Below are 288,358 nucleotides of genomic sequence, written 5' to 3'. Positions count from 1 at the left end.
TAATTGTGGTAAAACTTGATAGTATTTTGTTGATTTCATAATTACTAGAAAAACTGCAAAATAAAATACATGTTTGGGGGACTGGGAATTTGATGTGGTTTATAATCAACAACATTGTTCACGATGATGGATCTGAGTATACAGAAATTATTTCACGTCGCAACACTGGTGCTAACACTTGCTTTTCCACTCTCTTTTCATTACCATTGCAAAGTAGTTTTCATAGACAGTGCTTATTTTAGTCATGGCAGAAACTAATGAATTTTTCAGACTTGTGTCTGGGTTTTATTATACTCCTATACAATCTTTTATTATACTCCTACAAAATCTGTTTTTATGTATTGTACTTTCAAAGAGTGGGCTGAGGATGCCCTTACTTCCCTTTGAATCTTTTTTACAACTTCATAATTCAGAAATTTAAACTTCTCTTTACCCATTATGAACTTCTAACCTCTGAGTCTGGCCTTGCTTCTTCCTCTGGGTCACTGTGAAAATTATCTGCACTATGGTGGCATCCAGAGACTCTCTGCTTTGGCCCTGTTGTACTAAACAATGTAAAAACAAGGCTGTAAATAGTCCCACTCTCAAGAGCCTGCAGTCTGCTATGTTTACAGGACAGATTTTAGTAAAGAGACGGTTGAGCTAATTCATTTCAAGAAACATTCATATCTATTCTGTAATGGAGCATAAGCACGATCTAAGTCAGGAAGACAAGAGAGATGGGAGCAGGTGCTAAATAAGTGATAGGAAAAGGGAAACTTGTAATTCCTCCCTCCACATCGCTGACATGAACGTGGTATTCACAGCAAGAGATCCAGCAGAGAAGACAAGACATTTTGTGTGAGCAACTGTCAGTCTGAACATCATTTTGCCCTTTCTGAAAAATCGTCCTTTGAGGAGACATGAACGCCACTAGCGTGATTCACAGCCCTGTTAGATGTCGAAGCTGCTGGAGAACCTCGCCATAAGGCGAAACATGTGGCTGTCCTGGTGCCCAGGGAAGACAGCAGCACTGAATGTATTGATTAACTTTGTGCTGCTTTCTAGAGAACTGTAAAGGGGTAAAAAAATGTGAAAGCAAAAGAGAAAGTTTGTTTGGCCAACAGACTCTAAACCTTACTCCCTATTTCTTCTGCTGCTTTCACTCGGTCAGTTCATTTTGCCCCATGGATCGATTTCCTCGTTGGAAAAAAAGACTGACAAAGGTCTTTTACCTCTGTCTTTCCATTGCACCCTTTGGGATCTGTGAGTGGAAAGATCTGCAGATGTGTAATATGTTATTCCTGTTGTGTCCGTAGGCATCTCCTGGTACTGATTAGGTGGAGCCAGCTGTTCCCCTGGGAAGTATATCATGAGTGCTGAGCAGGCAGACCCCAACACAGACGTCCTCTGATATAAAGGTGTAGAGAGAGTAGCATTTAGGTAAATACTGTGTGTATTCTTTAAATTTGCTTTTTCTTCCTTATACAGGCGGGGTTTGATTGAGTACCACTTAATGCAGAACAGAGGAAGGAAAATAAAGATATTGTAGTGGTAGAAATGTAGACACTGCAGTGAAGAAGGGCTTTAGAAAACTAAATGCAATTGAAACAGTAGAAAATTGAGACCTTCACATGAGTAAAACAATGGTTTCTTCCCTCCTATCATCTGTTGTTACAGATAAATGCTCCTTACCTATTCCATGCTCCTCTCACAGCCTCACATTTCTTTCCTGGCTGGTTTTTTTTTGGGGGGGGACACACTAAAATAATGACAGTGGAAAGGCAATAATGCTGGCATTTAATGTTGTAAAGAGAAGATCCAGTTAAAGCATTTATTTAACTTGAGAGTAGATAACCCTCCCAACTGAGAGCCACATACTGACAGTTGTAAGACACAGACTGTGTATCTCAGAATACCAAAGGAAAAGCCAACCGGGAAGTAGTTCACTGGTAAAAGATGGTAACTGCTCTACATAGACCCAGATCTCCCTCAGAGCCAGTTTAGCTAGCCAGCAGTGCCCCTGGCTCAGTCCTTACAGACAGGGGTATAGCTGAGGAGAGGAGAGCAACATTGTCCTACTAGTGAAATGCAAGTAAGACTCACCAGCTATTCTGTTTGAAAACTGCCCAATGTCCAGTAAAAATGCATGAACCAACCTGTCAGCTTGTACAAGCTTTCTGGGGAGAAAAGTAACAAACAGGCAGTTGGGTGAAGAAGACCATAAAGGAACATAAAACAAGCCCGTAAGAAGCCAGAATTTTGCTTTCAGTGTTTATGGCAGTGATCTACATGTGAACAACACCACACTAATTCATGTAAGAATGATGTGTGCCTTATTATAGGTTAAGGTAACTTTTCAACTCAGCAACACTGCAGACCACAGCTAATTTCAGGTTCTGTAAACCAGTTGGCATCTGTGTACTCTTAAGACCATACTTCAAGCAGTTTAATAGAAAATTATAACATGATTTTTAATAGCATAACCCATAATTTATTTTTCATTAACTACTCAAGTTCAATTTTGATATGGTGAAACTAAATGCATTTTTTAAGCTTTTACTTCCATCAATTATTTGATTTTTCTGACATGTGGCATATCTTATTCAATGGTATTGGCTGCTCTGTTTTTTAAATAATATTCTGTTTTCCAGAATACCAGTATGATTGTATTTAGACATCTTTAGAAAATATAGTGACAGCAATTTCAATCAAAAATGAGAGAAAAAAAAATACTTACTTTACAATGAATAGCAGCAACTGAAACAAGTTAGAAATGGGGAAGGCAAAGCCAGTATTGGAATACTTTGGTTTCATTCATACTGAAGTTTGTGGTGTTGCGGAAGAATATTATGGTCCTTGTATATAAGTTAATATTGCAGTAGATCACCATTGCCATCTCCTGGTAAATAAACCATATAACTGTATTCTGGAGCTTTTTCTAAACAGTCATATATTGTAGAACTGTAGAGAGATTACACCATAAATAGGCAATAAAGGATTTAGGGTATTTATTGTGAGACTATCATTGCATTTTTATTCTTTGTTCACATAAGACCTTTATAAAGAACTGTATTACAGTTGATAAATAGTGGCATTTGTTCCAATGCACTCTTTATGCTGAAAAGAAATACTGCTAGTTATGACTCCGTAAATTAAGGTAAGACGATGGGTATTGTTGTGATTGAAACAAATACCAGGGCTGCTTAAGAAAAACTCACCATAACCAAAACAAATACACACTCAGAGAGAAGGCATTAGTTTCCATTGTATTGTGATGGTATTGTGCTACCGCAGTAAGCCAAGACAATGTCAAACAGCGTTAAGGCACACTACGAAGTGACAGTAGGGATAACAGTAACGACAACAATAAGCTGTCATTTCACTTTCTGGTATTTTTAATCTTTTATTTTCTTGCCATTGTCATTGTCCTTCCCACTGTCTTTTCCCATTCCACTCCCACTCTCTGATCCATGCTCCCTTTTTTGTCTTCGTGCATCTACCTGAAGCATCCTGATAAACAATCTACGTCCTCTCCTGCTCGGGAGGGGGAGAGGAGTGAGCTGATTCTGAAGCCAGCATGAACAACCCCCTCCCCAGCAGAACTGCCCGTGTGTCACGCTGAAGCCTGCAAATACTCACCTTGCCCTGCAATCTCACAGTCACGTGAGGAAGAAGAATGAGATGTGTCTACAACTCATTACCCTTTGGTCCAGAGTGCAGCGTTCAATGTGATGTTGAGCCTTGATAAATCATCCTTTCAATCAAATCAGTAAACAGAGAGAAATGCTGTCTAACTGGCAATAAATTTCAGACAAGTTCAGCAAGGAGTGACAGATTAGTCGAAAGCTTGTGCCTTGCTTTGTCCGTGTGTTGTTTTTGCAATGCTCTCTGCAACAGAGAAAGTGAGTTCCTTTACCTGCAGCTGCATATCTACTGTCAGCATTGCCAATTAATATGACAGGGAACAACCCCTTTAATAAACAACCCCTTTAAAAAGTTTTCATTTTTTCCCATGAAAGCAGAAGAAATGTTTGTGATATTCTGGGATAAACTAAGGTTGAAGGTTTTCTGATAACACTGAACTTTCTGAAGCCGGAGCTGCATCATGAAGAGCATCTACTTAAGAGCAGCCTTTGCAGTGGTGACAATTCAGTTTGTTTCTTTCATCTCAGCAGCCACATAGCCAAAACTGCAGTGGATGGGGTCAATCACAAACACTGGAAAACTGGAAAGAATGAAGATTAACTGAAGCTCAGAAAGAGCTGCAGAGAGTTGCTAGCTGTAGATACCTGGCAGGAAAGGAGAGCTTTGGAACAAACGTAAGAACAGCATCTTGAGGGACTAACAAGAATACTTTTTTTTCCTCATGAACCTAGCCCCCTCACAAGGGGACACAGACTTGGTCTTGGACTCACAAAGGCATTTAGAAACCAGAGTCTGTGACAGGTTAGACTTAATGATCATAATAGCTATTAAGGCCAAAAGGGACTGGAAACAACACAAGCTTAATTATTAGACAATCCCAGGGGATCTGGAATCAACACACAATGCTAATGGTATCTCCAGTCATTGTTATTAGATTATGCCTAGAATCTTTTCCCTGAAGCAACACTGTAATTATGTATTAATTTATTTTTATTTGCTTTAGCTGTTCTCCACTCTTTAAGAATATGCATACTTCCTATTGCAACAAAATTCAAAACAAAGTCATCTCGTTGAGGAAATGGGTAAAAACATCTGAGCTTTAACAACAGAAGGGTAGAACTAGTAACTTCCTTTGGAAATTACAGGGAAAAATATAAATGTTTGCATTAGGAAAAAGGAGAAGACAGATGAAAAGTAAAAGCTGAGACACATTACCCTTTCTACAGAAAGTGGCAGTCAGGTCTGCAGCTGAAATGAAATCAAGGACCTAAGGGGCTGAGAAGAGTATGTGCCTCTCAAGGAAACCTGGTTTTAAAACAAGCTAGAAAAAAAATGGGGGGGAAAGAATGCAATTCCCATTGCCCTGTCCATGATAAGCTACCAGGTTTCCATGAGATACGTGACAAAATGTGCTTCTATTGCCTCCCACACCCTTGCAGAACCAAAAGATGAAAGTTGGAGTACAGTGTAAGTCTGATCCTACATGAGTGCTCTGGCAGCCAAGGTTGCTCTGACATATGACAGACCTGGAACATCCCTCTGGAAGGAGTTACTAAACCATTTCAGGCACGGACATGTAAGATCAATTAAAGAAACCATAGTCACAAGCACTGTTTGTGTAGGTACAGTGCAACAGACGTGGTCTTCCAAGGCACAGAGCCAGATGCCGCTCTTTGCAATGTGCACAGACCCATTCACCCCTCAATCAGCTCCTTTCTAAGAAAAATTGCTTTACACTATCAAACCAGCCAGCAACATACATTCTGGCAGTGCTATCATGGGCTGGCAAACTTGAGACACAAAGAATGAAGGTTCAATGCCACTGAGCGTCAAAGGCATGCAGGACAACAGGAACAAATGTTGCAGTTAATTGCTGCTGGTGCAGGTTCATGCACTCACTGTTCCCTGCCTAGCTGACAGCTCCTGCATTGACGGGTAATGCTTGTCTATTATTTGCACATGTTGGAACTAGTACAAGGGGACCAACTTAAGGCAGATTCAAGTTGCTATCATTTTCACTTCTCCCAGTGCTAAATTTCCTGTCAAGGAAGAAATAAACTTTGACTATTCTCCTACATTTATGTTGGCTGTTTCCCGATGGGAAATAGTTTGGCTTGGCATGCTGGAGTCATTAACCACAGATTGGCTGTCCTAAGTTCCTACGAATCATCTAACTATAAAACTGAAAACAAGGGGATTCTCAGAGGCATTACATTTGCAGTGCATGAGAAGAAATGTGGATAGCCTGAAACCGTTAGGGAATATACATATACACTCACATATATGAGAGAGAGAGCATCTCAGTCTACACTAGTAACCATGTTCTGTTTCCAAGACTATCCATGCATCAAGAAAGGAGAGAAACTCTCTGATCTTTTTTTAATGGTTTTAAGCTCTGAAAATCAGAGGTGGAAAATAACCGTAAGCAAGTTCTTTGCACAATATAAGTGAGGGCTGCAAGACTGACCTCTCCCTTTCCCTTGAGACTGCATTTTCAGTAATTGTGCTTAAAATATATTCCTTAAAGAAAAGGAGGAGGCAGTAAGGGGGCACAGGGATGAAAAAATATTTCAAAGACTTAATGAAACACAGATCATTGCTGACTGTCCATCTTATCTTCCTATGCCACATTTTTGAGGATTGGGAGTTTACTAGTAAACACTGCGTATTTTCCTTAGCATACATGGGCAGGAAGACAAAGTTTCAAGGCTTTACATTCCAAAAGAAGGACATTTTAATACAGTCTTTAGGACAGATAAGTCAGAGGTACATTCGAGAAATGCAGAAAAATGTGTCTTCATAGAATCAACTGTACTATCTAACAAGACCTATATAGCAGGATTATACACTATGGCTTACAAGAGTATTGATCTGTGTGTACTCCTCAGTGGTGTTACATTCATTTTAACATTGATCTCTGTTTCATTACGCCACTGCATCATGCACTCTCAGTGTCATCTCGGTGCCCCTCTAAAATCTGAGTGTCTTCTGTTGCTGTCAAGATGTACAGACGCATTGTGCAGCTTCCAATTCAAAATATCAGTTTCAAAGCCTACTTATCACACAAACACCCCCCTTTTAAAATAATATTAAGGACCTACTATGCCTTAACCCTCCAAAGCAAGGTAAATATAGAGTGAAGAAGACATTGGCAAGTGCTTTTTCTTCAAAGATTTCTTTTATGCTGTGCGTTGTTTGTGTTACCTTTCAAAGACGCTTGAAAATACCATTTCTTTTCCTCTCGGCTTCTTTCTATTCCATTTGGAAAACATTGATTTTGCTTCCCCCTGTGATTCTTATGCAGCACAAGTAAACAGGGCTCTGTTTAATATATGTCCAAGTCTGTGCAATGCCATCAAATTCACTAGAGCTCTGGGAGAGAAACCAGTCCCTTTGTTGGCTTCCTGCATTGCTACAACACAGTGCAAAATATCACAGTTCTTGCATGTCCAGAGAGGTTACTGGTTTGGTTAATTTGCTTATGCATGCTTTATTCTTCAAAGCACATGACTGGGCACCGTGGCCTCAAAAATTCTGCTGTCATCTTTAATAACATGCGTCTGTTCAGTTGCAATACAGTTACAGAGATACAAGGATACATGGATCAGAAGCTAGTTGCACAAAACACTGGGCAAATACACAAGCAAAAAGCCTTTTTACCTAATGGGTTAACAAAACAGTACATATGGTCTTGGGCTTATTACCTCTGCTCCAAGTTTTGTTTACTGTTCTACTTGTGTAAGTTAGAAATGAGTCTGTTTTCTTCAGGCTGATAAATATGAGGACAAAAACCTTAGAAAACTTACTACAGCTCCCTGCAGGGACCGTCTCCTTCCCTGCTGAGTGTGTGTCCAAGATCAAGTGTTGTCTTGCTAGTTCCCACCATATTCTGTAATTCTGGGCAAAAGATATCTGATCTTGCAGCTGTCTAATTATGCCAGCCTGGGGAGCTAGTGCAGGCCATCTCAACATTTGCACCTTGGTTATTCCACAATAATCGCCCTCAACTTCACTGCATGATGTACTTCTGTGTCCCATCCTTCACATCTTTGAAATACGTATAATATTTATCTATCTGAGTGGAGAAAAATGTTTTGTTTTTCCCTTGTATGTATGTTATAACAGATGTGAACAAACTGGAAAAAACACCTATTATTTTAATTCCCCAGTTTTTCTCTATAAAATCCCTTTTTCTGCCTACACACAGCTCTTGCTTTTTCTTGTCAGTATTTCACTGTCAACCTATGTTCTTATAGAATTTTTCCCACTTTAAAACAGTAATGCCATATTTTATTGCTGCCATTCCAAAGCTCAGCACTTTAGCTACTTCACCACGGACCCTGATCCAGTGTTTAAAGATGGGAATCTTTCCAAGGACATCCTTAGGCACTGGCACTGGATCAGACACTATATGCAAGGACGGATTTCTCATATCCGTAGGTTAACTTCTGAAAGAAAAAGGCTCTATCCAGCAGGAGTTACTTACCAAGCTAATATTTTATGCATTGAGCTCCAGAGTGTCGCAAGATGATTTTAAGTATCACAGCAGACAGAGTCATTCCATATAATGAGTTAGTTCTTTAAACTGTTACCTCACTTACCACTGAAGCAACTAATCAGGACAAGAACAAAAAAAAAAAAAAACAACCTACTTATGAACTGATGTACCACAAAGCATTACAGCTCACATTTTCACATCTCAAATTTCTTTTCTTACAAAGATTAGATCTCAAAAAGCCAGAGTGCTTGCGCTGCCCTTTTTTAATTGTATACTATAGGAGCTGACAGGCTACCAGTCAGGGAGACATAATTTTCACAGAAATTGCATATAAAGGATAAGTATCTATGTAAACATAAACATGTAATTTATAGAAAAGGATCCATCTTTTGAAAGTATGGACATGTAACACTGTTCTTAGGTTACAATATCAAGCACAAAAAAATCATTTCAGCTTCACCAGTTACTACTGTGGGCATGGGCTGACCAGAGGAAACATGGTCCTGAGCAAAAGAAAACATGCTGGTTGGTTCTAAAACCACTGCTTGATAATGCATGTTCAAATGATACATTCAATATTTTCTGATTGATTTTGAAAATACTTGCAAGACCATCCCACATAGGGATTGAGGCTTCCTCTAGCTAGTGTGCTCAGCATTCAGATACCGAAGCTGTGAACGTCAGCCTTATGTCAACCAACTTGCTTGTCTCTCCTGGATAGGAGAGCATCTTTTTCTCTATGTTGTGTCATAAAGATGGTGTAATTGAGGAGGAGGAGGAGAAAGGGGATGTCATTTCACAAATGATTCAGTTACAGTCATTCTTCTCTTCCCATTTATTTCAGTGTCTGACAATCAAGAAAGGTGCAATTATCTAAAGTGAAGAAACTGTAATATTAACAGAAATGGTATTTTACCACAGAGATTAAACATGGAATTTCAAGGGCTCATTCATCAATGTGTTGTTTACATGTTACAGGTAATATCTGAAAATCAGTAGAGTTATACTACTGGGAAAGACAGTGATTAATGAGATCCTGCCTCTGAAGGACATATTTCAGGTGAAAAGAAACAAAAGTAAAATAGACAAGTGGCAAGGGTCAATGAGACAAACTCTTAATTGTCACCATCATGAACTACTTCAAAGATGAGTTACAGGGCTAGGCGAGATGCAGAAAAATGTTCTGGGATTTTATGCTCTTTTATTTTATGAATACAGCAAAGAAATGGCCAGACTACACGGTTGCCATAGTAATGTAAACTGTTATTTAAAATATGTTTCTAATGCTGGGAGAAATTGCATACCCAAGGCTCCAAGCAGCAGCACATTGTGCAACCAGGTCCATCCATTCCCACCGCAATTCAAAAGTTTTAGGAAGTTTTGCTTAAGAAATGTAACTACCTCTCTTTCCTCAGCCTACAGTTTGTTTATGTTTCAACTTCTCAACACCCCTTTGAATTTTTAGCCTTCCTTCATTTTACTTTTACTACCACTTGTCCATCTTAACCCATGGGTATTTTATTTCCCATCTCCACTATTCTCTTCCAGTTTCATTACGGTAAACTTTTCCTTTATTTTTGCAGCCCCCAGCCCTGTGACATGAGAATGACTTTCAAAAAGTAATTCATTAGCAGCTACCATAATAATAACTTTCAGTCAAGAATGACTAATTGTAGAGGATTGCCTTGATGGACACAGTGATCCGCTGCACATGCAGAATCAATGGTTAGTGTGATGAAATCTCAACTGTGTTTGGATATGTGCCACTCTATTATAACAGATATTCAAATAACATTAATTTACTAATTTCCTAATCTTACACTCTAGCATTCAGTCAGATAAGCTCCTGCAGAAGCAAGACACATGCAGATGAAAGGAGGAGAGAAATGAGAAGTATAAAGGGAGAGGCAGAATAAACTGTGAAGTTGTCAGCGTTTCCAAAGTGCCCTCCCTCCAAGGTACCATTGCTAGTGGCTTCTCTGCCTTCCAACCCATCCCAGGCTGTTAAGCTTTAACCAGATACCACTATTGTAAAAATTTTAGTTAGGTGGAAGTATTTCAAGTTGCAGGAGATTATACTGTTTCCAATAGGTCAAAAATTGTTCTTCAATACTCAGACATACTCAGATGACTCCAACAGGCAAACAGCACTGCAGAGTAATATAAAATAATCTCAGGGCTGCTGGCACCAGGAGCAAAGAGAAAGCTCTTTCCCTTTCCCAGGAAGAGAGAAGTATGGTCTTCCCTTACTTGATCAGGTATATAGGTGTAAAGAAGAGGTCAAGACAAATTATTGGAAAAAATAATACGTATAAAATCAATTACAGAAAGCAAGCCTTTAATCCCACGATAACTGTATCCCATCCCTTTGTTTAATGCCTCTCCTCTCCCCCTTGGAATGGTGTAACAGAGCTCAAAATTCAGCTGTGTGCTGAGGCAGCCCATCTGGGAGTCCGCATGCCACGCACCCACGCATGGTGTGCTCAGTGTCAGGTGCTGAGAACATCTCTTACTTCCAGTTCTGTAGAAAGCAGAGCTGGTTTGGAGAATGGATTAAAACCAAAGCAAGAACATCATTACAGCAGTGCCCACTACTCCTGCTATTTTTAATGTGGTGCTGGCATTTTCATTATAAACTCATATTTCCAGGTTTTATAACTCAGCCATAAAAAATTGCTGAGGGCTAAATATTGGCAAGCAGCTCTGCTTGCCAAAAAATGAAAGATTTCCAGCATGCAGAGAGAGAGTCTCAGACTCTGCTTATTCCAGTGGGAAAGTGATTCCAACATGAATGGGGCTATACCAACAATCAGCTTCTGCCAGAAACTTTGCATAGTATGCCAGAAGGCCCGTAGCCACACACTGAAGCCACAAGCACAGTACATAGCTCCTCAGTCCAGAGGCACTTCACTGGAATCCATGAGATAAAATAAAAATGCCAGACTTCACACCAGATTTCAGATAAAATACTTGCTTTTTGCCTTAGATCTATTTTGAACCACAAAAATAATTTAATAACCCACTGATGCTACCCAGCATAGACCTCCAGTCATGAATATTCATCTCTGACATTCTGGTGCTGTTTAACAGCCCTGGTAGGAATTGGAGCCCAAAGCAACAACCAGACAAACCAACAAGAGCTGTGCCTCCAAGCTCTCCTATGTCAGCTCTCTGCAACGCAGCCTGTGTGGGGTCACAGTGCAGGTCTGGGATCTGGGATGCTGCACGTGAACTGAAAGATGAAAAGTGAGAAGCACTGTTAAAGGGCGATATGTTCTCACATGAAGGTCCATTAAGAAGTTAGAGACAAATGGAATGTCCTCCACTTTTTTTCATGGGATATTACCTGTAAAAATCAGTTTAAAAATATAACCATATATACATGGTAACCATATATATCTATATGTGTGACCACTGTGACCTTACTGTGATTTTATCATTGTACTGCAATAAAGATTGAAAAACAGAAAAATAATGTCTGGGAGAAATAACAGAAAGACAGAACTAAAGAATACCGCTATCCCACAACCATACCCTCTCTTCTCTTACAGCCCAGTGATCTCATCTGCATGAATGGCTCTCATACAGTTAACAGTTTTATGACAGGACTATGCTATTTTAGATGTACTATTTGTGCTAATTTAGATGCACTATTTTATATGGTGCTTTTAAATGTAAAATTAGAATTTATTGGGAAAAAAAAAAAAACAACAAAAAAAGCATTTACTAATAATATTATTTTGTAAAAAAATACAGCCTATAATTCCATTCCAGACTCTGCCTCTTTAAAGATCTAAGTGGAGTATACATGTCTTTGTTGTGTGATACAGTGGTTACCATGGAAATTTTTTTTTTTTTTTTAAGTTTAGTGAAGACGATGCAGTCAAAAACATAAATAGCCTGAGCCCCTGGCAGGGTAAATTGTACAATGGCATCCTAGAATAAATTTACATGGCTTTTTTTTTTTTTTTATGTAAGCAGATATTAGACACTAATAATTCTTTGTGAACAAATACTTCACTTTGCTTAAGGTGGCAATTATAATTTTTAACTGCACTTGCTTCTGGATGATATTAAATTATATATCCTTTCATGTGCCCATAATCTATGGTTCCTCAAAGACAGTGATCCAAGCTGGTGAGTATGGGAGAGTTTCCTGCAGTACTGTCTGGTTAAAAGGGCTTTTTAAGTTTTGCAGGAACACCACCAGAAGGATTTATACCATGAGGTTTCTTAACAGCTTAGCTAATAAAATGAGAAATGTATCCTAGAATAACTAACTGCATTGTGGACCCGTAGAAAACTCATACGTATGTGTTTGCCTGGAAGCCAGGAAATTGATTTGTATCTTGATTAGAAAAAGACATGCAATATTTTTAAAGCTGAAATTTTTGTTTGCCAGAATTCTTTGGTAACATAAGAGTGTTGTACGGGACCTGAACAAAGCTCCAGGTAACGTAATAATCTCTCTCCAGCAACAGGCAAAACAAGATATCAGGAAAGAGTCTAAGAATGGGGCAGGTTTTGATGAAGTAGCTCACCTATGTGCTTCCCCATCCTCCAGTCATTTGCAGTTCACAGTTATTTTGGGCCAGACACAGTTTCAGAAACCTCAGTAAGCTTCCTTCCATGAGCTTGCCCTTGAAGTGCAGTAACCTTTCTGTTTCCACAGCACACAGGGAGAAGAAGTCATGCTTAAACTACCAGTTTGAGTTGTATCAACAGTAGTCATCACAATATTGTAATAAACGTGATGTTGCTTTGATGAAGGCTAAATAATATTATTAATAATTCTGTGCACTGATGTAATGTGTGATATATGGTTAAAGACAGTTTTAAAATGCTTGAGCAAAATGAACAGAGGAAGTTAGTAAAAGGACATTTTTGTTCCAGTGGCCTTTAGATTTATTTCTCCAGAGTAATAGCTATTAAATCTTGCCAGCTAAATCCTTGAAGAAACCAGAACGACTGCTATCAACAAAGCTAACATGACGCTACTCTTTCCTTAGCACTCTTGCTTTGTCATGGACAGAGATTACTACTGATTTTTGCAGTGGAAGAATACTGTCTCATGGCTTGGTTTGCCTTCTACTGGGCTAACATATGGTTTCTACACAATGATTTTAAACTCACTAGGATGAGTCTGGCAAAGAAACAAATGTTTAACTAGCCAACAAAAGTGATAAAAGTCTCATTCCTGGAGGAATTATTAATAATTATATCACACTGAGTCCTCCACGTATCTTTTCACCCAGTACAAATTTGTGTAGTTCTGTTGATGTAAAGGAAATTATGCTCGTTAGTACCACCTGGAAATCTGATCCCTTCCAAATTCACAATAGGGTATGTTTATTAATTAATTTGAAAGTAAGAGAACTTTTAATATTAAATAGCTGAATTTCTATGCAAGCCATGTGAAATACTGGAATATAGTAATTTTTTTTGTCGTCTTAAAGTCTCTCCCTGATAGGTATACAAGAGAATTTTTTGAGGAAATAGCCCAGCAAAGAAAATCTTGCTATCCTATATTTTATGAGCAGAATAACACATTCCTTCCAACTGTCCTTATTAATTTATAAACATCTATGATCCCAGGTTGTTCTGGTCATTCAAATTTATGATCCGAATAAAATTACTCTCAATTGAGAGAAAAAAATACCTCTTCTCCAAAGCTTCATAACAAGTGATAAGTATTCACTGTACCGTAATTATGTCTTTCTATTTTTCCTATGCTTTGGCAGGTTTTAAATTTTTTTTAATATCAGCATTTTAATTAAGCTTTAATCTTCACAGCACTAAACTAAATTAAAAAGGTCTTTATAGTGTTGTTCTGGTAACTAGCAGAAAGGGTAAAATTACCTTATCTGTTTGTTCACCATGTTGCAACTGTAAACATCTTGGTTAATTTGCTCTTTTTCAGTGGAAAAAAAAAAAAAAAAAGACATGTGACACCAAAACCAGTTATCATTATTGGAACAGTTCTCTAGCAGGATCTCACTGTGCTTGTCATGGACAAACATGTAGAGGGGTACACTTTGTTCCAAGAGATTAAATACAAGATAATTAGGCAAGACACAAAGCAGGCAGAGACAGGTGAAGCAGCAGTATCCATCAGAAAAATTCCCACCTTCTTACCCTCAGTCTAGTCCCTTCTATTTCCTTCAGCAATCTGCAACACAGTAAATGTTAAACATAAGCTTCATATGAGGTTCCCAAAGCTTCTTGTAGATAATTAGCAACAAATCTTCAAAATGTACTTGCCATGTTATTGTCCCATTTTATATCTACGTAAAATACTAAGCAACAAATTTAGTTGTCCAAGATTATCAGCTAAACACAATCCTACGCTATATCATTTTAACAGAAACATGCTGAAGACTTGAAAGCACCCTTGATAGTGAAAACAACTTGAACTACAAGTTGTGGAATAAGTAAGAGAAAGAGGAAGAAAACTGTTAAATCTTTCTTTTAACACTGAGATATCACCAATCAAAACAACAGTAAATTCTCATAACCTTCAAACAGGGAAAAAAAAAAAATAATCATAAGATCACTTTAAAAATTGTTTAATTTTATATGATTTCAGAGATCTACATGTCTGTTTCTCTCCTTGAACCTTTCTCTGCTTGATTGAATTCACCCTCATTAAGTGACTGACACTTTCATTAAAAAGCTAGCCCACAGATACTGGCTATAGCAGCCTGAAAATGCAGTTTAATCTACACTCCTACTAGCTCTTTGGGAACGGCCCTCTATACTGAGACTAAGCGAAGAGCCATGCCATCCCATTGAAAGGCAGAAGCGATGTGTATACCAGCATCATCCAAAGGCACAGCAGGAATGTTCACATCTGTGCAGATAAGCTTTTCCAGCCACAGGACGTAAACCAGCACACATCCCTTCTCCCTCACCCTGCTGATGATGCAAAGCCTTTCTAGGTAAAATCCTTTCCTCCAGCACTCTTTTGCTATGAATCGTACCCCTCGAATCTGACTGTTTTTTAGAGGGAATGGATTATATACAAGCAATATGGAAAATCCTTGCACTTCCAGATAGATTCTGCTGCCAGCCTCTGGCTCTGAGGCACAGCTTGCTCCATTGCCTAACTTGTTGGAGAGGCAACCTGTTTGCAAAGAACACGATTGTGAAGGTATCTTTGAGCACAGTCAGAGATTCATATTTCACAAGAGATTCCACAAAATCCCATAGACAGAATGGCTTCAGACTCATTTTGCCATTCAGTTTGACTCTCTATGGGCATTTTTCCCATGCTCTCAGTGAAGCAGTAACGGCCTCATGTCCATCACCATAATTATCAGCTACGTCAAAGTTCTTACCAAAAAAAGGTTCATTTAGCAAAAAGGGTTTAAAATGTGCAGCAGTCCTCAACAAAGCTGTCCTACAGCTCTGATTGCAACTTGTTTTGAATTTTCAACTTATTTTCAATTTTCAGCTAAATAAAAATGAAACATCAAAGCCTATAAAACTAAGACATATAATAAAGTGCTGTCAAGCTGTGACAAAGTCACTCTTCACCAGAGATCCATCTTCTCCCACTGAGACATCCTAAATTTGAGGCTGAACTAAGAATGACAGAACAGGCAGCACTGAAAATCAAAAGTTTTCAATTGGTGAAATTTCTCTGTTTTCGGATTTTGATGGACAACAAAATGGTTGAAAGCTACAACTCATTTAGAGACATGAGAAAAATGACAGAAAATAGAAGATACAGAATAAAAACCCTAAGAACTGTCAATTACTGCATTTAAAAGGGAAAAAAAAAAAAAAAAGTTTTATTTTGCAGGACCTTATGTTTTATCTACCGGAAAAATCTTTTTGCTTAAGTCACATGCATTAAACACTTTTTGTCTTTCGTCAATAAACCATAGAAAAACAAATTCTTAAAGTAAGGTTAAATGTAGGTCTCATGACATAATAATTAAATACAAACTAATTATGAAAAAGAAGTCCTATCATTCAATATCCACTAAGACAACTTTTCCCTGAAGTATTTTACCCAACATACCCACTTAGAATCATATGAACAGATGAGCTGTATTGATCTAAGAACAGCCTGAACCTTTTCCTTATATAATGGCTTTTTTTTCCCCCCTAGGAATGTTTGAATGTAAAGAATATTTAAGTAGCACTTAAGCAAAATAAAATTACTCTGTTCAACACACAAAATATTTCAAACAACTACCTGTGTCTGTAATCACGCCATAGGCTGTTTGCTGATTGCTAATTGCTACCATTGTTTTTATCACACAGAAAAAGAAATACCCCTGTAAATATCCTGTAAGCACTCTAATAATGATTGCAGTGCATCATGGTAAAGCAGCTGCCAGAAATCAGTCAGATCAATGGTGAGAGTGCAGTCAAGCTCTTTGTGTATACTTAGCAAATATAATTACTTAGAACCTAAGGATGCTTCCATGTTTCCTTATTATTACTTCTATTGCGTAAACAGAAAATTAAAACCTCAGCAAGCAGGGACCCAGGCTACAGACTGAGGGAAATACGTTAACCTACAAGTGTTTTTCATAGGGAAGCTAAGGAGCATCTTGTAGGATTTAGTATAATCCATGAATTGTAAGAGCAACTGTGGCCACAGCTGGACTCCACCTGTTCACCCTCTCTGACAGATGTTGAGGGCCCTTGAACCCCTCAGCTAAATACCAGCTGTACCTTACTGAGGGAACAGACCACATTACCACAGAAGTACTTTCCTGAGAATATTGCCAGGCTGCAGGAATTGCCTGACCTGTCAACCTGCTTGTAGGAATAATCTACCTGAGAGAACCACCTCAACCTCAGACCACTTCCCCCAGAGGTCTCACGTCAATGCAAATGCATGTCTACTGGTCTCAAGCAGAGATTTTCTTCGTGGAGTCTGGCTCTCGCGGACTCAAGAGCAAAGAAACACATTTGTTCATGCCAGACATAGCTTGATGTGCATTTACTCAGCAGCAGCTCTAGATTACAGAGTCTGTGCTCATTAGGATTTGTTCCTACCCCCATGAAGCAATCTCATCATCAGATCCATAAAATGAATTAGATCAGGAAGAAAATCTAGCTGAAAAATGACCAGAAAAGTGGTCAGTGAGCAGTGTAGTGATTTTAAGCAGGATCTTCTCCCCACCCTATTCACCAGCTGAACAGAAGGGACAGCATAGGCTGAGAACAGCTGAAAAGCCAAAAGCACAGCAATGAAATGGTTAAGCACTGCCTCAGCTAATGTAGCTCCCCAAATATTTCTTCTTGTAGCACACTCCCAATAATTAGAATTGCCTATAAAAGACAGAAAACTGACACTGGATAGTTCTCATATGCAGGAGAGTATGTCTTCTGTAGTACACCCTAGTATCCTGGAGAATTTACCTGAAACCTAAAAATAGACATTTAAAAAAAAAAAAAAAAAACAGATTTCATATTAATATTTGACAGCTAGTCTGTACAGGGAAAGGTTTTCTTTTTAATGAATGTCACTTTTTTATATTACCCTTAAAACTTTTAAGACAGTATGTATTTCATACAATGAGCACTATTTATTGCTTTGTCCCTAATGTTGTATATCTGATTACTCCTTCTGCAATAATTGAAGAAAATTACCTTGTCAATTATATTGGTTTTCCTATGCTGAAATATTAGAAACTAAAAGGCAAATTCAGGAGAATCCCAAAGATACACTGAATACATGTTTATAACAAGCTCTCTGGACCATGACCACAGAAAAACATTTTTTAAAAGAAACTGGGTAGTAATCTCGTCAATTTTTGGTTATTTGAAATTTGAAATCTCTCATGCTGTTGCTGCATATTCCTAATTACATCACTTGGGCCTCTCTGAGCTTAGTTCCTATTTTGTTCTTCTATTATATTTTTTGTAACATATATTAGTTTATTTTTAGCTTCAATAAAGTCTCTCAATATCATATTTTCATAATTTCTCTCTTTCCAGCTGCTGTATTGCTGAGGAGGTCCTGTTAGAAACTCATGCATAGCAGTTTAGTCTCCCTGCAACCTCAGACAACTGCTCCATCGATGCGATACTTTGCTTAGTAAATTATGATGTGGTTTTCTTGAGAAATGTATTTCTTCCTTAAGGTAATTGTCAGGAACATAAGATGGTCATTGAGCTCTCCCTTATATTCAAAGAGTTTCCAGGCAGAACCACAGATTATTTTGTTGTTGCTGCGGTTATTGTTTTTGCAGTAAAGATGGAACCATCTGTTCCTTTGAAGATGTGCCAAATCAGTTGAAAATAATTTGTTCAGGTAGTCAGTGAACCACAAAAGCTGACGGTTTAAGGATTCTGGAAGGTTTCAACAGGGAACACCAAGCATATTTTGCCCAGTTTGGATTAAATTTTATTTAGACTGTGGAATCTGAGAAGTTCAGGAAAGTACTAGCTGGACAAGAGAGAGATCCTCTCTTTATCTACCTCTTTCCCATATAAACCTACCATAATAAGACTCTACAGTTACACATCATGTAAACATAACTAGCTCACACTAGGATAATTATAAATTATGACAATGACTTTCCTGTAGTCCTGCATGTCAGGAATATACTGAATGGCCAAGTCATGACTGTTTCATACTTGTTTTATGTCCCAAATTTGTGCTATTTTTGCAAATATCTGCCTTGATACTGTGAGTATCAATAGAAAAGACCTCACCGATGGGGATATTTGGGCAGAGCAAGTGTAGGGCACCACACACAGAGTGAGCAAAAAAGGGTAAAGAAGGACTTGTAATACAGATGTGACTTGAGCACTAATGTCTATCTAGAACTAATCTGTGAGTTTGGACAAGATGACTTGCTTGTCCTGATAATACAGACCAGCTGCAAGCGAACATAAAAAAATTCCAAGAGCCACCTGAGCCCTTAACCATCTCTATTTGCAATGGTTTTCTGATTAAACAATTAGTCAGTTAATATTAGCTCATGTCTGAGAGAGGATAATTTTTGAGGCATTTTCTACTATGGGTTTTATTCCAATGAAGAAAAGTCTGCATGAATTTATAACTGAGTGGGTTAATTAAATATTACCCCGGGCATCTGAATGTTGAAGAATGTGTCTCTATTCTGAAAGGAATACACAATCTTCCTCAGCCTGATGCATTTACTTTATTATTTACTAATAAAGTTTAGTTTATTTATTGCGAGAATTATTTATTATAAGCTTTGTGAAAAAAAACCAGTGGCTTAATAAGGTTTATTTTGCTCACTTTTTAAACTGATCGGGATGGTAAATTTTAAATGAAAACCTATATTGTAGCATTTTTTTCTGTAAAAGATTGGAAACAATTGAACAAAAACATGACTGATAGTAAGCAGTGTTTAAAAGCAGCGATGAGAAAAGAAATAACATTATTAAACCACTGCATAACACCTTCTAAAGCTGTGACAATTGAACATTCATTACAATGTTGTTAAATAGCTATTCTGTCAATAGTGCTAACAATACGATGCAGTAGCTTAATTAGATGAAGTTTCTTTCATCCTTTATTTATTAGGTTTTTGAGCCACATTTAAAAAAAAAAAAAAAAGAATTGCGACTCCAATAAAGTAGCACAATTGCCATATTTCTTTCATACATTAGTAATCTCTTAGTTAATATGCATTTACATTTTCTATTTTTTGGTCATGATAGATCGGTATGTCATTGCCAAACACAAAAATGGTTTTAATGGTTGGACTAGATGATCTTCAAAGTCATTTCCAACCTAGATAATTCTGTGATTCTGTGAAACACAAGAGCAAATCACACTACAATTTCCTCTGCAACTTAATGTCATAATTAAGTAACACCTAAACTTATAAATAAATTGTGCATGTTTGCAGGTCATGTGGATGTGTGGTTACATAAACTACAATCTTCGTAAGAGCTATTATAAGTCACAATGTTAAAATACTATAACCCTAAAAAGATTTCAAATAATTTTGCTATATAACAAAGTGAATTTGAAGGTCCCTTTGTCTGATGACTTAGAAACAAATGTTTTTTTGTCCCGGATAGAGAACAGCTTTAGATCTACACCGAAACACCAAATTCTCACTTCAGACACTGTGATTCATCAGATATTGAAGCTAAAGCCCGTCACTGGTCAAGAACACACTGTTATCCTCTCTGCATTATCCTCTCTGCACTTTAAACTATTCTTTTCTAATTTAAAAAAATATCTAGAGCTCTCTCTATATATATTCTTACTTCAGCTGGTTATCTTTAAATAGACACATTTGGTTTTGTATTGTGTGAAATAATCCTGTCAGATATAGATTAGCAGGAAGAAGGCATCAGAAAGGCAAGATGAATTCAACTGATCTCAGAGTGCCGTGGGAGGGACTGTCACGTGCCACATGCTCTCCACGGAGAGCTGCTTTAGCAATACTTTCCCGGGGCTTTTCTTTTTCAGGTATGGTCTTGCACTCTCCCCCATTCAGCTGGCCTGTGCTGTATACCCACTCTTTTCATTACACTGCTGTTCTGGCTACACCAGGAGACCTCCTGTTCATCCAAGATACCCATCACCCAATGTGGGATGCAAAAGGAAAAAAGCTACATGTTGCTTCTCATGCTAAACTTGAAACAAGTTAAGATGCCCAGCTGCTAATAGCAAGGATACTGTACACACAGTGGTAAGCATCCTGCAGTTTTAAAATAAAGCAAGCTATTTAAAGGTGGCTAGCAAAAAAGCTTCTGCTCATGCTGAACAGGGGCCTGTACCAATGTACAATTTGGTACTATTTTAGGACTGGTGGCTTTAGAAAATACTGGTTGGTTGGCAGAAGATTTCTGAAACTTTTCAAGGTACTTGTGACAGGAAACTCTCTACAAATATACAATTTCCTGCCTGATATCAAAAGAATAAAAAATAGATGAGCAATGTATATTCTACCGTATAAAGAGAGCCTGCACACAAATAACAGAGTTTTCTCTGGCCTAAAGTGAGGGAAGAAGAATGAGTGAGCGCCACCATCACTGAGATAATCATCTCTGGATTACCCTACAGAAAAGACATACTTGAAGGTGTTTAGATATCCAACCCTTATTGAACTTTATTCAAATAACTCTTTCGATGGCACAGGGCTCATTTGTGAACAGTCCAAGCCTTCTGCAATGTGAATACGAGTGAGGGGTAAGATTTTTTAACTTAAACTTCTTAAAGTCATTATGAGCCTCTTAATCGATGGATTCTGACACACAGCACATTCCAGTTAACTAAGATTGCCTGTATAATTTTCTGGCTGGATGTAGCATACAATTGGCTAGCATCAGAAGGTTAACGGGCATTTAATTTCAGTTCAAATACCTAGTATGGTAAATGCTTTAATCTGGTGACTCTCATTAATAAAAATCAACAGCCATCCCTTCTAAGCTACACTATTTACCCTACATTTCAGAGCTCTGGAAGTGAGCACTGAATGTCTGCATCTGTATGTATATGAATTGGACGTCTCTGTTCATACTGATTCGATAAAAATACATGCATACACAGATCATGGGAGCTTTATAACTGAATGGATAATTGTGCCACAGAGATAAAATTAAGTTCATCTTGGAATTTGTGACAGTTACACTTACACAAAACCCAGGCAGCTCTGGAGTAGCAATGAGATCAATCATCATTGATAAAATAATTAAGGTTTTAGAATGCAAGCAAATACTTAAAGTAGAAATCTAATCAACCTTTCTTACAGATAGATTCCCTTCATATGCCTTGGGAGGTCTTAAAAAAGGGCACTGCAAGTCCATGCCCTTGGAGAAGAGGTGCACAGGAAAAGCTTCAGCAAATGAGAACGTCTACTGAAAAAGGTGCAGCCAGTCTCAGCAAAATATTCTGCAGCAATACACAAGGCAGAACCGTGGTACAGACCCCACATGGATTTAAGAGGATGTTGCACAGCCATATGCTAAGCAAATGTTCAAAAAAGACATTCATCCACCCCCAGCACAGAAGGGAGCGAGTTAGAGAAGCAGCTTCTCCGCATATGCAAGCAGGCAAAGGCATGGACAGCAGGAGCAGCGTGGTACTTTCCGAAGAACACTGGGGTTGATTAAGCCTTGTTGGAAACGCAGAGATAAAACAGAAGGAGAAAATAATCTTATGTGCTTTACTTTCTTACTGTTTTTTCTTTTTGCCAGAAGCTGAGTCAGTGTAAATAGCAAGCTTTGTTTTTCTACTTCTAGAACAAAACACTGACTGCCAAAATATACAGTTTTTTAACCTTTACAGTGTTGCTGCCCTGCATTCTAAAACCTTTCTTTTGCTACCGGTTACCTGTTTTGAAACAATATCTACATATCATAACCGCAATTTAAAAAATATTATTTAATTAACGTCGTTCATTTGTATGCGCAGTAACTTCCATTTGTATGCACACAATTCACTCGGTCTGTGGTCTATAGCTGGCAAATAACACCACTTAACAGCTGTTAAATAGGGTAATCACCTGTTGTTATCCACAGGTAGCTTTAATTCAAATGCTAATTGCTCTCACTGCTCTACTTATAAACCTGCCCCAGTGTCAGATACTGTGTGTGCCACACCAGATGGATGTGAGCCTCAGATGGATTGTACTGTCCCTCTGCAGGAAAAAAATCTGAATTCTAAAAAACCTTACTACCCTACAGTGCCATGAAAAAAAAGATGGTACAAGAATTAAACAATGATGGTCTTTCAGAGAGCAAGAATTGCAAGAAAAAAAGCAATGAATGGGAAAGATGAAGAAAAGGACTGCAGACAGGACATTAAATATTGTATGAGCTGGTGCCTTAGCCTATTTACAACTGAAATGAATTAACATTCACCATTAGTAAACTCAGTTTGAGAAAATTCAGAAACAGCTGTTGCAGATGTATGCCAGGGTCAACCTAAAGTGATAGGAAATGAGAGCTAAACTGCTTGAACAGGTCAGGCATTTGTAAAAATCAGACTAGAAAAGTGAGTTTTAGCCTAATACAGGTAAATTCTTATTTTTTCCGGGACTTAATTCTTCACAAAAACGTGATAAAACATTTCGCTCCTTGGTAGAAATACCCTCAAATGACACTGTACTACTCAGCCCTCACAGCAAGAGGCTTCAAATTATTTTCTAAAATATCTCCAATTCACCCAAGCTCTCTGGAGGCACAGTTTCATGTTGTGCTTAATTTCATCAAACTGTGTGTCGCTGCCAAAAGTGATGGTTTAATTCTGTCTCCTTTCGCCTCTTAACTCCATTGACGTGTTCCTCACCCTTTCCTCATATTAGATTAGTCATTCACTGTGTTACTGGAAGATGACTCACTGATCCGATGGGAAAGTAATTTATTTGGAGGAGAGATATACGGGTGAGAGTCCGCAGTTAGACTGGATTAAGCCTGGTGTGGAACGGTGCCCTGAATTGTCCTGTGTTTCTTGCTGTTATACAGTGAAGTTCCTGGCTGCACAGCTGTAGGTTTTATTTTAGATCCTAGGACTGTAAAGGGCCATTCATTCCGTAATGCTGTCGGATTTTCACACTGTACTGGAATGACTTCCCTGCCGTGCTCTCTGAAGGGCTGCTTTTTTGTAGGTGAACGAAGCCATCCATCAGTTGCTCAACAGCAGAATCTCTTTGCTCAGTTTCTACCCTTTGATCTGTTCAGTTTAAATAATTCTGCTGGGCGCCAACCCAAACAACCCTCATCTCTGGACGATGCATGCGTTTCCATTGGGACAAAGTGTTGACCTCTGGAAATGACTGTTAAGACAAGGCTACATTTTCCTGTTGACTATATATTTTTCAGTTAAATAGGATATAAACATCATCACTGGCCCTGAGAAAGGAATCAAAGTGTATAAAAATCACAGATAGATCTGCAACAGGTGTAGGCACAGTTTCAGTTTTGTTCTGAACTCATTATAAAGTGTAGAGCCTTGGAGAAAAGAGCTGCTCAAAATTTCCAAACACAAACCTTAAATTAAAAGAAATTTATTAGTGCCCCAGCTCTCTGATATATTGTGCTCATGATGAGGTGTGGGAGGGATGAAAACAATGACCTATTAAACCCAGTTCACTTTATCTCTTGGTGTCCTGCATTAGGGCCATAATTGAACTGAACATCCAGTAGCAACCACCACTTACCTGTGAATATTCATTTTAACAAAGTCAATTATTTCAATCATCAAGAGAAAAAAAAAATGCTTGTTTGTTTGACAGTTATGACTCAAATTAACATGCATTTCATTTTGATGACTGTTTTCTGTTTTGCATATTTTGCTTACAGAAAGGGGAAAAAAGACAGTTTCTTCCTCACAACCATTGTGAATGAACAGAGTATTCACCCTCCCAGATTTTTTCCTGAAGTGAGATGTGACAATGCACCTCTTCAGAAATGAAAAAAATTAAAAGGAAGGAAGGAAGGAAGGAAGGAAGGAAGGAAGGAAGGAAGGAAGGAAGGAAGGAAGGAAGGAAGGAAGGAAGGAAGGAAGGAAGGAAGGAAGGAAGGAAGGAAGGAAGGAAGGAAGGAAGGAAGGAAGGAAGGAAGGAAGGAAGGAAGGAAGGAAGGAAGGAAGGAAGGAAGGAAGGAAATAATTAATTTTAAATACAGTGCGCTTGGATGAGATCCTCACCCACATCTTACTGGTCAAGGAATCTGAAGTTGTCAAAGGTAGAACACAAGACACATTGAATATTCCTCATTACTCATGGCTGGAAGAAAAAGGTACACATGGCATGAACAGAAGACAGGAATTATAAAATTCCTGTCCAAATCAGAGCTTATGAGATGTGTTGCACAACCAGGCCACAATTGCTAGTGGCTTTGTGTGTTAAATGACATATACAGCAACTTCTAAAAGGAGATTTTCATTTATTAAGTACATAAAGCACTGGCTATGTTGTTGGCCAGTGCACTGGCTCTTCTGACATGTTCTTGTGTAGGTTATGTCTGAGATTCACAAGATGCTTCTTATGGTCATAAAAGTGTAACCCTGATGTCTTCACCAAAACACACCAGAAATAAGAGGTTTATTGTCAGAAAGTTGGAGAGGACCTGGAGAATCAGAAGCTGAATAACAATATTTCTGCAATGAGCTGAGGAGAAAGGCAGTGAGCTTCTCAGGGGAAGGGAAGTAGAGGGTTGTACTCCATGTTCCTTCATGACTATGCTGTGCCATGCATAATTTTATCGACCATAAAGGTTGTTTCTTTTCATTACAGAAATGACATTACAAAAATTCTTTGCAAAAAGGTGAGATGTGCTTTGATTAGATATCCATAAGCACACCTTGTGACAGTAAGACTGATCTGGAACTCCTTGGAGAAGGTGTCACTAGTACAAAATTGTCTGGTTAAATGATGTTGGCTATTGCCTTCCTAACACTGTAAATGTGTTAAACAGTCAACACTAGGAAGCAGAAGATTAGGGAAATAAGTCGAAAGAAGAATATTGACTTTTTCAAAAGGGGAAAAAAAAAAATTAACCCACTATCTAGGTAGTTTCCTCATTCTGTTATTTCACGTTCGAACTGTCTGTGGTTACCAGGTAGTCCCAATCTGCTCAGTACAGACTGGCTAGCTGAGAGGTCCATTAAATCATATAAGCACACTTCCCTCCTAAAATAAAGTTAATATTGTGGAGTGTGTTGTAATCTCTTGCTGCCAATCAAGGATATTGTCAGAAAATATATTAAGCAACAAAACCCGCCCCCCCCCCCCCCCCCCCAAACAGTGTGTCACGATGCTCCTACACTCTCTTGTTCATCTGTGATCATCCTAGAAAAGGCTATTCTGAAAATAGTTCATCAAATAATAACGTAATTCATTGTCAGAATTAAAAGTTATGACACACTACCTTAACAATCTCGTTCAATACCTCTATTTTTTTTTCTAGTTTTAGCCTCTGTGGGTGTTCTTGAGTATTCCTTGTATTTTACTGAGTAAAATGAAATATTTGTGAAAGGATGCAGAGTTTGTGTTTTGATAGACTTTTAGAATCTCTTAATAAAAAGCTGTAAGTAGGCTTGCTTTGCTTGTGTAAAAATTATGTCTGATTCTCTTTCAGTCTGTGAATAGAAAAATAAAGCTGCAAAATATAGTTGTAAAGTTGAAAATAAGAGAATAGTTGTATGCAAAATTGTATTTTAAATATAAAAATAAACTAATGTTTACACAATCTTGCATGACAAAACAAATCAAAAAGCTGAGGAGACATTTGAATGCTGAACTTTCCTTATATAAGTCAAAATGAATTCACATTAACATTTACTTTTGATCAGAAATTGAAAACCAATTGGTCACATTATTTCTTTCATTTAACACTGGCTGTATTATCAAAAGGAAATAATTCAAATGACAAGGGTTTTTTTGGTCACTTTTCAAGGAAAAAACACATTAATTAATTATTAACCTAATTTTTTCTTCTATCCCAGAGATCACAGGTCAAGTTATCATTAAGTACGTTCCATTCTGAAACAACGTAATTGTGCAATTTACTCTTCAATCACTTATACTAAAAGATTAAAGATGGCTTGACGTGAGGATATGCAGAGATGGGAAAACTTAAACCTCTGGGATTGAGCCACAGCTTTTAGCCAATTCCTGAAGTCATAACTCATTTTGTTATGAGTCACAAAAAATGATAGCTACTGCTATCATTTGTACTGCTGTACAAATTAGAAGCCTTACTCATATCCTTCCTTTTCTTCCAGAGATTAAGTTCAGTGACTACTTTTGCTTACTATAACTATATACATCCAATATAGTCCATTCAGGACATAAGCTCATCTGGAGAACCTAATCTCTTTGAAATTCTACTGATGGGAACTTTAATTCCAGAAAGCAGTAAACTGTGTTATGCACAGTGTAACATAACAATTAAGCAACTGAGATAATTTTGGACACTGCCAGACCCATATTTTGTTTCCCTGGAGTCATATAAGGAAGAATGCATCAATTTTAAAAGAAGCTAAGAGAGGGGAAAGACCAGAAAGTTGCAGTTTCAAAGCAGGCTTCTCAGACCCTAATTTTTTTTATGCTACCAGTGTTGGAATGACAAGTTTGCACCCACCAGGTTCAGGTGGAAAGGCCTGTGAAATGTAGAGCATGAAGCTACCTTTAAACAGGGAACAGGACCTCCACTTCAGCTCAAACCACCCTGATACTCTGTGTGGAAAGCAGGTTATGGGCACAGGGGTTGGGTGAAGCAGTTATTTCTTTCCTATTTATCTATGCATAAGCAGGGTGCCTATGTGAAGTTGGAAGATGAATCAAGTACATGAATAGGCAGGTACAACTTTTGAAATCTGTGTACTGCTATTCTCTGACATAAGCATATTGAGGGTGATGGAAGCCATTTTAGGGGAGAAAAACAATTTTGCTAGCTATTCAACATCTACAGCATAGTGTTAAATACGTTCATTGTAGGGAGCTGCCTACGTTCTGAGATCCTCACCTACAAGAATACCTCTCCTACAAGCTCAAGATGAGCAGTGCAAGCCCACCCAATCACTTCTAATTTCAAACTTCAAAACTACATTGCAAAATTAACTGGGGATTCCTCTTTCTGTGTCACTTAGTTTGGGAGAAATGGGATGAAAAGTAGTAAGATCCTAACACAGAATTTCACCATTTTCTGTAGATGTTACCGACCTCAAAAACTCTTCTGAAGAAAATGGCAAAGCTGAGAACAAAAGAAAATTTCCTGATTACCATCAAACATAGCAGAGGCAGTACAGTATAAACAATGCAAGTCTCAAACACAGATAATCGTGATGTACCCGTGCAATGGGATTACCAAGCAACAGGCAATGTTACAACACTCGTGGCTGGTTTTAAGTACAGTAGCTTTCTGATATGAGGAATCCTAGGTAAATGGAGAGATGAGAACGAAATGAGTGGCTTACAACCTGAAGAAAGAAAAACTGATTTGGGGATGACCAATATAATTAAATACACAAGTGTATCATTAAATGTCAGAAGATTTCCAATTTCTGAATAAAGTCATGTCTCCCGGATTGTAAATCTATATAATTATGTTTAAAAATCTCCCCCTGTCAATGAATATGGACTAAACTCAGTTTTAGAGCCAATTTCCGTTAATAGACAGAGATGAGTTAAGCTTTTTCCACTGGTTTTGTTCAAGAAATCTGACAGACGATGGGAACAGTGGTTGATAAGAGAGACATGACAGCAGTTTTGAAGTCTAAGACAGCAGCAAGAGATGAAAAGAGCCAGAGCAGAGATGAAACAAGAAGAAGAACAGGACATAAAGGGTAGGAATCAGGAGATGGACATTTAGAAAGGATGTGAATCTGTTGAGACATCTCATCATACAGCAGAGTGGGTGAGGAGGCAGATGACATTAAAAATTAAGTGACAGGGTTTTGAAGAGGATTAGATGTCTGGCTGAAATAATCTAGCTACTTTTCATTCATATCAAACATGTGACTAAATTTACTGATCCTCCATCTGAGTACAGACCACATACAGAGAGCAGAAAGCTTTCACCTCATTTCCAGAGCTACTCCATCTCATCTGCTCAGAAATATCCCAAGGGGGGACTGCTACAGCCCCCACTTCTGGAGGTACATGGAGCTGCTTTTAAGTCATGATTTACAAGGTGTTCACAGAGATCAATTCGCCCAATGTGAAGCTCTGTGCTACTTTCTGGGGGCATATACAGGTACATCACATCTCCAAATGTACTGCAGAAGGGTGTGCAGCTATTATCTGAATCAGAATGAATTATTAAATTTAGGTTAAATTGAGTCAGTTATTAAACCTTTGCAGCAATTTCCAAAATCTGGAGTTGCTAGTCTAAACACTCTTTAAAATCATAATTTAAAGTAAAACTTTAAAACTATCATACACCAAGGTGTGAATTATGTTTGGAGGTTGGAATAAACTGGGGAGAGGAGGATTCCTTTTTCTTTTAAATGACAAACTTAACCTATTATTAATCTTCAAAGATGAACAAATACTTCCAGTTCCTGAACCAACTGAGAACTTATTAAATGTCAGAGTATTAACAGGCATACCTAATACATTTTACAGACAGCAATTGCTGATAAGTGCTCATGGAATAAGGCATTCAGGGAGACATGATGTGAATCTGGGCATGTCTGTCAAACATCCTAGCAAATGAAATATTAAGAAATCAATCACATTTTAATCTACAGGCACAGAATCTTTGGAGCATAAGAGCAAAAACTGGTTCCCTTCCCTCATTTTTATGGAAAGCCAGTTATTTTTCCAGAATACAAGACCAGAGATTTTGTACCATTTTTACAAGACAAGAGGGTTTTTTCCTTCTTTCAAGATTACATAACTTTTCAAAATCAGATTTCTCCTGAGCTCCAGCTCTTTCAGGATTGTGCAGCTCCACAGACTGAGATGGCATGATGATTCACCTGGCAGCATGATGCCAGTTTTGTTTAGCATTGTTTACAATTTTCTACTCAGATTAGGTGTCTCTCATCAAAACCAGATACAAATTCCAACCTGGTTGAATTAAATTTAGTGAGACTTTGATCAGTAGGGGATATTATTTCCAGGATAAAACCTCTGGGTTAGAAGGAATCTTTTTTGTGCTAAAAAAGGGAAGAAAAAACTATATGGTAAAGAATTTCATGAATGTAGCAAATCTATGTGAAGTTCACCTGTAAAAATTACTTACTTAGAAAGAATTATAATTAAGAGAGAATCTTTTTCAGAGCTGTGTTCCAGCAATGCAAGTCACTCACACCATGTGCCTCCTCTTCTATGGAGGGGAACTCTATTTCTAACACCCCCAGATCGTCAAAATTTATTAGGCTGCATTGACCATCATGCAATATCTCATGTGAGAGAGAAACACAGCTTGCTAAGGCTGCATCATCAAGGCAAACATTTAACACTCAATTATCCTGCCTGTGTTATGCACATCTATCCTTGTAACATCCTGTTAATTAAGTACCTACAAGAATCCTTGCAAAACTCATTTTCTGAAAGAAATAATTACTGCTGAAGGTTTCATTAGCATATGCTTAAGAAATTAAACCATTTGAATTTCTTTACAGCAAAAAGTAACTGAAGAGCTTACACATTTTTTACAACCTGTACACTGTCTTATATTTTAAGATTAGATGAAGCATTACTCTACTCATCTACAAAAAATACGTTTAAAGCACATGTAATTGTAATACATTAATTACCATATTTTCTTATAAATTCTGGCATGAATTTAAAGTCTGATCCATAGTAATTGTGATACTCCAGTTAACTCTGCTATGAAAGTGAAATGCATAGTACTTCCTGATTCATCAATAACAAAACTTAATTTCCTTTAACTAGTATTTCTTCCTATTCCTCATGAAAAATTCTGAATCTGTTGAAGTTAAAATACTGATGGAAATTAAATTATCCTGTGCATATTTAGCATTAATCACCTAATAAAGACATAAGAGATAAATAAAGTGCAAGTCCAAAATGAGATCTTTTCCTTAATGGCAGGGACTTGATTAAATAGGTCAAGAAGGCCTGAAAAATAATTATTACTTCTCTATTTGCGATAATAACTACTTTTAAATGGGACTTTGTTGTCAGGATTCTTTTCAGTTACAAAAAATTAATCACAAATAATCATATAATTCTTAATTTTTTGCATTTTCCAGAAGAAAAGCACACAAGAAGAATGCTGTACATAATTTTGAAATATTCTGTTACAAAATATAATTTCTTAAACTTTCATTGGAATCAAACTGGGTTAGATATCAAAGAAAAATATAACCCCAATATAAACGCTGTCATAAGAATATGGTCATTGCTTTATTAAACTCTTTGCCACAGATATAAGTTGTCAGAGAATTATAAAATTTCATATTCTTCCCTTCACAAAACTTATTAATTCATCAAGAGATTAACTTACTATAATGATCTATTTCAATTATTCTCTCTTTTTCCTAGGTACGGTCTGGCTTGTGTGCGAAAGACAAATTGCACATGCCTCAGTCTTGTTCGTTAGAGTTTACTCTAAAGGAAAGGGCTAAAATGAGTTTCTCTGAAGTGAATGCATATTTGTGGAATAAAGTTCCCAAACTGTATGTCCTTCACACTAAGAGATGAAGGAAAGTTCTGTCTCAGTGTCTACTTGCACATATCCATTTATATGTCTAAAATTATACACAGACACTCTAGGCTCTGTGCTTAAATGGAACCAGGGCTGATAATCTGTTGCTTTTCAGTCTCCAGTAAATCATCCTGAAATGCTTTGTCTGAAAATCTTCCACACAAAAAAAATCTGTAAGCCACAATGTTAATGATGTTAAAATTTTTTCAATAAGAAGGTTTGAAATGAAATCCATTGTTTCAAAATATTAATTCAAAGTGGATACATTAGATTTAAATAACATGTTCATTTCCATTGAAATTTTGTTCTGATACTCCCCAAAATTTTTTTCTATGTCTTTTTAATATTTAAAAACTTTACACTTGCTGTCAAAGAAAACTCATTTCAAGATATCAGCAATTCCTACAGAGAAAGCATTTCTCCTTCCAAAGAAAGCCAGAGTCTGTCAATGTTTTCTGCACCAAAACCAGCAGAACTCTGCCTTATGTTTTATAGATACCTGAAAAGCCCAGTCACTATAAGAACAACAGAACAAAACTCACAATGTGATGCACATGTGTTCAAAGGGAACAGGATAGCATGAAACTGAATACATTTCCATGTAATTCCTCTCAAAACCTTACAGAGCAGGATTTGACTCTCATCTGAAGAAATGTGGCTTTTTTTTTTTTTTTTTTTTTTTTTAAATCAGCAGTGGTCCTTATATTTAGGTCTGAATATCCATATTCTAATTTAATCAAATGCTACTTTTTTATCTATGTGTAGTCTTCCACAACACTGACTGCTAACTGCTCCCACCCTCCAAGAATCCAAATAGCTTGATTTTACCCTTCTCTAGGGAAAACTCAAGGACAGGCATTAGTGCAAAGAACAGGTAATTACTGAACCTGATTGTGCTTTGAGTTTATTCCTCTTTAAATAGTATGAGTTCCACACTTGGCTGAAAAATGGTTCTCTGAAATGGTCTTGCTGAGCTAAAAATTACTAGATGGATATTTAGCTGGTACAATTTCAGAAGAATTATGTCAGCTCCCCACTGTAAAGTCCCATCACCATCATGCAACTCCTTGATGGATTGCTCTCAGCAGTGCTTAATAAGGAAGTAGTCAGAAATCAATGATAGCACAAAAAATGTTCAGACAGTTTATATAATGATAGTGAGAAATGCCATATAATATATGTAAGGGTTATCAGTCATAATTTACTAAATGCAATGAGAGAGATATGAGTGTAGTTATTTGCATATACAGAAGTCGTACAGAAGTAGAGGTAGCAAGTTATATATGCTTAGAGTATAAAACTTTAAGGTCACTAACTTTTCCTTTGTAGCAATCTTCTCTTAAGTCTAAATGAGGATTTGTAATTGTAAGCTTGGATAAAGTCAACATTTACCATTAGATTACAGAGAAATGCTGCTGTATTTTGGATAAGGCTGTCATGCAAGTCATGACAAAGCAGCTTTTTTAAAACTATGATTATCACCTAGATTTATCTAGACTTATCACCTCTGCACCATTAAGATTTAAAAGTCCAATCACAAAAGCCAGGTCAAACGAGTCAAAAACAGCCCCAAAGGTTTCTGATAGCTAATCCTTTGTATTAGTCCCGTTCAAATGCCTGGTATCTCTTTATGCCTTTCCACATCTGAATGCAGTGAGGAAATTTAAGTCAATGACATACACAGTGAGGATCTGCACTACACAGAGTACAGCCTGCCTGAATACCATTCCCTTTGTCCCATCCCTTTATCTGAAGAGTCAGCTCCCTCAGTTGGCACGAAGAGCTCTAGAGAGCACATCAGATTTCACGCAACTCCACGGTGGAGAGAGGCCAGGAGGTCAGGGGGTTAACATCTGCTATAAATACCCACAGGACTTCTTGGCCTGAACTGCAGAATGTGATTGCTTTATGTCTCCACAGTGCACTGGGCTGTTTCACACCATGCCTTACCGCATGACATAATGCAGAGCGGAGAGTCAAATATATAAAAGGAATAATGCACGTGGATTTTCTCACTACAGAAACATGCTGTGGAAGCCTGCACATATGAGAAATGAGTATTTCAAACCACCAGAATCTTAAAGCAAACTGAGTTTCAGTTCTTATTCAGGTCTTCAGTCAGGTCTGGATTATACACTAGGATAGTGAATTTATTAAGGCATATATAGAGATACAATCTAAAGCAACAGACTGCAAAAAAATGCACTGAAAGATCAATTTTTGATTTGGGCATTGAGGTCATAGCCTGCTCCTATTCCATTAAAGAATGTTTTTTTACTGAGTTCAGTGGAGCAAGAGTAAGACTAACATTTACTTCTAAATGGACGCTCAAGTGGCAGCCTTTGCAGCACTTTGAACAGTTATTGGAGAGTGGCAGATCACTGAAAGGCTCTGACCTCCACTGCAAGCAACTGTCAGCACAGCAGAAGTTGAAAGCTTTTTCACGTCTTTCTCTCATATTTGGTAAATGCTACCTAGGAAACCAACTTTAATATTTCCCATACATGGATTTTTATTTGGGGATTTCATCTAAACAAAATACGGGATGCTTACAAAAATAGTTGAAAGCTAGTTTAAACTATTTCCACTGATCTCTAATTCTCTATCCATCAACTATGAAAAACCGTGAGGAAGTTGCAACAATTATGTTGGAAGGACAAGGAATAGTAGATAGGATAGAGAATCCTGAAGAGAAGATCAGAACAGGATGAGACCATCTCGAACAGTGTGAAGACAGAGTATATAATATCAGATAACTCAAGGTCAGACTTTGGTCTCACACTGATATATCATTATAATAAACTCAGTTGCACGTATTATAGCCTCAGAATTTACAACTAAAAGAAATTGTTGAAAAACACGAGGTGGTGGTTTTTAAAGATCACAGACAGTCCACATCATTCTAAATATGTGTTAGTTTTTAAATCCTGTTTTGTTCTGACTTATAATCTATAGTACATTGGCAAAATCCGTGGTAGGCATTAACAATTATTTTACCCATAGCTCTAAACTAGATTGGAGCTTTCCCATTCCAGCATGTCTTGCCACTGTTATCCAGGAAAGGGAGAGGAACGAAGAGTCTGGTATTCACATAATGTGAGAATGGGATTCAGAAAGACACTATAAAAAGCTAACATCTTCCGAGATGGAAAAAAACAATGTCTTTTGCTGCCTGTAGAGAGGTAAGTCAAAATTCTTCATACAACAAATTCTTCATGCTTTAATGAAAAGGGGTGTATTGTATGTCTGAGGGGAAATCACTTATAAAAATACTTCAAGTCCGTGTATTTCAGTAACTAACTGGTTACTACCTACTGCGAGGTAGCAAGCTTGTTTATTGCAGCAGCCTCTGAGCCTTGCTATCTGATGTATTACAACCAAACCATATTGTTTAAGATACTTGATTAAAGATTCAGTCCTTTTACAGTGCATTTCGAGTAAAGGCAATATTCAGTGGCATCATTTCCAGACAATATAGTTCTTCCAGTATGACTTACATCTCATTAGCCACAGAAGTTCAACAATAATAATCAAAGACAACCTTTGTAGTTCCAACAGTGAGATGTTCTCATTCGTTTCTTCAACTCATGTAATTGCATGGGTTATAGAGGCATTAACGGTCTCTGCTTTAAGAGGATAGAGATAAAAAGCTTACATATCCTTTATATAGTTCGAGTTTGGCAATAATTCCACTGTCTTCAGGAAAAGTGTAACTGTCAGGAGAATCAGGCCTAATATATGTACGAGATAATGTAAATAATGCTGGACTAATAACGGTGTCTACAAATTTACTATAGTTATACAGAACTAGTGAAAAAATGAAGAAATTGTCATTGCTAAAGGAGAAGTTAAATTGTACCTGACTATTAATAACATATCACATGTGCAGTGTCTACATTATTTTAGTTATATAAGCATCCTCCTCCACCTAAGGCATTTGCTTTTTGTGATATAGTGCTAATTCTTTCCTGTCGGCATGGTGAGTTTTTAAAAAGAGTACATCTAATGGGTGGAACAGAGTAATGTATATCAAGAGTGTGACATACAGCGACTGTGCCATCCACCCACTTTGTGATCTCTCACCACCCCTTTACAGTGCCTTAGCTTCACTGTCCAGAAAATAATAGAAATATAGAGTGGTTTGGGTTGGAAGGGACCTTAAAGATCATCTAGACCCAACCCCCCTGCCATGGGCAGGGATACCTGCTACTAGATCAGGTTGCTCAAAGCCTCATCCAACCTGGCCTTGAACCCTTCCAGGGAATACTTCATTTGCAAATCAGTTGTAGAGGCTCGGCTGTAAAGAGAGACAACATAGTGAGCAAATGCTCTTGCTATGTAGAGTTAAATTCAGGGACCATTTTGAGAGTCTTATCAGTTTCACAGAATGTCCCCGTAAGACAGTGAGTGGATAAATCATAAAATGCAACAGCCTTTCAAAATGCAAGTCATCCATATATATAAACACATGTTAATATATAAACATATATACATGTTGATGTATAAACCTATATAAACACATGTTAATTTATACACCATAAGAGCTTTCCAACATAAGTCCAAGAGATGTAAATTCTATGTGAATGTACCAATTAGAAGTGGGTAGCCAGTTTTATGACATTCTAATCCACCAAATCATTTTATATATGGCATAAAAACTATTTCACAAATATTCTAGACAGCTTTTTAACTGTGTGAGGTTCAAATGAATTTTAAATACAGCCTAAGTTCTCTCTTTGGAGCCAATGACATTAGCTACTATTAAAATGTTTCGTTCCACATGCTGAAGGAGCAGAAAGGAAGGGTTGTAGAAAGATAAGTATCTATCAATCTGATCTTTTAATTGTACTTAGAATTCATTGCTATTGTTATGATAAGAAATCAAGAGCATTAGATGAACTTCTTAAAAATTATGCAAAGAGAAATAAATTATGTACAATCGTGTTAGAACCAGCAACAGAAAAATTTGGTTGAATATCTAAGAAGAGGTTTTCCAAGCCAGTTTTTCCCTTTTTAATAGTGTCATCCAGCTTATTTTCATCAGATCCCTATTTTCATCTACTTTTACAGAAACAGGCATTATTGTTCCACAGACAAAATGGGCCACTTTCTGTAATTCATCAAATAGAGGGAAACTCTACTTTTACTTTTAAGACCCTTGGGAAGTTGCACTGTAAAGCATTTCATCATAATTTCTAACAAAAAGCTTCTCTGAAGTACAGTAAGTAAATATTTAGACAGCTCTTCAGTTCAAACTTGACTTTCAGAATCTGTAAATGCTTTATGTCAGTTTGTTTCTAAAGATGCATTGTTTTTCCCATATGAGCAAATCATATTTGTTCTTGTATTAGAGCAATATCATACACTTCCTTCATATTTTCAGAGGGAAGATAGACAACTTGTTAAGGATCTCAGAAAAATTAAGATTCTTCTTTAATAAAGGTCTCTTGAGTTTGATGTGGTATTTTAAGAAAGCCTAACGTAACAACTAAGGGAGAAAATCACTAAGCCCTGACTGTCTATATGCAGAATTCCTTTTGGGTAAGAGTAAAAAACCCCAAAAATAACAACCAAAAAAACCCAGCAAATGCTTCACTCTGATTCTATTACACTGTTCTAACAGTGCCGAGGCTTAAGTTTGAAATGAAAAACTTGTAAGTCTGACTCTACACTTGATTCTCATGCATTTTCCAACGATGTTCACTGCAAGTACTCAACACTGCTGTGACTATCTTAGGATCTCACCTGCAAAATTTGTTCTGACAAAGAGCATCTATCTAATGTGTTGCTGTGTAACCAAGAGAAATATGAAGTTAAGACTGCTACAGAACACCAGCATGAGGATACTATAATTTAATCTAATTTTTCTTTCAACATTTTAACCTGTTGCAGAATTTAAATACAGGAACGAGAAAGAATAAAGATAAATATTGATCAAAAAAATAATAGGAGAACATTTTCCTTTAGGAAAGATCAAAGAAAATGTAACAGTATTTGAAGATAATCAAAAAGTGGCAGACAGAAATTAGGAAAAAATACTGACTTCTTTTTTCAGAGCTGCATCTGAACAAAACCAAAAAAGCCCAGAAAATTTATTTGAATGACAGTTCAACTGCTATGAGATGCAACCCCGCAGCTGAAAACAAGGTTTGAATTTTTTATGATTTTTACTTTTTAGTCACAATGAATTAATGAAACAAGTAATGATCTTAAGCTACACAGGAAACTGAATATACTCAGTTAAATTATAAGCAAGCTTGTAGCATCCTCTTTGCCTGAGGCAACAGAAATGATGGATGATAGTCTGAGGAATACTCTTTGTGTTCTGGACTACTAAATAAGTAATCTCATTAATCTTCTTGCAGCTTTTACCTTTACTTCTGCTTTAGCTACATAAAACCTGAGAATTTTGGATGTTTTTTACTTGAATCTTTGATATTGCGTAACACCACTTGGATGCAATGGGAGTTAAGGCAATTACAAAGGGACTGTGCAATGTTAAGTCTACTATTTCAACAAGCAGTTTTAGTGCAGAGTAAAAGGATAAAAATACAGTATTTAATCAAACAAACCCTAAACAATAGAAAATACCCTTGAGATGAACCATTTCAAGTTCTGTGTTGTGCTTTATAATAAAATTCTGAAAACAGAGAACCAAGAGAAAACATCTGGTATGACAAAACAAAACAGGAAGCAAGACAGAGCAAGTGATGGAGTTCAGCTCTTTACCACATTCAGTGGAACCAACACTGGGCAGGCTAAGGTAGCTAATACTTCTATTAAGCACTTTCATTCTGAAATTCAATAGTTCTAGAAATTAAGAAAGCTCAATCTTGAAGACCACCAACAGGAAAAGACTTGGCTGAACTAGCAGCCACAATGGTAATCAGCTAAAATCCACTCCTAATCCTGAAAGCCAGTTAGTTTTCCTGCATAAATGATCTCACAAGCTACAGATCTTCATGATAATTTATATTTCAAAGCACACAGCAAATTTGATAGACACAAGAGATTTTACCAAACAGGTTCAGGCTAAGATGTCAAATGGTTCGTTTTAATTAGGAATGAGGGAAAAGCCAATGACACCTTGAAGTACAGTAGAAGCCTCACTGTGAAGATATATTATTGAGAGTTTTTGGAGGCAGCAGTGATGAGCTACACAGAAGCCCATAGATTTTTACATTCAGAGTCCCAACTGCCTACCTATACAGTAATCACAGCAGATGGATAATGTGCTGTGTTCAGTTTTTTTAATAAACATGTCAAACATTAAACATCCTGTTCACAGATGTACTATAATAAAATGTCTTTGCTGTGATTTGAAGTTATGCTGCCTCAAAAAACCCCACAGTTTTTACTTCAGAGAAAGAATCCAACTGGTGCACACACCTTAGCCATGACTCATTTCTCACCTTACCTTCATAACTCTAGAGGAACAATTTCAACCTCAACCATGTTGGCCAAGACTTTAGCTGTCAAATATAAGCCAGAATATGATGATAAGAGCTATGAGATGCTGTGTGATTGGAAGTACTTTGCCTTAGAACAGCCATTTTGCATATCTTCTATTTGTGGTCTTTGGAGACCTTACAGAACTTTTTGTTGATTCTTTACATTTCTAATCTACACATGGAAAATTGTGTTGGAATTCATTGAGCTTCAATGTCATTCTTAACATTTATGCACTCACACATTGCAAGCAGCACTCTCAACATGAAAAAAAAAGAGCTGAGGGAAAAATTCTCAACAAATTAAGACTGAGGCAAATGCTTAATCTTGAATTAAGCAGAAGGTCAGTTTAAATCCTACAAGCATTTTTATCTCAAAATTCAACATTTCTTTTTATTCTTTATTAACTCAGAACAGATTTTGCCCAGATGGCAGCAAGGATATGAACTATGGGCTTGGCCACCAAAAGAGTGCAAGTCCCCCAAAAGTGCATGTCCTTCAGGAACCAGGGTTCCCTGACACACACATAGCCCTCTCAAAACTGAATTACTTCCCCTCATTCTCCTTTCTGTTCCTCTAAAAGAAGCTTTCCATATTCTTCCTTTGTTTACATTAGAAAGAAATATGTGCTTATGTAAAAATTTTTAAAAAGCTACTTAAGGTTTCTGCTCCCCTATTGGCAGTGCTGGCAGTGAAGATACAAACTCTCCAAAGCCAACCATTCCCAGCATTTCATCAAAAGCACAGTTTTCCTTAGCAACACGCCCCAAAATATCCCATAGTCCTTCACTCTGCATGTCCTTGGTAGAGCATCTTGCTAATGTGAAAGTGCACAGGCCATCAGACACCCATAGCCTTTTTACTTAACAATGCCTTATGGGTTGGATTTTTGGGGGCTGTATTCTAAATGCAAAATAATTGGTTTATTGGCTGAATGTGCAATATCTGGTCAATAGAAATTTGGCACAATATTTCAGTTTTCTGATGTCTTTCTGGTGAAAAGGTGATTGCAGCACGCAGGTTATGGTCACAGGTCCCAGATATCTCTCTGCATTAAGCAGTGCTCAGACAGCAAAAGTAGTTGAGACCACCTGTGTAACGAGGAAATACAACCACAATAAAAAATAAAATAAAAAAACCACCCAAGTTCAAAGAAAGGCAGGGCCACAGCAGACTCTTTAAAATCAGTAGGAAGGGACTAATTGAATTTAACAGGCACTTTTGCCTCAATGCTGCCTGTGATAAACGGATCTTTTCTGATGGCTGATACATGCCCAGATTTGCGTTGAAATGTGCAATATATATGTATGCCCATAATTAAATAGAATTTAGTATCTTCTGCTGCTCATGCTCCCAGGGCAAGGCAACAATAGTATATAATTTCAAAACTAAGTATGACAGGTAGAGGAATAGATACTTTTTTGCCCAAAAGGTAGAAATACCTGTTAAGAAAATTATTTGAGTCATGACTGAATGTCAGAACACAACAAAGAAAACATGGATACCAATCCATTTACAAACTTCCTTTTTTTCTTCAGAGTTGTTGGGGCCAGGTGGTGATCAGTCTTGCTTACTCTAATGACTTACAGCTTCTCTTCAAATACAGAACACTTGCCTGCACTTACACACAAGATTGCTCCATCAAACCAGCTACAGTGTCTTGTTTTAAAATACTACAGCATTTGGGAGGACAGCAGAACATGTGTCAGACATGAAAAAATATGGAATGGTTCAGAAAAGAGAGGGATTTTCCTGTTCCCTTCTATTCTGCAAATCCTTTGGGTCCTGACACATTACATTTCAAGGGAAGCTGTTGGTGGTTTCCTACAGCAGATGAGCATCTGTGGGTAGCCCGACATCCACCAGACCTGAAAACACAGACAGTTGGAGATCCATAGCATGTGTATTACTCACCCAAGATCACAAGTAAGAACAGAAGGAGGGCCAACCACAAATCTCCCCTTTGGTCTGCACTTCAGTCCTGATGTGACTGATAATTGATCATGGCAGTATTTGGTGACAGAAGAAAGGAGGACAGGAAAGAAATCTTTCTAGAAAACTTTTTTTTTCTTTTTGTCTCACAAGGACTTTCATTCCTCCACAGTATATGTGATGAAAAAAACAAAGTTACCTTGCACATTCACATGTAAATTGATCCTCATCTGAATCTAAAACAGGGGTTGATTTTGTGGGGGTAAGAAGTGCTGTAAAGAGCTGAAATATTCATCATCAGCCCACTAATTTCTTCTATTTCTTTTAAGGGTTCATCTGTCAAGTAGATTCACAGTAAAGAATCTCAAAGTTCATTAGAAAAAAATAGTATTTGTATACTCTGCAAAGAAGAAAAGTTTGAAAATAACCTCACCGTAACTGAAAGATTCAGAACTCAGAAGATAAAATAACACACAATTAGGCATGCACATATTGATTTTGAAAGCCAGCTGCACAATTTTATCATATGGAGAGCAGATAACAGAGAGGAAGAAGGCCTTGTACCATTTGAGGGAAGTGAGGTTTGGCTGTGCAAGTTCTGCAGATATAAATATCTTATCTCTTCCCATTCTGATAGGAATATCTCCTTGTGGTTAGGCAACCAAGCCAGCATCAGCAGCTCTTTTCCAGAGCTTCTGTAACACTGTATTTATATATAGGTTAATTTACACACTGGTAAAGACTTCTGCAAACATTTTTCCTCTATTTGACATCATTTATTCCTGAATTAAGAAAATCTGGTACAAAGACAATATGTTGTTTGTTCTTAGCATGATCTTTCCACTGCAGCAGGTTATAGATATAGAAAAACGTAATATTTTAGGAAAAAATTGAGTGGAAACTTCCTTCTCAGTATAGCTTAATCTCTTTATAAAGGTAGAGAATCTTTGCAATCTGTTTTTTTGCTTGTTTCAGGTGAGTTCAATCTCACCCTTATTCACTTTCTATGTGAATTAAGTAGTCAGTGTACAACTACTGAAATTATTTTATCTAATTCCACATAGAGCATGGATGTATTTAAACTCAAAAGTGAAAGGGAATATGCTGGAAAGTATGAAATAGCTAAAGCTTCACTCTATTAAAGGTAAGAGCACAAGTAAAATGTCTGGAAATTACAATGAAAAGTCTCTATCCATCTTCAGTCTTCTAATCACTATCAACACCACATTATAACTAATCAACGGTTTAGTTTCAAGCCAAGGACCAATACATGTGGTACTTTAGTTGCTATTGTCATGTACTGGGCATTTTTCAAATAGAAATCAAGTTTATTTGTTTCAAGAAACCACCTATTGTCCATTTTTATCTTCATAGTCCCTCTCAACTAGATCTTTTTCTTATGCTCTCTAGAAAATGCAATAATGTTACACCAAATGAGCTAATTTCACACCCACTAGGTAGAATGGGCTTAATTCTACTCTCATTACCAGTAAGTCAAAGCTATTCTATTGCACAGTGGGAGTTCAGGCTTCATCCTGTAATACTGTCTGTCCCTGAAGAAAGAATGATGAAATATTCCAGAGATCACTGCATGTACCTCATTTTAGATTAAGAAATATGTGCAAAAATCAGAAACTTTATCTCTTCTTTTGCCACTGGAGGACAGCCACTGGTGCTGTACTGTCATTGCAAGATGGTCCCATTTAACTCAAATTTTCAGCTGAATGCAGGACAAGAAAAAGTCCTTTAAAAAGTTGCTCGTTTCTTGATTTCTAAACCATTCTGCTGGATCTCAGGCAGCTCCTCTTGTTTGTCTGATGCTTTTTTTTTTCCTATGTATCTTTATCATAGATGGCACCTGACAGCTAGAATTTGAATAAATTTCAAGTAAATCTAGAATGTCTAGTAGTAGAAAAGGCTGCTTCTCAGACCACAGTTTTTCAGATTTGTACACAGCTGGTAATTCAGTAAATTCTTTATCTAGGCCTTCATCACCAAGGTATGAAGAGGAGCTGGGTGACAAGCTTCCACCTCATTCAGTAACCTTTAGTGCAAACCTCAGCTTTAACAGGCAAGACCAGAAGCATGGCTGAGGAGATGGATCAAAGAGGAAAAGTTCTGGGGGTAACCACAGCAGTTACTGCTTCTGTAACAAATTAGAACCAATGCATTGTCAAATGAGATTTAACAGGCTTGATTCTTCTTTATCAAACATGAAGTGGACTAAGTGTGGAATTATGGCAAGGCAAGAGTAAAGTTTTTAAAATGAACAGGATGAAAAGCAAAACATGAATGACCAAAGCACAGAATGGGAAATAATGAGAGCAAGGAAAAAGCTGTGAAGAATTTGGATGAAAAGCAAAACATGAATGACCAAAGCAAAGAACGGGAAATAATGAGAACAAGGAAAAAGCTGTGAAGAATGAGGTACAGAAAGCAGACAAGAAGGGATAATATGTCAGGCACAGTGTGGGAAGGACAAGATGGGAGAAATGATGGAAGAGAGGAGAGGAAGTCTAGCCACTGACCCAAAGCCAATTTCTTCAAAGCTGAAAAAGAACATTTCATATATATATATATATATATATATATATATATATTCGTCCTTCAGAAAACAAAACAAGTGGGCTATCAAGCAAAGGACAGAGATGCTGGGGAAGGAAAGCAATGTAACTTGAGGCCTGAAATTAAAAAAGGAAGAGAAAATGGGAATAACTTTTAAATTTTAAAGTGCAAAGAATTTACCTATGATTAGAAAGTGAAAATCATGAAATGAACAAAAAAGAATGTATGCAAATTAACAGAGGACAGACACAGTCATCATCAAGTTGCTGTTGCTGCAGTTAGCTCAGGTAATCCCTGAAACAGAATGGTCAGAAGTCAGAAGGCTATAATTTGGAAAAAGATTGCTCTGTGTTTACCTTAATGTTATATCTCCAAACATTATATAATGCTCAGTAAAACATACATCATTTTATTCTCTATAATGCTCTGTATCAGCAACAAACTTGAAGTCCACTGATAGCTTGTGCTTTCCTAGTAATTAGAAGCTCTCTACTAAAACCACCTATCAGATATAAGAATCTAGATTTTACTACTTCAGAGGCAGATTTGCTTCCAATAATGTTTTCAGAACCCGAGTTGCTTTTTTGTGTATGCTACATATTTCCTCTCTGGAACTTATAGGTTTAAAAATCTCCAAGATACATAAAACTATTATAATAATTTTTACTTATACATTCCCATTGTAATCTCAGTTATATCTATTCCAAATGTTAACAAAATGGCATAGCAACATATTAAAATTTTGTAGTGGCTAAAGTTTGGAATCCAATCATAATTCATACATAAAACACATAGGCTAATTAGTGTCCTCTGTAAAGTCAGCTTTCTCATTAGTTCCTAAAGCTTCCCATTATTGATCTCAAATTTTTTCAAATTTTTTGTCTTTACAATAAAGCAAGACACATATTCCTTCCCCTAATGTTCCCCCATACTAAAGGTCAGCATTAACATTATGGAATTTCAACTACTGTGGAAATAAGCTTGAAATATGTAGGTGGAAGTTCAGTTACTTGCGCTGCGTTGTGGATCTGTATTACAAATTCTGCTCTATCTCCTCATTTGTAATTCCCATTGAAATTTCATCTGCTACTATCAAAGCTGCTGGCTGCCTGAGGTTTTCACTGCTGTTCTTTATCCTTTCCTTCCTTCTCCATGCTTATTAAGTTATCAGCACTCAGTTGGGCAAAACACAGAGAGGTCAGCACAGTGTACACCTCTTTGGTCATCAAAATGGGGCCAGAAGTCGACTAAAATAACGAATAACACTTATGAGGGCAACACTTATTGCGCTGGCTTAAATATCTCTGTGCATTTTACAGAAGTAAAAAAACCTATGGACTAGTAACCATAAATTTTGAAAGATACTGAATTTGAAATAAAATTCATTTCAGGCAGGAACAATGTATACCCATTAGACAGATCATCCAGTTTGCACCAAAAGCCTTACATTCAGAAGAGCTCTGGGGAACTCTGGGTGACTTTCATCTTGTGAAAAATATTTGCATTTCCAACATTTTTCTTTTTGAGCCAGAATGGGTAATTTCTGTAGCAAAGATATGCTTTCTCAATCCCGGGACAAGAAACAATCATAAGTCACTGTAAAATATACAGACACAGACAACAATTGTAATCAGCAAATGGTGATCCAGAGAAACCTATTTTTACTCATTTACACAATTATGGTGCAGCGCAAATTGTTATTGAAGCACTAAGTTTTGTCAACCAACACCAGGCTGCCTCTTTGCAAATTAGTTTGTGTGAGAGTTCTAGATGTGGCAGGCACAAATTATGCAAAAGAGTTTGCAAAGATGAGAAAAGGATTTGATTACTAATGTTTAAATTAGGATCCCCTGAGCTGTCTCTTTTCTGTAGGAATGGTGTTAAATATTTGGCAACAGGATGACATGTCCTGCATAATTTAAACCATTCCATTTTATGGGCACACAACATACATATGCCTGAAATTCATTAGTTCCCGTGCACACTTTCAACCAGCATTAAATATACATGTAAGATGAGCTACTGCTGTGTCCATCAATCTCTCCTCTCCTTATTACTTACTTTATCCTTTTGCTGTTGACTTGGCTTTTACTCCAGGTAACATATCAGCACTTTTGTTTTCTGTATTTGTGAAGGAAGAGGCCTCAAAAGCTCAGTATTTGATCTCTTCTTATGTCTGACTTCAGTGCTGTCACATCAGTGGAAAGCCCAGTTCATGACTCCAAAGACAGCTTCCATCCCTCCCTGCCTGGCTGCAACTTATCAGCTTTGTCTGGTCTGAGCTTATTTTATTTATTGAGAGTCATGAGGGAGCAAGAAGATGACAGGATGTAAAAGGAGATGCAATGAACAGGAAAGTTCAGTATCTATTTAACAAAGACATACAATGACACTGTGCAGCAACAGACAGCCTCTCCTTGCCTCAAATACGAGCAAGCAGTTAAAACAGAGAGAAACTTCAGCTGATTGAGTCATTTTAGGCCTTTTATGAAAGAGTGATGAATATTACTTTTGATGCTTGCTGGAGGGGGTTAGATATAACTAAATGTGTGGAATGCCTGCTTCCAAAATGTAAACAAGTGTTGCTGCTATCTGCTTTCCACAGCTATGATAATTTGCTCCTACTCCAACACCACTCAAGAAAATGGTAGCCACTACTTAATGTTTTCAAATTATCATCAAGAAATTTTATAATCCTTTTTTGTCATGTCAAGCTTCCCAAGTTTTTACATAAAGTTTTACAGCAGATATGTCTCGTCTGATCATCCTAGTAATCTATTTTTTATTTCAAAACTGAAAAGTTCAGTAATCAAGTTTTCCCCAGAACAGAGAACAAAAGCTTCAGTGAAAGATGAGTATAAATGAGGAATTAATGTACAGTTAACATAAATTGCTGTCAAGCATAAAAGACAAGACAGGTAAAAGAACAAGGTATGGAAGAGCAAACAATAAGGTCTAGCATCACTGGAGAGATGTGGGAAAGGACAGAGACAGTACAACAGAGTCCTTTCCCACTGCAGACTGGCGTTACCACATTTGTCTATAGGGATGCCTTACACATTATATATCTGCTATATATCTGTATAAATACACATTAATATCTGCTTTAAGATTAAATAACCAATTTGCAAAGACTGTTGTCCGAAACACGTTACACTAACAGAGCACAAATGGCAGCAAATGTCAGAGTACCTTCTCACACAGTTCATAACCCACCTCTGCACTCCTCAGTAGAGAAGAAAGCCAGAAAATATAAAATATATTGCAAGAATTAGAAACAAGAAGGCAATGATAAATAGGTCTATTATTTAAAAAATCATCATTATTCGGAATATTGCCACTACTGGAGTAACAAATCCAGTGAGAAAATGAGTGAAAAATGTCACAGGAGGATGTGAAAACTGAAGACTGATCACTACTGTTAAGATGCAAAGTAGTATTTGGGCCACCATGCTCAGGTGCTGGAAAACCTTTTAGTTCAAGGCACCTATTAAAATAGCAATGGTCTAACGGGACAGGACCCAAAGACTCCTACAGAATTATAGCAGTGTCACAGAAACAAAACATAAAAGATAGCTCATCTCCTAACTGCCAGCTTGAAGGTATCCCTTCTCTATATTTTATCATCATCTTCAAAAAAATTTTGCTTAAGGTAGCTGAACTGGAAAATTAGGTTCACATGTCAGACAAGATGCTGAAAAAAATACCTAAAAGGTGTCAGGAAATGTACAAGTAGATTTTATTGTGCCAAGAGTTTCTGACAAACTTGTTAAGGTAACAGCAGAGGTTTCTTTTATCTTCCCCAAGAGCTACTGCCGTGGAAGGGGAAGAAAGACTCTCAAGTCCACCATCACGTTAACAAGCAAAACAACTGGCTTCCCAAATGTGTCCTTTGCAGGAGGACTGGAAAAACTCATGCACAAGGGCAGCATGCTGGTGTTAAGAACTAGAAACCACTGCTAAACCTTGTATGCAATAAACTTCTAATAACAGTTCAGGCATTAATGAGTAAAACATAATAAAATATTTGGATCTGCACTGTTCAAAACGAACTGTATGGTCTCACCCTCCAGGGTGTGAGAACGAGTGCCTATGTGCATGCATGTGCATGTGTGTGCGTGCTTGTAGGATAGGATTCAAATTGTCTGAAGATAGGGATCCAGTGTGATTTTATGGAGTATCTGAGACATCTGCACATAGCCAACAGTTCAGATGCAAGCAGACCTCTGCCCTCCTGGGACATCAGCAGAACCTATGAGATACAGTGCAGAACAAAAAAAAGGCACTAGATGCCTATCTTTGAATGACTAAATCACATGCGTATCACTATATTTAGTACTGAGAAAAGTACTAGGGCAATAAAAGTTCAAAGGATTATCACAGACAAAATTCTAATCCCACACCTACTCAACACAAACATGTTGTCCTGCTTTAACTGAAGCATGCCTATGCAGCACTGAAGTGATGTGCAAATGAAACACTATGTTCCAGATAAGTGAACCTGCGTTTATGGTGAACACATAGTACACAGCAGTCTGCATTAACTGAGACATAACCGTATGGGTTTTCTTAGGATACGCCTATATTGATTCAATTTGTAAACCAAAAGTCAGAAACACATTCACTATTCGAAATTCATGAGATGGACACACTGATGACTGCTTTTGATGAATTTAATTAACACAATGAAAGAAGGAATAATATATCGCTACCACCATACTTCTATGGTGTATTGTTACTTCTCACCGAGCAACTGAAAAAATAACATATTGTAGTCCTGGGTTATTGCACAGAGCATTAAAAAATAAGACTTCACTCCACATAAGCACTTAATAACATGCTGTATCTTGATTCTAAAGATTTAGCCTAACTTAAAGTACTTATTATTTTTATTTTCTTACATTTTTTCCATTTATTTGTAGGTACTGAATGTGTCTGGATGTTTTGTGGGGCTACAAACATTTAGCAATAGCTTTATGCAGCACATACCTTACACTACCAAAGACTACAGAGCAATTCTTTGAAATAAATGTCCAATTCCTGCTTTGGATCAGAGTGTCAAGGCTCAGCCAAAAGCAGAACACAGACTCCTCAGAGAAACCCAAGTTAATATTCTTTGGAAAGAGGCCTTTTTAAGCATCATGCACCATTCAGAAAACTGAGTCAGAGCCTCAGCAAATGCAGATCAATTTTGCAACAGTCAGTACTATGGCATCTGTAGGTCTGGCATAATATGTCCAAACCAGCCTATATTTGATATTAAGATGAAAATTTCCCTCGAGGCTTTCTCAGGAATTCCTTGCTTTTCAAATTATGCTCGCTACTAAAAGTTGCAAATAGATGTATGAGAAATAGTCCTCACGTTTGTGGCAGAAAAATTCCTCATGCTGTAACACTTTCACCTTTTCTTTTCTTTTGAAATTATTTAGCCACAATTTACCTAACTTCAGTATTTTGTAAAAAATTATTTACGGTTTAGGAAAATAACACAATTATGACTGAATACCTAGAAAAACAAGGTTGAAATCACAAAATCAGGAAGGTAAAACTTCTTGTATAGATTATTCTCTATGTATCATTCTGTAAAGGATTCCATTCCCATCAGATCAAAGGTATTTGATTCCCAAATGTGTTTGAAGGTAGTGGTTAGATAGTTGCCTAGAAAGGCATCTGTATGGTTGGAGGATTTTGAACAGCGAATCCACAGTGAGGAGAGGTGGGTGATGAATACTTGCTTCTTGCCTGAGACTTGGTCTTCTGCTCTTGATTTTCTACTACCCTTTCTGCTTCTGCTCAGACGTTTGTTCTGTGCTATACCTCAGATAAAGAGGAGTCTGTCTCCAGTACTTCCAGGATGCTGCAATATGCATGTCATGAGCCTTCCAAAAGTCCCCATGTCATGGGAAACATGATATTTTGAAGAGGTGAGAAAGTAGTTGAAAGAGGGATGGAGCGTGCAGATGGAGACCTCTTAGCTTTGTTGCAGGGCAGCTGCATTATGTGGCCCTGGAAAGTAGAAGTACTGGACAGGTCTGAGACACTGTATTTTTTTTTACCTCAGGAAAAATATCAGATACTGAAACATACTGAAAAGGAGAAAAATCGCCATTATTTCTCTAGAGAGAGCACTACTAAACCCTTACATGAGGCTATTGTCTAACTAAAGAGAAAAAATCCCACTGGTATTTCCCATATGGAAAGCCGAACACTCCTCTGCAGAGCTAAACTGTCAAATTTGAAAATTAAATTCTAACATTACCTGTGCTTCAAGTGTGGACTTCCCCTCATTACCAATTTTTATTTAACCTGAAAAATGTCCATCATTCTTTTTGGTAATATGATAATTGCTGGAGATGGGTGAAAAATGTAAGATTGTTTTCTGAACAATCAGATATGATATAACCTGAATTCTGCATCCTGTGCTTACAGTCCTAAAATCTGGCCTCTCTACAGTTACAGAGAGGATGCTGATTAATAATAAGTTTTCAGGAGCTACACCGAGTTAAGTTGTTTTGTCCAGACTTGTCTATTGCCTGTAATAAGCTCAGTTCTACCAAAATCAAGTCATTACTGGAACTCCAGGAGTCAGGAGTACTGTGGCAGACTGCTAATTAATTTTGCCTCTGAAACTGTCAGTAATAATTGGATCAGGGAGTGACACATGCATTGAAAAGCAAATGTATCCCTGTGAAGCTGTTTGGCCTAAGAAATTTCTTAATATATTAATAGGAATCGTTTTTATTTTGGGAAAGCAGGATAACTCATATGTTCATGTCCTTTTTTAGACAAAATAGAGGCTCTTTCTAACAGCTTGGTTTTTCCACCACCCCCCAAGAAAAGGTTTTTACATTTGATGGCCCATCTGAACCATATCAAAAAGTGATATTCATGATTATAAAAGCCATTCCTTTTGGAAAAACACACTACCACTCCAAGCATCAAAATGAAGGTAACAGAAGGGAAAGAAAATAAGAAAGCTGTGGAGAGAAAAAGATGGGAAATGAAAAAGAAATCGATCAAACAAGGTATCGGTAGTTACTTTCTATATGAAAAAGCCTATATAATTATTGGTACTTCAGAAGCAAACTGAAAAACTTAGAGTACCATCTATTTATTGGCTATTATGAATGAGACTATATGTTCTATTTTCATCATGATAGCACCTACAAGTTTTAGCAAATACAAGGTCTCATTATTTAGATGTAATACATATAATAAAAAGCATCCTCAGGTCTCCTTTCCCTTCCTCTACCCTAGTCAAAAAGGAAAAAAGTTATGGAAGAACACTGGCTCAGGGAAACAGAAAAAATCCCATAGTGCAAGTTTTCAGCTGAAAGCAAAGCCCTGCCTTTCCAAACACAACCTTATTCACCCAAATTCACAAGAGGCCTTCAACATAAAAAAATTAGTAGATCTTCGGGTCACTTTGCAGTAGAACAAACCCTATCTTGTTCAGGACCACACATAGATGATGTCCACCCCTGGCTGCCCTCCCACACACCCCTCCTATTTCTGTATTTCGCTCAGCACCATCCTGCTGGGCTCATCCACAATTGCACAGCTCTCAAAGAGGGTTAACACACCTTGCAGAAAAGACAATAAATTTAGCAGCTCCAAGAAACCTAGTGTATGGTAGTTTCAGTAAGCTAACTGTACTGCAGAAGAGCCCTAATTTCATCTTATCTCTAATGCACATAGCTCAGCACTGCTTTTTTGTACGGTTGACCCAGCAGAGCCTTTGCTTTAGGGAGACTCTGTAACTGTAAACAGGGATCCTCAATGTGCGCTCTTAGCTATTAACCTCCTCTGACTTACAGGACTGGCTTCTCTAATAGAAATCTATTTGAAATCTATGCCTATTATACCCTTAATTCCCTAGCAGACATCATGACCAGTTATCAAGAAAGCACAGCTTTCAAAAGTTACTGGGGACTCCCATATTAGCCACCAGTTCATGTGTGGGTAATGGACATAATAAAAGGGAGAAAAAATTAGCTGTCTCATATGACACAACAGCACATTTGACCTCGAGGCCATCTGACCCTTCATCCCATGCCAGATTCATAGCCTTCAGGTCAGGACATAAAGCCACATCCACTACAAGCCCCAAACAGCCTGCATGATACTTTTTAATGTTTCAATAATGCAGAACACAGACCTTTTAGGGAACTTCTCTCTGATCAGCACAGCAGTTCTGAGCCCCACAACTCTTGTTCATTTGCCATATGCCGAAATACCTTTGGTCTCCAAGGGCAAGAGAAAAGGAAGATGAAAGTCAAGCCCCACTACATAGATCCCAGAAGAGAAATTGTCATAATCCCGTGTTCTGTCTTTTACCTTGAAGCACAGAGCAAATGAGAAAGGAAAGAAAATTATGGCTTAATAGTGTATGCAATTAGCAATCAGAAGGAGCTCATCCAATAAATTTTTTCAGATGTTGTATAACTTTTTGGAAGACACAGTTAACCCTCCTTGATGCATTCTGCTCATTTGAGACATAATATTTAATTACTTCTTGAAGCCTTGACGGCAATCCATTCTGACAGCTTTGTACCCAGAAGGAGAGTTTCCCTCATGCTCATCCATAAAGTCACCACACAGTTCTGAAACCTCTTGATGGCATACACAAGAGCAGAAGAAATATTTGGGGAGTAATGGGATCAGCATGCCTGACACTCTCCATTCTTTCTCAGATCTGTACACTATGTTTTGTTGAGTAAACAAACATAGTATTTACTCTTTGTGTATCTGAACTCCAGCTCAAGAAGAAAGTTTGCTGCAACACATGATCAATCACAATTATGATGCCCAAACAGTCCAAGTTATGGTGTAAGCTTCAATGTCAGTGAAGTATTGCTGACTTGCATTGTATTTTAGGAGAAGAAAGAAAGAAAATTTTAAAAGAATGGGAGTACAATACCTGAATTTGAAGAGCCTAGATATTTTTGTGCATGCTTTATACCTCTTAAACACCTCCGTCAATACTGGAAATCTTTGAAGAGCTGTATTTTCCGTCATAAATCCTTTTAAATGTAAAGAATACAGCACAAAGTACAGAACTGCCATTTATGGAAGCAAAGAGAAAACTAGTCTGGAACTGTCAAATCATTGCCTCAGAAAAGCTGTTGAGTAAGGTAGCAAAGCATTCTTTTTTCCTGTTTTCCATTGTTTAAGCTTCTACTAGGTTTGTACTTAGAAGTATGCTGAAAAGAGATGTGAGAATTGCATTCTGCATTTTAACTATGACTGTCTTTCCACCCAAGCAAAAAAATATTAGATTAAATTTGATTAAAAAGGTAGGCAAAAAGTACAGCATTCTTTCTGCAATAGGTCAGCCACAAGAGTGAAAACATTTTAAAGCAAGTTGTTATAATGACTAGTATAGTGTTATCTGAGTGAGTTAATATGACAAAAATTATGAAATCAAGTTATTAATTTAAAAGATTAAAAGGTTACAAGTATGACACCAAATATGCCTGTAATGATGATCTGGGGTTAATTAGACTGAAGGAAACATCTTGGGCTCTCCATTGTGCTTGAGCTGACCAAGACCACAGGTAGCAAAGAGCCCCGTTAAAGGAGATGGGCATGCCAGCTGGACAAATGGGGTTTGTATAGTGTTTAGGCTGATGGCAATTTTAAAACAGAAGAGTTTAGAGAAGAAAGAATTTGCTCTAGAAATTTTGAGGCCAGAAGATACTTGCCATTTTAAGACATGGCACTTTATTCCTTCAAAGGTAAGTTGATTTTTGTCTGTGTGTATCAAACATTTGTGTTCTCCAATACTAATAATAAAAAACTCCAAATTGATACCTTATAAACAAACTATAATAATTTCAGTTTAATATGATTTAATGATAAAAGTGAGAATAATAGATAAATGTGTATTTACCAACCACATTTACATATTTAAACCAAAGTACTGTTTCTAATACTACCATTTCACATCGCATTTCCATGCATCAAGCTCCAGTCAGAAAAATGAGTAATCTTTCCGTTATAACAAAACTGGCTGAAAGGTCACCCTTTCCCCAAACTATGGCTAAATAGATTTAATCTCCTCAGTCTAGTATTACAGCCAGAACAAAGTGTTTATGATCAGTCCAATTAAAATGGTAATTTCAGGGGGACTGGCAGCTCTCCTAAACTGTAAAGAGTTCTAGTTTACTTGAAATCCCATGGCACAAGGTAATAATACGGGATGTTTGCTGTTTTGTCACCATGGTAATTTTCCATTATGTTACATTGGAACACTTGCACAAATATAACTGCAGGTAGCACGCAAAAGAGTTAAAATATTTAATTTTAATGTAATTATCAAATCCCACTGAAAATAGATGACTAAGATAAAAAGATCATTGCAGTATAGACCAATGAGAGCACTGTATTAATCGCAAGGAGCTCTGATTCAAAGCTATTCTGCTTGCCAAAGCGAGTGTCGTCTTGGGTCAAACAAGATCACCCAGCCCCTTAGAACAAGACATTTGAATTACATCATTATTTTTTGTTCTTGCAGAGTTTGATAGTGTAGCAGACCCTGAAGCAAAGCTTTGCCTCTAGCTGCAATTATAAAAAATTCACAGTTTTTACCACAAGTCCTCCTGAATGGTTTTGCGATAAGCCATAAGCATAAACCGGTAAGCAATTGTTGTTACAGAGATCTATTAATAGATATTTCTCTTTTTTTTTTTTTTAAAAAAAAAAAAAAAAAGAAAGAAAGAAAGAAAATGCATTCACATTCAGCACTGGTGCACGGAGCATTTTAAGGGATATTAAAACGAAAATGTCAACTTGAAATTTTTTTTCATTCCGATTACTTCAGACATATCCAGAAGCTAACCAAATGGATGAAGATCTCGGGTTTATTACCATTGCTTCCTCTCCTCAAACCCTCTCTATACGGCTGGTGAATCTACTTTGCAAATTTGACTGTCTCTGCTCGGTTTTGTTGATGGCAAACACCTTGTCATTGAGTGCTCTGAGGCTGAACACTTACACAGACACATTCCCTGTCTATGCAGAAAGTAGCAGAGCAATGTAGGAGTTGCATAGAGATTGCAGTCAAGAAACAAACAGGCATGTACTCAAGAAAAAGTTAAGATAGTAAATGTCATCTTGCTTGCCATTATTATTCAAGGTCTACCAGAACGACCTTTCAAAAGAACTGTTACTAAATGAGTGGAAAAGCCTCCAAAATGACACTAAGGATTTTTCAACAGTATCTTCTAAGTAATACATGGTGTTTAGAGGTTACTGCATTTGGACGTCAGTGAACTAAAGAAGTAACTGATTTTGCACTTTATCCTGAAGCTAGTCAAATGACACAACTGCAAATTCATGAACATCATTTTAAAAGTCAAATCTCTGTCTTGCTTACACTGCACTCTCTGCTGAGACTGAAGGCTGACTAGATGTACCTGTCTCAGCCTTCACCTAAGTAGCTGAGAGCAGTACAGCTGCAGGAAAACAAAAAAACAAAAAAACAAAAAACAAACCTCAGTCTGGACTGCAAAACCCTTCTGAAAATCAGAGCAAATATTTAGATTGCTGGCTTGCACTGAAATCAGCACTGCTGTGGCTAAGAGTGCCCAAGCCAACGTAATGTGATTACACACTAAAAGCTCTCAGCAGTATAGTGTTCACATACCATTGGTCCTGATATATCTAGAAGCACAGTGACTGCAGCGCTCACTCAATCAGGGGGAAAAAAAATTAAGAAAATGTAAAGAAATCTGTGCCAATTTACCGACTGAAGATATAAGCAGCCAGCATAGCAAGAAAATCACAGAACCTTACCTTTCTAATGGCACCAAAATATAGAGGTAGTAAAAAAAAAGGCTTTTATTTGCTGTTAAAGCTCTTAGAAATCTAACCAAGCAGTTAGTGATGTAAAAGTGGAAGGCCCAAAACTAACTGAAGTTACTGCCTAAACCCTTTGTTAAATTCAGTAGGTCTTAAGTAGGCTCTGGCAAGCAACACATCATAGTTGACAAATCCTTTATCTGCTTTGTTTGGTGATGACCTGCTTGAACTTTCAATTGTCAGAGACAGTGGGTATGATCTTGAGTTAAAGACATACGAATGGGACCCCAAGTGATACACAAAGTAGAACAAAGGAAATAATTACTGTCCTGGTAATATATGAAGTCTTTAGTTTAGGGCAGACCCATCAACAATACAGCTCCTAAAACCACTACTCAGCTTTCAGCAGTCATTTGACACAAAGGGCCTCCAAAAGGACTCCAGTGTAAGAAACAAACCTGCTTCTGACTCAGCACCATTATTTTTCAAGATGTGGGTGCTGGAGAAACTGAAAAAAAACCACAACAACCTTGACAGAATATAGAGCAAATAATGGACAACTGCAAAAGGAACAGAGGAAAAGTACGCAAAGGAAAAATGAACTCACTGTGTCTTCAGGAAGTCTGAAGTATTCTGAAAGTAGCAGTGTAGGCATATTCTTATTTAAACATACCCAAAGTAGCAGATCTACATTCAGCATCTGTTCAAGCAATGACAAGAATGAAGCACTGAAGAGGAGACTGTCTGGGGGACAGAAACCAGAAAGACCGTGTTTGTTTTGGCACTGAAATTCAGGACATTATGTGGCTAAAGTAATTTGATGGGTTAATGTGACATTTTATTGACTGTACTAATTTTGTGGTGGTTGGCCTTGGCTGCAACTTATATATATACACATATCTATATCTCTATCTATATCTCTATCTATCTATCTATCTATCTATCTATCTATCTATCTATCTATATATATAAGCGCAACCCCTACCTCCAACTCTCAAAGCAATTAAATGACCCCAAAAATATTTCTGCACCTCTATGTTCCTTCATTACAACAGGATCTGCTGATGCTTCTATTAATACAAATCCTGTATGCTGGTAAGAACACATGGGCTAGCTTCTAATCAGCTGAAAAATTACAGGAGGAAGCAAGATATTCTTAGGCAGATTATAAAATTAAAAATCTCATGTGGAGATGTTTTTTAAGTATTTTTCTTCCAAAGAAAAAATTACCCTCTCTTCTGTGTAGCAGGAAAGATACAGCTGTAGTTAAAAGCAGGAAGTGAAGATTATCTCAGGGTTTAGACAGGATTTTTTTTGGCATTTGAAGAATTTTCTTTTTCTTTCTTTCTGACAGCAGGCTTCTTTGCCAGTTTTATTCTGGAGTTTATAATTCCCTGAGTTACCATACTTTCAAGTGCTGTGCAGGGTATATGGATAATTATTCTTGTGGCTATTTGGACTCAAGTATTGATAAAGCTTTGACTGTTTTGAAGCACACTCCATTTCTTATATTGATTCAACTTCGCAGACCTTTGTTGGAGTGCAACATTTTCCACGCAGAAACTGAGAGTTTGAAATTGTAATTTCTGAGATTATCCCATGTTAGAAAAATCATGTAAACATGATTATCATGCCTGCTTTCAGTATTCACCCAGGATTTAGAATGTTTACCAGCTGGAAAACAGGAAAAGACAGAGGTGGAAATGGATTGGAAAAAAACACTTTGTAAGAAATATTTGCCAGCAATACCCAGAAAACATCCTCAAATCTCAGGGATCCTCAGGAAAAAAAATAAAATTCAGGAAAAATATAATAAAAAATTGTTTGATGAGATCCTGTGGGTGTGGGGGATAAAACTCAACTAGCCAATTTTGATTCAGACCAGAATTCCCAGAAGAAAAGCGTTACCATTGAGTTGAGGACCAAAGACCACAGCTGGTTCAGCTCACAGACAAGCAGGGGATGAGAAGACAACCCTGAGAGATGAGGAGCCAAGGAAGAGAGGCAGAAGGATACACTGCTGGCACCAAAACCTATGGAAGGCAGTTGCCATTCACCACAGAGGTGTGGATCTGACCTTACAACATGAGGACTGAGAAACTGAAGAGAAATTACATGACTTCTTATGGGATAGGTAGATTTCTACCAATGATATTCAAAGTCATTGATAAAAAATGAAGAATCGGTGCATATCTTTTGTTAACAGCAGGCTCAAACCATCTGCAGGCAAAACATTTGAGTGAAACAACAAATGAAAAATTTCAGAAGCTACATTTCTGAACCACATATCATTTATAACCAACCAAGCAACTTTATTGTTTCAAGGCAGGCAAAAGGAAATCTTTATAAAATATATGGCCAAATACCCAAAAGCTCCTCCAGTTTTACTTCATGCATATGGCCTTTCAGCACTATAATTTATATTTCTACTGCTCACTTGCCCAGATGGGTTTTTATAATATCCTTCTCATAGCTCTCCAGGTGTTGCAGATAAATAAAACACTTTATTTCAGGGAGGTGAGAATGGAGTAGGTACCAGTGCAAGTTGCCAATACACGTATTTTAGCAAAAGCCATTACAAAAATGTATTGCAATATGATTATTAAATATGCCAAGTGACTGTGTATTATTCAAATGTCACACATGACAAGTAAACCACAAATACTACTTTCAGTAAACTACTGAAATCAACAGTTGACTACAGTTATCAATTCTGTCACTGTGTCAAATTTAATAAGGAAACTTATGGAGTATTAGCATCAGAACAATAATTTGCCCACCCTGCCCTATGAGATATACTGTGCTACTCATATTAACCAAAACCAAGAAAAAAATTGCAAAAGATTCAGTGAATTTCTACATGAGTAAATGACCATCCCTTCACAGAGATTCAGCAAGCAGAAGAGAGTCTGTTTGTTGCATGAATTATTTGTTGCAAACTACTTATGACCTCTAGTCTAGAGTGTATTAATTATTCACACAACATGTTCAGAATGAAAAAGGATGGAGTATGTGAGAAGTGAACCTGAATCCTCAGCAGTCTCACACAAAGCAGACTCTGCCCACAATCATGAATTCTCTTGGATTACTGGAAGAATATTAAACACTCCCATCTTATTATTTGAGACAAAACACACATTTAATGTAGAAGCTAATCTAATTACTTGAATGTACTTCTTCAGATATGACACTGGTTTTACCCACAAAGGCTCAAATCTACAGAAATTATTTCAGTTGCCTAGATCTCCTTGTACGTATGCCCCAAATGACTAAACAGGTTGGTGCTGTTCAAGTTCTTTAGCCCATATTGTAGTTAATAAAATAAACCCAGTAGTATTATTCAAAGCCACATGTCCATACAAACAATTCATTACCATTTCTTAAATTAAAAGGCCTAGTAGTGTATTAGTAGGCAGAAATGCAGATCAGAGAAGCAACAAAAACATCAGAAGTTTCACATAAAGCCTTCCATGCATATGGCAATAAAGCCATCAGGGGCACTTCTGATCTCAAATGACTGTAATCTTATCCTGCAAATTCAAGTAGCTGTCAATAAAAGTGGGGATTTGGACAGAAGCATAACTTTTGAAAGGTTTAGGTAAAAATAATAAATGACGCAGAACTGTAAACTTGATCAAAAAGTCAAATGTTCAAAAGAAACGCAGAGTGTTCAAAAGTATAGGAAGAAAGCAAAAAGATAAGAATCAACTTTAATATATATGCCTTAGCATAATTTTCAAAATTTAACATGTACATGCATTTCCGTGAGAGACCATAACCAGTGCTAACTACCTACAAATTCTCTCCCCCCTATCCTTTTGGAAAGAAAAGCCAAAAACTTAAATCTAAAATTAGATTAGGCATATTCTTTCCTAAATAGGCAGCTAAGGTTTGGAAAAAGTCAAAGCTGTGAAATAAGGCTTTCAGAGGTTGAAACATTAGTAAAGCCAAGGTCACCTGAGAAGTGTTAATCACATACACTGTTCAGGCGTCATTCCTGATGTTGCATACCCTCGTCATTTCTGAAATGAGATATATATATCTGTTAATACACATTTGTAGACATATGCATACACATGGTAATATAAAGTTACCTATGCCCTTGGGTCTTAAAGCTAGATTAGATCTAGCCTCAAATTTGCAAAAGGGCAGATTTTATGTCCTAGACCTGTGAGAGCAAGCAGGAAGAGAAACTTTGGCACAGAGATTAGTATCTGAGGCATCTTCTAAAGAGGAATACCATTATTATTCACATTTCTGCAGTGTGAGAAGTGTGGGGGGAAATGTTTGGGTTTTTTGTTTTTACACAGAAGACTAAAAATAAGCCCCTTAGCTACATTATAATCCGAAGAGACAAAGGGAAGAAGATGCTATACAACCGCAGTGAGATGTACAAACATGACTAGCATTTAAAAGTTTATGGAATAGGGTCTTTCTTATTGTAGTACAAGAGAACGGATGTCTTTTTTAAAGAAAAATAACACTTTTGAGCAATGCTAATGCTTAACATCAAGCCAAATGAATATGTGTTTGGATATAATGAGTATTCAGTCAATTGTATCATACAATAAAGTGGAGTCTTCTACTCTATTATTATCATATTTGCCATTGTACTTTTACATAATATGTAAACACAAAGAGCTGGCTTAAAAGAAACATATTTTTGCTCCATTTAACTAAGCATATTTACCAAGATTATTTGGTTTTGACCAAATTAAAAATTATCATTATTATAATTCTTCTATTCCAATGCCAAAAATCACATTACATGACGGTAGCATGTCAGTGTGTCTTAAAATATTACTTTTTTTCCTTTGTTCTATTTAGCATTCCTGAAAATAAGTCTGTCCCTGAAGAGTGCTGCTGTGTTTGAAAAGAAATGGTAATTCAAGAAGATTGGAAATGAGTAGATGAATCAGTAAAGGTATCCGCACCTCTTTTCCACATATTACACATTTAACATTCCTGAAAAGGGGAAAAAAAAAAATAAAAATCCTGTACTTACAGATATAACACTTCTACTTACAGTGGAAGTTTCCCCACAATCTAAAAATGACACTGTAATTAGGCTAGAGCTTTTTCTTAAGCAAGGCTGTAATTGAATTCAGATGCCTCTAACATCTACTCTTTTTAAAATATACTTGGATACTGTCTATGATTACAAGCAGGTATCTGTTATTTCTCAACTTGTCACAAAGGACACATGATGAAACTGTGTCTTAATATATTTAATTTTTATCACATCAGTTTGCTACTTTCTAGCCATCTTGTATTCTGAAATTATTTCTATCATTTGGCAAGGAGTCTTTATGAACTCAACCCCTTCAAACTGGCCAATTCCTGAAAATTCTCTCTGATCCAGAGGTAATTTCTTAATTTCTGAGGAGAATGTGAAAGGAGAAAGAAATACACTTATGCTTTTAGAACAAGGATACTTCAATCATATCTATCAAATTAGGAATGACATGTTTAATTTTTATGGTGCAGTATTGTTCTCACTGAAAGGATGACAACAATATTCAAGTATCCTAGCTTTGCAAAGCATAAAATAATCAAATGGTTGCCGTTTGGCATACTACTCATTATGACAGTATTCATTCACACAGAAAAGGCAAGATTTTCCAGAATAATTTAGGAATATGACTTCTATTGATACTGTTAAGTGACAACCGAGTTTTCATACAAATCCGTACATATTCCTTTCTCTCTCTTTTTCCTTTAACGTCCTGATAAGAGAAGGTCACACAATTGAGAACACCACAATACGGACATCCATTGTGAATGTCTTTTTTTTTTTTTTTTTTTTTTTTTTTTTTTTTTAAGGCACTGTTACAAGAAATAAGTGTCTGTGGGCATGCAGAATGACAGCAACACTTCTCGGGTGGCCAGACATGTGACATGCATGCACGTGGCCAGTGTAGCTGGGCACTCAACTTGATATGGTCACTGTGTGTATGCAGCACGCTCTCCAGAGCTTCAGGAAATGTTGTGGGTACACTGTTCCAAAAAGCTTGAGCCAGAACCATGCCAGAAATTAAATGATACAGACTAAGACCTAAAGTAATTACTGTGTAGAATATGACAACAAAAATTAGAGATTAACTCTGCACCCTCCCAATAAACCTTACAGTAGGAAGTTTTCAAGGAATTATACTTTAGGCAAGGCCTGTCTGGTGAAGCCAAGAAATGAGTTTTAACATTTTTCTATATTTCCTTTTCTCTTTTCTAAGTTGCTGTTTCTCCTTGAGACTTTCACAGTCCCAGGGAGAGCTTCAGACTCTTCTCCTGTGTTATGTTTATTCAAAACAGAGACAGTTGCAGCATTGTGTGACTTATCACAATGAGCCCACAAGACTTGCATGTTAAATATTGACTACCGAATAATCACAACAAGCCATTCACCAGGAAAACAGTGAAACAAGTGGAAGAAAAAAACTCAAAAAACAACTGATAAGCTGTGTGAAAGCATTATCTCATCTCAAAGGACCATCCATAAATAGAAAACTAAATTCATCACTTGTTCTCTGAATTAGTGGCTCAGCTCCAAGAGATAAATTAATCAAATTATTCTAGAAAGAAAATAAGAAGGCTCATTTCAAAACTCAGACAGAGGTTCAAGAGACTGTTAGTTACGGATTTCTCACTTTACCTGGTTTCACAGTAATTTCCTGAGCTAAAACTCACTGAAGACAAAGGAATTTTCTTATTTAAATTAGCACTGAGACATATTATAAACACATAATATCTAAACTTATGTCCAGTTAGCTTCTCATTTCCTTTATATCTTTGTACATCACTGATGCTAATGATGTTTGGGTCGTATAAAAAAGTGCTCAGGGACATGAAGCTGGTTTGGAAGACCATTGCTGTGTTGGTGTTGGGGGCTCACTGCTACACCAGGCACCTAAAGCTGAAGGGAAGATACACATTTGCTGATTAAGCCCCAAATCCATTTAAAGACTCACTAGTGCTATGACACACATAGAAAAACTGAAAAATTTTAGTATATAGACAAAATGTAATAATAATTTTTAAATTTCATTTTTTATTCTTTCCTCAGAATGTAACTAACCACAACATCATGTTTACTTGAGCTTGAAAAAAAAAAAAAAATCTTAAACCACCCCTTTGTCCAGGAATGACCCCCTTCCCCACTAGTTATGTTCAACCTTCTCATCCAGCTGTGGTGGTTCTGCCTTCAGCAGAGCACTGCTCCTGTATATGGCTAGATCGTAGAACAGAAACTGCTTTACAGAAAAATGTAGTTTGGCAGGGTGCTTCATTTTTTAATGAGTCATTCCACTGGAGGTTAGGAAGCTATACAACACAGTCAAGAAAGAAAAGGAAACTAAAATTATCCTGAGCAGAAATATCACTTTATGGTTATCCTGTGTTTCCAATGACAGTATGTTTCCATGAACACAAGAAAGCATTCAGACAACAACAACAACAACAACAACAAAAGAAAAAAAAAAAAAAAAGGACAGAACCGATTCTCTTCAAGTTGCTGTTCATGTAAAGTCATTGATGTGACTGGAGATACAAAAATGTAAAACACCACCATTGTAGGAGAACTGGTCTGGATACTGTCAATCTGAAGGAAACCCTGAAAGTTTGGTGCATGTTTTAAGGAAATGCACAGTGCCAAAAAAAGTGTGATTGTGTCAGGCATGTGATTTGTAGTCACAGAAGTACAAGTTTTACCAGAAGACTTAGAGGCATTTTTGTTCTTACCATTAGAAGGGAATTCATTCTGAAGGTTAAAAAAAATATTTGTATAAAATAGCAGTCTCCAAAGCAAACCTCACCATCACTGGACTCCTTTACAACTTGGTCCCCAAATTTTGTTCTCCCAGATGCATACGTACATGCAATTGCCCCCCATATACTATGTGATGCCAGCCAGCAACCGAGTAGAGAACAAAAGATGGGCTCGTTCCTTCTCTTTCCTCTCTGTGTTGATCTCTTGAATAAACTGTCATTTTCGCCAGCAGAGCATACCCTCCACGTTGCCCCAAAGGAAGACACAGTGTATATCCCCATTTCATGTATATTTTCTAAGTTCTCACTGCAGATTGAGTGGGGCAGCTGGCAGTGTGCGATTTTCGAATCCATCCACCTTAGCTGGTGGCTGCGTTTCTCTTCCTGAGCATTAAAAGGATGTATTTTATTCTGTCAAGAAAAAACTTAGCAATGTACAGCATGTGTGTTGAGTCACAACACAGAGCAGCTTCTGTGTGCTGATGGTTATCCAGTGCCCTGCTCCTGTCGGTACTTTTGAAAATCTTTCCCAATGAATCCCCTCTTAAGAAATCACTCTGCCAAATATCAGTTGTCTAGAGGAGCTTGGTTTTTAACAAAAGGTCAAACAAAATTGCAATGAAAACTCTAGGGATACTTGCAAAAGGTCACTTAAGACAAAGGGGATTCCCAGCTGAAGTACAGGTTTCACCATAGTGTACATATATTCTGTAGGCTACATTTTCAGAGATAAACTTTAATTCATAGACAGAATTAATGCTTATAATTTACTGTGCACAATCTCCATACACCCAGTAAAGGAAACAGTCACATACAACTATGTGATTTGCAAACTGTTACTCGGGCCTCTAAATAAAACACTCTATTCCACAACTGTATTACTTATGATGGTAAATAAAGTTTCAACGTGATGATACAGAACTGTAGTGGCCTGTTTATATGAAGATTTTTAAGACCTGGCCTCAAGAAATATACTTTCAGTTCTATGCTTGTTGAGCTGAATGAGCATTTCACAGTGAATAATTTATTTGATCAATTTAGGGTCATCATTGGTTTACAAAATTTCTTTGTGCTGACTTCTTTGGCCACTTTGTTCATTATTTGAATTTACAGAACAGATGGTTTGTTCACATACATTTCTGCCTAATGATTGCTCATAAACTCTCTGTCCTGGATAGTGCTTTGAATATTTGCTATGCAGACTCTGTGACTAGATTTTTAACTCACACAGCACACGGACTGGATTCCCAACTCACTTGGTTTTTTGTGTAAGCTAACTAAGTATTTTCCCAAACCACAAAATATCTTCAAGAAAGCTAGGGTGAAAATGCCTGGTTTAAAACAAAGCTTTCTAAAGATATGTGCAACTTTCAGTTTCTGAATAGTCTTAACTGAAGCTCTGAAAAGTCAGACCTGTATGTACAGACACTTAACTGGATTGAAACCTGTATACAAGGAAACCGACGAAACTATCTACCGCGCAAAATGAGACTCAACAATACATTTAGAAAAAGCAAGTAAATGGAATAAAATTTGTCCACGAAGTAAGCAAAAACTGACAAAAATTTTACTATTATTGCCAGGAGAGGGTCAGAGCTGGTCCAACATGATGTTTTTAATGGGAATAATGGCAGCTCTCCTAGATGGTGATGAACCCTTCAAATGAATGGCATCTGTTTAAACCAGGTAAGAATTTGGGCAAATTGACTGTTGTTGAACCATATACAACATTGCTGTAAAAAAACCTAGCAAGAATGATTCCTCAATAAATCTGTATAAGACAAACAACAGTGATCCAATCAGGCTTACATTTTACTACTAATGATGTGTTTGTAGATATTTACCTCTGCAGCAGTTTCAGAGACTGTATCTTGAATTGCTATTAATGCCTTTCTTCACTGATTAAGAAAGAGTGAAGCTATTGAGATGTAGTTTCCACTCATTTTTATACCAGTGTAACATTGCCATCTACAGGATTTACAGCACAGAAGCTCTCCATTACTTGAAGACTAATTTTACAGTCAAGGAATAGAAACCACTGAAGTTGAAAATATAAGTGTCCAAAATTAATGCTGCTTGATCAGCCTGACTAACTGTTATTTTTCAAATTATCCAATAATAGTTTGGCTCACCAACAAAAGCATTATATTAAACTACTGTCTAGCAAGTTATAAAGCTGAGGGATTTCCTTTAGTCTAGTTGAATTATGCATTAGGATGAAAAGAAATAATTAAGTACAAGGGTCTTCTGAATTAGTTGCTCATCAGAAATTGACATAAGTTGCATTTTCATACTGTCATTAAAAAATTCTATAATTTTTTTATCCTACAGATGATTCAGAGAAGTCTTTCCCAGCATGTCTGTATTCCCAGCTTTGAAAAAGGAATTATGCAACACAAACTGTTATTCACAATACTAGACTATGGATACCCCTTCACAAGTACTAAATATAATGTCCAGAGAGCTGAAAATGCACATATGCAAGTGCTTCATTTTAGGCAGCTGCTTAATTTTAACTCTGCTGTTTAATCTCTGCCCTAAAGACATAATATTTGTGATTTTCAAGATGGCATCAATCCATTTAGAGATCTTAATCTTCTAGAGTTAACTCTGAAACTGGTTTCACAACATTTAGCATTCTTCTAATGAAAGAAGATGTTTTCAGGGCTCAAATGCTTTGTTAGCTGACCAAGCACCCCAAGAAACACCACAAATGGGGTTGATATGTTATGGAGGAGCACTGAATTATGGTTGCTTCAGTGAAATATCTTTTAATGTGACAAGGAAGAAAAACAGAATTAAACAGTGATCAATAAGTACTGGGGAAAAGCTGGAGAGGTCATAGAAGGCAACTTGAATGAAATAATCTAATTGAAAGTGTGATCTTTGATGTCAGAAAAAGTGGTTATTGACTTTAATTCAAGGAAGACAGAATGCTGCAAGACATTTTCATTTCTGAGAATCGAAGAAAAAAGTAAATCAGAGGGGAAAAGAATCAGCAGCAATAAAACAGACAAGAGATCTCAAATTTGAGATGGACTCTTTCTATGTATGCAGAAGTGTCGTAACCTTCAACTCTAGTGCACTAAAATGGCACTCTAGTTGTTGGGAACCACTAGATGGATTCTGCCTCCTTGATTTATACCTAGGAAAAAAAAAAACAAACCTACAGCCAGTTGCAAAAAAAAAAAAAAAAAAAAAAAATCACATTGACTCAAGCTCAACATATGTTCATTTTTCAGTTCAGTGGCCAAACTAGAAAATCAATTATTTTCACAACTCTATCTAGACATTCCTAGTCCAGGAGACACATTTCTGGAGCAGAATGGGGAAGAAGGGGTAGTTTTGCTACATGCAGAGGCACATTCTGGTTTCAGGTTTCTCTTCTGGCAGCTTCACACTGGTCCAGTTGAGACAAACAGATGACAAAAAAAGCTGATTTATTTCTATTTCAAAACTGGCAGCCTCCCATACATAAGGATAGTAATAAGGCTGTTAGCAGGGGGTTGTCAGCATTAAGATATTAAGACCATTAAGAGACTTTCCAGATTGAGCTCATGTCACTTAATACTTGAAGCCAGCATCTGAGCTGTGAACAGACAGCATTTGCAACAATGCTGAAGATGTTGAGGAGGGAACAAATTTATTAACTTTCTACATAGTTTGACCCATTTGTCTCTGTATTGTTGAAAGCAGTTGGTATAGAGAATGATGTAAAAAAACCTCTTATGTCTGCTATGGCCAAGAATTGACAGACATGTTCAGAAAATATCCCTCTGCAGCGTGGAGTCCTGGGAGCTACAGCAGTGATGAGATTTGTCACTACAGTAGCTTTGACCAGGAGATACTGTCAGTAACTGCCTGACTACTCTACACAGAAAGAAGCAAGTGGCTTTCTGGGCATGAATCCTTAGATAACCATGGTTGTAGCTAGGTCATACCTAGAGGGTATATGCTGGTGGCAGAAGTGTCCTCCCCTGGTGAGGCTCTCTTGGAACTATAGTAATAGTAGAAAAATAATAATAAATTAGTGTCTTGAGAATGCCTGTTAATTCTTTTCAGAAGCATTTTATTGCCCTGACTGAAAACTTAAGCCCTTATTACCAAGAAAGTTGATAGAAAATTTAATTTCAGGTTTGTCTTGATGATCATATTTACATCTGCTTAAGAATTACCCGTTTCCTAGAAAGTGTTTGTGAATGAACTTGCATCCCAGAGTATATTTCTTGCAGATGATATATCTCTGAATTTTGAAATTATTTGCAGAAGAAAAACAATTTTCCAATTATTAAATTTGCCACTGTATGTCATTGTTTCATTTTTGCAACACTTCTCATTATGCTATAGAAACAGTTATTATATATTAAAGAGGGGCCAAAAGCCTCTAGGCTCTGGTTTGCACTGTTGTAAGCACTTAAAAATACAAACTCAAAGACAGCCTGTTCCTCTGTCTCATCAAAATCTCCCAACTGGAAGAGATAATTTCATTGTGCCCTTATGTGGAATGGACATTCATGCTCAGCTGATGCTCAGGGAAACACACTCAACATCACTCTGGTGCCTACAGCAATGCCCAGGAGAGTGTCCAGAAGCCTACCATCACACCTTCCCCAAGCTACCATCCCTCTTTTGTGATCTTTAGAAATTTGTCCAATTTTAATTTTTAAAATGCTACTGAAAGACCACACTTCCACACACTCTAGCTGCTAAAATGCTTTACAAAAGTTAAGGCAGCTATAAAGTCAACAAATATAATACAGAGTGGGGGAAAATTCAGAGCTATTAAAAAAAGGCAAGAAAGATATTTACACCTTCAATTCCCTAAGGAAGTTCATAAGGTGGAAAGATGACCAGAGGTCATGGCTGGTGATTGGCACCGGAGTGGTGAGGGCTCCCACATGAGATATGGCAGGTCTGTGAGGTTAGGAAGGGGTTGCTGGCATGAGCCTGGAAAAAGAGATGAGGGAGAGACGTTGGAAGCAACATTTAGGGGGTTAGGCAGGAGCACACATCCGTGGCGTATTTTATAATGACATACACCAGGAAGGCGGGGTACCTTACAGCACCAACTCAGGAGATGTCTTGAAATGTGAGGCTGATCCTTGTGTGGACTGCTTACTGTGCCTTGGTGTGTACTGCTCACTGCACAGGCCAGCTTTCCTCCACACCGTGTCATCTCCAGCCCCCTGCCAGCTTCCAGTCACTTGGACAAGAGCAAAGGCGACTCCAGCCTCCTGTTGCCCCTGCTTGTTTGGGGCTCTGGATTGATTTTGTGCAGTCTTTCCAGTATGCAATGTCCCAAGCACTAGCTACACATCAGCAGTTCAATCCAGCGTGTAAAGGGGTGCAACTTTTTACCCAAATCTGGCTTCTCTGACTATTACTTGATTATCTACCAAGCAGATATACTAAGTTCCTCATTAGAAGTATCTGTCCTGTTGAGGCTGACTGCCATGATTTAGTATAGACTGGATCTTGTAAAGTCCATGGAGCTCATGCAATTCCGGTGAATTAGAGGCAGTGAGATGTCCTTGCCAATCTATTGCTGCCTCTGCCCTGATCCCAGTTCAATTGCTTGTAAGTCACAATGGGGAAGCAGAATAATGATGCTCTGACCACTGTAACCTTGGGCAGTTAGGCTGGAATGTGGTAAAATTACAGTAGTCAAGGCTGTGATAAATGCCTGTTCTTGAATAGGCAATGAATAACACTGCATTACAATTGTAAAATATATGATATTTTACAATTTATATTTTACATAAAATATGAACTTCTACTGGGCCTTTGGGAAAACTTTCAAAAGCTTGGTTAGCATTCATACTGCTAATCCCAGAGATGGATTGAACACCATTAAATAGAACAAAAATGTTACTGAATAAATAGTTAAAGCTAATGGCTTTCTATGCCAGAGAGGAAATAAATTATCTAACATGAGATGTTGTATTAGCTATATCACAGAACTGTTAAATAAAATAGGGGACTCAAAAATCTGGTTTAGGAAAATGATGTAGTATCTAACTGCATTCTTGAAAAGAGAGAGGTGCTAATTAAAGGGGGAAGGGGGCAGGGAATAAACATGATTACAGGCATCAAAGACACTCTCATATGACGAGCAAAAGGGCAGTCCCAAACAGAAACCCCAGGGAGCCAAAAAGCAGTGAGCCAAATGAAACCTTTTTTTAGTGCCTGTGGGGAGCAGAACCTGCGCTGTAACAGATGGTCCTTGTCTGCCTTCTGACATCTTTAGCAGGATTAATCTGAGGCAAGTTTGTGCTCAACTTCCCTTTATTCTCTGCCTGAGGACCACAACACAACCACATGTAAACAGCTTCGTTTGAAATAAAGGTTCATCCACACAGATGTCCAGGTACACTTCTGGAGCCAGCACAAAAGAACCTATCATTTTAACCTGGCATGGTTAAAATATTTGATTTACACCCATTCAGAGACATTACAGTTTGATAAAAATAATGATGACTAATTTTCATGCTGGCTGCTTGGATATTCACAGCTACTACATGGTCCTACTTTGTCACAAATGGAGAAGATGAAGTCCTATCACAGACTAAAACTCTAGCAGCAGATAGGACAGTCCACTGTGTATGCCTACGAGTGGAAGGACGAGGCTACAACAAAAAAAACACGTATGGCACTTTAAAAGAACGCACATTCTTCGTTTTGGAAGGCTTATCCATTTTTCTTTGATAGCAATACATAGCCCAACTGTGCAGTTTTCTGTCTAATCAATGTCAGTTCTCTACAAATGTTAGTCCCCTTAGCAGCCTTTCAGGTGCACAATTTCACAATTTTAGGTGTTCGAAGTGTGATTCCAGAGACAAAAAGAGCCATCGTTTCTTTGTGCCAGACAAGAAGAGCTACACCCAGCCTTAGGCAGGTCTTGCAAGGAAAATTTCCAGAGTTCTCCCTCTAATCCATCTCCTTCACAACACAGCAACATCTACATTTACAGAACTAATTGAGTGACTTGCTGGGTACTTGCAAGTGCGATTTGAACTCACCCTGTGGAACAAACAGTCCTGAGTCACTGCTACAGTTCTCTACACCAAACGTCAGACCCTACCTGTATTCCCTTGCTCTGCTGCAAATTGTAATCTATTAGAAATTATTCTGAGGTCATATTTCATATTTACAATTTCCTGTCCTTCCTCTGAGCTAGTTGAGAAGTTAATCTAACTCCTACCTCCCTCCTGCTTGGTGAGAGTTTCGAATCTACAGGTAATGAAAGCTCAATACTGTGTTACAGCTAACTCATACTCAAGAGCAGCTGCACATACCAGATATCTCAATTAAAGATTCTCATATTTTAATTTCTGAAAACTAACAACTAACTCTCTTCTTGAATAAAAGACCATGAAAAACTGAGCTCTTGGACGGCCTCATTAATCCTTGCTGTAACTTGACGCACTTCACATTACATCAGGAAATACACCTGACCTCCTATGACATTATCCGGGACCAAAGTGACTATGAAGGATCACAGCCTTGCTGTGCCAGCCATTTATGTTATGCTATGAAAAGCCCTTCAATTTCCATGTGTCCTCATCTCAATACAGGGGCAATGTCAAGGGCTAAATTTCCAATATGCCAGAGCTCTAAGTTGACCAGCTCTATAATATAATATGCATGAAGGTCAGAAGCAGCTGTCACCTCAGATGTATATTTTGCACAGAGTTATTTTCTTAGCCAAGAAGAAATTCACTAGAGTACGTTACTAAACTGAGAAAAATAACATGAGAGCATGGGAAGAGGCCGTGCAAAAAATGAGACAATCAGGCCAGAAACCCCAGTTCATTTTGACTGTATTGGCATGCTTGATCCAACTTCTAAAGCAGCCTTAACAGAAAAGCATTTTTCCTGTTTGAATTGCATTAAGAAGTGGAATTAGCTTTATAAATATAGATCAGTTAAGTATAATGCAATATTTATGCCACGGTATCTGATTTTTTCCCCTTTAGGATTCCATTTAAAAGGGAAATAACAAGGAAATTTAACACTCACAGAAAGAGAGTGGGTTTACAATTTATGCTAATTAATTTTCAAATTTTCATATTGACACAAAATTAAACCCTGCATTTTATTTGATTACAGCAAGGGAGAAAAAAAAAAAAAAAAAAGGCAGATTAAACCAAATAGATTTTTTTTCTGCAACACATAATGCTGTAAAGACAATCTCTCTTTTATACCAAACATGTTAATTCTCATTCATTCATTCTTCTACTGCTCAGCATGCAGGCTACTGTACCCAAACCAGTCCTTACCCCCTATCCCAATATCCCAGACACAAGGGCAAAGGTGTTAGCAAGAAAAATAGTTCAATTTATTTGAAGTCATGAAAGGCTCCAATCAAGATCAAGAAGCCATTATTCTAGGCACTATATAAAAAGACCAATAGCCCATCCCTGACCTAAAAAGAGGTTTAAAATTTTCCATTAAAGCAAATAACATCATTCAAAGTTGGAAGAAAAAATTCTATTGCTAGCAAAGGTAGGGAAAAAAAAAAAAAAAAAAAGTAACACCATTTTGTTAATAAAATGGTTATCTGGAATTTGCAAAAAAACCTACCAGTTGGCTAATTTCATATATATTCATTGAAGAGTCTGTGCCAAACTCATCATTGTTCTAACTTACTGGGCTTCATTGGTGCTACATAAAAAAGAAAACCATGTCCACTGAGGTCTATTTTATATTGGAATTATTCATCAAGGATATTCAAGACTGACCTGAAATTTTCTTCGAACTTCAGCTGAATCAAATTCTTTTTGGTGTTCAAACAGATTTGTTTTTCTCTTCCATTTTCCTGCACATATGTCCTGTCTCATTTGGGCAATAGCGAGAGGTTCGACACTGCTAGAACTGATATGCAGTATTATGTCATTGATTATTTTATAGAGAGGCAGAAAAAAGAGGAAGAGCAGCAACTCCTCTTCACTAGCCAACTCAGGATCTGTCAGCTTTGCCCCTTTCCTCACAATATTTACTCTTCTTTGCTATATTTTAATTATTCGGTCAGGTTTTTTGCATTGTTAATAGAATTTGCCCATCGTATTGATTAGCTTACTTAGTTCAGCTGGATTCACAGTGTAAATAAGATTTCTTTGCAATTTAAAAATCCCTTTGCTCCAATGACTTCATTTTAGTTTTTTTCCCCCTAATTTTAATAGAAGCAGCAGCACTAATTACCTGCCCTTATGTCAGTGTTTCCTCAGCAGCATCCTCCAGTATTGAATTGCTGGTTTCCTTATTGTCATTAGCACTGAAGTACTCTTATAAGGAAAATTTCATTCAGCCAGCCTGAGGTTCTTTCTTCTGCAACAGAAAAAGAATAATTTCTCAGTTAGAATCAGGATGTTGTCTATCCTTAATGAGACAGCAGCATGATTAGAAATGGAGATATTTTTCATTTCCCACCCACAATCATTTTAATCCACATTTCACTAAGTAAATGCAGGCTTGCCCTGAGATGCATGTTGTGCCTATTCACACACACACACACACACAAAAAAAAAAAAAAAAGATAATTCTTTATCTCAGGTTTGCAGCTTTCTCAAACATCATAAAATCCTAATTCAGTTTTCCTTATTTTAATGGGTTTTCCCAGTACAGTTTTCAGGCAGAAATGGAAGCTAGATTGATTCACATCTGGCAATAGCATGATGCCATAGTCCTCAACTAAACATGCTGTGTCTGAACTATACTGTGCAAAGATATCTACAATATTAGCAAAAAGGAGAGGATTATACTTTAAAGTATGACAGCAAATCACTCAGTTTAAAATCTATCTCCCATATCATATCTCAGCATAAGAATAAACTGATTTTTAAAAATTTATTTACCAGGATAGCTGTTTAAGATTTTTATTTGATTAAGATAGAAAGCAACTCTACTCCACTGCTTTTCTATTTTAAATATTTGCTTTAGTCACTGTGTTGCCTTACATCTTTCCCATTAGTTAAGTCATCTTGAATGTTTACAGATAGTTGATTGCTAATCCTTATACAATCTTATTTTTAAAATAGCTGCCAAATTACTTGGGATGGGAATGTTATTAAATATATCTGGCACCAATTTATTACTGAGGAGGGCAATTTTAGAAAATTTAGTAGAAAAGGGAAAGACTAAGTCTTCTTCCAGGGGAAGGTGACACACTGAAGAAGGTGACGCAAAGGATAGAAACATGTAAGGAGGTGAGAAACAAGGTAATCATAACCTATTGGAGAATGAGGATGACAAATTCAGATGGCTTAAAACAACACAGGAGTTCTGTTTTCTCCTATATAAAACACTGGAGACAATAAACTCGGGAAAATGTACTGCAGAGGCATTAATCAGGAAAGACAGCCTAAATGGCCAAATTGAAATACCCTTGAGCTCTTGAGGGGAACTGAAACCTAATGTAAACCCAAGCAGATGTGTGCTACAGGTTGCCAAGAGCCAGTGAGCTCAGCAATTCACTCAGCGCCAGCTTGGGGTGGCTTAGCCTGAGATCGTGTGGCTCAGCAAAACCAGGACTTTCTTCCAGCTGCCTCATAAAGCCCATCCTAGGAGGTTAACTTCATGCTCTTCTCTGGCGTACCAGGCGAAGTCTTGCATATTTTGAAATCTTAACACAGAGGTACAGAGAGCCTTGTCCAAGATCTGCGTCTCATCCTCACTGTTTTTTAACACATTGCAGCTGAATGAATTGAAGCAAAGGCAAATGTCAATGATAAAACCCAACAACAATTTGCTAGCATGCAGGTAAATGCCTTCATCTGAATACATATACAGAATTTATGATTAGTGCCAAAATTCTTCAGATTTCTTGATTACCAGCCTGTTAATAATGCTGTATGAAGAACGCCAGTGGAGTATTCTCTGATTGCCAGCATGGGACAAAAAGGGTTAATTCAAATTAATTAGTGAAGTAAATTAGCTGAATTGCATTAAACTGTTATTCAGACATTTGTATTAAGAATTAAAACTGCCTTGATTCAATTTTATTTACCTATTTTCCAAAGCAATTTAAGTTAAAATCAAATTAAAGACATTTTATTTCTGAATATGAACATATGCACAGAATTTAACACAGTTTAACTAAATCTCCTTAAAAGTGACTGATGTAGAGAAGGAATCCTTGACAATTGCCAGTTTCCAAAAGAAGATAAGACAACTTTCTCTAACAACACTTCATTATTTCAGATAGTTAAAATCTATCTTGTGCACTTACGGAGGGATAGGAGGGAAGAAGAAATATATATGCCTTGCACAATAACATTATATAATGTCATCCAATATCAGAGGCAGACGTTGGACTATTTAGTCTCATTCCATATGGCAAGACAAATGTTCTCCCAGTTTATTATTAATAGCACTGTGACAACACTGTGACTCAGCATCAGAAATCATTATTTTAAATATCTTCCACCAGAACTGCCTTGGCACAAGGCTTTTTTCCACAGAAGGCCACTCCTGACTAAAACCTTCCACCCAGTGCTGCGATTAGCACAGTGATGCAACAGCCTGGTGATCCATTTCCACATTAAAATAAATGTGTGCCTTAACCTTCGAAGAGTTGATATAGCATTTTGAATTATAGATCAAGGAGAAAAATTTAATGGATAAATGTTAAAATCATTAAAGTAGCTTTTCACTGCAAATAAAGAGTGAATGACTCATCCCAAGTCACCTATAAGATGTATCAGTTTAGGTTTTTCCTCCCAAAGTATGCATAAATCTCTTCAGTCTTATCTCTTGTCATCTTCTTGTCAAAAGAAATTTTGCGTCACTTTCCCCCATCATTACTCCCCCTGGCTCTGAAAACATTCCACTTTAAAATTTTATCACAGAGGGGTTTTTTTTTCCCCTTCTAGTTTTTGTGGAGGGTTATGCTATGAAACGCACAGAAGATTTTTTTTTTTTAGAAGTCTTAATACAGTTAGTAAAAAAAAAAATAGAATAAAAATCATAGAATGACTGAACAACCTTGATATTTTCCCTCTCTGAATCTACCTTCATTTCATTTCCAAAGTCCAACTGAAACTGCTGAGTTTGATGGGCATTTTCCCTCATTAGAGTATATGTGACACTCTCAGAGGAGAAAATAGATGGATCTGCCACCCAGGCAGACTCCCAGTGACTGCTTCCTTGTGACATCCCTTTCTCAGCCTTGAACACCTCCTTCATTAGTTCACAACAACTACAGCTAGTACCTAAAGTCTGGAAAAAAAAAGAAAAAAAAAAACAAACCAAAAACAAAACCAAAAAAACAAAACCAAAACAACAAATGACAGCCATCCATGTTATAAGGCTTGATAGTTTCAGTTATAATACTTTCTATGTGTTTCTCCACCTATTTTTTTGCATAAGGTAACACACATTTCTGCAGTAAACAGGTTGGTGGGGAGATCAAGGGTAACTTAACTTCATAAATGCACATAAGTAGGAGCTGGTAGCACAAGGAAGATCCTCTGTGTTTATTATGACACATGCATAAGACATCTAAATGCAACCAACAGCTTCTCTTCAGTACATGTAGTTGTTAAATCCCATTGGAAGATCATTTCCTACTGCAGGTATGTATGATATGCAGGCATATGAACTCCAGCAGGTGGGATGTACTCTCCTCACAACTACATCCATATATAAGGAGCCAGTACTTTTACTAGACAAGGTGACAGAGAGGTGGAATGAGCCTCTTCTACTTTATTTCAGAAGAAACTGAGTTTTAGGAGATGAGACTTGGGTAAAATATTGCCTGTCACCTGCAATTTTTATAGCGTTAGGGGAAAAAAAAAAGGAAGAAGTAACATCATAATTTTGCTCATAATAGTATCCTAATAGCCATATGAAGACAGACTTTAATGTGGCATTCTATAACATTTTTCATGCTTCATTCTGTAACTTCAATGATCATTTACTACTGTTTTCTAGAGTTAATTTTTAAAAAAAAGAATTTTATAAGTAACTCATAAAAGGGGATGACACACAAACTTTAATTTTAGATTTCATAGATACTTGCAGAAAAAGAAACAACAAACCTGGTTCCTTTGAGCTCCCTCAAAATTTTGGAAGGAGCCTTTCGTGCCTCACTTTTCATGCCTCTGCCTTTTCCTGGTTTTATTTCCTCTCCTAAGGATTTTCAACCCCATCTCAAATTCCATTATCAAATAATATTAATTCCCAAATTCACACCCTATTTAGTTCTATTCTACCTTTTTAACTGTCTTCACATCCCAACCATCACCCCAGGGTCTTACCTAAACCCAGTTTCTGACCACAGCCCCAACCTAATCCCTTGTTTCCCTCTTTGGCTCAGCCTCTGCCAAATTTCATCTCCTGTACCCAAGCCTTCCTTGCCCTTTGCCTCCTCATTTTCACTCTTTAGCCCTTAATTTCTCATCCAACCTCAGTGCAACTCCAAAGAATTGGCTTCTCACTTCTCCCTCTCCCTTCACTCCAGCATGAGATGACCTCTGTATCCACTCCTGCCCGAGAGCTCCCTGGCTCCCATGTTGCTTTTTTCTCTGCCCTCAGACCCATCCCTTTGAATTTCAGTGAGATGAGACCTTCCCATGCTACCTGTCCTGTGGGATGGAAGGAGAGGAATTCCATTTTGATTGCATTTTGTCACTGGGTAAATGCAGAACAGGAGGCTTCGTTGCTTTTCTATTTTTCTTGAATTTTTTTCACTGATTTTCAGACAATTTTAGGAGTAGGCGTATTGTACATCATAAGCACACAAAAGCTTCTGGCTGTAACCCAGCAGAAACCTCCTACGTTTCACAGGTGGTTTGTGAGCTGCAGATGGAGAACTTCTGTGTATAAAACCTTAAAAAAAAAAAAAAAAAATCCAGCCTTATTCATCCTTTAATTACACTTGGTTTCACCACTTCCTCAATTCTCTGCCTTTCTGAACATTGCAGAATTGCATTTAACTTAAAGGTTTTAAAACACAATAAGCTCTCTTATTTCGTAACAGTATTCTCACTGCTACCAAACTCTTTATTTCATTAACTTCCTTCTTTGCTATTCTCTTTTGTGCTGCTGCAGAGGCTTGGTCCTCAGCTGGCAATAGTCACACACACCAAATATTGCCTGAAGGGGCTTCTGCAAAGAGAAACGTAGTTTGCCAGCGACAGATCAGAAGAGCAAGGGAAATGGTATGAATGAAGCAGGACATCTTCAACAGTTTAATCAGACACCAACCCAGCAATTTTCACAATACAATTTTGCAATGATTTTCACGAGCCACTAAGCTCCCAGTTTTCCCTGACCGGGCTGAATTTTTCCTGGACGTGGCTGCTCCTCAAGGAACGCTTCTTTAATGAACAACTCCCCTTGCAATACCAGTTTTAAGCTTTTGATCCTGCTGCCCAGTGGGCTTCTCTGCCAGATTCTTCCTTCCAAATAGTGCATTAAAGTAAGAGCTGCTGAAAAGCACAAAATCTATCATCTAGCAAACCACGGTATCACTGCCTGTAGCACCAATTAAATAAATAAAATGTACTCCTCACTGCACTGTGGAAGAGCGTGATTGAGGTGGATCATGAACACCGTTGATAATGTGAATGTAGAACCTTTATTCACCAAACCCCCCAACAGTAGAATCAGAAACACTCAAACTAGCATGAGATATGCAGATAAAAGCCAGGACATTTTACACAGCTGGTAGTGGACTACTGGAATTTGTTGACATGAGCTTATTAAAGCAGACAGTAACATCAGGTTTAAAAATTGATTAGGTGAGTTTATGGACAGTAAGTCCAAAACTAGACACTCAAAAGAGCATCCTTGACCCAACGGTTGTGGATGTTAAGTACATACAAAGGGAATGGGCTCCAGAAAATGGCCAGGCTTACATGTTCACTTCAAATTATAGCATTTATTTCCTCCACTGAAGCTGGATACTGAGCTACATCAACCCCCAGGATACATGATCCAGCAGGCATCAAGGTTCTTGCTGGGTAGTTCGATATCAAAGACAAGTGGAGAATCTGGAGGGAGACAAGAGAGGGAATTTTATCTGTACAAGTAAAGCTGGAATAATGGTCTAAATATGAAAAGAACAGCTATTTGCCCTCCTTTGCGGCCAGCCTACAATTCAGTAATGAGAGAACGATTACAAAGAACTTTGTTCTGACATAGTTTACTGCTCAGTTCTGCGATTCAACAATGCACAGAGAGTTGAGGCAAGCACTCAAGGTTTGAGCTGTGACCCTGCAAGGTTTCCATGAGTCACTGCACAGTGGGCAACAGCGATACTACCGCTGTGCTCAGAGGTTATGAGCCCTGGTCTTCTTCACTCTCCAGTGTAAATCAGAGATAACTTCCATGATAGACAATGGACTTAAGCTGCTCTAAAGAGCAATGGGACTAGAGTTGGGTCCTTAATGTTTATTTGTAAAAGCAGGTGGAAGTTATTCATGAATAGAGATTGTTTCCTGGATAACCCCTGCTGAATCTGGAGGTGATTTATTCTTTCCCATTAGGAATATTTCTCAGATTCATTACTTACCATGACACATTCTGGCTATTAAGTTACAGTAGGCTTAGAAGACAGTGTCTCAAGACTTACCTAACCATTTCTTAAGATCTACTTTTTCTAGTAAAAAATGCAATACCTTTCCACTTCCCAGAATAAACTAAGCATTTTATTAAAAAAAAAAAAAAAGGCAAAAAATAGCTCCCTGTTTTTTCAGTCAGCTCATCTTCAATAAGGACTGATTTCAGCCAAAATTAAAGGTAAGAAGAAAAGGCCATTTATCTTTAAACTGAGTTTTCAAATTTGCTTCTAATCAGCTGGGAACTTCATATTACCTAAAAAAAAAGAGCTAAGATGAAAAAAGAATAAAAGTGTATTTCAAGTCCTATTGCTTTTGTTCATTTTCATCAGACTTAAATACTTAAACTCTCAAAAGAACATAAAATAGTGAAAACAGTATGCATGACAGATTGAAAAATGCACCCATTGTAATTATTTCATAATTAAGCCCTGATGTGTAGCATTTAGAAAGAGTCAATCTATCAGGTGGAAAGCAGACTCTAGAAACACAGAGTTGGATTTTCAAGTGTCCAGATTTTACTGTTAGTGAAGGAGAAATGAGAATACGATACAAAAATTTCATCTATATGTACCTTGGACATTTCTCCTTGATGATAGCCTATGCCCCAAGAGCTTAGAGAAACAGATATGCAACTAATAGAAAGATAACTGCACACAGGTGTGCTTGTTTCCTTGGTTTCAAGGTCCGGCAGCATTCTAAGACTGCTTGCAAGTGTACCACTTACTACTTCCTACTGGACCAGTATCTGCATCTGTATCATTCCATGCTTCCTAAATAACAAGCAAAACTTGGGTATGGTCTGTGCATCTTACAAGGAAATGAAAAGAATAACATGGTCATTTAACCTGACCCCTTTCCATGCAACTGTAACCTCTCATTAAGCAGCAACCATGAACAGACTAGCTAACTTTTGAACTGTCACTGTGTCCAAGTTACTTAAGAGGTTGTAGATTTGCTGACTAATCCCAGACTTCTTCACTGTTGATAAATAGAAAATTTTAACAAAAACAAGTCCAGAGGGTGCTTTCTCCCACTAAGGATAAAGCAAAAACACCCATGCAAAGATCTAGAAGTTACCATCAGCTGTTGCTGAGAGGCAACTCAAAACCGGTGCCAAATAAAGTTCAAAACAAAATAACACAACTGTAATAGCACAGATTATAACTTCATGAAACTCTAGAGCTGTAACTCTAAAGTGGAGAAGTTTAAAGTACCCATTTTTGCCTATTTTTTATATGTCATCAAAAAAAAAAATCCATCATTGGTAACTGTCTGGGATACTGACTTGATATTCTCTTTACTTATATTAGCAGAAAGTAAATTTAAATTGTATAAAGGAAGATATGAACTTTAGACACACCAGGTTCTCCACCCGGAGGCCATAGATTTAAATAGTCTGATATACAAACAGAGAGCAAGTTAATTGTGCATCCTCTTTATATACATGAAATAACCGATACAATGAGAACCCCAGCAAACTGACCCGGTTTTGAAAAGTTTAGTTATTTCAGTTACACACAGAGGTCATCTGGGCCCTCCATACAGGGTAAATTCCCTCATAATGCAAAAATAGGGCTAAAATTATTTTTAATACAATTCTAATTTGTCTCACCACACAAAAATAGCATGCAGCACAATTAATATGCATAAAACATAAACCCATTAATGGACTGCATGTAGGTGAGCTAAAGGAAGTGAACCAAGTTGATCTTAAATCTTCTTATATGCTTTTTGCTGATACCATGACAGCTAGGAATTAAACATGCACGGAACTTTTATTGAACTGTCCAGATCCTGTTTATATTCAATCAAAGTAGCCCACTTTATCATGCTGTGCTTGACATTGCTGCAAAATAGATAACAGCTAAATCAGAGATTGTCAAACTGAAGTAACTGTCAGGAATTAAATGGTATTGCTGAATAAAAGCCATAATTGAAATGCACAAAACCCCTTCTAAAACAATGTGGGAAACTTTAGATGACATTGCAGAGACATCAAAAGTCCCTGATACAGCAACAGAATTGAGCAGATTGTTTGGGCAAAATGTCATTATTTGAGCTTTCTTGTGCCTTATTACACACAGACATCATCTGGGACTCTGCAGAGTAGTGAATTACTATTTACAGCATTTTGACCTTGAACATCACAGTTCCATTAATACAGTCCATTCAGTGGAACAGACAGATAGTTACGAGGTCAGTGAAAATGTATAACAGATTTTTGTATTCAAAGATGAAATAACAAACAAACAAACAAAATTAGTGACTTGTATAGATCCTAAAAGGAAGCATCTGTGCATAAAACACCTGGACTAACAAAGGGCAATCTTTTCTACATAACTGTTAAGATGCAATATATTATTGATCAAGCATTGTAAGAGGTTTAGTACCCTTTCAGAGCTCTCATGATACTCTAATTATGTGATGTAAATTAGAATCTCTAAAACCCGTAAGTTTCTTGAAGATGAAATTTAGTCACCCTCAAGCATGCCTTATTAACTAAGTGACAAAGAATTGTAAGCAGGAGTTTAAAATTCCGTCTTCATCCAAAAGAAACCAATTTGAGAATTTCAAGTACTCCACTAACAGCAAGAGACTAGCAGTATATAGCCTGATTATTTCACATCCCAAAGCTTTTTTCACCCTACATTTATAGTGACATCTGCAAATGCTAATAGAGTTCTCTCTAAGATGAGGATCATTAAGTCAAAGTACTCAAGCACAATGGGCAATGAAAGATTGAATTTGTTCGTGCTCATAACAATTGACAATGATGCTAATATACATGAGTACTTCACTGAATTTGTGCAGCATATTCAACATCTGGAGACTCTTCCCTGGATTTCTATACAATCAGTATAAAACTTTAAATAAATACTTAGTAACATACACATTTCAAACACTTATCTATAACCTGCTTTTCATTGTCTGGAATTGCCCATAAAGAACTTGGGGAAGAAGTGAATACTGAGTAGTTTTCTTACTACTGGCAGTCAAAAACCCAGTATAGTGAAGTCTGCCTTTCCTGTATGTCCCTACACGTCCCTACCACCAACATGTCCATTTGAGACTTGATTCAACTCTGTTAACATCAGTGAGAGCTTGCTACTGATTTCTGACGAGTTCAAGAGCTCACTCATTGAAGTATTTTCATTAGGGAGGTGAGAACCACTGAGGAGAAAACCCCCTCTTTTGGCGTTTAGTCACACTCAAACAAAAAGCATCGAAGGCTTTCAAGAGGAGAATAAGAGCGAAGGTTCATCCAGTACCCTAGGTCTGACAGCAGCCTGCAGCAGATACTTGGGGAACCAGCTAGGTCCAGAGCACCATTACATCTGTTCACACCAGGAAACAGCACCCTGAGTCACGAGAATACATAGAAGGTTTGAGAAGCATAAGTCACTGTACGTTAATTCTATTAACAAAATGAAAAATAACATTGCAAAAGGACTACCAAAAGCTTTCCTGTTAAAACAAAGCTCTTCTATCCATCTTGAGATCTCAAAGTCACAGACTGCTCGGTTTTCCTCCATCCTGAGGAAAATATATCCTTGATTATAGATACAAATACTATTCTGAATGTCCCTCACACCTATTTGCCTTCAAAGTCAAAACTAAAACCAAAACCAGATCGAACTGCAAGAATTGCCTGGCAAATTCTCTTTTGAGCTAGAGGTCATCATTTGTTTATATATCTACACACATGCAACTGATCATTTTCTTGCACAATCACATTATATTTATTTCAAAAAATGAGCTTTTTCATGAATTTGCATCTTTAATATTTTATTGAGTGTGATTGTAAATGCTCACTCACAAGCACAGGAAATTCTGGGATATACAGTGTTATGCATAAAGAGGGGATGTTGTGGTTCTCTTTTTTTGCAACATCTATTTGCATTGTTTGCAGTAAGTAACGTGAGTATAATCCAAAATATTTACTGAAAATAAGTGCTGACTTATACCTCTCATAATAATTTTGTTTAAAATCTGAATATCATTTGCACTGATTTAAATGATTTTAAAAATATTGAATCAGTGCAAATCACATAAAACACTGGTTTACGGTTTAGCCTTGTATAAAGACACTCATGTTTTTATTTGCTTTTCAAATCAGAGAATTTAAAAGTTTGGCATTTCTTTAATAAAGGATTTATTTATCAGCCTTTCATACCATCTTACATCATTTGTCAATAAGAAACAACTGCAGTAGAACTAGACACCTCAAAAGACATAGGATAGTTTTTATGTCATATGGCAACAGACTCGTGTCTGTTAAGAACGAATAATGTTATAAACTATTTCATCATGATTTTTCATGGGTTGTGAAATGATGCATTTCTCTTCAATTCAGTGAAAATTTTCTGGATTGAACCATTTCTTGATTCCATTTCTGCTCCATATATTCTTGTCTTTCAAGATCAGCAGTTATTCTTTTCACAATGTGATGGATGTTGCACTGGATTCTACAATCCAACTACATCTGTTCTCTTATTTTTTACATATTATATTAATTGTATTTCACAGCATGAACTTACAATCAAGATCTCGAATACTGCTCTATGATAAATATCACAGATAAGAAATGGTCCAGTGCCAATGCTATTTTCGTGATGCTGGCATGTCTCCTGAGCAATGCCTCTTACTGCTCACCACTGCATTTCATAATAAACATTACCTCAGTTTCAAAAAATTTTAGGCACCACTGTAACATTCAGTTAGAAAGTAATTTTTACAAGTACTTCATGTTTTTTTCCTTCAGCAACTCTTTCTACAAATCAATACTACTCTCCCCATCCTTGAACATTTACAGAACCAGGAGTTCATCCTGTCAATACCTGCACTGGTGAGCAAGTTTAGTTATGTTCCTGCCCCATTGTATTCAGTAGGACTACACATATATAGTGAAATTCTGGCAAGACTCATAGTCTTGATATATCAACTCAGCTCTTCGCTGAAATACAACCATCTCTGGGGTAAAGCATGATAAATATTCAACAGCACAGGGAAACACTACACTGCAGATTTAAGGCTCAATCTGGCAAATACTTACACAAGAGTATATTTTCTTCACACTGCTAAAGAAAAATACTTATATACATAAACGTATTCATAGGCATGAGATTGCAGAGTACGGGACCCAAGAGAGGAAGGAGAATGGAGGAGGAGGAGAGAGCCTTTTCAGTGCACTCCAGGGTCTTCAGAGTGTGTTGAATTTCTTACCAAAACACAGAGAGGCCACAAGGTGATCATTATGGCAACAGCTGGAACCAAAACTATTTGAGAATGACCTGTACCAGGAATAGGGATGCCAGCTCAGCACTACCAATGCCCAGTGAACCAGAGAATCTGACTAGAGCACTGTTGATGGCAAACTGGGCTGTTGAAACGTCTGTGTTTTAAGATGGAAGATAACAGGCAGGAGTCAAAGACCTTTTGTGACAGGACCTATCTCAACAACATGTCCCCTTGTCATCTTTTAACACCAGTAGACAAATAAGCAACAAGCAGCTGCTTGTTCACTCCTCCCCCTTCCAGTGTGAGGGAAGAATTGGAAAAAAATTAAAACTTGTAGGTTGAGATAAGAATGGTTTAATAACTAAAATAAAAGATAGTCATAATAAAATAATAATGAAAATTTAATAATAATAATAATAACTGTAATTAAAAGTAATAAAATAAAAGGGAGATAAATCAAACCCAAGAAAAGACAAGTGATGCGCAATGCAATTGCTCATCACCTGCTGACTGCTGCCTGAGCAGCGATCCCCCCCAGTCACACACCCACCCCCCCACTTTATATACTGGACATGACGTTCTGTGGTGTGGAATATCCCTTTGGCTAGTTGGGGTCAGCTCTCCTGGCCATGCTCCCTCCCAGCTCCTTGTGCACCTGCTTGCTGGCAGGGCATGGGAAAAGAAAAATCCTTAATTTGGGATAAGCGCTACTTAGCAACAACTAAAGCATCAGTGTGTTATCAACATCAGTGTCACACTAAATCCAAAACACAGCACAGTACCAGCTACTAGGAAGAAAATTAACTCTCCCCCAGCCAAAACCAGGAAAAACAAAACAAAAGAAAAAACAAAACAAAACAAAACAAAACAAAAAAAAAAAAAAAAAAAAAAAAAGGACAAAACTTTTCAGTCTTATCTCTCTCCCAAAAGTTAGTAAAATTTTACAAATAATCTGCAGTGCCTGATACTCTTCAGAAAGCTCTGCTCACACATATTTGCACAAATCAGATAATATTCTGTGTGTGTAATGGCTCATCTTTGGACATCTGACCAAGTATATTTCCCATTGTTCCATGGGTAACTGTAATTTCTTCTCCAATAGGGCTTCATTTCCACACTATAAAAAGGACCCAGTCAAAACACCTACCTGTCACAGCTTCCTGGAGAAACGTTTCCCTATTACACTCTTCATAAAGGTCTGCAATAAAGAGATACCTGTAAGCCATGCTTTCAAGAACTGTATTTTCCTTTTAATAATTCATACAGAACCAGAATGACAGGAAATGGGTAATGGATTCCTTTTTTAATCACCTGGACTTAATTCAGCCTTTTCAGCGCATAGAAATGGAGAATTTTTCATTCTCTCCCATATGTGGTTTGTTGAAGCATCTGGGGCATTGGCATAGAAAAGGTAGATGTATAATATTTTATGACCATATATTAGATACTCATTGCACTACTTGCACAGGCAAATATTCACTAATAACAGGCTGCAGTAATTTGAACCAGTCTGAAAAGGCTGCTCTGTTTTATACTCAGAGGCAGTGATGCCCTCTACCGTTAACAACAATTTTACCTAAAATCATAATGTCTCAGCCAGAGTAGTTGTAATTTATTCGCTAGAGGGTTTTTTTTTCTTGTTTGGTTGGGTTTCTTTTGTTTGGGGGGTTGTTTTGGTTTCTTTAATGTGCGAAGTTGGGGTTCTCATTTCTGTCTTGTTTGAGATTACTTTTTCCATAAAGGGAAAATTATTTCACATAGCTGAAGCTTCAAAGAAGGTAGGTGTTGATTCAAATTGTCTTTTCAACATGCACCAGCTGAGAAACCATCATTTTTCTGCTGATGGGATCCACTTGACCCTCTGGAAAACTAAAAATAAAAGGCAGCTGATATTTCCAAAGCTGCATGGAGGATTTAGGCGTATAATTTCCATTTTACTTTTGATGTATCTGATGATACAGACATGTGAATAGGTAACAACCTACAGCAAACTGCAGCATAGCATAATGCTTAGCTATGAGCAAGCCTTTACTGAAACATATCCATTTGTAAGAATGCAGGAATTTGTAAGACCAAGCAAGTCCTGATTCATTCTGTTGTAAATAACGAGCTAGCAACATGGTGTTAAATTATTTTGGACTACGTCACATTCTTGGATCTTGAGAAATGCAAGGCTTCTTCTAGGCAATGTTATTTCAAGTCCTTGAAAGAGAAAAACATGGATGCTTTCTTTACTTCATATATAGTTATGGTCAAACTTTTATCACATTTTGCTTGGAATCTAAAAAGAAACAGCAAAAATCAACATATGGCCAAAAGGCCAGTTCATGATACTTATGTCACTTGTCCTCAGTAATGACTAGGACACCTTGTCATAACCGTCTAACAGTTAAATGGAAGATGGAGGACACAGTGGGGACAGAATATCTACCTCAGAGATAAATAGCACACTATGTTGGGTATGGTTTTCACAACCCATAAAGTAGTATATGCATTCATCCCCTACAGCCACACAGCTTTGCACAGTCCTTTTGCTTTAGTTAAATTCTTAACAAATTAAATTTTTCACTTTATAGCTAAGAATTTTTTCTGCACTTGTCAAATTGACTTCAGTAGCGGTTGATAAAACACCAGAGATTTATTAAAGAAGCTAGAAAACATATTCATAGGAATGCCTCACTTCTTGCCTTTTTGTGTATTTATTTCTATTATTGTTTTCCTCTAAAGTTTTCGATTTTCTGCACCTATCCTTTTCTCTTCTAATTTTTTATTTAATTTCTCTTGTCTAAAATTCTTCTCCTGACCCCCAACTCCTTAATAATTCCACTAATCATTTATATTGCTACAGAAGGTTTCTAGGACAGCTCCCACCTCCATTTTTTTGGTTGTGTAAAGAAAATGAAACAATTAAATTGCAAGAGAGCCAAGACTTTGAAAAGGGCAAGTGAAGGAGGAGACCTCAAAAGATCATACAAACTTTCCATTCATGATCTAATATCTGGACAAGTTCAAATTGAATAAAACCTCTGAACTTTTAGACATTTATGCACTGCGTGCATTGAATCTGTTCTTTCTACATTTTCAAGCACTTTGAAAAATATTAGGAACATTTACCATTTTAAAAATGAATGTGCAATTCAGCTTGGTTTTTATAACACTAAGAAATTCGGTTAATTAGCATTTCCCCTAAAATTGTCTAATGTGTTTCTTCAGCCAATATTCTTCAGATATATTAGAATCACCTGTCATTAGAGTGACAGTACTTGCATTATGAATAATTGGAATATAGGAAAATCTAGCTCCCGAAAATGTTTGAAACTTGCTCAATAACTCTTCGATCTTTTGTAGCTCAATTTACCTTTACTTTTGTATGTAACTACCTAAGCCATTTGGGCCATTTATTTGGACTTCCTTTTGAGAAGAATTAATATTAAAAACTAACTGTGCCTCCTTAGGATATAAATAATCACTTTTGGAAGTAAAAAATGTAAAAGACAAACCCCAAATTGTTTAAGATTTATGTTATGTAGTGCAATCCATTCAATAAAGGGGATATAATCTGTTTCTAACAGCTTTTGCCAAAGAAAATACTTGGTTAGACAGAATAGTCACTTGTCAGCACATTTTCAAATGAACAGTACTTTAGACTTCTATTGTCCTTTTGGTTCCAGTTGATACAAGGGCTTCATGGGATTAAATTAAATACAAACTCCCCAAAGGTCACAAATTATTGGTCCAAGATAGCCCAAATTAATCAATGTGTAAAGATCCCCTCAGTACACTGAGAGAGACCTAATATAATATTCCTGAGCTGTTAAATTTCACGACAGCCTCGTAGGTAAGGGTGTGGCTTCTGACAGGATGCTTGAAACACTGGAGATAGAGATTTTCGGCCACCCACATGCCAAGGGAGTGAGAAAGCTATCTGGTGGCATGTCACTCCTATCACAGCTTTCAGCAGAGCTATGGTACCTCTGCAGTTCCTTTAGATTTTCTGTTGATATTGGATGGTGAAGAGAAATTTGGGGAGAGGTATTATGTACAGGTACCAAAAAAAAGAAACATTTCTATTATCCTTACACATTGAAAGATGAATTGCTATGCTAGAACTTAAGGAAAAGAGGTTACAGGTTATGTAAATACTTGGATCTCTAAGTGCAAATCTTAGACAATGTTCATTAGTGAGCAGTTATCCTATATGCATCCCATGCTTGGCCCTATGCTCTCAAAACATTCACTGTAAGGTTATGACCCTATTAAATGCTGCGGGTAGACTACATTGGTGAGGCAGTGTCATCCCTGCTGCTCATGTAGATACAAGGATAGCAGCAATTAAACTGCAATTAAACACGTGTGCCTTATTTTATTCAAAGTCTGAAGGATATGTTATACCAGGGTGTGTTGTATCTGTGCCAAGAGGCTTTTGCTGGTTTGATATACTCCCATATGTATTTTTCTTGTAAAGTGTTCCTTGTTTGACCAGTTTTTTAAAAAAGAATAGTGGGAAACAAGGAGGTCGATCTGAGGCAATTATAACTCTCAAACTAATGATAGGTTTTATCTTTGCATTTTCTGGGTAAACAATTTTCCTCACACTAGGAAGGAGTGGAATAATCTGCCAGGAACACATTTCTGTAGAACAGGGCTACACTTAGACTTTGCTTTTTTTTTTTTTTTTTTTTTAAATATAATCCTTTATTTTTTAGGTATTGCAATTATATGTTCAAGATTGCACCTGCAGGATGAATCTTCATATGATTCCAACACACTCCAGGAACCTTTACCTCCTTCTACTGTTCCACATACGAATTTAAATAACATCCACTGCTTTCACCTAATACATTTTTGTTAGCTGAAGAAGCAGAAAATATTTTTAGCAAATAAGTTCAATTTATGTAGGTTAAACTCCTACTCTTCAGATAAAGCCATGTAAAGGTTTGCCATATGGCATATACAGAAGGGTACCATAGCTTCCCATTTCACATGACTGTACCCTTTTCTTGGTGGAAATGTTGTCCAAGTAACATTTCAGGACTACTTTCCATGTGTAGCTCATGTCTGCAAGTATTCTGAATCCTGCTACTCTGTTTATGTATAATACTTTCATAAAAAAAAAAAAAATCACAACAAAATAACAAAAATCACAAACAAAAATAATAATTACATCTCTAAGGGGCATATTGAGATGTCACATAAAACCTCAGCATTAAAATTTAGCCTCTTACATGAACTTAAATCTGTTTCTCTCTACGTTGCCTGACACATGCAAAATGAAACAGTTTCTAATCTAGTGTAATTGTATTTCTTAGGAGGGAGAGTTTGCACCTTACATATTCATTTCCAAGAAGGAATCCAGAAAGATTTTTATCCCTGTATTGTTCAGATGGACGAGAGGGTAATATGAAGGAAGAGTGGAGGGAACTACTCGCTGCAGGTGTCTCCTTTCAAGGGAGGTGGGGTAGGCAAATTTGTCAGTGGTAATTGCTTTCCAGTGATGGAGAACAATATTGGTAATTGATGGTGACAGAAGCACAGGAATCCCATAAACAGCTGCTGTGGCAACCCTTTGGCCTCATCAGTTTGTGACCCAGCCCTGGCACTATATTCCTTCTGCCTCATGATGGAACAAAGAGAAGCACCAAAGCCACACATCTAACAGAAAATGTCCTCAAAAGTCTTCAAACAGATAAGAAATTTAAAAATATACAAGTCCAAGTTTACCATTCTATTACCCGTCTCAAGTTCACTATTTTGGCTTTCTGTACAGCAGCCTAGACTTCCAGAAGTAATTAACTATCAATCTTTATTCTGGAACTTGATATGGTAATTCAGTCTTAGCTGTTCCTACAAAAAATCTATGGGATTGATGAGTAACCTTGCATCATTTTTCCACCCATATTTATTCTCAAAAATTCATTTACACATTAAAAAGCCTCCTTCTTTGTGTCTTTGCCACTTCTGTGTCATAGTATAATAGCCTATTTCTTGTGCTACAATTGATTACTCTATATAGAATAAGGAGAGAAAGTTGAAAGCCGCTGATAATGGGACTACTTGTCTACAAACAGGTTCATAGGAAGTCCATCATCTAAACACTAGATATTCTCATTTTCTAGCTGAAGCCAGATTCATCCTTATATTATAGTGAGAGGAAAAATATCATGTGAATGGAACCTGTAGTCTAATTAAATGAATATATTAAAAGTTTTTGGTTTTGACAGGTAAGAAGTAGCTGTCATTCTTTTCAGCACTTTGTGAATTAAGCTGCTGTCCCTCATTATCCCAAAAGATTATTATTGCTCTGTTTCTTGTGAGTGCAGTGAGCTAGAACAGCAGAGATAATAGGTTATTATAGGAAAATTTGGCTTTGACATTTATATGATAAATTTGAAGTCAATTAGAGGAAAAATACTCCATTAGATAAAGTGAGCACACCAATTACTGCACTGAAGAGCTATTGCTAATAGTATAATTGAAATTTATAGAGTGGTGGTCCCAGCACTGTAGAATCAGATTGTATAAGTGATGGCAATAACAAGCATGTAAACATTTTAGTTCCTAGCCATTTGCAGGCTGAGGATGGAGGGATTTCTTTCATTAGGAATCTACTTCCATCCAGATGTTGAATATCCACTCCAGAATTATCAGGAAAGGGCTTCTGTGAGACACTTAACTTTCTCCATAAGTTCTAGCAATATAAAATAAATAGTCCTTTTTAGTAAAACATATGTGCATTTTCATGGAAAGGAAGTACATACATAAGCAATGATTAAGAAAGAGTAAAAATAATTTTTTTCCCAATGGGGGAAATTTCTTAGTGTAGACAATTAATCAAATGTATAACTTAGTATGAACACAGAGTTACAGGAGAAACTTAGAAAAATATTTTCGTAAAATTTAGGTAGAGAGGTGGCAAAAAGGGAAGGGTTTCTGTCTTAAATATTAGACTATGAAATAGCCTTGTGAGGGAACTACATAAAATTCATTTTGTAGCAGCTCAAAACTAGTTGGAGAGACATGCTAGAAGACAAAGACTACAGAAGATTATGTTAGACTAGATCAAAAGGTCAGGTTAGTAGGAATTTGATTCAAATGTTGCCATTCACGCTTTTAAAAAAATCTGGATTTTCTAAAAGCTTTAAGAGAAACACAACCATCGGGAAAACAGTATAAATAGGCAATGTACTGCAATCACTACTTACGATGCACTATTTTTGTTTTTGTTTCCTTGTGCTCATATCCGACTGTTCTTTCTTGTCTTACCTCCCCTCAGCCCTTCCCTCCGCGCTGACGGAGGACCCAGCACGCCGCAGTTGCAGGGCGGCAGCTCTTGCTGGAATCACATCAAAGGGTGATGAAGGAGGCAGGGGCTCAGCTGAGGAGCTGGATGCGTGCTGGACACTGTCCTGATGAAACAGAAATTCACGCTTCTCCTGCCACTTTCTGGGAACACAAAGGCAGGTCTGTGGGTTTGTGGCAGCACCTAGCAAGCGTTAACGGGGCAAAGGCCAAGAGGAGCCCTGCGCTTGCCACCCCGAGCCTCTGCAGGTTCAGCCCTAATTCAGCTGTGGAGCAAAAGCTAAAATAGGAACCAGTGCTGTCGCAGGGCACAGCTATGGGAAATGAGAAATACCAGCAGGAGGCCTGAAAGGAAGTGTACACAGTGCATATTTTAAAATTCTGTTGACATCAAGTTAGACTACCAAAGCTATGTTTTGACACAAACGGGACCCACATTTCAAATACACTGATCATCTCCACTGACTTGGATGGCATTTGGGTGTTGACATCCCCAGAAGGTCAGTTCACTGTGCCAAAATAGGATTTAAGGCTTAAATTGAGGGTAACTCATGGCCGTTAGCTTTGGTCATCTTGGCTATGGAGTATTAACCTGAAAAAATCTGGTGCACTTGCAGAGTAGGATCAGTAACACCGTGTTGGGCTCTGGTGAAATCTAAATGAGTCTGCTCTGTTTTCACCCACCACACAGGAGAAACAAACAGCCAGAGGTTTACTCTGGGGTGTTATCCCACAAGATGGTCCTCAAGCAGCAGAACCCATAAACTTGATTCCCTACAGATCTGTGCCTTTTCTCCTCTGATCCCCACACTCTCTATTAGCAGCAACTAGTCCTTCCCCTTCACAGCTCTGCCCCCAGGTGTGAACTCTGCAAGTAAGAAGCAATCTCCGCTGAAACCAGTCTGGAGGCAAACACACTTCCCAGCAAATGACTCCCACAGAACAAGTGCACAGAGCTGGAGTTCAGCCTGCCTTTTCCTCAGGGACTAAACTGAGTCTCTCTTCGCAGTCTGATGCCAATGTTTGCAATTAGCTTGTGAGAATATAATTTATTTTCTATCTCTATTTCAAAAGTTGCCAGCTGCTAACTGGAGAGGAAAAAGTCCCAACAATCACATACGTATTGTTTCTTTCAGGAACTAGGTTAAAAATAAATTTAAGAGACACTATTTTTCACTAATGTAGATAAAATAAAATAGCAGATCTATATTATGGGAGCACAAATATGTGCTGAAGATAAGGTTGCTTCATTGCTTCCATTATGAACTCCTTTCCCTGAGCTGTCATTACTTCTTCACTGAAATTTTGCTGCCTACTGAGATTTCTGCAGTTGGAAATAAGGGAAGCAATACTGCCTGCATGACTTACTGCAGGGGAAGGGATGAGACAGCTGCCTAAATAATTTCCGGCTGGCCTGCTAATTCCTTCTTTACTTATCCCACTTATGGGACCCCATGTCACGCTTGCAGCTATTGCAGCCCAAATAGTAGTAGTATCATGGACATTTCTTCTTCATTTTCAAAAGCTGACTGTTCACACTTTCAGATACAAAATATTACCAGTTATTTAGCTCCACACACAAAACCCATTACTTTCAAAATGCTCTTTCACAAATCCAACTGTTAGTCCTCCTCAATCAAGTTTCTTCTCAATTCAGCCTATCAAAACAAATTTTCCAATTTCTCTTCTGTGAACATCACTTCCCCACTCCCATTCTTCCAAGTGCAATCAGACATCCACAGGGCTCCCCTCTGGACCCTGCCAACCCTGACGACCGATTCACACGTCCCTGAGAAAAAGTCATTCCTTCTCACTAACAATTCTTACCGCTTCACCCTCTGTCAGGGATACAACTGTTAGAGAAAAAAATCACTAACATCATCTGGGTGATATGGAGTTTCCTTATACATCACCAATGGCTGCATTTAAGTTATGGAAAATTTCCAAGGAACTGCTCTAAAACGATTGTGCCATGTTACCTGGAATGTCAGCTGATGTGTTACTGAGACACATTTTTTGCCTCCTTCTTTCAATAGTACTCTGCAGTCATTAATGCATTAGTCCAAAGCATGCACATATGCACACAGAACTATACTTTTATTTCTGGTTTATGTTTAATGAATGAAGCATGCTGAAGTGGTGCTGGAATCCAACCTATCCAAATAGCTTGTGCTAAGGATGCTAGTCTGGGTTGCAGTCCCTTATGCTTCATGTTACACAAGGGACTACTTGTAGAAATACAGTGAAGATTGCCTCTTAATTGTGACTTATTTTCCTTTCAGGTACAACACTGCCACTCAAGAACGCTAGTGTGGTTCCTTCTCTCATTTCCCTCCACTTAACTCATAATATGCAACTAAAATTTCACAAGATTAAAAGGCTTTTAACACACTGGCTTTTATTTGCCTTTCTGTTCTTTGTTTTAAAAGCTTAGCATTTCTCAGTGAAATTCATCCTGCAAGCGGGAAGATTTTTAAAAGCTCCAGAGCTGTAACTGGAACTAGAGGGAAATTTTATTTATGCTAAATATTGCTGACTCCATTTGGTCTTTTAGCCAAGGCTGATCTAACTCAGTTCACTACTTCTAGGACTCCTGCCAAAGCAGAGCTTGCTTTTGTTTAACATGCTTAGTGTATTTTTATTATCACATTGATACTGTATCCTTAGCCCTACTGGGGAGCTTTATTTCAGTACCAGCTTGTTATTTCCCATGATCTGCTGAAAGTGGAAACCAGTTATTTTTCGCTTAACCATATGGGATAGTAAAAGGAAAGGACAGCTTGCTCTTTCCTTGCTCCACAGACACTGCTACAGCAGTTGAATAACTAGCTTCAGGGTCAAAAGAACTGGGCATTCGGTAATTTATTGGCAAATGCATTGGTTGACCAGCAAAATTATTTTTGGCTAGAAGCTCATGTTACCAAATAACACAAACAGTGTATCCCCAATTCTCTTTCCTTTCCTGTAAACCAGGTACAACAAAAGTAAAGGCAGCAGATTAGCACAAAAAGTGACACCTGAATCAAGGTCTATTTTCATCACAGTAAAAGGAGAATAAAGCCGTCTGTCTCATTTTATCTCAGTCCAAATGAATCAAGTTAAAATTTAACCAATTCTTTAAAATCACATAAGTTTTTCAGGCAGCAGCCTCTCCATTTTACTTTTCTTTCCTCAAATATCAATTCGAAACAACATATGCCAAATACGTACATTGAATAAGACACGCAATTACCTTCTATTCAGAGCTACTCCTTGTATGCAAGCAACCTAGATATCTTTAAACTAAAATTATAAACTAGTATTGATGAAAAAATTTACTTCAGCTTTTATGTTCACACTCAAAGATGGATTAAAATAATCTCTAACGGTCAGGTTTCAAAGGAAGTTGGTGGGAGAGCTCCCGCTGGGAACAGTGATAGCAACTAAACATGCAGCTCTTTCAGAAATGCAGTCTGATGATACCCAGCATTGTGTATCATTCAGAACAGTATATTTTCTTCTTTTTGCCTCCTTCAAAACTACATAAGCCTGTGTTTACTAGCTGCTTAACAGCTTCCTCTCAATGTACTGTGTTGTCTTCCAGCCAACATCCATGTAATCATTAGATGAATTACCCAAGCATAGAAATTACTATAGAACAGATGCTCCTTCTTACAAAAAAAAAAAAAGAAAAAAAAGAAAAACACATTCCTACAATAACATAATACACTTTCTTTGTATATCTGTTATTTTTGTAAATACTGCTGGAACAATAAACTTGCATTTGCAGTGCACCTTTTTCTTAAAATAAGAAAAAAAAAAAAAACTTTTTAAGAGGTATTAAAATCTATTTCTCTCATGGATAATACCTAGCATAGAAGAGGTCAAAATATGGAACATTCAGATTGTACATAAAGAAAATAGGAATAGTAAATATTTTTAAAGTGTTTGAAGTACTTAGGAGTTTATGGCCACACTTTCAATGCACCTTCAGCTGGATGATTCCAGAGGGACTGATGAGCGATAGGAATCTACATCCTGCTGGTCCTTCATGACAACTGGACCTTTACAGTTATTATTTTTTTACAATTTAAATTTTCATGCCAAGTCCAGTTTGCTATAATCATTGCTGATGAGAAAGCTGTGTTTAATTTGCTTTGAAGATGACAATGACATCGGGCCATTGTTGAACACTTACCAACAAAAACAAGCACCGCCCCAGTCATTTCCATTCCCTGCACCTCCTTTTGGTTGTTTTTTGGGAAATCTGCCCACTTGCTGTTCCTGAAATGTTTTCTTCAAAACATGTAGTGTTTAACATCTGGGGACTTCATATTTCTCCCCGTTCCACATGATCCATGTAAAGGAGCAATCACCAAAAGCAAAGAAACCCCCCCGTCTGTTTTTATTTCTTTTTCCATCTGTTCTCGATAGGTGCACTATTGTAGACATTAAATGGCGATATTAGCTGTTAAATCTTGCTGAAATTATTTCGATGGCATTTAATTCACAGTTCACATTTTTAGAGGTTATGTTCTTGCCGAAGCAAAATACTCACTGAAGCTGGTTGGTTTTTAAACCGAAAGATTACTAGGATCTAGCTGCAAGTGGCTTCCAACAACACACTGTAATTTTGTTTCATTTTCACTTTTTGCAAAGTGCTTTTAAAAAGTCAGTTTAACAAGAAATTTCATTGTCTAATGGGCCGTGACTGTTCGTGATAGGATTTCATTTTAAATTCAGTTCATTATGCTGTCATTAGGGAAGATATGACTTGTCTTATTGCATCTTATCATTTACCAGGATTTTTATGTCCATTATTAGTTTGGATTTTCAAAGTAAGATATTCACTCAGCACTTGATTAAATGCACAGCATAAGTCAATGAGGAAGATGGATTACCTTATGGCAAAAAACCAACAAACTGAATCTCAACAAATCTGGTCATTTTCCAGCTCTGCCCCATTCTTACTTCAGACATGTTGCTTTACCCTTTTTGGTAAAGCTTCTTGTCAAAAGCAGATAAATACTGCATCAGTCCCACCTTTCAGACAAGCATTTGAGATAGTAAATGCTTCAAGGAAAAGTCTCTCATCCTGCTCCACATGCAACACGCACTGTGGTAGAGATGGAACCTTGCTGAGCCCCTTGATGCTGTTTTACCTCAGAAAGGTCAACCGCAGTGACCAGGTGTGTACACATTTACACCCTGGTCACGTTCATTCTTTACCTGCTCTTTACAGATCGTTCACTTAAGCATTGCTCTTCTATTAGAATGCTAGAAAAGGTGAAATTTTAGCTTTATGGACTGCCTTTGCTTCCTATGGCAGCCATCATTTTAGCCTCTGACCATCCTTTCCTATTGAGACCGCTGCAGTATCAAGGCAAACTGCACTTTTTATAAGCACACAAATGCTCCTTTAAAATATCTGGCTACTGTCACAGTGTCAAGACAACCAACGGTGTTTCAAAAATACATTAAGTCTCAAGAGAAGAAGAAATTAAACAACTTTTTACATTGCACTATTTTTAGAACAGAGAGGCAGCTAGAGGCTGTTTACTTAGATTTATAGTTGTGCTCAAACCGCAAAAAATAAATAACATGAATGAACAATTTGGGAAAGATGTTTTACAAATCTTTAACTCCAGTTTTGTCAGAAATGTCCTCTTAAAGCTGATCAATGTATATTCTGTTGTGGCTGGAAAGGCAGCTCATTCACGCATCTTTTGGATAAGATTTCAAAAGCCATGAGACATTAAAGGCTCTATGATCCCTCTTCTAACAGGACAGTATAACAGCAAAATTTACCCATCTCCCAACAGCTCTGCCAGCACTCTTCAAGGTGAAGGTGGGCAGACAATGTCTTGACAAAAGTTAATTCATCCCCAAATGGTATTTTACTACAGCTAGCTAAAACTACTTGCAAAATTAGTCAAAATGAAAAATAATTTCAGTTGGAAAAAGTGGATTTTTTTCAAAATACTTCAAAATCAGATCTTTCAGCTTTTCATTTTTAAAATGGCATTTTTCTTTTTAAAATGGGTCTCTTTTTTTAAAACTTAAACAAAACTAAATCAAACTGCCATGAAATTAAAGTATTTTAATTTGCATTGAACAAATTGTTTCAGGTTAACCAAAGCAAAGTCTTTCCAATCCTGGTCACTACTTCTCCACTCATTGAAAAACTAAAAAAATATCAGTGATAGCCAACCTGCTTTGACTGTAATTGAGTTTTTTTTTCCCTTTCAGCTTTCATTTTGGCCAGAATACTGAAAAAAACCACACTTGCCAAGCTCTATTCAAACACAAAGGATACGGGTGAGTGCTCTGGAAACCTCTTTAGGACTCTGGAAGATGAGAAGTGCTTCAGTACATTTGTTTGTACATGCTGTAATAGAGTTTGTGGACACCACATTTCAGTATCACATATGTTTGGGATACTCAAAGATGCTCTCCAGGCAGTTGTTCAAGCTTGTTGTGGCTTTTAAAGTATGGGAGGCTTTTTTTTGGTCACGTTTTCATGTATTAGGATTGAAATATCAGAGCTAGACAAGATGGAGATTTGTTCAATGCTGAACTCTTTCAAAAAAAATCGGATCCACATTTCTTAGATGATAAGCTGATGCAGCAGAAATATTCAGCATGTTAGCAGCTTCAAATGCCATCTCGCAGGAAATGGCAGATCACATCAGTATGCACTTTTAGATCTATTACAGCAATATCAGCAGTCCTTGATTTCTCAAAATGGTGTTATTTGTGCAGGTAGAGCAAGCTGTCACAATTTGACAGGTTTAGATTATTTCACAGGGCACAACCCACTGCAAGGCACAGACAGTAATTGATTCATTTCTCCCACACACAAGGCTCACCAAACTGCCATCACATGATCTTAGTGCCTCACTTACTGCAGAACGAAGCTGGGTTAATGCAAAATTAAAAGTTACCATCTTTGTGCAATCTTTATTCACAAGCCGTAAATATAGAGCAAAGCCCTGCTTATTGTTATAGTTTGCATTTTAAGTGCCTTACTGTTTTACTGCCAATTAAAAAAAAATTTTGGAGAGCTTTAAAATCTAAAAAAACCCAACCCTATGTTCCTTTATTTCAAAACAATCCTACGTATTGTAATCATGCCGCATACTGAGCTAACTCTTCACTTGGAGAATCAGCGGGTCAAGGCCAAGCACAAGCACGTACTCAGTGCAGTTTTGCCCCTCAGTGATTAATTACAACTTGTGCCTCTCCATTCCTGTCTGGGAGAATGGTGCTCCAGGATTTTTTTTTGTCTGCTAATAAAGATTTTAAAATTTCAGCACCACTTAAGTCTTGTAATAATGATTTTCATCCACATTTTTGCTGCATTTAGATATTGCTAAACCATCAGAGAAAATAAAAAAAAAATTAATAATGGCAAATATATGTGCATACTTGTGCACATGTACCATCCCCTTGTGTGTGCACAGGCCAATGCATACCTGATTTACTAGAATTGCCCAGAATATCTATTATCATTTAAATTATGAGACATAGGCAGGTAATGTTCAGAGATGCTGCTGGCCCTACTCTCAATAACTTCACCTATCGAGGAAAAAGGTTTCATGCAGGATCTTGATCTTCAAATAAACCCTCGAACATGTTTTGATGATCACGTTCAAAACCAATGGATCACAGCCTTTTAAAATAACCTTTGAGAAACACAAATGAATGGTTTGCCTTAAGTGATTTTTCTAGTGTGTAGAAAGTGTTGGTCTTCTGCATGGCTGTGTTTGCCTCCTTCACTATCTGCAATGAGCCTGGTTTTAATTGTTGCTGTACCTCTGTGACTGCAGCTTCCTCATTGCTTTGGGGCCTGCTTTTGATTTTTAGTGTGAAAGAACAGGAAATCTCCTGGGAAACCGAAAGAAATAGGCCTATCTGGAACAAATTTTATTGACTAATTTTATGAAGAAAATGAAAAGACTAGTACTCCTAAAGATGCTTTTACTCCAGCATGTAATACAGTAAGCAAATGTCATTTCATTCATCTGTCATAAAGAAAGAAAATTAGAAATGTTTTGCACCTACATTTACAAATCCATTAAATTCAAAAACCAAAGCATTTGAAGATCATTAAAGAAAAAGCCCATATACATCTTTAAAAACAAAATACCAAATTAATAGTTTCCAAATGTAAATAAATGTGACAAAACCTTTTGCCCACACGGAAAACCTGCACTGTGCCTAACCACTGGACATATTGAATGAGGAGGAGGAAGACAACAGAAGGAAAAATTATTATCTCACAGCTCAACCCTTTTGAAGTGCCACCCCTGAGAATGGAAATCTGCTCCTTCTCTGACCCAGAACTCCTCCACAATATTTGGCAAGCAGTCTTCTCACATGGGACCACTCCTGGTTTCCAGCTGCTTGGGCACTTGCTGTCAGATTGGCAGGACTTGCTGAGTGCCATCAGCTGCAGCTGAGATCAATTATAGCTGTGTTTTAAATGCTAAGATGTCTTTTTAAAAAGAAAAGAAAAAAACAAAAAATATCTCTACGTTTCAGTCTAGAAACCCCAGACTGGGTGACATTTCCTACGATTTTAGAATTTTAGGCTTGACCTTTCCACACTTCAGTTCCCATGATGTAAAACAGCAATGTCACCTGCTACTCTAAAAAGCGTTACATGAAGGTAAGTTCATTTATACCTATAAAAGCATTAGAAATAATATGCAAAGCACTAGAGAAATACAGTGAATAAGTGAAGTTTTATTCAATGTAGCATTTGGATAGTTAGTAAAAAGTCCATTTTCAAAGCCACATACTAAAGTGGGGAGTGGAAAGAAATACTGTGTAAATCCCCACAGAACAACATGAGAGCAAGTGGAAAAGGCAGTAAGTGACAATTTATCAAAGACCAGAGACAGTGCAAGCAAGGAGTTGACTTGAAAGTTCATGTGCATCCTTAATTCTGAGCTTTCTCATCTGAATGTTTGACTTTTCATAACAGTCTTAAAAAATACCTTCTTGCTTCTAGTATTAAAGAAGCTATTTCACTTGAGCTGACTGAAACAAAACAACTTGAGAGTAAAAATACTACATTTTGCATGTCAGAGAAATCCAGCTACTGTGGAGATGATTTATCATCAATTACTACGGAGATGATATGTCTGAAATTGAGGTCTCTCTATCAGGGAAAAAATGCTTGTGTCATTAGCAATAATAAACAGAGGACCAAATCCATCAGTGGTCACTTGGAGGCACTTCCAACAACACACGAGTTTAAATCTTTGATGGCAACAGTTCAGTCTATGATGTTTCTTCAGAAAAAATGCTTAGACCACGGTCAATAATTCTTTGGCTGAGCATAAAAGAAATTCTGCATCTGATTCTTGGTTACATTAGCAGGGCAGGAAGATGACGTGACAGTGAAATACTGGATGTGCCCCACTCCTTCCTGCCTTTCACCCGAGGGAACACTCAGCATGTCATGAGATACGGTTTTCTCTACAGGTCAGACTACTTGCAGTCCAAGTACATTTCCAGTTTCTGTGCTGAATAACAATTACAGCAGTGACTCTCACCCAGGCTTATGGCAAGCACATCACCTAAACTAGTCACACAATAGCACTTGGTGCCCTTGCTGCTTGCATGCTTTTAACATTTGATTTCTCCCAGCAAAAGTTTACTGAAGATGTGCTCCAGCATGTTTGTAACCCCAAACTGTTTATAAAGATCTTGATCTCCTCTTTCCTGATCTCCAACCTAATGTTATTGACTATGCATAAGACACAGCCTTTTCTTTTAGTGAGAACATCCAGAAAAGAGTGAGAAGTCCCATCACTTATCTGACGTTTAATCAAACATAAAAGAGCAGGAATACTGCTGCATTTCTACAGTTGCAGGGTGATTTTGCCCTGTCTCTGCACCTCCAAAGCTCTGCACAGCTACACTCTTTCTCTTCACATCTCTGCTACTCTGAAGCCAGCGGAGCCCAATCAGAACACGAGTATGTCATTGCATGCTGGGCCAACATACCACTATGTGGGGGAAAAAAAAAGCATAAATTCCCTTACCATGTCCCAGTAGATCCAAGCCTTCTACCATCCTTTAGAAATAGAGCTGGAGTTGCAGGTGGACAACAAGGGTAAAAAGATACTGGAAAGACAAAAGTGGGTCTGAAGAAAGAAAAAACCACAGATGAAGTATACAGATAAAAACCAAAGATCAGCTGCTTTGCAGCCTAGATACGTTTAATCTGCCTATCACGAGATACAATAAATGCAGAATTTCATTGCGCCTCATTTGCAGACCCACTCTTCCTAATGAAAAAGCACTTCAAAAAGCAACTCATACATCATGAAAGCCTGAAGTCTTGATGGCTTCTTGCCAAGATAAAGGTAGCTAAATGTGATATGATTTATTACTTTGAAGGAGTGGCTTTTGCCTGCCACACTCATCACATTAAATAATGTTTACCATGTTGATTCCAGTGAGTGTTTTCACTGTGCGTGGGACCATTACACAATATCTGGCTAAGGATGACAGCAACTGGGGCTTAATTATTTTATGAGATACACCAACTTAACATCACTGTCTTGTTTTCAAACCAGAGACTTGGCTGAAGCTACTCCTGACTAACATGCACACTGGAGGTTTCCTTCCCACCACTCTGCCTGGCAAATGTAAACAGGCGGGAATTAGTGGTCACAGCTGAAGGTTAAACCAAACTTTTCCCTTGCTCTCACACTGCCATGGACACTGCGTTGTGCCTTGTGGAGGCCATCCCCAAGCTCATCACCACTGAGTGTGAGAGGCATGAGAGCAGGATGGTTGTTATGTCCACGTTGTGTAGGGCATCTCTACCACTCTCTCACTGGCTGTATTTTTAAACCGCTCCTTTGGTCAAGTCTCTCATTTGACTTTTTTTTTTTTTTTTTTTTTTTTTTTTTCAGGGAAGTGGCTTAGCCCAGGTAAAAGCAAACTGTCCTTCAGAGCTGTCTGTTTCGGTGGGTTTTAGGTTGTATTCTCTCTTTCAGTGAAGTATAAACTCATGAGCAGTTCCATGTCTTAAGGTGCCTGGTTTTGTCTTCTGGATCCTCACTGAGTTCTACTAGCATAGCACAGATTCTACTGGGTTTTTCCAACTATGCTTCCGCTGAGAAGTCAAGCTGCCTAACCACAAACTGCAGACAGATTTAGCTATAGACCCATCACTCTATTGAGCAAATATCTTTGGACAAGACAACACAGTGGGTCTATAAGTGTTCGTGTGTTGTTCTTTTCTCGAAATCAATTCATGTCCCTATTCCGGGGTTCAAGAATCCATTTGTTACCATTATTGCAGTGGGGCAATAGGTGCTTCCAGACATTTCTCATCCAATAGACTTTACAATAACATCCATTCCGTCCATTCATTCTTCCAGATGTATGTCTAACATCCAAACCACAAGACACTATTTCTCCCCTCTGAACCTGTCACAACCTGGCTCAAAACTCTGTGCTATTCCTAAATTATCAATTAGTTATTTTATACTGAAGTAACTGTTTTCTTCTTTTCTTTGGGTTTTTTTGATCCTAAACACTGTAGTGTTCATTGAACTACTTACCAAAGCTACATGATTTTCATGGTCACTGTTTCATTCCAGCCAACTGGCACCAGAGCAAATTACCAGAATTTGTGCCATATGGGCCATATAGTATGTGGGCCATAAAGCAGTCTTTGCTTCCACGAACATTTTATCACTGTAAAATTTGTGTTGAGCTTTGGTCAAAGTTCCAGAGTGCTGGAAATTTATTTTCCTCTGGAAGAAAACTAAACCATTTGGAGAGATTATTTTCTTTATAGCATGGAATTATTTGCACCAGGAATTTGAAGACATGGAAGAATGGCAACTGACCAAAGGATATGAAAGGACTGGTCAAAGTAGCCTGCCCATAATAACAAGTCCTATTTCTAGTTCTTCAGAAAGCACACAAATTGATCTGTTACATTTTACTTCAGCTGAATGTCCCTTCCATCCCCTGCTCTGATAGATATTTTAAGACCAGCCTTACTGTGATAGTGTCAGATTTTCTGTACCACACCTACCATACCCATATTTTAATTATCATGTTCCATAGGACATCAGCGGCAAACAAGTTTAAGCAGTTTTTTCCACCACAGTTCTGTGGGTGCACACAGGCACAAAGAGTGATGACATTTAATTCATTCACACTGTTGTTGTGTGCAATGAGAAACAAAACTCAAGGGGACTCAACATGGAAAATGAATGCTTTAATTGCAGTCTGAACCCCTCCAAAGAACTGAACGTTCTTAATATAAAAACAGCTCTGACAGAGAAGAGCCATATTGCTATTATATTCAGTGTTAAAATCTGACTGCTACTGCACATTATGGTTTACTATTTAAATCCACTATGCTCAGAAACCTCTTCCTTTCTCATCTGTCTCACTTTTTCACTGAATTACTCCTCTTTCCATTGCCAAAATGCTTTTTGCATACGTTCTTTTAAACAACAGGATGGGGGGACATCCAAACAGTGTCTGATAACAAGTTCCTTCCTGCATTAATTGTACTTATATTAACTTATTATTATCTGCAAGGTATGTCATATGCTAAATCTCTGATCCAGAATTACGTCCTCATAATAAATGAAGTCTGACTTTTTAAATTACATCTTTTATCACAAAACACTTCATACATGGTACACATAGTGTTCCCTTTACAATAAAAAGAAACATGATTAAAAAGCTGACAATAATTTTCTATTGCAACACTTTTTGGTCACAGCCAAAATGTTTGCATTCAGAAATAAGCCTCCAGTGCCCACCTCTTCTTCTGTGGGCTAGCTTTTATTTTCCTTCTTGCAGCACGATCACAGACTCTCAGAATGCAGACCCAGAGGGATTTTCAGTAGGAAAAGACAGTGATGTGTCTCGGGGCACAAGGTCTCAGGCTGAAATCCTGAAGCACTAGTGGAGCCCTTGCAAGTAGCTCTTCTCAGATCCAGACCAGGAGATTTTGGCTGAAAACTGCACTATTCGGTCCCAGATTTTTCATTCCTAGTTTTTTGGGGGTTTTGGGGGGTTTTTTTTTGACAAAAAAGCAGGTAATTATAAAGTCCCAATCAACATTAGTCCTGTAAAGAATACAAAGTCATTTTGCATTAAAGTTGTTGGTAAGATGAAAGATAAACATTGATTAACTCACAGCTTAAATAAGCACTGCCAGTTCTGCCTAGGCTCTGGTTACCCACTGTACTTCCCCATGTTAGGGTATCACCTGAACGATCATAAAATGTATACAACAGCATAACAGTGAAGTTCCGTCTCTACTTCACCTGGGAAGGCACAGTACTGGGGAGGGAAGTAGCTTTGAGCCAAGGAGACCAAAATTCAGTTCTTAATTTCTAAGGACTAATTTGAAGTATGTTATTACAAAAACCATCCCATCTGATCTGCCAGTCACATTCTCCATACTGCAAAATACAATACTGTTGGGTAAATCAAGCCAACACAGAGCACACTGTTAATCCACCTAGTGCCCAGCAGTATCACTATCCAGCTCCATGCTTTCAGGTAGCACAAATAAGAGGTATGTGGTAGACAACCTGGCCTATTACACAAGCTCCAGCCTGCACACCAGCTAACTCACTATCAAGTCCTCGCTCACAAGTGTGTCAAATAGTCTTTCAGAGTGTCTCAGGTGATGAAAGAGCTCTGTTTTTTTTTCTCCGTTGGAAAGCACCTTTTTTTTTTTTTTTTTCTTCTGGTTCTGGCAACCTTAACATGAGGTTACCCTATATCCTCATTCCAGCCTTGTGTTTCTGCTCCTCTCCCACCCATGTCACTGCTGGCTCAAGTGCTGTCCTCTTACATTTCCCTATGACTCTAGCATTTGTGGAGATATATACATCAAGCCTCTTCTATTAACTTTCACCCAGTAAAAGTCAAGAGAGCTCTGTCTCCTTTTGTGCTGCACATCTCCATATATATTTGCAAAACTATGGCATTGCCCTCCTTCAAATCCTTAATGAAATTCTTATCCTACGACATCACCTGCACCTCCAACTGATCGGGAAACCACCCTGGCTAGGCAGCAGCCAATCCTGCCAGCAGCAACACTTCTGCTTTCTCTTTTATTCCCATTTGTCTTAGACCATGGAATCTTTAGGCCCAGGGGACGTTTTCTGTTACATATTTATAGCAAGTCCAACATAATGACTGCAGTTCCTCTGAGATACCAGGGGCAATCTATACGAACATTTTTATTTTCTTTTCCCTTTCATTTTTAGTTGGTTGTTTGATAGATCCATTATATAAAATGCTTCAAATACCCCCCAGAAGAATACTCCCTTCCATGCACAACTTTATTTATTTAAATGACTCAGTGCTGATCTCCACAGGAATAGCAATTTTTGTCAGAAAAAGTAGGAGGGTGAAATCCACCTTTACACCTCCATCCCAGAAATACCCTGTGCTCCTTTACCAAGCTTTTGCTCATGTCCTCATTGCAGCCTCTCTGCCAGACATATTATTTGGCCTAATGAAGACAATGAGGTAGTATGTGGTTGCTCTCTGGTCATCACTGTGTGTGACCAATTCCTGTCACTTCCAGATTGCTTACTGTCCTCTCTTCCCCGGCTCCTTCCCAGGAACAGAGCCCCTGCAGGCAGTTAGAAGCATAAATGGGCAGCAGTGATGTGAAGAAATCCTTCTTTCCAGCAATCATTCACCTGAACAGTGTCCTGCAGTTTCATCACTCTGTCTGGCACTCTGGAAGTACTGGATTGAACAGTAAGAACTGAATCAACAACTCCTTGAGGAACACAGCCCACATCCAAATCTATTTATGATTTACCAAGTCATTAGAAGAATCATCTACCCTTTTCTACATGCCACATCCCCACACATGCTGTGCAGTCAACAGTGAAATGTGAGTCACCAATGACTCTCCCATTGTCTTCCCAGCCACAGGGATTACCTGTGCCACTGCATATTGACAGGAATCATAAATTCCTTCTATATTCAGATATTAACTTGTCACCACGCTGTCCAGTATATTCCTAATACTGCAGATTTGGACCAGCCTTTGTCCACGCTTGTGCAATCTGTACAGGTTCTTTGGCAAAGAATTCAGCTAAGAAAGATATGCTCACTGAAAAGTCTTCCCTTAAAAGAGAGAGATGGAAAAAATATAAATCCGCAGGAAATAAAACAGGTATTGTAATTACACTGAAATCATCAGCTCAGAGGCTAGCAACCACTTTCCAATAAGCAAAGCAAAGCAAACATGGTGTTTGATTGCATTAGCAAAAAGAATAGAATTTAAAGCCACAGGTAACTGAATTAAAAAACAAAAAAAATTGAATCAATTTCTAAGAAACCGTGTCTATCAGTTCAATTATGTTCTTGTGACTAATAAAAGTAATACAAAAAGGAACAAGATGTAGAGCATTCTATCATAATTCCATGGAGGTAAGAGAAAGGAAGTACTAAGCTAATTTAATAATGCAGTTGTAAAATATCTGTGTCTGGGTCTGTGAAGGGATTACCAGGCTCGTAGTGAAGGGAAAGCAAGAAGTCAGCAGGACATTTGAAAGAGAGGAGGGAGCGACATCTTCCTTTCACAGCAGTGCTTTTTGGGTCAATAGGGTGCCACATTCTAAACTAAACTATTATTTGTGACACTCAGTAGGAAACATTTCACATATAAACAATTTTGCTGAGATAAATCTGCCAAAATGTGGTGCACTGATTTGTATTTTTAGCTACAGATAAAATGCTGCCCTGGAAACTCAATACTAATTTAATACATTTATATAAAGAAAAAAAAAAAAAAAAAAAAAAGCAGCAGTTATTTTGAGGCTGTTGAATTATGCTACTTTTATGTGATGCACATGTTTTAAGCCCATGTTTCACACTCGGCCTACTTGCTTGTCAGAGACCAACAGCAGCAAACTTACAAGAGACTATGAACTGCAAGGAACTGGTGATATGGGTTTTAATAAGTTGTGGCAAACAAGACACTCTCACTTGGGGCTAAAGTAGCAATGTGAGTACAAAATAGAGCAACTCCATTTCCACTCTGCCAAGTGTCATCACACCTGCAGCTCAGTGGGACGGAAAACATTTGGTCAGGGGCTCTATTGCCAAGACAAGCTGAGCCAAGACTGCATCCTTCCCTTGAAGTTGTGCAACTTGCTGTCAATTATTAGAAAGCAAAACATGAAAGGGAGGATGTAGGTGCATGTTAGTATTAAAAAGGTCTTCAGGGGACTAAAATTTCTGAGACATCCAAGGTAGATACCTTTAGCTCACGTAAGTAAAGACATCACTTAGAACGACAAGCAGACACACAGAAGATTAAACTCCCAATAACGATGCAGACTTTTTCCTTCCTTCCATTTTGCTGTTCATAAGGATCATTTTATATTGCTTGCTCAGAAAACAGTTGAGAAATTATGTGTAATAAATATTTCCTTAAATTGAACTGGCAGAATCTATTTCTTCTTTTAAAATATATTGTTCCCAGTTTACTTATTACTCTGTGCTGGGACTTGCCTCTTAAAGAGAAATATTGCTTGAGGGACCACTCCTCATTTAAACAAATGCTATTAAGCCAGTGTGAAGATAGTATGGAAACTACCGAAAGGCTTCCCTGGCTGCACTAAATCAAAGCTAATGGCTTGAGATAAAGTAAGTGGAGTTGTTCTTCTGTTCTTTGTCAGTATTAATATTTTAAGTTACAGCTTCTCACTATACTCTCTCTGCTTCTATTCCCCCTTCTTTTGGGCCAGAAATTCCAGAAGGCTTCTCTTACACACAGCTTATACTTTTATTCCTTGCGTTTGGCCGTTGCTTCCAAACCATCTCGACTGCCTGACATTTACTGAGCTTGGAGTAGTGCTCACACGACATTCAATTTTTCATTTGAATGCCATGTTAATCACAAGCAAGCACCCATCCAATTGCAAGCACGATTTACCTGGAATATGTCGTCTGGTAAACTGATTAGGGCAGCATGGAGTGCTAATGCCCTACTTCACAGAGGGTAATAACACAAGGAATTAAGAGCTTTCAGGAGCTTTTGCTGTTGAACTACAAATTATGTCCTGACCTTTAATTATTTTTTTGCCTTGCAACAAGCACAGTTTCCATCTCCATAGCCCACATCTCTCTCTTGAATGCACCCTTAGAGTTAAGTATTCTCATGACTTTCCCACTCACTTTAACTAGAAAAATCTCTTCAGAGTTTCTTTCCTGAAAGCATAAGATAGCCTTTTTGGCTATTTCTGAATAAAGGATTTCTCAAAGACCACAGAAACTTTCCAGCATATATCATAGTGCTTCAATTGTTTCCAATAATGCAATTAGATCTGGGTGAATTTTTTTCAGAAAGCAGTAAAACCATTAGAGAGTGAGGCTTTAGGGGCACAGAAATACTCATAAATTCAGTTCCAGTTTAGGGAACAGATTCTGCCAAATTGAAAGCAAGGAGACATTTTTAGTAAAGTCTGAGCACTAATTTTTATAATTTGTTGGGCACCAAAGTTGCCCAGTTTGGCAGCCATGACAAAGCAGTTGCCTATGACCAGAAGCTGTTGACTCTTGGGTGGAGGGGAGGGGGAGAATGGACAAGATACACTATGGATGGACAATGGTCAGGAAATGTCTATGGTGTGGCTGAAAAAATAACAGCTTCATGTAAATAAGTGTGGGAGGAGGACAAGCCAGGACAGTTTAAGAAAGGCTGGAAAAAAAATAGAAGTGTTGATAAAGGGTGTTTTCTTTTATTCCTTAGATAAATTATTTTAAGTAGTTAATGTTATAGAGGAGTTACAAAGAACAAGATGAGATGTTTATAGCAGAGACTAAAAGAGCGTATGGACAAAATCGGAGCGATCAAGGCACACAGCAAGATCAAACCAGTAAAATATGTGAAGAACAACAAGAAATCACTCTAAAGTAACATTAGGAAGACAAGACAGACCAGAGAAAAAGAATCTGTCAACAATGAAAACAGGAAAGCTATTTACAGAGGGGATTCTGCGATTTCAGTGGCTCTTCTGAATCAACCTTTACTTAAAATGTCACCTTGCAAGTAAATGGTCAGCACAATTAGTGGTCTTGAGAAATGAGCAAACTTTCAGACAGACAGAGCCTGATGAACGTTATCGAGGATGCCAAAAGAGCTGGCTGAAGCAACCGAAGAACTATTAGCATTCATCTTTGCGATCCTATAGAGAAGGAATAAGCTACTGTAAGACTGAAAAAAGATCAGCATAGTGCAGTTCTTTAAAGAGGGAAAAAAAAAAAAAAAGAGTAGCTGGGAGATTTATAAATCAATCAGATTAACTCCAGTTCCCGCAGAAACAAATCAAACTATTTGTCAGAATCAGGAAGATAACAAGGAGATGAGATGCAGTCGGTGGTAGATTTGTTAAGAGGAGAGCATGCCAAAGAAATATATTTTCTTTCTACAGCAGGTAACAAACCTTCTGGAAGTGAGAAACAGTAGATACTATCGATCTCAAAGTAAGGCTTTCAATGCTGTTTCACTCACCAGTCTCAGAAACAAACTAGGGGAAAAAATCTTGTTAAAACTTTTTCCTTGTGATGGTAAGCAGATGGTGACAAGGTGGCTGTGTTCAAAGAGTGATCACCCATGGTACTATCTCAGTATGTAAGAATATACTGATGGGTGCTGCAGGGCCTGTCCCAGGTCTCATATTGTTAGCAGTATTTTCATTAATTATCAACGTGACAGAATGGGGAGTATGCTATTAAATTTACAGGTGAGAGGAAGCCTGGAAGGACTGCGGTCATACTGAACGACACATCCAGAATTCAAAATTATTTTAAGAAATAGGAAAAATTATCTCTGACATTCAGCCAAGAGATGTACGTACACTGTTCCTTACCTCAAGTAAGAATAATCAACTGCTGAATACATTTAGAAATCCTTTAAAGAAATAAAATTAAATTTATCTGAGGGTTGTGGATTAACAGCTGAAGATGAGCTGTGAAAAAGACAAGTACCCTGTTGGAAGGGTTTAACAGGAAGACAGCTTGCAAACTGTACCCCATAATCCTTCCTCTCAGTACCTTGCTCAGCATTAATAAGGTCTCAGCTAGAAGCACTATGTCCACATTTGTGCTATCTGGGTACCAACTGATGAAAGGTCAGAGGAAAGCCAGAACAACCAAGAGTTTAGGAAAAATACTCCACAAAGACTGAACTAGATAGGGTTTTTTTCATTTGAAGAAGAGCCTGCTCCGCTGTGGATAGATCCAGAGCTAACAGATTTAAATTGCAGCAAAGCAGATTCATGTTGAATGTTAAAAAACTCTCCGGTGGGAAAAATAAAATACTGAAACAGACTGCCAGAGGAACTTCAGTCCTCATCACTGATGTCTTTAAGGCTGTTAGACAAACTCTGTAAGGAGTAGCACTGATGGAGCTGATCTGCCTTAGGACACAGGTCGCGAACTAATCAACTTGTTCTCCAGATACATTTGCTGCAAACCTATAATCCAGCCGATTTGCTGTCTGAACACACACGAGTGCTATGAGAAGAAAGAAAAGAAAGCAGAACCTTGCTTGCATCCTCCGAGCTGTGCACTGCAGCCAGTGCAGAAACGCAGGGGCAGGGGCTCCAGCTCAGGGCTGCACCCCCCTCCTCTCACTCACAGGCTGTCACTTTGGGCAGATCATACTTTGCTCTCTGCTTCTTTCTTCTTTACCATAACAAAATCTCCTCTTATGCTAATTAGGTAAGACTAATGAAAGGTAATTTTTTTCAGAAGCTCCTAGATGATGCCATAACACAGTGGGTTATCTTTTCGTTGGTGCCTTCAGGTATTATGAAATAGAGATAAGTTATGCCTAAGGCCTTGGAATATTATCTAGACACACTATGTACAGCAGGTGAGGATCCCTCAATATCAGCCCTATCAGTCAAGCAGCACCTCCTCTGAACACTGAGCACCACATTAATTTTATATCCTACACAGGTTTTGTAGATGATAGTCCCTAACTGTATCAGTGAGAGGGCAAATCACCTTCACCTGCTTTGCCCTAGCATCATCTGAAAGACTGCAAAAATCCTACAGAAAAAAACAAATCCTTGAGCTTTTTTGTTTGTTTGTTTGCTTGTTTTAACATAAGTAGCGCATAAAACAGGACTGACCTGGAAGTAATCTCTTTCTCTCTCACACTTTTTTCAAGCACCAATCATCTCTCCATGTATCTTGTTGCTGTTGTCCCCAAACCCTCATTTGCAGTGATCCTCATCCTCCTCTTAGGCGGTCACTACAGCCCAAGGACAACTTTTCTTCTGGGAGATGTGTTTGCTGTTTACTCCAAATTGAAAGAAAATGAATGGGCTGGCTGAAGATTAAAGCAAACAAAGGATTATTGGAAAACAACAAAAGAATTTTCAAGAATTCAGAGAATTTGATAATACTGAGAGTCCAGATACAAACAAACCAACCAGAAGCAGCACAAACACAACACGTGACCTGAGCTACCGATATGTGAAGCACACGTGGGGCAGAGAAATTACTCAGTTCTGGGTGGTGTTGAAAGCAACAAAGATCTGCCTAAAACCTTATTCCAAGTCTTGTTATTCCAAGTCTAATGTAAATCACTGGAGTAGTAAAGCAGTGTACTAATTCTTCCTTTTATATGAATATGGAACAAATCCTGAAAGCAAAGTCAATGGCACAGATTTATAATGGAGATACTTACTATCCTGTAGTGTCAACATGAGCTAAAAAGGGTGAGCATCACTTATAGCCCCATCCTTGCTGGAGACACCAAGTTTCTCTTGTCTATGAACACATTCTCTCATGTAGAGCAGATGATGACACCACTTTTCTCCTCTGAGGAAATTTTTAGTCTTTTTCTATGAAGTATTTTAGGCTTTTACTGTCCGCGGATAGCGCCACAGCAGTGCTCTCCTGGTTGTGGTTTGTGCCAAGGGAGATCTGCCTGAAGAAGGCATTTTTGCAGTGTGTCCAAACCAGCCTAAGCTTTGAAGCAGAGCAAAACAAAGCAGCTTCTTCGTGGATTCAAAATTTGCATACAAACAATTAAGCTGAGACGCTGAACCCTTTCCGAGTTCAGAGACATCTATGATTACATGGTTGCTAAAGAGATTTTCAGGAGCTTGATTGCAAACTTGCATCACTCAAGTCCCAGTTTAGGCTTTTTTGGCTCTACCTAGGAGTGAAAATATCAGATACGTTTTCACAGCTGCAGTTCCACCACATCTAACTCAAATACAGAGCGTACTGTTTTCGATGTGAGTGCTCCAGCACTAGCACACACTTGAATTCTGCTCGGCCAGCTGAGACCCCTTCCCCACGCTGGCATTCCCACATATCCCTCAGTTACAGAAAACTTAAAACTTCACTGCATACCTACTGAAACCAACAATATATCTAAATGTAGTGTGTCATAGCTTGACACTACCTAGCATTAAGGAACTTATTTTCACAGACACGTATCTCTCTGAAATTGCACCACCAGGCTCAGCTGTGCATCACGAACCTTTGCTGCCTCAGCTACCAGAGGTTCTTCTTGATTTACTGTTAGAAGTTTGAGGATTTGGAGCACAAAACATCAGCTGCTGCCACAGCAAAACTCAAAATGTCAGGGAGAAAACAATATAACCAATGGCAGCAAAATTACATGATATTTATGATTTGCTGTGCAAAGCAGTAATTCTAACCAAGCATGAGCACTCCTACTTTCTTTTATGGTCTAATCTATACATTCTTGTGCATGAACACCAAGTCAGTAAGAAATCTTTTTTTTTTTTTTAATCCGAGTCTCCAGCTTAGGAATTTAGCTGTGAGAAAAAGCTTTTAAGAGAAGCAACTTCTCAAGACAATAAAGTTAATACACTATTGTGCTGCCTTCTGTTGCTAACTGTAAGACCAGCTCAAAAGGCAGAAAATGCAGTGCATCAGCAGATAGTGCATTGGAAATGATTCCACATTTACCCTATTCACATTGAAGGGAAGTCCTTCACACGTATTTGAAAGAGCCGGAAAGAGAAATCCTGTGGGAGAAAACACAGGACTGTAAGCAACACTGAAAGCTGTCCTAAAGCTTTAAAAGAAAATCATTGCCCCAAAACAATATTCTTCTTCCTAACAGGTTTAAGGGAAATGTCATTATTTTATTAAAGTGATCCATCTGTTCCTTCAGAATTGGTTCTGTGGCAGTGCTCAGGATTCAAGCTGATGTTATGAGGTACAGTCTCCAATATAAACCTAAAAGAAAATAGCCACCAAAAATATTTCTTCAGCTGTCTCTGAAAGATGTGGTCAGACATTACCATACAGAGGATACTACCAGCTTTAATACCACTGTCTCCAGCCTGGTAGAAGGGTGCATCTGTCTGTGCAAACAGGATACACCAAGACACACAGCTGAGAAAAAAAAAAAATGAAAAATACTTCAGAGAAGTTGCAGAAAAGCTTCAAATACAATACCGGACACGCTTTTGGCAATTTCTCACCTTTTATAGCACACACATCTCAAGAATCTTAGTAGGTAAAAACAGAGCTTTGGCGTAAAACAAACCCACCAATGTCTTCTCTGCCAGATTTCAGAGGAGCTTTCTTCACCATAGCATTGCATGCACCTGGACCACCTGCGAGATCTGTCCCTGAGTGTGAGGCTTATATGCAAGATGGGCTCTTCTTCAGAGCATGTCTAAAGCACAGGAGCATGCTGTTCTGACCTCAGTCATGTCAGTCAAGACTGGCTACAGGTCGCATGGTAATGCTTACTAGACTCTGCACCATACTGGTAAAGGAAAAAACTACTTACATTTCAATGTTCAACTCTTTTAATCCAATAAAGCTGACTATTCACACTGGTACAAAATTCCTGTGTTAGAACAGAAATTCAAGCTTATGAGTCAAATTCTTATATCACTAAATTTAGGTGGGGTATAGAAATTAATATTCACAGAGAATCTGGCCTGAAGATGGGTATATAATCAGCCTCTGAAGAGCACCATATGTTCAGTCTAACATTTTGCATCTCCTTTTCAGAATCTTTAACTTGACACTGAAATCAGAATTAAAAGAGGTGCAACCAGTGCATGTGGCATGCAGGACAGTGCATACCTGCACCCCACAAGCCAGCCTGCAGGTTAAACAAGTATCATTTCACTGGTCCCAGGAATGATTAATCAGACAGGTCTTCCCTCCAGTTTGGCTTCTTACAAACAGCCCAACTAAGCCAGCGCTAAATAAAGCACACTTGGCAGCGATGACAGCCCTTTCCTCCTTCAGCACAAGAAAGCAGGACGAGGGAGGCTTAATGAATTTAACTATACCTTTCTATGCAAAATACTGAGCTTCTATGTGGGGACCCTCCCTGCTTTAGATGTCTCCTTGTCCTCCATGGCACGATTCGCAGAGGCCTTTCGGTGGCCTTTCCAAGTCTTAATATCAGAATAGCAGTTATCTTTTTACACCTGAAGAATAATGCTATAATAGGAACTTCGGCTTAAAGGAAATTAAATGTGAGTCCTATGTGTGCAAAAGAGACAGGCTTTTGTTCAGTAAGATGCACAGTGCACTTAGCATTGTTAGTTAGCAATTATTTTAGAGGCTCCAGCAACCTCATTTATCCTCAGATGACACAGCTCAGTCAAGGGTTCAGTGCTAGGCTTACATTTAATAGCAGGATTTTAATTTCCTCCTTCCAACCTGTTGTCAGTGCTAAAAGCAAGAAGCCCCATAATCTTCCTCAGGAGAAGAGGTGCCACAACATGGTCCTTCCCACCAGGGAGTTTACAAGTGCCAAACCCCAGCACACTCTGCTTGTGGTACCACAACCAAGACTCAGTTACCCTCGTTACCAAACTGGCCTCATTTAGACCAGAGTGATCCCCATCCAACCAGAACATTGCTCTCTATATTGTGTTTCCAAGTCTCTCTCTGTTGCAGATGTCTTGCAAAGTTTTGGGCCAGTCATTTAGGATGATGAGCACATGTAGCACATCTATAAAATAACAAGAATAATACCCGTTTACACTGGACATTTATCCTCCTAAAATACACAAAATTCTAAACTGATCTAGCGAACTAAAAATGATCCCAGTTAAACAGATTAATTTCATTTTCAACAGTCTCTTGACTGGGGGCCAATTACAGTGAAACATTAAAGAGCAAGAATTAACTTTTAGTTAAGATTTTCTCTCTGTATTATCTTTACTATGATATTTGTTACATAGCAAATCACTACCTTTCTTATTCTGAGATGTAATTAGTTTCTGATATTAAAATCACATCAGTGCATATTCCTGCCCTGTGCTCTGCTGTTCCTCACTGCTTCCTGGAGCACGGCTGTCTCTAAACAGTCATTTCCTTCTCCTTGTGGCCTTCAAGATAAGAACTATTTTAAATGCTGAAAACTTCAGCTTACTTACAAACAAAGGTTTCTGCACCAACATGAGTGAGTTAGCCATACTGCTCAAATCCCCTAATCCCATCTCATGAGACCTGTGTGACTTTTATCATCTCAGAAGTGCCAATCTCATGCACCTAAAACTGGCAGACACTTGCACTTCTGCCTGCTGGCATCCCCCTCCCATGGGAACCATGTGAAACAATGTCTGGTGGTAGACTGGGTTTAATAGAATACCCTCGGTGAACAGCAGTGTACTTAGGGTGACATTTGGCCCTTGGACTTTCCCCTGCAAACTGACACTTCAGCTTGATTTATTTTGCCATCGTTCTATTTCCCTCCTGGTCACAAGTACTCATTTGGTTTCACCAGCAAATGAGTGTTTGGCCTTTGATTTTACTGGGGACCAGAAATTCAGTGCTTGAGTGCTTGCCCTGACTGCTCAGCTTTGTCACCCAAGTAGTCAGAGAATATTAACCTTTTCCAACTCTCCTGCAAGCAAATCTTACCTGGGATCTTGGCAGTAGAAAAGCTATGATTTGATTAATACTAAGCATGGGGTGGCTATGGAAGGAGTATTTCTTGTAAGGAAAATCAGCTCTTTCTTGTCAGTAAATGAATGCTAATATTCTTTCCCTATTAAGGCAGACTCCTGCTTTAAAACTTTTATGTCTTCCATATATCATGTTTTTGGAAGAAAGTTTTGCTATTTAAATAGGTGCCAGAGTGTTACAGGCTTATATGATTGCAATTTACAGTACTTCATAAATCAGCAGACCTCAGATGCATTGGACAGACGAGGCTTTAAATTGACATCCTGTCTTTTTATGAACATTAAAAGACTTGATCTCATGACATATTTACACAGAAGTATCCCTGCTGCCTCGGCCAAATTGTTCCTAAAGTATAAAGTACTTTACATAAACGAACATAATGACGACAACCTGAAGCTTTGTCCATTAAATTATCTGTTACAGCTAGTCCGGAGGGTACAGCTAGCTGAAGACCAGAAGAGATCTCTGCAGTGCCTGTTGCTCCCATATCAACATGGTAGAAATTTGTCCTTTAAATAAGAATCTCATGCAGGTATCCCTTGGTCATAGGTGACCTTGGAGACTGGAGCAATTATGTCCATCTTCACTTAAACAAGAGCTTGTGGAAGTCTGGAGAACCTTATGGACAGAACCAACCTCCAAATCAACACATCTTGGCATGCCACTATTGCGGTCACTATTGCAGGCAAATCAAAAACAATGGCATACCTGAGTTATATTTCCTCTCAGATCTCTCACCTAGACAAAACAAATCTCATCTCCACTGATGTCCTGGGTGGGTTTTGCCATTGCCTCCAACAGACTGTCAGCACCACCAGCCTTGCTGAAGCACCATTCTGTTCCCACGCAGCCACTCCAGAACCAGTACTGATGGTAATTTACTTACAGCCAAACTGGAAAATTACGGTAGTAGAGCTTCCCTCCAGAGTGGCTAAAGACTGAGTGAAAAGGAACATGTAGAAGTGTTCAGCTGAAAGAAGCTGAAGGGTCTAGTATCTCTGACTTGAGAGTGAAGACGTCAGAAGCAGTGAATATGCCCTAAAAATAAAACAGTGTCACTGAAAAACAGCTTCTTATTTTCACTCAAAATGTTTCAAATAATCAGGCTTACTCTCCATATGAGGATGATTTCTTTATACTTCTGGAACACCTATATGGAGTGATATATGAGAGTTGACCTTGGATGCTGAGGAACCTCAATTCAAGTTTAGTCAGCTTTTCCATCCTGGGTTATTTTGAATGAAGATGAAGCAGTACAACTGCAAGGACCCCCCAGCAAAAGAACAAAGTGACTTACGTGATCAAAACACAGCTGGGCTCAACATGTTTTAGCTATCTCCAAGGGCCAACTATATGTGTTCTTTTTCTCAGTTACTTGGATCTTCCTGCATCTCTCTGCAATTGAAAAGTGCCTTTTCTGCCTCTAGCTGACAGGATAACCTGTGCAAGCATCCCAGGTAATTGGAAATACACAACCCTCTGAAGCTTCAAAGACTGCATTTCAGTGCAGAGACATAAAGCAGACCTGGATGCCATCAACCAAATGTCTAGTAGAGTAAGTGAGCTTTCTTGTAAATCTTACTATTTTGAGAACATAGCTTTAGTTAATGGTCTGGCCCAAATCTTCCAAATATATACACACACAAGTAATTTCATCTAGCTATGGAGCTCTGCTGAAGAAAATGAGATTACTCATATACATACAGCAGTGGAGTTATACACTAGCTATTTTAAGAAACATATGTTTTGGCAAAGACAAGAGAGTGACAACCACAGGACAGACTCCCTTGAATTGGAGTACATCGTGAAGTTCAAGGACACAGTAACATTCCTTCAGGAGCACAGTTTATTACATGCAATTGCTGTGAGTTAGATCTTTTCGGGCTTTTGCCTCGAAGTCGCTTTTTTGGGCAGCTCTCTTTGCATGTCCAGAGACTAAATGTTTACAGACTTGAGACTACCTCAGGAGAAAAATAATTTTGAGTCCCTTGGCATTCAATTCACCCACAAATCTATCTGATACATTTCAAGTAGAGATCAGAGTTGAACTTCCTTCTCCAAGTAATAGAGGAGCCAAGAAGATGTGCTATGCTGGACCTTGGTCTCACCAACAAGGAGGGGAATGTGAAACTCAAGGGCAGACTTGGCTGCAGTGACCATGAAATGGTGGATTTCAAGATTCTTAGGGCAGCAAGGAGGGCACACAAGCTCAATACCCTTGACTTCAGGAAAGCAGACCTTGGCCTCTTCAGGGATCTGCTTGGCAGAGTACCATGGGATAAAGCCCTGGAGGGAAGAGGGGCCCAAGAAAGCTGGTTAATATTTAAGGAACAGCTCCTCCAAACTCAAGAGTAATGCATCCTGACAAAGAGAAAGTCAGGTAAGAATGCCAGAAAGCTGTCATGGATGAACAAGAAGATCCTGGACAAACTCAAACACAAAAAGGAAGCCTATGAATGATGGAAGGAATGACAGGTATCCTGGGAGGAATACAGAGAAGCTGTACAAGCAGCCAGGGATTGGATTAGGAAGGCGAAAGCCCTGATAGAATTAAATCTGACCAGGGACATGAAGGGCAACAGAAAAAGCTTCTATAGGTACGTCATTGATAAAAGTAAGACTAGGGAAAATGTGGGCCCTCTCTGGAAGGAAACAGGAGACCTAGTTACCCAGGATATGGAGAGGCTGAGATACTCAATTACTTTTTTGCCTCATTCTTCACTGACAAGTGCTCCAGCCACACTGCCCAAGATGCAGAAGGCAAAGGCAAGACTGGGAGAATGAATAACTGCCCACAGTAGAAGATCAGGTTCAAGACCATCTAAGGAACCTGAAGGTGAACAAGTCCATGGAAACCTCATGAGATGCATCAGGAGGTCCTGAGGGAACTGGCAGATGAAGTGGCTAAGCCACTATCCATCATATTTGAAAAGTTGTGGCAGTGTGGTGAAGTTCCTGCTGTCTGGAAAAGGGGAAATATAACCCCCATTTTTAAAAGAAAGACCCAGGGAACTACAAGGCAAGATCATGGAGCAGATCCTCCTGGAAACTATGCTAGGGTACATGGAAAATAAGGAGGTCATTGGTGACAGCCATCACAGCTTCACTAAGGGAAAATCATGCCTGACAAATCTGGTGGCCTACAATGGGGTTACAGCACTGGTGGGTAAGGGAAGAGCAACTGACCTCATCTACCTGGACTTGTGTAAGGCATCTGACACTGTCCCACATGGTCTAAATTGGAGAGACAAGGATCTGATAGATGGACCACTTGGTGGATAAAGAATTGGCTGGATGGTCGCACTCACAGTTGCAGTCAACAGCTCCATGTCCCAGCGGAGAGCAGTGATGAGTGGCGTTCCTCAGGGGTTGGTGTTGAGACCAGCGCTGTTCAACATCTTTGTTGGTGACATGGATGGTGGGATTGAGGCACCCTCAGCAAGTTCGCTGACGACACCGAGCTGTGTGGTGTGGTCGACACTCTGGAGGGAAGGGATCCATCCAGAGGGACCAGTACAGGCTGGAGAGGTGGGGCCATGCAAACGTCATGGTGTTCAACAAGGCCAAGTGCAAGGTCCTGCACAGGGGTCAGGGCAATCCCATGAACAAATACAGGCTGGGTGATGAGTGGATTGAGAACAGCCCTGTGAAAATAGTCTTGGGAGTAGTAGTAGATGGAAAACCAACTATGAGCCATCGATGTGCACATGCAGCCCAGAAAGCCAACCCTGCCCTGGGCTGCATCCAGAGCAGTGTGACCAGCAGGGCAAGGGAGGGGATTCTCCCCTTCTACTCTTCTCTTGTGAGACCCCCCCCCCCTGCAGTGCTGTGTCCAGCTCTGGGGGCACCAACATCAGAAGCACACAGACCTGCTTGAGTGGGTCTAGAGAAGGCCATGAAGATGATCAGGGGGCTGGAGCACCCCCCTGTGAGAACTGACTGAGACAGTTGTGCTTGTTCAGCCTGGAGACCTTATAGTAGCCTTCCAGAACTTAAAGGGGGCTACAGGAAAGATGGGGAGGGACTCTTTATCGGGGATGTAGGCATAGGACAAGGGGTAATGGTGTGAAACTGTAAGAGGGGAGATTTAGATTAGACATAAGGAAGAAGTTATTTGCTCTGAGGGTGGTGAGGCCCTGGCACAGGTTGCCCAGAGAAGCTGTGGCTGCCCCCTCCCTGGAAGGGTTCAAGGCCAGGTTGGACGGGGCTTTGGGCAACCTGGGCTAGTGGAAGGTGGCCCTGCCCATGGCAGGGGGGTGGGACTGGATGGGCTTTAAGGTCCCTTCCAACCCAAACCATTCTATGCTTCCATGATTTATATGCTATTACTTAAGTGGGCTGGCCGTCTTTTAATTACTACATTATCTCCCAGCAAAGCCAGAGACAGGTATTTCAGAGCTTCTTTCCAATCAGAGGGCAACAGTCCACTTCTCATCATGCAGAAAAATGAGCAAAAAAGCCAGAAAGAAATCATCGCATCATTGGAAACAACCCAAGGAGGTAGACAATTGCCTTAAATGATATGACTTATATTGGCTGTCTGTGAAACAATAACAAAAAAATTATTTGGTTATTAAAAAGCACCAAGGAAAAGCAACCACCCTCTGGACTTAATTGCTGGCTCAAATCAAATAAACATTCACGCACATCCCTTATTACTCATACACACACTCTAAAAGTTGAAAGAACAAAAGCAATCAACATTAATAATAAATTCTTGATCCTGGTAAACGTCACTCACTTTTTTAGTTATACTTACCCGGTTAAAAACATACTGCTTAAAGAAATCATATCCTTCCTCTTCCCTCCTGCCAACAAGCACTGTTAACAGAAGATGTGCAAAGTATTACAGCTATCATTATTGTCCTTCTATGAGCCAGCCATCCTGAATTGCGTCCCTTCCCTACAGCAAGAGAGCTGAATGGTTACAGCCAAGAGAGGAGCAAAGAGCAAACTCTGCTATTAGTTACGCCAGTGCAAATGCCAGCAGAAGCTGTGCCTGTCGTTAACATCAGTGGAGTTATTGTTACGACCAATTCGTCTCATGGTTGGGGTGTGGGTTCATTTTTCTAAGCACTGTGGAAAAAACAACACCTGCTCACAGCCTCTTCACTGACCATGATTTGTAAAAGTTGTGGATCACAGTATGCCTCAGTCTCAAAACATCACTGAATTATGGATTCAGGCATAGAGATGCTGGAATACATTAGGTACCCAAACACACAATGAGAAGGAGACTCTTAAAAATGAATGGATTTAGCTTCCCCTCTCTCCAGTCAGGCAGGTACATCTGCATTGCCTCCACTACACAGGGAAATTATGGTATAGACAAAAAAGTACAATGCCTTCAAAGGTATTTCTGACACTTCAGTCTGGGTCTGCCCTAACTAGTCTCAGGCACTTGATTGAGGCTCTTAAAATAGTAGCTATTTGGAAAACCAACCCCCCTCTGTAGACACCCATCTCCCTCTGTTGACGACAACACTCCTGACCACACTCACCTCTGTTACATGAGAATTTCATCCCCAACAATGCGGTCACATCCTAATTACCCAGAGCTCAGCCAAGTGGCTGTGCCAGGACTGAACGGGAGCCAGGTCTGGTCCTGCTCCCAGCCACCTGCCCACTGAAGGGCCCTGCCCCTGCAAACAGTCCTACCCAAACATCCCGCCTGCCAAAGGAATGAGTATTTTCTGTCCTTGCTGCTCATTTACAAGTGGCAGCAGGCTATGCAGCAAAATGGCTCACATCGTGTTTCACCCATTTGCCACTCAATGAATATAACAATTGCATTCACATAATTAAGTAATCACCAGATAGGGAGTTAAATGTATAAACTCTAAATGCTGTATTACAGTCCCAGACATACCTATGTCATCGCGTTCTTGCTCAAGTCCCCAGAAGACCCTTTTCATAAAATTAAACTCAGTAGAGGTGTGAAAGGACCTTTCTTTCCTATAAATACGATTTCAGGCAGCAAGCATGAGAAAATATAATAAATAGCATGACAAACATGCACCATAAGAAACTGTATAATCAGTGCAAACCCTGTGGATATTTTGGGTAATTTGGTAGCACAGGGGTAGCAAGAAGAATAGAAAAAAGTAGGAGTACCAGTACAGTTTATCCTGATATGGAAACTTAGCAAGGCGGTCAGTGCACATGCTTTTTTGTATTTAGCACTAATTAGCAAGGTTAATCTAATATCTATCGTGATCTTTCCAACTGCTGTGAAGCATCTTCATTAACAGTTTACAAGCACTGCCCATTTTCAATGATCAAAATCTTGACTGCAGTCGCCTCAGCATCGTGGGGCAGTCTTTAAAATTAAAGTTTTTTCTTTTCTTTTTTTTTTTAAATGAAAGGATAAATAATAACAGCATTTAACAATCATTTGTGGATGGTGTTTGCTTTTCTGGGTAGGAACTAACTTCTGATCTTTGAAATGCAGGGTCATATTTTGCAGGGTCATATTTGCTTAACGTTTTAAACTTTTCTCTGGCTCAGGAAGATGAGATCCTAACCTTTTCTTTTTTTAACAAAAGCTGAGATTTGCCTAAAATAACGTGATTACAGCAATCGGACTAACTTTTGTTGTTGGGGTACTTCCAGTTGTTTGATGAGACGATGTGACTGCAGCAGAATCACTTTGGTGGCACCTGTTCAGTTTATTATTGTTGTGATACAGTCAACAACAACCATGTTACAGCCTATTTGCTCTAAAGCAACTTGACTTACCTATGGCTGATGTCAGGTCCCTCTTTCTGTGGCACTCACATTGCAGCAGCTGAGTTTCTGTCCCATAGGGACAGAGCAGCAATAATGCAACATTGTAAGAAGATGGAGAAAAGTAATTTTTTTCCCTCTTTATTCTTGGGAAAAGAAGGCATAATAAAAAATATAGTGTGTCATAATAGAGCTTTTCTATTAAACACACTGTGCACACCCTCAGAAGTGGCTGGACTCAGATTAGCTCTCCGGCTATGGCCACAGAGTGTTTGCTTAAGCTCAGCATCACGTCCAGGTCTGAGCTGGCTCCCAGCTAGACAGATCAGAGTCTGGGCAGTATTGCCTCATATCAACCCACCCAAGACCAGGCTCACTGAGGAGCAGGGACTCCTGCCAGACAAACTGTCACCGCTGCTGGCATACACAGGAGCAAACCCGCAATGCTGGGGAGATCCCTCAGCACACTCCTCTTGGCTAGGTGCTGGCCAAGCTCTGGCACAGAAAGGCCAGACACATGGGCAATCGCTAGCAAAATGACTCTCGGTGTTACTGCTGGAATACTTTGTCCAGCCTCTCAAGTAAATGTTGCTGTGGGTCCACATCCCTTGTTCCTGGGGCAGTGCTGAACGCGTGCAACCTGCCAGACCGCGTCCACTGAGCCCGCACGTTGCACTCCCAGTGCGATACCTCCCTAACTGGAAGTCGCTTTGCTCTGATCTTTGGAGGCCTCTCATGGAAAGGAAATCTTGAGGACAGGAAAGCATGTATTTCCAGGAAGATCCTACCTGGAGCTGTCCTGAAGAGGTTCTGGAAGGGACACATGGAAGCTGAACTGCCCTCAGGAAAGCCAAAAAATGGTTTTCCCCTGAGTCAGCCCTGAGGGCATAACCGTGACTGCTGGGGTCCTCATCCCAGCACCACCAGTCCTTATGGCTTGTTTCTCATCAATGCACAAATAAGGGAGTGCAGGATCCTACACAAAAGGGGTGTCCTGGAAAAGGTCAACTTATTTGTATATACATTGCCATGAAAAAAATTCACACCAAGTAAGTGCACTCACAAGTAAATTCTGAAGAGCACTTTCCTGAGCCCTGTTTTATTCTTTCTCCCCACACTCAGTTTACGTCCTGATGACAATCGTAAAATACAAACCTTTTGTCATTTCAGTGCAAACTTTATGAAATTAAGTGGTTTACATAGCTACAGCCAAAGGTTAAATTCACATGTTTTCCTGCTGACTTCACTAGTTTTAACCTTTGAAGTTTGGTTGTGAAAATCCCTAGCCCATCCATGTAAACAAACAGGAAAACCTCAGAAAGCAGTACTATTTGGGATTATTCAGGGATGTTTGAGAAGGTTTTATCTTTGACTCTTTCAAAGAGCTGCAAAAATGCTTGGCCTCCCTGTAAAAAAAGCAAGACATCCCTTTCCTATGCACACACCTGCACAGGGGCAGGGCAGAGGGGCAAAGTTATTTTAAAGATAAAGTTGAACCATTCCTCTACCAGCCTCTGTAATACACTGCAGCCACAAATACATTCCTGTATCTGAAAAATGGCTTCTAGCAGCTCCAGGACAGGACTTGGATGCACCAGCACACCAGGACAAGCAGCAGTTCTACATGGATCTGTGAGAGGAGAGCTGCTCCAGGGAGCTGGTGAGGACCTCAGGGTCAGAGACTTGCAGAGAAGCCATCCTGGTCATAGCTACCTGGAGGAGGGATGAAAAGAGGTAAAGGGAGGGAAGTTTTGGGTTACATCTTCATTAGGGAAAAAATACATTGAATTAGGTCAACTAAACAGGCAAGAGCCTTAAGTCTAGACTATGGTTTTTATTGTATTCATGTGGCCAGACTCAAACCTGAGAGGGAAGAGAGTATTCACAGCTATCTACAGGTTCTTCTGAAAACTCTGCACTGCCTCGTCCCTCAGTAAGGGTATCCTCTCACATCAGCTCAAGAACATGTTTGTGCTAGTAAAGATAAGGTCTTGTGTGCTACATGGGATGAGCTACAGAGAGGGGTAGAGCTCTGCAGAAAAAACATTTTGAGGATTACACCTCACAGGAGGGGGTGTTGGAGCAGGCAGGATCTACTTTCCAGTAGCATGGTACATCTAATTACATTTGATATTCTCCAGTAAGGGCTGCTGTTCAGAACAACAAATAAATTTTTTGCCCATTTTGTGTGCATCCATCTCCTTAATTTTTAGCATTCTCCTGTCAGCAGCATCAAAAGCCTATAAAATTGAACATACATGGATTCTGCAGAGATCTGCAGCATCGGGAGCTGAAGGCAATGTGCCCTGTGGTCTGGGTCCATGGGTGTCCCGAGCCCACTCTGATACCTGTGCAGCACTCACACAGTTTATAGAGCTGAGACTGGCCAAGGGCACAAGTATCATTGACTCCTGCTCAGAAAACACCCTCATTACAGAAAACATTGGTAGCAAACAATCAATTAGAGGAACAAGGGAAGAGTTCAGAGCCAGGACTAGAAACGCATCTGCATCTGTTCCTCTTTTGTCACAAGTGTCACCTTGTGCTTCCTGAGGGTCTGATCCTGCTTTTGATACATGAGCATCAGCAAGAGCTGCGTGTCCATAGCAAGGAGCAAGCGAGACCCCGTGAGCAAAATCACTCAGCATTGCTGGAGCACATCTCAGGCTGACGACAATGCTTTTGACAAGAGAAGAGATGCAGAAGCACACCCGTCGATGCAGTAGATAGCATATGTCAACATCAGCTCTTCCCATGTTTATGAAGAATTTGATTGAATAAAGGGCCTGGCAATAAACTACATGAGTGATTCCAGATTGCAGCACACATATCCATCACATGCCTTTTCTCCCTCAGAGTATTATATTTCACCAAATTGGTGACACGTGTTAAGTGCCGCAGACTGTCGACCACCCACGGAGAGCAATGGTTCCCTCGCTGCTCACCACTGTGCCTTCCCAAGAACAGCAATTCCTCCATTTTCCCCAAAGCCACCGCATTTCACATGGGTACGTTCCTCCGCCTGTAGTGGGAATGCAGCATGGTACACGAACCTGTGATAGTAAAACGTAATTTGTTCAGATCTTTGCCTTCAGGGTGAACATTAAGATGCTGCCATCAGCCAGAAAATTTGTGATCTAATTTAGAGGCAGTGAGGCATGTCTTTTCTCTGAGGCTTTTGGAAAACAGAGCCAAGTTCCCACTTTTACATGATCTAGCAAAAAAAATTTTTTTTAAGTGCTAAACAATGATCATCTTTTCTCCATAGGGCAGGAGGCTGAGACAGAAATGAGGGCAAGTTACAGAGGGCTGTTGGTTGGGCATGCAGCCCCACGCTCCAGCTGGGATGGGAGGTCATCCACTGGGACACTGGGCTTGGTGTTGGGGTCTCTCAGCTTTGTGTACCTCAGCTGCTGCTGGCAGTGACCATTCACAACCACCAGAAAGGGGGAAAAGCGGGGGTTTGCGATTCATTTTTGTCACAGCTGCCCCATTAAATGTTTTAGATGGCTGTTTAACAATTTTCTGTGCGCTTTCTCCTTAGCCCTCAATTGTCAGGAGTGGTGCAGAATAATAAGGCTATAACGAGTGACAGGAGGTTTCAGGTGCAATTTTAATGCTCAGCACCCCATTTCACCTGGTTAACCCTGCCCTCTGCAGAGATGCCTTAGAAATATCACAAAAACAGGCCAGGGATCCTTTTTCCCCTCTTTTAGAAAATTTCTGGGTAAAGCCTGCTTCTTCCAGTCAAGCTAAGAATACTGTGGAAAGAGTCTTTCATTGCGCAGCAGCACTTGGAAAGGTTTCCTAAAGGTCACACACTGGGACTGAGAGTTTGAGCTCCTGAGATTTACACTTAGTTCTCACACTGAACTGTTATGTGTTATATGGCTTTGTTCTCTTTTGCCCCCGGTGACTTGGACAAGTGACAACCGCAGGGTCAGAGATGCCAGCATGTCCAGCTTGCTTGTGCCCTGTTCAGCTGCAGCTTGGAGCACAAGGTACCACCACACAACCCCAGGACAACAGGCTTGCAAGGGAGCATCGCCTTGGCCCCTGGCAGTTTGGATGATGAGCCTTTTTCTTGGGGAGGGCTTTCAAGGGTGGCACTGCCCCATCTCCAGCTAGTCTCCTACGTGAGATACCTTGTTCTGGCTCAGGAGATCACCCAGTAGATGAGATGTACAGAAGTATGGCTGACACCAGAAAGAGCTGGATTTGGGACAAAGAAACAAAAATATCCCACACCTTGGAATACCCATTCCTTCTCCTAATGAGAAAAGTTCCCCTTTTCCACCTCTTCTTCCCAGGAGCAACTCCCTGGGGGCAGCAGGAGACTTAGTAATGAGGTGATGCACATCATCTTTGTTCACTAAGGCAATGGCTCTATTTTTGGCCGTAAGCATTTCCTAGCTATGCCTATCACCAAAAAGTGTGAGTTTTACTCAACATCATTATCATTCCTCTTGGCTCCCCTGGGATCCCCCCAGTGCAGAAGAAGAGACATGGAGATCCAGGGCCAAAACTGAGATCTGAAGAGAAAATCTTTACCACCAGTCCAGCTCCTTGCTCCCACCACTGCAGAGTGTCAAGAGTTATGCGCTAACCTAAAAGCGTTGCTTTTTCAGTAGGGATAATGCCTTAGAGGGAAAGCCACTGTCTTCTAAGAGCCCAGGTGCTGTTGGGGAACCCGCGTCCCCTCTCCCCAGGTTAAACTGAGTTTAACGTAAGTGACTGCTTCCACATCCTCCATTTGGGGCTTTCAAGCCAGGCAAATATTCAGTGAATTTGGAAAGAAAACCCCAAACCAAGTCTCCCTCGTGAATACTAATTTCCACAGAGCTTCTTAAGTATACAATAAAAAGGTTTTCCAGGCTTTGTTTTATATTCTTCCCCGCAACTCAGTTGTAGCACTGGCAGGAAGACAAACACGATCCCCGGCACCGTTCGGCGGTAACGTAATAACGACTGAGAAATAACTGCGAGCCGCTTGTTCGGCGGGCGCCGCCTGCACCTCCAGACCACCCCGGCGGCGACACGGCGCATCCATCTCGGCCGCGGTTAAAAACTCCGCGCAGCGGCTCCCGCCACGCGCGCGACGACTCGATCGAGGAGCGGCGGCGGGAAAAGCCATCGGAGCCGGGGCAGGGCAAGGGTGAAAGGTTAAACGTCTCCCCCAAGCTGTGTGTGTGCGTGTGTGACCCCGCTCCGCTCCGCACCCGCGGGATGACTCGGGGGGTGTCGGGGGCTCGGGGCCGCGCGAGGCACCGCGGAAGCGGCGGGGGGGGGGCGGCGGGCGCGGCGCGTCGGCGGGGCGCGAGCGCCACCTGGCGGCGGCGAGCGGCGGCTGCAGCGCGGGGCCCGCCGGGGCGCCGGCCCCCTCAGGCCGCCGGGCCCTCCCGCGGAGCGCGAAATCGGGATCGAATCCGTCCTCGCCGCCGGCGTCCTGCTCGGGCCCTCCCCCGCCAGCTTCACCTGGCAAAATAGGGGCAAAAGCAGCGTTTCTGTAGGCGCAGCCCGCACGGCACTGTGGCTGTGGCGCGGGCTGCAGTTTCCCTGCGGTGCCAGGGAGGCCAGCAGCCACCTGCCCACATACTTTATGTTATTATAAGTAACATTAACAAACTCTTCCGTGGAGCTTCTTGCCTTTCACAGCTGCGCAGGCCGAGGAGGTCCTGGCAGCACCCAAAATGCCCTCGAGCATGAGGCCAGTTTCACCGTCAGGTTCAGCAAGGGGGATTTCGCTCCTGAGACAGCCACCTGGACCCCTGGGAGAGCCGAGATCCCCGAGATCACTTGTGTCGTGTCTATAAAACTCTGTGCCCGGGGGCTGAGCCGCTCCCCTGACACAGGGCTCTGCATCCAAGGCGGGGCGGTGAGCTGAGACCCTCTCCTTCAGCCCCATCAGCCACAGGTGAGCAGGATCAGGCACAGAGATGAGTTTGGGTGTTGGGGCATCAACACCTCCTCTGGAGAACCTGCTGCAAGCCGAGGGGACAGGGGGAAGTGAGCTGTGCAGTCAGTGCCCATTCCTAGTTCCCCACAGACTTTGTCTCACCCACAAAGCACCAGAGTAAGAGCTGGCAGAAATTACTGTTACAGGCATTTATGTTCAATTCCTGCTCTGCAGGAACTAAGCTCTTCCAGCAATTAAGGAGAGTCAGCAGTATCCTAGATAGTGTAAACATTTGCAACCAGTAATTACAGATATCACTTCCCCATCTGAGCTGCTGAATGACTGCTGCCATCTGATACCCCTCCGCCCCCTCCATTTTTCCACTTTAAAAGAAAAAAACAAAAACAAAAACCAACAAACCAATTTGCATTGCTTGAGCAATCACAACCCGCCATCTGAGACACACTAGACTGTATCAATGTTTAAATCATATCAGTAAAGATAGTGTGAAAGATAGTGGTTTAAGCCACTCACGTACAGTACAATGGTGTCCAATTCCACAGGCTAAGGGATCTAAGAATATATGCTGGATCCTCAACTGAAGTCTCTTGACCACGCAGCATTGTTGACTTTCGAGGTGAGAAGAGCTGGAACATAAAACTGGAAGCTCATGTTTAATTCTCCGCTGTTCCCCGAGGCTCCCATGGCTGATCTCAGAGACCATCGCCAGCACCACAACCTGGACATATCAAGAGCTGATCCACGGGGTCTGGAGTGAGTATTTATGATTTTAGATGAGTTTCCTAACCACAATGTGGGAAGACAGATGACTGCTGCAGAGGCTTGTGTGAGACTCTGGTACATGAATTAAGATAGTCACAAACCTTTCCCTTCCACTTCTGACCCATCTGAGGGAACAAACATGTCACCAGAGTGCCTCGCTGCCAGCATGGGAGAGCAGAGAGAAGATGCAGGCTGCGCCCAGGAGCAGCCTGCTCCCCATATTGCCACAAGCTGGCTCACGCATGGGAAGCTATCAATTGGCTTTTGCAGATGCATTGTACAAACATTGACATTTCTCTGCAGACCCCATTTGTATTTGTCTGTGTATTTAAGCCTTTCCACTGTAGCCATGTGGGTGGCGTCATGGTTTAACCCCAGCCGGCAGCAAAGCACCACATGGCAACTAAGCACCATGCAACTGCTCACTCAGTCCTCCCCCCACAGTGGGATGAGCAGGAGAACTGGAAAAAAATAGTAAAGCTCGTGGGTTGAGATTAAAACAGTTTAATGACTAAAATAAAATATAGTAATAATAATGAAAATGAATCTAGCAAAAAGAGAGAGAGAGAAACAAAACCCAAGAAAAGACAAGTGATGCGCAATGCAATTGCTCATCACCTGCTGACTGCTGCCTGAGCAGCGATCCCCCCCAGTCACACACCCTCCCCCCCACTTTATATACTGGACATGACGTTTATGGTGTGGAATATCCCTTTGGCTAGTTGGGGTCAGCTCTCCTGGCCATGCTCCCTCCCAGCTCCTTGTGCACCTGCTCGCTGGCAGGGCGTGGGAAAAGAAAAATCCTTAACTTGGGATAAGCGCTACTTAGCAACAACTAAAACATCAGTGTGTTATCAACATCAGTGTCACACTAAATCCAAAACACAGCACAGTACCAGCTACTAGGAAGAAAATTAACTCTCCCCCAGCCAAAACCAGGACAGGAGGGAAGAGTGTGATCCCAGACCCCACAGTGAGGTGCCAAGCTCACAGCCCTAAGGAGGATCACAGCTCGTGTAGGGATGGGGCATTCAGCATCACCAGGGACTAAAGCAACCAGGAAGCCAACAGGATTCAATGCTGTGTAAAGGTCAAAGCTGCACACTTGAACAGTGTCTTACCTCAGAAGTGGTTTTTGGGGAGCATTAGCCCAATCTCAGTGCTTCCTGAGGATGCACTGAATCACCAGTGCTGTTCCCATTTAGCGGGTGGGTGAGATGTAGACAAAGGACTCACTTGCCCAAATATCACCCCACGTGTCTCACCAGCAAACTGCACCAGCTGTTACACCCAGGAATTTCCAGGCCCTAAATCTGGTTTTTATTCTAGCTGCTTTCCACCAGGAAAGGTGACTTAAAGGCTGAAATCTCAACAAAGGTGAGTGACAGAGTGTTATTCCAGTACAGGAAAGTTTTCACCGGATACAATATGAAAACTTTCCAGAAATCTGAATTTCAGGAGAAATACTGACATCTCAAAATTTATTCTTAATCATTATTAAGAGAAAAGGAAGCTCTTCCATGAGACACAATCACACAATTTTTCTGTTTCCATGATGTGGAACCATTTCATTCTGGTAATATCTAAACATCCTAAAATATTGTCTTATGCAAAACAGTAAACAAATTGACCATTTTAATAAGCTAAAAGGAAATTCATTTACACAAACAAGTCAGAATGATTTGACTTCCTCCTTTAAAAACTGTCAAATTGCCAGAAACCTGAGATTTCAACACTAACAATACTGCCTTTCCTACAAGGTAGCTCTTCCAGCCTGTTTTAGACCAGCTCTTTACGTAACAGCCAGACTGACTTCAGCCCCAGCAATATCCATTGTTTTGTCGGTACATGGTCCAAATCCTGCTCTTCTGGAGCTCCTGGAAGGGAGACGAGGCCTGTGGTGAAAGAGCTGACCACAATTATGATGTGTACAACACCCGTGCTGTACCCTGGGGCTGCCTTTGCTTTGTCTTCTGCTGGTCCCAGGGACTGAGCAGCTAAAACTAGAGAAACTGGCACGCAGGTGACAGCTCTAAAGAAAGCCATCAGAAGTAAGAGCCCGGAAAATAATCATCATCATCTCTGTGGAATCACCAAGTACACATATGGCTGAGACCAGTCACTTCAATCTCGACTTCTAGAGCTGTACTAAACCACTCAGACTGTGCTAATTTGTAATTAGGAGTGGGTGATTTATTGCACATTGAGAGCCTTGTAAATCAAGCTGAAAAACTGGGTCTGTCAGAAGCTGTCTGTTAGTTTTCCATTTCTTTCTATGCTTACTGCTACCAAAAAAACTTCAGACTGTGCTATTCCAGGTCACACCTTCCTTTCACATGTCATTTTCAAGTATTTCAGCTCCCATGAAAGGGCTGAAAAATCTGGTTTTTGATGCTGTGGGTCATGGCCCAAAATATTCCCCCTCAAGTCTTTTCCTCAAGAGAACACAAAAAGCCTCTCCCCATCTACCGCTGTTCGTGTCCTGCATTTAAAAAAATGTGCTAAACCTCAAGCACATTCGGAGATGAGCTGGTTACAGCTCCCAAAAGCAGCAAGAGCAGCCAGCTATAATGCAACACAGGGTCAGAAAAACAAGAGAAAATTTTAATTTCCACAAAACCTCTTGCCAGTCCGTCTGCAGGCAGCCTGGCTCCCTGCACACATCACCCGAGTTCCCCGCCTGCTGCTGCAGACCATTTTGACAAGGGAAGGATCCTCTCTTTGACACTTCGCTTTCCCTCTCCCCTGGCTGCAGGTTTCCCCAGGGCCCCAGCCATTGCACGCACCACCTCCCCTGTCTGAACCCATCGCTGCAGCATTAGAAGGTTTCCCCACCTGTCTTACAGAAAGATGGCAAAAGAGATCCATAAAACATGCAGTTAATATATTTTGAGGTAACTATTCCTGCTGGCTGCTCTGGTCACCCTAGGGTGGTGGTAGGAATGACCACAAAGATCCAGGCACACTTTCCCCATTGCCAAGTCTACCCCATGAGGAGCAGTGTGGCCTTTTCCCACTCCAACACTGTATTTTACTTTTTAGGAAATTTCTTCCTGACCCCATCAAGTTGTGCCCTGAAACATGAAAATAGGTAAATTTAGAGATGACAATTTAATTTCAAACCATACTTTTTCTTTTCAGAAACGTCTCCTGTTTTAGGTTCTTGGCTGTTTGCATACTAAATAGCCTGACTTGTTTTCGCTTTGCCACATCTTTGTATTATATTATTTTTACACCTGACAAGCACCGTTAGACTATGGAAACACTGTAGTGTCAAAAGCAGATTGAATTTGCTGATTGCTGGAGTTCTTTGTGCTGCTTGCACAAAATTTCTTTCCCCTATAATACATCTGTTGTTTGTATATTCGATAAAGTTAATATCTGTGAAATCAGTCATTTCCCCTAGCTCTAAATTATACCGCAACAGACAGAAGATTGACTTCATTGTATTGACAAGAGAGAACTCTCAGTGCTTATTATTTGTGGTGACTAGGAGAGATTACAAAAGCGCACAGAATGGCTTTATCAGGGGAGTATATTTCTATAAAAGCTGATAAGGTGATGTATGCACATTAAAAGTAGGAATAGTTAATTTTTAACAAACTTCATCTTTTCTGGTATTTTGGAAGGAAGAACTAAAGAAACAGCATAAATCAATGTATCATTCCCTTCCTCTCTTCATGCCAGTATCCCATTTAACACTGATCTCATGTGCAATATTTATGTCTACATAAATAATTCAGGAACTAATTAATCCAATTCTTTTATAATTACCTCTTATAATGGCATACAGCCCAAATCCCAGCAGCTTAATTGCTACTTAATGGAGATATTTATGACACCAACACTAGTAAAGAATATAGGCACTCTCACTTATTTCAATTAGGGATGAGACTTAAACCGCTAAACTCCTGATTTGGATTTCAGACATCTCCAGAGTTCTGGTATTTGAAGACACATGAGTTTTTCACTTCAGAGCAAGAGTCTTCAACTCTCCTATTTCACATGTGATTGTATATCAGGGCACAAGAGTCAGCTCTCATTTACTGCAAGACTACAATACCACAGTACCATTTCTCTGATGCTTTGACTCTCTCAGTAGGGCTGTACTGGAATTTGGGCCCATATTGCTAGATACAACCAAGGTTGCCCAGATTCGCTTAACGCATCACAGATGTAATCAGGGCGCAGATCACCCTGAGCTCAAGCCATAAGGCTGGTTGAGTACGTGGGAGCAGCCTGAATGTTGAGGGCATCTCAGATGGGAACAGGATGCCATGCACTATGAATCCTGTCTTAACGAACCACCCTGAGGACCAAATTAGACACTTTGCTGAACAACACCCCTCAAACAGGTGAGAACAGAAACATATTGTGTAGATCTGGGAACGTTACAATCAGGTGAAGATTTCTTGCATACTACTCACCCCGGTGAGGTAGCAAGATGTGAAGGAAATCTCCAGCTTTCCCAGTCTCCCCACCAGTGTCCTTATGCGGGTGCAGGAGTTTATAATTTTCCCTCTCGTAGCATTGTAGTGACCCAGCACACCAGAAACCTACCAATACCAATAACCTCTGGTGCTCGACGCAGCTGCTGACGCCAGACCCCAATTACATTTCCACAAATGTGGAAGGAAAGCGTAACACGGTCAATAAGGGCACATTCAAGCATGCTCCTGCAGCTCTCGCATGGCCAGTCAAAGCTGTGGGGACAGCTGGCAAGGAGATACCCTGAGAACCAAGTGCTACGTGCAGGTTAGCAGCAGGCAGTGGGGTGCTCCTGCAGAGCTGGGAGCCCCATGCCCAGCAGTGCCGTACTGCCCTGGCCAGTCCCGCAGAAAGGAGGACAGAGTCAAGGATTTTGCTAGGCTGGAATGGTTTGAGGATTGTTTTTGCTTATTTTCCACATCCAAATACAGTCTAGTAACAGCACAACCTCACAGTAGATGCAGGTAGCAGCTTAGTAAGTATTTATGATAGTTACCTGCAAGAACTGGATAACAAGCTTTGTCAGCTAACAGTAGATTAGAAGACACTTGGAAAAGTAAATAGCATATAAAGGGATCTTTTGGAGGATAACTCTGTGGAGTTTTTGCTCTAGTCACATCTGTTGACATTTTGATGTCTAATTTATTTCATGGGGTCAGGTTAATGAAGGAATTAAGATCACAAGCAGAGTCATGAACACTCAGGTGTCACTGGTCACATCCTCTTGTTCTGTCATTTATGTCTCAAGAGGGAAAAACTGCGTTGATCTAGAAATAAAGGAAGGTTGGCTCTTCCTACTTCAGCTTAGCAGGCTTGCACTTTTCCCATCATCCCTTTGGAGGAAAATGTGAGAAAGGAACATTGCAAAAGGAATAAGTGTTTAGTGGACTATCTAATTTGTTAATCATACTCTTAAACGTGATTTCAAGAAAGTAGGATATTTCCTGAGCACAGTTTGACACACACTGTCTGCTGTACGAGCATCTTGTGAGGTTGTCTCACACATCACTTAAAATAAACCTCCTTGAAAATATGAAAGCATTCCTTGGAGCCATATAATTAAATATGGGGTGTCTTTTCTTTCGCGTACAACGCACATCTCTCAGGCTGGCTGCGCACCCGCCCTGGCCTAGCTCAACATAGGAGAGAGGGAAGGGGAAGCACCTGGAGCAGGACCCCGCAGCCTCCGTGTCAGGGATGCCCCATGGTCACAGCCTGTCTTAAGCAACACGTTACAAGATCAGCCTGGGAACAGCACGGGTATTCGGGTGGTCAGAGCTGAGCGTGGTGTTTTTGAGTAAGGCTTTGTCTGCGCTGGCTGCCTGCGCCAATCTGATTTACTTCAGGCTCAGAAACAATAAAGTTGAGGCGGTACAAACAGCTACAGGGACATATGCATTTTGGATTCAAAGGACTGCATTTAGTTCAACTTGAATGCATTCTCGATTGATTTAAATTAAGGGAAAAATAAACAGTTCTTTAATGAAAAATGAACACCCACAGGTTGGTGGGCACAAGTTTAACTATACTTACAGAAAATCACTCCTTCTACCAGTGCAATTTTCCCATTGTGAAGAAGTTATAAAATGTAAATGGCTTTCAACTTGCAAAAGCACAACACCCTGACACTTTGCCCTGTGAGTTGTAAAGTGTGCTGTACCAAAAAGTACTTGATAATTAGACGGAATGTGCTGGTGTGAGTATAGAAGTCTCATTTTAAGGGGTTTAAAAGCTTAAGAATACAGCTTCAAACTGAGAGTCACTTAGTTTTTATGAATGCTTTTATCTTTACTAGCAGCTAAAGACATCCTCTGAAGTCAAACTAGTCCTAATCAAATGTTTTAGTTAGTGTATTTTCATGAGACCTGGCAAATTTATCCCATTATGCTGCTATTAACTGGTGGATATTTATGCATTAGAATGCAAAGGAGCAACTCCTACAACTAACATTTCACTAAGGAAGGTTTTGTAATTACACCAAGAAATTGGGAATTGGGATTCCTGGGCTGCTTCTGGGCTGTGGGACAGACATAACATGTTGTCCTCAAAGTGAGTTGCTTTGATTCCCTTATCCACTGAATGCCCAATAATGCTGATAAGAAATTATTGTGAAGTGTGTCAAGACATGTTCAATAAAAGGGTGACTTTTTTGGCACTTAATCCCCTCATCCGCGTGCTCACTCAAGGGCTTTAAGGTTCTTTGAGATTCTCAGGAATGCACTGTTAGGAGTACTTTTATTGACGTTTATGAGTGGTTAATGAATTAATCCCTTACTCTCTGACCCGAGTCACAAAAATGGGAAGCTGAATTTGAACTAACAAACAACACTGGATAAGAGGTAGAACAGAGACATTTGCAAAGAAATTAAAGAGAAATTAGGTTGTTTCAAATAAGCCCTTTTCATTTGGGGAGAGGATTACATTCTTCTAGAACTATCTAACTTCACAGAAAGAAAATGATACCACCTCCATTCTAAGACCCAAAGACTGAAAACCTCTCAATTTCTAGTAAAATCTTCCAGCTTTGTTTTTTCCATAGAAAAAAAGAAAATCTAACCTTCTATGTACATACTCCTAGATATTTCACTTCCAGCACTTGCTGAACAGACAAGGAAGACAAGCATTAGTGATCAGCTGAAGAAGCATCACTCAGCAGAGTTCTCAGGGGGACACCACTTCAGTCGTCTTGCAGAAGTCCCAAAGGGTAGTTTAGAGGGAAATGGAGGGAGCATCAGATTTCCTCCCCCATAGTTGCCGAGAGCTGCGCAGGTAACTCTTGCCAGACATTGTTCTAATCTCCGCCTCTTGTTCTATTTCTAATAAACTTGTCCTCAAGGACAAGCGTATGAACAAGCTTCTTGGAGAGTCCCATATTTTTTAGCATAACAAGCCTTGCTTGTTACTCTTATGAGAGCTTCATCACCAGTGGTGCCGTACCAGGACGCTACTGCACTAGTACAGTCTTGGGGGGCCAGTGTCCTCACTTGTCCTGGGAACCAAGTAACTACTATGAAAATTCAAGATATGGGAACAAAACTGAGCCCTGTCAAAAACTTTCATGAAAAGTGGGAAGAATTCCATGCCAGGATAGCTTTCTACTGGTGTCCCCACTGCAGTCTGCCACATGCCAGGAGGGCAACCTAACCTCTGGCTGTTGTATGTGCCAGTGTAGCCTCAAATACAAGAAACTCTTGGGTTTAAATTTTCCATTGAAACAGCTCTATCTGGCCAAAATATTCAACCAAACACTTTGTAGAGAAAGATATTTTTATCCAAAAGAATGTCTTGAGTTTAGTAACTCCACTGACTTTGGTGGAAGAAGTCTCCTTTCGGAGCTGATGGTGATTTATCTGCTCTATTAAGTCCAATGACAAAGCACACGGTGCTTTCAATGGGACCAGAAATTAGACTGTCTGCAAAAAGGCAATGAACGGAGGTTTCACCTCAGTTAGTCTGATTTAAATGCAGAGAAGCTCTTATGACTTCTTTTGTGTTATTTCAGCTCTAAAGGAACGAAATGGAGAGCAGAGCTGTGCCAATGAACTGCAGCACCACAATTGCCTAGGCTGAAAACAGCAAATAATTTAAGCAAAAATATTTTCTTTTATCGTAGAATTCCCCAGTATATTTGGTAAATTACTGTTTCATTTCTCAAAAGTAACATAAATTCTTTTCATTTAATGGAAAGAAAAACAACAAATGGAAAAACCCACACAAAATCCTTTGCCACTTCTCACTTATTTTAAAAATTTACTTACCTGGACATGTGTATCTTATATTTCCATATTTCTCTCAAGGTACAATTCAGCTAAAAATAATACTGATATCCCCTGTATTTAACAAATAAAATTCTGTGGTAATTTCACAATCAGCAATGCCTGTTGTTAAGGATTTCATTATTCAATCTGATTGAATATGATTAAATATGGCTCATGCTTTCCAAAATGGGTTGCATGATAGATTTAAATGAACTCATTAGTGGTTAATGCAGCAAAGCACTTTCTAAATGCTAATGTTTGGCTGCCTTTGGCTCGTTAATTAATTTGAAGATTGTGTAATTATCAGAGCTTTCGATTAGCATGTGTCTACTCCTTTTTATTCCCAAACAACAGTTGTTTGCGTGTAACTATTGGAAATTCAATTATATCTATAATAAAAATAGGACATCAAACTGCCCAGACAAGCATACTCTGCATGGGAACAGCATCTTTTCCTTTAAAGTCTTTTTTTATTACTGTTATTTTAGAAAAGAACATAGGCTCAGCAGCTTTCTCTCAGAACAGAGAAGGGATAGCAAAGTACATGGCTTTGCCAGATAATTACATACCTCTGAAGAGCTGTGCACGATGCATGAGGGCTTGGAATGAAGCAGGAGCAGAGCCTGGCTTGTCTTCTCTCCCTCTTCCTGGCTCCCCAACCCCCTTTTTTTAATTATTTAGCTTGCACGTTGCTTTTAAAGGCCAGCAGCCATGAAATGAGGCAGGACTCACAAGCACCCTATCCGGAAGAGCTGGTGTGTATGTAAGGCCACGGCACAAATCAGGGTTCCTGGTAGATGTGCAGAACCATGGAGCCACAGGCTTTGGTGCAGGCTGGGAGAGTCACACCTCTTAAATACGCTGTGCTGATATTCAGGGCAGGGAACATACTGGCAGCTCTACTTTAAATAACACAAAAGCATGGAAATAAAGCAAAAATAGTCTCTTAAGCAGATATTAGGCACAATGTTGGGGCTGTAAACGCAACAGAAACTGAGGACTGAACAAAGCGTTACAGTCAAGGCTTGTGTCTGTAAGAGAAAGACGTGGGTTATGAGATATGAACACTTCATCAGCTTCCTGGCCTCACAAGAGGTGCCATAGGGATAACTCGTGTCCAGGTTTCCTGGAGCTTTAAGGTTCTTGGGTGGAAGAAGAAAAAAGAGCTTTATCTCCTGCAGGCATTTTGAATGACAATAACTAAAAAATAAAATCAGCTGTCTGGATCATTTCTCCCATGCTTTTTAAAGGCACACATGATTTCTCTAACAAGTCTCCATGGTTGCCTTCACAGCACACACTGAATTCACATGAGTCCTTACAACTTTTAACAGGGAACTTGTTTGTCATCAATAGATTATGTTTCCACTAAATATGGGATTCTCTGCTGCAGTTATCCAGGGCTACAAACACCTGGAGTGGCAGCACAAGCGTAAAAGCCAGAAAAACAGACCTTGGGGTTTATTAGCATGCATGCCATTGCCTGAAAGGATCCCTGCTCTGCCAGCAGCTGCAATAGCAACAATGCATTAACATATGGAATAATTAAGCCCAGTAAGTAATTATTACATTTTCTAGTGAAAAGGAACAACTTCATTTTCTCAAACAGTCACCTTGTACCTCAAAAACATCCAACATGCCTCACTTAAGTAAATTATCTGATGAGTTTAGGGTTTAAATTGCTGTTAATCATGGATGTTCATTCTATGTACTTTTATATGGGTATTTATTATTCAAAAATAAGCAACTAGACATGATTACGTAGATAGTGCTTCATACCCCCCAAAACTTTAGTGTCCCCAAATCTTCATTCAGGGAAAAAAGGCAAGGAATGATTGTGAAGCAAAATGTGTCACCCTTAACTTCTAGACTGTTGCTTGTTTCAATGCAAAAAATTTGTTAATTCTTTGGTTTTCACTGAAATAGATGCTTTGCTACACAATTCCTATTTCAGATAGAGGTCTACCTGAATCGGTAGCAGGAGGATTAAAAAAGATAGGGCTTGGTTCTATTAATAATTTACAGTGAATCAGGGATGCCAAGATGGGTATCTTAGAGAAAAATCACACTTTCAGTGGATAGAAAGGCCTGTCATCAGCTTTACTGTCATACAGGAACCCAGGCGTATCGCTGGACAGGTTACCCAGCACTCAGCCAATTTGATTAATGCCTACAAATCCTCCCAGCACCTGCTCCCCGTCTGAACACGCAGAGCCAGCTGTTTGCAGCATGTCCTAGAAGGTGGCAGTGACCCCCAGCAGCAGCTCACGGCCAGGGTTTGCTGCATGTGTGAAGCCACCCTCTTCCCTCAGCCTCCACCTCCAGCTTTGAGGGAGAGCACACACACAGAGAGACCAAGGCAAAAGCTCACCCTAGAGTGGGATACACAAGAGCTGTTGGCTGGGCTGAACCACTGCTGCTTCCTGAAACAGCACACCCCGTCCCACGGACTGCCGGACAACCACGAGGGTGCTGCGGGGAGGTTGTAACGATGCTGCAACGATGCCCGTTTTAAGGCTTCTGCCACCTCCATGGCAGCAGCGTGTTGGTGTTTTCAGGCATGAGATTAAGAATTCAGATAGTCTTAGAGATTAACTGCTGTATGGAAATGTCATCTCTTAAAGCAGCTGGAAAAAGGAATCACTGAGTCAGCAGCTGTCCAAAACCAGCAGAAGATGCAGGAATATAAACAGGCCCATCAGAGAACCAGGCCAGGGAGGAATATCATTGCTGAAGGGTGCAGGGACGGGCAACAAAAAGAAAAATCAACAGAGCTTTTGCCACAGCCTCTGAAGGGAAGGCTGGGAATAAGAAGGAAGGAACCATTCCATTGAAAATTTTGTTATACTGAAGTTCCCAGAGATTTGGCTACTGACTTTCATGGAGCTGGCAGTCAGACACCCTAGAAATATCTATAATACCAAGAGGAAAGATGCCTCCCACTCTCCAGGAGTACGACATTTATGGATGAGAGGGGCAAAATGTGGCATCGCTCAAATACCCCTCTTTTGTTGGTTAGGAGACTGCCTCTGATATCAATCATACAGACATCACTTTTAATCCTGCATTTAATGCTGATGGCCATGGGCTGTGTCCCGGGGAGTTAGAGCAGTGGGAACAGGTAGCACTCCTGCAAGACAAACTAATGCAGGGAAATAAGAGGAAGGTCTTTAAGCACACAGTAGCTGACCCCGATCTCCACCGACAACTGTGCCTGGGGAAGTTTCCCTGTCGCTTTGCAAAGTTGACAGCCTGGTACTCTTCCAGAAGTCTTAACCTTTCTCTCCTTCCCCCCTGTACATCCACACACACGCACCTGCTAAGTGTGGGCTTAGTAAGAGCAGACTTCACTTTTACAACCATCAGTTGAAAGGACTGCGGTCCCAATGCATCATCTATTGTATCTGCCTTTTAATCTCCTTTTTTTCCCGTACTTGAGGCACTCTGGCATCTTCACTTCTGCAGATAGTGAAAGCCTGTACACTATCATTTACTCAGCGGACGATGAATCTGACAGTCTAATCTTAACTTCTTAACAGCTGTGTTTATTTACTAAAGTAGTAAATTGTTTCCTCTAAAGCACAGAGGGGTTGGTCTGAACAAACTAGCATCTCTGCAATTTGGTGAGATTCGGTACTCGCACATGCTTTCTTTTGAAACTATACATTTTTCTATCACTGAAGTATCTGAATTATAGGCAATCTTGAGATCCAATCTTTGTTTTAATGACTGCTCTGGCTGCTCTTTTGTATAGAGGAGAAGGAGAGCTGGAAGTACAGTAAATTGGCTTACAGGAAATGGCAAATAATAACCCCACTTATGTTCTGAATTTTACTGACTACATTTGCTCCCATTCCAAGACACTTTTCTGTTTCCTATTTGTAGTTTAGTTCAGATTACACAAGTCACTGCACCACCACTTTGCTCCTTCAGCCTGTCTCCATGCTTATGCAAACTGGACACTGGTTAGTTGTGTGTAAGCAGCAACGCTCTAGGTCAGAAGAGGTGTTAGGGTACCTTCATGAGAGTCACACACTTGTACTCTGAAACTTAAAACCCAGCCCTATTAGTCCAGACCAAGTTGTTTTTTGAGTTTCTGCAAACAGCCTTCAACATGAGGCGAGTCTTGCCGGGATGCCTGGCAGGAGCTGCAGGGCTTGCTACAGTGCCTGGCTTGCACTGTTCTGCCAGATGCTCCTGCTCTTGCCCCAGGACTGCAACTGCTTAGGAGCCTGTACAAAGCAGAGCTACTGCCGTAACACCGGGGGAAGGAAAAGAAAACCATATCTTGCAGCTTATTGTGAACTAAGTATAGCATTACTGCAGCAATTCCCAGCTGGAGTAGCAAGTTTTGGAAAACAGTGGAAATGAACAAATCTAATGGGAAAAAAACCACATCCTTCTTCCTCAGCAGCAGTGATAAAATAATGGTAATAAAACCTCCTCTTCTAGTTTCCACTTCTCCTTGGGGATATGGAAGCATCTGAGAATATGGTACACACCTACTCCCTCCACCACTGCTGAGACTACTGGATTCCTTAAAATCCCCCTCTCAATTAGGCCTGATAAAGGAGAGGCCTTTCCTTCTGAACTTATTCCCCACAGCAGCAGCAGTCGCGCTCAGGCCCCTACAAGGAAGGGTCCCCAGTACAGGTGAGAGTAGAGCAGGTAATAACCCTGAGCTAGAAGTGATCTGCATTCTCAAAGTAGTTTATACCTCTTCACCCTTTTTCAGTCATTCCCCACATACCCATAGACACAAGAGCACCTTCAAGTACCCGTTTGCTGGAGAACACACCCAGAAATCTCAGCATATATCAGGCTGTTGTGGTTTAACCCCAGCTGGCAACTAAGCACCACACAGTCCCCTTGCTCACTCCTCCCTGCAGTGGGACAGGGAAAAGAATCAGGAGGGTAAAGGTGAGAAAACTTGTGGGTTGTGATAAAGACAGTTTAATAGGTAAAGCAAAACCCTTCCCTTCCTTCTTCCCCCAGCTTTGTACGCTGAGCATGACGCCACATAGTCTGGGATGTCCCTTTGGTGCGTTGGGCTCAGCTGTCCCGGCTGTGCCCCCTCCCAGCTGCTTGTGCACCCCCAGCCCCTCGCTGGTGGCGTGGGGTGAGGGGCAGAAAAGGCCCTGACTATGTAAGCGCTGCTCAGCAATAACGAAAACATCTCTGTATTATCAACACTGTTTCCAGCACAAATCCAAACCAGCCCCATATTAGGTACTGTGAAGAAAATTAACTCTGTCCCAGACAAAACCAGCACAGTCTCCACTCTTATTCCACACCATTCATATCATGCTCAGGTCCTACACCATCCAATACATCCTCGTTAATGACCACCCCTCTTACCATCCTTTGATATAATACACAAATATCATTCCCATAGTCTATGGACCACACTTGTAAAATGTCTTTAAAATGCCCACAAAATGTCTATTGCATTCATTTAGTCCATGACTTTGGGCTCCAACTGTTACGGTGGTCACTCAGGACAGCAGAGGTGGGGTGTTGTGTGGAGTTACTGGGCACCAAAGCCAGTTCAGGTCAGGTCACTGCTGCACTCGTGCTGCTTCTTGTAAGGCTTGTCCTCCTTGGTTCAGGTGGTTCCTGCTACAGTAATTCCTATAATATGCAACTCAAGTCATGGGTTACAACAGTTTAAAGGTATTTCCATTATAATCTCCACCCGTGGTCCCTTTGGATCAGACCATCAGGTTTAACATTGCAATGCACTCCTCCCCTTGCCTCTGCTCTGGCTAGGCCTTCTCCCCAGACTGCCGTCCCTTAGGGGTGTACCTGCTCCGAGTGGAGCCTTGGCTATAAGCCACAGTTGCTGTGAGGTGCACCTGCTCCAGCGTGGCCTTATCCATGGGCCACAGTTCAGAGACGTACCTGCTCCAGCGTGGCCTTACCCACAGCCACGGTCCCTTCAGGAGTGGCCCTGCTCCATCACGGCCTTGCCCACGGCTGCAGTCCCTCCAGGGTGTACCTGTCATGGTTCATCCATGGCCACATGCTGAGGTGCTGCAGCATGACCTCGTGCATGGCCACCACAGCTTCAAGGTGTACCTGCTGCAGCAGGGCCTCCTCCACAGCCACAGATGCTTTGAGGTGTATCGTGTCCAGCATGGACTTACCCTTGGGCCACAACCCCTTCAGAGGCACATGCTGCGGCAGACACAACCGCAGTTGGACTCTTCAAGATCTACCTGCTCTGGCATAGGCTTATGCACAGCCACAGACGCTTCAGGGTGTCCCGCTCCCGTGGGGACTCCTCCTCAGGTCACAGTCCCTTCGCCTCGAGTCCACACTGGAGCTCCAGCCTGTCCAGTGCAGCAGCACAGGATCAGCAGCAATGCCCTGGCCCTGGCCAGCCCAGGCACATCGCCACCGCTGTTATCAGAATGTGCCCAGGCTCGGACAGTTAGATGATCGGCGCCACAGCAGCACACCAAGCAGCGACAGCAAAAAGCAGCCACTAACGAGCACTAGACTCTAATACACAGCAAGGCAAGAGAGCCCCACAGCAAGCACAGGAGCCTGCCAATTAATAGCTAAACCGCTGTAACAGCTATTAACAGCTATTTATATGCAGCCTCACTTGAGAAATATCCTCTCAGTTAGTTTGCAGATGTTTAGGGTTTTCCAGTTCTGAAAACTGGTATATGTTTAAAGCTTTTTGTTTACAATAAATTTGGTTATTTTTGAATCCTTGTGACACTGGTCTATTTAAAAGCAGCTCTTCAGGAGACAAAATAGCTGTGTGGACAGAAATCAGTAATATGTATGTCTCCATGAGGTAGAAACAGCCTTGACTGAAACATGTTTTTACCACATTAAAAAACATTTACTGCCTAAAAACATGTTTAATATAAACCAGCAAAAATTCTTTCTCTCTTAGTAGTCTTACCAGGTGTATTAGCATATCACTGGAGCATTTTACACATTCACTGTTCTGTTGTTTCAATGCAGGCATCACGTACATCTCCAGTTCACAGGGTGCCCTTCCCCATTCTCACTGGTTTGGAACATTCTGGTTTGGGAGGGTGGTCCCAGGTGGAAGCTGTGGGCAGATACAACCCTCAGCCTGGTCCTCCATCCTGCTTTGGAGGAAATGCCTCTGGAGGAGGGAATTTTGAGTTTTATTCCTAGCTTTGCCATAGACCTCCTGGGCAACTCTGGACAAAACCTGTCACTAGCTGAAAACCAGGAAGGGGGACAGTGCAAACGACGGCTTGTAGAAGAGAAAAAAGGTGTTGATGTAAAACTTCCAAGAACAATGGGGTCCCACCTTCGCTGGGACATCAGTAATGCCAACCCATAAATTATTGAGCCGTTGTTTGTATTTATTATAGCAGAATTGCAAAACTAGGATTCTTATTTCATTTTCCCCTGCCTCTCCCTCACTCGTGCCAGAGACCGTACTTCTTATAAACAAGATTCTTATTTCAGTATTCATTAGATTGTTTGTCAAGAAGAGCAGCTGGTGTTGATGAATTGATTAAGATGCACCGAGGACGGTTCAGCCTAAAGAAGAAAAGACACAACAACAGATTTCAAATACATAAAAGGCTGCTGTGAACAATAAACAAACAGCTTTTTCTTTCCCCCCACATTCAGGGTGGACAAAATAGTAAGTTTTTAATTGCAGCAAAGAAGATTCAGATTAGACAGAGAAGTGCTGTAACGTTAAGGCCATCGCAGTATTGGAATAGATGGCTCAGGAAAGCCTTTGAGCCCAGACTGGCAGCTGTTTGTCAGGAACAGAAGCGTGCAGCCTGCCTGACTGCTGAGCTCTCAAGACGTGCAACCAGTCATTTCCCCTTGCCTTCCTAATTATTTGATGACCCCATCATTTTTAGGACCTCTAAAAGCAAAAGTATCCAGTTTGATCCTGCTCATTTAAAAGTCCGCCTAAATAAAGTGGAATAAAATGGCTGAAAATCTGGAGAGACACTACTCTCGGAAATTCTGTATCCATGCATGTAAAATGCGATCCAGCTGCAAACAACACAGAAAGCCACGTAACGGGATGGTGTTCAAACCAAAGAGCACTATGAGCACAGATTTCCTATCCTTATTATTTCTTATTTCTTGTCCAATTCAGAAGCATAACTTACCGGCAATGAGAAGAGCATCCATTGGAAACACTGAAGCTGATTTATCCACCCAGCCAAGCAAACAGTAATATGCCAGCAGATAAATAAATAAATGGGTCAACAAGTATTTTGCACTTGAATGCTCCAGATAAGAAATGATATACCTAAACCCCACACTCGGAGGCACACCTGCTGTCCAGGCAACAGCAACAAACTCTATTTAACCGACATTTCAATGGGTACCAAATGGGAAACTTCCCTGATTTAACAACACAGTGCAAAGTTACAATTTGTTCTCTATCAAAACTGTATTCAATGATTTCCTGTAAAATTAGCTGCAGGAACTGAAGTGAAATAGAATATTTAATGGAATCAAATAACAGAATATTTAATTCAGCACAGAGAAAGATTTTCTGATTTGAGCATGAGATGGTAAACAACACAATTGCAACTAAACACACTCCTACCTCTTTGCCTTGGGAATTGGCTTCTGGCTTCAAATTACTTACTGCTAGAAAGCAGTTTGTTCCTATCCACCTCATCAGCATCTGACTTTGCTGCAGTATTCATGCAAACTGAAGATAGATGAGATGTGGCAATAAAAAGAACTGCAAAACTTTCAAATAACAATTTAAAAAGTAAACTACACGTCGGTAATTACAATTCTTCCCTATTGTCCTTAGGTGGGAATTTCCTACCTTCAAAATTATTCACTTACAAGAAATTAAGTGATATCTGTCAGAATCTACTGCGGCTCTCAATTTAAGTATCAGGAATTATATATTATATCATTTAAACAGTCTTTTTCCATATTTATGAAGGGTGAAGCCACGATGCTGTTCAGCTGTAACAGCCAGCAGCCATTATGCTCATAGTAGCTTTTGTAACAGCAAATGATGCAGCACCCCAACTCTGTGAGTAAGAAAGAGATTGCAGAGACCCAGTACAGCTTTGGAGAACCAACAGCCACATTCAGATGACTGACACCCTGCCTGTGCCCCCGTGCTGAGCATTTGTTAAAGGTTGACCTTACACCTTCAGATGTTCTTGTCAACAGAAGACATTTGAAGCACGGACAAAGGTAGAAATTCAAGTAAAGTGAGCCTGCAGATTTCATTGGTTTCTATCAAGTCTGAAACAAGATGCAAGAAGAGAAAACGGTGCCTCAGATTTGTTGTATGCATTTCAATATAGTGGAATGGGAAATGTGATCTGTGATGGATTTTTAATATTTGTCAGAAAAAAACCTCCATCCACCAACACTTCTTTTCAGAAGTGCTGCCCTAGGTCTGCTTGCAGTGAAGTAATTAGAAATTTCCCCTTGGCATCAGTGTGAGCAGGGACCTCTCATTCTCTTAACAGGGAAGGGAGAACACTCAATCCAAGCTGTCACCAGTCCAGCAAAGAAGTCTTGAAATGTTCAAGAATGTGAAATTCAGAAAGCACAAAATGCAGCTCTCTTGAGGTAAAAATCAGGGTTCTTAACATCTAGAACAAGTCAACAATAAAACAGTCTATTGAAAGTACTTGACCTCTGTTGAGACTTTTTGACATCTTCTTAAGACCAGAATCTTGACTTGGTATCTGAAGAACAAATCTAGGACCTGAACATTCTCACATTACATCTATTACAAAAACCTGTGTCTTTTTTAATCCTTCAAACACTCCTTTACGGTACCGGGTCAGATAAATAAGAAAGCCTCTGCACTGTATATCTCCTGGGTCAGCTTTCCTTAAGGACAAATTGCACTAACTGGGGCATCATCATTCTCTCCGGAATCATCAATAAATTCCTCCCAAATTATTATTCTGTTACAGCTGCCCTGTGCTGACATCAGGGAACCAAAGATGTTGCACAGACATCCATTAAATCATGTCCCTACGAGGTAGGGAACACAAACTTCATTAATATCTGAGATCACAAGTTCCTGGGGAATTACAGAACCAGATTGTTATAGCATGAGGATAACTGAGCTTCCAAGGGAAGCTTCGGGCAGTAATGGCATAAGGCACCTACCTGGAAAGCCATCTCCTCCTCGGAGGACAGAGGTGGGCGTTGCTGCCACATGAGCCAAACACCCACATTCCCACAACACCACTGCCCGGCTCCTGCAGCGCAGGGTGGCCGTGCTCTAGACGGGAGCGTTTGCTCTAACGACATTTCAAGACACACAAATCTTCTCTATCACATTATTTAGTACAAGCAGTCTGTCTCAAACCCATGAAATTGCTTCAATATTGCTTTCATAAAATTCAAATGATGACAGGGAAATCCTGAAGTGCGCTCAGACTCCAGGTGAAAGGAATCCAAGACTGGTTTTACACTTGTAAAACGCAGTTCCTCCTCTGTTTTCAATCCATTACGTATGCTTTTCAACAGCAAGGTGCAACATATTAAAATTAATTGATATGGATAACATTACTGAAATAAGAAAGCTATTATTTTGAACATACTGTAGCAAATAAATAGTCTGCCTGAAAAAGCAGTAATTTCAACATAAAGTTTTAGCGACATTGAAAATAAACCATCTGGGTTTGCTCTCTTAGATTGTGACAAGACCCACAATTCTAAAGGAATTAAAACATCATTATGTATAGATGGATGCATGTTAATTCATGCGTAAATCTAAATGGTTTCATATATCTGAAATACCGTAACACAAATAACATTCCTTTCCACAACCAAACTGAATCACTGCGTAAGAGCGGATCTCTCCGGCGTGGGATCGCATTACCACACAGGAGCCAGCTCCCACGCCTCCAAAGTCTTCTAAGCAGCTGGAGCGTAGCTGTGAATGTCACTAGACTCAGTCTCTCTTCCACGAGCGTATGGGTGAGGAGCAGCTGAAGCACGGCAAACGCACGCGTGAGACAGCCGTGCGGCTAAATCAAACGCGCAACAGGAAGCGGTGGCAGAGGACAGCTTCACCGTTTGCAGCACTCTGTGTTCATAAAGAATGTGTAGCTGTACAACGTATTGCCTCCCACTGCTTCTTACATACTGTCTTACGTGAAAATGTGCCAAAATTAATATTAAAAATAGTGTTTCAGTCTCTCACTTCCCCAACATAATCATCTGTAAATTTTCTGTGCCAAGCATTTAAAATTACATTCAGCCAAGGTAATATCAAAATATATTTTATTCTGGACCTCTTTCAGATCTGATTCAAATTACAGTTGTCAAAGCAATACAATGCAAAGGGAAACTGCAACAGAAAATGTGCCTGGAAGGGATATAAGGGCCTTGGGGACAAATCATTGTGATGTAGAACCAAAATACATCATAAAGTGTAATTAACATGGTCCAGGACAGTATAGAACATCTATATCAGTCTTCTTTAGACAATAATCATGAAAACTGAACAATAAAAGTCCTTTAAACAAGTACAAAAAACTGTCATGGGCTGGTTTACACTTTTACAACAGTTGTAATTTAACTGGATAACTGAAGAAATGATGCAGACATTTTAATCCAGTGCTATAGGTAGGCTCACAGAATTAGACCCAAAGGATTTGTAACTCCAAATGAAACCATTACAACTACAATGTCAATGTCAGGAGAGAGAGAAAATTACTTCTGTATTCTAGAATTACTGTTCTGCACACTGCAGTCTGTTGAGGACAAGATTGCAAAGTACACTGGACTAGCAACAACATGCAGACTGTTTTCTTGTATTTACCCACAAATGTCAAAAAACATTATGAAGTAAAAATGAATGATTATTTAAAAAAGAAAACAAAACAAAAACATGCCTCAAGTTATTGTCAAGCTTCAAACTTAAAGGCAGAGAAAGCGAATTATGTACTCAAAACTACTGATCTGAAGCACTATTAACACTAAATCTGCAATCCACAAGAAATGGCAGATTTTCCTGGTTCGTCTGCCTTCCATCAGACTGACAGTGAAGACAGTCACACTTTCACAGAACGTGGTATTTCAGAGCTTTCTCTAGAGGGAGAAGTGAAGACTGCTCCACAGCTCTCTCCCTACGGAAAATGTCAGGGATCCTGATGGAGATTTACTGCTGTCTCCCGAAGCCATATTTGCTTCGAACATGCCACAATGTTGCTTCTGCTTTCTTCAGACTTCTGGAGAGTGTGAAACTGATCCCACTGGGGAACGGCTCTACAGGACTTTGTGAAGGGAGAAGCTATCATGCTTGTCAATGAGAAAGGAACACTGGGCTAAATCCGGCAGGCCCTGCTCTGGCAAAACCCCGCCGAAGCCAAGGGGAGTCTTGGCTCGAGTCAGCCGTGGCTCGTTTTATCTATGCGGCACGCTGTACGGCACGACACGGACCCAACGCCTCCAATGCTTATCCTGGCAAGGTTTTCTCATGAAGTGAAAGACAATGGGATTTCTGGTTAAGTAAAGGTTGGAAAAATCAGGTCCCAAGGCTCCTCTTTGCTAAACAGACAAAAACATACAACCTTTTATTTACAAGCTGAAAAACCCAGTTTGCGATTTTAATGAAATTCCTTCATTCAGCAGAACGAAATGCATCAGCTGATTGCTAAGACTGCTCCGCAGGCAAACTGGCACAACCGCCCTGTGCCACCTACTAACCTTCCTAAACACAAAGAACATTTCAAAGGTACAGTGTCCCATTAAATAGCCTAGCATGAGGTAAGCAGTGTAAGGAAAAAGGAGTGCTTTTTAAAATGAAAATTAATTAAAATTGGTAGAAATCTTTGGCCTTTCTCTCAAGATGCATTAAAGTGTCATGAAATCAAGAAACATGCTTCAAAATGCCATGTCATTCTGACTCTGGTAACTGTTACCTCCCTCCACCCAACCCAGAAAAAGAGGCACTTTTAGTGTTTCATATAAGATTTCCAATCATCTAGTAGACACGCTAAATAACCCTGCACAATTGTAGTCCCAGAATAAACTGAGTTTATCAACATTACAAAGAGTCTAAAAAAGCTTTTATGAGGACCTAGATATTCTCTTAACTACACTAAAAAGTCCACTGGCTGGGAATCTTTACATCAATTTAAAAATGCAGAAAAAGGTAAAGTAAAAATAGAAAAAGAGGAACTCTACAGAAACCTGGACCTAATTATGCAGAAACGAGAAACAGGATTCTGAGATGGATGCATAGAAAGACAGCGAACTCAAGAGCAGTTCATTTCTTATTCCATCATTAATTCTGAGCCTGGTTTTTCCCCTTCCTTTTATCCCCTGTTTAGATATTTGCCCATTAACTTGTTGAACTGGAAAAAATAGGAACTGTAATGTATGCAAAGGCTTATGCACATGTTTGCCTTTACACTTGGAAAACAGGTGCAACAGAATTACTCGGTATGTAAGACTGAGCATGTGCATATGTTTAGACAAAGTTAGGGTCTTACTGACATTTGGCATACTCAATTTAAAGGAACAATTTGAACAGTCTACCTCACTATTGAATACGAGGTCTTTGTGCTATAAAAGATAATAATTAATGTCATGGTTTTCTTTTTTTTTTTTTCTTTTTGCTTCACATAATCACAGAACCTAGCACACCTTGCATGCATGCATTTAACAGTGTATAAAACAAGAGGCGAGAAGAGGTGTGAGCAGGAGCAGCACTGTGGCATGCTAGTAAAGGACAACAATAAAATACCTATTGGCCAGATCCTTTGCTAGTGGAAGCTGGCATCATTCCACTACAGTGGGGCACTGCTGATTAACACCAGGTTGGGGGTCTCAGCCTGCGTGTCCAGAGCACTCAAGTCAACAGATCTGACATTCCTGCTGGACCGTGCTTCAAGCACCTGAAAACCCTGGACCTGTGATACTGAAGCTCTGTTTTATCTATTTCTGAATATGTGATACTATGCTTAAGCAACTAGAATTACAACCAAAACAGCTGATGATTGAGAAAGAGGAAAATGGCAATACCCTAAAACATGGCTGTGTGATTTTGCAGCTATGTCACAGAATTCCACCACAATTGTTTAGATTGGCTGAAAGAATCATCCAATAACTTTTATGAAAATGAATAAACTGTCCATATTAAAATACAAAAGTACTATCAAGAATCACTTCTGACTTTCAGATTTAAATTCAGTGCAATTGACAAATGCATTGCTAAACGAAAAATGCAGCTTAAACATACTCAAAACATTTGTGTCTATTCCTGGGAGCACAGTTTAAAATTATTGCACAGAATTTTTTTTTTTATTTTATTTTTTTTTCATTAAATGACAGAGGTCAGCCACAGTCATGGACCTCCAGCAATAAAAGCAGTATTTCAAGTGCCAGACACTCAATATATTAGGTTTCCTACATATTGTAACTCACAGGGTAATTGCTCTAAACATTTGTAATATGTTCCAAAACCCTATAAATAGCTGGCACCGAACCACCATGGATGACTGTCTTTATGGATATGACTTTTGGTTGGTTTTAAATGCTGTGTATGATAGTATTATAATCCTGGGGTATATATATAAAGAATGTATTGATGACTTCTCTTTACCACTGGCAAATTGCTACCCTACCTTAGCTAAACTCAGACTTGCTTCAAGTCGTGTTTATTCCATGTAAATAGCAGAAATCAATGCCTAAAGAACAATGGTTAAAATGTCCAAGCTGCATTATCTCAATTAAATCAATTTATACCTAACTTGGAGGGGAAAAAACCAAACCAAACCAAACCAGGTTGGAGACTAGCAATCAGAAGCCACAAAATTATTTGTGATTGAAATAGTGTTATAAAACTGATAACTTTGCAAAGCTCTGTAATATAAACCATTTCTTAAGTAAAACGCCTGTGACATAAATTTGACAACCTCTCTCTTTATAAATTTACACTCTTGGAATCTTACGCAAGACATGATGCAACCTTTTCGACTACACATACGCGTAAACACAACCTCATGCTATCATTTACAAATAAAATCACTATCAGGATACTTTTAATCACATGAGCAGAAAAAGGTTTGCCATATACATCTGTCATTGTAAGAAAAATACTTGATATTGTAAACAGAGTAAAAGACACTATATAGTAGTGATTATTAAAAAAATAGCAGCTTACATCTACCCTATATTTGGAAAAAAATGTAGTCACAAGATACAATAAACTGCAGGACTGGAGCAGCAGGGGAATTAGTGCAAGTATTCATCTTTTAAATAAGCTGAATCACTGCTATTAAAATAAACTTGAAGCAAGTCCTCTGTTTAAGTTTTTTTAAATCTAAGGTAGTAAACATTTTGCCTCTTAATGGCAGTGTTATCAAATATATGCCAAAGATTTTATTTTAATAAAGAAAAATTACATGAGATACTTTTAATACTGGAGTTTGGTTACAATTATACATCTAAGCTCCTACAAATAATGATGGGCAACTCTCAAAGAAGCTGTGGCATGAACCCTTGTCCAGAAAGATCTTAACCTCTTAAAAAAACAATCCCCCAGCTATACTTTGCTCCTTTTCACAATAGTGCACAATTTAACCATATTTTAGCTATGGTCTTAAAGCAACAGAAGATGCATCTTTTCCTCTTTTTTTTTTATCCTTTTTTTTTTTTTTTTGCATCCCTGTATTTTTCTTCTCTGTATTTTTGTGCCCTTCTATTCTTAAGTTTGGCAGAATTATGTCCCAAATAAGAAACTACTGCATTTCAGCCATGTCACCAGAAAATAAAACATAGCATTATACCCATTACTGTCATACTTTGTAGATGAGCAGGACGTGAAATATCACACCTCAAAGAAGGTTGTTGGTTTTTTGTTTTTGTGGTTTTTTTTTTCTTCTCTCTCCATAATCCCTTTTCCACTCTCCCTCTGTTCACAAAATTGTGCTCTGGGAGCCACAAAAATGTACCAAACATTATCAGGTTCAATCTACCTCTTCAAAGAATGCATTAAAACATGTTTCAAAGAAACTTTTTTTTTTTCCCAAGGTGAAAAAAATATAAACAAGAAACTAATTCACTCCCTTACTTCATGCATCCGTAAACTTAACCAAAACAAAACAGAAAACCCAATGGTTAAAATCAAAGAAAAAACTACTGCTGCAGATTTCTTTAAGTCCATTTTCTCTGTACACACAAACTGCTCAACTACCGAGAAGGAAAACAAAAATACCCCGCAATCCACTGTCATAATGGATTTAAAGGGGGGAAGGGGTAATGAAGGCTGCCATTAGTATCTTCTGAATTTGGTATGTATATGGGTCTGCTCTTGTATATGGTATATTTCTCTCTCTCTCTCGCTCTCTCTTCTGTTTTTCATATCCAAAACCTTTAAGTGTTATTTTGGGGCACAGCAGATTCCAGCACTTGGTGAACAGGATTCACAAGCTGTGACAAAACTCTGTCATCCTCTTCAGGGTGTAATTTTTTTTTTTTTCTCTTTTTTTATATACAGTATATGTATATATTTCTTTTACGTTTGGCTGTAGTGGACTGGCCATGGTTCAATTGGGACTATAGCAGTACATGGGTCAGGGACAGTCATTTTGGCTATGTACACATTCATAGTCGGTCCATGGCTTCCAACTAGTAGCGCTATTTCCGTAGGTCTAATACACAAACCTGCAAGAAAAAGAAATCCATATACAGAAATTGCACATTGCACAATACTACACATTTATACAATTCTGTGTAAAGTATCTGAGCAAAACCTATGAAACAGACTGTTTAAGCTTAACCTTATATCTATTAATAACAGACTGGGGGGGGGAGTTTAGTCACCAGGAGAGAACTTTGTTTATGAGCATCCAGCCAGACCCAGGTGCTAAGGGCATTATTGCTGCCTAATGAATTACTGTCACAACATTAACAACATCTTATGTAAACTGTTTGCCTGTTATTTAAGAAATGAGGCCAAGAATTTACTTGAATCTAGGTTATAAAAATACAGTAAAATTAAATTAAAAATATACGGGCAGATACTAGAATTGATCAGAATAATTCTGAAAAAAAACAGTTAAGAGTATACAAATTCCCGGTTTAGTCTTCTCAAAATCTTCACTAAGTAGTGCTTCTGGTTCTGTCAGATATAGAAATGTACTAGTAAAATATAATCCTATATAAGCTATGCTTTTAGTCAAACAGCTCAAAAGTGCCTATATTTGCTTAGCTATTACCTGCTATACGTACATTTAAAACAGAGGGTATGAGAAGCTCTTTCACTAGCAAACAATATAAACCAAAATAAACCCAACATTTTTAAAAGAGCAGAAACTAAGTGAAAACAAATCTGTTGCAAGCACAATCAGCCTCTTGGGCCAAATTAACTGAAAGACTGGAAAGCTTGCACAACATGTATGTAAAAGGGTCATCTAGGGAGGAATGATAATTTCTACTCAGGATATGCCTTGAGCTTTTGTTCCTTTTATGATATTGTCTATTCTTATAAGACTGAAATGATATGAAAGACCAATCAAAATTAGTTCTCTAGAATTTAATCTACTTAAAATTCAGAACTTCCTATTTTCTGTCTGGAACTCTCACAAAGCGACCTTGCTTACCAGCATGGAGCCTGCAGGACAGCAGAAGGCTTTGGCACCTCTGTTAAGATACTACCTGAGACTCTGGACTACAAAGGTACCGGGGTTGCTTTTTGCTGACGTTTGTTACTTTAAGCTACAGCACTTCAAAATACAATTCCTTTATCACTCTTATTTTATTCCAATTTTACTTTTCCTTAGGCTCTCGTCTCCTTTCTTTTAAAACCATGGCAAAAGAGAAGCAATCAAAAAACAAGTGTTTTACTTGTTATGAAGAACTGCATGTTAATATTTTACTGCAGTACTTTGCAGGGTAATGTCAGAAGAGCTAGGAGGTGATGCTACGATACACCACTGTGAGATGACAGGGGGTGCATTCATGATTAGTTAAACATATGATTCTGTTCCCCGCTTTTTCTAAGCAAAGCAAGCAGACTGGTATTTACATATATTTACATATAGCTCCCATCATTTTTAGGAACTTTTTAATTACGAGCATTCAGAAATTCATACACTGTTTTGCTGTATTTTGTCAAATGCAATGCAGAAGACATTTTACTTCTATCATTATAATATCACCTACACTGAAAAGGGCAAAGAGGCAAAACAGAACTTGTTTCCAAGACTACAGTGAAAAGACCAGCCACAGTGAACACATTTCCAAAGTAAGCCCCAGGAGGGACAGAAAATTTAAGTCAAAGGCATCTTCACCTGCTGAGATTTTTGGAGGGTTTAGAACAGTAATGCATTAGGCTGGAATAAGGACATTCTCCTTACAACATTACAGCACCCTTATATAGGCAAAAATCTACACATGAGCTGGCTGTATCCCAACTCAGCTACAGAAGGAAATCTTCTCTCCATTGTTAATCAAAACCTTTCCAGAAGATGCTTGTTGTTAGAATGTCAACCAAGTCACACAGCACTTACTGAACCATCTGAAGCACTTGCTCCAACTTTGTCTCCTGCTGCATTCCAGCAAACCTCAAAAATCCCTCCTGTTCCCCGATAACTGTGAACTAGGGCACCTGTCTAAAAAGGGACAAAACAGGTAATTAATATTAAAAAAAAAAAATCAACGCGAACAAGTGAAATCTGTACAACATGTAAAACTTTCCCACTGCTTTTAAGAGCTGAAATTCTCAGAGAAAATGGTCCAGATGAGACTCGTGGACAATCTCAGCACTGTGTTGAAGGACACGAGAAACACAATTATCACATCTTGATCTCTTGTGTTTGACAGGCAAACCCGGGGATGGTCATGACTACTTCCAATTAGTAAAACAAGCCTTCCAAAAATTAATATCCAGTTCCCAGGAGCCACAGATCACATCTTGCCTAACGTAAAGGTCTTTTGACTTTCATTTGCAATCAGCCTTATTTTTGCCAGAAATACAAAACAAGTAAGTGTCCTTTCTGAGAAAGTTATGTAGAAACACTTTGTCATCATCATCTTCTCTCACTTTACATTCTCTTGTTTTTCATGAAATATCTATTGGATTTGTATGTCTACATCCAGTCATCGTTTTTTCACAGCAAATGTGTTTTATCAGGAGTTTAAAGTTGAGAGTTAACAAAGATAATTTTTGGATGCAACATGTTATTGGAGACACTTTGTCAAATGCGTTTTTGTGGTGGCCTTTTTCTTTTTTTTTTTCCTTGAGTTTTTTTGCTAAGTAAAGACAATTATTACTTCACCATAGGCAAGCACTCAAAGAGAGAGATTAAATGTACATCCTTTAACAGAAGTAACCTCAGAACAAAGAGAAAGTGAATCAGCATGTTCAGAATGGCAAAGCTCTTTGTGGCCAAAACATGATGAAGCAAAAAGTCTAGAAGGGTGCTGACGGAAAAGACCAAAACACAAACGTCTAAGCAGACAGAAGGGATATACCTGTGTATTCCAGATGTGTACACATTTATCAAAGGAGCCACTGGCCAGGTACCTGCCATCAGGACTGAAAGCTACACTGTACACAGGTTCTTGATGTTTTGTCAGAGTATGAATACAAATTCCTCTGTCTACATCCCATAACCTAACAGTAGAATCAAAGGATGCACTGTCAAGGGAAAAAACACAGATTAATTACATCTCAATTTGACGTATTTTTGTTACTAATACAAACGCAATACGATAAAACATCCTACACGCTTCAAAATATTCTTTGAACCTACATATTTAAAGAGTGAAGTAAAAATAACACTTAGCAGGCATTTAAAACCAGGATTAAATAGTACCTTGCTAACATAAGATTGGCATTTGGGTTATTTGTTCCTGGTCCTGTAGGACTCCATTTGATAGTATAAATTTCTTTGTTGTGTGCTTGTAAATCATGGACACAACTGTCTTGTTTCATACTCCAGATCTATGATAAAAATGGAAGAAAAGAGAAAGATATTTAGCACAATATTATAATAAAATACATTTTACATCTCTCTTCTTTATCATTTGCAGGATGACTGCTATCTTTTAGGCTACAAAACATTTGCTATGACTACTGGGTTTCTAGAGGAATTATGACAAGTATTATTCCAGTACCTTTCACTCTAAGTTATAAGTACCCGATGTGGTTAATCAGTAATAAAGGTACTGTCTATAGAAACCAATCTGCATGTGTTAACTACAAGCCCCTTGAAAAGTGCAGGGATGAGAACAGATGCTAAAATGAGAAGAGCAATACATATACGCTCATGTCTGAGTTGACAAAATATCACAGTCCTATTTTTAAATGAACTTCTTGCTACACAGACCGAGTGAAATAAAGGGATAGTAGAGAAATTTTCTGGTTTTATGGCATTTTCCTGGCTTGTTAGGATTTGTTTTGCCAGATGTTTGTTCAGTACTTCACACAGTTTCTTAGGACTCCAACTCCTGCATGACAACCTTCAACAAACAAAATAACTTCATTCTAGTAAAAGTTTGCATTGCCACTACAGAAGGGATTTTTGGAAGGCTTTTATACCTTTTCCTAAATGTGAAACTTGATATGGTAGCAAATCATCTGAATGCTTTTTTTAATTCTATCCATTTCAGCAATGCTTTTAGCTCACCTTTTGTTAGAAAAAGCTAACAGGATCATGTTTAAACCCAACTGTATTTAAGATGTGGTTGAGGTATACGTTTATATGAATGATGCTTTTCAGAACTGATGCCTCACTGAAGGAGAACTTGATTTTTCAATGTGCAGACAGAATTCAAATTGTATTTCCAGTTTGAATTGATGGGATCAAAACCTAGGTTCTCTTCCCAAAACTAGTATAGGCGAAAAGAATCCTTGTTAGATGCCCCAGAGAACATCAAGTTGGCATTGCAGGAGAGAAAAATAAATAAATAAAACACTAGGCATCTTCCATATGCTTCAAAACCTGACATTCATGCCTACTGCCACTGAAAGTAAGCAATCCACAAGTGATTAGTGATGCGTAGACTTATCTACAAGCAATTGGTTTTCCAGTTAATCCTGAACAAAATGATAAAATTCTTTCCAAGCGGGGCTGAATTCAAAACAGCAATCAAGAAGTTAATTGCCTGAATTGCCTGAGTCCACAAACAGTGACATGTTCCCAGTTGTCACCTCTCTGCTCAGAGACAGCAGCAACAGCTTAGCTCTAAATTGGAATTCCTCTCACCTGAGTTTCAGCTGTCTAAGTATTAAATATCTATCTTAAGCTGGCTATTCTGACTCCATCCGTTGCCAATGAAGAACCACAGATGCTCTCAGGGGTTTACTCATTACACTTGACTTAAGACACTTAACTTAGGAAAGGATGAATTGCTCTTCAGTGGTGCTAGACATTCTGTTGACTAAAGATGCCCAGACATCTAGCTTTAGACTTGAGATTCAATACTCAAAATGTTTGTATTTAGATAAGATGATTTTCACTGCAAGAGCCTGAGTCAGCAGAGGAGGGGATATCAAGCCACTCGTTTTGCCATTCCCCATCTCTGATTAAACAACAGTGAGTTAGATGGAAATCACTGTCCCAAGGCCTACTAGAGGACAGTGCTGTCAACATAAAAAAACACATATGTGGAAACTCTACCAAACAGAGTGCTAAAACATCCACTAAATATAAAGCACTATGCGAGTAACAGAAAAGCATCTGTACCATGGAAACAGCACAAGCCTTCAGACATGAACCACCTCATTTTTTCTAGTGCATCTAACCTGGTGGTATTTTTGTAGGGATCTCTAGTGTGCCTTGAAGTCCTACATATAAGTTACAGTATCCTCTGCATTCACAAATTTGCCCCAGTTCTGCAAGAAAGCATGTTTCTATGAACCTCTGTGCCCAGCAAGATTGTGGAGCAGGTCCTCCTTGCAAATATCCTAGGGTACATGGAAAATAAGGAGGTGATTGGTGACATACAGCATGGCTTCACTAAGGGCAAATCATGCCTGACAAAATTTGTGGCCTTCTACAACAGGGTTGCAGCACCGGTGGGTAAGGGAAGAGCAACTGATGTCATCTACCTGGACTTGTGCAAGGCATCTGACACTGTCCTGCATGACATCCTGGTCTCTAAATTGGAGACACATGGATTTGACAGATGGACCCCTCAGTGGATAAGGAACTGGCTGGATGGTCACACTCAAAGAGTTGCAGTCACTGGCTCCATGTCCCAGTGGAGAGCAGTGACGAGTGGCGTTCCTCAGGGGTGGGTGTTGGGGCCAGCACTGTTCAACATCTCTGCTGGTGACATGGGCAGTGGGATCGAGGCACCCTCAGCAAGTCACCAACACCACCAAGCCATGTTGTGTGGTGACACACTGGAGGGAAGGGATCCATCCAGAGGGACCTGGACAGGCCGGAGAGGGGGGCCCGTGTGAACCTCATGAAGTTCAACAAGGCCAAGGGCAAGGTCCTGCACAGGGGTCAGGGCAATCCCATGCACACATACAGAATGGGTGATGAGTGGATTAAGAGCAGCCCTGAGGAGAAGGACTTGGGGGTGTTAGTGGGTGGAAAACTGACTATGAGCCAGCAATGTGTGCTCACAGCCCAGAAAGCCAACTATGTCCTGGGCTGCATCCAGAGCAGTGTGGGCAGCAGGGCGAGGGAGGGGATTCTCCCCCTCTACTCTGCTCTCCTGAGACCCCCCCTGCAGTGCTGTGTCCAGCTCTGGGGGCACCAACATCAGAAGCACATGGACCTGCTGGAGTGAGTCCTAGAGGAAGCGACAAGGATGATCAGAGGGCTGGAGCACCCCCTGTGAGGACAGGCTGAAAGAGTTGGGGGGTTCAGCCTGGAGAAGAGAAGGCTCCAGGGAGACCTTAGAGCGGCCTCCCAGGACTGAAAGGGGCTACAGGAAAGGTGGGGAGGGACTCTTGATCAGCAGTGTAGGGATAAGACGAAGGCTAATGGTTATAAACTGAAAGAGAGGAGATTTAGATTAGACTTAAGGAAGAAATTCTTCCCTGTGAGGGGGGTGAGGCCCTGGCACAGGTTGCCCAGAGAAGCTGTGGCTGCCCCCTCCCTGGAAGGGTTCAAGGCCAGGTTGGACGGGGCTTTGGGCAACCTGGGCTAGTGGAAGGTGGCCCTGCCCATGGCAGGGGGTTGGGACTGGATGGGCTTTAAGGTCCCTTCCAACCCAAACCATTTGGGGATTCTATGAATTATTTGAAGAAAAGTTTAAGTGCAATCGAAACCTGTAGAATGACTCCTGATAAATTAGAAAAACTAAGGAGTACACACAGTCTCTTAAGAAACAATATGCTGAAATTTTTAGCTAGAAAGAAGGGGAAAACATAAGAAAACCAGGAAAGGAACTAATCACCCATTCTTGTATGTATTACACAACATGCATTCCAACTCTTCCTTTTAACCAAAGGCAACCACAAAGTGTGACAGCTTAATGATTAATGACCTAATTCTGTAAACAGCTAAAAGCACCTAATAAATCATGCTTCAAGCCTCAGGGTGGCAGCCTGTAACAAGTTCTCTGGTCCAAAGCTTGGCTCTGATTAACAAGGATTTGCTAGGATTGCCTAATCTTGTTATATTAAAAAAGAACAAATATTAGACGACATGGTAAGTACAGTGATACTGCTGGATTGCCCGAGCTGATGGTGTGCATTCCAGAGTCCTACAAAGACACAAGCCAGTACCAGAACTCCCGTTACCTTTAGAGTCATATCATCAGAGCAGGATGCCAGAAGATTACCAGTTGGATCCCATTTGATTGCGTTTACTTCATTCTAAAATTGAACAGTGAGAATAAATTGGAGTCTTCACTTCCATTACAAATGACAGCTTACAAAAGATAAAGTTGGACAGCAGTTATAAGTATTTGTATAACTGTCAGTATTTTAACATTTCATTTTCATTCCTAGCTTCGCCTTCAATAACAAGAATTTTTGCTACCTATTCATCACATTTTCCCATTCATGCGCTTATACAACATAGGCTGTGCATAGCAAAAGTCTTAAAGTTACCATGTTTCTTCTTCTAAAGCTCACTTTTGCTATGCCACCCTGGCACAGGTAGAAAGAACTGCAAATGGAAGTGAGAATTGTTCTAATAACGATAGAGACTAGTTACCATTTGACTCTAACTACAGTTTCCTGCATATGTGTATCTATCACCTGTTGCCAAAGACCAACCATTACACAAGTGCTGTAGACTGGCAAGTACACCAGGCCCCCAATCTCTCATTAATAAAAATATTATCTAGCAACCCCCAGTTTTCCATACTTACTGTGTGACCCTGGAAGGTTTTGATGGGTCTATCTTGTCCTAGTTTACAGACATGAATACACATGTCTGTACTGCAAGAGGCAAATGTGTTGTTACTCTGCCAATCAACATCTAATGCTGGTGCTAAAAGAAAAAGAAATATATTTTAAACTACGGTAGGTATTCTGCAGAAGTTTGATTTGTACGTTTAGCATGCACCACCTTAGAACAAATGCCAACAGGAAGCAACCATTAATTTTACAGCAGTTATAATCAAACACTATGAACAGTGAGAAACGCAGCCAAAACCAGTCTTACACAAAAAAATGAAACAAAATTTAACAGAAATCTTTAAAACATGGAACATATTTGAAATTAAACAGTTACACAGAAGACGGTGCAGCAGGACAACAAGCTGTAGTTAAGGCATCTATAAATAAACCTCAAGACTCAGCATAAGGAACAGGTTCCCACAATTTAACGCATCGTCATGCACGAGCTCATCTCCACTAACAGTCCATGCTTGTGCTGATAGATGGCAGCCAGGGAAAGGTAATGATTTATTTCCTTTCTTAATTCCAGCATTATAAGGTGTGGTAACTTGAAGCTTAATCATGGGCAACATATTCCATTTGATCAAGCCAAGATATTTATGGCAGATAGCACACAGAATTGCTTGGAGTAAATCAAGAATTGATGTTTTTGATTGTTGTCATGCCACTGAAAACATAGTGTGAGCGGAATAAAAAGTGGAAACAAGACACATTTCTTAAAGGCCCTTCAACGACATGTTCGTCATCTCTCTATTCTATTTTCCAGCTGATTCTGGCAGGCTTGCACAGCATGCAGCCCACAAAGCAATTTGTCTGACCTCCTGAGAGGCTGCACTCTCATCCCAGCTGGCCAGTGAACAGCCTTTCAGCTGGTTTGTGGCCAAACAAATTGGGGACAGCACAGCAGGCAGCGCAGAACAATGGGATGCGGAGCTGGGATTACTGTAGCAGGAAGATGACAAATGCAGTCCTTAGCTGATAAACACAAATCCTTCATGGCCCACCCACTTGATTTGTCTGCCACTGTACTACAGAAAGTCAGTAATATTTGGATTATCTCTTACGACTTTCATAGAACTGTAATAAAATTGTGAGTGATAAAGTTATACGATCAGAACAACTGTATCTCTGTTTACATTCTCAAAATTCATGAGACTATGAATATGAGAGCCAGTACTCTAAGACTGCCTGTAAGACTTTAAAAGGGTGTAAATAAGCACCATAAACTTCATATTTTTTAATTTATTTTGATGAATAACACTTCTTTCATCTTTTCAGATGACAATCTGGATGATCAAAATCAAGACTTACCAGAATGAAAAGGAAACTGCTGCTTGGCTTCGCCAGTGTGGGCATCCCAAATAATTGTGGTCTGTATTAAACAGATAAATAAACAAACTTGTACAAACCGATCATTTCCCCACAACTACCACTACTCAGATGTATCAGACTACCTAGCCTACTCCCCATTGCCCAAACCTGCTCCCAATTATATATTTCTAGTGTTTTACCCAGTAGTAAAGGAAACGGTAGTAGGTCTACAGACAACAGTAGAAAACAATAATAATGTGCAATATTAGAAAGGTGTTTGATCACATCTTGGGGTCTGGAGGGAAGAAGGGGGTTGTGGGCTTCTTTTTTATAAACAAAAATTAAACAGATTTATCTCTTTAGTCCTATTTATATTTTAGTAATCCACTCCACACACCTATTTTAATTTCAAATACTTGTATATTCAAATTTTAATTTCAAACACTCATTTGACGCTAAGGAAATCTTTATATAAACAATTAGACTCATACTTAAGAATCTGAAAGATTTGATTTAAGGGTGTAATTTTGTTCCAAGTTGTTCTCTGCCAATACTTCTGATATCCTTCTGATGAAAGAAATCTTACATGACAAAATGATTATTTTATAATCACTATATTATATGCCAATATTCCTGACCTACCTCAATGATCAATGAACATTTTGACACTGAATTCAGTGGAAGCATGAAGTGACCACACAAATTATTCATGGAAGAGATGCATAAGGTTGGGTCAATCTTTCTGTTAATGCAGAATATTTTTCAAAGCATAATCTCAGTTGCTTTGTCCGAGGAGTTTTATTGACTGAAACAAGGCTTCTATCTCTTCCAGAATAATTTCCTGCAAATTAAAGCTGTGCCTCCACAAACATTTAAAAACTGGCATAAGCCATCACAGCTTCCAAAAGAAGAAACCCATCCTTTCCATGCTTTGAGACATTGACTTTTCCTTCCTTTGTGCCAGCACAAGCATTTATAAAGCTGGGCACTAAAGCAAGCCAGGTTAAATGCGTGCAGGAAAAAAAATAATAAAGAAGAAAATCTACTACTTCACAGTGACACTGCCAGTTTTAAGTACTGTGGGCCTGTGGCCTTGCTGAGCCTGCAGTTTGCCAGTCTCGCTAGGAGAAAGCCTGCGTATACTTCCGCACCTTGAATCAGTTACAGAGGAGAAATTAAACTCTTCTTACTCTTTGAATAGACTCTTCTATTTTCTGAATTCATCTTAAGTTTATTCTTCATCACCGTGTGCCCTTCCTACCATTCATAAAATCTCTCACACTAACAACAGCTTTGAATTTAAAGACCTTGAGAGTCTAAGGTTGTTTAGACATATGAAATAAAACAGTTAAACAATGAGCTTCAGAGCATTGTGCTACTGGCACCTCCCCAGTCAGATATATTGACTTTTCTTATGTTCAAGCTCTAACCTTTTCAATCATTCTCAGGCTTGACTGATATCAAAATCACCCTGAACCTATTCCTCCTGTATGATTTTTTTTTCTGAGGCTCTGCATAAAATGCTTCACTAAATTTTAGATGACTTGGTTTTACAAAGGTTTAAACGTTCCCACATTCAATGCACTTACTTTCCAACTTAGGCTAACCTAATTGGGAAGAGATCCAGAGCACTGAAATCTAATAAATTAAAATATCTCAATAAACTACTATAAAACACAACGAAACATAGCTAGCATAACAAGTTCTTTGTAAGTATGTATTTATGTCTCATGCCTTTAGTTTAATCTACTTACTTTCTATAGCTTTGCTAATATGCTTACAATTAGATTAAAATGGTGAAGGAAAGAATTTTAATTTTACCAAAGATTATCTCACCTTGTCCACTCCTGCACTTAAAATGAAGTTTCCTTTCTTGTTCCATTTTAACGCAAATATAGGACCTTTATGTTGCCCTAAGGTGCTGGCAAGATTACCTGAAAATTTATATTGATATGAATACATTAAAAAAATAAAAAACTATGCTGTGAGCCACAATACAGGAAAATACACTGGAAATTAAAGTATTTCACTTACCATCTTTAGTCCATATCCTCGCAAAGCCATCGTAAGACCCAGTTGCTAGAAGTGTACCTTCACTCTGCCAGCAAAAAGGTTCTTTTATTTTTTTATTTTTAATGTATAACTCAAAGCTAAAGAGCACAAAGCAAATTTCAGGTAGAATACATCTGCGTAAGATTTATGATATTTATTCCATTGACTGCAACTTATTAAAAAGAAGTCCCCAAAGTACAGTACAAGCAATTACAATGCAACTCAAAAATAGAAATATTTCAGGAGCCGTAGCAGAGGATGCACAGTTGCTGTCACTTAAAATTTGCCTATTCAAAATTAGAGGTACAATTTTCTCGGAGTATTTTGAGCACTGCCATTTCTACTTACGTTCCAATCCAGCGATGTCACATCTTTGTTGCTGGGTACATCCTGCCCTCCTTCTCGTATACAGTGTCGAAGTACCAGCTGCGTGGAGCCGCTCGTGCTGTTTTCACTGAGGTTCCATATCCGTGCTGTTGAATCTCCAGATCTACAAAACAGTCAACAAGAATGTAACTCCTTCTCCCAATTAATTCCATTTAATGAAGTATTCCTTTGAAAACAGCAAACGTTGTCGCATTTGATGTAGAGGGTGTTGGGGCAGGTAATTATTTGAACTTGTTACCATCAACATGTATCAGTATCCCAGCGAGCGCTGGTATTACACACATACATGGCTAATGCACGTACCCTGAGGCCAAAAGGTCACTGACGGGATTCCAGGCACAGATGAATACTTCAGATTCATGGCCACGCAGCACCACTGCCTTGTTGGGAGGGATTTCAACATCTCCATCTACTTCCATCATATCTGTGTGATTATCTGCATTATGGGAAACAACAGTAGAGAGAGGTGGATTTTAATATTTTGGGACAATACATTTTAACTACTATATGATTCATATTCTTCTGGGAGGAGCCTAAAAATTTATTCACAATTTACGTGTACAAAAATCTGACAAAGCTGCAAAGTTCCTTTATTTTTCCAGTTCCAATTTATGAAGTACTATAAGCAGATGAGTTTCAAAAATGTGAGGAAGCTCTTAGCCCTTCTAAACCTCAGCATCCAAATGGATTTAATTTTGAAACTGCAAAACGGAGGCCAAAAGTTTATTTTTTAACACCGATGTTAAAAGTACTCAGAGTTTTTCAGGCGTGATACTGCATAGTACAATATGTTACTAGTCTATCTTGTGCTTTAAAAATACGTTCATGACACATTCATTTTCAAAAAATCTCTCTTTTCACCAAGTGCAGTCAAACAGGTTTTAAATCTCCATCTCAGACACTTCGTTTACAAAATGGCTTTAATTAATATAATAACATTTGGTGATATGGTAAACTGATAACAGAGCTTTTTAAACTGCATCGGCCGTTACTGTGGAATTGTGGCAATACATAGCTTTCTGCGTGGAAGTGATATTGGATCCATATTGTTCTGTAAAACATACTGGGGGTAATTCAACCGACAAAACAGTTTTCTTGGCAGCTACCATCAATCATTTTCTATTATTAAAAATAAATTCACACTGAGTGTAAATGCAGAATATAAAAAATGCTGAACAGTTCACCTGCTCCATATTTATTCCCTGTGGTTAAACAAACCGTTTCACATCTATCGCTTAATTTAACATTAAGGGTTTCTGTCACTATTTGTATGTGTGAGAAAACAGAAAAGGCTATTAGAACATGCATATTTTTAAGAAAGAACACCATTTAAAGCATTGCTTCAATTAAAGAGAACCAATGCCAGTATAATTTGGTGTAGCAGCCAGTAGGGGTTGCTGGTATATCACATTTCACAGTGGCTGAGATCTGAAGTTTACGCTCTTATCCAGTTCACAGTTAACAGGCAAATATTCTTCTGAGATTTTTAAATGAAAGCGCCAAAGTAGAGAGCTTGTTTAAGCCAAAGATTATATTTACACTTTATTTCTCATATATAATAATGAAAAAAACTAGTAAAATCCAGCTGTAAAATGAAAACCTTGTACATGGGTCGATAGGAATATTCTCTCAAAAACATCTTTTCTTCAGGTGCTTTTACAGAAGGAGCTGTAACTCCCCCTCTTAAATGCATAATTCAGACTTCCAGAACAGTATTTTTAAAAAATCTCATTTTAATGCCTGACCTTAATTTTTCGATACTAAGCCTGATTGTAAAGTGTGTTCCTTTGACCAGCGATGACAAATAAAACTCAGTTTTCACCAATCACAACTGAAATGGAACCCATGAATAAATCAAACCTGCAAGCAGTTGCGCCAAATAATTCTGAATAGCAAATCATGAAAACTGATACCGTTAAAGGAGACAAATGACACGGGATTTGTCTCAGGGACCATGATGGTCTTGGTATGACAAGTGAGTCTGTCCTACAGAGAGCCAGCTACAGCTGTCCAAATCATGGGGTTAGCAGAACCTGTCAGAAGTAGTTTGCAGAGCTTCACAAAGCAATTCTCAGTTTTAACCAGCTGCAGACTTCTCTCCTTATTCCTTGTACAGGGGCCAAAGCTGAGAAGATGCAATATTTAAAGCGTTTTCTTGTGGGTTTTTTTCTCTGTATGCAAGAGCTCTCAAGAGGATCCTGTGAAAAACCCTCAGAAGATGGGAAAGGAGCAGTACTGGATGTACTGGTCAATGATGGAATATTGTGAATGAATTAATTCAGATGTTTGTATCTCCTCCTGCAATTCCAAATATCAAACCGGGGACAGTTGAAGTGAGACACCATCTGTTAAAGTATCACCTATGACAAAGGTATTCTCTGCAAGCTGAAGCGTTACTAGTACCTCTGCACATGTACCTCATTGCCGACTACCTCGTACTATGAGCTCATACTACGATAAATGACAAGGAAATGACATTAACATAAGTTAAGGTAATTTCAGTCTCCACTTACTTGCTATAGTATGTGCTCCATTCTCTTCTCCATTTGCAGTATTTTCTCCATTTTTTGCTGATCCCTGTTGGTTAGTTGCGGCTGCGGCTGCAGCAGCTGCTGCCTGCTGTTGTGCAAGTTTATCTCTGTAGGCCTGTTGTCTTGTCTGTACCACATCAGGCATTACTGCATCTATCAGTGAGAGAGACTCTATCGGCCTACCATCAAACAAGGTACCATCCTAAATTACAGCAGAGGGAGAAAACAAAAAAAGACAACACCAAGTACAAATTAACATTACGGGAAAAAACTCCAAGGAAAACTAAAACAAAAGTTTTGATTTAATATATCAAAACAGTTTACAAATAGTGCTGGGAGTGATACCACATCATTGTTGTGGTTAGGATTGAAATTTTAGTCTAAAGTTAAGTGGCCACCATTAATATGCAAAAAGAAGCCACGGCAGGCCTCTGGCAGAGCTTCTGGAATCGAAAGTTACATGCTTGAAGTTTGCTAAATCATCTGCTAAAGAAAAAAATTCTGTAAGCTATCTATGAATATGATTTCAAACATGAGTGGCTGCAACAAAATCTAATGGTTTGTTTGAAGAGCTGCAAACATTGCAATTCAGGTCACTGGCTTGTGAAGTTATTCTATCTTATTAGACTAATACTTTCCATAAACATATTATCTAGAGAGTTGACTATTCTTCCTTTTTTTAAACAGTGCTGGCATGCTTTCAAACAACAAGGAAGAATTTTATCCTGAAATGGACAAGACCTAGTTAAAAATACCCTTATACATATGCTAAGGCTTTGTAAGGATCTATTTTTAGGAGCTAGAAGGATTCCTTGCAATAAATATATTCCTCCTTCTATTCCAATCACTTGCTGTATTTTTCTGAGGCTTCCTAAGGGAAAGGATTTGCTTCACTGGGACTATGAAAACTACACACAAACAGCAAACATAAGAGAGACTGGAAAGAGTGCAGAATTGAAAAAAAATAGTTTCCTTCTGTCATATAACTGACACATATGAAGGCTGCTAACCTTCCAGGCATAAATGAGAATGGAAATTGAGGGCAAGTATCTGCAGCATCAGGCAGGAAGATACATAGGTTTCTGTACTGCTGGAATAACCATTTAAACATCAAATTTAATAGATCCTGCTCGAGATGAATTAGCCAGCAGAGGCAAAAGGTAAACTGGTATATACCTTCATGCTCCTTGCCACAAATTGAAACCCTCTCTCTATTTGGAAACCTTGCCTTTGGGCTCTCGTTGCTTCGTTATAACAACACATCACCCAAATGAGACCTATAGTGGTCTCATACTTCCCTAGTGCAAGTCCACAAATATAAAAATTAAAAGTTAACTTGTTTCAATGATTATCTTAGTGCACTTGTCTGGATTTACTACAACATTATATTAGGGTAAAAACTCTACAGACAACGGACCTTTAAGCACTGAGCCAGAACACCATGCCTGGTGTTGTGTGGCTGCACTGGGCAGAACCCCTAGCCAGTTATGTCACTCCATTCTGGTTCCACCACTGGAGTCATGGTGAACACCAGCAGTAAGGAATCTGAAGTAAAAGTAAATAAATAGGATACAAGAAAGTTAAGAAAAAATACTAACATTCAAACTTACTGCAAGCAAGGACATAATGCTCCTGCAGGCAAAGCCTCCTTACCTCATTAATACTGACTTCTGCCTCTACATACTGCAGACCTTTCTGGATGATGGAAATCAAAGCAGCTGGTGGCACCAGAGCACCGTTTATATTAGACTGGCTGATATGGCTCTCTATACCAAAGGTAAACGCTGAATGGGAAAACCCTAAAGACAAGGCAAAGACATCAGAATTGATTTACAGAGACACAACACTACTTGCCATACCACTGTAGGATCTTCTGGTTACAAACCTAAGCAAATTATACAAAGATATAGCAGGCTTATGAACTACAACAACACTCATCAAAACAGCTCTGTTGTTTCACTTGTATGTTTCCACTTTAAATGTACAAAAAGAGAAAAATGAAATTTATATATAACACAGCAATTACTGTACCACTGGCAAAACATCTGTGTATGAGTAAACATAAAAATACAAAATATACAATTTTCAGTAACACTTACATATATTTTTTATATTCTCAAACTACACATATGTATTGTATCATACATAGTATTTAATAAAATATCTACCTCCAAGACACCATGACTCACTTGTTATATTTACTCGCTGATTCTCTAGCCATGATAATGAAATGGATCTCTATGTAGAACAGAATTCACTTCATGTTACAGTGCTGTCATAATTGGTTATGTTTTGGCACTGGGAACTACATCAGTGCTGTGCACTGATTAAGAAGTGGCAAGAGTGATGTGGTGCAGCACTGGTTGTTGCTTGCTATTTATTTGATCACCCTGAAAAGGCAAATTTAACCTAGAGAAAAACATTTGTTTCAGCAAATTAACGTTACTGTTACAGGATTTTTTGTTAAACTACTCCCCCCTCCCCTCCCCGGTCAGGTAACCAAGAAGTTGCCTGCAAATTTTCAAGTGAAGATAAAGCAATCTGCAATTGGAATAAGAATGTGTACAGTCTTCAGTAAATTCAGGCAGAACAGTGTGTTTCTGCTTTCTTTTGACAAGCAGAGACTGAAAAACGCTGCCATTCACCACTGCTTCTGGTGCTTCTTTGTCCCAATTTGAGAAGTCCACACGCAGTGGACATAAGCTGTGGGCAGATGTTGCATCAGTCAAATGCATTTTCAAGAAGCCTGAAGCCACCCATCAGCAATCACTGAACAAAACTAAGAACTGGTAGATGTTGAAACAGCAAGGTAACATGCACATTAATGTTGGTCCCTTATGCCGTTAACCTTAAAACTGATTATTTTTGCTTTAATATGCAGACTTATTTTATGTATTGTTAAGATCATATTCCTTCCTGTCAATCACCACTTGTCCATTTACTGGGGCATGCCCTGACCTCCAGTCAAATCTACCTGTTCTAAATGTAGGCTGCTTTAAGCAATCCATATTATAGCTGTGAGTAAAAGGTAACATCTCTTACATAGCTTCATGAACAGCCACCACCACTACACCCCCTGCAGCCATATGGCTGCATCTAGAAATCCAAACGTGCAATACAAACTCAAACGGTTGATCCGACTGGGTTTGTGAAGTTTTAAAACTGAACTGTCCAAGGGAACACTACTGCATTCTTGCTTGTATTTTACAGACACAGTCAATTTGGACAAATAAGACAGGACAGTAGTTTCTTTTCAAGTTTGACACTCTTCAACTGTCTTCTGCTCTTATTCCTAGGAAGCAGGAGGCTTTGGCTAGAGTGACACCAAAGGACAAAATCCTCCAAGAAAGTGTCCTGAAGGGATGGAGGTTTTCAAGAACCCAAGAGTTACTCCTGTAAAAAATTTGTCCACTTGTATTTAAATTCAAATGATACCAGTCATATGGTCACAGGTGCCACTTCTTCCTTTGAAATACAGCAACATCTGCCCGCCCTACAGTCACATTCAGGCAAGGAATTCAGCTGCACAAGGCAGCTCGCAGGAGCATCATCACTCCAAGACAGAAGAGGAAAAAACAGTATTTTGCTGGTCATCTTTTTTTTTCTTCTTCAAGTAACCCAAAGAAAATGGAACAAAGTGTCACTGCCACCCTGTAGATAAGTGATCTCCAGGAAAATGCACTTCTAGCAATCAAGTGAGTCCTTAGTTGGTTGACTGCCATCTGAAGACTCCAAATGACTAAATCTGATTAAGTTACAGAAGGTAACTTGGCAGGAATTCATTCTCTTGTTGAGAAAAAACACCAAGAAATAGTTCAGACAGAAGCACATGCCTACTGGCAAAATAATTAAATGAGACTGTGTTTGCTAAAGTTGTAGATGAATACCAAATAAATTATGCATTGTTTAGCAACCAGAATTGTAAAAACTCACCTGACTCTTGCAAGTATCTATATACCAGGAAGTTAACCTCATCACTGCTTATACTCATCTTTATTCCCAGTTAAACCATGAGGTCACAACAAAGGACACAACCCTGAAAATAAAAAAGTAGGTCAATTAAATATTTCTAGTACCTAATACGTATTTCTCAACAAATGCTATATTTATAAAGTAAGTAGCTCCCTGGCAGCATAGACAATGGCTTTATTTTATAATGCAAGTAAGTCTACCGAAGTCATTAAAAAGTCATTTGTCTCACCACAACATAAAGGTCAGTAAATTAAATATTGAAGAGCCGGGTTCACAAATGATGCAAATTGGTATGGACTGGGGAACTATACTGCTTAATACCAGTAAAAAGGACTAATTTCACAGGTTTTTAAAACATAATCAAGTGAGTTTCATCTAATCAACATTATTGCTACGGAACACATTTTTCAAAATGTAGATTTCTCTCTGCCTGGTTAACAAAGACCAGAACTTGGTTTCGTGTTGGTATCCAGGCAAGTTCTCACTTTTACTTTCTAATCTACTTTACTTTTCAGGTACTCCCACTCTAGTAAAAAGGTGCAGTATGGGCTACAACACTGTATCTGTTCACAGAAAGCCCAGCTATTTCCACTAAAAACCAGAAAACATCTCAGCCATACACTTATGCTTTGCAAAAGGAACTCCTGAAATTAAAGACAAACTTTAACCAGACCATTTTTAGTAACATTTCTCTAGGCTTTCAATCAATGCCCTGAAAATACTGATGGACATATATACAAAATTTTCCCTTGACTTTATTAATGGTAAATATTCAGCAAGACAAATAATGTATCAGACTAAATATACTTTTGACGACAAATTTTGAAAATATGAAGCAACAAGAGTCTTTAAAACACAGACGAAGAGACAGAACACAATAGTTCTAACTTTAAGCCTCATTTTTGAGAACATTCTCATGACTTCTGAATGTTTACTAGATGTCATGGAAGATCAGGATTTTTAAACAAGTAAAAAGATGTATCAGCTACCAGAACATAGTATGAAATAAGGTCCATCTACAGTTCCTGTTGTTCCACCCAGTACTTTTCATCAGCAGACCTTCAAGGCTTTTTCTACCCAGTCACGCACCACCATTGTTTTCTTCTGTAGAACTGGAGTCTGAGAAAGTAAGCGACTTTCCTACTGTTATTTGACAAAATTTGACCTGGATCTGACGCAAAAATGGGTTAGAGAGCAGGTTGTCTTATATTGTTCAAAATAAAAAGTTCTTGCTACACGGCCATGTGGTCAGGCCATTCACCACTGCTGTTTGAGGTGGGAAAGCCCTGAACACAGCAGGAAGCAACAACTATAAGGTTATGATTGGCATTATACCCTGCCACACCTATTCTTTCTAAGCATCTTTTCCTAGCAAAATTTCCAAAGGAAACAGGAGAAAATGACCACACTCTCTTTCTTATCATCTAACTTTTTAATTTTACCAGCCAACTACAAACAACTTTGAGAGTGGAAAGAGCTCTCCAAGATGTAACTTTCCTACAAGTCCCATAATGTTGTAGAGGAAAGACTCAGTTAAACTCCTAATGAAGAGGAGAGGCTACGGGATGAACTCAGATGCCAAAAGGAGTGTACTTGCCCCAAACCTGGCAAGTCGATGAGCACACGGACACCCCCAAACCTGCCCCAGGCGTGCAGCCACCCACCCAGCTAATACCCAGGGGTAGGAGGGAGGGCAGCACGCACTGCCTGCTCGGTTTGGAGAGGGCACAGGAAAAATGACACAGTCTAAGAGCTGTGCAGGGAAGGCTCAGACCCAGCTGGGGCCAGTGGGACGTGAGTGGGAGAGCCAGGGTTAGGCATGGGACATTGCGTGGGAGATGAGGGGCGGTACACCATGCTGGATGCGTCCACAGACACCCAGATCTTGTGCTTATAGAGCAGCTCGAGCATACTGCGCTGCCAGAGGAGGGGGAAGATGGTTTCAGTTTCTTAAGAAAATAAATAAAAATGAGGAGCTATTTAAATCCTTCTCATTTCTAAAAGGGGAAAAAAAAAATAATTGCTCCAGTACAACAACTTCTAGCTAGTGTAACAACTCATAAAGTACATTGACACTAACCCTACCCCAGGCACCCACAGCCCCCAGCGATGCCTGACGTACAACATACACCTGATAACATACCATATACTTTGAGGGCTCATTTACTGAGCAGTGTGTGAAATGAATGCCATTTTTAACCATGTCATGCATTAGCAACCAATTCTACCATGTGCAGGACCAAGCACTAATTTTATGCAGCTATATTTTGTTGTCATACCTGACACAAATCATCTTTATTTAAGACTGCTTGTTACACAGAAGTTCTGTAGGAAGAGGAACAGCGTTCTTCCTTCAGAAAAAAAGGTAATTAAATTTAAAAAGACTTGTAGAGAAGCCTTTTTACATTACATACAAACACAAATCGTAGTACTTGCTTCATGGGTCTGTTACTGATTTTTAAAATGTTGCTGCATCATCCAAAAAGATAGATCAAAATGCAGAAATCAGATGAAATTGCTATTTGCTACACAGAGAAGACCTGCATTATTAATATAAGGAGGGCTCCCCACTAAAAGCAGAATTGTGGACACACCACATATTTACCTAGATTGCTACAGAAAAAAAGTTAATGTTTTGCTTGTCTGCCAGAAGTGTTATTCACCCTGCCCAAGTCAAATGAGTATCATTTTTCAAGGCTGGTTCAAAGTGTTTTCACAAGACGCTTTGGTAAGGGCAGACAAGTACCGCCACATGCTGTCCTGCCCGGCTATCGAGAGGTGGCAGTGCAACACTGGCTTTTGTACTGGAACAACCAGAAAAACACAAAAATGTGTTCAATAAATACACATCTTGCCTGACGAGGACACGAAACTGAAAAGGGTGCAAAAGGTTCCAGTTTTTTACCAAGATATTGCTTCATCCATTTTTTCAGTCTTATTGAAAACTCAGGTTCTGTATTTACCCGCCATCACAGGCCCGGTCGCTCAGCCACCCCCCGGCTCTCGCACGGCCAAGGGAAGGGAGGAACCGAGAACAAGCAACTCCAAACCACCTTCCTTCCCATCCCAAAACCAAACTATCACATTAAAGAGAAAATACAGCAGAAGTACAGATAGAAGAGGATATTTCCCTTTGAATTGGTATCAGGCTTGATTCTGACTGCTGGGTTTATGCCGCCAGCCCTCGAAACGAGAGGCAAAGGGCTCTGCAGCGTGGCCACCTCCAGCCTCGGGAGCAGACTCTGGAGACAGCTGAAGGAGCAGCTCATGGCTGCGTGAACCCCACGGCATGCGATGGGGAAGCTGCTGGTGTTTCCAGCCCTCAGAATTGCGCTGCCACCCTCCTTGCTCACAGCTTCCCGGAAAGTACCAGCGGGAATGACCCGAGACAGCGGCAGCGAGGGGGTGACCCAGAGGTGGGACACAGAGGGGCCTGCTGACTCCAAAGCCACTGGCCACGTTACTCTCAGCGCGCAACACACACAGCCACCCCCTCACTTCATGCTTAAGTTACAACTTGCCAAGGATGTTTGCCAAAGTAAAACAGTAACGGGAAAGAAAATAAACCCGCTAACCTACGAACCACGTGAACTCTACTTTCCTTAATGCCCCAACACAGCCCCAGGGCTTGTTTGGGAGGTGACAGAGAAGATTTCTTAAAAGTAGCACCATAAAAATGGAAACAGAAACACGAAAGGAGTAGGAAAGGCTGAAAAGAAGAAAATTAGAGGAGAGAAAAATAAATTCATCTTTATGTATGCACAATGCATGTACACACATAGCCCACATACTAACAAATCTACTTCATTAATGCTGGTTTATTTTCCTCCAAATCCACTACTTCCACATGTAATTGACTACGTATTTTGGGCACTTAATAGATATTAATATTGATCATTATTTTAGACACTGCAATTAACCAAAAAGATACAGAAAAATGAGCCAAAACTAAGTAGAAATGACACATTAATTCCTACCAGTCTTAGATTTCTAGCCTAATTTACAAAGGGCCCATTAAAAATATCTCAAGATATTTGCAACTCTATGTCCCAAACCTATTTTGAAAATGTAACAAGATCCTTCAGGTCTTTTTTCTGGCCCTTATTAAAATTCCAAGTCTTCCTCAAAACATTCTGTGGATTTACAGGAAATATGGCAAAGCACAATGCACCCACACTACTGTTTTAGCTCCAAGTGTGCTTTTAAAGCAAATCTCTCCCACTTGCCTCTACTTTTGCTTTGCACCTAGGAGCAGTCGCAGTGTATATGAAAGTATATTCCTTATCAGCAAAACCAGGATTAAATAAAAAAACCCTAAACATAACAAGTAAAAAAGGATGGGCAACAAGGGCTTACAAACCATGTGCAAATTGATCACGGGCTTCCAGTCCCTGGGACCACACCAGGATCAATATTCACGGACTCAAAGTACACTTCAGCACACCTCCTCTCAGGCTCTCAAACCACACGTGTCCCTGTGCTGCCCAGCAATGCTGTAGTGCCAACAAACTGTATTACAGTGTAGGTAACCTATCACCCTGTTCTCCTTCGATCACCCAAAACCTCTGAGCCACAGGCACTGGTTATCTGTAGGATCCCCTTTCCGGAGGATAAGCCTGTGGCTTATAACACCACTATTCAATTAGGATCAGCATAGTATCAGGATATCCCAGGTAATTTTTAATGTTGCTATAGAAAGTCCCCGAACTCCCAAAATTTGTCAGGCGTAAAACATATCAGCCATAAAATAAAAGTCAACTGTCTACAGAGGCGCTGGCCTCGAGATCTACTCAAGAACTGGATGTGCCACAGGTCAGGAATAGACAAAGATGCACATCTGTGCTTGAGACAAACTGACCCACTCATTCCAACTCTGAATCCATGTCAGAAATCACACAAAAAGTCATTTGGAAACTACTTTTTTTTCAAAGGAAATGAGGTTTCTTGCCCCTGAGCCAACACACCAACTCTGACTTAAGTTTCCAAATAACAAAAATATGCTTGTATTTCTGTAACATGCCTACCATAACTCAGACACACCAGCATGTGTGGTCTCACATGGGCTTCTCCACCCCTTGAGGATCATCCACACACTTTCACACTTTGGGTAAAATTTACAAGTAAAATCTGTTACCATGAGATCAAGCTCCACTGTCATGGACACCAGATCTGCAGGCTAATGGATGTCCAACAGTACAAATCTGATAGCATTTCTGACAAATTATTATTCTACTCTGCATGTTTATGCTAGCTTTGTGCTCTTCTTCCAGGTTCATGCCAAATGCTACAGAACAGATGCCGCCCGATATGGCTCCTGGCCTAATAGTTTGTTTTTTGTTTTGTTTTTGTTTTGGGTTTTTTTTTTTTTTTTTTTTTAAAAAAAACCAAACCTGAACTGGCAGAGAAAGGTTATACATCAGATTAGCACTTTGTATCTCTTAATCACAGATTTATAACACATGGTATATTTACTACAGTTAGATTTACTGTATCATCAAACAACAGTCTAAAAAAAGTAATATTTCTGCAGTTTTAGGTGGGCTCTAACACATCCTAATTAGGTAGGATAACAGAAAAACCTGGCAGGCTGCTGTGAATAATAATTCCCCAAAACATACCAATCATTAGTTTGATACTAAATATGATATGTTAAAGGAACAGATAATGCTCTGGGTAGCTCTGAAAAATGTTTAATGTTCAGATATAAACAAACTGCTACATTTATCCATGGAAAACAGAAGTCTGGCTACAGAAACAATAAATCTACAACAGAAATACTACTAGTCATTTTTTCCTCTTTCACAAGAAATCCAGACAAATATTTTGCCAGAATGTGTACACATAGACAGTGATATCATTTTTTTTTAACTGCTGCTTAAGAATCTTCCTTTTTTTAGTGACCATGGCAGTTAAAAAAGAAAAAGCAAATTATATGACCCAACCCAAGAATGTGTAGGTTTTTTATTCCACCCAAAAAACCCTGAAGGTGCGCCCAACTCCTTTGGAAAGTTTTATTGCAATTCTGTTTTACATCTGTATTATGTCTCCTAAAAATAAAAATGAAGTCCTGCACATGATACACAAGTCCTCTTCATTATACTTTGCAACTAACACTGGGAGTCCCTCAGACTGACAAACCCACCTGCTGAACTCGAGAGCTGTGTGACTGTGGTCACGGTGGCTCAGGGGACAGACGAAGCCCCGTAGCCCAGGAAGGTGCCAATACACTAAACTCCACCAATTCTCCAACTGCATCCAGGTCGATTAAGACAGTGAGGCATCAATGCCATCAAGTCTGCATTCATTTATCAACTCAGAGGTGCTGAAGAAAGTGAAAAGGGTGTTATTTAAACTCAGGCCAGGCAAACTCCCAGATCTGTGAGGTTTCAGCAGGACTTCGTTCAGATACCAAATCTGCCGTGGGAGTAGCTTGCAGAACTGGAGTTTTAATCCGAGGCTCCACAAAACACCTTTGGTCATGGCTGCTGTTCTACTTAAAGTGTTCTCCAAAGGTGCTTCCTCGAGACATGGTGGGCCTACCCCAAATGGCTGCTGAACCCTGTAGAAAGTTTATAAAGGAAAACTCATACAATAAATGACTGGCTCCTGTATGTCAAGCATGCAGTGTATGACCAACGTTGTATGTCCTGCTAAGAATTTGTTAGACATAAATTTCAATCAAAATTAACATTTTCTCATACTTCAAAAAGAAGAAAAAAACCCTGAGTTTTCTTCAACTGTATCAACTACTTGCTTTAAACACTCCTATTTGCTCTTTCACATCTTCACTTGAGATGGGGTCCAATATTGTATTGTGCACAATACAAATGAGCCCTTATTAAAGTTCTCCTACTATCTGACAATCTGCAATTAGGAATTCTTTCTAACCTTCTGAATTTAAAGGAAAACGTTTTTTAAATTAAATGCATAAGCTTTGTTGTAATATATTTTTAAATGAAAGTTATCTCATTTTCTGCATTTTACCTGTCTCTAAATTGCTATTATTTAAATGTGCCCTTTTTTATTTTAAGATTCAATAAGCTATGTCAAAAGTGAACTTGCATAAAAAATTATCTGTAATTCTACCTAATGAACCTCCTTACTGATTTCCCTTATGATCGAGCTTTGCTAGTTTTCCTTCTAGCAATTTAAAACAAGACATGCTTCTCATGTTCATCTTTTAACTCCACTCCTTTGCTTTTAATCTCAAGAATACAGCTTCATTTCCGAATACTAAGAGAGTATTTTTTTTCCTTTCCTCATCTGAATTGTTTTCCTAAGCTCAGGCGATAAATATTTGTATTCCGTACTTCAGCTTTAGTGACCTAATTTATGGCAACAGTCCCTGTCTTTCCATGCCAATTTGAGAGTATGAAGTATACAAGATGACAAAGCCAGTTTGAAATTTTCTGAAGAAAAAGAATTACAACCCTGAAAAGGGAAAAAAAAAACAACAACCCAACCAACAAACCAACAACAAAACCACACAAATCCTTAGCTAAAAATAAGTTACTGTCTACTTATCTGAGTACTCAGTCCCCAGAAACGCCAAGCACAGTCCTGAGTACTATTACAAAATAAGCTGCAGATGAAGCCCATTTGCTGGGTTTGCCTAGAGCAAAGTAGTATTTAATTACTGAACTATGAACCTCCTCCCCAAAGTCATATGCTGCGTGACCCAGGAGACAGGGATTCCGGATGTTGCAGCAGAGACACAAGTGGCAGATATTCAGTATCGTATTTCCAAGGCTATGGCTACAAAGCTGCAAACTTGTTTTCTAGCATTAAAAAAAATATATTCCTGGACAGCTATAAGCTGCAGTGATTCTTGGCAGCCCTACTTTGTAAATCCCTAGACTGACCAAAGAAACAGGGATATTTCTGGGAATGACACTTTATTCAACACTCTTTGGGTTCCTAAACATCTTTTTTCCTTGTTACAGTGCAACACAAGAAGAAATTACGTGTTTGGGGAAGATTTTTCTCCTTATTTCCTGTACCAGACTTTGGTACTTTAAAGACTTTAAGTGTTTGGGGAACAACAGAAATGGACATCTCTTTCCAGTCACAACTTTTCTGCATAATTACAACCCTGTTGAAATGGGAGGTATTTCTGATACATCTTTCTTCAGGAGCAAATATATTATTCCTTCAAAATTTAAAACCCAAACCCAGCTGCTCAGAACATAAAGCCATATGCCAGTAAAATCACCAACAGAAAGTCCTGCCTCAATTCTGACCACTTCATGAAAGCCCAAACATCTCATCTCACTCCCCTGCAGGTGGCCAAGGAGAGAGCTTAATCACAGGGCTCAAGTCCACAGATGCAGGCAAACTAGGATTAAAAGAAAACCATCCAGAAGTAGTAGTTAAAAAATTAAATCACCACCCTCTTTCAATACTTAAATCATTTTCAGAGCACACCAGGAAATGTAACCAACCATCACGAAACTCTCCTTGATTAAACACCTAATCCAAACCAAAGGCATTCTTTGGAAAGGAAGAACCAGTGGCTTGATGGGATGGCATTCAGGGTTAGATTGTCGTACCTGGACACAAGCTGAGCACATGCCTATAGCAACAAAACTGGAAATGCAGCATTTCTAGAACTGATTAGAAACAGATAGCCTCTGATTGATGACCAGAATTAGCACATTTACCTGGGGAAGTAGCAGTATAGGTATGGCCAGCATGCATCACTTCACAAGATGACCTGCAAAGTACACCTCTAGGCTCTGTATACTAAATATATCCACCACTGTAATGGAGAGAGAAGTACCAGACAGACAAATGCTTGTTATTACTCCCCAGACAGACATCTGTCTTCCAAAAGGGAAAATTTTCTTATTGGAAGGGCTGTCACAAAACCAGTGGTAACATCAAGCAAGCTGTAGAGCTTCCATTCTAAGGCCATTAGAAGGATGCTCCTTCAGACAGAGCTGCAATCCTTCAGGAATACCTAATTTAAATAAATACTTTTGCAATCAAACTTACAGACTCTGTCTCAAGAAGGCTTTGTAAAATTGTTAAATGCCAAAATAATGGCCTACTAATATTCTCTGGATCTAGACACAGAATAGCGGTAGGTTGCTGGAATCAAGTGCGAGCAAGATGAAAACTGGAAGAAGCATTAATCTGCTACACTGTTTAAAATCCCATGCAATACACCTCTTCTGCATGCACCCAGTTTTAAGCATATAACTATATGACTGCTAATCTGTGCTGCCTTAAAGCCTCAGCAAAAAATTAACTATGGATGAATGTGGGAGCACACCCATTAATCCTCATTTGGATCAATCTGTGTGAAAATTTCAGTGGAAATAACTGATTGAGAAGAGCTCCTGTAGGTCAAAAGGAGCCCTATCAAGAGTTTCTGATGAGACTAAGGTAAGGGAGGAACAATGTCCAAAAAACGCCTCTATTTGTGACCACGCACCATTGAAAATAAGCACAAGTACTATGGTTCAAGCTTTTTGATCGAGAATGTGTAGAAATGAAACAGTTAAACGGAGTTAAAGATCTCCATACTGTGCTAAGTTTCTGCTCTCAGCCGATTTATTCTCATTTTCACTGCTGGAAAACTCACTGAATAACACAGCCTGTAAGCCTGATCAAGAACATTCCATTTTTTCCAATACGTTGTTCCTGATGTTCCCACAATAGATCATTCAGGGCTCTAAGGGACTGTGTCAATTGAACTGAATGATGTGGTCGCCTGCTGGTACATAAATGCAAAGGCAAAGCTGAGGGGGTTTATTTTCAAAACAGGAGACATTGATTCTGTGACAATGTTCCATTACCCTGACTTTATTTCTATTAGAGACAGTGATTACATCTACATCAATTGCTTGAGCTGATGGATATTGGTGCACTAACAGTGACACAGTTTTTCACTATGCTGCTGCTGCTGACCTGCATACAGATGGCTTACAAAAAAAAGATTCATTCTGAGCTTGGACTAACACTAGTCATTTGTCAATTAAAAACTACTGAAGTTTGAGCAGACTTTTGTAATTAGTTAGTTTTCAACTGTCTGTGGTTTTGGTTTTTTTGTGTGTTCTGGAAATCTTATTGTAGAAGGGTGATTAGTGACAGTGTAGCCTGGCATGGACTCTATTTGTTATGATTAAAAAATTTATATTGCTACCTGATGGTAATAAACAGCATACGCAGTTCTTACAAGCAGTTGTGGAAAGATATCTCTGCACTCCTACAACCGCATCCCTATCTTGACTGAGGATTTTTTCATATGGGTGTATGGACTCCTCTTCCATTTCCCAGTACCGTCACCCTTTTAGCTTCTATTCGCCGTACTTGCTATCTTTCCCAAGCTGGTGATCCATCTTCTGGCTTTCATCTCGATCTGACATACAATCTTGAGCCTGTGGGTCATGCATTTGCCCTGGGTTTCACCTCTTCACCACTCACAGCCTACATGTACTCTGCACTCCTGAATTCATCTCTCCAACAGCTTTCAAGAGCACTGACTTTATCTGTACCTCCTTCAGTCATTTCTTTTTCTACATTCTTCTTTCACTACTTTTCCATTACAACACATGAGTTGCTAACATTTTGCACAAATAAACTCTGGTGGTTGAAAAAAATTCAATTCATCTTCAACAACAGTGATTTCTATTCCAGCTAAGCCCTGTTCATTTTATTTGTTCTTGTTTGTTTAGCCTTGTGCCCTGAGTCACGTCCTGAAGTGCCTGCAGGAGAAAGGCCTTTATCTGACTTGTTTCTCTGTATTTACCACAGTGCATTCCCTCATTCTTCATTAGGAAGTTTTTTTAACGCTGCCATAACAACAACAAACCAAGGTGATTTGGAGTTACACCTATGCAGAGTAACAAAGCACAGCAGAGACTGGAGTTAGCAGCATCTGAATGAGCAAACAGCACAGCTGCAAGAGCTAACCAGCATCTTCCCAAGGCACCCCTCCATGCCATGACATCTACAACCCATCTGCATAAGGCTGGGCACCTCCTTGCTGAAGTCCATTCCATACTGCCTATCTGTATTTTTTCCATAACCAGAAGTGAAACAAAAAGACCCCAAATCTTCCTCTGGTGTACCCTGGTACTTGTGCAGCTGAGCCTGTCGGGACCCCAAGCAGCCCTTGTCTAGGAGATCTGAGAACATTTGGCTGAACAGCAATGAATTTTCTTAGAATAAGTTTTGAAACACTCATTAGAGGCCACTGCTGCCTCATGGTTTTGGACTGGGTCTCTTCTGAGAAGTAGTAGGGTTTTCTGTTTTATTAAAGTTGCTATCATTACTCAGGTTATCCTAAACTCCTGCAGGTCTCTGGGGCCTGGTTCGTCTTACCCAGTAAACAACCAATGACAAACTAAAACCAAAATGCACTGACATTGGTCTGGAGACAGACAGCTACATGAACATGACATTTTCCAACAAAAATTCCACTCCCTCATTCGCCCTGCCCTTGGTGTATGAGCCTGAAGGCTCTCACCTCAGCTTTTCAGCACCTACAAATCTAATATCAAGTGTGGGTTTTATTTTCAGCATACAAGTTCACAGAACTACCCTATAAATAATAGTAACCACATAAACAGAGGAAGAGAAGCATTTCCTGCAGTGGAACTCCCAGGAGAAGGGGTGCTCTCTCTCTGTGTGAGCATCTTGCCCAACTCCTACGTTACTTTAGAAAAGATCTTGGATTATCAGGCACAGCACATAACTTCCACAGTGTTGGGGATATAAACATGCAATTTGATTAAGGGAAAAAAGGAGAGACAGTAACGAGGTGCTCTATTCACAGAGCAGGTGAAGAGGGTTTGATCTATTCTAAACACAAATAAATCCTTCTTATTTTCCCATTGTAAGACTAGTCTTATATGCCTTTCCCATGAGAAAAGAGGGTTTGGAATTATGTACTCTGGCAGCATCTAGTTTGGGGATAACAAATAATTTTTCTGAAATTCCTTTGTGGGTGTGTGAAAGCTGCCAATTTTTTCCTGAGGCAGATGTTTTGTTGAATACTAACAGCTCCAAGTCCACTGTTTCTGAAAAATGAAGGATGAAACGTAAAACCCCTGTGAGAAAATACCATAATGGGGTGAAAAAAAAGCATAAAACCCCTAACAACCTCACAGGACACAGAGAAGATCCTTCGCTTACAATTTATTACCATTTTCAGTCAGGAAAATATAAACTGTTAACAAGGAAAGATATCACCTCCAGTTTTAGTGGTCATTAATCAAGAGCAACTACATCAGAACCTGCTACTTACTGAAGAGGCCAGCTTTATTTGTATTTTGAATTGGGATGAAGAAAAAGCAAACAGTGCCCTTTGGATAGGGAAAACAATTAATTAATTACACTAAGAATGTAGGGTTTGGTTGTGGTTTTTTTTTAACAAAAAGACCTGACTTCTTCTGACTACTTGGGACAAGGCCAGTATTACTCATGAGTTGTGGACTGATGGCAAACAGGTAGATTGGTATTTACAAATGTTAACACTAGAAATTCACTGTGCTTTAGACATGTTTCCTCTATTAACCCAGATATTAAATATGTTTAGAATCTAAATGCAGTTGGACAGAAGAATTTGATATTGAAAATATGTGATAGCATTCACCATATTTAGTGTTTAAAGTTCTCTACAGCCACGAAACATATCCTAAAGCTTGGAATAAATTAAATGTAAACTGACAAGTTCTTTCTAGCCCCAAGATGTTCACCTAAAAGATTTAAAGATGTGTAACTCATGACTGACTGCAGCATTATGCATGAATAGAGAGTTTTAAAGAAGGCTTAAGAAAGTTTACCCTCAGATTAAAAACAACTCTTTCCTTTACCCAAGCATTTTCACATCGAGTCCTGTTTACTAAAGCAGCCTGAAATGAGCCTGTGGGAATCTTCAGGTACATAACCATTATGAGTTCAGCACCTTAAAAACCAACACCCCCCACCTTTCACAAAAGCAAAAGTAATAGATAATGTGCGTCTGCAATTGGTTATATGAATGCAAAAAACCCCTTGTGAATCTACATTAGACATGCTGACTCCCATTCTCCTACATTATCCCTGCTTTATTAGATTGCTAATCTGCAACACATCTTTTTCATATAACCACTTCACTGATACCACCTACCACACCATTTTCTTTTATTCCCAAATAAAACCAAATGCAACAGTACTAAAAAGTGCAAACCACAGCTCTGAGTCTTTAAAAGCTGTCTTAAAATTGTAGCACACTTTTGTTCAAGAATAATCGAATTGCAGTTATCTGAGCTTAAATTACAGAAATCAGTTACTAATGCAAACAAAATCAAGTGTAAAAGGGCAGTATGAAACCACCTTCACACAGGCTTTTCTTTTTAATTAAAGACTAATTAACAAGGAGAAATTATTACATCAGAGCATTCCTCAGAAAAGAGATGTACTAATTCAAATAATTTAATGCTTACAAATTTATTTTAGAAAAATGACCACTGAAGCGGACCAGAAACCAACCATACTTACTTTAGCACCTCAAGATTTAACCTCAAGTAGACTTTGAAATTAGGTAGCTGAATTTTACAGAAGCACCTAAATCACCTAGAAGCAGCTACTGGAATAGCTACTGACTTCTAAAAAACCGAATGTGAAGTACTTGTCTTTTCTGGGTACTTGCTAAAACCAAGTTGATACATCTCTCAAAACCCATGAAATAAATTAAGAAACAAACAAACAGGGACAAACATTATTTTTGGTATTGAAAGAGTCAAAGTTCTTCTTATCTGTTAAATTTAAATCAAGTATTCCAGTAAGAGTTTAATATCCGTGACCTTAGTCCTCCGAAGGAGACGGAGCATGGCTGCTCATGAAAATGACCGACTGCAACCGCAGACAGCACACAATGATTCATTCAGTTGTCTTAGGCTGTGACACAGCACAATCAACGTACTTGTCCTATTTTCTATTTACAACCTAAAATAAAAAAAAATGTAAGACTAATGTAAAATTCTCATTTCTTCTTTCACTGCACTATAACCAACCTACAATACAGATGCAATCTATTACAAACTCATAGAGAAATAAAGCAACAACCACCTATGCAACATCTCAAGAGATGCTGCACCAGGTCAAGGCAGCTGGACAAGCATGCACGTGTGCCCGGGACAGCTCTGGAAGTGGCAGCCCAGAAGCATAAAGGCTGTTGGTGCAGGTCACAAGGGCACAGCACTGCCTTACTTTTACTGAGATAAAAGACTGGACATTCCTGAACCACTGTTCTGTCATCACTGGTTTCTCACAGCTGTCATTGCCTCTGTCACACACAGTCAAGGAGGCAGTGAGGCAATAACTAAAGAAGGAGAGAGACAATGAAGTGACTTGCATAGCCCATGACCCAGCTTCCCTGTGGGACTGGACACTCAACTGCATAAGAAGTTGAGCTGCAGACACGAGACCCTTGCTGGGAACACAGGTAGCTCTGAAAATACCTTGTCCCCAGTAACTCCACAACACGGGCCAGATTGTTTTCCAAGCCTGCAAGTATCTTTTTCCTTAATTTATGTAATTTTCAATTTCTGCTACAATAATCACTTTCAATGCAGACATTCAGTCTCCGCATTTCTACACCCTACTCTGAACCACAGCTTAAAGTTTGACTGTGTAAGTTGTCATGAGCAAAAACTATACTGCCTAAGCCTTAGTGCTATGTATTTTGGCAGAGAATGCCTCCATCTATATTAGCTATACCTGAATTTCCATAAGAAATAGTATTGATTTTTCCTTCAAGTATATACATTTAATGAAAAACTCACTCATGCCTCCAAATGTTGTCTAGACATTAAGATGGTCCCCCTTGCTGCCTTCAGCATCTGCTTATTTTTTTTCTTTAAATTAAGCTGTATCAAGGGTCTTTTGGCAGAATATTAAGAATAGCATATAGGCTGAGGTGATATGCCTATAGTACATTGAAAAGATATGCAATACAGTCATCATCCCTAACCCGATTTTCCATACCCTGCAATGTATCTTTTTTTTTTTTTTTTTTTTTACTGGGAGCTGTTCCAATATCTGAATCATCAAGAGCTGTCTTCTACAAAGTGCCCTGAAAAATAAAAACAAGCTTCTTTCCTTGCCTGTTGAAAATGGAATATTTTACCTAACTCAAATTATTCTTGACTAAGGACATCTTTGAATGAAAGCCAAGTTCTGATACTTCATCAGTGTTTTAAGTCTAGAGGCATATTTATACTACTGTGAAGGAAAAATTTCCAGAGATCTGATGAACATGCCTGCCATAACACAGCCCCGGACGGCTCCTACACATTCTAAAGTCACCTGTCATCTGTAGAAGCAATTGCATTGTTGGTCTTAGAAGATTTCGGAAGTGTACCAAATGTTCTTCTTGCTAATTTGGCAATGTACAGAGGGTCTGACTAGTAAAAGGAACCTGAACACACCTGCAGAGGGATACGCAATGAGTTTTAAAAAATATATATTAAAAGATGGTTTGAAAGAACACTACTTCTGCTTTTCTGTATAGCACATGGAAAATAAAAAAGCTATACCAAAGCAGCCCGTTGCATGCAAAGTTTTTGTTTTGTGAGGGAAGCATCCTACAAAGCTGACTGCCTATACACACATATAAAAACCTTGAAATTTAGAACTATTGACTTTGTACAGTAGAAGCAGGAGAGTCTACTAAAGAAACTCTTATCAAGTGGGCTGAAAGTCACAAAGGATCCAATTAAGAGAAAAAGTTCAAACCCAGGACATTTCCTCTTCTTTCTTATTGCTTAGGTCAACATCAGACATCTGTTCTCACTAATTTTTTAATTAATCCCCCTTGAAGCAAACTATTCAAAACCCCAGATACATCACCTGTCCAACAAGGATTTCCCCCCACTTCCCCATCAGAAGGTGCTAACTTGAATTAAATAGTCTCCTCTACTGGGGCAGCTGGAAACATGATCATTGCTTTGTCTAGTGAAAAGAGTTTTGCTTAGTCAAGTTAAAACATCAGCAGAGATGGAAATACACCATGTCTTATAACCGCAGGCTACTATTACATAGGCAGCTGCACTGAAATGGTCTTCGAATTGTCCCACAGATGACCTCTATCTTTTGCAGAATTAAGCAATCACAGTAACTACTTCTGATAGTTCAGATTTAAACCAATTAGATAGGATAGCTTTTCAGAAAAAGAAACTCAACATGTTAGGTTATCTTTACCCTATTCCAAACACTGGAATAACAGGTTCCACACATGAAAAATTCTACTTGCCCATTTCCAGTAATAGGAGCTTTATTTGAAAATAAAGAGATGATTGAGAGGAAGAAGTCCATGACTTCTCCATATGGCATTATACTTTAATAAGTACTGCATAAATTGCTTACAACATTTTGAAAAATTTTCAGTATTTCTCAGACTACAAAGAGCTCACATCATCCTTCTTTTCTTACAATATTTATAAAGCTGTGATGTCTTTACTTTGCAGAATTGCCGTTTAATATTCTTGAGTAATGCTACTCAAAACTTCACAATGCCATTTCTCTCATATAAACCTGAAAACCTATTTTCTTCCACTCCAAGATTTAGGAACTCTAATGTAAGTCTACATGCATGATTTGCGCATGCTCAAAGTATTATGTACCTATAGGGCTGGAAACCATACAGTGTGAATAGTACCATGCCCAAATATTTAAGACAGATCAATCTAATGCAATGGCAGCAGAGAACATCGCTTCAGTCTTTATACCAATTCACTTCTGACTTCAAACAGCGTCCTTTTGCTTCCCTAATTTATCAGCTTTCAGAGCCTTCTCAAGCAAGCCCCTTCCCAACACCTCCAACACAGAAAGACCTACTACTAGTTTCCTAGGCTGACTAGAGAATCTTCCTGAATTTCTGTGCACCCCACCTTGTTTTTAGAAGAAAAAAGAGAGCTTGTGAAACTATACATAGAATACAAATCAATCCAGAAGATTATTTAAACATATTCTAGTCCCACTGGCTTCAATTGCTTAAGTGATTTGTTGGAGCAGAGCCAGCACAGTAGTTCCCTGCAAGAGCAAGGCCATAAAAACCAGTCAGCAATATCCTTCTCTACCTTGTGGGGTTCTACTTGCAACATAAGGTTTGTTGTAACAAACTCCCTCTGTCTTTGAGTGCCCTCTATAGACCTAAGATAGTACACAAATAGAGCTCGCTAAAAACTTTAAGGGATTGTGATTATTTTTTTTAAAAAAAAGGGAAAAAAGAAAAGGCATCTGCTACACCCACAAGACATTTGTTAAATTACAGCATATATTAAAAATTCTACAGATATAAATGTGGTATCAGTTATCTACTGCTGACAGAACAAATACTCAATTGTGCTCCTGCACAATACTTAAGCATGGCTGCTGGTAGACTGGTTCAGAATGAATTTTCCCTTTATTAGAAAAAGTAAGGTAATCTCATCTCCCTTGCAACTCTAGCCATGAAGAAGAGATAAGAAAATATGTTTAAAGAAAGTATTTCAAAATCAAATGAAATGATAGAGGGATTGAAGTTACATACATTTAAAGAAAACAACTGCAAAATCGTGACTGTACATTAAGGAGACTAGTAACAGCACACGGTCTGGATATTTGCCCTCTGAACCACATATTCATGTTTTTCTTTAGAAAGCTAAGGTTTTAGTACTTGGAAAAAACCCATACTATAATCAAAACACAGTAACGTTCCCCCCCTTTTTTAAAAAGCTGATATACACTAAGGCAATAGCGCCTCCACGCTTCAAGTAGACAATACAGTTTTTACAAGGTGTTTTATCAAAAGGTCTATTTATTAATCTTTCCATGCTGCAAATTGATGTGTCAGATCATAACAACTCTCAATGAAATGAATATGGGTTTACACGAGACAGTAACAGCTCCAAAAGGAGCTGTTAAAGACCACTGAATAAAAGAACACTTAATGTAAAGATTCAGCAGACCGCAGAAACCGACACCTAAAAAATACTGTAAATGCACGTAATTGCAATTACTAATACTAAATTGTACCAAACTATCAGTCCACTTTTATGACAAATAAATAGATAAATCATTGAGTGTCCTTACCAGAACTACTCTCTGAAACCCCACAAAATTGTGATGTGGCAGCAGTACAGCCCTTGGTATTACACCACCTGTAACACAAACCATAGTATGATAGTTTCTATAATTATTTATTTTAAAAGGATGAAAAAAGGATAAAAGCTATTTTTCTACCAGTCTTTTTACTGAAAGCATTAAAACAACATTCAGTTTCCTACTGATTACAATATATGCTTAGATAAGAAAATAAACAAACAAAAATTAAAGACCATCTTTTGATTACTTACATGTCATTAATTTTAAAAAGTATCAGACACAGTTTCAACTCTATCCTCTTCTCACTCTTTTAATTGAAAACAAAACCCTATCAGAGAATAAAGCATTAGCTTTAAAGAAATTTCTGTTCTTTTTGGCTGCCAATATTGACCGAGGGGAACTTCATGAGAATCCAGATTAATGTTTACAAATGGCTATGTATTGATGCAGTAGCTTACTGTAGTGTTAGCTAAAGTATACAACTAAAATGATTCAATAGCAAGATAAAAAACAGGAAACGGAAGGCCATGATCAAATCACCCAGTGTTTTAAAACGTGACCATTTTGGATCCGAATTTAACACCAACAAATTAAAAAGAACGTGTTATATGAAAGAATCCTTAAAGTACCCTCATGGAGTTAATTTCCATAAGAGACTTCAAAACTTAAACACTCCCTAGCAGTTAAGTACATTATGCACCTGTGACCAGAACAATTACTGATCCTATATTTGTAGAACATAGTGATTCCTACCACCAATATTCATTACAGATTAAATCATTAGAGAGTGATTTTATGTAAACTAAGAGATTAAGGGGAAAGGTCTGAAGGAACACTTCCTGGGCACCGAAAGAGTAGAATCCACTTACCAAAAAAACGCTGCTTGAAGCAGGACGTACTTAATAGTACAACAGATAACCCTGCCCCAAATAGAAGATGATCAAGAAAACGGCAAACTGTTTATCAAATACTAAACTCCAGACACAAAGGCCCACAAAATACATTACAAATAACACTGAAACTTCCCAAACACCTCCTTAAAACAAGGACAAAACCCAAGGAAGGCAACACATGCCTTAGACAGCATACAACATATTTTCCATCACCTTAAAAATAATTATTGACCTCTAAGAAACCCTCTGCTATTTAGTCTGTTACTAAGTTGAATCAGACTTGAAAATGGTTTTTTTATTGTTTTGATTGAGGAACTAGAGAATATCTTGATCAGAGATCATTTTCCATGTTTAAGTTTCCAAGAGATTCAAACAAACTTCTCCTCCCTCCTTCCTGCAGAGCCCCCAACAGCTGAGAGGACATTAGTCTCCAAAACTATGGGAAGAGCCCTGGGTGGAGGGAGGGAGGATGCCATGAACACTGATGACACTACACTCCTCCACATATAGGGAAACTGCAGCATTTGTTTAATTAATATTTTCATATAAACAGTTCTCCTTTTCAGAATGAGAAGATGTAAGTACTATGACCCAGAGGTGCGAGAAGTAAATACTACAAAGCATCACTCTGAGATCACCAGCTTCCTCGTAATAACAGTCAGTTTATTCATTACTACATTTCTAAGAAAAACACTTCAGTACCGCCACCCTGGACTTGAAAAGCATCCTGGTCCTTCTCTGTAACAACACTTACTGACAGTAGCTCACAAGATAAGGGGAAAGGTCCTGACCCTGTATTAATGTAATTTGAATGCTTTGCTCGGCTATTATGGACTGTCTTGATCATTTCTGCAAACCTAACTGTAAATATCAAGTGTGTTGCTAAAATTTAATTTGAAAAACTGAAACAAAACACAGAAACAAAGTTGAAAACACTTACAGAATTTTAACTCCAAGATGAATGATAGTGCAAAAGGTTGAACAAACAAGAGGGAGAAATAAGTTTCAACAGTTACACGCTTTGAACTTTGTGCATTTTACATTCACATTAAGTACTTCTCATTCATTTAAAGTGAACTCTGTTTCAAGTAAATAATTGATATTACACCAAAAATAATGCCAAAGAGGAGAAAGAAGCAGGAGTCCCTACAGGAGAGCAGTGTAACCACCTCACCCCCAACAGACACTGCTCTGAGAGGAGGAATTCCTTTCCTCCCCACAATTCCCCACAGAGCATACACAAAAACACAACATACACAGAACACCAGAAATTCATCATCACATTAGCTTCCCTGTAACAACAACAAGAAACCTGTTTACAGTTAACTGAGTAGCCATGGGATGGAGAGGGCCAAGAGGAGCACAGCAAGAATGAAATGCACAGCCCAGCTTAACTGGTCTTTTAAGAATGACTAAGCAACAGAAGTCATTTTTCAGATGTATCCTAACAGCCAGCTACTTCTGCAGGCACTTGCATCACATAATGTGACCGTCAGAGAATACACTAAATTACATTTATCCTGGAAACACTTGCTTTATTTCAAATTAATAAATAAGAGTAAAATTTATTGCATGTGCTGCAAAGAGTTACACATTACATAGAATATGTTCACTTTTTTTAATATAGGTTAGTGACATTAACAGAATTTGTAGCATGTAGGATAAAAATCTCACATTTAATTATATTGCAATGTGATAAAATGAAGTACATCACAGGGTGCTTTACTTATAATAACAGGGTAGAATTTCCCTTATTATATCCACTCTTCAAATTTTAATTCTGCATTAATGCTATGGATTGCTTCGTAGTTACATGCTCAGTCTTTTATTATTCTTTCTTACAAGATGCCTATCTACATGCATTTCAGAGAATCTGATTCAACTGCATACCTACAGTCTCATTGAAGAAAAAGTAAGACTTGAGCAGGAGGGGAAGGGCTAAAGAGATTTATCAGCCTCGGGGAGAGGACGAGAACACAAAACACTGCAAAAATGTGGATGATTTTCAGAACCCAACATTTTACGTGACACTAACTAGCAAGCTTAACAACTGTATCTGTTACTAAAATGCTCACACTCCGTAAGAATTTGTGCATGGTAAGCATGAAATCTTTCCCTCTGCATCTTAAAATATCTATGCATTTAAAAACCATATGCAAAAATATACATTGCTTCCCTATTTCAAAATTAATTGCAGAGCAGGAATTTTATCACAGTACCAGCAATACATGTGATGATGCCGCATGTAAACATACTGCGCTCGTTTTGGCACAGGACAGCAACAGAAATGGTAAATTTAAAAAGATCCTGTGAAAAAGTCACTTTCTTGGAGTAGCTGATTAATACCGGTGGAGCTGGAGGACAGGGTACCGAGAAGGCCATGCCGGATTAACCTGCCACTAGGGCGTGCTCCTTGATCAGCACGAAGTTCTATTTCCCTGTTCCGTGGGTACCCTTCATTTTGCTAACTGAAAGAAATACAAGGAAAAGTGTGCCTTGTGCTTCTCTAAATTAAAGGAATATAGCTATCCAAACTAGACTGAGTTAATCTTTTAAAATGATACCTTTGTATGCAACTCTGCCAAGCTTTTGGGCAGCAATTTCCATTATAGATCCTGCGATTCATGACTTGTAACTGAAATCCTTACTACTATTAGATTGGGGCTTCTTAAATAAACGCAATTTTAAAAAAATTAATCCAAAATTTATTTTCAACAAACAAGTAACATTTCTTTCTTGAATGTCTAGGGTTTTTGCTTGTTTTGATACTAAAACATGTTTAGTTAGGGAAAAAAGTCAAAAAAGTAAATTACGTGCTCATAAGTACTGATGTGCATTTTATAAATTGAATGTGGCTCATCAGGGAGAGAGAAATTATCTACTTTTAGGAAGTACTGTTTACTGCTGTCTCCCCTGCTAGACCACCTGTTAATAGTATTTGATGTTGTTTTCTTTTTTGTATGAGTTTGACTACAGCAAAGACTGATACTAAGGCAATGAAACGCATGTACAGAAAAAGAATTCAGTATAAACTGACATTAAGTAAAAACGTAAGTCTCTCTCTTGAACTTAAAGCAAAGCATGCATTTGGATCTTCAGAGAGCTCAATGCATGAATAAGGCCTTATTTTTAGTCTGTCCTATGAGCACAGCATAATTTCTGGTTTGCTTCTCCTTCCATTTGCATAAACCCAAATGTTACCACTGAGATATTTGATCTGCTCGCTGCAACTTATTCCCTCTAATCCCTCTATTTCAAAGACCATCCAACCAACAAATGTCACCAGCAGAGAAACTGAAATCCAAGTAATGTGTTAACAAAATAAGGGTTGGTTCATCTACAAAAACAACATTCAATTTTCCATTTTGACTCTGCAAACAGCACCACAGATCTCTTTTTGCCACCTGAGAGAAAAACACAACTAACAGGAGAGGTGGCTTAGAGAAAACCAAAGTCTTGGGTTGAAAAATACGCGTTGGCCTCAGAATCATGCCACGAAATATAAACAAATCTGTTCAGTTTTCAAGCAGGATTGCATTGATTGCTAATATTTTGTTGTCATTCAGGAGCTTACATACTGCACAACCAAACACAGCATTAGAAGTTAAACTGATAATAAATCATTTATCACATGCAAAGTTTAAGATCACAATTCACTGAATAATATTTATGATCACAAAGTAAACATGATAAAAGTGCTATTTCCTTGATGACAGCAAACATTGTAATTTCAGGATAAAACAGAAACACTCATCACAGAAAAACTCCAAAACCTCTTACAGTCCTAATCCCACCGAAAGGGACTCTGAGCAAGACTACTCAGATACTGAAAAATGTATGCAGGGAAGTTTGAGCATTACAAAAAGTTTAAAAGTCTTTGGGTGATAACCATATTCAAGCAAAAAAAAACCCAGAAAATTTTATCCCATAAGCTTATAGCCCAGACAACTAACATTTTCCATAAATCCCCAGGTAGATGACAACCAGACATGGATTAAAATGCTACAGACAAGCAAAGCTTCAGCCGTATTGCCTCTTCAAGTATAACTGTACATTACTTGTTAGCAAAACAGTTATTCCACATTCTGAATATGAAACTAAGACGTTTAAGATCTTTATCTGTAAAATGTTAATATCCTGCTTTGACTACCTCAAGGTAATGTCCCACGTGAACACGCATCTTCTCTTCCTTATCCACTGTCATTTCCATAATTCATCCTTCTAACAATTTTAGAAGTCATACATTACCAGTGAAGAGGATATTTTCAAAGTATATTGATAGTGCTCAGAAAGTCTTGTATTTATTTGACTAGCCGCTGAGGGCACATCAAGGAAGAAGCAGTATGTATATCTATATGAGCTTTCACTGGTGTGTATACTGAGCAGACAGGTTCCTGAGCTTTATGGTGTTGTGCATTCTTCCAATGACATATGTCTTTCAAACACTAAATGAAAACAATGCAAGAACTAAAGAACTGGAGCAAAGTGACTTGCATTTCTTACTGTCCCATTATTCTTCATCCATAGAAGACAGGGGTTTTTTCTTTCCTTTTTTTTTTTCCCTTTGGTGTTTTGTAGAGTATCTCTAAGGAGCTGATGCATTTTGCTTTTTTTTTCATAGACTGATTATGTACATTTTATCACAGGACACCACTTGTACACATGTCTATAAAATTACTTGGTCAGACTATTTTGGAAACTAGACACTGAAATTCTCATTCTTTCTATTTGAGAGATATTTCAGTTCTTTGGCTTGATCATAATTCAAACTACTTGGCTTAAAGCCTTTAATATTCTCAGTGAAAAAAAATCAGATACAGGAATGATTTTTACCAAACTGGAGGGCAGAAACATTTCATTTCTTAAAGGTTGCCTCCACTAGTATTGTTCCATGACTAGTGTTGCAAATGCTACAGGCACTACTTCGCATACTCATTAAAAATGATCTCTGGAGCTTGCATCTGAAAAAGCAGCCTTAACAACGTAAGCCACTCAAAAGCACTGTAAATCTGGCCTTCTTTCTCATTCCTGAAAATCCTCAACTTTACCATTTTAAAATTAAGTAAATAAATATATTTTTTTCCCTTGACATCCTACATATAATCTCCAGCAGTTTATTTTATGGCACCAACCATCATCACTGTCACCATTCCCTGAGCAAAAGGCTGTTACCTACTTCATGTACACCTCTGAATTCATGACCAGAGGTTCACCCACACCACAAATACAGAAAATGAGCAGCCTTCATCCTTCTATTTAGCCCCATTAAGTCAGTGCCACCATGTTCTCCCAGGAGAAAAATAAGAGCACTGAAAAACCACAAGTGACAGCAGCCAAAGACACTCAAAAACAAGGTCTGCCCTCACTGCTCTTGGACAGAGAAGGGAAGAACCTTGGTTCCTTTCAAATAACTTCCGGGATGGAGCACACACCTCAAACTGAGCTTTAATTTGCCTGGGTATGCATGTAAAAACAGTGGGACTTGGTCCTAAATTGGACCAAAGGCAGGTTATATCATAATTATGTCATATCTAATTAAAGTCCTTATCATTAAAACAGAGACTCACAAATGTAGATACAAACATCACTTGGCAGCCACAGTGTTTCTCAAACCTGCAGCTGGAACATAGCTCAGGACATGAAAGCATAATAAAGCTACTGATTGAACAGCCTGATTACTAGAATTTCATTAGATTTTGCTTTACTTCATAGCATTGTAGTAAGACTTTACTAGAGGGAAAGATGGGTTCTTGGATTTCAGAGTCGCAATTCAGTAGGTATATGGAGTTACAATATAGCTAGCTCTTCCACTCTCAGGAGAGTTGAGTTAAATTCATGGCTCAGGTTTGTTAGTAAAAATAAACAGGCTGCATTAATCTAGTCACCATTTATTCATAAGTTCATTTAAAAAAATCCCAAACCTTAGGTTACCAAACGGCAGCCCAGAAGACTGTGAATGCAACTGTCAGGACTAACAGCAAAAAGAAGGTGCCTAACAGTCTTTAAAGTAACCCTTATAAATCTGTGTATCATCTACTTACAGAGACAAAAATCATCTTGGGACAGATGGATTCACAGATTCAACTCAATAACGCAAAGAAGACTTACCAACGCCTGCGGTCCTGCTCTATGGAAAAGATTTTGACAAGGAAATAAGAGTCTGTTTTTCTCCAATTTTGGAAGCATTGCAGCTGTGTGCTGCTGTTAATAATTTTGTTTATTAAAAGCAACAACTGTCAAAAACCTATACAAACTAATTTGTTGTGCAGCAATTTTACATTATTGGAATCTTGTTATAATCTGACTAATGCACACTATCGCTTTCTAACCATGCCTATAATTGGTTTCTTGGCTGTACAGGCCTAAAGACAGTAATCCAAACCAGCTTCCAATTACACTGAAAAATATGCATGTTTGTGGAAAGTTACATTGCTTAATTTTCAGAGTCAATGGGCCTTTAATAATGTGAGATAAAAAAAGTTTGCCAAAGGACACTAATTTTTGGTGCTATTCAGAAAGTTACATGTTTGTGAAGGAAAATACCATCTTGAGACCCGTAAACATTGAAGAAGCATGTACTGGGATATTTAAGGAACACAAGACAAACTAAAGAAAAAAAGGGTCAAGTATCCTTTCAGATGGAAGGATATATTCCAAGTCAATACATTCAAACCAAACAAGAAACCCAGACATTAAAAAGTCTCACACCTCAAAACTTATGTAGGTGTGACAGCTACTCATAAACTTAACTTGTTTACTTCCAACTGTCTATTGGCCTTGTCTGCAATCCTTCACGGAGCATTTGAAGTTCTTTGAATTTGTCGGTAGATCAGCAGCAGTTCAAAACACAAGAACTTTGTACAGGAATCGTTGCTGATATTCCCAGAGCACGGTGTTTGACAGACACTTTCATTGTAGCACCAGGATTGGCATGCAGGTAACTTTTAAGACGCTTAAAGTGTTGCAGCCTGCTATATTAGCACTTTGACAAATACGGTTTACTATTTTTGATAGAAAATATTAGTAAGTAAATGTTACAAGGACAAGCAGGATGGCCCAGATGCAGATACGCTTCTTAGCAGAGGAGAAAACACTGAAGTTGCCACTGGAAATGCAAGAGCATTTTTCTAAATTTTTAATGTATTATGATTGTTTTTTTGAGCAACTGCAGAAGCTTAAAATCTGTCTATCAATCGTGGCAGATTAAGTGTGCACACTGTGACGGCTTCTCATGATTACACTGAAATCAACAGGACTAGGTTACCTGCAGTACTATATGCACTGAGCACATACACAGATACAATATTCCCTGAGTCACATGGCACTGAAAATAAAAACAACCGTCACGCAAAGAGAGTCAGAAAAATATACAGGGACAAAAAGTTCAAAACAAACCACTGACAGTCATTCCCAACGTGCCTCAAACTGACTGTGAAATGAGAGAAATCATGACACTTGAAATCGTTATCTGCCTTCATACACCGCTCATCATCAGAGCAGGCCAGTGCTTCAGTGACCAGTTTTTCCTCAGACCTCTGTGAATTGGACAAACACTACCAGCTGCATTTTATCACTGGAGAATAACTGAACCTTAAGCACTTCTTGAAACAGCCTGGATCCCAAGCGATGCCTGAAATACCGATCTCTCCAGCTAAGCTTGTATCACTGACACAAGTTGTTTGGGGTTGGTTCTCTGCCCAGAGCTGTTCTGTGCAGAGTAAAGCAGGTAAAAGCCAGGGGAAAAAAAAGCAACCAAACCACCTTAAAATTGAAATCTTTGGATATCTGCAAGAAAATGGAAGCAAGAAGCTTGCTGCAGATGGTCTGTCTATCCTCAACTGTTTCTTTCACAACTACGACTCTATGAACTACGCTGAAACACACGCAGACACACAGCTTTGGGGAGGCTGGCAGCAGAGATAAAATACAAAGAGCTCATCACCTTTGGAAGGTCACTGGCAGTTGCCATGAAAGCTCAAAGCCCTGCACTATGCTTCCTCTATTGTCAATAACCATGCCCTCCAACAAGCAAACAGCTCTAGCACACTACCCGCCAAAGTACAGGGTATCAAGAAGCAGAAAAGTACATCTGCTTGTTAGACGTTTGGCACCAATACGGGTTTTTTTCCCTCACACTTGCAACAAATGCTGAGAAGACCTTAATGCAGAAGATGCAGAGTGTGGTCAGAGGTATTGCTGAGGCTTCCACTAACAGGTGAGTTTCACAGATAACAGCCAGCAGGGTTTTAATCCAGCAATAGCAAACGCCTTCTAGGACACAGCTTAATCCTCCTAGGACAGCTAGCTAAATGAATAACGTAAAGTCTATAGATAGTGAGGAAGCAGTTTTTGTTCCCCATGAGTTAAGCGCTCACAGCAAAAGCTATTCACACAAGTGGGACGAGATGCAAAGACGACACACACAAATTCCACAGCCAGCAGTCACAGCCCGGGGTATCGCAGTACTGCTCTATCAAGTTTAGTGGAATGCATTTAAAAATGTTTGGATATGTGACAAAACAGATCTAAAAATATCAAGCACATGCCAAGTATAATGCATCTCTCACACAATCTTCCCGCCTTATTATAAATTCATTTATGAATTCATTAAAAGGACAAGGATCACACATGCTTATTAATTTACAGGATGAGTGTAAGTGCGAGAGAGAAGGCAGGAGGCAAGGTAAATAGGTAAAAGAGATACAAACCTACGTGGAAATTTGTCCCATCAGAGCAAACCAGAACATAACATCTCTTTGTTTCTCACAGCACACGTGTTACTATACCAATGTGCAGTTGAACGCGTGTTTTACTCTCATCCCGAAGGATCCAGCTTCTTATGGGATGCTCCTTTTTATTTTATGCTTCTTCAGTTCATCTGTGAGCTACCCACTTCCAATGGAGGCCTAAAAACTGCCCTATGTTTTACTTTATACACAGGAAAACATATAGTACTGATGTTGATTTAGGACTCACAAATTAAGGTGAGATGTAGGCAATGTATCACTGGCTTCCCTCTTAGGCCTTGCTTCCAGAGGGAGGCTTTTCTTAAAATAGTTTAAGTGCCATTACTTTGAAATCATCATCCTCAGAAAGTGATTTTGAGAAATACGACCAACTTTGCTTTCAAGCTTTTGATTGCAAAAGCACAGAAGCATGAACATTACTGAAGCAAAAGTTTCAGAATTAAACATATATGCAAAGAAGGATACACAGCATAGATGAATAATATATGCCTATAAATAAGCAGAAAAATAGACTTAAAATATCCACATAACTATTAATTAGTTATTAATATTAGATCTCTGGTCTATTTCCCTTCAAATTAGCCACCCACTAGCAAAATGTCAACTGCAAAACAAGTGACTATATTTATAGAACAACCTACTTTGAGTTTTGAGAGACATGTCAGCCATTGCTAAATTACAATACACCTATTGTGTGCCTTCTCAAATTAACACCTAACTTTCATTATAGGCAACCATACGTACAGAAGTCCTATTAGATTTTAATAGTTTTTCAAAGAATCACAGAATTGTCTGGGTTGGAAAAGACCTTGAAGCTCATCCAGTCCAACCACTGATCTAGCACTGACAGTTCCCAACTACACCAGATCCCTAAGCACTCTGTCGACCCTACTCTTAAACCCCTCCAGGGATGGGGACTCCACCACCTCCCTGGGCAGCCCATTCCAATGCCCAACAACCCATTCTGTAAAGAAATGCTTCCCAATATCCAGTCTAAACCTTCCCTGGCACAACTTGAGGCCATTCCCTCTTGTCCAGTCATCGGTTAAAGAGACTCATCCCCAGCTCTCTGCAGCTTCCTTTCAGGGAGCTGTAGAGGGCGATGAGGTCTCCCCTCAGCCTCCTCTTCTCCAAACTAAACCCCCCCAGTTCCCTCAGCCGCTCCCCGTATGACCTGTGCTCCAGACCCTGCACCAGCTCCGTTGCCCTTCTCTGGACACGCTCGAGTCATTCAATGTCCTTTTTGGGGTGAGGGGCCCAAAACTGAACCAGTAATCAAGGTGCGGCCTCACCAGTGCCAAGTACAGGGCTCAGATCCCTTCCCTGTCCCTGCTGGCCGCGCTATTGCTGACACAAGCCAGGATGCCATTGGCCTTCTTGGCCACCTGGGCACACTGCTGGCTCCTGTTCAGCCGGCTGTCAATCAACCCCCCCAGGTCCCTCTCTGACTGGCAGCTCTCCAGCCACTCCTCCCCAAGCCTGTAGCGCTGCTGGGGGTTGTTGTGGCCCAAGGGCAGCCCCCGGCATTTGGCCTTATTGAAACTCCTCCAGTTGGCCTCAGCCCATGGCTCCAGCCTGTCCAGGTCTCTCTGCAGAGCCTTCCTGCCCTCGAGCAGATCAACACTCCCACCCAACTGGGTGTCACCTGCAAACTGACTGAGGGTGCACTCGATCCCCTCATCCAGATCATCAATAAAGATGTTAAATTTATTACACCACATGAGCTGGTGCAAACATTTTTCCATATGGAAGTCTACACAGAGAAAGGGAAAAAAAAAAAAAAGCAGTGTTAAGTAATTCATTGGTATGAAGCTGGGTCAGGCACTAGCATGGCCATATCTTAAATGGTCCTGTGCAGCAGTGATGTTGGGAGGAGTGAGCATCCAGGAGATGGTAAAGAAATCCTTGGATCCGATTTTATTATTTTCCATCCGGAGACTAGCTTTGATTGCTAGTGCTACAAGCAATGCGCCATGAAATGCAATACAATATACTACTCCATCTTTAGACTGTGTTAATTTGGAAGAGTTACCAACAAAGGGGAAACAACCTCTCTAACAATGTACCTCACTGGACCTGCATACCCTGCACAAAACCACACTGTGTCCAGACCAAGTCCCTGGTGACTGCCAGCTCACTAAGATGGAAGACAGACTTTATACACGTGGCTACGTACTGAAACGCAAAGGTCCCTCTGTGGCCTCTCCGGCTTCTCTTCTAACACGGAAAACCCAAGTAGAGTACAGCCATCACAGGACACCTCTTCTCTGCAGCTTTTCCAATGATGTAATTCAGGACTTCTCTGGCAAAACTACACCATGTTGGGGATTTCAGAGGAGGTCAAAATTCACCGCAGTGAGTTACATTTTTAAAGAATATGGCCTATTCCATTGAGTTTTCTTCCGGTTTGTGTTCTAGGATTTGCCTTGAAAACAGTTCTCCTCCCTTTCTCTCTCCAGATACCTGACACTAACTGCAGAAAAATCAGAAAAAAGAGCATCCTGCAGAGGTTCACTGAAGATGGAGAGCTGGTAGGAGAAACCCTGGCAATACATGCTAAATTGCCTCAAGCCTTCTGCTGAGAGAGAAGCAGGACTCATTGTTTCGACTGTGTCTGTCATAGAGAGGAAACAGAAATGGAGAAAGAATTACATAGAAACTTCTCTAAACAAACTTATGACTAAGGAACACCATCTTCTCAACAGGAGGTGACCCGTGTTCACATTTTGGTGGATAATAGTTTATTTCACAGCTTTATAGCAGATTAATTTGGAATACTCAGAAATGTCTGAAAGACAGACTTGAAGAGAAACACAGTTATCACTGCGGCTCGTCTTTCCTCTTGGTATAAAATCACATCACTTTCCATCAGCTTGCAGGAGCACACCCCTAATAAGACCTTTTAGAGAACTTTCTTCTACAGATAGCTCTTTTATTCTTGTAAAAAATAATAAAACCCATCCTCCTAGCCTTAAGATTTGCACAAGACCAGGGACTCTGTGCCAGCTGTTTAATTTCTCATGTATTTATGCATACCAAAGTATTTGTACAAAGAAATCAATTGTAGCTGCAACTAATTTTGCACGCTGCCGATTCACCTTTAAATCCATGGGGAGTGAAGAGAGACCTGAACCAGTAAGATCACCACTTGCTATCTGGTGACAGAATTGTCTGTGTTTTTCCATTTCCTAAATCTTCCTTCTATCTTAAAATTCACTTTAAGACTACAACTATTAAAAACAAGAGGAGTCAAAATTGAGAAAAGGAAATAGGAGCTGCAAGAAGAAACCAAATATGAAGCCAGCTGGGATCCAAAGCCTCTTTCATCACATAAGATATTTTTATATCCATTGTACATTTTATTTTTTGTAATAAATGTCACACATGTAAGCAGGAAAGCTGCGAGGTACTTCAAAAAGAGATAAGAAAGAAAAGATGAATGCAGACCCATCCATCCCTTGCTGGGCTTTTTCTTTATATATGCTGAAAATATTTAAACCTTGAGGAGATCATTTAAAAGTTTTCAGGATTAGGGTGGGCTTGACCAGCTAAATGAAAGACTCCACTATCAGCCAATTTCATTCAAGTTGTGGGGCTGTGGGGATCCACATGTCTTATAGCTAGGAATAAAAACCCATCTATTGATAAGCAAATTTGCCTCTGTAGCTGTAACACTGCAATCAATCTCACACCGCTTCCTTTATATCAAACCAGCACCGAGTGAAGACCTAGTCTGTACCTTTCGATTTTTCTCCTATTGCAAATCAGTTTACTGCAACAGCTTATCTTAAAATATGAAAACACTATCAGCAGAAGGAAAATATTTTAATTTTTTAATTATTTTTTAATTACACTCATCCTAGGCAAAGCTGGCGTTACAGAGTGAAAGACACTGGACGTGATTTTTATGGTTTAATTAATCTTAACAGAAAGAAGAATAACATTTAGAGGTTTGGGTACGTTACAGAGATGAAGGCAAGTGTTTTTCTGGGAAGTCCTGGCTCATACAGACCACTCAAAAAATCCACAACAAAAACTTTTTCAAACCACAGAAAAAGAACAAGCCAATAGCAGACATTTAAACCCTACTGCTGATACACAAATGCTCGTTTCTAAATACTATGTCTCCACATGATCATTGCATATGCCACAGATTTCCCTGTGGAACCAGACAAACCACAGACTTCACAGTCAGTCTAGGTGCATCTCCTGGTAAGAGTACTCCCCCCTCAAAAATGCCAGGGAAGTTGCCTTTCCACTGACGTTAACTAAATTAATTCAGTTAATATATTAACTTAATTGAAATTATTATAACTGAATAGTCTATTATATAGCCACAGAAACCTTTGCCATCATATCCCTCTCATGAATTGCAGTTGAGAGCCAAGTCCAATGACCCCATGCAGTACAGTAAGAAATGCAAACACAATTATTTACTTATATAACCTCTGTGGATAAAGACAGGGGCATGATTCAGGCTACGAGAGGCAGTCAGAGGCAGAAGAATGCGGCAGCACTGTCAAGTGATCATGGACTTTAACTTTAGCTCCTAAATCTGCTAGACTCCTACAAATGTTATTCAAAGTATATCGAAAATGTTATTTTCTGTCTCAAGTGAAGCAAACTTGTCTGTCTATTCAGAATGGAAACACTCAAGATGAGAAAGAGGTTCACTGTAGATATACCACAACATCTATTATTGATTTAAAAAAAAAAAGCAAGCTCATTTTGTCAAGAAGAAAACTGAGAGCACTTGCAAGTAGTTAAAGGTTTGTAGGTCTTTCTAGACCTATTGCACTTAACATTTATACAAACAAACTATATTTTTATAAGTGCTAGAAAAAGATAATAGCAGATCCACTTTTGTTCCCTTTTATATTGAGAAGCAAACTATGTAAGTGCTAACTACCCCCTGACAATGCAATTAAAACCTGACCCAATTCCTAGACACAAACGACCTGCATTTTTCACAGCATAACCATACACAGCCAAGTTCAAACCTACTTGCCCTGCCCCTCAATTCTGTTTGTTACACTGAAACCTGAGAAAAAAAACCCAAAGCGAGTACAAATCAGTGCTCGGGAGGAAAATGAGCAGGTATACATGCAGGGGAGTGGGTGGCAACCCACGCAGCCGTGCTTCCATGACTTGTAGAGAAGGAAAAGCTAAAGGAGTTGATGTGCAGAGTTTATCTCACTTCTCTGCACCGCAAAACAGACAGCAAATGAACTACAAGGCTGTAAAGCCAGGATTATATAAAACCAAAAAGCCTCTTGTAGTCATCATCTTCACTATTTGAGTATAACTCACAGCATGCGTTGATAATCCTGGTGTGGTTATACACACTTGGATAAAACGGAGCTGTACAAAGGTCTACAAAACACACACCATTAAAAAACAACACATGCAACAAATCATGGAGATTTTACTCATTTCACTTAAAATTCTTCTGTTCTATTTCAGGCACCTTTCTTTTTACTCAAGGAACTGTCACAACAATTAAAACTAGGCATTATGAACATTATTATTACCACTATTTATTTGAAGAACAGCAGCATCCAGAAGATCCTTTTTTAAGCTGGGGGCCCCATTGTGCTAATGTTGCATAAACATGTAAGACGTTGTTACTACGCTGAAGAGATTGTAATCTAACCAGACAAGGTCAATAGAGAACATAAAAGTAAAAAAAGTCAACAACAATAATAAAAAAAAAAAATCTGTGCAAGACTTTTGTTGTTTTCTTTTAATATATTTCCCTTAGACCATCTGCTACTCTTTCTTACCAAGTTCCTCCAGATAGTCTGCATCACTGCTGCTGCTGATTCTGTCCTCCTAACACATCCCATTAACAAAAAAAAAAAAAAAAAAAAAATCCTCTCTGTGGGAAGCAAAAAACAGTGAAGTGTCTTCAAAGACAATGAAAGTGCCAAGATGTAACATAGCTTTTCTAGTCATTCTTGAAAGTGCTAGTTGTTTCTGAATTAGGATAAATACAATGTTGAATATTGCCATCTTTATCTAAATTCAGTCACTTCTCTTGTCAGTGAAATTAAATATTTGTAGCACTGAATGGGAATTAAATGCTAGCCCTTGGTTTATGTGAAGAAAAAAAAAAAGAGCTAAATAACAAGCCTGTGTTTAGAAAAAAGAATCTATATACAGCTAGTAGTGAGAGAACACGATTTCTCTTATTTTCTAACCGTATACCAAACAGCCTCCTACAGACAGGTCCTTGCTCAGCCCCAGTGAACGTAGCAGAAATATGGGCACTGAGCTATATTAGAGCCTAGCGAGCAGGGAAGTGTTTTGAGGGAACAGGCTGAGAGAGGAAAGGAAAAAACATCACAGGAACAGGCACTTTATCTGTTTTTGGCTCTGGCTGTTAGGCTGAGTTAGGGAATGCCTTATTAAACAGCTGAAGCTCCAGAAATTTGCAGCCATTATCCTAGTGTGAGGCAAAACGTTACACATCCACTTCTGCCTGTCTAGGATTCTTTCTTCATTCAGCAAATATTTAGTAATTTAAGATTTCCCCAAACAAATGATTTTTCTAGGTGTTACTAAAAAAATCCACAGAACTCGCCTAGATTTGGTTAAAGTGATAAATAGATGCATTTCCTACAGTGACGTCCATGTTTTAGAGATCCTAGAGTTGCTTCTCTGATTGCAACTTAGTACAAGAGAAAGGAAGAAAAAACTCTTCTTCAAAATGCTCCATTTTGGAGGATTTTTTTGACATTCACCTATTACTACAGAAACAACTGCTCCCCTCCCCCTTTCAGTACATTCCTGCTTTTCGACAGCACTGCTCTTTTCCTTTAACCCAAGATGTCTATCGTGAAACCCTTCTCAGAATACACAGCAAGTCAGGGAACACTTTACCTTTTGGCAAATCCACTATACTTAAGGAATCTAAGTGTTTCCCCCACCCAACTCTTCAACTAAGCTTCCTATTTATAGCACTCTTATCACAGGATTTCAACATATGATAGCTGAGGTGCTGTATAGCACATTGAATTTAAAGTTGAGAGAGCTGCAAAATTGCTCTTCAAACACACTAAAACCACGCACACAGCAACAGTGTGCTATTGTTTCTCAACCCTAACACAGTGTGCAGCAAGTTGCTTGTGTAAACGAGCCACAGTGTTATCTGTCAAATAGTCCTAACTGATACTCAGCTTCCATAAACCACCTAAGGAAGGGCTACGAACACCTCTCAGCAGGCGGTCACGTTTCACCCACTTTGGTTCCCAAACAGGCCATTTTAGTTGACCTGTAGGCAATTTTCATGGCTGTAGCCAGAAGAGACATGTGAGGCAGGGCTAGATTTTTTCTTATATTTTTTTTTTTTAAATATATATCTACTCCAACATGCATTCATTTTCCAGTGGAAGATTCCCAGGGAGGTAGCACTGGTCCAAACACAAATGACATGCTGCCAGGGCAAGAGAATTAAGAAGCAAGTGTGGTTTTTTCTAACCTGGATCTCCTTTCTGGGATCTCCAAGCTCCTTTTCCTACCCCGAGCACTGTGTCTACAAACCACTGCAGATTTTCCACTGTATAAGTCACAAAAATATGTGGAACAATTAACTTTGCTTAAGCTGCAATGCTTTTTTCTTCAAAAGCAAGCACCGGGGTTCCTCACTTATGAGTCTTGCATAGTTGAGATCTTTTTAAAGAGATGTCACCCACTTCAGCTGTAAGTTGGCACTTCTAGTAACACTCTGCTCAAGCTTTGCCTTTGCTGATGTTGCTCCACTCCAGCACTGTGCAAAAAGTCCCAGATCAATCTTGGAGTAAAAAGAGCAGCTTAGAAGTCTCAAACAAATATTTTTTCCATATGTTTTCTATGTATAGGTGCCATGAGTTCTCTTTGGAAAGCTTCAGAATTTACTTATGTAACACTCCTTTTCAAAGCATAAATTTAAAGACATTTACATAACAATCTAAACTGTTTTCCAAATCAGAAAAAAAGTGAGTCCAAGACCTATTTCATGCTTCTGAATTTCCTGAACTATAATGTTCATATTAATTACATTCTTTTCTCCCAGGTGGCAGTTTTTGTCCCAGGTCCCTAACAGAAGAATGTGATTCACTTCTATACAAGTCAAACTTGCTAATCTGGCAAAGCAGAACACAGCTGAAAGATTGCTGATATTCTCTGCAGGTTACACAAAATTAAGCTTTCTTATCTTTCAAAGACAAAACCTGTTATCCCACAAACAAGCTGTGCTTGTTAGGAAGACTACTGGGCTCCCCCCTTAAGCCCAGTTTGTATTAACAAGTGTCCATCTCAAAACTAGTCTTCTGTGAAGATTATCCCAAAATTCTTACTCCCCTGATGGTTGAGATCTGTTTTCTAATTTCCAGCCTGAATATACTCCTTGCCAAGATATATGCATTTCTTCTTGTCATGGTGCTGTCTTCAATCTGACATAAAAAATAGTTGTACTCACTCAAGTCTTTATCAACCCCTCATATATTCAGAGAAAGCAATTATATCCCCTCTCAGACTTCACTTTACTGGGATAAACCAGCCAACCTTGCAGCGTCCTCTTGTGAGACGGACTCAGCTCCTCCTTCACCATTTCCACAGTCCTCTTCTGTACCTGCTCCACTTTACACTTACCCTTCTTGAACAGGGTCTAGCAAAGCAGTTCAGTGTTACACACGAGGATTCAGCAATGCTGCCTTGCACATAAGCAGAATTAACACTTTCCTATTTCTACCATTAAGTACCTCTTCACCTCACAGACCGTAGGAGTACATTTTTCAGAGCTGCAGGGTACTACTGAAGAGATATCCTTTGATTTTACTGGCTAATATACTCAAGTTTTTCATTCCTCTGTCATTTTTGAAAGATAAGCACCCAGGTTAGGGCAAAATTCACATCTATCCAGAAGTGCACAACCATGCATCACGTGCTATGAAATTTCAGTCCATTTTTTCCACTCAAGTCCTGAAGATCATCCAGCTCCTCCTGTAGGATACTCTGTTCCTTGTATACACTGACAGCACCTCCCAACTTTATGTCACTGGCAAATTTTATTGTACACTCTTACTTTTGGTGCCAAGTTCATTAGTGAATACATTAAAGTCAGCCCAATACCAATTCTTAAGACAACTGACTTCCTTTTGGGCACAACACCATAGCCTGCGAACACAAACTGATACCACCTCCCTTTAACATGCTCCTTATTCACCTCACAATTCCTCTACAACATTTCATCAGTATTTCAACAAATAATTTCAAATGTATTGCTGGAGCACGCATCATGCCACAGTCTAGACAGATTAGCTCTAGTGCAGTTCTTTTGTCTAAAATAAAAAATTAATTTATTGAAAAGACAGACAACACAGATCCCATAATAAGTGTCCATGAAGCCCATGTGCTTAAGTCTTGTCTATTGTGATTATAAATACATATACACAGACACAAAATACTAGTAGCAACTCTTCCTCAGTTGCCTCCTAATACAAAGCCAGAGCTCCCGTGACCTCCAGACACGGGGACATCAGGACTAAGATATCTCAGAGGATCACAGTTATGTTATGCCATGTAATATTAATTCTTCTTCCAGACTGAAAAGCAGCCCTATGAAAATGAGAAGCATTAACAGCAGCAGTCCAAGGGGCACTGTCAACCTCAATGGGGTAATTACCTACAGCTGCCATGACAGTCATATTGCAAGACAAAAATCGGTGGTTTATTTAGTTTGCGTTAGGAGAAAAAAGGAAATTCAATTGAAATACATGGACCACCATAGAGACAACCACAGCACATGTGCATACAAAACAACAAAAAAAGAGGCAGTGATTGTTCCTGTAGGCTATGAGGAGGTAGACATGCTGAGAAACTTCAGTCAACTTTGGCAAAGAAAACAGTGGAACAAAACTGGACAGCTTAATGAAAGCAACTTCACTCCACAACAGCCTATTCACCACAGCTTCCAGCTTGAGCCAAAAACTAGGACAGACAAGAGTCTGCCTACTGACTGAGGTGGACTTTCAACCAGGAATCTAGTTAACTACAACAGCATAGGAAATATCTTAGTAATAACCAAAACTGAATGATTCAATGCAAAAGGATTTTGTATTTAGAAAAAGTTAAATATAAAAGAAACTAGGAATTAAGCTAGTGGACAGGTATGCCAACAATCTGTTCTAAGCTGCATTCACATTCATAAACATACCCGTTACTTGCTTATCACAAAAAGCATGAAATCTGTAGGAGAAAAAGCAGTAATGATCTTGCCTAGAGAGCAGCACATCACCTCAGGGCTGCCAGTGGTAGGAAATAACTTGTATTGCATTCCCTATAGAGAGCAAAACCCCAGCATCTCTAATGCCATTTCCATTTGCAATTTACATAAATAACAGTCACCGCCTCAGAGTGTCTCCTTGGGTTCAAACATTCTTACCTACTCTCCTCAGGTTACTTCCCATTTCCCAGATGGTCAGTCTCTGGAAAACACCTTCTGCTCGTCAGCCATTTCTTGGTTAAATCCATTCTGATAGCTCATTACTAGAATAATTTATCAACTGTTGCAAAAGTAGCTGTTAGAAATTTGTTTTCTATGGAAATCAGGTTCCATGCAACCAGGATGGAATTCCAGCCTTTTCAAATGCATTTTAATGTGCAATGCTGACATCAAGTCTTAAGTTCATTTGATTATTTTTTCTGTTTGTGTTATTAGCAATCAGTTTTTCTGGCACTCTTTTCTGTTCCAGTTCAATCACTCAGTTGAATTACTTGAACTCCTGCTGAACTGCACCAAAAAAAGGAAAATTAACTAATGCCTCATTTGATCTTGTGACCATAAAACTTGTGTTTTCATTCCCTCTTTAACCTTTGACCATCTATTTTTCCCCTTAATTTGTGTGTTATGTACCTGATAGTTTTAAATTTATTTCTTTTATTCATGAAAAAAAGAAACCGCTGATGTTTGATCTGCCCTCTATTCATTTTAACCACCAGTGACTTTATTCTAGATTCTCATTAATAAGCATGCACTTAAAATCACTTCTTCGTAGTTTGTCATACATGCATGCTATCTGACTTAAGTATTCTCTTTACCAGAAGTGCACAGCTTTTTTCATAAAGTGTTGACTGTGCTAATAGAGAAAACAAGCTTACAAAAGAATGAAATGGCTGATTTTATAGAAGTTCATTTGCCAGTTTTTTATTAAAAGTCCTCTCCTTTTCATATTGTTGTGATGGACTTGAACTTAATTTATGTAACCGGATTTATCTTTTTTTTTTGAAAGAGATGTCAAAAACAGGACACATGATAAAACACTTTTAAAAGATACAAAGACCATAATAAAATATGGTCCATCTACAGCCAAAAGAAATTAAATGAAAGGGGAAGGGTTTATTAATACCATTAACAAGGACAGTTACTCAAAGCATGGCTCACATTTTACATCAATACCCTCCATTTGTACAAATACTAAATGCATGGATGTCTATCCTACATGCATATGCTCAATATCAAACCCGGGAGGATTCAGATCCTGTGTCTTGAAGAGGTTTTTTTATATTTGTTCATTAAACAACAGTAAGAACACCACACATGACCTTCATTTACAAATATGAGTGCACTAACACAGTGACTATGATCTTTATTTCTATTCATATGGTGAACTAGAGACTTGGCATGTAAGCACAGGCTTCTAGATCTGTCATCCACGTTGATAGCCATGCAGATGCAGGGTCCCTGGTCTTTGGTTGGCTAGCAGGTCTCCATTTCACCCGAGTAAATAAAAGTCAGCATATTCAGTATCATTCCCCCCAGCCTATAGACCTCCTGTCATTCTGAAGCAATATGCATTATCTCCCAGCATCAACACCAGCGAAACTAAAGAAAGCTTTTACTTTTGTTGACTTGAACTAATCTCAACTTTCTGTTGACAAGAAGGAAACTAGGATCAAGACCTGACGTTACAAGGGACACATCAACATGGTCTTCTGTGAAATAAACCCTGCTCTTCTCCAGATGGTAATACTCACGTGCTCAGACACAAAAGTGACTGTCCTTGGGTTTTCCCTACAACGTCTTACTTCACGTACACCTAATATCCAGTTTAATTTTTTTAATATGCAACAAACTCAGTCACTGTCAAGAACATTACACTGTATTTCTAATTCTTTCATATAATAGAGCAGGAAAAGGGTCATTTCAGGTTACACAACTTTACCACAGGCATATGGCAGTGAACCCACAGCAGAAACATAAAATCTCCCTCTCCTCTAAAGCAGATGGCATGCTGATCAAGTAAGATATAATCTAACGCTAACTACACTACTACTGCTGCTATTAACTATTGAACCAAAACCAGTATAAAGTAGTAAAGACAGGAAAAAACCCTAAGCAGGGGAAATGAAGGAGGAGGAAGACAACAAGGAAAAAAACACAGTAAAAAAGCTGTAACGTAAGAGAACCTATTGCAGCAGAAGCAGACTCTTTTCAGGTACAATTAAGATTTAAAACCTAGGAATGGCAATAGGCAAGGAACAGCGATGGCCCTCGTCCTGTGTTAGAGGACATTCCCCTAGTCTGAGATACTGGCCCAGTTCCCTTTGCTCTTGTGATTGCACTGCGCTGGGCACTTGCCAGGGGCTACATATCCTGGCTGCTTAGATAATTACATATTTATGATTCTACCGAGAATTCTTAGTCAAGGCTTATCTCTGAACTGTAAAATGCTTAGAGAATCAGCAGAGAAAGTTCTCTGACAAATGCTACTTCAAAAAAGAGCCACCACTTCAAGATTTTAAGGGCCGTAGTTTCGCTTTCTGTTGAGTCATTCAGTAGTGAACTTTTAGTAAAGGTAGAAAAAGGAGGCAAGGGGTGTTTTCCCTCTTAATCAGAAAGGGATCTTACTAGTGTGTTTAACTTGCTTTCTGTAAAAAAACCCCAGAAAATTAAAAAACTGTTCCAAAAATGGATCAGAATGAAGTAGTACATGAAATTTTAAATGCTTATCACAGTATGCACCCTACAACACCATTCTCTATCATATTATTAGCACTTCCTCTTCAACACATATACCACTAGGTCAGCTAATTTATGCTAATCCAATAAATAGAATTTATGGATTAACACTCTGAAATATAATTTGTTCATCTGTAAACAATTATCAGACAAAATACATTGCACTTCCCCTTCCTTCACTGATAATAGCATCCACTGATTTTAGAAGAAGCAGAACATTACAAAATTTCATGTTGTGACTTAAGACTACTTCAGAAACTGCTAGAAAAACATTTTATTTTCCCCCTTCTAAAGCTGTATTCCATGAACTGTACAACCAAGAAGCCTCAGCAATAAATTTCATAAACACTTTCAGGCCCTACCGTTGAAAACACTTTCAAGCTTGGTTAGTTTTAATGCACAGGAGTACCTCTCATTCATATCTCAAAAGGAGTATTCCTACACTTGAAGTTACATGTACACACATGTGTATGCATTTGAAGAATAAGGGTGGTAGTCCTGCAGAGCTATTTATTTTGAAGCAACTATTCACATCTCTTGCAGCCAAGTTCTTATGTACTACCAAGTTTCATAAAGTCTTGAAAAGGTCCCTGTTCCCAGCGTAATGAAAATCAACCTTCAACTCTACCATCTTTCAAAGGTCTGCCTACCCACAGATATTCTTTCATATATACTTATATTTGTGAGACGACATTCAGCTCATGTCAAAACTAAGTCAATTTTGCAATTCCAGTGCAAACTCTGGAGCTAGTGGCATGGACCTCCCGTTGTCCTTGGCAGGCACAGGCAGAGGCAGGGTGGCTTCCACACCAAAGCCCACTCCTCCAGTTCTGGGTGCAGGCTCCTGCTTCTCCCTTGCTTGCCTTCCTCTGCATGAAACCATTTTAACATAATGGACTGATAGAAGATTAACTCGGCAGATAGATCAGCATTTAGATGGGTTTAGCAGTTGTAGAACCACAGGCTAATAGCTATATTCATTTATTCCTTCAGCTGTCTTCCAAGGAGTAGTAAGGTCACAGGACGACACTAGAGAAGGCACCACACAAAGGGGTTGGAAGAAAAAGTCTTACTGCAGTCTTGGGGAAGTTTCTGCAGACATCTTCCAACCCTTTCACTGAATGCCTTTTTCTTTGGAGTGACTTAGTCATCCTCCCCAGCTCCTCCAACCACTCCTGCCATTTCCAGGCTAAATCTGCTGGGTAGATAATTACATTGAAGTGCTGTACACATGGAATTTCCTGGCGCAAGAGACTTAGTGCCTTCAGAATTGTTCTCTTATAACAAGTCTCTTTCATGTAGTAACAGTTGACGTTACACATAATAGGTGTGTTACACGTTCAAAACATGGTATGATATAGTCACCTAAAAGTGGATAGCATTGAAAAGAATGGATTTAAAACACCTACTCTGTATTCCCCTCAAGACTATGAGGACATGACTTAGCTGTTGACGACCCTGCTTTCCTGGAGACTAAGTAACTTGATGCTCGCTGCCTGTCCTCAGACTTTGCCTGCGTGAGCTTGTAATAAATTATAACATGTTTATTCTCTCCTATGGGAGACCTTTTTAACTGATCAGTGTGTTGATCTTTGTCAAACTAACCATGTACTAAAAGATGGAGCCAGAGAACCCAGGCATAGCATTTTTCAGGATGCCTCTCGCAAGGCCACCACGTTGCTTTTATTGCTCAATTCCTGCACAGAACTTCTTGGTTACTTCCTGCTAAAATTAAATCCATCACAGCAAGCTGCCACACGAGTCACAAACTGGTACCTCCCAGCTTCCTGTAAGTTCCTGGGTTTTGCACACTCCTTTTCGTATATGTAGATGTACATATATGTGCATACAACAAGTACACTCATGTATTGCCACACATATTTATGCATACACACACAAAAAGTCAAGCCTGTTTCAATAACATGTAGAAGATAGAAATGAAACTGTTTTCCTTCTAAAACTCGCAGGTATGACGGAAAATCTCTCAGGTAAGCTACCTGTTCCATCACATAACAAGAAAATTAATTAACTAAGCCTTTGCAAAAATCCTGACGTGATCTTTTGCTTAGGTCACAGGTCCAGGACTTTCAATTTTTATTTCCAACACATTCATTAATCCTTGTGACCATGCATTAAGTATCCAGTTATCAGCCTCTAAATGAACCTTTGAAATTCCAGAAAAAGTAGCATTAGACACTAATTTTCCTTCACTTACCAGGCCTTTTTTGTTAAGCCTTTGCATCTTTCCTTTGAGACTCTGAGGAACATTACAGAAGAGTGGGAGGGAGAACTTACACCAACTGAATGCTGACATACTCTCTTTTAAGAGGCTATATCACAATATAAATATTTTTCTTAAAAAACCTGCCAACAATTACAATATGTTTTTAAGGAGTAACTGATATTTTACCCTATTTAGTTATCAGTTAACATAGCCTATACAATGCAATAAAATAAGCATCTTTTAATCACCTTTTAAGATAGAAGAAAATAGAAAACAAAAAAGAGGATGTGTAACTTGTATTTTACTTTTTTTTCCCCCAGTACTAAGGAATGGAACTGACAATCATGATTAAAAACTGATCAAAAATGACAGTATCATTTCTCAAGGGAATCAGAAATAAATTTCTGATTCAAATATATGTATTGAACATGGGCAGACAAGTTAAACCAAGTCTTGTTTGGGAGAAGAACACAAACTGCTTTTTTCAGGTCAACCTCTGGCCCATACTTTGTCTACACACACATCAGAGAGAAAAACAACATAAGAAAAACCTATGAAAGACTTTTTTCCTTTAAACCAGACTAAGTTATGATTACTTTTGGGATGATGAAGAATGTGTCTAGCTTGTCTCTTAAATCTACATTCAAACTGTTTCAGAGTTAATTAAGAGGTGAGTAATTGTTTAGAAATCTCTAGAATAATAAAATATAACAACTTATAGCACAAAAGCAGCCTTTAAAGAAAAGAGTGGGGAGTATTTCACTTCACTGCAAGTAACAGTTGAGTATTTTATGATCACTGTGACAACTAGCATGCCCTTGAGACTGTGAAGTTTTGAATTTCTAATATAATTTGTAGGGGGAAAATTAGGATAAAATGCAGTAACATTTCAAGTACAGTCTCTCAGTATTTTAATATTTTATGAAGTATAAGGACTAGGTTAATATGGAATGAGTCATGTTTTTAAGAGAAGCAGTAATATAGACCTGTATTTTCAATCATAACTAAAAATACATTCAACTAATACAAAATAAAAATAAAGCAGAGCAGCTTTTGTTGAAAAAATGTCAACAACAACAACAACGAAAATTTAGCAATAATAGAAAAGACTTTTGGAAAGTTAAAATACTAGGCTAAGTGACCAGGTAAAAACACTGCCTTTTCACTCAACAAATCCAGTGCACCAGCTGAAATTCATCACAAATCAATATAAACTTTACACACATCAAGGCTGAGCCCAAACATAAGGCTATTAAATGACACACACACTTGGTGCAGATCTTCTGATTTCAGAGCTGTATTTGTTTTACTTAGTGACAAATATACTGCATTACATTTCACATCATGATGTGTTTGCGAGTCAACAGAATTACTTAATATGTTTCAAAGCAGTTACATCCAAGCAAACTCCAATTGGAGTGTCATTTTGCTCACAGAGCAAAGGCACTGGACTAGCAAAGGTGTAAGTGAAGATATAATTTATTTACATATTCTTTAGATCCATGCCCACACGCAAACCAAAGGAACCCAGCTCAGCTCTCAGATCCCAAACTGAGTTTTCAAAGCTAGTGGTTAGAAATACTATTCCTTTAACTTCTGTACTGAGCGCAATGATCTAGAGATGCTTGAAATACAAAACTCAGGCTGGCACTTTATGCATTCATTTCTTAAGGCTAATGCTGCAATTACCATTCCTGCACACCTCAACTGTGACAACACACGATACCAAAACTGCTGAAAAAACATTATTTGAGCAAAGCTGAAGCAGTAAGTTCCAGTCTTTCTCTTCAGACCTCACCTCTGCTTTCCATCTCCACAATTATCAGGAAGCACACATAAATCAAAGAGAGCCTGCAAATATCAGCTTCCAACAGTCTATAACATTGAGTAATATTCCAGGGACGGAGTAAGAAAAATCACATCAACCGAGCCCCTTTCTATAGGAGGTAAGATTTAGCTTCACTAGGTTTACGCTGTCAAATGTGCTGAAGCAAAATACACCTGGCCCTGCACAGATTTGTTACAGTCGAAGCTGTTAGTACTGAGAAACTGCAGAGAGCACCCAAGTGGGGGCAACAGAGCACCCAGCTCAGCTACAGCTTGCCCCAAACAGGCTCTTGGCCAAGAGAGGAAGCAAAACCAGTTACCAACAGGATGAGCTCTGTTACTGTCAAGTCACGCTTCTCAATTCAAAATTAACATGCTGCCCTACTTTCCAAGGGATACAATTTTAATATTTTTAATCAAACAGAATAATGCTCTAAGATGTTTCTTAAAAAATTACAATAATCCACTTGTGTACTAAAAAGTAGTTATTCTAAAAATACTATGCGCAATACAAAACGCTTTACAGTGTATCCGCAGGAAGGAACCACACCACCTTTATTCAGTTAAAAAGGTACTTACCATTGGCAGTGCATTGATATGCGGAAGTTTTCCTTTCAGGTGCCTCTTGCCACAGAAGGGTGATGCTGACAAGGAAATGAGACAAAATAGGAAACATTAATATTTATTATTTTGAAAACAGTGATGTTAACACAATAAAACGTTATCAAGCATGGGCCTTCACGGCTCTTGCAGCCTACTCTGCTCAAGAAGCCGAGTGATTACCACTGAATTTGTGTACAGCCTAGAGCAGCAGCGATCAGGGACAGAGGAGCACGCAGAGCTGGGGTTTTGCATATATCCTGTCGCTACCCACATCACACGCACTGCTCCTGTGGGGAGTCTGAAACACAGACCTTTCAACAAATAAGCCTGTTGAATGAATACTCACACCATCAGACCTCTAGACAGTCGCACCCATTCAGCAGGAGCACACACAAACAAAACAACCTGTGTATAAAAATTCTGATGTCTGGATTTTGCCTTAGCTCTCCAGAAAAAGCTTCAGGAAGTTAACTCGGCAAAGTAGGCAGCTTACAGTATCTTCTGCCCATGCCAAATTTCTTCTGGAAAAAAACCTCCGTTACTGACTTCTAAACACTCTGAAAAAATCCAAACAAAAATCAACATTCCAACGGTTTGACTTCCAACGTGGTTATATCCACTGTGAAGCAAAAAGAAAAAAAACCAAACCAACCTATTTTCCTAACACATATTGCACTAAATAACTCCAGGTGTGCCTACGTAGCCAGATAGTTACCAACTCCTGCAGTGACCTCAGTAATTAAAAAAGCCAGCTCATACTAGTTTGCTGGCAACATCTGACACGTACATAATAGAAATCTTCCTAGTGCAATATTCTAGAGAAGTCTTTCCCATCTTCAAAAACAGAACAAAAACATAAGCCAAAAAAATCCATGCTCTCCAACATTTTAGTAATTTTCTTTACATATAAATAATAACTTTATGCAAACAACAACACGGTTAAGGGTAAGCAAACACATTTTGATGTCCAAATATGTGTTAACTCCATCCGATGTAACATCCATTCTTATTCAGCGATGAAAAACGATTTTTATTGACACTAATATTTCTGAGTGGTTGCTCTCCATACAAATACTTGCCAAACTACTTTTCTTTAGGAAATAATCTAATCGCCTACTCAAATAGCTGGGGGGGGGGGGGGGGGGGCACACAACACACACAACAGATGGACACGAGTGACTAATAAAATATTATCAGACTATTTTTAGATTAAACTATTTACAAAGCATCTGTAAACCGTGTTCAAAAAAACCTTTTACTATGAGTAAAGAATAAGTACAGTTTTGGGGGGTCATGATCAACACAAGGTTCTCCCATGCAATTTTCAAACTCAACCAGTAAGAAATGGTTTATTATAAAGCCATTTTTGCACCCCCCCAAAAGAAAAAAAAAAAAAAAAAAAAAAAAGAGCTGCAGCAGTCAGGCTTATTTTATTCTTAGGAGACCCATCACCAAGGCAGGCAGAAACATAACCTCCACAGTACAAGTGAGAGGTGCTGTAGAGGATGATGAAAAATGCAGGAATGCTGGGAATTGAAAGAATTTGCAAACATGCTCTTGTTTCCTTGCACAGTTGTACTGGTGTCACAGAAATTATGTAAATAGGCTGAGGAAAACTCCTCTCCTCAAGTGGCATGGTTTCCTATGTGGAGCTACTCAGAAAGTTTGTTTTTTTCCACAGCCAGAGCTGCAGACCAGCAGAGAAGAGAAAGCTTGCTTGGCAGACCCCATAAGAAAACATTACTTGCTTATAAGCTTTCCTTAAAAACCAGAATAAAACTCCAACCAACCAATATTCTTTCAGGAACAGTCTAAATCATTACAAAAGCTGAGTACAAAGACAGAGGAGGGTTTTGCTGCCCCATTTGGAGTGTGACGCTTAGTTTGGGTTATTTCATTTGGGAAGGAACATGGCAAATATAAATAAAAGGATGATTGCACAAACATAAACCATTTTCTTCAATGAAAAAAGGCTTTCTTCAGTGTACATTGCCCAAACTGTCTCCTTCCAACACCTCTTTGCCCTTGTGCAATCTTCTGAGTGCAGTACTTATCATCGAAGCCAGAGAGGGAAACCTTTCTGTCTGATCCGTGGAAGAGGTTTCTTGTCCTTCACTTTATATCTAAACAGGGCAGTGACACGGAAAGAAGCTGGAAGCAAAGACTCAAGAGAGCAGAGAAAGAAAAGAAAGGGTTCACTGACTCTGCTCCATTCCTCACTCATGTTAATTGATTGTAGGCTCCAGTTTTAAATAAGGGCGCTTGAAATGACGTGTAAACATTTAGAAAACGCTGTGATGTCCTTCTTCAGAATCAAGCACCAAGTACAAAACACCTCAGCAGCAGCTTTTTTCTTTCTAAATTTATCCTATTGGACTTCGTCATTTTGGCATGTATGTTGAAACAATGTAGGTGACAGCTATAATTTGTTGATTTTAGACTATCTCTCACCTTTATATGCCAAGCTGTTACAACAATTTAAACAGGTGACCAGGTGTAGTAACAGCTACACTATGTGACCCTTAAAAATAATCCACCGGCTGCCCTTGAAGTTGATAAAGCACACCTGGGGAATGTACAGTAGCTTGTGAGTTTGGATCCTTCATCTCAGAGGGATCAGACCACTGGGGATTGACCACTCACTGATGACTAATGCCTTCAGCATCCACTGAATACTGCTCCCCTTGGCTTTGAAAGAAGTAAGATTTTGCTGCATGTGTACACTGACCTGCTCCCAACCAGCACTCACCAGCTTTGCCATTGCCGGGTTTTTCTGCACAAGAATGACACACGTGATGGTGTCATCCCTGTGACACCCCGCCCAAACACTCAGTACAACACCCAACATCATCTCCTCGGGAAGAGCATCCCAGTGCGGTACACAGAGCCGCAGCAATGCCTGAAGGCACAAATTCTGGAGACCTGCTTGCACACAGAGGCAACAAAAAAGTCCAGGCAAACAGGTTGCACGAGGCAGGCAGTTCCCATCTGCAGGGCCAAAACTAACATGCCAAACCAGCGACCAAAAAAGCAAATACCAATCTATGTTGCTAGCACAGATTGGGCTGTTGTTATCAACCGAGTAATAATCGTGTGGTACAAAGACAAAACCACAGATAAAAACAACCGTGGCACTGCACAGTGACAAATCTGTCTATAAACACATAGCACAGATGTACATTAACGTTATCCCTTACCTGTTTCCAAACATCATCGGTTCAAAACGAGGATTTCTCTAGAAGCTATTTACAAAAATGTTTAACCATTTTCTTCTAGAAACACCACTGTTTATGCTATTTTCTCCTACCCATCCATTACACAAGGAATTACACTGTGTTCATGCTATGGCTAAAACAATGTTTTCTGCGTGAGCTTTGAATCACTTCTGTTCCTCATGTGAACTTGTGCACTCATGTTTTTCTGCTAATCCTCTTAGGATCACACTGTTTATACTACTTTCCGAGATTTTGGTGCTATTTGAGCTTTAATGACAAATTTAGTCATTATATGTCGTGCCTTGTGAATTACAAAAGCCTTCTAAGGACACATTATCTTTTCTTCTAAATTCTCCTTGAGTATCCTGCTTTTATCTGGATTCAGTATCTGGAAAAAGAGTGTCCCAATCAAAACAGAATTAAAAATAACTAAATCCTGGATATTCCCCTCAGTAACTAGGCTGCAAAAAGCATCAGACAATAGTTTTAAAAGCCTAAATTGAAAACTAATCACTCCATTGAATCCTTCCTTTCATTTGGCTAATAGGCATATACAAGACTAGCGGTGATTCTACCACTGCTGTGCTTGGAACATAAACAGAGAAAATCAAAGTTATTTCTTTTAATCACAGTTCCACAGCAATGTATGGCAATTTTTTAAAAAACAATTCAGCACTTCTACAATAACATCTGCTTCTCAGATCTAACAGAGAAGCTGAACTGATAGAAATACCATCTCAAATAATTCAATACAAATAAGTGTGAGTGGGGACAAAATTTCAGGACCACACACAAGACAACATTAAAAACTGTCAACTAGTTGGTAACAATAGGGATCCTAGTAACAATACGCATAAACTGCACCAACACTCTACTCAAGAAGCACAGCAGCAGCACAGCACTGGAGCACGCTCAGATGGAGGGGGGATCACCGAGGGTGTTTTACAAGAAACCTCAACAGGGAACACTCAAAGTAGCCGAGACCTGCCCAGAGACATACCCACCTATATTCCTAAACGCTATCTGAAATGGTTTTTCTCTGTCAATTGAAAAAATCTTTATTTCCTCATCTTTGTTCTATCGTTAGGTCTTTATTGCATCAGAAAAATGGAAAAACCTGATGCAAGCTTACTTTCTGGATGTATCAAAGAAATGCTTAACTTAAGAAGTTGCACAGCTTTCCACACTTCAGAAATACTCTTTCATATACCAAGCACCTTTAGGTCTATGGATGTATGTGAACCAACTATTAAAACAAAACAGGATATCTGAGAGGATAAAGAATTAGAACTTGGTAAGTAGACAACACTATTCTGGAGAAAAAATAATCTGAGTATAGGAACCAGAGTGCACAGAAACAGGATTCACTGTGCAATAAGAAACAGGAAAAGTCAGACCAGAGCAAAAGAATACTGTAGCAACTATATACAAGTTTAAACACCAATTTCTATAAAAGTCAAAAATTGAGGCAATCACGGAAAATAGCTTATAGCCCACTGAAAGGAAAGGAAGCTAAAATTGCTGGAGAGGAAACCATCTTAGCCAGCTCTATTAAAAACACATAACACACCAGAGTAATCTTGTCAAGACCAATCAGTTGGTACCACGGGGGAAGGAGGGAGGGTGAGCCATGCTGCAGCACAATTTCACTTGCAAGGCATTTAAATGAAATTCATTAGTAGGTAACCCAATTCACATAAACTGAAAGTTAAAAAAATCCTAGAGAATAAAGTTAAATCCAGTCTAGACTGGGAAAGAGTATAAACAGTTACTCCTCAAAGTGCTGAGAGTTACCTGAAGAGACTACAGCCTCTAGAGCAGACACAAAATCCCACCTCCACAGACTGCTACGTCTAGGATGGGGGCCCACCCATGTAAATTCAAGACAGTTTCTAATTTGTGTTGCTTGTCTGTTTTCTGAAAATAGTGGACATGATGACTAGTGACATATTGATAGTAACAGTAGCATATTGATAGATAATTTTTTGTGGGTTTATTCTAGAACTTACTTTTAGATTTAAATCTATTACTGCAAAATTAATTAGAAAAAAGCCTGAGAACAACTGCCTGTCAAACTGGGTGCTCTCAGCAGACTCACCTCAAACTGGAAAGAAGAAAAAAACCCTTTCCTTGTATTAAAAAAAAAAAAGATGCATGGCATTTAGGGCCCACTCTGTTATTGGCAGTAAGTTTGTGACATATTTCAAATACACTCCTAAAAACTGAAAATAAAAAAAAACCCACTTAATAAAAATTATAATTTTTTTTCCATTGCCTGTCCTCAAGGTAGGAAGAGCCGTATTTCCTGTGATACTAATTCAGCCTGCTCCAGCTTGCCAAATCGACTCAGTCACACTGCTCAGTGACAACCCTTCCCTTTACCGTACAGAGCCCGTTAACTCAGATGAGCCTTCACAGCTGAACGGAGGCAGGCACCTGCTTTTGTCAACATGGCCATGTGTTTGTAGGGAACTGATAGTTGCAAGGTTATCAGAACTTTTCAACTGGTCTCCAATTTGGGGTATGGAACAAACTCAAACGGCTTCCCTGGGAAAAATATCTTCTTCCCTTTCCCAGGTTCTGCTAACGGTGCCTGCCTTGTCCAGTTTTTTTTAGATACTCAGAACAAGATATTCCTCTACTTTGGGATTAATGGTGGCCTTGCAGAAGAACCAATCTAGGTTATGGCAAGCATCAGAAATCATTACAGTGGAGCAAAAGCACAACTGTGTGTGTTTCTTAAAGAGCTTAATTTACTGAATCAATTAAAATTCTGTCTCAAATGTGACATGCTTTGGGAGGTAGGATACATGTTTTGAGTAGACACCACATTTGAAACTGCGCTCAAAATGTTTAAATAAGGATATCTCCAAAAATAATAAGAGGGCAAGACAATATTGTTATTTTCAATCCTAATGAATGTCACCGCCATTCAAGCCCCATCTCTTGTTTCCCCTCGGTATCGGTACTACTATTGCCCTTCTTCAGGCAACCAGAAACCAAACAGGGCATTCTTTCAGAGTAAAAGCTCGATGTACATCTTTGTTGAGCCAAAGCTAATGAGCTGCAGAGGACATTTAGACAATGCAGCAGGACTTGCGTTCTGCTGCAAAACACAGTGTTTGCAGACAGTTTGACGTCAACAGGCTCAAGAAGTCCCACTGTGGACACTGACCCTGAACATCGCGTACACCCAGTGGCGCTGAAGTTGTGTCTCTCCTATCTGAGAGTATGTTAGGAAGCCTGGTTGCCTTCCATCTGGCTTCTGCAGGAGCACCTTGCAGGATATTTTCCCTCACAGAGAAGTATCAGGTTTAAAAAAAAGATGTATACCAAAACATTCTAAAAATCCACCTTACTTGTGATATTAGGCTTGTAAAAGTAATAGCACAGTCTTGAAGAATCGGGATCCAAGAATTCTTTAAATATAGACCTCAAATTTATGAGTTACTTTAAATACTCAAAAGCACTTAAATATCCATAGGTATGAAAACATTTTTCTGAAAACTTAAAAGCCACACCAGAGGTGAAAAGTAAAGTTTGTGGTGGAGCTTGGGCTCATATACTCCAGATGTTCCTGGGATGCAGCTCCCCTAAAATAAGGTGCTTATAATGTGTTCCAGATTCTTCCTAAAATTATTATTACTATTCTGTACAAGGCCAGAGAAAAACGTAAGCTTCTCATGCTGCCAAAAAAGGTGACACTGACTGCCCTGAAATCATCCATTAAACATATTGAGGAATAATTAAATATCTTTTCCAAAAATACTGATCATGAAAAGCTGCTTACAGTCCCGTCTCACTTCCCAGGAATTTTTCAAAACGGAGTGACATTTGGTGCATAATGTACTCGTGCAGTAGCACCACCTTTCTATCAGATTTCTGTGTCTTGGTCATATATTCACAAATAACCAACAGATTAAGCTCTTTCTAACAGGCAAACCCTGTGATTAAGCAGCAGTTCAAGTTGCTCAGGACCAAGTCACACACAAGGAATTTTTATCTCCATACCCTACCACCAATAGACAATACCATCTTTCCTACAAACCCTCCTGCCTCTGCCCTTTCCATGCTCCCATTATTTCTCTAACGGGGTAGTTTTGTGGCATTGTATGAGGGCTCTGACTCACAAGGAGTTAAAACCTATCCAGAGAGGGCTGCTGTTGGTCATGCACTGGTTGTCCAGCCATCCCTGCTAAAAGGACAACTTACTCTAACAGAGCAGCTACTGAACTGTGACAAATAGCAGGCTGGGGTATAGGAAAAAACCCCGTGCCTCTCATTACCATGGCAAGATTTCCTGCTTCACGAGCAGGTAAGCCCTCCCTACAGCAGGGGCTAAAAACTTTCAGGGTAGAGGAACAGCACACTCATTCCCAAATAAGCTGCCTCTTGTCTCTAAGAGCTCAGAGGGTATAGATCACCTGAAGGCTTTGGTTTAGCTTTATTCTCAAGTCATATCCTAGCCAAAAATCTGTTACTGCCTGGGGAGACCTCAGTACCTCCGCCATCTACCCACTCCCAGCTGGATGCACTCACCACTTCCTTTCCCCTAAAAAATGGTATTTACTAGTTTTCTACCACTCAGCTCCTGAAGCATCTTGATGCAGGGTCAGAAGAGGACAGAACAGGCTCAAGAGAGGAAGAGGGAACACTGCCCTGAAAGGGAAGAAATGTGGGAACAGCACTGCCCTATAGCTCGGTCGTCAAAATACAATTCTGTTTCCAAGGGATGCCTGATGCCTTGGACAATGGGGATCCCAGCACAATAATCTCAATGAAAACATAGAATGATGTATTAGGTAACATGAGTCATACCTGAAATAACACAGACACTAACTGTATAAAATATATATATAAAAATATTCTGTTGCCTTTTCAAACCATTCAGATACCAGAGCTTAGAAACGATGTTTGTCTGTCACATTGACTGAACAAGGAAATAGGTGCATCAATACTAGATTTACACATGGAGTAAGAGACACTGAAACCTGTTCCAAAGAATAAGCAGCCTACAGTGCAGGTAAACATAGCAAAATATTTACTTTAGCAGTACGGTCACGGAGAATAGCATTTATCAAATAAATGGATTAAAGTAATTAATCAACAGCAGCATTAGACTAATCTAATCATGCCACTTGTTCTTCAACTTTTTTTTTTTTTTTTTTTTTTTAAACAACAGGACCTAAGCATGATCAAAACAAATAGATTTGATTCATCAATGACAGTATATTCAAAGGATCTGATGAGCATCAGGGAATGAAGCCACAGTAAAGAGGCTCACATAAAGCCCGTCACTAGGCTATGATTAATTGTTAACAACCTAACAGTGCCCTTATTTAAGTCTGCCATAAGTAGTAAAGTGGGGTTTATCTACATGTATACACTTAAACTATTAAGCTATGTACCTCCCACCCTAGGTGGTCTATTCTGAAATTAAAAAAAAGCTTTTCCTAAAAATGCTGTTCATTATGTTAATTAACATTTCAATTATGATAGGCCTTCCTACCATAGGAAAACATTTCCCCTGATTGCAAACGGGTGCAAAAAAAACCCTAAGCAAACAATTTGTGGCCAACATGAGTGAAGTCAGTATTTTTGTTTCATTGGAAATATTTTCTGTTCAATTTCCTACGGTCCTTGCAGCTGTACAACTCAATTTGTAGCCCCTTTGAACTAATGTACTGCATGTATAGAGCAACACATAGCAGGTGTTTATCCTACAAACAAGTGGAAGTGTGCTTAAATATCCTATTATGCTGCTTTGCAAACCGTTTAAAAAAGTGAAAAAACTTGCTGATGTTAGTTCCCCGGTACCTTGTATTTTCCTTTAACAAGATACAAGATTTTACCTAAACAAAATTGCAGGAGACCTGAATGAGACCTGAAAAGTGTCCATACTAGACCAGGCCAAAGGGCTCCTCGGCCCATTACCCTCGCTCCAGCAGTGACCCACCGGCAGATGCCCAAAGAAAGAATGAAAACAGCACCAACATGATCTAGTCCCCTAAATAATCTCCTAGCCTCCAGCTATTTTCAACTCAGATGACTTTTCAGAGCACAGTTTGTTTGGTTTCTGTGTATTTAGTAACCTCAGAGGAATTACCTGCCATTAACATTTTCAGTCCCATAAACATTTACCATCTCCCTCTTCTGGTGAGCAGTTTTACAGGTGTGCTCCCTGCTCAGAAGAAAAATAGTTTGTGTCTGTCTGTCTTTACAATTTTATGTATCTGCCTCTTACCATCTTAACTTGACACTCCTGTAAGAGGAAAGGAACCCCTGACCCCAATCGCGCTCCCCATGGCTCTTGTGACTCCACAGACCTCAGTATACCCCACTCCCATGCTGTAACTTTTCCTCAAACCACTTGCTGCATGAAACAACTGCCTGGTCTCTATAGTACATTTTGATATGAAAATCACACACTTTGCATGGGATTAACTGATGTCTCCCATGGTGTTTCCAACCCTCCTGCCCCTTCTGCATTACCATCTTGATAGGTGGTCAGTAATACAGATCCACTTCTATGGACCACTCGTATACTAGCCAAAAAAATCAAAGCAAACCGAAACATTTTTAACACATTGCTATTGAAGGTGTTCAACTAGGAATGTGAAATGGGGAAGTGAGCATCAAACATGGTAAATGTTAAAATAATGCCATTAAATTTCAAGACTATTTTTGAAAGCATATCAGCCAACATGTGTTCATTAGCATAAGCTCACACCTACAAAAGAGCTGTTTCTTATATACTAGTTTTTAATTCAGGAAGCGATTAACTTCTAAATTTTATCTCCACAGTAATCTGACTAATACTCTTCGCAGTGTCTCACCTTTCCACTCTTATTTTCTCTCTGTTCTTCAGTAGAGCTCTGTGTAAACAGGGTTAACATCATCTTGTTTTCTCTGTAATGGGTATGTCCTAATAGTAACTATAAAGGATGTGTCAATGCTATCAAGAATGACTTGAATTCAAGCTTTCTTAAGCACTTCTGAAGAACTGACACTAAATTCACTGTCTTCAAAAATATTCCAGAAAAAATGAGCTTTGTCAAGCACGTTGTTTTTCATTTTCAAAATCAACACAAAAATGGAACTAGTTACTACCCTCTGCATTAAATGTCTTTTTAATCTCAGTGAAAGTCTACCTGATAACTTGGAAAGCTGTTAATGGATCAGGTCTCAGGTACAAGCAAGTAACATCTCCCACCAGAAGAGAGACATCAATTTAATAGGAGAAAAAGTCAAGGGCAAGAAAAGATCTAGGCTCTAGATAAATCTACTGAAGATGTTGTAGCTGGAAATACATTTTAAATAACCAGGGAAAACTTCCCCAACACAAAATCATGCAGCTGAAGAACAGTTATGAGAAATAGCCTATGCTATGGGGCTCCTGTTAATTTAAGCAAGAGTAAGGACGGACTCTGGAAGGAGTAATTCTGCCTAAGGAGACATCTAGTGTATAGCGTTTGATCTAACAGGGCTTTTCCCTTTCTTTGCTTTTTGATTCTTATCTTTATTGCTTCACACCAGGAATTTGAAACTGGCTGAGCTGCACATGCTACAAATCTCACTATTCAAACTAGAATAGGCTGAAGATAGGATTTCACCATTTGGAAATTTCATTTACAGAATTCTGCCTCTGTAGTTGCTTGCAGAATTCTCCACAACTGCTGACAGGACAGCATGAAGAGGGTGAGTTTGGGGCTTTTCTTAAAAAAAGACAACTCACGTTTATCAGTGTCATCTACTAGACTGATCAGAGAACGTAACTAGTCTTGGTCTTTGGGAAAAAAAAAAACACTTATTTAATCTTCCAACTTGTGAAAGACGGAAAATCTACCCACACCTTAAGAGATGTCGGATAGCTACCATCACTGATGCTTGCATGGTTTTTGCTCCTCTGTTACAAATTCACTAAAGCATCCACAGACTAGACTGTGGATGCTTTTTAAAAAAGAAAAAAATCACAGATGTCTATAAAGTTAAAAAAATTAAAACACATGAAAGTGCTATGTCTATATTTTCAGTTTGAATATACAGCTATTTGGTTCTTCTCGTTGATGAAGAACAAATAGGAGGCCTGTACATTTTGCTACTTTCTTTTGTGATCATACTAACACACACTCCTTAACCAAGGAAACAACTGACAAATGCCCAGCTGAGGAATATCAAACAAACAGGTTTGTCAAAAATACTCCACCTAGCAAAAGTATTTCCCCTCAATGTCAGACATGTCAAATATTGGGGTCTGGTTCATCTCCAAACAGAACACTGTCAATTATTTTTAGTCACACCTAGTCAAGGGTTTTTCTTCCCTCCCCTTTATTTTTTAAGCCTGCTTTTCAAGCATGCTTTTTTGCCATGCTTTTCAGAGTCAGCAGCAGGATTTTAAAATGGAACAATATGATGTATCTAGCACGGATACACAGAACCTATACAGCACTACGTAATAAATGCATAGAACTTGACAGTCCAATCATGATGTATATCTTCCATCAGCCCACAAGTAATAACACTAGGTTTACAAGGCGCTGCACTTCAGAAGAGATTGTTTACCAAATCAGATAAAAACAAGGTTATATATATATATATATATTGTTGCATGACACTGTACAGCTGCAATCATTTTATCAGACCTTTTCTTGTGTCTTATCATTCTTATCACTGCCTAAGGAACAAGCAAAATCTTGGAGTTACAAAAATGTCTCAAATACTAGCACATCTGACCCATTTAACACATAGCAATTTTTTTTTACACTAACTTTATCCAGAAATAAATCCACTTGCCATATTCTCACAGGAATACTGCTACTAGACTGATTTTGACACCTTTTCAGAGAAGTCTCATTTGACCCTCTTGGACTGTACATGTAGCAGGCTGTGTGTGCACACCAGAGAAACACTGACTTTCCTCCCTACCCCCCCCTATTTTGCTAGCAACATTTGTAGACTAAACAAGCTAAGCTTAAGAGCAATTAGCCCTATTTGTTCTTTTGTCAAGTTGAAATAATTTCCTTTTGACATTAACTAAATTAGTTAATGCAATGATTCAGAAAACATTACTAATTTTATCTTTTTGTTTCTAATAATATCCTCCTGTAAAGTAGTAAAAATAAAGATGAAACTACATCCACTTATTTTAGCTTCCATATGAAGAGTTAATTTTTATTATTTCAGTATGTAAAGACTTTACTACAAAATTCTTAAGTGACTTGGACAACTAACTGCCAGTCCTCAAAATGACACATGCCACACGTGCTTAACAAATCTTGAAGACAGTGGCTCCACAGACCAGCTACAGACCACCCATGGCCTCACAGGGCCAAGATGAGCATGGATGAAGGCACGCAGCCACAGCAATGTGCACATATTTCACACCAGAGAAACAAGAGTGTAAAGTTTAGTAATACATGTATGAAAATGATCTACGAAGCCTCCCATCACTGCATAAAATTTCACTGTCCCAGCACACATTATTGTAGCCATAAACAGTAAGATAAGGAAACAGGTGTGAATTCTAGCAACATGGCATAATGAAACTCAGTATATGCACATACATGATGGGAAATGTAAATAGAAAGACACTTACTTCTTGGCTTGCAATTGCAACCTAGGGATTCAGCTCTTCATTTTTGTTAGTATATAACAAAATTGCCAATAGAGCAATTTGATTTCGCATGTAACTCTCCCTGTAAAAATCTCTCATGCGACACATTTTTGAAAGAGAGATGTATTTGCAAAATATTAAAGACAACATTTGCATTTCTTTTGATTAACAAACCAGAAAGATACTACTGAGGATCCAAATAGTCTGCTCATCCTTAGTTACTAGAATCCTTGACCTGGTGAGGTCATTTCAGCAGTCCTATCTGGGGCACTCCACCCAAACCCTCCTGTGGGTTGTTTTTTTGTTCTTTTTTAAATTAACCATTTCTCACTGCTAACTATGAATTAACAGTGATATAAATCAAATTTGAAGGAGACATTCCCTAAGTCTCCCAACAGAGAGCTGCAGCACTGCCCTTGCTACTGACCCATCAACTACATAAAACTACCAGGATTCAGATGGACTTCACTGTGGCTACTCACAGCCTGGAGATGCGTGGGAGCATTCCCAATACACCTCTTGCAAAGGAAAGGTATGGGCATTGCCTGAGATAAGCAGACGAGTTATACATAGCGAGAAAGACCCAAAAACGTGCCCCAAAACTGCAGCATGGTGAACTTAAAAACTCTGGTAGAGCATAGACACTTTTACGATATCAATATTAATTATGTTTAGAATTTGAACAAAGACTAAAATACAAACCCTACAGATACCACACACTAAATTTTAAACCTCGCTGCTTATTATTTTAACCAACTAGAACAAAACAAAAATAAGTAGCGGTGCCTAACCAGAACTGGAGTGCAGTAACTCTGGCTCCCCACAGCTGGGCTGCGGCTCCTGCCCAGTACCACGGCCTCACCGGGGAATCACAGCATGAGGGGAATAGAAAAGAAGAAGAGGGAACACCACAGAAATATTTCTGTTTGTTCTTTTTTAAGAGTATTTTTTTCATCTTTGCCAAAAATGTCTATTTTAAAAAAAATTAAAATCTTCTGTTACTCTTTAACTGAAATTCTTCACTTTGTTTTGACAACAGAACCCTACTGCAGCATCTTTGGTATGTGTGCTATCTACTATTCTTTTAAGAAAACAAAGCTTTTGCAATGATACAGTTTGTCCTGGATCGTATAATTTTAAGGCTGAGATTAAAAGACATTGGTTGATATCAACCAGATCTGAAAGAAAGAGAGAAACCCCGAAATCTCACAGATGCCCTAAAATAGTTGGCCGAGTCGGACAGAGGGTGCACGTGCTCTGATACACGGCACATTTCTTGTAAAAGCCCCCTGAGGGAACGGCTGCATCGAGTCACATGGGAGATCCTTCAACCATAGGAAAACCTTCAAAACTCCGGAACGCAACACCAATGTACAGGAAATCACACACCACTGTTTCCACTTTCCATAGAATAACATGCAGTGCTAGAGACAAGCAGGCAAAAATAATGCACTACCCCCTCCCTCATCTCTTTTGGAAAGTACCAATGGCCAGAGAACAACCCAGTATCAAACTATTTACAGCTTCAGAAGTTAAAACTAGTATTTCAAACTGAGCAAAACCACGCCCAGAGGCAGTGCACTCAGGAAAGTGCTGCTCTGTGTTCTCAGCAATGCTTTACACCCGGAGCACTGACCCCAAGGCTTCACTGCTGCTGGCAGAGCTGAGCCCCAGACAGGGCCCACTTAGGCCAGGGTGTTTTCTAAAGATATACCATCTGTTAAGATTGAGTTTAAATTTTAATTTCAAATTCAATTTAATATTTTGGCGACCTATACAAAAAAATCTGATTTAAACCACTATAATAATTTCAGACAAATGAAATATTCAAGCAATACATTAAGTTTTAAAGAAAGCTAAGCCACTGATGGAACTGCTGGAAATCACAAACACAGCATTCACAAAGAGCATTTATTACAAGTGTTAAGTGGTAAGATTTTACAGTGGCATGGAAATTATTTTTAATACCTCAACTAGTTTGTATTCAACTAGCTTTAGTACATTCAAGGATAAGAAGTTTATCTGCCAACTGTAAGACGACAAACCCCCACTAATTCTGAAAAATCAGTTCAATTCACTACTTACAAAATAATACTTTTTCCTAGTTTTAAATGCAAATGTTTTCATAAATAGTCCCTCTTTATCCAGTACACTGGAACAGTAAAAACAAGTGAAGATTTTCTGCATTAGATACCCGCTTTCATCTAAATGCGGTTTGACACAATAAGCAGGAAACATGCTATTCATCAACTCGCAACTTCATAATAAGTCATGAAAACTTAAATAATCTGTATCAATGAAGGCTAAGTTATATGCTTTAACAAAAGCAGAGCAAAGCAGTAAATCAGCCTGATTAGCAAAAGAAATACTGGTTTTACCACAACAACTCAGTACTAGCAGCAAATCAAACATTTTAATAGATTGCAGCACAGTTATTTTCTCAACAAAGTTTGATTTCTCTGAATCCAAACCACAATTATAATCGATTACTTCAAACAAGGGCTTCTGTGTGTTGATCAAATTGTTCTTAGTTTGGTCCGCCCTGGGCCTAGCAGACACTTATTCTAGTATCAAAGAGTCAAAGGTGTAAATTAAGGCTTGAAAGACCCCCTTAAATCAACATCTAGAATACGTCTTGATATTCAAAGAGCAGTCCAATACTTTAAGAAGATTTTAAACAGGGCAGCAAAGGCATGCAGCAATAGGTAGTCTCTCTGTTTCTGGGTGAAAGTCACTGATAACAGATCCAAGGAAAAGCGTAGCAGGACATACCCACACCCTGAGGTGGCGAGTGCTCCTTCAAAGGTAAAAGAGTGAGCACCAAATGATGAAGGAAGCTTAACTGCTCTGTAAACAGCCACGTGACAGATTAGGAGCTCTTAGATGTTGGTATTCTGGAAGACTGTAGCTTCTACACTGCTGAACAAAAGAGTATCATTTATATAGTGATAGCATCTATTACAATTATTTGTACTGTGATGGCGCTGGAGTCCCAGCTGTGAATAAAAGCCCCAATGTGCTAAGCAAAGATAGAATACACCTGTAGTTTAGAGATAAAGGCAAATTCTGCAGAGAGATGTAACACAGGGAGCACAGAACCGCACAAAGTGAACAGAGCAGCAAGAGGGGTAAAGAGGAGGTGATGGACACCCCAACTGCACACCGGCTGCTTCTGCTTCTCGGGACAGTCTGAACCTCTCCAAACCGCGAAGCACTGCTGCCAAACACAGGTTTAAGCTCTTTGACGTAGGGGCAGCCAATCTCTGAGTGTCCAATGCAGCAGGCAGGTCTAGAGGTCAGGCAGAACGGAAAGGAGAGGGTCCTCACAGAGGGCATCACTGCCCTCCTGCGAGGCGACGGCAAGGCAGCCTGCCACAAGTCTATTGATTATGCAGTGACCGGGCTCCCGCTGCGATTTACATTGAAAAAGAGAGAGATTTGTAATAACCTCTACACATTCATCTTTACACTTCGTGAAATCAAATCAGCACTTGAAGAGCAGACACTGAACAATGTACAGTACCTGCAAACTGCATTCGCAAGTTCTCAGGTGTTGGAATTGCTCCTTCTCCTGCCCTGGTAAAGGACTGCTTTCTAAATTAATTTTAACATATATCAGATTGTCAAATATCCACAATTTAGAAACCTGAACTATTTTGCAATAGTCAAATTTGCCGCCTTATTTCCAGCGATTGATATTAACAGATCACAAAGTTAGAAATACAGAGGTCAGTATTTAGGCATTACCAATAAGTTAGTCATCATCTTCAGGTTTTGTTTTTGAAGTTTACCTTTACCATTTCATCCTAATCCAGTAAACATTCAATAATAAATAAAACACAAAATTGTATCTAGATTATTATAATCTTTAAGTAATTACACTGAGAAAGGAGAGAATAAGAAGGTAAATGTCACAAAGTCATCTATTTAAACTGTACCTGCAAATATTTTTGTATTTAGTATACATTCAAAACTAATGTTTTTGTACTTCATTTCTGTAATTCATATGCAGCAGTGCCACACTTGCTCTTGTTTCTGCAGGCAAGTGTTACCCAAAAGTTCATTTTGGGTATCATAAAATCTCAACTAATAGACAATCAGCTTGTACATATCACCCAGAAGTTTTTTTACAGTTCCTCCTCTGTATCCCATCTAGAATATCAATAAGAAACACCAATGACCAGACCAAGAGGACTGGTTTTATTACAAACAATGTCAGAAGAATAATAAAGTTGTTCCCCTTTGTACAGTAGCAGATAAGGAATCAATAATAATATATATATATGCATATTATAAAAAAATCTCAGAAATCCCCTTCTGATTTTAGGTTTCACTGTCTTATATACCTCAAAAATGTGAAGGGGACCCCCAAAGATCAATACAACCCATGAGACAGTAAGGTGCAGAAATCAATTTTTTTTTTGGTATGGTAAATTGTCCAGTAGCAAACACTGCGATAAAGAAACCAGATCTTCATATAGGCAACAAAATAGCTTATAAATCAAGCATTTCTAAACCTCCCATATCTTCAAATAGGGAATGTGGTAAAAAGAATGCATGCCAGAGAAATTGTTTCCTAGTGGACATTCAGGTTTTTCTCATTTCAAGTAAAAACTTCTATTAAAGGAATCTGAGGATTCATCTCTGGTCTTTTTCCCCCCTATCTTTTTAATTTTTAAAGAGCTTTCTGAAAATTTGCTTTGCATTGAGTATCACTGCTTGAGGATGCGAAAGGAAGAGGTCAGTACACTTTGATCAGCAGATACAACCCTTTCACAAGTTTCGGGAGGATTTCACTTATAACAACTTTAAAAACCTTTAGATCATAGCACCAAAGTCTCATTTCAGATCATTCGTGGTTTGGAGACACTGAGGATTTGTGTTCTGCCAAGTCATTCCTTCTGTGAAGTAACTGAGCTCAGACACTGGAGTCCCTCGGCAGAATGTGCATAAAAGGATCCAGCAAGACAGGGCTGGCATCTAATTGCCACTCTGGCTCCATCAACATGCTGTCGGATTCACTTTTATTCACTTCAGTGCCTGAGAAATTTCCAAACAAGGGAGAATGAATCTGCCAAACCCTGATGTACATCCACACCACAAGGACACTTACTGGACTGTTTCTAAGAATGGGACACCATTTGGGAAAGCTAAGAAAACAACTCATTAGAGCACCAGGAGAAAATCCTTTTCTCCTAGGACACTGCTGTGCCATCTAATAAAAAATGCTATTAAACAAAAATGACTGACTGCAAACAAACACAGATAATTTACTGAACAAAAATTATCTTGCAGTTAAGAGACAATATAAATTACCATATGCAGACAACTAGTATGCCAAAAGGGCAGGGGGAATGGCTGCCCCACTAAAATAAGGCAGCAAATGCAAAAGATGGTTACTATGTTTTGATTTTAGCAACAGAAATTTAAAATAATCCAAAATTGAGGATGTAATTGCCAAATGGAAGAAACAAACAACACAGAAAAAGAATAATCAAGACTGAAGAAAAGGAGATTATCAAAGGCACCTGCTATCACAAGAATAGCAATGAGATCTTCAGAAACCCCGAAGGACTCCTTACAGAAAAGAAACAGTAAAAACTACAGAAAACCCAAGAAAGTGATCATTACTGATTTGATCATTTTAGCACACAGAGATGTACTAGAAATGGTAGAGAACTGCCACGGGGAACAAAAAAAAAAAGGGAGGGTGGTGGGGATGGTGTCCTGTATTGATCTTGCCTATGCCACGCGTGCTAGATGTGCTCCCCGACTTTGCCGCCTGCATCCAAACCCCCGCAACCTGTTGGATCTGTAGTAGCTGCATCACTCTCACACTTCACAGCTACAGTGCTCCAGGAAAACAAAGACACCGGGGTGTAAACATTTCTCTGAGACTAATGCATCATCCTCTAAAAGATTTCCACCAATTGCACTGCTGATGGCTCCAGCCCCAAGTCAGCAATATTTCTTTATTCAGAGCAGAAAACGCACTGTGTCAAAAAAAGCGCATGGGTTTCACAGTGCTTTTTTCTCTGATCAGAGTGCTGTTTATTCCATCCTTTCCCCCTGCCCATACACACTAGAGTACTTCGGTTGCCTCTCTAAAAGATTATGTTCCCAGAATACGGCTGATCAAACACGCTGAATGCACCACTGACTTCCACAAATTATCAGGTATCTCTAAAAGCGAACAGTTTCTGTAACAATCTTACTTACAGAACTTAAAACCCCCATAGAAGGAGAATCCTGTCTGATGTTTGACTGCTCTACTGTAGGTATCCCAGATACAGTGCAAATATTGTTTTAAAACAAACAGAAATCCTATACATTTCTGCTTGTTCACAAGATGATCAAAACCAGTGAGAAGTTTTGAGGCGGGGACTATAATTTTGTTCATTCACCCCCTGCATCCACCAACTCCTTGAGTTCATGCAGGAACTCCCAAAGCCTTTAGAAAAACCAGAAAAGCCCGCTGGGAAGGGATGGAGAGAACACACATTATTTAATAACCAGAAACTAAGTATGAGAGACCTTTCTGGTTTTATTTTTAGCACAATATATCTGTTGGTTGAAAGACTGTATTTTAACACTGAGAGGAATGTAATGGGAAATTTATTTTAAGCATACAGTTCTAGCAGGTCATAAAGATTGTATCATTATCCTCCTTGGACAGTAATTGGCAATAAGAATACATGCTCTTCTCTTGGTTTTTGTTTCATTGATGAGTTGCGAGGAAAGAGAAGTGCTGTTCATCCAACATGCTGTTTATTTAATATTCAGCTTTCTTGAACTCTTCTTCTTATGCAAAGCACAAATGCTGATGATCAATTATTTTAGCAATCATAATTCAAGCTGAAATTTTACACTCTGTAAACACATTATCATGACCACCACATTATGCATTTGAAAAATTCCAGTTGCAGCAACCCATACAAATGAACACGCTGCATTAGGTTTACAGTAAAATTCTGTTCTAACTAGACGTGCAAGGTATTTTTTTTCATAACAGTAAAATGAATGTAGCACACATATATACTGAGTATTTTTCTACGTGGTGTACAAATGGACACATTCATACACTAAAACATTCACACACTTGCTTTAAAAATTGAATAAAAGTTAAAAATATTTATATTTATCTCTAACAAGAAGTTATTTCAAATATTACATTTTGTGTTTTTAAAATTAAATTACCAGATAAGCTAAAGAAGTCAAAGGGAGCTGCTGTCATTTTTGTAGGAAAATTTCCTATAAACTTCATCAGGTTGATGACAGAGAGCTGCGTTTTCCTGAAGCAACCGGTAGATCTTTGGGAGCAATCTAGAACGCCCTCACAATTAGTGGGTGGCCTAATACATCCCAAAATATAAGTCTATAATTAAATAAAAATTTGCAACATTCAGTTTAGACCTTTTTATGAGTATACTTAATGCACATATAACTGGGGTGTAACACACATATTGCATTACACTTTGCTGATAAACTATGACTTTTCAAATCCACGTTTCATGAAAATGCTCAGCAAAGAGTTTGACATTTAATGCTGCAAATAATAGTAAAAGCCTAAACAGGGAAAAAGTGGGCCTGTTGCTGACGGAGGTGGATGATTTAGTGACAGCAGATGGAGATAAGGCTGAGGATCATATCGGGGATTATTTCATACCACCCGACCCATGGGACCAGATGGGCCGTGTCCAAGGGTGCAGAGAGCCAAAGACATAGCGAGGCCACTATCATGTTAGAAAGCTTGTGGAGATTGAGAGGGTCCTCAATGACTGCTGAGAGGCAGATCTTGTGCCATCTTCTAAAAAAGGAGGCCACTACCACATGGCACACTGCAGCCATCTATGCTGGGACGGGTCCTGTTCGACGTCTCTATCAGTGATGGAGAAAGCAGGGAGTGCACTCTCATCAAGCTTTCAGGTAACACCGGTTTGGGGTCAACTAGCCGCTACGCCTGAAGGCAGCCCTGCCCTCCAAAGGGACCAGGAACCCACTGCGATTCAGGAAGACAAGGGCAGAGCACTGCTCCGGGAGGGAAGAGCCCTTGTGTCGCCCCATGCTGGGACCCGTGGCCAAGGAGCAGCTCTGATGAGAAGAGAAGAGCCTGCGGATCTTGGCAGGCAGCAAGCCGAGCGCCAGTTTTGTACTTGCTGGCCTTCTTGATCTTACAATGGTTTATTCTGTCTGTTCGCTGCCTTTGGAGTATTTGACTTTGAAACCGTAACAACATTATTTCAGCAGTTCTTTTATAAAATATAGTAGCCCTGGTAGAAAGCATGACACCAGCACATCCATGTCCAGTAGATCCTGCTAGTTGCAGATTTGCTTCCAAAATGTGCACTCTGTCTTCAGAGAGAGACAGTGCGGAGCCTTCAGCAAAATGACTGAAAATTGTGATTCCTATGTCTATAATTAAGCCACAATTGACACTTTAAGGAGCACGTTCTACAGTGCATGCTGCAAAAGCGAATACTATGTGTATGCAAGTGCCACATGGTGACTGCAATGAGCATCTATGCTCATCTGCCAAAGGAGTTCCTTGAATTTGTAGTTCACCCCGATTCCTTATCAACCATATTAAAAATCAAGCAATTGCAAGGTCCCATAAATAAGTGACTATTCGAATTTTCACTAATATAGTACTTAACACGCAAAACAAAATTAATTTATTTCCGCATGCAAAAATCTGAATGCGTTGGGAGAGACAGCGCATGCTCACGCACACTTGGAGCTGAGCAAACTGTTACAAATTTACTGGAAAAATTGTATACTGGGCATATGTAATAGGCAATTTGTGAACACATAACTGCTATTTCGAACCCAAACCAAAGCAAATCTATCCAAGAAACATGTTCATATAAACACACTATTTATACATTTGTATATATGCACACACACACTTCTAAATATTTTATATAGAAGCACATTTTGAAAGCATGAAAAACAAGGCATACTGGGGACATAAAAAGCCCTGCTTTGTTTCCCCTAGACACAAGGCGAGCTAAGCACGTGCGCCCACACTGTAACCAATGCCCCCCCTCCAGAGTTATCTTTTGCCGAGAAACAGAACAGCAGCTGCACAAAGAGAAAGTTAGAGGTTAAACCGTGAATATCCGGAGGGAAGAAAAAGAGGCAAGGAACTTCAACATGAGCGTCTTCCCAGGCTTGAACACGAGCCCTATCTTCAACCCATCCCATCTTGCTAATACTCCAAGATACGTTATAACATTCATCATGCGAGCACACTGAACTAAGTGACGTATTTTAATTGTATAAGCACAAGGCTTCTAAAAGTTATGTAGATAAAAATCAAGTTTGGAGTTGTTAAAAGGTATTCTCTTAAAAACCAAGGTTTAAACCACAACCTGAGGTTAAAGTGGATTTAATTTGGCAGGGTGATGTTTATAGTGTTCATCGAATTCTGAAATACCTGCAAAATTTCTCTTTTCTCATTAGCTAAGTATCTGCTTAGTGAAAAATTTCTTCCCACAGTAAAACTCAATTTCCTAACATAAAAAAATAAAAATATCATAAACAGTCACAAATTAAGGTTTCAAAAAAAGAATCTATGACATGTACCTGAGCAATACTTGGTAGATCACAACTTGCTCTCATAATGAACACTTTGGAAGAAAAAAGGTTAATTAAAGCATATACTTGGAATATTAGCTGAAAGGCTGACTGACATACACCAATTTCCATTGCTCTTCAATAGAAATCCTCTTGCCTAAGCCTGCACAATCAGAACATCTACTCCTTAAATAATCAGGAAGAAAAGCGAGAACATTTTACTTCTTGAAGCTTCAGTGTACATTCCAGGGCTCCTCATACTTTAAGCAAATGACAATAAAAAACAGATGTATTCTTATTTCAAAAATACTTTCATAGGCTTAGAGACTGTGATTGTACATCTCCAAAATGCTCAAGTACATACATATACAAGATGCAAAACATGACTGCCACTCATTAAAAAACCCCACACTTTTTCATTGGTCTATATGCCTCTATCTTGATATAGATTTAATTAGGTTCTACCTAAATTCTTCAGTTCTTTCAGCATAGCACTTCTAAAACACAGCCTAATCCATCCATCCGTGCAAGTGGAGTTCTTATCCAGACTTTCATTATCTCATGTCTGAGCTTATGCCGGTCCTGGCAAAAGCAAGCTTGTCCCACTCAGATCCACTTAGGAACCTTCCGAAAAGATCATTATCTTTTATCTTGCCACATCTCTTTGTACTCCTTCAGCAGCTTCATTTTGCAATACCTCAAACATAACACACTTACTAGCCAAGAAGGGCCTCTGTACTTTGCTTATCACTGATTTGGTACCAAAGAGCTAACTTCAGCTACCTCCAAACGGCTAATGATGCACTTGATATATTTTCAAATGAGCATCAGCATGCTTTCTCACACAGTGCTCATTACAAGAGGTGCTCCCAAATTTACAAGCCCCTTCTGACTCCCTTTTCAAAAATCTCCTTTTCCATGTCAGCTACAAAAACTATGTGTTCAGTAGCTCCAGGTGAATTTTTCTTCCATGGATGTATATAATTGCTTTCTGAATTTTAGCATTACCATGCTACAAGGCAAAGAACTCTGCAGAAATATTCTAGGAAAAAATACCTAACTGTGTTTATTTTGGACATTACTTTTATTTGACGCCTTCAGTCTTTACATTAAGAGTAACAAAAAAATCACTCCCTGATTACCTTCATCACATATCCTGGTTTTACAGACCTCTCCCATCACCTCACCCAGCTGTTGCTGGGTTCCTCCCATCCAAACTGGAGACTACTCTTCTGCTTAAGGAAGCTCTTCCATTGCTGATTCTGACTGCAGAGATGACCTTACTTGTGAACCCGAGCAGACACTTCACTAAGTTTCTAGTGAAGACTTAAAAAGAGGGAAGTTTGTTTTCTCACTAGCAGGACAGGCTCCTGGAATTGTTCTACCTCAGGGACATAAGATGCTGAGTCCAGTGTACAAAGAAAGGTGTCAGCACTACTAATTTCTGCTGCGAGGAAAAGAGAGCTGCTCCGTATCGCCTATGGCAGCAGAAGGAAAAGGACAGCAAGGGATACTGGAGACTCAAATCCTCCCCCAGCTGCTATGGTTGTTCAGTCTCCACACCTTGTCTTACTAGCGTGAAAAAAGAATTAGATTTTCTCTCAAGGGTCGAACTTTACCGGGGATGATGACGTAGCTGTGACTAACCAGAAACCTGAAGGGGAGCTAGGGACCTGGTTCCTGTCCACTTTGGTAGAAGCTCTATTGGAACTGCTGTTAGAGCCTAATCTGCCTCCTGGTCCAATTCCTTATCCTGCAAAAGCAGGAAAAAAGGATCAAGTTCCTGCTATAGGCAGCAAAAGGGAATGGCTGCATAAGAAAGTTCAACATGCATGCCTCCATTAATTCACTAGATGAGCAACAGTACCGCAGTAACATCCTAATAAATTCATATTTTTAAGTCAGGAAATCCATTTCTGGTACAGATTTGAAGTTGACCGAGACACATATTAATGAGATTCTCTAGTACTGGTTTTCTTCCTTTAAGTGTGAACCTGTTAGCTTGGTAAACACACTGAAAGGTTTTACGGTTTGACTGCTTTATGGTTAAATAATTTTATATCCTTTTCTGAGATCTTGCATCTGTTTAAAGAACTACTGCCTAGTGAGTCACAGATATTTCCACAGCCCTAGCCACACTCAACCACCGTTATTTTTCAGTCTCCGAAAGAAGCAAGATGATCATTAACTACAGCATCAGGGAAAATAAAATCCATGCTGCCTCACTAAGTTAACATTGCACATCCAATAAAAATAATAATTTCAAAAATTATGAAATCTTTCAAACAATTTTATCTTTGACGTTTCCCATAGTTTCTCTTACTACACTTAGCCATTTTTTCATGTTTCTCTTAACAAGGCTTGCATGGGATGACCTAGTTTACTTGCACTCCTCCCAAACTGTGAAGTAGAATGTGTTAACATAAACCAAATGGTCCCAGTCATTTTGAAACAAGCTTCTCCTCTGCCAGCTACTCACCCTCTGCCACCTCTGTCTACTGCCTTGACACTTTCTAGCCATTTCTCCTCCCAGGCCTTTGCTGCCATCTTTTTTGTTCTCAAATCTTGCCACCCCAAATACCTGATACCTCCCTGCTTTTTTTCCTAGGCTGGTGCCACTTTCTTCTCCCTCCCAGGCCAAGCCTTGCAACCCCAAGCAGTTGGGTTCCACCTTACAACCAGTTGTTCCTCACCTCTAATGTCACCAAACATCGCCGTGTGGGAACCAGCAGCTCAAGCTCCTGTGAAGCCAAGTGCTGCTCATCAAGCCCAGGGTGGCTGGCTCTGCTGCTGTTTAAATGACTGCAGTTTGCCTCCCGGCTGTGTGGTCAGCCAGAGAGCACAGCCCAACAGACACCATCCGTTAACACCACCGCTTCCCATCATGCGCCTGTAGAGTGATTGAATGCCCTGGGCGAGGGAGAGAGCCCAGCTTGGATTTAGTGCCAAATCACAGAGGAGAGGTCAACGTATCGCCTATCCCACTGCTGAACAGGAGAGTGAGAGCCTCATACACTGATCCAGTGAAGGTGTCAGTGCCACCCCTGGCATACGGCATTACTCAGGTTACTATTTTCATCTTTGCTAAAGCAGTATCTACAGTAAGACAGCTGCCCAAAAATTGCATAATATAACATGGCGGGGGGCAGGGAATAAAAAAGAAACAAACAAGTAACAGCAGTGAGGAAAAGGCCTTTAAAACTTTTGTACTGCTATAGCTTTGTTCTGCCATTCAGAAAAAAAATACTAAACAACCTTGCAATAAGCTGCCCGAAGCAAGCTATTTTCAAGTTTCCTCTAGTTTAATGACTACTCATTTCCTCACTCCAGAGGCATACCTCTAAGTGCCACAGGCCATATAGAAGCAAACAAGCGCCTGTGGTAGTTAGGAAGAGAATATTCAGTGAACACTGGCCCATTAAGTGCAAGCCTGAAGGACAGATTACGAATTGCCAACAGGATCCAATGAGCAAATCATACAGAGATGTAAGAGTTTGCCGTTCACACAAAATGCACGCTCCTATGTCAGAAGTTCACAGCCAGAAAACATCATGGGAGTTTGTATCCACAAGTTTAATGGAGGTTGTTTCATGTGTTGTGAAGTTTCAGAGGACAGGAGATCAATCTGCAGGGGCCTGGAGTCTTAAGAGTCTGGGCCCATGGACTACCACCATGCTAAGAACATAAAGGAACTAGATCTAGTGTACATGACCCATGGTCGTGGCAGTAAAAGACACCTCACCCAGCACCCTCATGAGTAATACATCAAATCACAGCAGTAGGTTGGTCCACCACAGGAGGATTGCAAGGCCAAACTTCAACATACTTTTTCTTTTATATCTGAAGAGTGAATGGCTTGAGAAGGACACTAGACAAATATGATGTCTCACTCCAGTACTGGCTAGCAGAAATGGTTTCTCATCACACTTTGCACTGGAATAATTTTAAATTCTCACAATGACAAATACTGTTCCTTGTATCGCGATGTTTTTTTGCCACAAATGAGAGCCTTTTCCCATTCCCTCTGCAACCACACTGAGGAGTCCAGCTGAACAAGGTCAAGGGCTATTCCAGCTGAACGTGAAACACCACAGCAAACTGCCATACAAGACAAAGGGAGGAGGTGGTACAAAATTATGTTGCCAGATTGAATTTGCACAAAAAAAAGCCCAAAAGGAGCAGCTGTGATCTGGCACACGCCACGTTTGATCACACACTACCTCTCCTCCCAAGGCAAGCTTATCAGTCATGTCGTGCCCTTGCAGATTTCCTGGAAATAAGACAGTCAAAAGAGCTCACTGGCAACTCACCCGTTAGCACGAACGTGGAGCCCCGGCCTAAGTCTAGTTTTGTTTGGGTTTTTAGGTAGTTTAAGTAATTTATCTAGTCTTCACATCAGACTAAAAAGGAGACAGAGAATGCAGATGGGATTGTCATTTTCCATTTGGCCATGTACTAAGGGCAACTGTTACAGGAAGCTTGAACTGTAACAGAGAATGGGGGTTCTTAAATACCTACCCTCTGAAACTGTACAGCTGTCTACAGCTGTTGCTCAGAGTAACTAGTAAATAATACCAAAATCTCCTACTGCCACTCAAAGCTTATAATTTCCAGGAGCATGCAGTTCAGCAAAATGCAACAGAAAGTGATCACTGATCAAGAACACATCCTGCTACTGCACAGGACAGCCCTGAACCAGAAGTCACAAGCAAGGAAAACTAATACAATCCCCTCCACACAAACACAATGCTTCATGTGCTGGACTGAACAACTCAAAGATACAGAGTCTCTCCCAGCTACCACACTTCTCCACACGCTACTCTTTTCTTAATTCATTGTGTAAGCTGACACCACCCTCCCCAAGCCATAACTGAAAATTATAATTAACAAGATGACAATACAGGAAGAGAAATCTGGTCTCAATCAGTATTGAATTCTTGCATTCTTGCTTGTTGAGAAAGGAAGGTAAATTTAATTCTGAATTTTGCACAAACAACTGCAGTCTTTCAGCATGGCCTCCTGAGATTTTGCTTTCACTAGCATGATAAAAAAACCGCACTTCCTAAATGAATAAAATAAAGGAACACTCTAATGAATGGGAACCCAAACTGCCGTGGCAGTAATCAGGATAACACAAGATCATGTTGCAGGCCAACTTCCATGCAGCTTGTTCCCCACTTTTCAGGGGAAGACCACTGAAAGCCACTTGCCTTTGCACAGAAGTGTAACTCTGACCACACGTTCTCTGAAGGATCACAATTGTAACATGCCTAGGTCTGAAACTAGACATATACATGAAAAACATGCTATGATGAACATACATATCAAATCCAAATTCTCTCCCACAAACACACACACACTTATTTTAATCTCAGGTAAATTGAAGTGTGGTCCTGCAACCATCAGTACTACTGTTTAACTGGTTTGGAGGCTGTTGTTGAACTTCAACACAACACATTAGCTCCCAAATAGAATTACATTTTTTGCCTTAAAATTTTACTATTTTGTTCAGCTCCACAAGGATGAGGACTAAGGAGAAAACCTCCAAATTATCGAACAAAAACTGTCACCCCAGATTACTGTCTCCAGAACATATTCCAGAAATATACTCCTCTACAAGAGCAACTTTGCCTTCCAGACTGTCTGAAATCCTGACAAATGGGCAACCCATCTTACATGCTGTCTCTCGAATGGGGAAGATCACCCTCTAAAAATCCACTAGTCCACGCCTAACAGTGAAACTACAGTGTATCCTGTATACCCATGTTACCCAATGTCATCTAGAAATTAATGTGGTGAATTAATTTAAGCAAACATTCCCCTAGCTCTCAACAATTTTCAATGAAACCATTAAGAATTCTTCTCAGCTGAGTCCACTGTGAATAAACATCTGCTGAGAACTTACCTTCCCCTTCCCATTTTGAAACCTGTACATGTTACTTAAGTAACCATCCTGGATCATTCATTCTCAACTAAAACAACCGTGAAACTAGCTATTAAACAGACACACCCTCTGCAATCCAAAAGGACAAAAAGGAATTTCCTTCAATTGTGGCGTAGAGATAGGGTATAAGTAAGAAAACACTCAAATACAGTGTAGTTTAATGAAAGTAAAACATTTCACATATCCTCCAGCAATAACACCCCCCCCCCCAAAAAAAAAAAAAAAAAAAAAAATCAATCTTCACAGCCTTTACTTCAGTAGTTTCTTACTCCTGGGCCTTTCCCAAAACCAATTCAATCCTTCCCATGACCCGTCTTCCCTTCAATGATACCTACCCGCTCCATGCTTAAAACGTATGCCAGTTCGTATTTCTGTCAATTCCAGCCTGACCTGTTCATGAAACGTAAGAAATTGTTCCTTGACAGCTCTGTCCACAAGCCACCCAAACCATTACAAGATTTTCTCCCAGTAAAAGCTGGGATCAAAGCCAATGGCATTGTCAGCATGAACTTGCTCACAGAGGAAGTCAATACAAGGTGGGACTTCTCAAGCTATGAAATGCGTCTCATCACCACAAGCAATAAATGAAAACATAAGCCCGTTCTCCTCTGTGAGGCACTTATTTTCATAAGAAGCACAGTCTGGTTTTAAAAGATCAATTGTTCTGGGTCACAGTCAGATCTACACTTCAATACATGTAAGATGCTTGATAACAGTTGAGGACAAGACATTATTTTGAGCTTCAGAAAATGTAACAGTGCAAGGAAACTGGACCTGGAGATACTCAAGAAAAACACAGATCTGGATATAATTTAATGTCTCACCTACAACCAAGGTCCTAAAGGGTCCTTGTATCAAAATCTGAGTAAGAGCTCACTGCATAATTCAAACCCCACCTCGCTGCTCTGATTTTTGATTCTTCCTCGCTGAGCACTGGGAATTGGAGCTACAGCCGTGTCCAACACCAAAGAGGAGTCAATCAGCTTTCTGATTCCAGCAGAGTTACAGATTTAAACCATCTGAGACCTTAAATCTAGGCAGCAATGAGAACTGTATTCTCTTTTCTAGGTATTTCTAAAACCCTCACGATGGCATTACTAGAAAGGCAATCCGGGTCACGTCTCCAACGCAAAGGGGTCGCTCCAGTTGCTTGACCCAAGTTGCTCCTAAACTTCACACTGAACAGAGTGAAAGCAGGGCACAGGCAAATGCAGCTGAAAAACACCATTACAAGGACTCTGTTTAGGAACACTGATGAGAGTCCAGGCATTTTAATTACATCACAGTTATATTTCCATAGTATTTAAATAATTATTTGCATATAATTTATTTCAATTATTTGCATGGCTATCATAGGAGTTGGGACATTTTATTGAAAGGCAAAATAAATCATATTTCACACAAAGCGATTTTATAGAATCTTGCAGTGAATTAATTACAAGTCAATATAATGAACCACAAAATAAAAATTATCCCATAAATAATGAAGTCCCTCAGTCCTCCCAGGCCACCCCTACTCCAGTAATCATATAAGTTCACTAAATACTAGAATAACTTCCACCATTCAAAGTAAACTCAATGCAACTATTTCATTTACATACACGAATCAACATCTGTGTCCACAGAATTTAAAGTATGCATCCAGCCTGTGTTCAGAAGGTCATGGAGTTTACTGGTATGTTTGGACAGAATTCAAAACATCACACATTTTCCACCTCAAAATACACACTGTAAAAATTAATCTTTTTAAAATAAAAAAAAAAAAAAGTCAAGCTAGAATGATTCAGGGATCAAAAATACTCTTGCCCTGATCTGCTCCTCCTGCTTGAGTGGTTCACAATCGATTTTTATTACAAAATTTCTAACAATAACCTTAAAAAAAAAATAATCATACCAACAGTAGAGTCAGAATGTAGACATTGGTGGATGCCTCACAGAAAATCTGGTTTGGTATTAGAGTTGGATAAAGCTGAATATGGGTTGGTGGAGCTGGTTGTTAAATTAGGAATGGATGCAGAATGTGTTTTTACTGAAGCAAGCCACACAAGAGAGGGAGGGACAGGTGTTGACTTAACATTACTACCATCAAAACCAGTTTGCTCAGGCAGCAAGGAGGAGTTCAAATGGAAAGCAGCACAGCATTATTTTATGGTTTCTGCTAAACAAGCAAAAAAAAAATCCTGAATACAAATTCATGAGATGAGAGATAGGTTGTGGTCAACAAAATAACTTGCAAATTTCAAGAGACAAATATAGTAGATAAACATCAAGCAGTATAAACTGAGAACAAAACACATGAAACCATGAAAGAAAAAAAAAAGTTAGGTATACCTTAGAGTAATAAAAAAAAAAAAAAAAAAACACACCACCAAAGCAAAGCAGTGATAAGAACTCTATCAAACCAATCTGAAATATACTCGATGTAATTTCTAAGTTTCTCTTCATTTTAACCAACTTGATATTAAAGATAAATAGTGGCATCTATTTATGGAATTACACTACATGGCCCTTACACCTCCTGCAAGAACATGTACTTGGTCAAACAGGGGACACTATTACCTTGCTTAGGCCACCAGTGACCAATTTTGACAGGAGAGATTTCTCTCTCTATTTTCCAGTGAAAGTAGATTCATGACATTCTTCAATATATAGGGATTTTATTTGCTCATGTTTAACAGCTTGACAGCATAGACAGGTAATAAATTACTCACTTTCAGATTGAAATCTAGACTATGACTCGGCTCCTTAGTAGTTTAGAACTGCACTACACAAAAAGAGCATTTTTTTTTTCTGTTGAGAATTTTATTGCGATGCATTCACTGTTTAAAAACAAACAAGAAACCAAACAAACAACAAAAACCCCACAATAAAAACCCCAACTCTCCCTGTATCATAAGCAATAATGCTCCTTACAAATCTGCAGGATTTGGTCTTGAAAGACAAGACAGAAAAACCTTCAACAGTTTGGGAATTCCCCTACCATTGACCCAACTCTACAGGGAGTTCTGCACTGTTTGGACAACACTTGCTCAGCAGATGCAGCTCTTGCTACCACCAGCCCAGTACACACTCACCACCTGAATGAAAAGTGTAATTAATGGCCTAACGCAAGGATTTCAGTAGCCATGTTTATTCTGCCCATTCAACAAGCATAAGTAGATAAAATCCTAAAGCACTGAATATTGTTATACAACTACCTCCTTGTGAAAATACATTTAAAAAATTCTCCCATCATTTCATTTCCACTGCTCATTTCATTTGCCTTGCTTCCACCCATCATTCCACTACTCTCCTTCCTGGCTCCAGGATTTATTAACTTGAGTAAAAGCGATTTCAGTATTTCTACTAAAGCAATACTCAGCAGATGTCTAGCATCTATATTTATATAACTCTAGAACTGGTAATAAACATGATTTTTGTATTGCCACACTACATTTTTTAATGAGACATCACTCCTTGTCTCTGTTTACCATGAATTACGTTGGCCACAACCGAGTCCTTATCCCATATTATTACACCACATAACAAGAGTTTGGAAGGCTGAATGGAAACCTTGTTATATATGAAGGAACACCTAATGGCTAAAGATTGGCATTATCCTCCCTGTCTCTGTGGACAGCAGGGCTACTCAGATGCACGCAGAAAAGTATCGAAGCAGAGGGAGATGCCTGGGAAGGCGTTAGGTGTAAACACTCAGACTTCAAGAGCTTGTTTCCATCCAGATCCCAACCACAGTGACTTTCACAGGACTCTGCCAAAGACATTTGTCCAAGATCGAGTGTGTGGTTCCTAGATGACGTCAGACATCCAGGCAGCCAGCCAACTTCCTATGGAAGTGATTTCAATATTGCTGGAGTTCAAATCTAACTGTATATATCATATGATTACTTATGTAAGGAGCCAGCAGCTTGCATAGGTAGCCTGTATTTTTGAATCTAATAAAATGTTTTGAAAATGCAAAGAAATAGATTGACGTAAACAGAAATCTTATTCAAATTTCACACCTTCCTCTAAAGCCACTTATTCCAGAAAGGAACAGATGATAGCCAAGACAAATTCCATCCTTGCTCAACTGGGACTCAGACAGCCTATGATGCAAAGCAGAGTATTTTCTCACCTGCAAATTTACAATTGTTCCATACCCATAATTACACCTTAAACGTAAAGCCTTGCCCCTTCTACTCATGCTTCACAACAGGCTCTCACTGCCTCAAGGCTTTTCACAAAATTTGCTCATTTTTCCCTTTGAGATGTTTCTCTTAAAACTTTTCTATGATGCACAGAACACTACATCCAACCAACCAAAAAGCCAAACAAATTTGAGGACAGTTATCCTACAGGTTAATGAAATGACCATTCCTCTTCTCGGACAATATAACATCAGTACTTCCATGCACACTTTCATCTCTCTGTATCCATTTATCCACTGCCTCATTTTTTTTTACTGACATTATAACTGGACACGATCAAGCACAACTAATCCCTGTCCCACGACCAGGACACTGATAGATCCCTGTCCCACAGGCAATAAGCAGTGCCACAGCAGTTGGCAGTATTCTGTAGTGCACTCATGGTCATAAAATAGTTGACCGTTAAACAGAAATAGGAAGCTGGTGAAGCTCCTACCATATTAAAGCAGGGCACCAAATTAATGCGTTCACGTAATCAGCGCTCAGAGCATTCAGAGATTAATACGCTGCGAGATATGATTTGAAAGAGAAGAAAAAGAAGCAGAATTAATGCAACCCTTCCCCTCCCTCTTTCGGCCCCAGTCTCCTCTCCCAGTCCTCAAAAAGGAAATATGCATTTGCAACACCCCAGTTCAGATTTCAGATTCTGGCAGAGTGTTTCCAAGGTCTTTGCTGTCCTTTCTGATCATCCCTCTCTCCTAAGTAACAGCTCAGAAGTTCAGTGACAAACAACAACAGGAGAAGGACAGCAGAAAAGGTTCCGTCCCTCAGCAATCCCTTCAGGATTCACCCTATATGTGAAGGACTATACTAATCATAATCAGGGTCCCCTTTTGTCCACTGCAATCTCACAACTTTTTCATGGAAATCTCCAGTTTGATTCTGTAAATTAAATTTGGACTGTCTTCTAAAAATGTAAATAGAATAGACAAAAAATAAAATAAAATTTAAAAAAAAAAAAAAGACAAAAAATAAATCTTTTAGTCCTCTGTGGTATTTTTGCACAGGACATATTTGCAGCAGTGTTAATTACTGGTCACTATTAAGCATACTGTGCAATAAAGTGTCTGAAAACATTCTGAAATTTTGGAGAAAATGAATGGGAAGTGTCCATCCAGCTAAACAAAACATTAAGTCAGAGTTCTTTATTATACCAACCAATGTTTAAGAATGTCAATTCTTTCACCTTCATTACAAAATGTTTTCTCACAATTTGTAATATGTATCACAAATGTTAGATGAACATTAACATATTTTATTTCAAAACTTATTCTGCCATCTTTACAGTTATACTTGCGTACCAATTAGTGCTATTCTGTCATTTATAGCTTTTTAATAATATCACACACAACCCCTCTACAGTAAACGACTCACTGACCTGAACAGTCCGTTGCATTAGAAATACAAAAATTAAGGTTGCCTATGTCTGACTCATGTTTTACAGAATAGCCTCACTCAACGCAAAAAAAAAAAAATCTCCACCCCTGACACAAAGGTCACATCTTTGCCAAACTTCAGGCATATATTGTTCTTAAAGAGGAAATAAAGCTTTTCAAGAAATCTTTTTAGTAGGTAAATAGACCGACTTACTAGTTTTCCTTGTTGTTGTTATCACAACAGCTGACCTACCCCAGCTAACTTGGCAAGAAAAGGAAGTCTATTTGATGCAAACCTTATCATAAAATATTTCAGCCAACTTCCCCAAAAAATAAATGTGATCCAATTTCCCAAGCTTAGTTGTTTTTACAAAGCTTTTCCCCATTGCAACCACATTTCCACTGGGATCATAACCCTAAGCAATCACATAAACAACTGAATTTCTGTGAGGGCCATGACCCGACTTGCAGCTTCCTTCGCCCATCCCCAGTCACCACGTCTCCCTAGGAAAGCCCTGCGATGGGGGCAGAAGGATGGACAGCCCTACGCACAGGAGACCCTGACATTCTCCATTTAAAACAACAAGGAACAAAAAGTATTTTTCAAGTTTTGTCTATGATTGCCACGCTCAAGCCCAAATCAAAGTCCCAGACAAAAGCAAACCCCAAAGGAATAGGAATCAAGGTCTACAACTCCAGACTGGCCTTTACCCATGGAAAACGCAAGCTGTGACAAGCCTTGTTTTGGCAAATTCTAACACAAATCACCACCGCTAGTTAAGTCCATCTTCAGTCAGTTGCAGTTATTTTGCTGTTGCCAGTGTTTACGCATGCAGTGGCTCACATGTATTTATTGTATGATTCTTCTGGTAAATCAGCATAAGTAATCTCTATATAGTGGAACCATCTTTTATAGCAGCTATCAATAAATAGGGCCTTACAGGATTCCACATGATGAAAATAAGATACCCGATCTAAATACTGTGCTTTTAAAATACTTCTTGACTAGATAAGATGTTAAGAAACATAGGGCATGGGTATAGCTTGGAAATCCTGAACAACCTCACAACAGAAGTGTCACACAAACGATGCTTCACAGGTAAACACAGAACAGCCACTATTTCAAAAATTGTCCAATTTGGTTTATAACTGATTTTGTTAACCCACATTTTGCTTTTGGCTTAGCGTATTTGGGGACCACAATTAGGGAGAAAAAAAAGACCAAACAAACAAACAACACAGATGTCATTTTTAGCAATTTATAACTACACAGATACACTCTTCTTAAGAGCAGGAGCAAGGCTGTATGCACAGAGCTAACTCTGCTTTCTCCACATATACATTATGCAATGCAACGTGATAAATATGTAACCACGAAGCCACACACTATAATGCAAATAGGATACAGTACTCTTCAGTGACCCAGGAGAAGGCAAGCTACACCACGTTCTGACTGTGATTTCTTTTTTTTTTTCCAATTTCATTTTCATAATGGTCCAGCACTTATTTTGCAGATTTTTTATACCATCTCTCTATGGTATGTAAATAATTTAGTCAACAGTAAGACATTATGCAATTTATTTTCAGCCAACAGCACAGCCCTCGTTAGGTGCAATTCATGGGAAGAAGTAGTTAATTATGGTAATTCATCTGCAGACCTAGGTGAGCAATTTCACTGTTATTCTGCTATCCTATTTAATATGCATATGCTGTATAAGAGCAGTTAAATGGCAACTTTCAAAACTGACATCCCAAGCCATGATTCTATAACAAGCTCTGAACCTGGGCTTGGAGGCAGAGCTACAGTAAACACCGCTTCTGGGGAGGCAAAGGAGTTGATTTACACAAAACAACTTGCAAGATCAGAGTTTAAGGTAGTCTACTGAATAGACCTCTACAAGATCCTAGAAATAATTCTATGCTATTGTATTGCACTATTTGTGGAGTGGTATGTGATCATATAATTAGAGATCATACGGTACATTCACCAAAGAATACTTTAGGGCTTGGGGGGGGGGGGGGGGGAGCTCTTTTAAAAAAGAAAACTACATTATCTGGAAATTCAGAGCTAATCTCAACAACTCAGAAATGCTACCAGGGAGCTTTTCCTTCACAAACTTTAGAGGAATACATTTCAGGTCTTATTTCTGCCTCAGGAAGAATTAGTTCCAAACAAAACCAGCTGAGGTTTTCAGTCATTGAGATGTTAAAAGTCTAAACAAAGTATTTAGCAAAATAACCTATGTGTCAATATTGAAATAAAAAATAATATCTAAACTGCAGCTCTACGATAGCAATGTCAGGGATCAAAGATGGCATTTGGTTCAGAACCAACACTGAAAGAAGCGCTCTGGACAGGTGCAAGAGGAATACCACTGGTTTGGTAGCTAAATCAGGGGAGAGGAGAAAATGAAGGGCAGGTCTCAACTAGATGCAGGAGCATGGCAGTTTCCTGGAGAAGTGCTGTGCTGAAGCACAGACTAGTTAACCCTCTGTGTTCAGGGGAACGCTCCAGCCTCCTCTCCTGTTGACGTGGGCCAGAGGCCACTGGACTGTCCTCCCTGTGAAACTTTCTTTGGGGCAGCTCAAGCAGCAGCAGCAGCAGCAGCAACCACCTGACCCAGCACCCGCTTCCCTGGGCGTCTCAGCACATGCCTTTGGGCAGCCTTCAAAGAAGAGTCCTTGATCTTGGGGCTCTTCTTCACAGCACCTTGCCTCCACCCTTCTGTAGCCTGTCTGCAGGCTTCAGAAACAGATTGCTAAATGATCCAGCTTGCGTAACTTTGAAGAGCATACAACTAGCAAAGGGCAGCCGCCTGCCAAATCCCTGCCCTCCCGAGTGAAGCACATCAAATAATACAAAAATCACTGAAGCTCCACTCGCTTTGGAGAACAGGCAGCCAACTCAGCCAGGCTTGTATGTGCAGCGCTGGTCTTCAGCCATAAACCAAGCCCAGAAATCTGCAAACCCCCCCTCAATTAAAAGCTTAAAGTCATAGGGACTTTAGATAGTCACTGCTTTAACGATAGAGGCACAGAAGTTTTACATGAGCATCTTGAAGGTGTCAGTGGGGCACAGGTCCATGATGCACACACACAGACATTCAGTTAGTTTTAATTTTAACTTTATATGCTTTGATATAGCCACAGGACTAAAACATTAGTGGTCTCTAGCTTGTTTATGACTGACTACATATGCTAGAATGAGTATTGCCAAAACTCATAGCTAAAATAAAAACCAGCATTCGAACAGCACAAAACTTCACAAACCAAATAAACAACACATTGCAAATATTTAAGACTTCCAAGCAAAGGCTACTTCCGTAAATGTCAACATTTAAACTGGCAACAAAGCAATTCAGACACTGAAACAAACGACTGGCTAAAAAACCCACCACCTCGTCCTCATCATCATTTTAAACAGTTCATTTTTCTGTTCTCCCGAAACATGCATGGTGCTCAAATTATAACTGAACAAATGTACATATCCCTAGCTATTTAAGAAAAAAAAAAAAAAAAAAGGAAACATTAAATTTAAATCTTTTTGCTTAACCTGAGACTAGAAAACTGTCAGCTCCGAAAATTAGTTTCAGAGCCTTAATGCATCTGAAAATGGCTTACTTTGCTAAACATGACAAGCAAATTCCAAAATAAAGGGAAACCCTTTTCCTCAACACGCACACTAATATTTTTCTTTCCTGAAGGCTGGATCATTTCCAGAGAACCTGAATTGACTTCAATGGAGCGATAATATATTTCTTACGAAGAACACGTAGAGTGCCTCAGAATACAAGAAAATGGTTCAAGTAAGAAAAGGCTTCACTCAGCTCTTCTAAAAATACCCAAGGATCACACTTAAAAGTGATTTTTTTTTTTTTTAAACAATTAGGGCTTGACTACACCAATAGCTGTATCTGCTGATATATAGATATGTATTACGCTAAACTGGAATGAGACACTTTCTGGAGTTATTCCAAAAAAATGCGAACGCACTGTAAATTCACACTTTTAACTTCAAGACACGCTACCTAGCAAGTGTAAATACATTCTTGTAAAGTTTAAGGGATTTAATAAAGTGCTAGCAAGATTTTCTTTCTAAATTAACTAGAGGATACTCCTCAGTGTAGAGTATGGTGAAAATAAGAAAAGTCACAACATAAAAGCACAATTTACAATAGCAAAACCCAATGTATACAACCTTAAGAGATTTCCCCAAACTAAAACACTCCCTAGAATTTCGTTTTCCAGCAGATGAAAAATATCCACACAACACATGAAAACAAGACAATGTAACAGAAAGCGCGTGCTTATCAGTATCACAAGCACAACTTGTGCATCACACAACAGGACTGTGAGGCTTTAGGAGACACCTATACTGCCAGGGAAAGCACTCACCAGAAAGCAACATCCTACGTTAGGGCTGCACATCTTGCATTAGCGTTTCTCTTGACAAGACCTGCAATGTTCTATCTGCCCAGGGCACGCAGCTCTGACAGGGAAAATACTACTGGTTCTTAGTAAATGGAAGAAAAATTATTTTCATACAAACTTGTAAAATTGCTTAACTACATAAATTTATAAACAAGAATCATATAGGAATTCATTAAGGAAGGCTTGCCCAAATGCAATTGTAAGCACATGAGAAAGGTCACGTCACCACTGATGTCTACTTTATATATGGACAAATACACGCCGTCAGGACAGCAAGACTAACGAGACCACTACGTACGGAAAGGTTGGTGTCAGACTGGCTTAGCTATGAGCTGGCCCACTGCAGCCTGCGAGGATTTTGTCTGACAGCAGAGCCAATATAAGAAGTCCATGGTCCACCCTTAGCTACTATCGATAGGTTCATTCCTATGGATAAGCTATAGTTTATCGCCACCTTCACGGCAATAATGCAGGCGTTTGTGGAGTCATGCTGTAAACTGGTTCAGCAAAACCACTTGGATTTTAATACTCCCCAAAACAGCAGTAGGTTTTAACACAATCCTTCCAGAGATGATGTTTGTAGGACCAATAAACCACTGTGTCAGCATGGCGGGGGAGTCAATCAACCATGGCAAAGGATTGAAACATCAGTTCCATACAGGGAGGTTCACAGGGATCTACCTGTACCTTTGTTGTGTGTCCCCATTCCACCAAGAGAAGGGTCCCACCACCCCCACTCCCATCTCTGCCGCTGGGACAAGCAGCTGCTTGCACAGCTGTGCTCTGAAACCCATCCCTGAAGTGGCTCCACCAAAAAAAGTTCAGCTTTTCCCCACCCCCAAAGAGCTGCCAGGGTCTGGAAAAAATGCAGGCATCTTGAAATTTCGTATAAAGTTGCCCTTCCACATACTAAGGACACAACCATGCCAAACTTTATGAACCGAGTAGCCTGATTTCAACACGATCCTTCATCACGTATGGGTGCCATCAGAAAATACTGCCCATGTGAAGGACTGCGTTTTGTCCAACATAAAACGAGAAGACGAGCACAAAACTTATCAAGACAAAGGGATCACTTGCCTAAACTAGAAACTCCAAATCAGCTTCTGCTGACAAATAAAAGAAAAGTCACTTTACACTGCTATGCAGCCTTTTGCCAGATCTCAGGGCACTGAACTGGGTCTGAAAAAAACCTCCTCTTAAGTATTAAATCACTGGTGCATGGGTAAATTTGTTAATCCATTTGCTAAGGTCACACAGCGGCAGAAATAGCAGATAATCCTGACACCAGCTTTCTGTCCTAATCGTTACGCAGACAGAAAATCTTCAGTGATGTAAACTAAAAATAAAGTAAATACAGTTATCTGTTACATACAGGTATATTAGGTCAATCTAGAAAAGCAAAATTGTGGGTGTGGGGAACAGAAGTGTGTCTCTGGGGATCCACCACAGATCTGAACAAGCCTATGAAAATTTAGAGAGAGAATTTGTAACAGAAAGTAATTCCATAATTCCCTCTATTCAAGCAGTCCCTATGAAGGGCCTGGGTAGACAAACTGCAGCCATGCTCAAAAAAAGTCTGAAAACGTTGAACAGTAACCCACAGGAAATATTCCATTACTTTATAGTCCCCACATTAGGACGCCAAAAGCTTGCCATTCATTCTGTATTGAAATTAAAGCAGTATTTTACAGATTGCCTGTAAATCACCAAAACCGGGGAAGTCTTCTAATATCAGAGGGCAGCCAGGCACACAGCTGACACTGTCGACACACAGTCAAGAGAGCTATGACAATTTCTACCAGTTTTAGTGCTATTACATTTGAAAGCATCCTGGTAACACCCGCTATGGAGCTCTGACAATTCAAGACCATTCTGGTGAATGCTTTCGTATTGATATAAAATACACTGCAAGCACCAGTTTCCAAAGAGGAAAAAGCGAGACTGTGAGACAACAAAAAGAGAAAAACTTTACAAATTAAAAATACTGACCCAGACAATGAACTACATTGGCATTATTAAGATGTATTAAAAACAACAACATAATAAAATCACTGTAGGCAGAAAAGACTAATATTTCTGTTCTTCCTTAGGCAAAACTCACAGCAGTTTCACTGGGATTCTCCCCCAGATATGGCTGGCTGACTACATCCACAGCCTCCATGTGCCAGGTTTGTTCCTTCAGCCAGCCCCTACTGCATCCATCTTAGTTACACTACACATATCCTGATTACAAGGACTTATAAACAGCAAGAGTAATTTTAGAGGTGATCCACAAAACTGTGACTTCAGTCAAGATGAGGTTCACTATTACCATCTCAAGTGTCAACAGTTTTGCAGTAAAGAACTTAGATTTGAGTTTCAAGCTAAAATCATTTACTGACTTTCTCAAAAGCACATTTTGCATTCTCTCTGTCCCAAGCACATCTATTTCTGAGCCAGAACACAAGACTACTATCCATAGGTTTTGCTGGTCAACAAGGTACGAGAGACATTATGAAGCATTAATTCCATGTATTTTCTTAGGTTCTGGACAACAAGATACCACCAAATAAAGATACTGCTTAAATATCAAACAACAGAGTATTTCATATATTGCGCAGTTTCTCGATGTGAACTCTTTAAAGACAATCTTTCTGAAGTTGCAATTCTGCACACTCGTCTGCACAGCACAGGACAAAGGCACGTACCAGCTCACAGTCTCAAAGCCGTGTTTGTTCACCCAGAACAATGGGGCATGTGACTTGTCAACACTACCCACAATAAAAACAATAAGATAAGGCTGCCACTGATTTCAGGATGACTGACTTTGTTTTTGCTAATTTTAAGCCACAACGTCAATAAAAATTTATTGCATAAACTCCCCGATTTTAAAAAGCCCAAAGCTAACCTCAAAGTGCACCTGAGGTTTTCACTCAAAACTTCCTCAGCTTTTTGCATTCATACCAAGCACTGACACCAGCTCCCCCCAAAGCTTCCTCCTGACTTCATCAAGAGTTGGATCAATGTTTTACGCCTAAAGCCAAGATTATTTTTATCAAATAAGAGCACTGCCAAAATTAATCCTGTTTCCTGCCCTGCTACCCCTCTGCCCGCGGGCAGGCCCCTCGCTCACCTCTGCTCGGTGCCCCACTCGCTGCCAGCAGCACAACCTGCAAAATGAGACTCCCTCAGCAGTCCCGCAGGTTTCGCTCCCCCACAGACCGGGGCCACACCGTCCAGACCCATCCAACTCCCCTGGTTCAGGAGGGCTACATAGGATCAAGTCCTGTGTGTAAACTTAACTAAAGTGAGGAGAAGCGGGAAGAAAGCAGAGAAAAGCCAGAGAACAGAAACAAAAAGGTACCAGTTTGGTTTAAAGAACTGACAGAAGAATAGATGGGGAGAACGCAAAACAAAATCCAACCTGATAAAAAGAAGAGCGGAAGCCCAGGGGGAAAAAAACAAAACAAAACAAAAACAAACTGGTGGGGGGAGACTAGAAAATCAAATAAAGCCTTAAGAAGGGATAATAATAAAATGATGCAAACTGTCAGGACCGAGACAAAACACCCCAGTGTATTACGTTAATTTGCCACATGCACGCTGCAGCACGGACAAGGAAGCAGAGCCAAGCAGAGGAGAGGGCACGACCACACTGACCGTTGGAAGGGGTTAATTTTAGCAAGAAAAAAAGCAGTAGAATCTTGCACCGCTTGTGTTTTAATTACACAGGGCAGGGGTTGGGGGGTTATTTTAATCACACAGAACAGCAGTAGGCCCAACAGTACCAGCCTAACAAATAAAAAGTAAGCAGCAATAGGCACATAGAAGTATATTACAGTTCCAAACTTTCACTTTACAGTAGTATTAATGTAAATTAAATCTGACTAACCTGACCTCTGAACATGTGTTTTTAAAAACAGTGCATTTCTTTCTTTTCACCTTGAAAAAACTCCATTCCACAGGCAGGCAGTTACAAACCACAGCTAGGAAAGCGGGAGGCACGTTAAGCACACAAATAAGATTTTACATATTCTAACACCATCAATGCAGATTTCTGGAGCTCTTCAGCAATGTCCAACATACACAAGCCTTGCTGATGGCACAACAGAGAATCTCAGCCTACATAATGGACATACTCTTAGCCGGAGTCTGACACTGCATTTCACATACCCTCCGAGTCTCTCATATGAAGTCATCCATAGCGTCTAAGAGCGAGTCAAAACACATCAGAAGTGTTCTCCCTGGCTACCTCTGAAAGTTTCCATCCCTTTATCCTTCATACAATTGTTTTAATTATTCTTAGCATTTCTGTCAGTACGCACAGGATCTTTAAAAGTTCAGTTTTTTGCCCCAGTACATACAAGCAACCGGTATCTCCCTAACACGGGACCCCAGCTCCGTCCCAGGCACTGGGACAACGAGGGGAGAGCGACGGGAACGTTCTCCTTGGTGCTTCCCCAACCAGCCTGCAGAACCTCACAGAGAGCAGAGGCCTGATGTTTAAGACATAAGCAATACCCATCTATTTTACCAGAAAGCTAAACATCTGTGAGGGCTCTAAGTGCCCAGGCACCTCAACGGTCAAGGAGGCTTTTTGTTTGGTTTTAATGAAACAGGCTCTTAGAACTTAATTTCGGGTGTATTTAGTGTATACTATATTTACTGTAAGAAAGAGTCTTGAAAAAGGCCTTGATGAACTAGAAATAAATAATCCATATCGAAATAACCTTGCATGCGTAGACAGTAGAGGAACCAACTAACATGGACTTTGCCAACAGCAAGATAAACACATTGATATTTCTAATGTAATCAAAGACCATTCAGAATCTGCCCTAGAAGACAGTCACAGAAATACAAAGCATTTTTCTTACAACTCAAACAATTGTGACAAATATTTACTATAATGGTGAAAACTGTTAAAAAATAGTTGGTTTCTATTAATCAGCCACATTTAGATATCCGTTCTTCCTATCAGATTAAGCTTACCGAAACTGCTTAGTAGGCTGTCTCATTGTATTTTTGTTTAAGTTTTATCACAATTCAACACATTGAAGTTTCATATTCCTGACTTTTTTAATCTTACAGAGTGCTAGAAATTTACAGTCTAAACACAACACACCAGATTGTGAAATTTAGATGTGCATTTGAAATGAAGTGAAAAATCAGGTACCACGTCTGCACCAGCAAAACATTTATGTCACTTCCAGGGAGTATGAAGCCCACTTCTCTAAACCTCCTTTAGCTAAACTTACATTAGCTTTGAGAAACAGCTAATCCATTGTTACACAAGATGCATTTCTAGTACAATTTATTTGAGGTCAACATTAAATAGATGATGTGACAACACTGTTCCTCGTTTGCCTCCATCCACATCTGTGCTAACTTTGCTTTAAAAGGACATTAAAAAGTATGAAATCTGAACAAACGTAACCCCAAAGTAATTATGTTACAGATTCACAAATATCATCATGGCAAAACCCCGTATTTTTACAAAGCACTTCCCAATTAAAATTTATCGCTAAGAGTCTGTATTTAGGAATGCATGTTTGTGTTAATATCCAAGCAAAAATTTCTGCACTAGAGAAGAATGTTGACATCCGTACAAAAATTAGCTGTGATTCATTGTTTAACAGTTGTCTTCCCTTTACAGAACACCGCAGACTGAAGGACATATTGCCAAACTGAAAGCACCAATACTTCCTTTAACCTAATATAGGACAAATAAATACACTTCAACAGCTTCTAAATCTTGCACGTCCTACTTTTTTGACCCAGATCTCTTGTTATTTCCCCCATAGGTCTATGCAATATATGCAATATCAAAACTATTTTTTCCCCACAAATTTAGACTTGACCTAAAAGAGGAAGAGTTCTCATCATATCTGTGAGCTAAACGAACCTGGAAGCGGGGGGGGGGGGGGGGGGAGGGTCAGACAGATTAATTTCTGTTAAAATCAATTAGTATTTTAAGGTAAAATTTTCAGCCTCACTTAATACACTCCCAACTGCTGAAACTAATGGTAAAAAGTCTCATTTGTTCCAACAGGACTGTAAGTTAGACCAATATCAATGATAAATGAAAAATAATTAAATCTTTTTATTACTATTTTTACAAGGCAAAAATGTATTTTCAGAAGTCATGCTGACACTCGATCATTAATCAGTCTGCCCAAAAAACACAAAAGAGCTATGAAATTTGTTATTCCTCTCCTCGGTCAGCCTGGACAACTTCTTCCAGGAAATCAAACTGTCTCTTCTTTGCCTGGTACTTTTAGGGAACCATCAAGGGATTGAAATTCACCTCGTGTGTGCTCGCAATCAAGCAAATTCCCAGCGCAGAGTTTGCCGGCGATAGGTCACCCATGTGAAGAGACTGAACTTTTAACACTGTTAATGTCAAATGGATGCAACTCTTAGGGTAGGTTATATTTAGGGCTCTAAACCTTGACAATTTCTGTGGTTTTGGCACTGGGCACAGTATTTAGCACTACATTTTCATGAATAGTAAATATTTGACCCTTAACTCATAACCTTGGGAAAAAAAATGCTCCACGAATAGGCCGTACAGACATCTTTTCTCTATGCTCTCTTGTCACTGCCAGCAGGCACGTAGCTGTGTACAGAACAGGAAAGTTTCCAGAGTCACTTTCACAGTCCTAATTCATAAAAATCTACCATCAGCCTGATGTCAGTGGGGTTCAGTGGCAGCTCTGCATGCAGCTGGGGAAGCGACTGAATCATTCCCCAAACCCCCCAACGGGTTAAAAGAAGCTCTAGCATTAGCTGCGGAGACAGCTGCTTGCCTGCTTTGCCAGGTTGGCAAAACTATTGCCCTGATGAGGGGGAAGGGAAGGCCTACTACTCACACCACACCAGCTAATATTTCTAGTAACACACCTCCAGCTATGTGAACTAACACTCAGTATGTTTGCATATGGCACACGGTTGTAGAGAGTCTCTGTAATACACACACTGAACAGAGATTGAACTGAATCTCAGATCATAAAAGAAAAAAAAAAAAAACAACCAACTGTTTTTTCTCTGGATGATTCTGATTTTTTACTGCTAGACATTACTAATAAACAAGATTGCTCCTTTGCAACATGGAGACTTAAGAATTACAACAATAAACACAAGTCAGGGTACACAACACAGCCTTTTACTAATACCGATCCCAGAAAAAAAAACAGAAACTACACCCTCACGGGAGTCTGCAAAAGCCAGCAAACCACACACACGACTTGATTTTTAGAAATGCTAAGCACACACAGACTGCCAACTTCACATGCAACTGTGGGGACTCAGCATCTTTGAAAATATGACTATTAACATCTTACTTTACAGATGCAGATGCCAGTTTATACTCTTAAAAAGAGTCACGTCTGCACCAAGCAGAACTAGAGCACAAATCAAGGGGCCTGCTGCCCACTCCCACTGTATGCAGCACCACGAAGGGCCACGTGCAGGCACTGAACCAGCCCAAGCGTGACCAGCTTGACACCCAGTCTGCTTGCGTTACTGGTCCTGAAAAAAGGACGTACTAGTCTGATAGCATACCTAGGAATGTTGCTGCTGGTATTCAAGCTCCCTTGTTTAGAAGGACCTTGGTATCTCTGTGTAGCACTGAATGACGCCCCGTACGCTTACATTCAAAGACCAAGAAGGGTCTTTGAATCTCTGAAAGATTCATTGGCTGTGATAATTCTGTAAACTCCTTCTGATGACTTTGGAGGTTCTTTCGGGAGGTTTTTCAGAAAGCTACACCAATTCACCAAGCCTTTTTATCGTTAGTATTATTATTATTATTTCTACAGATGAGAAAGTGTTTTCAAAAGTCTTTCTAGCAACCAACCCATCCAAGTGAACAAGCAAGGGTAAGCTGCAATACTGGGTCATCTCACTCCTTGGCTAGCCAAGCCAGCTAGGTCCTATGCACCTGATGGCATGTGTGTTTTCATTCAGCTTGGAATGACCACTTATTTCTTACCAAGGAAGATTTTTTTTTTTTTTTAAAGAATTGTTATCGATATAAAAAGCACAATCTAAAGGCTGTCACAGAAAACGACATGGTAAAGTGTTAAAAAAATCAATGTTTCGGAGGGTAAGCTGAGTTACTGTTCTATAAATCCTTCAGAACCAAAGGAAAACTCAACTTCCAATTTAAACGCAGCCATTAAGACTCCAGGGCATTTTGTATAAACAATTTCAGCTTTGTTTTCATTACGAGAAGGAAGAAAAGGGCCTTCTCATCTTGGATTAGATACCACAAGGCAGAACCCTAACGAGAAGTAGTTCACAGTTTTCACACAAACTGGCAGAGCGATTTCTAGACCAGATTTCCATGCTTTTCCACCCAATCTATCAACTCTCATGAAATCACAGCTATGCTGCCTTGTCTTCACTAATTCTTATCTCTAGTTAGCTAATTCAATTTCACACAATTAAGACAAAGCCAAAATATTCCCCTACAATTTCACCTGAGAAGGTGTTTCTTATTCCTCATTTCATTGTCATACTTTATCTCGGAGGAAACCAATTATGAGACAAATAAAATGGTCTCCATCTACTCTGCTTGGGATCACCAGATGAACCTTTTTCTAGTAAAGTCACTTTTCATTAAGCTACTTTACAGAAACTAAGACCATCTAACTCCATACTACAGTGCCTAGAAAGCTGCATGTATTTGGGACAGGGGCAGCTAAATGAACAGCAGGAACACAGGAACTGTTTCTTCATCACCTGTTAATTTGAAGGTATTACATTAATGCTGCAATGCAACTCAAAAACACTGAAAAGAGCTGTCAATCATAGTTCCTAATGGAAAACTTCGACACTTCTTCCTCACCTAACACAAACACTTAAATTTATATTTAAAAATGAGCACGCAATGAGTATGTTCTTGCAGTAGTCACTTTTAGTGGAAGCCAAACTCACGTAATTACAGAGTGCACATACACACTTTCACTTCTCTCCCAACCTGCAGCTACTTGCACGAGCTGATGCTTAGGACTTTAAATAGAGTCATTATTACACCCTATGCTCTGTGTGCGTACGCATGCACAAACACACACAGGCACTAAGGATGGTCAGTACGCCTAACAGTATCACAACTCTCAGTATAAACAACATGAATTAGACTGAGTTGTACTTCAGCATGATACGTTTCAGTATCACGATATCGCAGTAGGGACACAACAGAGTCCTGCAGTACACCCTGTCCTCACCCTCCTCACCACAGATCAGACCACTTTATGATCTCCCTATCCTGGTTCAGAAGGGGAAGAGCTGGCGGCAGGTTGTGTCTGTCTCTTCTCCGCTTGCCAGCAGTGTCCTCTCCTGCAAGGTGTCAGAATTCACACAGGCACCACCATCCTGAGCGGCTGTGGGTCCGGGGGAAGGAAAGAGACAGGCAGAGCAAGCAAAAACTAGGGGGTGGTTATCTCTTGGGACTCCAGATGAGCAGAGGAACAGATTAGTGAAGGAAAGGTGTCACGCCTGCCACTGCCTCGGCTTTTCCCTAAACACTTAGCAGCACTGTGAGACCAAAAAAGTATCAGTGTCATGAAAGATTCACATCCTATTGCCCACCACTAATACAAAACACACTTCTGCGAGCAACTTCACAGACATCTGCAGAGCTTATTCAACCAAACTAGACCGCTGATGTTCACAAAGTTGTGTGTGTTTCTTTACAGGACTTCCTGACTTCTGCACGATTACATCCTTGTAGGATGTGGGTCTTTACTGCCACTACAAAATTTATAACAGCAAACACATTCTGACTCCATGTTAAATTAAATTCCAGAACCAAAATCAGGTTAGGTAAAATAACTAAGTTTGCTTTACATTATTCAGATCTGTTCTCCCTAACTAAAAAATATTACCTGAAAACGACATTATAAGCAATTTTGACCATTTCTCCTAATCCATCCAGAGCGTCTTTATGCTTAGGGCTGTAGCACTCTTCAGCATCAAACTCTTTCATGATGGGAAAATGACTATGAAGTACTGCTGTTGGGTACTTAGCGCTTATACCGTGCCTTGTAACTTCAAAGCATTACACAAACATCAATAATTACCATATATAGAGTAAAAGTGAAAGAAGTATTCATATTAAAAAAAACACTCACAGGGAAAAAAATTATAACTACCTGTTTGAAGAGGAAAAAAGCTTAAGCAACAGAATCTCCTGTAATTATTGCATTCTTTATGCTACGTACATGCATTATGGCTGTGCACGTTTGAACAAACAAAAATCATATATTCTTGCACAGTTTTAAAAAAAAAAATAAATTTAAAAGCCCAAAAGCCAAACCCCAATTCCTTTCATACCTTTAAATTACATTTCCTTCCCCCCTTTTCCTGGCGGAGTGAGAATTAAGCCTTATCCAGGTGTTCCCAATAACAGTTTGGGAGGCACGCCACCAAGGTCCCAAGACACAGCACCACATGAACCCTGTTCTCATGGAGACAAATCCACCTTCCCCTAAGAAAACTTAAGGCAGAGGCAGTGTACGGGCTCAGGTGATCTTAGGTAAATAATACGATACATTGCTCTTCCAGTAGATCTTAACCAAAAGAAAAGAAAGAAGAAAAATCACTACAAGAAAACACAGAAAGTTTTCTACAATCGTTTCCAGAGCACCACCTGCACCCTAAGCACCACCACCATAACAGCATGGGCCTTTTTGCCTATGGCTAAGTGGAAAAAAAAACCCTTCAACGCTCATCCACAAACACGTACCCACTTGCTTAAATTCAAGGACACACAAAAGAGTTTGCAGGACCAGTCCTCATTTGAAATGTATTCTGAGAAGGCAGTTAACATACACAAACCCAAAGGAAGGCCCCAAATCCAGCATGAGCCTCACACCAAAGAGCCTTCTTGTTGCTCAGAGCACGACATGGGCCAAAACTGCCCGGTGACCTCCAAACTGGGGTACGACTCAAAACCCAAACATCAGTTTAGCAAATGGTGCCCCTCGCCCTCAAAGGGGCACAAACCACAGCCCCGGTGAACAGCCAAAGGGTAGAGACCACCAACACCAAAGGACCTTGTTCATACGCTCAACACCCTCAGACATTTATTGTAGTAGCGCAGGATAGGAGAGAGTCAGGCAAGCCCAGAATATTTTTTTTTTTTTTTTTACACAACAAAGACTTGGTTCTCCTCATCATGCCTCTCATGCTTTAATAATAAAGAAGGAATACGTTTCGTGATCCCCCCTGTAAATCAGTTAGGAATTTGATTTACACAGACAGGAAAACGAGGAAGTTGAGCACACTGGAGAGTAGTAAAAACTTCACCAGCAAACTTCACTTTCCTACTCAGCGACCTACAAACCAAACTTTCCTCCAGACTCACGTGTCATCTGCAGCAACAAGCCTCTGCCATAAAGCACAGACAAAGTTTGCCGTTTCGGGGGATAAAGCGAGGAGAGACTTTTATTCTCTCGAGCTGCCTTAAAAGGAAATTCGGTGATGAAAGATTAAATTCACCTGGAACAACACGAGGAAGTTTAACCCTTTCGGGGCTACAACAATAATAACAAGCCACATGTCCGTGCTATTGCAGGACCCACAGCCTCCACCGAGAAAACCGGCACGTTGCATCCACCCTGCGAGCCCGTCTCGAAGGTGCGATGCGCGATTTACACCTGGGTTTGGGAGAGGGATAAACCCGGGAAAAGTGAACCCCTGTGAAGTGCGGGGGTAAAATAAATAAATAAATAAATAAATAAAGCGCTTTTTTAAATTTCCCCCCCCCCCCCCCCCAAAGCAGGCCCGCTCCTTGCCACCACGGGGTATTTCACGTTCAGCACTGAACTTCGCAGGAAAACTGATCGATAACTTGGCTGCTTGGGGAAGGGGGGGGGAAACATGGGGTGTGTGTCCCCCCACCCCCATCCAAGGAGGGGCCGGGTTGGGGGCGAACTCCGACGGGCGGGGGAGGGGCACTGCCCCTCCCCCGCCCGTCGGAGTTCGCCCCCACCCCGCCGCCCCCCCCCACCCCGTTTTTCCCCCCCTTTTTCCCCTCCCCCCATAAGTAAATATGCGGGGAGGGGGATGGGAAGGCGCTTCTCCACACAAATCAGGCTAAAAATAGGCCGCTCGCCATGGCTCCCGTGTGCCATTCGCTGCCGAAGCCGGTTCCCCCCATCCCCCCCCCCCCCATTAAATGCTTTTTTAAAAAAAAAAAAAAAAAATAAGCCGGGTGGGGGGAGGGGAGGCCAGCAGCACGAAGGGGGGAGGGGAAGTGGGGTGCCGTTTGCTTTAAAAAAAAAATAAATACACACACACACACACACACCCCGCACCCCAGACTCACGGGAGCGCGCCCCCCCCCCCCCAGCACCCCACAAGCATTAATTAAAAAAAAATAATAAAAAGAGGGGGCAGGGAGGGGGGGGCCGCAGCAGGCGTTTAGGCGGGCGCCCATCCCCCGCCCGCCTCCAACCGCCACAGAGACAAACAGGGCGCCCGCACACACACACACACCCCCCCGCATCCCCCCCACCCCCGGCCCGGCCGCGGCCCCTTCCCGCCCCGCGGGGGCTCGGCGGCGGAGCGCCCCGGTCCTTACCTTGCGAGTGGCGGCGGAGCGGCTGCTCCCCCCGTTCCTTGGGAATGGAGGCACAAGAAATTCACCCTTGTTTGTCTCTCCTCCTTTTTTTTTTTTTTTTTTTTTTTATACAGCCATATATATATATATAGACATCTGTGTGTGTCTCTGTGTGTGTGTGTGTGTGTGTGTGTGTATACACACGTATATGTATCGATAATATATATATATTTTTTTTTATAGCTGAGGTGTCCACACCAAGAGGAGGAGAGAAAAAAAAAAAAAAAAAACGGGGAAAAAAAAAAAAAAAAAAAAAACAAAACCACCACCACACACACACACAGGAGGAGGAAGAAAAAAAAATAACCAGCGAGTAGTGCTGTGATATTCAATTATATCCCGAGCCAGGGGCCGGGGGGAGGGGGAGGGTGGGGAGAGAGGGGGGGGTTAGAGATTTAAGTCCCGAGGAAGGAGGAGGGGGGCGGGGGGGAAGGGAAAAAAAAGTAATATCTGTGTGTGTGTGATTTAGATTGGGGAGGAATTGAGGCAGAATGTAGAAGCGGTTACTGGGGGAAGGAGCCAAGCGGCTCGGAGCAGCCAGCGGCCCTCAGACGCTCCGCGCGGGGAGAGGGTGGCCAGCCGCACGGAAATGGGCGCCAGAGAAAGCGCCGCCGCCGCCGCGGGAAGGGAGGGAAGGGAAGGAGCGGGGCCGGGAGGCGAGGCCAGGCGAGGAGGAGCGGGGCCGGCTGCGGCGGCCGCCCGGCTAAACAGACCCGCCGCCCTGGCAGCGCGGGGACCCCCTGCCTCCCCCGCTGCCTCCCCCTCTGCCCACACCCCGCGCTCCGCGGGCAGGCGCAGCGCCGGCCGGGCTGTGCGGGAGGGGAGGCGGGTGCGGGGAGGCCGCCCGCGGCCCTGCCGGGAAGGGGAGGCCGCCCCGGGCCTGCCGACGGGTGCGAGGCCCGAGCCGGAGCCCGCGCCCGGGGCGCCGGGGCTCGGACCCCGAGGGAGTGGGGGGGAGCCCCGCAGGCAGCCGGGCGGCGTGGCGGGGCCTGGAAGTTTTTCTAGGAAAGCCATTAATTGCACTCCGCTGCCAGAAGCGCTTATGTAAACGCAGGGTTTAACGTGGCGTTCTTACTTGGGGTTGTTTTTGGTAGCGCATGGCGGTTGGCAATGGCACCTGGCGCTGGGGATCCTGCCCCGCGCCGTGCGGGGCTCCGTGTGGCTTGACGCTTGCACCCGGGCCCGTTACTGCGTCTGCCCTGTAATTTTATTTAATGAAGTGAAGCCTCTACACTAATAATGCAGTGTCCTACCTGGGTGCTGTCCATTTTTAGATCTGAAATCCCATTTATCGTATCGCAGGTTAGTTTATATTCTAAAGCGAGCTATGTTAATCGAAACCACATCCATCACTAGGCAGTCCTTCCCATCTTAAAATGTTTTTGCAATAGCGTTTCACGCTCTTGGGCGTTGGTCCAGCACTCTCATGTCCGGACACTGGCACTCACGCCGAGTCCCAGTGACCACAAACCATGCTCAGATCTGATGGCAACACCAGAGGCCGTTCCTCCTTGGGCCAGAGGCTCGCCACGCGCCCAGGCCCACGTCTGGTGCTGCCCGACTGGGGCCTCCACATCACCGTGCTTCTGCAGAACTGGCTTTTACTGCAGCTGGCAAAACAGGAGAGAGATGGGCCACAAACATAGCTTTTACTTTTTTTTCTTTTATTGGGTTGGGGGTTTTTTTTTGTGAACAGAACTTGGCATTGCAGGAGAAATAACTAGGCCTTAAGGCAGCCATTCCGGACTTAAAGGTGGATTTTACTTTCAGCCTAACGACTGGTACACGGCAGGTTTCACCTGCCCAAGCTTCATCTTGCAAGCAGATGGGACCCCTCGACTCCATAAAGCCTGGATGAAAGCAGGTGGGTGGGTCTCTGCATGTAGGATCATCTCACAGTGCTCATTTTTTTCAGGACCAGGCCCGTGCACTTTTCCTTCTTTTATGAAGAATAAAAATTAAGTACTCAGAGAAAATAGATTTTTTTGCATTGCAAAATTATTTAATTCTGAGAAAGCCCTGGGCCTTCAATCCATTTGCTTGAAGAGGCCTGGGTTATATGAGGAAACCAAAGCCTCTCTAGAAAGCCAGAGAGCATATTTGTAATTGCAAACCACTTATGTTCAACGTTTATTCCTGCAGTGATTTCAATGGCCCAGGTGGGCAACTTTCTCTTCCCAGTAATGATGCGTAGGTGGTCTGCTTTAGGTATGTAAAGAGGCAATAATTTTTGAAGACTGTATCAGGTCCAACTCCGAAATGTGACCACTTTGGTGAAAGTTGGGAAATTTAAAGGGCGCAAGGGACTCATTAACACCTTCCTGCATTATCATTTCAGACCTGTCCATGCTTCTAAAGGAGCTGAACCTCTGGATACTCTGAATGATTTATTTCCCTGGTAAAAGAAGATAAGCAATAACAGTGGGTGGAGGAAGGGGGAACAGGAGTATGTACGTAGCCAAAGGCAAGAGGAAAGAAGATAAGGGACCTCTTGCAGGGGCTGTGGGACACCAGGGGCCTGACGAAGGGTATGGGAGGAGCTGTGCAAAGTCCATGAAATAGGAAGGGGAGGTGTAACGTTCAGAAAGCTTGTGTGAGAAACGGAGGAGGGGAAACCCCTCGAGTGTGCGTTATTTGGCCCACAGGAACTACAAACACCGTCTTCCCATCCATCTGCTGAGCAGCGACAACGTGCTGAACTGAAGTAATCTGGCTGAAGGTTTTTGTGGTCTCATGTTCTCCAAATGTGCAGTCGGGACTCCGGGGTGCCAGGCTCTCCTTTTTAACATCGTGATGTACGCGACCGGGTGATTACCCAAGTATACGTTCTGCTCTGCTGAATCTACCCAGTGCATTCTGGCAGATTTATGCTGTTATAATTCTAACCCATCCATTTTGTTCTGGTTTCCCTTTATGAAGGCAAACACCCCACGGGACTGCACAAAGGCCTCACTTTCCGTGATGAGCTTTAGACTTTGTAGTTCTGTTGCCCAAATACGCAGCTGGGCTCAGTTACCAGGGCCACTTCCAGAGCATATGGGAGGGAGGTTCTCGCTTTCAGAGGTTTCCAAGAACAGATGTTGGGTAACACAGGGCAGTTGAGCAGGTTATGGTTTACGGCAGGTTGTTCAGCGAGTGAGCTGAGCTTAGAGAGTTGGCTTTGCCTTGGGCCGGGAGAGTCACTTTTAAACAATAACTGTTGTTATGTTTCCTTTGAAACAATAACTGTTGTTAAGTCTCCTAGTAGTGAGAAAGATGGGACAAAGCTTTTGGATCTAGACCTGGACCAGGTCTTGGTTTATCCATGTGTTTGAATAAAAGCGTGCCCTCAGAGTGCAGATGTTCTGTGGCTTTGCCATCCCAACTACTGGAAAGTCTTCTCATGGCCATATTTGTAAGACACATCCTTAAAATAGTTGAAATTACTTGTAACAACGAGTGCTTGGCCTACTAAGCACATATAAGCAAATATTTGCAATAACTGGTCCAGTGTTTGCACGGCACCAAGCACACTGCCCGGACTCCATAAATAATAATACTTGGCACTCACAGAGTGGTTTCCATTTTCAAAGCACTTTAGTCATAACCCTTGACACCTATATGGCCTTTTACATCTTTACAAGAATTAATTAATCCTCACAATGTCCTGTGAGATAGGTATGCACTGCAATAATAACAATAACAACAATTAATAATTCATGCATTCTACTCAAAAATCACTTCAGGGATTAAAATGCATGTGTAATACTTGTTTTTTATTAACATTTTCCAGCAAATAATAAAAGCCGTGGTATTGTGTTAAATCTATATAATATCTATCCATAAATCTTCTGCAGATCGGGGCGAGACTGAAGGCCCAGTGAGATACCAGTAGTACATCAGGAGGAATTAGATGACTGGCTTCAGAAAAGCAAGTTCAAGCCTGGTCCACCACGCAATCGAAGAGCCGGAATGAAACTTGCCACACATGGCAGCGTGTAAATAAAATACTAGCAAACTAGGAAAACTCTTTGTTCATTTTTAGCTCTTGCTTATGCAAAGGCTCCCCCAGTTACAGCACATGTGATGGGACCCCATCCTATACAAACACAGCACCAAGAAGACCCGAGCACTCACTGAGTGAGAAATGGCAGTGACTCAGCACCGCGTTGTGCAACAGGGAGAGCAGGGACAAGTCTGGCCAACACCGGGGCCAACCCTTTCCCTCGTAAAAATTACCATACTGCCTTTGATATGGAGGCAAGCCCCAGTTAAACCGGATATTTAAACAAGCGGGACTTAAACCCTGTTGACTTAAACAGAAGAACCGGTAGGCTCCCACCAGGGGAGCACCCTGGCTCCAGGGGGCTGGAGTCAGGCTCCCTGCACCAACAGTCCGATTCCCCACGAAAGATGCTTTTTTCAGTTGCAGTCCCAAAATGGATTAATGTAAACCACAAAGGCACCCTTAGTCTTAATAATGCTGCCTGCCAGAAAACAGTGGGAAAGAGTAGAGATAGGTACACGCACACCCTAGCAACTTCCCCATGACTTCCACCTCTGAATCTGGAGCACTGAACAGTTAGGGCCAGTGGCCTTCCATACTCTTAAGATTTACTTTCCCTTAATATGAGGAAGATATCTACTTAAACAAAATAACCTCTAAATAATTTGTCTTTGTCTTGTGCATACCAAGAAAGGAAATGGAAGTTCACCAGTTTGAAGGGATTAGCTTTATTCTCTCTGCAGTGCTGACAGCGACTGTTTGCAGGAGAGGACGTGCTGGGGAATGGACTTGTTTCTGAGCAGGGAGCATCTTCTGCCACTACCTTCCTCAGTAAATTGATCAGTGGACACTGAAGAAAATTCATCAGTAATTGATCAATGGACACGTGGTAAAAAAATGTCTAACACTGCTGGTAGCGCTACTACTTATTTTTATCAGTTGCTTTAAAGTATACATGGACAAATACATTGTAGATCTCCATAAGGCAGAGAGGATTCAATCCCAAAACAATCATCTCATTGATACACTTACCCAGATCGATCTTGGAGGCTTCTGCTTCCCAGAATAAACAGCAAGAGCAGAGGAACTGCGTGACCAGGTGAATAGTCCTTCATTCATAGAGAGCTGATGAACTGCGTGATCCAAAGCCATGAAGTGGCTCTTTCAGAAATTTCAGGACACGAGTTACCGCTGCTTAGACCACGTTTAGCACTGCTGTAAATCGGTGGTGGTAAAACACGTGAACCAGTTAGCACCTCCCTGGTATACAGACCTACCTTCAGTGGGGAGCGGGCTGCTCATCCCGGCTCTTCTGCATGGGTGCAGTTTCATGCTTCTATTTTTAAAAGCTACCAGCAGGCCCCCAAAAAATAGCATGGCCCACAGATGACAAAGCTAAGAACTGCTGCTGCCGGACTGTGATATTTACCAAACAAAGCCATTGGCCTTATTGTTTTATTGCTGCTGACCTCCTGCCCAGAGGCCCAGCATACCCTAAAGGCTTTAAGAGGAATACAAATGTGTGTCTGAATGTGTCACACCAAGGAGAGCTTTCAGATCAGTGCCAGAGGAACATATTTTTAAAGGAAAAGTGAGAGAAACAGAGGAGGAGAGGTTGCCAGCTGCTTCAGCCCCCTTCAAGCGAGGGCTCCTGCACCTTGTCTTCCTGCAGGAGAATGGCTGCTCCCACTGAGGCACATTTCCATTTAATTTTTGGAGAGGCAAAACAATGGGTTTGTTGCTGCAGTCCCAGGGCCTCCCTGCCCGCAGAGGGCTGCCATTGTGGGCAGAGGACGCCACTGTCCCCCTGGGCTCCCAGCGCGGTTCCTGGCACAAGAGGGAGGACGAAGTGAAAGCTGTCCCGGGGCCACCAGCCAGCCCGATCAGCATCGTGTTGAAAGCCCTGAACGTCATCTCTTGCTACCCAGAATCTGGCCCCAGGAGGATTCGTGGATATTTGGCACAATTGTGGAGGAGAAAAACGAGCGAACAGCACGGAAAGATGCTGATACAGACCTGACTCCGGAAAGCAGCACGGACTGACCCCAGCGGCTTTAGTTATCGCAGGTGCAGAGCTGCAGTTTTGATGTGGACTGGGGGTGTTTCCTTGAGAGGGGATGTTCTGACAGTGGATACCATGACAGCAGGCAGGCTGTTGTTAAACAACCTCTCTGCGAGCACACCCGGCAATGCAAGACCTGACTGCCTCGGAGTTCCTGTAGTAATTAGTTTAGACACAGCGAGCTGAGTTAGAGGCATGGGAACAAATTTATGTTTTGGCTTTAATCGCTCTCTAAGGATTGTTTTAACTTTTTTTCTTTTTTTTTTTTTTTCAGTTGGATATGTAAATATCCACATTTCTTAAAATGGAAAAAAAAAGTTACTTCTCAAAGAGAAATACTGAAGAGGCCCCTGTTAACTCCACGGTTATGGCAAGCTCCCTTCGCAGCAGGGTTGTAACTCTGATGTTACATCCTACGATGGCTAAGCAAATCCAAACTTGTTTTATTTTAACAAGATTACGAAAAAGGGTGTGTACCAGCTGCTATCACACACCTCTGAAGTTTCAAGCAAGACATATCTGGCTCTTGTATGAGATCAAAGCGGATTATCTCACAGGGTCAGGATGTGATTGCAAAAATTCAGTATTGTAAGTATCATCGTGATTCATAATATAATCTACATTACTCGGTATAATTACTGCAGATTAAATAAAGGCAAAAGTACAAAAGGTATAGTATTTGTTAGGTATTTACCTTTATCTCTGTCACATACTATTTTAATATTTCCTGGCAGCCCAGGAATCCAGCCAACTTGAAAAGGATTTCTTTTTCTTGCCCATACTTAAAGCCCTGCTTTTCTTTCATTATTACCTACATTGTTCTGGTTCTTTATGGGAGCGGAGGACAGAGCCAGGACTGTTTGCTCTCTAATCAGAGGCCTGAAAGACTCCTCATGTGGCCTTCAGCAAGCTGTTTATTATCAGGGCATGAGCTTCCATCTATAAAAAAAGAGAGGACTAACACAGCGACTAATGATGATGATATTATTGTTAACACATAATTATCTATCTCACAAGAAAATTGGGAGGGTAAATTAGTGTTTATAAAGTATTTTAAAGATGATAATATTATTTATGTGAGGACTATACTTTATGTCCTGAGGACAGCAACTGTTGAAAACCACCTTCTAATTAGGTTTTGCTAACGATAGTGTCAAAAATGTTTAGAAAAAAGATATCAGTAGGTACATTCAAAAGTCCCCATTTTTTCTTATTATTATATTATTGGTACCAGCTGATTTCCTGTAGATATGTACGCTGTATGCACATCTACGAGACATCAGGCACTGTTTTCTGGCATATTAAATGTAAACTGAATGAAGTAGATGGTAGTGCCAAAGCACACCCTGCAGTACGTTATTAGACAACTTGCTCCAGTGATTAAAGCCCTGGAAGTCAATAGAGGTTTTGCAGTTGTTGGGTTTTTTTTTCCCCCACCCCGCTGGGCTAGGATTTCATCCTGGATCTCCAGCCTTGTCTTTCGCTGCATATCACTGATGTGCTTAACACTCAATTAAAGCACACCCTGGTTTCATTTTATACAATCCCTTAGCTGTGAAAGGGTGATTGCAGGGACTCATCAGAAGGAGCTGACTGCAGTCCAAGTCCAGCCAGAGGGATGACTTTGCTGGGGCCTCCCGTATTTCCCCTTTTTTAGTCAATTATCTACATTTCATTGAACATCCATTTCTTTCAGTTTTATTCTTGAGGAATTCTGATAACATATCAAACTTCCCTGAGCTGGTTGTAATCTTCACCCCCTCCAATGCGCACCGCGACAACATTAACTGTGAATGGCTGCAGTAGATTAAGCACCATACTTCCACAAAACATTTCCAATAGGAGACCAAATTTTATGAGCTGTGTGAGCATCCTGTGTAACATTTCTAGCAGGTACATAAAACACTTCGGGGTATATACAGAAAAAGACATTTCACTGGGTAGACCAGTGCATTAGAAATAGCTCTCAATCTTTCACGGTGCTAGATGTGTGCCATAACATGAGACCAAAAGACACACACACACAAAAAAAAAAAAAAAAAAGAGGGACAGAAAAAAAACCCAAAGCACACAGTGGAAGAATGAACTGAGAATTATTTCCTCAGCAGAGCCAATATTTCCTACAACACGGCTTTCTGTGAGTCAGCCTTTTTGTGCCACAGAACTTAAAATAGCAAAAGTGAGATAACAGTAGGCTTGTTGGAAATAGAATTTTTCAAAGGATACCAAAAAAAAGAAAGAACAACTTCTGGACCTAGAGAGTAGTGATGAGCATGGCGGTGATCTGCTGGTAATAGATTATCGTAAGAACATGTCAAATAATCCTAAAAAAGGTTACATTTATTTGAGATTGTAAAACATGGTAAATGCCAGGAATGTGGGAAGCCCACAGCCAGGGATTTCAGCATCTCCCCATCCCTCTTGCAGCGCTGAGGGCAGGGAGCACAGCACCCCGACTCCTCTCTCCCTCTCCAATAAGCAGGAGTGAATTCATCTCAACCCCCACACCTCCTTTAATTTTGCTTACACTGCTGGGAAGCCCTGGGCCAGCAGAAAGGAACCTCAGGCAAATTCCACACTGATTTCACATAGTTCAGGACAGAGCTTAATAAATACATGTAAAGGAAAGGAGAGAATTATTTCTAGAGGCAGAGTGAAGGAGGGGTTGGGCTAGCAATTGTGTAGACTTGTTGGCCACATCCCAGCCTTCAGTGGTTCTTCAAGGGCTGTGCCTGCCAGAAATGAGTTTAAAGTCTGGATGAAATGCATCTCCCACCGTCAGCTTCCCTATTTGCTTACATGATGTGCAGCACACCCAGGCAGGAGAGTTCCCACCGAGAGCAAAGATCATGCACCCGCCGGTAATTCTGCACTGTCAACTAGAAGCAATTAGCATGCAGAAGGGGTGGAGCCCCACCATGGCCTCTATAAAAATTAAGATCATTACTATGATGGACCCAGAAAGGAAAAAGGCACCCGATGCATCCCAGCTTTCAGCAGAGCTGGGGCTGTCTCTTCATTACTGGCTTAAGTGTCCTCTGCAAGTGCCCCATCCACCTCAGCTTTCATCCGCTTGCTCACAGTCCATATGGCTAATTCCCTCCATTCCCCTATATTTAGGTTCAAAAATCTAACATTTGCTAACTTAATTGAACACGAGGCATTTTGCAAAGAAGTGGCCCCATGCAGATACATGGAATTTGTCTTTTATTTTTCATTTCTTCCTATCAAACGCAGGTCCCGTTCTGCAAGGCGCTGGGCAGAGACAGCTGCACCAGATGTGTAACGTAAGCAAACAAAGCCGAGGCGCGGATACTGCCCGGCTTTACACAGCAGGTTATTTTTAAAGCTAAGAGCAAAACCTCCGTCTCCTGAGCCCCATTGAGGGGAGGCTCGCTCTGGCCAGGCTGTGTCTCGGCATTCAAATCCAGGAATTTCTGTGCGAACGCCTTCTCTCCCTCCGTTGCTCAGGAATTTTTATTTTAAAAAGTCTACGAGGACATAAAAAACTTTTCATTTCCCACATCCTGTCATTAAGCAGCTGTACTCTGAACAATGAATGATGACAAACCCAAGCAACAGTTTTAACTGAAGCAGGATTACACTTGGCATTACTATTTGTTATGTGGCTTACTGGACAGCAAGACAAATGTGTACTTCTGCTACCCTTTCCCACTGCCAGCTCCGTCCCCTATTAATACATAACGGCACGACTGGAGGGAGCAGCATAGCCACAGCAACTGCAGAATGAGACCCTGAAAAATCAAATGACATCTGGGCCAGCAAGGGCTGGGGGTCTGCAGTCTCAGACAGGACCCTTGGTTTCTCTGGGCTGCGTTCTCACCTCTGGCACTGGTCTGGCACTATCTGATGCTTCAGCAGGAAGAAAAAGACTCACACAAAGCTTCTGGCCCATGGTGCTCTCATAAACATATGGGGAGACAGCTGTCCTGACCTGGGGTGGGGATCGCCTCACCAGAGAATTTTAACCAAAACCCTGCTCCATTGCACTGTGTTATTCTCTCCTGAGTAAGGTGAAAACGTAACCAACCCATGCCTGATTAATTATCACACAGTACTTGCAGAGGTTTAAGTAATATCACTTTGCTCATGCATCCTCTAAAGCCTTTCTGGTAATGATGATACATTGCTGTTAACAGTAATGCCATTTAGAAACTGGAGGTACAAAAATATTCACTGAGGATGTTGCCAACTTTACACAAATTGATGGGAATGTATAATCGCATTACTCTGTACCAACGTGGTACTTGTAAACCAAGAGGCTCAAATTGCTGTACCCATCAGGGCAGACAGCCCCAAACTCCATAGGAGGCTGCTGAGGGACCTGTGCAGCGTGATCCCTGACCAGGGGCTGAGTCCGGTCTAGCGAGCAGCTCAGGACAGAGGCAGGGTCCAGCTCACACCAGCTCCTCCCCGAGCCCAGCCCCAGGCTTGCACAGTGGCACCCAGGACCCCCTCACCAGCAACTCAGCTCATGGATGGGGACACAGATTCTGCATATACAAAGCAACATTTAGCAATGTCTGCTTGGAAACATTCTCGGTTCCTTCTGGACTGTCTTTCCATGCAAACACAAGACTCATTCAGCCCGGGTTGCATCCGCAGGCCATCAGGAGTCAATGGGATCATTCATGTTCCGAAAACCACGCGCACACTCGAGTTGCTCCTTGGGCAGTGGCCCGGGCTGACACTACTGTGTGCTTCCAGCCCAAATCATTTCAGCATTTGCACACATTCCACCTCCCGCGAGGTTCATGGGACTTCAGTAAACATAAATAATAGCAACTTTATGGCCCTGTTTCAAGTCCAAGATTGCAAATGGTATTTCTATTTACTATTGAGCATCTATTTATTCATCACATGCATTAGAAAATCCATTAAAGAGGAAATTAGGGACCTAACAACATGCACCATCATTCGAACCCGGTGGTGTTTCAGAGACAGGCATCGAATATAGTTCAGCACTTACATCTCATCTCGTCCGATGAGTCACTCCAGGTGGGAAGCGGCGTGATGAGACAGCCTTATTCACCCTTCGCGCCAGGAACTGGCTGGCAGAAAACACGGCTGTGGGGCTGCACGCAGCTGCCTTGCAGGCAGGAGAGGCAGCGGGGGCTGCGCCACGGGCAGAGCGGAAGCACCCGCAGGCAGGCAGGCAGGCAGCGGTGGGCAGGGTGAGGGCAGCCAGCTGCCTGCTCACAGCCGCTCTGCTGGGAACAGGGGGGGGTGGCTGCGAAGGAAGGGACAGCACGGTCTGCTGTGCACGTGTATATGTATGTGTACGCATATAATACGTCTGTTTAGAAAGCCGGAGGGAACTGCAGCAGATCTGCCTCGTAGCTCTGTCTGTCCTGCAGGTGCAGCAGGACAGTGACTTACCTCCGGCTCTACAGGGAGTCACAACTCAAGGGCAAGACGATGACAGCAAGTGGCACCTTGCTGTAGCCAGACCTGAGTTTAAGCACCAACTTACCCTTGATCTTCAATAGCAGCTATGAGTTGGCATGTCCCCAGCTCCTTCACATTCTGCCATCACAACACTACAGCAAGGGCAGGTTTTCTGATAGGACTTCCCATCCCAGATCTCTTTCAAACAGCCAACAGCAGCCAAGCTTCCCAATCTTACCATTTGCAGTGAGCTCCATAAATTGTTTGAGTGCCAGTGTTGTTGTCTATATAAATCTATACATGAACTGTGTCTTTGTGCTGCTCCATTTCATTAAACAAGCTGAACAATTCAGTAGCTGTTTTTATGCCTTCAGGCACTTGGGTCATCTTTGGTTTTTACTCATCTCAGAGTTCATGTTTGCAATGAATGGCTTTTCTCCCTGGCAGGACGAGATAAAGTAAACCATAAAAATCTACCCAAGTGAAATGGCTCCCACCAGCAAGGAGCAGGGAAGGGGCAGAGCTGGGGCTCCCCTTGCATCATACTCCTCCCTTTGCCAGCATCCACTTTCAGGGAGCACTGAACAATCCCCAAATCTCCCTGTTTAGTTCAACATGACAGCAGAAGCCAGGCCAGAATTTAGCTCCCCTGACACTGGTACATCCTTCATTCCCCTTTCAGAAGTATAACACAGCAAAGTCCTTTTCTTCCTTGGCTACATAGCAGTGGTGTTTGCTTCCTCCACACCCCAGCAAGAAAGATTTTGCAGCCTTTAAATGAACTGAAAAGATCTTGACCAGAAGCTCGGTTCAGCAGCTAAGAGCCTGTCACACATCAAATCCCCATCGCTTTCAACAGGCTCCGTGATACTTTTGCAAGCAACTAACATATAGCTGCAAAACATTTAAAGCTTTCTAATAAACGCTGTGTCCCCCTCTTCACCTCACACACACACAAACTTCATTATTCTAATTCCCTGCTAAGCTTTCTAACTCCTTCTTACATCATACGATATAATCAGCCATTTGGCCCTGAGTCAGTATTTCCATGAAGCAGAGTCAGTGTAAAAAGCTTTCAAGGCACTGGGATTGTTTTTGCTTCTGTAATGCTTTAAAAATGCTATATCTTGGGACTGAAGAATATTCAGTGAAAACACAGCATTTCTGGACGCCTTTCAGTTCTCGCATCAGAAATGCTGGCGTTGAGAGTGAAATTGTTCCCATATTTGAGCTTGGTACCAAAACATCAAGTTTTTATTTGTGAAGTTTATAAAAACAAATTACTATGGACTTGAATATATTAATCATGGAGAAACGGAAACAGCTCGATAGGACTGTCTAGCACCCTTTGTACTTTATATAAACAATAATAGGTTGCTGTTTACCAGTGGCCACACCAGATGAAAGCAATTAAAATGGTTGCATGCGTATTCAAAGCTCAGAGCAGTATTAGTGCATCCCCATACACCGACCAGGACTGACTTTGTGTGCAGACACAGCAGCAGTTGCTGCCCATAGTATGCTTACCCAGAAACATGCCCAGGTACCCTGTACCTAGACTCTATATGGAATAAGTGTCCATATATACAAGATACCTGCCTGAGAGCTGCTGGGTTTCACGGCGCTGGGCACACCACCAGCCACTGCTGCCCCTCACCTCCCCCCTGCGCCCGCAACGAGCTGCTGTGGGATGAGCAGGAGCAGCCCGTGGCCAGGACCCAGCCCCTGCCAGCTGTGGCCGTTCTCAGGGGGCAGACGAGCACGCTGCATGGCAGGGGACGCCAGCAGGCACCCAAGTACCCATCCTGAGCCCTTTGGGATGCAAGCAGCCTAGCATCAAAATGCCAGAGCCCGTGGGTGAAAGAATCCCTTTGGGGATCTCCTTTCAGCTGGTCTACAGGAATGTTGTCCAGCTTCTCAGCAGACACATCCCAGCACCCTCTCTTTATCCATAACAACACAGGTGCCACCGAACGCAGCGTGGGGACAGGGGTGACACATTGTCCGTGTTGTTTGACCGCTGATAAATATATTTGTCATCCCTGCTCATTGCACGTTATTACTCACCACTACCCAGGTTTATTTTGCTTTCCAGGGGAGGAGCGGTGGAAATGCTGTCAGACTAGCAGCAAGGAAAGCAGCACACAGGCATTTTGGCGTATTTTTGTCCATTCTTAGCCATTCTCTTTCTTCTGTTTTTAGAAGCCATCATGAAGCAAGAGAGCAATTTTTGCATTGGTTACAAAGATTACACGACACCAGTTGTAACTGCTGACAGGTTTAAATGTCATCTGAGAAAAGGAGCAGCAAGAAAGGCTGTGTTTTGAATTTTAATGGGGAGCAGGAGCTGGTTGGATATTGCTGGTTTGGGGCTTGCTTAGGAAAGGACCAGTAGGTCTCTCTGCTCTGAAGTGATGCACACAGCCAACAGGAACAATATTTTTTCAAAAAATGGGGGTTTTGTAACTGAACTCTTTAGAGAGACAGGCCTGATTTCCTATGGAAAATTGTAATTTTTGTCCAACAAAAAAATATCTCTTTTCCCTCATGGGGAGAGCTCCCAAGCCCAACCTCATCCCTGATGAGGCATTGTGACTGGGAACATCTTTACTTCCCATTTGAAAGGCCATCGTGGGGTCACATGGGACGTACAGCCCAGCCAACAAAACTCCCCAGCAAAAAACTCCCCTTGGGGAAATCTTCCAGTTAAAACTTTAAGCTTTGAATTGAAAGTTCTGGACCCAAAATCTGCAGGTTTCAGTAAAACTTCTTTGGGTAATTTTTTTTTTTTTTTTTTTTAAAGTCCAATAGAAAGGACTGCTAATCATTTCTCTTTCTTCTTGAGGTAGGGGTGAGCATGTGTCATCTCAAAAAGAAACCCAAATAATAGCCCCCCAGTTTACATCTAAAAAAACCCTCTAAACTTTTCTGCTGGTTATTAGGAAATGGTAAGTTTTATCTGCCTCTTACCATCTCAGTACTAAGGGGGAAGTTGAAGAGTTTTCTAAGAACTTCTTAAACTGACAGTGAAAACTAGCATTAGAGATAAACTGTGGTATCTGAAAATCAGAAAATAGCTTCTCTCCAGCTGTCTTATCAAGTAGCAGCACAGAGCTGTGAAATGCACTTATTGTGTAGCAACTGAAGAAAAAATTTGGGGAAAACACTGGGAAGCACGAAGCGTGTTTTCGGCACCCATCAACATGTATGGCCTCCATCTGAGAAAGGAAAAAAAAATCCCTAAACTATATAAGAATAATACCGGAATCAATGATTGGATGGGATTGAAGAGGTTTTTTTGTTTTGTTTTTTTTTTTTCCTCCTTATTTTAAAGAAATGCTACCAGAGCCCGCAGGAGAGCACTTGGCTGCTTCTGGGGGAAGAGCAGGGACTGGCTGTGGTCCCTCTACCCAAGGTGTGTCAGCACCGTGGCCACTGAGTGCAGCCCAGCAACCTGCATTTTCCTCAGTAATTTCCATACATATATATATATCCACACAATAGCAAATCCGAGTAGAGGCCGAGTCCTCCACCCAAGACTGCTGACTTTGCACATGAGTAAGCCATGATGCACGGCTGCCCCCCAGCTCCCTGCACCCACAGCCCTTGCCCGTGGGGCTGCAATGCTTTCCAGCTCTCCAGCTGGCAGAGGTTTTGTCAAACTCAGCTTGGCTGCCAGCCCGCTGCCTCCTTGGCCCTCAGCATTCAGAATTCATGGTCCTCTTGCAGGTTTTCCAGAGTTATGAGGGCTCTTCCCAAGCTCAGCTGTGCAGGCAGGCCCCGTACCCCCAAATTTAGCAGCCGATTCACCAGATAACAACTGAGACCACAGAGCAAGTTGCTTAGGTATGAAAGTGATGCACAATCACCCCAGTTTTGGCACTGGCTTCACAGCGTGTGTGGCTGGAGATCAGTCCTATCCCATGTGTTTTGTTACTTTTCATGGCTACACCTCATCACTGTGGCCATCTCAAACCAAAACCTGCTAAAAAATAAAGCTACGTCCATGGGGAACCCATCCCTCCAGGGGACATCCAGGTGACCATGGTGCAGAGGGTGGGCTGGAGCCCATGTACCCTCCCGAGCCAGGAGCCCGTGTACCCGCCGGGTCCAGGGGTGCTTGTGCAGTCACCCCCTGGGGCTGGAAGCACCCCCCAGCAAACCGAGGGGCGGTCCAGGTCAGGGGACGAGGAACAGCTATCAATGCCTCGGATGCTCCTCCCTGAGCAGGAGAGGGAACCCGCTGCCGAGGCAGGCAGCACAGCACAGGCGGCTCGGGCAGGGGACACACTCAGCACTGAAGAGCTGCCACCCACGGCAGACGTATGCACCCACACTGTAATATTTCTGTAACGAAGAAGCTGAGTCCTCTGAATGTAAACCTCAATAATTTTTCGGGGGGGGGGGGGGCAATGAATTTTAGGGGCCAATTTCCAGTACTGAGATCACCCCATCTAGACACAGTCAGCCCAGTGGAGCCAGTTCAGCCCTCCATGCGGTCCAGGAGGGCTGGTGAGGGTCAGCTCTGCTGCACGGCTTCAGCTCTCACCCGAGGATGAAAACAGCCCCAGCCAGGCACCAGCCAGCTCACCAGGAGGGGACAGAGTTGGGACTGAGCCCAATGGTGAAAAGAAGTGACCCTTGTGCTCCCCCTGTGTTTAATCCCAAAACACAAGGATTTAGAATTGAAATTTTCAATTCAACAGCTTTCACTAGCAGATGTCAACTCTACTCACAATAATAACACCGATTTTCTTTTTCGGTTTGTTTTTAAACCAGGCCTGCTTTTTTGCCTTTCAGCATTTTTCTGTTCATTTTCCCCCTCAGCTACTGAAAACAAGCTTGGGAAGGATAAATATTGAACACTATGGATAAACCCCAATTCAGCACTAACCAGGCACATGTTATGTGGGGAGACAAAGAAACGAAGGGATCTCACAGACCTGTAAAAGCCATTTCCAGACCTGGCAGTCCAGATAACGACAAAAGGTTCAAGCACCAGATTTAAGAGCAGCCTGAGCCCAGATCTACCCAACGTTTAGGAGGGAGGGTGAACTAAAGCAGCAAAGGAACGCCAACCTGCACCGCCAGCGGCGCAGAGGGAGGCGATGGCTCTGACCCAGCCATCCTGCCTCCTCCAGCTAGGCCAAACGCAGACGGCTTTCAGCAGGGGCTTAAAGCAAGGCTCAGTCCAAAGGCGTAGCGAGATGCCTCGAGTTATCTTGCAGCAGCGCGCTGTTTAGCACAGGGCTGGAAGGTGTAGCCAAGGACTGGGGTTGGCCCAGCCATGACTGGCTTTTCGGAAAACATCGGCAAGAGAGAAGCTGTATTTACTTTGGTGGAGTTACATTTAGAGCTACAGGAGGATAAATGAGACTAAGACCTAGTTTAGTTGTTAAAGCAAACGTATCTGACATTGACTTCAGTAGACTAATTCCAGACTTATATTACACTGAACCTAGAGCCAGTGAATATACAGTGCAATGATAATTATAGAGAGCAATATAGAAAAACAAATCACTGTATTAAGAGAAACAAATAGACCCTGGAAGAGTGCCATGTTTTTAAACTGGTCCACAGTGACTTGAGCTGCTCGGTGCCTATTAGATCATCCTCATGTCCAGGCATTTATTTTCTGTATCTTCATCATGTTAAGAAGCTCAGGCAGAAGAAAGAAAAAGCAATTATCTTTCTCTTAATAGAACGATGCGTTTAAAAAATAATAATAACTTTTAAATGCCAGGCCAAATAAAAGCCACAGCAGAATCAAGGGAAAGGCAGATCCAATCTGACACAACTTTCTTGGGCTTTCAGGGAGCATTTTCTTTTGTGCTGCAGACCTCTCTCCCTTAACACCTCCCTCCTTCAGTTTCACTAGTCCACACAAAGCAAGAATTTAAAGGTAAACATCTGTTTCTGCTTGCTAACCTTTTGTTTTTTTCCTTAGGAGGCTCTTACTGCCGACAAGGGCACTGCACATATTTCATTCTGAAAGATCAAGCGAGGATAAAGGGAGTGGTTTCCTGCTCCTAAAAGCAGCCCGTGCCAGCACAGTAATGATGTTTAAGCATGGCCCTTCGTCATCTCCAGCATGAATGAAAAGCCAAGGCAGCCCTGGGACACAGCAAGCAAGATCACTTATAAATCAGGACAGTGAGCTGACCTCCGGCCTCAACATCACCAAACCACCATTTTTGGCCTGTTTGTCATCACTCAGTCCCCCGGGCATCATCTCTGAGGACAGAGGGAGGCAGAAGGAAGGGTCACAGGGAAATTCCCCCAAGGAAGTGTCCTTGCCCTGCATGCATCACCACAGCACCTCCCTAGCCCACCTGCATTCCTCCTGCCTGCTGCAGCCTCTCACCCAGGGGCTCCGTTGCTGCCCCCACTCCGAGCTGCTCCCCAGGCCACTCACTTGCCTGGTTATGCAATACCAAGTGACATTTTATTTAGGCTGTTTCAGAGGAGCAGAAAGAAAAGACTCAATTTTATGCTTTGCGAACGCCCTCAAGTCATACTCTTTCCATCCCTATTTTTCATCTCCAGCAGCAGAGCACAGCAGCAAGTACCCCCAGTGCCCGCAACCTCTCTTTGCTAGTGCAGACCCCTTGCCTCCACCCCATCACCCTCCTTCCAGAGCTGGGGCGTCTGCCCGCCGCCTCCAGCTGACCTGGCACACCCCTCGCCCTCCGAAACGTTGGGAGGGATGAGATCATCCAGAGCAGCTTGTAAGACAAACATCCTGACAGCTCTCGCTAACATTTTCCACAGGTTTCTCGTGCTCCATTAGCTCTTGCTAGACCGTATCGCAGAGCGGTCGCCGTAATTAATGGCTTGTGTACTTTTGCACACACGGGTTCTTATAATCCCTCTGCTCCTTTATAAACAGAGTCAAAAGCACTAGCCCAAGGCAACAAATGTTCTCAGTAAACCCATGGTTTTAGCAATCACTTATAACCTGTTCTCCTGACAAACTTTCCTCTGTTCCTCCCATCTATGTGTATTTCCTAAAAAAACCAAATGTGGCCATCTCCTTACAAGGGGCGAGGCGTAAACTGAAGGGCATAAACAAAGTTGTAACTCAACTAAAATCCTTCAACTCAATAATTTGCCCACAAGGCTTGGGGACCAAGGAAAACCAACCCAAATTTTCTTGCCTGGATTTAACCTCTGTCTAGAGCCATGGTGAGAAATAAGTGATGGAAGCAAGAGAAGAGGAGCTTCCCTATGCAGACAGGGCTGAAAAGGGAAAGAGAAAAATGCAAGCTATGAGTCTTTCCTCGCAGGAGAAGCTCCTTGCTGCAAGGTCAGATGGAAAATCCCGCAAGAGGAGTGGTGGAAACCCTTTCACACTAGTGACTCCAGCACAGAGGAGAGTGTGTCCTCACCACAGGTTGGGCAAGTCGGCTTCTCCTCCAGCTTTGACCTCCAGAAAGCTCAAGTCAAAGCCTCACTTCATTTGGAGTCACGCGGAGTCTCCCTGCCAAGCCCAACAGATCCACGGTTTCACGAGCAATCACGGAAGGGTTCAGGCTGGGAAGAGATGTCCAAGCCCCCTCCAGTCCAGCCCCGTCAGAGCCGGGCCGTTCACATCACTGCTTCTGCCAAAGGCCGCACAGGCGCTGTGCTGCCAACAAGGCTTCCCGAAGCATCCCTCTGGAATGCTGCACCCGGGAAAGGCAGTCTGACAGGCTGAGCCTGTCCTTCACCGGCGAGGTCTGGCTGGTCTCCAAGGGGACCAGGAGGGAGGGTTGTTCTGGTCAGACGGACCCCGTACACAAACTATTGAAGTCAGCTCAACAGCACGCCCGTCATCTGGGCCAGTGCTATCGAGAGGTCTCCAGCTCCATCCTGGCCTCCAGCCATGCCATGCTCAAAGGCAGACTCAGAGCCATGTGTTTGCTCCATCTGTGTCCAAAACAAGCAGTACCACAACCCCCGGGAGAAAACCTCTGTGCTGCAACAAGGCACGCTGTAACCATGTCCTTTTCATAAATAGGACTTTAATTTCAACACTTTCAGAGATCCCCTGGACACACTCTTGCAGAGAAGATCACCAATGGTGGTGCCACCAGACCCTTCCCCTCCCACAGGCAAGGACCAGCACCTCTCCCTGCCCTGCAGCATGATCCGACCACAGCCCCAACATCTGCACATGCTTATGCTCCTGGTGGTAATAAAATGGTCATCGCAGTGGGATGTTAATGGGCACATAAATAGTACCAACGGAGTTATTATTACTGGCGCAGCAGCTCAGGTAGGTATCACCGATATTTACAGTGGAGTACGGTAGTGGTTTTAAGCAGTATTTGGGTTTAGGAGCCATTACATTATTTTGAAATATGCACACTGTTGGTGGATGCTTAAAGCTCTGCTACACTGTGGCATAAACTTAGTATTAATTTTGGCTCCGCAGAGGAAATTGAAAATGGTGCCCTCGAAATCATTATGCTGAGTGAAATTCAGCAATAGGGGAAAAGACAGCCTTGAGGGAAAGAAGAGAAAATTTACTTCAAGCAGCCAGAAGACCCTGGGGGACTTATTCAGCCCAGGCCCAGGGATGCAGAGGATGTCAGAGGCAGCGTGGTGGGATGTGGGGGGCTCTGGCGTCTTAGCTCCAGCTGGTG

The 288,358-nt window shown here is 39.9% G+C and overlaps 1 protein-coding gene and 1 long non-coding RNA gene across 8 annotated transcripts; one reads left to right on the top strand and one right to left on the bottom strand.

Annotated features, from left to right (window-relative positions):
* Positions 1 to 148,645: 148,645 nt before the first annotated feature.
* On the bottom strand, positions 148,646 to 279,446 carry TBL1XR1 (TBL1X/Y related 1). Of its 7 annotated transcripts, none has more exons than XM_074911691.1 (17): positions 279,313 to 279,446; positions 217,300 to 217,364; positions 190,018 to 190,085; positions 171,916 to 172,018; positions 169,636 to 169,781; positions 167,965 to 168,184; positions 165,755 to 165,887; positions 165,413 to 165,554; positions 165,047 to 165,110; positions 164,849 to 164,946; positions 163,013 to 163,073; positions 161,671 to 161,792; positions 161,096 to 161,170; positions 157,209 to 157,336; positions 156,865 to 157,030; positions 155,901 to 156,002; positions 148,646 to 154,053 (listed from the first exon to the last, which is right to left on the bottom strand). In XM_074911691.1, exons 4-17 carry the CDS (start codon positions 171,971 to 171,973, stop codon positions 154,027 to 154,029), a joined length of 1,542 nt encoding a protein of 513 aa, XP_074767792.1. In that variant the 5' UTR covers positions 171,974 to 172,018; positions 190,018 to 190,085; positions 217,300 to 217,364; positions 279,313 to 279,446; the 3' UTR covers positions 148,646 to 154,026. The 7 variants fall into 7 exon arrangements, with proteins under 7 accessions (XP_074767792.1, XP_074767789.1, XP_074767793.1 ...); XM_074911688.1 differs by lacking the exon at positions 279,313 to 279,446 and adding an exon at positions 268,237 to 268,326; XM_074911692.1 differs by lacking the exon at positions 279,313 to 279,446 and adding an exon at positions 258,784 to 258,809.
* On the top strand, positions 268,919 to 274,882 carry LOC141963077 (uncharacterized). The gene is made up of 3 exons (XR_012634043.1): positions 268,919 to 269,577; positions 270,046 to 270,139; positions 272,112 to 274,882. It is a non-coding gene; the product is annotated as an uncharacterized LOC141963077 (long non-coding RNA).
* Positions 279,447 to 288,358: the final 8,912 nt, after the last annotated feature.

The sequence above is a fragment of the Athene noctua genome, chromosome 8, assembly GCF_965140245.1.
Source record: "Athene noctua chromosome 8, bAthNoc1.hap1.1, whole genome shotgun sequence".
Taxonomy (NCBI): Eukaryota; Metazoa; Chordata; class Aves; order Strigiformes; family Strigidae; genus Athene; species Athene noctua.
This window is presented reverse-complemented; position numbering and strand designations above follow the sequence as displayed.

Excerpts from the sequence above, each read along its gene's own strand:
- TBL1XR1 (XM_074911691.1), bottom strand. The coding sequence starts at position 171,973 with ATGAGTATAAGCAGTGATGAGGTTAACTTCCTGGTATATAGATACTTG. Across the intron at positions 168,185-169,635 it reads CAGAAGTCAGTATTAATGAG|GATGGTACCTTGTTTGATGG; the intron begins GTAAGGAGGCTT and ends GCTGTAATTTAG. Across the intron at positions 157,031-157,208 it reads GCCAATCTTATGTTAGCAAG|TGCATCCTTTGATTCTACTG; the intron begins GTACTATTTAAT and ends TTCCCTTGACAG.